Here is a 272,941-nt window from a genome sequence, read left to right as displayed (position 1 = left end):
AGAATTTTTTCTATAGTGCTACTTTTTTAGTGCTAGTCCATCAGCATTACAGTGTGCTTCATTAAGTTAAACTGGTTTTAATAACTTGCATGTGGCAAGTTTTCCAATAGTGCAAGCTTATGTTTGTGTTGCTAAGAGCAAGACAGGCACAGGGGCACCAGTTTAATAATCCCGCCTAGGGCACCATAAGTTCTAAGGACGGCCCTGCTCAGCTCCTTTGAAAATCTGCCCCTACAAACATTTTTGTTGCATCCAAATTTGAGGTACCCGATATTAGGCACCTCTTTAGAAAATTCTAACCTTTTAGCATGTCTGAGACTCAATTGTCCTAGCTGTAAAATGTGGGTAATTATTACTTAGCTACTTCATAGACATGTTGTGAGGACTCACTAAAAATATTAAGTAGGCACAAATTGGGTAGCTAGAGGTGCAAGTATTCAGATGCAAGCACAGATTTTGTGGGTACATGGTGCACACACAGAGAGGTTGGCCTCAGCCCAAACTGACTCACAAAAGGTTAAGTGACACCTTTGATGTCAGACAGTGAGTCTGTCAATCCACAATCCTCATTTACAAGATTATAATAATTTACCTTCTTTTAAAGAATGTAATAAAATCGCAGCAGTTAATCCATAAAGACAGCTACTTCTTCCAAGAGTCATAATATTTTTGTAAGGTGTTTTGGTAAATAGATGGGGTTTTTTCAAAATATGAACAGCAAACTGCTCTTGATCGGGAACTGGCATTTTCATATATACTGGAAAACATAATTAAATTAAACTCATGAGGCCGAAAAGGAAATGAGAAAAAAAACTCCTGGGGATACTGGGATAGCACTGATTTTTTTCTTTTTTCCCATTTACATGTGTCCCTGCAGAACAACCTGTTAATTACATTTTGCCTTACTCAAGCAAAACTGACATTGAATTCAGAGATTTGGCCCACAGTTGAATGAGATACAGCTTTTACCACTTTTTACCTTTGGGTTTTTTGATTTTTTTTATTCAACAAAACAAAATCTGAGCTTCTGTATTAACTTGAACGCTATTAAAATCCATTAATCAAAGTTGGGTCCTTCTTACATATTGAAAAAGCTTTTCTTGAGCCAGTAAGATGTTCCTTTTTTTATCATATTTTTTATGAAACAAACCCAGTGGATCTCCTTGATAATTCATAGTAGGCCAAATTATCAAACCAGCTCCTCCACTTGTACCACCTAATTTTAAGCTTGCATCCCCTTTCAAAATCTACATTTATTTATACAAAAGTGAGTGCAAAAACTAAGTAATTGCAAATTACAGTGGTTGCCATTAAAAGGTAGATATTGGCCAACTTACATGACAATACATGTAATACTGCAGTTACTTCCTAGTCTATAGTGATTGTAGGCAAATGTTTACCCAGATCAGCATGTAGCGATCAATCTATTGGGGATCGATTTTATCACGTGTAGTGTAGACATGATATATTGATCCCCAATTGCTCTCCCGTAGACCGCTGAACTCTAGCTTGGCAAGAGGTAGAAGCAAAGTCAACGGGGGATCTATGGCAATCGACCTCAAGCTGTGAGGACGCAAGGTAAGTTGAACTAAGATATCTAGACTTCAGCTACACTATTCTCGTAGCTGAAGTGGCATATCTTAGGTGGATCCTCCCCCGCCACCCCCAGTGCAGACCAGGCCTAAATGTCTTCCAACTCTGGAAGTTAAAGAAAAATTTGCCCTAATGTTGGGAAGTTTGCCACCAAATTTGAGTGCTTTTCAGGCTTATTATAAACAGGCACAGATAAGTGGTGTTTTGTTTCTTATTTTTTGGTTTTTTTAACCTACGTATTTCAAATCAACACATTGCCTTATCTAGTTAACAATTAACATCTTACATTATTAAGATGAGAGTTATAAAATCCAACATACGTTTTGCTCTTTATGCTGGTTTTACATTATGCGTTTTACATCGAAGTTGATTTCTCTTTCAGGTCCTAGTCCTGCAGTGTTTTGGTTGCAGACACAGCAGGATGATGTTTGTTTAACAATTGTTTTGGCTGCAATTTTAAAAAGAAATATGAAAACATTTCTATTAGTCTTAGTCTTTGTGAAAGTTTATTTTGACAAAAAACTAAACACTGGCTCCCATTTTAGCTGACAGTTTCGATCTAATCTTTGCTGGGACAGATCCTGGCACTTTTGTGGGTGGGATCCATCTTCTCCTAAGCTACACTGGAGCTGCTCTACAGCCACTGTTGCAGCTGCTTTAAGGCCTGGTCCAATGTCCACTGAAGTCAGTGGGAGCCTTTTCACTGATTTCAGTGGGTGTTGGATCAGGCCCTTAATCTCTCTGTCTCAGTTTCCCATTTGTAAAATGAGAAGAATAATTCTCCACTTCACATGCATGCTGTGAGGAAAGATTCATCAGTGTTGGAATGTACTTGAACTACCATGATGAGTACTTTAGATAAGTTAATAAATAAAAAGGTTTCTGTCTAGCAAAACACTTAAGCATATGCTTAGGTGCTTTGTTGGAGCACAGCCTAGATAAATAAAATAGTGGTAACCAGTGTTTTCCCCAGGAATTGAAATGGGGGATGGTGTTTGAATTTATAGGGGGTGTCAGGGCTGATGAGGAGTGAGACTGTAAGGGTAAAGGTGGGCTGTGTGGCACCGTAGTAAAAACTGAAAAATGTTTCATGACCATTTTATTAGATTTAATTCACATTTTAAAATCATCACACAAATTAAAGTTGGCTACTCAAGCCTTCTATGAAGCATGACATCTACATCCTTCTTGGTTTCTTGCTATAATCTTGCACAACTCTGTTAATAAACTTCTTGAATACAGTGCTTTCATCTTTGGCGGCTTCTCGTGCGTCTAGTAATTCCATTCCTTCAGCTGATAGGCTCATCAGTTCATTCACATGATCAGGCAGAAAGTGACTTCTTTCAGACCACAAAATTCTATTCAATGATGAAAAAGAATGCTCAACAGCAGCTGTTGTGACTGGGAGTAGCAAGAGATCAATTCCTATTTCTTTCATCCCAGGAAACAGCATAAAGATTGGGTCAAGCCACTAGTGATAATAAAAAAGAAGTTGAAGTCAAATCGTCATTCATTCATCATATGATATTCCACACTCTGTGTTCAAATTCTCTGTTCTATCCTGAGCACATGGTAGCCCCATTGCCTCACTCCACTCAACTGTCAGTGTTTTACAGGACAGGGATCTGTAAAAGCTATGTAACGGTTGAGTAGAATCTAGTAGTTGCTGCTGTAGATTTTTAAGAATCAAGTCTGTGTACTTTTTCAGTTGTCTTAACAAACACTTCTTGTCTTCTTCACTTAAGGAGTGAGTCAACTTCATTAGTCAATTTCTGGACTGAAGTCTTTGCTTCTTCCAGTACATTTTCAATGGATAGTTCTCTGATTGATCCAAATGTAGCTTCTATTGCTGGACAAAGATTTACTACTGTTGTAACTGGTGCCTGGATGGCATTGTTTAATGACCCAAGTGGTTTCAACAGTAGAGTTACAAGAGAGAGAATGGCAATAGTCTTCTCTTAATGTAGTAGCAAAAGTAATCCACCAGTCTCACTACTTAAATCCATTCCATCTTGGTAGATACTTTCCAAAGCCAGTAATAATGGCTGGAGTAATTTTAAGACAACAGCCAAGAATTGCTCATGAGAAAGCCAGAGGGTTTTCCCAGTTTGGACTAATTTGAACTTCAGTCCTAGTGTATCATCTATATTTTCCAAGATATTCAGTCTTGTTGGACTCTTGCTGAAAAAAGAATATAATGAAGACATTAAATGTATAGCTTTTTTAATGTCTTTTGAAGAGTCTGCAGCTTGTACTAATGCTAGTTGGAGTAGATGGCCTCTGCAGTTTGTATAGGAGAGATTAGAGTTACACTTTTCTCGGAGCAAAGCTTATACTCCACCATGTCTTCCAGAGAAATTTGCAGCTCCATCAAATGCACAAGCAGCCATCTGTTTGGGGTCCAACTGACAAGCATTTAACTCTTCTGAGACCTGGTCTACACTAGGGGGGGGAATCAACCAAGATACGCAACTTCAGCTACGAGAATAGTGTAGCTGAAGTCGACATATCTTAGTTTGACTTATGTCACATCCTCATGGCGTGGGGTCGATTGCCGCGGCTCCCCTATTGACTTTGCTTCTGCCTCTCGCTGAGCTGGAGTTCAGCAGTCAACGGGAGAGTGATCAGGGATTGATTTATCACATCTACACTACACATGATAAATTGATCCTCAATAGATCAATCGCTACCTGCCGATACAGCGGGTAGTGTAGACATACCCTGAGATGTGGGCTGTCACAGATGCAGCCAATGTGTCTTTTATAACTTGAACATCTAAAAATGCATCTACTGGCCTACCACTGACATCAAGATAACATACACAATGACTGATGGCCATTTGCATTGGTGCATTCATCAGCTTCAAGAAAGGGGAAAAAAGTGATCTGTGTAACTATAGGCCTGTTAGTTTGACATCTGTAGTGTGTAAGGTCTTGGAAAAAATTTTGAAGGAGAAAATAGTTAAGGACATTGAGGTCAATGGTAATTGGGACAAATTACAACATGGTTTTACTAAAGGTAGATCATGCCAAACCAACCTGATCTCCTTCTTTGAGAAGGTGACAGATTATTTAGACAAAGGAAATGCAGTAGATCTAATTTTACCTCGATTTCAGTAAGGCATTTGACACAGTTCACATGGGGAATTATTAGTTAAATGGAAAAGATGGGGATCAATATGAAAATTGTAAGGTGGATAAGGAACTGGTTAAAGGGGGAGACTCCAACGGGTCGTACTGAAGGGTGAACTGTCAGGCTGGAAGGAGGTTACTAGTGGAGTTCCTCAAGGATCAGTTTTGGACCTAATCTTATTTAACCTTTTTATTACTGACCTTGGCACAAAGAGTGGGAATGTGCTAATAAAGTTGCGGATGACACAAAGCTGGGGGGTATTGCTAACACAGAGAAGGACCGGGATATCATACAGGAAGATCTGGATGACCTTGTAAACTGGAGTAATAGTAATAGGATGAAATTTAATAGTGAAAGTGCAAAGGTCATGCACTTAGGGATTAATAATAAAGAATTTTAGATATACATTGGGGACACATCAGTTGGAAGCAACAGAGGAGGAGAAGGACTTGGAGTATTGGTTGATCACAGGATGACTATGAGCCGCCAATGCGATATGGCCGTTAAAAAAGCAAATGCGGTTTTAGGATGCATCAGGCGAGGTATTTCCAGCAAAGATAAGAGGTGTGTAGTACTCAGTTATATAAGGCACTGGTGAGACCTCATCTGGAATACTGTGTGCAGTTCTGGTCTCCCATGTTTAAAGAAGGATGAATTCAAACTGGAACAGGTTCAGAGACGGCTACTAGGATGATCCGAGGAATGGAAAACCTGCCTTATGAAAGGAGACTCAAAGAGCTTGGCTTGTTTAGCCTAGCCAAAAGAAGGCTGCGGGGGATATGCTTGCTCTATATAAATATATCAGGGGATTAACATTAGGGAGGAGAGGAATTATTTAAGCTTAGTACCAATGTAGACACAAGAACAAATGGGTACAAAACTGGACATTAGGAAGTTTAGACTTGAAATTAGACGAAGTTTCTAACCATTAGAGGAGTGAAGTTCTGGAACAGCCTTCAAGGGAGAGTGGGGCAAAAGACATTATAGAAGTGGATGGGTAGGGTTCTGTGGCCTGCTTTGTGCAGGAGGTCAGACTAGATGATCATATTGGTCCCTTCTGACCTATGAGTCTATGAGTCTATGTATGCAAATTTTTTGAATGTAGTAAGAAAGTTTTTCACTTTTTCAACTGTTAAGTCTTTCACTGTTTCACCACATGCTTCTAGCCAGTCAGTTGAGTTTCTTGCAGTAAGATAGTGAACATTTGCTTGTCTTGTTCGGGACCAGTGTTCAACTTCAAGATAAACATGTGACAATGCACTTAACATTGGCCTCCAGTTTGTAGTATGTGGTATCTCTTGCTTAAATAGAAAGTATGATGCAACAGCCATGTTTGCTCGCATGAACTGTGTTGTGTCTCCAGCATTCTTAACAGCTTCACTAACACTCACCGGTGTTGTCCTTGGTCAGTGGAGATTCAGAGTTCAGAGGTGCTTTCACATGAGTTCACCTCCCAGGTGGGGGGCAAAAAGGCACCTGTTTGTTCCTCCAGCTGCTCACTGTCCACTCTGGCCACCGTTGTTCATTGTGCCATTATTCACTCCATCGCTCTGTTGCCAATGGCCCTGTGTCATCACCTTCTGCTGTCACCTGCCACTGTGACCTCTGAAGGTTGTTCTCTTGAGGTCCACCCAGCTCTCATGTTTTCAGCTGAGCTCTCAGTGGGGGAACCTCGCTACTAGTGCAGGCTGGGCCATCTCTCCCACAGAAACACTGTCCCACAGCAGGTCTAAGCACTTAGACCTGATTATCAGTGATTTCAGCTGTAGTGGTCACTTAACAAAACAAAAGACTATCTATGGAGCCTAATCAGCTCTGTCTTTAAACAGTGAAGAGGGGCAGGTCAAATACTACTTGTGACTCAGGCAGACCATCAAGCAAAACAACTGTCCCTACCCTCTCTCTTGATACCCTCAATCAGCACAGGCTAAGTACAGTTCTACTGCCCTTTACTCGTACAATAAGAATAACGACATTTCATTCCCTCCCACCCACACATTCAAGTGATTTGTAACCCAACCCCAGCCAAAATCTATCACTTGGGCAACACAACTCTATTTGCTGGATACCTAGGTAGATTAGGTGTGAATGTAAATACAATCTGGTCCTGAAGCCTTTTCCCTCAGCCCCCAGCTCATCACTAGCTGTCAGGGAAAGCTCATTTAGACTTTGCTTACAAATCATAATTTGAAATTATGAAGTTGGCTACCATCACCAAAATGAATGCACTGACATTGTCATAAAAACAACAGATGTATAAGGAAGCTAGTCTATGTTCATACTTTTCAAATTTATTATATTTTTTCAGATACACGTATTTTATCATACTTTATATGCTTTTAAAGTGTGTCTTCATGTTTCAATTTCAATGCAGATTTCCAAAGAATCACTAAATTGGCAACACTGCATGTAACTAGTTTACAAAACTGGGGAGGGTGTTGGGGAAATTCAGGGACGGTGTAAGGAAATCCCTGGAGATAACTTCTGCATTGTTATAGAAATAGCTATCTTATGCATGTCTGGAAAATTAATCTTGTTAGAATGAGGTGATGCCTCATTCTGTGTAAGAAAGGCAGGGTATAAAACAAACCTTGGTTAAGCAGCTGTTTAACTGATTATGCCTATCACCTTTCTTAGTTTTTTTAATTATTATTTTGATTGCTTAACTTAAAAAAAAAGGACTTTATAGTTCAGATTAGTTTAATGGAGTTCATTAAATATCCTTAACAATAACAAATAATAAATAGGATATAAGAAGGCAAAAATTATATTGGACTATGATTTGGCTATGTAAATTGAAAAATTGGTTGATACAACCACTTAAATTTTCAGAGTCAAACTACACAACCACAACAAAAAATAACACATACTTAATTGCTATCTTGGAGAGGTGACCTTGGTTAGAGTATTTGACTGAGTCCCTCAGAATAGTGCTCACTTGTGCCAATTGCTTATCAACTCCAGTATTGCTAACGCAATAGAGGAAACCCAATCAAAGCTAGATCATTAAAAAAAACGATTTTTGGTCAATTACTTACATTCCAATTCACCAAGGTCTCATTCCCAATAGATCTATAGTAGTCAATCCTTTTAACCTATTTCTCAAGGAATGATATTTGCCCCTGGATCTGACTAACACTCCTAACTACCTAGAATAAACTCTTACATTTATGACTGACTGAATGCAGTTCAAAAAGCTTGCACACTTCATCTTATTTTATGTCTCTATATACCTAGAACTTGACAGGCAACATGAAACTATTAACTAGGGTAGACATGTACAGTGTTCTATAATCCTAGTTAACAATAGTAAGTTGTTCAGTTCAAAAGCTACTTTTCGGTAATCTTGACTGGATCCTGTTACAAGACACATACACACTAAGTCTGTGACAATCTTTAAAACACTCATGTACACTTCCTTGCTAATTAGGAACTTAGTTTCAGGAAGTGGTCAATTGACTGATTTGGGTCATCACCCAAGAAAACGTCTGTTAGTTATCACCAGATTTTTACTCAACCATAAACTTTCCTCAGTTATCCTTCACTGCAGCTGACACTGCAAACATAGGTCGAATGATGGAGGAACATGACTAGTCTTTTTTCAGTGTTCTAGCGACAACCTGAATTGCTGGAAAATAGGAGACCGCTATGTGAAACGGGTACTTGATATCACCAGAAGGATTCAGTTCTTGCAGCTGGAACTAAAATTTTCCAGTCTTTATGTAACATGTCTTATCACACTAGCTTATGCAAGACAAGCTAGCCATAAGTGTTGGTACAAGCTGTACCGCAGTGGCTCAAGAGCATGGGTATCAACCTTAGGGCACTCTGTTAAGAACCAGGGCGCAAAGCCCAAACTGGTTGTGAGTTCTATTTAGATTTCACAAACCAATTATCAAGTGTAAACTCCACAAGCACTAGAATAGCCTTAAACATGGAGTTACAGCCAGTCTCCCTGGGTACTTCAATCTCTTGCTATGCACATAGATCTATTTTTGTGATAGACAGATACTCTTACACCAAATATCACAACAATATTCAGGTTACTCCCAGTCCCAAAGGACTAGTCACTTATCCTAGGTCAACTGCACTTTAGATCTCACATCAAAAACAATGTTTTTAGCCAATCCTATAGGAAACTATCTACAGATTTATTGTACGGAGAAGGAAATAGAGAGCTATTCACAAGGTTAAAACAGGTTCACATATAACACAAATGAGTTCCAGTGTTAAGTTTAAAAAAGTAATAGAATCTTCTATGATAAGTAAGCTCTATATGTAGGGTCCTACCAAATTCGCTGCCATGAAAAATGCATCATGGACCATGAAATCTGATCTTTGTGTGCTTTTACCTTATACTATTCAGATTTCAGGGGGGAGATCAGTTTCTCAAATGGAGGTTCTGACCCAAAAGGGAGTTGTAGAGGGGGTCACAGAGTTATTGTAGGGGGGTTGCTGTATTACCATCCTTACTTCTGTGCTGCCTTCAGAGCTGGGCAGCCAGAGAGTGGCAGCTGTTGGCCGGACAACCAGCTTTGAAGGCAGTACTCCACCAGCAGCAAAGAAGTAAGGGTGACTATACCATACCATGTCATCCTTACTTCTCCACTGCTGCTGGCAACAGCTCTGCCTTCAGAGCTGGGCTCCCGGCCAGCAGCCACCACTCTCCAGCTGCCCAGCTCTGAAAGCAATGCCACTGCCGGCAGCAGCACAGAAGTAAGGGTAGCAATACCACAAACCTCCCCTAAAATAACCTTGCGACCCTCCCCCACAACTTCATAAAATTTCAGATTTAAATAGCTGAAATCATTAAATTTACAACTTTTAAAATCCTGACCATGAAATTGGTAAGGCCCTATCTATATGTCTTTTGCACTAACACAGGCTAAGCACTGAGATCTTTTGCTTAGTTATCTTTACCTCTCAGAGTCCAAGCAGCATAATGATCCAATTCCTCCTTGTTAGAGGGTTTTATTTCCTTCCCCCTTCTGCTTTGAGTTGCAAACTCACTTAATGGGGGGAACTTCATTTACACTCTCCTCCTCATGTGGGGAAGGGGATGGAAAGCAATCAATGAAGTCTTAGAATCATAGATTATTAGGGACCTCAGGAGATCATCTAGTCTAAACCCCTGCTCAAAGCAGGACCAATCCCCAAATGGCCCCCTCAAGGATTGAACTCACAAGCCTGGGTTTAGCAGGCTAATGCTCAAACCACTGAGCTATCCTTCCCTCCATCTTGTCTTCTGATATTCCACAATAGTTTGTCTGGTGTCAATAGGCCGCCTTTGTCCAGCAGGACCTAACACCTGTTGAAGACTAATATTTCACACTAGTCAATGCTTGTCTTCTATTTAGCGATACACAGTTATAGAGATTTACAATGCAAATACTCAAATATTACCTTACAAGATGGGCTATGGGTATTATAAACAAGATTAAAAACAGATTCTGTTTATGAAAGGAAGTAAAAAAAGCAAGTACATAATTTTAAATATGGGAGAGAAGGGGAAGTTGATAGCAATGGCTTTTAATTAGAAGATATGAAATGTAGACAATTGATAAGGGAAGCTAAATAGATCAATGACAAATCTGTGGCCAGTAGAATTAAGAACAATAGGAATGATTGTTGTAAATACCTCTGGTGCACTAGGTAGCCTAGCAACGGTATGGGCTTTGTCATTGTGGCCCCTCTCCCTGCCATCTGTTTGTTGTATCTATTTTTTGTCTTTTGATTTATAATTAGATTGCGAGTTCCTTTGGGCAGAGACTGTATTATGTTTATACAGTGCTTACTAGACTGGGATCCTGATCCTAGGTGTTACCATAAAAGCAATACTACTATTATTACTACTACTAAATAATATCTGTTACTAGATTGAGATGTTAAAATTGTCGATGACGATGCAGAAAAGACAGAAATGTTCGATAAATATTTTGGTTCTATGTTTGGAAAGATGTAGGACAATCACGAAGGAGACAGAGCTTTCTCAGGGGCTAGCCCAAGATACTGCAATGAACTCTCACAGGAACTAAAGACCATCACAAACCTCACCACCTTTTGCTTCAAGTATATGAGGCATGACTTTCACGTGCCTTCTTTAACATAAATACATACATGTTGCCATATGATTATATAAATTCCAATGGAATAAAAACTGGCATGGATCTCAAAAAGCAATTGTAAATAAGGAATCATTATCTAAAAGGGTTCAACATGCATCTGATCTTGGCCCGATGTTGTTCAATATCTTTATTAGTGATCTAGAAGAAAAAATCATTACAGATGACGCACAAATTGGTGGAGTGATAAATAATGACACGTAAGTTCTACAGCAACATTTTGGATAGCTTAGTAAGTATGTGCATTTTAATACAGCAAAATGTAAGGTCATACATCTAGGATTTAAGAATATAGATTTCACACACAAGATGTGTACTGTATTTTGGAAGTAGTGATCATGGTGGATAACCAATTGACCATGAGCTTCTAGTGTTATGGAGTAGCCTAAAAAAGCCAATACAATCCTTGGATGTATAAGTAGGGAAATATCAAGTAGAAGTAGAGAGAGATTCTTATTTTTGTGTACAGCCATTATTGGAATACTGTGTCCAATTCTAGCATCCATACTTTAAAAAGGATGTTGGAAAGAATTCAGAAAAGAGCTATGAGAATCATTCATGCCTGCCTTACAGTAAGAAACTTAAGAAGCTCAATGTATTAATTTATCCAAGGGAAGGTTAGGAGGTGAGTTGATCAGAGCCTGTAAGTACCTACAGAGGGAGAAGATTTCTGATAGTAGACCACTCTTTAATCTGCAGACAAAGGCATAACATGATCCAATGCCTAGAAGCTGAAACGATATAAATTCCGCCTGGAAATAAGGTGTAATTTTTAACAGTGAGGTTAATTAAACATTGTAACAACTTGCTAAGGGATATAGTGGATTCTCCATTGCTTGAAGTCTTTAAATCAAGATTGGATGTCTTCTTAAAAGATATGCTCTGGTTCAAGCACAAGATGTGGGCTTGATGCAGGAAATACTGGGTGAAATATTATGGCCTGTGTTATGCAGGAGGTCAAAGTAAAGTATCATAATGTGGCCTTGAAATCTAAACCTATAAACAGGCAATTTGAAAAGTTCTGTCCATCAGAATGCAAAGGTTTCTGAAGTCCCCTTCTACTCCTTGAAAGAAATAAGAGAAAAGATGATGGAATAGGAAGAAAGAGAAAGGAAAATTACAAGATGAACCGAGGAGATGAGATGATATATAGAGACAGCAGACAGTAAACAGAAAACTTTAAAGAAGTAGAAAGTGCTTCTATATTCAGGAATTTACAGATTGCTGGACTGGATCAGACCCAGTGGTCCATCCAATTCAGTATCCTTTCTGACACTGGTGGTCTGTACTGGCTGTTTCAGAGTAAGGTGGAAGAACACTGCAGATGGTTTGATGGGATAACCTGCTCACAAAGAGACTGTCTTCTCAGCCCCTATTAGTTAGAGGCTAGTATATGCCATAAAGCATGAATGTAAAGGATGCTCTTGGGGTTTTGTTGGTTTTTACTACTTACAGTTATAACTCTATATGCTCTTGTTATCCATCTGAGCATACAGTCCTTTTCCAAATACTGCTAAGCTCTTGGCTTCAATGATATCTTTTGGCAGTGGGTTCCACTGGTTAATTGTGTGAAATAGTATCTCCTTTCATAAGCTTTACATTTGACACCTTTTTGTTTCATTGAATGCCCCCTTGGTCTTGTATTAGAAGAGAATGAATAGAAGTTCCCAGTTCACCTTCTCTGTACCCATTCACTATTCTTTAAACCTTTAGCACATCCTACCCTCCTCCTTTACATTTCAGAGGAAACAAACAGTCCCAGTCTCTTCAAACTCTCTTTATGGTGCAGCCTGTTCTTTCCTATTGCACTCAGCCTCTTCTGTGGGCTAGTGGTGGTGGGGCAAGCATGAGTCAGGGCCTGCAATTCTGACTAGCCCTAACCAATGGGGTAGGAGGATATGCAAGAGCATGGCTCCTTGCACTCCTTCCCACTCATCCACAGAAAGGCAGTCACAGGCTGGCCTAAACGTTTCTTTCAGATGTTATCTATAGAAGATTGGGCTCACTTTTGCTTTCTTCACTCCTATTTCCAATTTCTATTTCATTTTATATTAAATGAGGGCCGGGTTCAGGAATGACACAGTAGGACAGGTGGCCCATGCCCCGGCCCACAGTCCCACTAACGCAGCTACTAATGCTTCCCAGGGTTAATTACATGTGTTTTTTGGTAAGATATTTAAAGGACTAGTTTTTCTTTCTTATTTTACACTGCTTGATTTAAAACAATAAGGAACCAAGAGCTACCTCACACAACCTCTCAATGCAATTTCTCCAGTTTTCTTTAAAATTTTCTGAAAGAAAATGAGCCTAAACCCTGCATCAAAACATCTATAGTTTCCATGTGGCCCTGCTTATGCCACTGTTAATTACTAAGTGTGGGGTTTTCAAAAATGCCTAAGTATCTGAGGTGCCTAGGTTACAGAAAAAGAACGAGACTTGCATTCCTCAGTTACCTGGATACTTTTTAAAATTGCACTCTAAGTGCCTACATTGCGCTTAGCTCTGTATGTGGCATAAACAAAGATAGCACTTGTCCTGAGTCGCTTGCAGTCTATGATACCCGGAAAAGCAAGATGCCCAGGGAGACAAGAGATAGTGATAACTAAGACAGATGTGGCAATTTCCTGCAATATCCTGGACACACCATATTGCATTAAGTATTTTAGGAGTTCATTTTATTAAAAATGCAGATGTTTATGTATTATTGTGGGACTGTATGTAACCTCTCTGGGAGGAGAGACATGACTAAGGTAAACCCCAAGAAGTATTATGAGCTCCAAATGACTATTTGAAACAATGTTCCTCACAAGAGTGAACTTTTAAAGTTAAGTGAATTTCCCAGGAAATCTCTAGGAGAAGGTTTATGCAAATGTACCACCTTTGGTTATGCAAGAAGTCAGCCTTTTGAAGCTTGGCCCTGAGGAGGGGACTTTTGTCTGTGGATCACTTGTTATATGCAGACAATATAAGAGGCCCACACTGTACAAAGGAGTGTTCTTGTTCTGAGAAAAAGGCATTATGAACTTGTAACCACAGAAAAAACATCTGTTTAGGGCTTGAAGGACTGACTCCTACCAGACCCCTTGGAGTTGGGGTGATCTCTGGTAAGCTTATTAGCATGCTTGCAGGTTTCTTAATTGTTTTAATGTTTTTGATGTAATGCTTTCACCTCAAGAATATGTATTTGCATAGAAAGAGCTGTGTTATAGGGTTGCTAGGTGTCTAGTTTTCAGCCAAACACCCAGTTGAAAAGGGACCCACACCACATGGTGAAAATGAGCTAGTGAGGGAGGGTGGGGGAGAGCAAGCAATGGAGAGATGTTGGATGGAGTGAGCAGGGCAGAGCCTCAGAGAAGGGGCGGGGCAACGGTGTTTGGTTTTGTTCAGCCAGAAAGTTGTGGTACCTTATAACTGTGGGCAATTATGCTGTTTATCGCCTCTGAGTCAAAAAGCAAACCAGGCCTGCTTATGCAGCATATCTTGCTGGGGAACTCACAATGGAGGCAAGGAACTGTGCAGCCAGGAAAAACCCAAATAAGGGAGAAACTTGTGTCTCCAACAAAGAGGGGTGGCTGCTGGGGGACTAGAAACATAAGAGTGGGTGCCCTTGGTGGACCATAAAGTGGAAATACAGGTGCAGTTACCCTGAACTGTGACATAAACTTAAGGCTGTTACTATTTGTCTTTTCTTTCTCTCCCCTCCTGGCGCGCCCCGACTCTCTCTGCTTTTCTCCAGTTATATAACATTGAGGTGCAGAGGGCATTTAGCTGACATGGGTTACTGTTTGTGGGCTTTGTGGAAAATTTTTTTTGATTAAAGTATGGTATACAGTAAGTTAATTACTAGTTGTATCTGCAGTACATTTGCAATAAGAATATTACATCTCAGTTTGGAGGTTATAGTAATTATATATAATCAAAGAAACACCATTAGATGAAGAAAACCTGAATCCTGTGATGCCCTTATATGCCACTATATTTTGTGCATTTGCTCTAAGGAGGCTGACAAAAGGGAAAAAAAATATTGTGACAGTAAAATAACCTTTGATATGTGCAGCTTATTCTAAGTCAAACTCTCATTTCTTTCAGAAAACCTAAATCTGTGCTGTGATTATGTTACAACAGAGTTTGTAAATATATGTGCATCTGATACATATGAACAATATTTCAATTAAAGATATGTTTTATTAACTTTGCTTATGAAACCGAAGCTAGAAATGTGTCAGGACAATGTTTCCTGTCCAACATTTTTTGTCTATGTTTTTACTTTCATACTTACATTCATTGCATTGATGTCTCTTTTAATAAAAAAAAACTATGTAAAACTCTAAAACCCCATTACAAGTTGATCAGTTTGATTCTAAAAACTGCCACACTAAAAATAGAAATAAACTTGACTTCCTATGAGCTTTCTATAGCCATTTTAAAATCCATGTCATCTTGGAGAAGTTGGCATGCTTAATATTAAAAATGTAAGGTTAAGGAAAGAATATTAATTGAAGATGAACTGCAAAATATAGTGGGGAAAATTATTCAAGACAAACACGTTGAAAGGCTAATGTTCTCCAGAACATAAGCTGATAATATTTAGTGTATTATGAAACCGCAGATACTGCATTAAAATCAATGACATGACAAATGTTATTGGAGAAGGCCCAGTGAGCATTTTTTAGATTTGATTTGCAAATTATTTGACTCAGGAAAGACTTCAAGATATCTAATATAGAAATGACAGAACAATCAAATGACAGTGCAGACCAAAAGCAAGAGAGGAAGCAGAGTGAAAATAAACCTCATTCAGAGCCACAGTATGAAATATCTAGTCACATTGTTGAGCAGTTACTCACATGAATAATTCAGTGGGACTACTCAAGATCTCCAGTGTGAGTAGGGGTTTCACAGTCTGCCCATGCATGAGTATGTAGTATGGGGTGGTGGGTTGTGACCATTTATAAACTACTAAGGTTGTATCTCTCTAAACGTAGATGTCCATATAGCTGATTTACAAAATCCTGTAATGGAAGAAGAAAATAACACACGTTTTCCTGCTCCGCAGATGATTGCTGTACTTTCTGTACACCGAAGAGGATATTTTAGTATTTTGGATTTATCTCAGTGACTCATCAGTCCAGTATAAATCTCTACAGTCATTTTACTGTGTGAATCAAAAGTAACTTAAAGGATGGTATCACCCCTGTATTTCAAGATGTTTGAAGGTTATATTTTTTAAATTAGCCTGCCATTGGGGGCATTTGCAGGCATACTGGAACAATTTTTATGGTTGGGGTGCTGATGATGGAAACCAGGGAAGCCATGTATTTGGTGTTTGTTATTACTACTTCAAGTCACGGGATGCAGCAGCACCCCTAGTTCCAGCAGCACTGGGCATTTGTGCACAACAATCCACTCTGTAGAAAAGTTAGAGCCCAATCTGCACCCACTAAAGTGGCAAATCATTCACTGAATTCAGGGGGAGCAGGATTAGGCTCCTAAAGTTTAAGATAATGCCCTTCCACTGGCATGCTGCCAAGCAGCTGGACCCAGGGCTGAGGACTGAGAGTAAGGGTATCCAGATCGGCGGGCAGCAATCGATCCAGCAGGGATCGATTTATCATGTCTAGTCTAGATGCGATAAATTGACATCCCCCCCGGAGCGCTCTCCCATCGACTCCTGTAGTCCAGCTTGGCAAGAGGCACAGGCAGAGTTGACAGGGGAGCGGCATCAGTTGAGTCACCGCAGAGAAGACACCACAATAAGTCGATCTAAGTATGTCAACTTCAGCTACGTTATTCACATAGCTGAAGTTGCATAACTTAGATCGATTCCCTCCTACCCTCCCCAATGTAGACCAGGGCTAAGAGGTGTGCAAAATGAGTGTAATTTAGGTGCCAAGCCAATGAAAAAGGATGTAGCAGGAAAAGCAACTACTAGGAAGGATCAAAAGAGGGTATGGGAGAGGCCTACTTTATTTCACACCTTCCTGTTAGCTGTGGTTCCTGTTCATCCACTTCAACCCACAAAGTGTGTGAGCTACCCTTTGCAACCCACTCCCATTACTATCCTCATCAGCTTTCTGACCAATCTAATTTGATGTGTAACTTACATCGCCAGTTAAGTTGCTGTTTACCATTTATATTGCAACAGTAGCTAGAGGCCAATCAGGTGAAGGTATCATTGTGTGAGGTGCTGTACAAATGTAATAAATGAAAGCCCTGCCCCAAAGAGTTTACAGTCTCATGCGGAATTTAGCCCAGATTTTTATGGGATTTATGGCCACTTGCTAGGGTTGCCATCTCCAGGGTACCAAAAAGGGGACAGCCACAATGATCCTGAGTCCATTCAACTGGATATCTTACAGAGTCTACTGACACCCTTACAGATTTCCAAGGACAGCTACCTTGAAAAAGTGATGATCGTGGGAAAACCTAGATAGGTGGCAATCCTGCCACTTACACCAGGTCTTGATTTTGCCCATTCAAGTGCTGCTGAAAAGGTTCTAACTTAATTTTTAGGTTCAGTTTCATAAACATCTCTGCTCTCTGTAAGAGGATTGTGAGCTGCTATTTCTAGAACTCACCTTACATTTGTACATGTTCTCCTGCTGTTCTTGAAACTTATCCTGCACCCATTCAAGTCAGTGAGAGTTTTGCCTTACCACTTACTCAAGAAAGTGACAGTCTGAACAGAAGTGTTAGGAGGACTTAGCCCAGTAAACTATAATTCTACATCAAAGTAGCATACCATGGCACATTTCACCAGCGCAATATGTTCCTAGCACTTGCTAGAATAAACAATGCAGATGATCCTCTTCAGATGCATAGATAGATGATAGAGAGCTTTCTGAACTTTATCTCAACCTGTGGATTACACATTTTACAAATGCAAAATTCAGCACTCAGGGTCGCCATAGGTATAATTTGTATCCAGGACTGTGGATGCATAATCCAAAAAATGGATTATTTACAGAAATCCATCTGCTGTATGTAGGCTGTGAGAGATACTGTAGATAATAGTCTTCACTTTTAAAGGTAGCCTTGGTATAATTCAATGCTAGTTATTCATCTATTAGTTAAAAGAAATGAAGACAATTTCTATCTCTAAACACCACATGTTAAGAATTCACTTATATGTGAATAGTTTATAAAAATGTGAGCTGGGTCTGCAACATTGTGTGACACTTTGGCATGCCTGTCAGTAAAGTTCAAGGCTTGTTACAATTTTTGTTTTGACTGAAACATGCTGTAGCCTAGGTGGCATGTGACAGCTGAAAAGTCAGAGTTCAGGTCTTATGCTGATCAGTTATTTCAAAGGAGGGGTGGGGCTTGTTTCTTATTTGAAAAAACCCCCTGAATTAAAGTGTTTTTAAGCTATTCCATATTTAATATCTTATGTATACTAACAAAGTTGTTTTACAGTGGAATAATGCTGCAGAATTCTCTACTCTTCCAGTTCAGGTATTTCACCATGTGAGTCTTTAAGTGAGTAGTCCCACTGAAGTGAATGAGACATTGAAGTGAATGACACTGCTCTTCTGAGGATGGGGGCTTGGGAGGAAGGAAATCTCCATGACCCTCCCTTAACACACATCTGTCTGTATCTTCTAGGCCAGAGATGGGATTTGCCTCCCCTGTGAGAAAGGCCGCTCCTAGAGTTTGAAGAGCTCCTCCATTATGTATGGTCACATACATGCCACAATATGATTACCGCACTTACATAATTATATATTACCTAGTCATCTAGAAATCGCTGAGATATGTCAAATCGAGACCCACAGGTCTGGATGAGAGGATGTTATCCAATGTGTGAAGTCATCTCTGATGGGGTAGATATTAAAACCTAGTCAATAGAAACTTGTGGGAATTTGGTCCCGTTATCTCCACAGTATGCTTGGGAATTTGCCCATGTTGACTGCACAGGACCTCTGCCAAAAGCTTCTAGGGGAAAAACACACCTGTTCATCTCTGTAGACTTCTCTCCACCATGTCCTAAGTAACAGCATCCTTCTCGTGGAAGAAGGCTTTGAGACATGTACCTTACATATGACAGGGGAACACTTGTCCATAGTGAGCTTCTTGGCACTGCAGTATGACTTTTAGGCACAGAACGCAGAGTCATGACAGCATATACCCCAAGGCACATAATGTGGAGACTCAAGAAATTGAAGTGACATGCCCAAGGTCACACAGCCAGACAGCAGAAATGCCTACACTAGAGTCTCATGCCTTCTCTATCTGCCAGGATCCCACTGCCTCTCCTTAATAATCTTTTGAGATTACTGAGGCTACGTCTACACTACCGCGGTAAGTCAACCTACACAATGCAACGCCAGCTACATGAACAATGTAGCTGGAGTTGACGTACCTGAGGTTGAGTTACTGCAGGGCCTATACCGCGGGGGGTCGATGGGAGAAAATCTCCCGTCGACTTACTTTACTCTTCTTGTCGGCGGTACAGTACAAGGGTTGATTGGAGAGTGATTTGCAGTCAATTTGGTGGGTCTTTACTAGATCTGCTAAATCGACCACTAAATCAGAGCGTCGATCCCGGCTGTAGTGTAGACCTGCCCTCAGACAGCAACAGCACAGAAACAGAAGTGCTACTATCCAGAGGGAGAAACAGCTATTGCTTCATATATTTACAGTGTCCAAAAGAATTCAAACGCCAATAGATCTTCTCTTGGTATGGAAACTGAGCCAATGGATAATGTTGCTCACAATAATATCGCTTGAGGATTTACTTGATTTCACCTTTGGTTGTAGAGTAGAGAGTTCCTCTGCTCCTTTTCACTTACGACTGGACTTCTTTGTGACTTATAAATCCATGGGAAACCCATAATTACTGAGGACTAGCATAAGCCAGGGCAGATTCATCAATTCTATACAGATCTATTTAAAAGGTTAATTTTATTAGACTGCTCAATATTAGATTTTTCTTCTGGTCATTCTTTTTTATTGTTATTTTAATATATCAATTCATGTGTGGCTAACAATCATTACACAAATTAGTGAGGGTCTAACTTGGCTAAGGACCATACATCTGCAGAGTGGGGAGCACCTCTTGTGGGGAGCTTTATGAAACCACAGTATGAAACCAAAATATCAAACAAACACAGCAAATTGTTTAAGTGCTACTATTTTCTAATCTAGCGCTCTTCTGATAAGCAACTCTCTTCATCAAGCTCCAGCTTCTGTTCCTGCAAATTACCTTCCTCCCCTCTTCTCCACAGATTTCTTTGGAAACAGAAACAGTATGAATTATAAGCCCCCAGCCCAATATCAATCCTGGTCTAGAATACATTCTATTGCCCTGATTTGAAGACTTTGGTAGATTTGCTTGAGCATAATTTTCTTCTTGGATGGGTTGAGGGAGGGGAGTGTGACAAAGTGGGAATTTTCTGTAATATTTTTATGATGCCTATGAGTGCTCCTATATTTTGCTTAGCTACCCAGTGAGGGAGAAAAAATTCTAAATTTGTTCTCAAGGCAGGCTAAGAGACTTAGGCCATCTCTACACTTACAAGCTTACAGCAGCAGAGCTGTACTGATACAGCTGTGCCACTGTAAGAGAATTTGTGTAGCTGCATAATGCCGACAGGAGAGAGCTGTCCTGTTGACATAATACAACCAGCTCAATGAGTGGCAGTACTGTGTACATGAGCACTTATGCTGGCAAAATTTATGTCATTCAGGGCGTGTGTGTTTTTTTCACACTCCTGAGTGACAAGTTTTGCTGACAATAAGTGCTAGTGTAGACATGGTCATAGGTATGTGTATGTGTCACCTCACTGTCTGAGCCAGACAAAAGTACTGAACATAAGAACGGCCATACTGGGTCAGACCAAAGGTCAATCTAGACCAATATCCTATCTTCCAACAGTAGCCAATGCCAGGTGCTGCAGAAGGAATGAACAGAACAGGTAATCATCAAGTGATCCATCCCCTGACACCAATTCCCAGCTTCTGACAAACAGAAGCTAGGGAGACCATCCCTGCCCATCCTAATAGCCACTGATGGACCTATCCTTCATGAACTTACCTAGTTCCTTTTTGAACCCTGTTATAGTCTTGGCCTTCACAACATTCTCTGGCAAAGAGTTCCACAGGTTGGTTGTGTGTTGTGTGAAGAAATACTTTCCTTTGTTTGTTTTAAACTTGCTGCCTGTTAATTTAATTGGGTGACCCTTAGTTCTTGTGTTATGAGAAGGAGTAAATAACACTTCCTTATTTACTTTCTCCACATCAGTCATGATTTTATATGCCTCTATCGTATCCCCCCTTACTTGTCTCTTTTCTAAGATGAAAAGTCCTGGTCTTATTAATCTCTCCTCATATGGAAGCTGTTCCATATCTCTAATCATTTTTGTTGTCCTTCACTGAACCTTTTCCAATTCCAATATATGTTTTTTGAGATGTGGTGACCAGACTTGCATGCAGTATTAAAAATGTGGGCATATCATAGACTTAGATAGAGGCAATATGATATTTTCTGTCTTGTTTATCTATCCCTTTCCTACTGATTCCCAACATTCTGTTAGCTTTTTTGACTGCCGCTGGGCACTGAGTGGATGTTTTCCAAGAACTATCCACAATGACTCCAAGATCTTTCTTGAATGGTAATAGCTAATTTAGATCCCATCATTTTATATGTATAGTTTGGATTATGTTTTCCAATGTGCATTACTTTGCGTTTATCAACATTGAATTTCATCTGCCATTTTGTTGACCAGGCATCCAGTTTTGTGAGATCCTTTTGTAACTCTTCACAGTCTGTTTTGGACTTAGTACAAAACTACTCAAGATAGTTATCTGCAGATTTTGCCAGCTCATTGTTTACCCCTTTTTCCAGATCATTAATGAATATGTTGAACAGTACTGGTCCCAATATACATCCCTGGGGGACACCACTATTTACCTCTCTATTCTGAAAACTAACCATTTATTCTTACCCTTTGTTTCCTATCTTTTAACTGATCCAGGAGATGGACCTTCCCTCTTATCCCATGACAGCTTACTTTGCTTAAAAGCCTTTGGTCAGGGATCTTGTCACAGACTTTCTGAAAATCTAAGTATACTATATCCACTGGATCACCCTTATCTTCATGTTTGTTGACCCTTTCAAAGAATTCTAGTAGATTGGTGAGATATGATTTCCATTTACAAAAACCATGTTGACTGTTCCCCCAACAAATAATTTTCATCTGTGTGTCTGATAATTCTGTTCTTTACTATAGTTTCAACCAATTTTTCCAGTACTGAAGTTAGGCTTACCAGCCTGAAATTGCCAGGATTGCCTCTGGAGCCTTTTTAAAAAATTGGCATCACGTTTGCTATCCTCCAGTCATCTGGTAGGACCCTATATCATTGGAAAATCCAAAAAGATAATAGAAAACCCAATCACCAGGATATTGATATCTAGCAGCCAATGACCCAGAGGCAGATGGATTCCCCCACACCTCAGCAGGGAAGCTGAGCAAATATCCCCCATCTCAAGAACAAAGGACTGGAAGGTGCAAAGTGGGGGATAAAATCTTGGCTTCTGTAGAAAACTGGGAGCTCTCTCACCTGGGAACTGACTGAGGAGGTCAGACTGAGAGACACACAGGGCCTGAACAAGGGGTTCACTACAGCTTGGGGGTTGGGCCTCAGGACATCCAGATTCTGTGTGCCATGTGACTAATAAATGGTTACCTTGTTTTGGAAAGGTCGGTGGTGTCACTGTAGATATTCCCTGAGAGCACTGTGCCCTGAAGGGCTACAGTACAAGCCTCTCCAGGAGTCTGGCTTGGCAGGTTTTCACTGCAGGAAGCTACGTAGGGAGGATTGGGTGGTGCTGAAGTTTTGGAGGCCTGCCTCTATGGAACTGTGTGGTCCGTGGGACCCAGAACACTAAAGAGGTTGCTCCCAGGAGACTGGTTATAGGCTGGCGCATAGACCAGACTCTGACTCCGTGACAGAGGGTTGGGGGCCCTTTTGAATTCTATGATGTAACCGCTGGAAATTATGTCTCTCAAACGTTCATCTGTGATGGTCACAAACCAGGTAGGAACAAAAAGAGACAAGTGCCCTTTCCTCCACCCCAGTCACATTAGAGGGAGAGAGGTTGTCACTGACTGTTCTTAGGGGCATTCCTGGAGGATGAATCACCTCTGGGTTTAATGGCCCTGGTTTTCTCCCATCTATTTTTAGAGACCCTGTTGTCTCTCCTACTACATCTGTATGAAGCTCCGTAACCTTGGAAGGGCTGCCTAAAATAGAAAAATGGCTTAAAAACTCTATACTGATTTTTCTTATTACCATCATTGTTTTTGTTCTGTACTTTGAAGGTGGCTTTTTTGATTGGCTCGCTGAGAAAATGTTTCAAGAATATGGGTTTGCTACTGAAAACCTGTCTTGCAGAAATATCTCTGCTCTTAGCCATGATGCTGTCTTGCCACTGCACTGGACACCATGGATCTGGTAGAGGACCTGAAAGCATCAAGTTAGGCACTGAAACTAGAGCAGGTTTTATGGAAATTCTCTTTAAAGAAGATCCCAGCCCCTTGGCACTTTTCAGCATTGTGGTAATATCTAACAGTGGGGATTCAGTAGAACCAAAGAATGCTCTGGTGCAAAAAATGGCCTTTGCGGAGGCTCCAAGTACTGCTGAGACTGCATCATTATCTCTGTGGTGAGCTGATTGCACCCTTCTGTCAGTGAAAACTTTGAGTAGGAAGTCCCCTTCATTGGGGTTGACATTGTCCTTGACAAGGGTTGACAAATCTGCGTATATTTTGGGTAAAGCAACCAAGAATGCCTTTGACTAATGGGCACTAGAATTTTTTAAACATTTTTTGGGGTAAGGGGAGAATTGGATTGGATACTTTGTCTCTGCTGTGTTTACCATTCTGCCTTCATGGCCTTAAGCAAGGTGGCTGGGATATGAGGGTAAGGGTCAGTTTTTACCTTCTCCTCCTCCTCATCCCCTTCTTAATTCTTTTTTAGTGAATGTTCTGGAAATACCAAGAACCACAACAGAACAGACTTGAAAAACTGTGCAGGGAACAGCAATTGCTGGGGATCTTCTAGAATTTCTTTGCTTTATGTCTGCATTTGTGACCCTGAGCCTACTTACAGGGAGGACTATCAGGAGAGAGGGGTGAGGATTTGGAGTCATAAGGGAAGAGGAGGCAAAGGTGAGAAACTGATTCCTCTGTGCCCCTAGCAGTTCTCGGGACCTCTGAGGAATGGGGGGTGGGGGAGTCCTGATCACAGCATAAAGTCTGTTATAAAGTCTCACCTTTTGTCTTCAGAAAAATTTTTTTTTGCATGAAGTCAGTCTGTTATGGTAGGGTGTGTCTCAACACTCTCAAATAGAGCTCCCTCCCTCTGATGGGGTGGGAGAGGAACAAGATGGCTGCTGCAATAACCCTGCACTATTGGTTATAAAGGCCTTTTGGGCCTCCTTTTGCTCTTTGGTCTGAGCATCATTTCTTGTCCTTAGGACTTAGATATGACCTACAAAACCACTATACAGTTCCAAAACTTATTCTAATGAAATTTATCATGAGTTTTTCCTTTATTGGCTCACAAGAAACATGTCTTTCTTCTTGGTCACTCTACTTAAGCAAAAGATTTTCTTTTGAAGTACTTTGTAAAATAAAATAAAATACAAGATGCATTTTGTATTCAGAAATATAGCAACTTTAATTAGACCATAATGAATTGAATGGGAGACATTTGCTGCATTTCTTGCTTATTCAGTGATAATGACTTTGTAATACCTCCTTTTGTTGCTGATGAGAAAACATGGCAATCTGTTTTGTTTCCCTTTGAATATTATTGTATATTCTAAATTGCATTTTCGTGTTTTTTTAGATGATCAGAGTTATTTTAACTCACACTTCTGACTGCAATTGTTACTGTCCTTGCAAGTAATACCTAAGATTACTATAACATAATAGGACTAGAGGAAAAAGGATTTTTTCTCTATTTTTTCTGTTTGTTTGCTTTGTGCATTTGACAGCACTCTGTATATAGTCCTATTCACTGTTTCCCCTGGGTAGTCATCCAATTAGTCAATTTCCCTTGCTGTTTGTGTGAGTCTTTCACACCGCAACAGAGGAGAAAAGAGCGTTTGTAAAAGTAAGAAAACATTAATGAAAACCCAAAAATATAGGCAGGAAGGCTCAGGGGAGGCTGTTGTGCTTGAAATTACTTTTAATTGTCTAGAAGACTTGGTATATGTGAAAGCCTGCTGGGGTTCCCCAAATTGTGAGTTACTGGGTCACCCCTCTTAGCCTCAGCAAGTGAGAGCTTTGCTAGTGCTATACTATGTCTCAGCTCCTTGACACATCAGTTTGGCAGTCCCTTCCAGCATACTCTTCAGGATACTGTTAGTCCAAACCTTGCCTAGCAAGTAAAAATCAGGAAACTCCAATTCCTGAGTCCCTCAGAGAAGTCTTTCTGAAGCTCTTTCTTACGGTCATATCCATAAAACCGTATCAAATTAATTGTTCCTTTAAAGAGACAGTACTCAGCAACTTATCTTAACTGAGGTTAACAAACACTCTGTTTCAATCAAAGCACTGAGATAGTTTTGTAGTAAAGTAAGTTTATTAATAAAAGGACAAAGGTGGAAGTGCTATCAAATATAAGGAATAAAGATAGAAATGGTTACAAACAAAAGTAAGAATATACTTCTAAAACATGAATCTAATGTAACAAACTGCAGTCTTTTGTTCAAAGAAGTTTCTCACCAGTCTTTCTGCTAGTATGACTGACCAGTTTTTTTAGCCAGGACACTTCACAGACCTCAAAATACTCAGTTCCTTTGTCTCCTCAGGTGATGGATAATTTAGGAATTTTCTCCCTCTCTGTTTGTGGTCCAGTAAACCTTTGAAGTGTGTTCTTCAGAAATATATCTCCAGATAAGTAAGGCCCTACCAAATTCACGGTCCATTTTGGTCAATGTCATGGTCGTAGGATTTTTAAAATAGTAAATTTCATGATTGCAGATATTTAAATCTCAAATTTCACAGTATTGTAACTAGGAGGGTCCTGACCCAAAAGGGGACTGTGGGGAGAGTCACAAGATTATTGTAGAGGGAATTCGGAATTGCCACCCTTATTTCTGTGCCACCTCCAACAGCAGCACAGACCTAAGGATGGCATGGTATGGTATGGTCTGGTCATCCATACTTCCGTGCTGCTGCCTTCAGAGCTGGGACCTCAGCCAGCAGCCACCACTCTGACTGCCCAACTCTGAAGTAATTTGGTATTGCCACCCATCTGTGCTGCTGCTGGCAGGGTGCTGCCTTCAGAGCTGGTCGCCTGTCCAGCAGCCGCTGCTCTCCGGCCACCCAGCTCTGAAGGCAGTGCAGAAGGAATACTGCAACCCCCCTACAATAACCTGGCATCCCCCCACCGTGACCTTCTTTTGGGTCAGGAACCCCAGTTTGAGAAACGCTGGACTCCCCCATGAAAATTGTATGTTAGGGTAAAAGCACACAAAAGACCAGATTTCATGGTTCATGATGCGTTTTTCATGGCCATGAATTTGGTAGGGCCCTACAGATAATGTTCGTGTCCCCTGCTGGATGTGGACACCATGCTCATTCCTCCCCTGCTAGTAATTTCTAAAATGCAAGTGATCATTTCCTGCAAGCTCCAATACAAATGAATTGCCCATTGAATTTGGCCACACCACTTTGAGGCGTTGGCCTCTTTTCTTTCTCTGGAGAAAAACCTGTTTATGCCTGGTTTAAACCTATTTTAGCCACACATTTCCAGAACATCTGTAAAATTCTTTGTGGGTTAACTATACATAATTCACACAGGAAGATTAATGATCAGTTTTGTTAGTTTTTCAGTGATATATTACATGCCATCTTTTGGGTAAAGATCATGACAACAGTGTGCCATCTGTCACAGGGGTGCTCTTAGGGTCACAGTATACTTAGCCAGTATTGCCAGACCAGAGGGTATTTGGTACTGGTGTCTTTCTTTGTTGTCTCTAGCCCCTTGCTATGGATCTTATTTGTAGCTGAGCCATTTTCTTTTCGGGTAATCTAATGAAGGGTCTGTTGAACTACCCGTGGGTTGTCTGTCTATTGAAAGGATTCCTTATTGAAGGAACTTCTATCTGCGCTCTCCAGTGTTTCCTCCCCTTCACTGTGGTGATGCTATATGCAAATCAGGTGTCAATTCTCAGTGCGGGACAGCGTGGGTCTGATTCTCCATCATTTATAGCTGGTATAGTCATTGGCACCTATGAGAGGTGAGTGTAAAATGCAGATATCCATTCTGCATAAGTGTAAATGACTACACAAGCTGTAAAGCAATGGACAATCAAGCCCAATATGTGGAGAGAAAAAAAATCTGAGCACAATACCTTTTATTTAAACCGACTAAAGACAAGGGGATTTCTTTAGGGATTTTCTGTTAGTAAATCTTTTTTGCAACGTTTTAGTATTAAATCAGCCATCGCTTGAAAAAAAAAAAAGTAATGAGTCTATAGGATGGAATGGCTTTTGAGAGCTTCTGGTTTCCTCTGGGAAGCAAGTTCTGACACTTGTAAGGCTTGTCTACCTTAAAACATGTGGAAAGTTTCTGAGGCGAGGACTGTGTTTTTGTGTAATTTGTTGTACAGTGCCTAGCACTACAGAGCTCTAATGCTGGTTTGGAGCCCTTAAATGATTCTGTATTAGAAACAATTAGTACTAATCATCCAAACAAGGACTGATCCTACAAAGCCTTATTCATGGGAGGGGTCATCCTGACATACAGAATATCAGGGTTGGAAGAGACCTCAAGAGGTCAGCTAGTCCAGTCTCCTGCTCAAAGCAGGACCAATCTCCAACTAAATCATCCCAGCCAGGGCTTTGTCATCCCAGGGCTTTGTCAAGCTGGGCCTTAAAAACCTCTAAGGAAGGAGATTCCACCACCTCCCTACATAACCCATTCCAGTGCTTCACCACACTCCTAGTGAAAAAGTTTTTCCTAATATCCAACCTAAACCTCCCCTCCTGCAACTTGAGATCATTCCTCCTTGTTCTGTCATGTGCTACCACTGAGAACAGTCTAGATTCATCCTCTTTGAAATCCCCTTTCAGGTAAAAGCAGCAGAGAATCCTGTAGCACCTTATAGATTAACAGATGCTTTGGAGCGTGAGCTTTCGTGGGTGAATACGCACTTCGTCAGACGCAGGTAGTGGAAATTTCCAGGGGTAGGTATATATATGCTAGCAAGCAAGCTAGAGATAATGAGGTTAGTTCAATCAGGGAGGATGGGGCCCTGTTCTAGCAGTAGAGGTGTGAAAACCAAGGGAGGAGAAACTGGTTCTGTAATTGGCAAGCCATTCACAGTCTTTGTTTAGTCCAGAGCTGATGATATTAAATTTGCAAATGAACTGAAGCTCAGCAGTTTCTCTTTGAAGTCTGGTCCTGAAGTTTTTTTGCTGCAGGATGGCCACCTTAAGGTCTGCTATAGTGTGGCCAGGGAGGTTGAAGTGCTCTCCTACAGGTTTTTGTATATTGCCATTCCTGATATCTGATTTGTGTCCATTTATCCTTTTCCGTAGTGACTGTCCAGTTTGGCCGATGTACATAGCAGAGGGGCATTGCTGGCATATGATGGCGTATATTACATTGGTGGACGTGCAGGTGAATGAACCAGTGATGGTATGGCTGATCTGGTTAGGTCCTGTGATGGTGTCGCTGGTGTAGATATGTAGGCAGATATGCTTTCAGGTAGTTGAAAGCAGCTCTCAAATCCCCCTCATTATTCTCTTCTGCAGACTAAATAATCCCAATTCCCTCAGCCACTCCTCATAAATCATGTGCTCCAGCCCCCTAATCATTTTTGTTGCCCTCCACTGGGCTCTTTCCAATTTTTCCACATCCTTCTTGTAGTGTGGGGCCCAAAACTGGACACATTACTCCAGACGAGGCCTCACCAATGCTGAATAGAAGGGAATGATCAAGTCCTTCGATCTGCTGGCAATCCCCTTACTTATACAGCCCAAAACGTCGTTAGCTTTCTTGGCAACAAGGGCACACTGTTGACTCATATCCAGCTTCTCATCCATTGTAACCCCTAGGTCCTTTTCTGCAGAATCACTGCCTAGCCACTCAGGCCCTAGGTTTTACCAGTGCATGGCATTCTTCTGTCCTAAGACTAGTGTAAGAAGTCTAAAGTCACTGGAATGCAAAGAGAATGGGGGTTAGAGCATGGGGGGGTGTCCCTAAACTGATGTCTTTTGGCAGACATGTCTGTACAGCACCTTGCACACCAATAACATTGTGATACAGTAAAAGGAGCAGCCACTCAGAAACGCTTGGATTGCTAAGAGCCTGCTCCAGGCAGCTTCCAGGCAAACAGCCTTTCACACAGGTTTCTCTGCTATTGCCTCTACTGAAATAATTACTTCGGGACGAAGTGCGTGTGTGTAGATGGGTGTGGATTCCCCCAGAAAAGGGGGGCGCAGTTTAAGGGGGTTCCCCGCACAGCCCATGCGCTGGTTTGCAGTGCCCCGATCTCATCCCAGAGGAGTCTGTCTGCTTGCGTGAGCCGAGATTGCCCACTCCCACGCCTTCAATTATTGTTCGTGCGCTGCCTCGCTCCCGCCCCGCAGTCTCTGTGACTCCGCTTTCCCCGCCTTTACCTCCCTCGCGCTCTCCGGCTCCAGCACTGCAGCAGAGGGAGGACTGCAACGTGCAGCCCACACAGCCCCTTGTCCGCCCCTCCGCTGGCTCTGTCACGCCTTGCGACTCCTCCAGGAGACGCCGCTGCCAGCAGCAGCGCCGAGCGGAGCAGAGCTGAGGAGGCAGGAGAAAGTGAGAAGCTCCGTCCGCACGCGGGAGGCGGCTGCCGCTGCTCGGTGCGGACACCCCCGGGCGTCGGTGTGTCCTCGCGGGTAAGTGGCGCGGGTAAGTTCATGGGCGGCGGCGGCTGGTCCTGCCTCCGGGGCAACTTTCCCTACGAGCCTGCGTGTCTGAGAAGCTGCAACTTTTCTCCGGCGCCCTGCGGGTGTCGCGAGCGGCTTTGCTCGCCTGGGCAGGCAGCGGGTGGGCTGCGGCGGGGGATGGTTTCCCGGGGCGATCTAACTTTGGCTTAAGGGGACGGAGGTGTTAAACAGTCTGGGGCGGCTGCCGGGCTACAGGGCGCTTCTCGGTACCGACGCCAGGTTGCCTTTCCCCGGAGTGGGAATTGCTTTGCAACTCGAGTGCCTTTGAAACCGACTCACCTATTAAGCCTGGCTCAACTTTTGCGTGGCGGAGGGCAGCGATTGCAGGCTCCGTGGTCAGGAGGCTTTAGGGACGCAGTGGGAAAGCTGCAGAGGTGCTGGGGGCAAAGATGGTCCAAAAGATGCATGAAAGGATGCGGAGGAGACAGAGGCTTTCAGATGCGCGGGGGAGCATGTTGTGTTTCACTCTAAGTGAATAGATAAATGATAACCGTCAGATCGTGCCTTTGGAACCCGCCCTGCCTTTCCCCCTTCCTAGGCTGCATGCAAGGAGCAGGGCTCTGACTGACTAGGATGTTTTGTAGTGGGGCCCCCTCCCAAACTGCCTCCTTTGCGGCTTCGGCGCAACGATAGGAGTTTCCCGAAGCGTGCAAAGTTGTTGGTCTCCAGTTGCTTTGGTGACAGACCCTGAAGTCCCTTAATTAAGCTCTGTGTGGGGGTGGAGGAGACTAAGCCCTGCCAAAAGACCCAGTGAAATCCCTGGGGAGTTCCAACCAGGGGGCAGATTGATGCTTGCACCCGGGTTGGTTTGCGGGACTGCAGCAAGGGAGGGGTGGTGTCTGGAGTGAGGAGCTGTGAAAAAGAGAGAGGGGCCGAAACAACGTGCTGAGTAGCCTGGGCGCAGAGAGAACTCCCCCGGGAAATCCGCACGCGTAACGCTCCCGGCCCCGGGAAATCCGCGCCCGTAACGACCCCTTGAAGTCCCCTGGGGAGCTCTGCGCGTGCCTGGGGATGCTGGACTCGCATGGTGCCCATGGAGGAGGAAGCTGGAGGGCTGAGTCATGCCGGCCGGGGCGGCCACGTAACATCTGTGCGCAAAGTGAGGCGGCCAGATTGGGGGAAAGAGGGGAAAGATGCAAATAAAGTGGCAGGGTGGAGGTGGTCGTCTCCTCAAAAGATGCTGAGCGCACCCAGAGGCTCTCAGGGATGGACAGCGTCCAGCGTTTCTTCCCGCAGAGAGCCTCTGTCCCGCAGACATGATGAGCGTGTACGAGGAGCAGGAGATTGCAGGGGGTAGCACAGCACGGGGAACCCTACACAGACAAACAGATGGGCTGCACTGCACTGCAGTGTCGCGAGCTAACAGCAACTTGTGCTCGGAGAGGAGGAGGGAAAGGGAGCTGTTCCTGTGTCTGTAGGGTGCCACACTCTACTCACCATCTAAAGGATTTTGCTCCATAGGATGATTACACATGGATTCAGAAATGGACAGGTTCCTATTGAGGGATCTTTACAAGCAACTCCGTGTTTAATTCACAGTTGAGGACAGAGGATTTATGGAAAGGATTAGCTAGCACAAACAGGACTTAAAGTTGTAGCCATAGACTCTGTGAAAGGAGTATAGTTATGTGGAATCACTGTTATTTTTCTGTATTGCCTTGAGAACTCCCTGTCTTTCATGAAAACATGTATTATTTAAGTTTTGTGATGAATTTTTCTTGCTTGAAAGTGTGGTGCTTATGGGAACTGGAACTTCCATTACGCTCTTATGTAAAATATTCATTGTTCTTTCTGTAGTTACGCATTTATTTCCCATTTCCACTGAAAACAAAACACCATGAGACACATGCTCCAGCCCTCTATTCCCTGCTATTTATTGAATTTTATCATTTACTGCATCTTGCTAGCTGCTTTTTTGTCTGTATCATACCATTTGAAGACAGGCAGACTTCCTCTTTATAAATTCCAGGGAAGCGCAGAACCCTATTCAAGTACAACCATAATATATTTCAAGTGGATTTTTGTATAGATTTCTAGGAAAGCTTGCCATAGGCCATATATTGACAAAGAGACAGTTTCCTAATTAACTTTATTGACAGAGCTAGTGCCGACAAGCATCTTTAAAAGAAACCTGTACAAGAAAAAGGAAGAAAAAAGCTTTAAGGTCTTCATTTTGGAAGCTTTGTTGGTAGTATTAAAAGATGACCCTGAAGATCAATAAGCACAGACAAGGCATTGACTTTCTCAGACCTCAGCGGATGTAAAATCACATACCATTGGCTTCTGAAAAAATACATTCTTTTTGTTTATTATTTTATCACAAATGAGGCCAGAACTAAGTGCTTTCTGATTGTATACAGAGAAATCTAATTATTTTTTTATGATGCAGTGAAATGAAAAAGTTGTTTTTTCTCAGTTTTCAGCAACATGGAATAAACATGCCACATAGTGAGATCATCCATAAAGCTTGTAGTTATACCCTTAAAATGTGGTTTATTGCAGATGCAGTAAATGATGTCATAACATGCTATATGCATGACCAAGACCACTATAAAATTATGTCAGTTCAAAATACTGTATATAGGCTTGCTCGGTCCACAAATTATTATACAGTAATGCCTGATTTTGAATGAGTTTAAAAGACAATGCTTTCCAAAGCACAATAAGTAAGCATTTATTCTCAGGGGTCCAGAGCTCCCACTGAAGTCGGGGGGAGTTTTGCCATTGACTTCTGTGGGATCGGAATTGGGCCTAATACGGTGGATATGTCTTTTAAAAAATAAAACTCTTTTTGCATAATTAATACTGAATTAGTGAAAAAAATTCTGAATACCATAAAAACTGTTTTGATCTAGTAGCCTAATCACTTTGGACTATATGTTGCCAAGAATTTCTTGTGACCACACGCATCACAACATGCATATCAATGCTTGTTTAAACAAGAGCTCATAAATTGGATGAAATATCTTTTCAAACCTACGATAGAGAACCTGCTGCTGCCATGGTATTATATAGCAGACAATGTTTTCATCTTTAAACAGATCAGGAATAATTTTTAAAATGTTGCAATGGATTGAATTTGGGGCTTGATTTCTTACACTGTTTATCTGTAATTTGCTAAACAAGAAATTTCTGTTTAGATCATTTTTATTAGTGTGTCTGAAATGTTGAGGGTAATAGTGCTAAGAAAACATTAAATCAGATTTTTAAATTTCTGTTTTAGATTAGAAAACAGCTTCAATTACTGAAGAAAATATCATTTCTGCTTTAAAACTGTAAGTTAAAAGATATGAGTAGCATTTTTACTTGATGAAATATTTATTTACTATAAAGTTATAAAAATAGGATTTAGTAACCTCTTAATTTAGTGGATCAGTACTCTTTTACGGAGTTATAAAGATTAAAAATATCTATTTTTGTGGAAATGCATGCACTGCCAGACTTTATTACGCCATTTGTGCTCTGAATACAATTTAAATTGTTTGAAAAACATTAATATCTGTTCATTAAATACAATCAAGCAAATATTTTTACAGGACTGATAAGATTAGTTCTTAAACGGGAGGACAACAGTGACAATTATAAAAGTAAATTAAGCAAAGTATCTTTATCTCTTCTCTGAATCATGTTTGAATTCTGACTTCTCCTCCCAATCTGGCCCCTGGCAAAGAAATGTTTACATAACTCAGGCATAACCATAAAATTGCTGAAGATTCTATCCAGTGTACATCATGATATCACAGTGTTGTTTGATCTTAAGACTGAAATCCTATCAAAGTCTGACAGCATTTCTGCCAGCCAGCAGTTCGCATTAAGGTTTTAACAGAAAACAGCAAAAGCCAGAAAATAAAAAGCTAAGACAGCCATTCCATCTCTAACTGAGCTAGGAATTTATAATGATGATTAATAATACCAGCACTTACAGCACATTTAGCATGTAACATTGCACAGATCAGAGATCCCTACAAAATATATGCACACGGTGCTTCTATATCCTGGGAAATTTCCCGGAATCTGGGAATTTTTGAGTAAAATGTTTTGAATGAAAATTCCCAGTTTCCCAAGTTGAAACATTTTACTCTCAAATTCCCAGGTTTTGGGAAATTTCCCAGGATATAGAAGCACTGGAAAAAACTTTATCTGGGAATTTTTCAACACATTTGGGAAATTTTTAGCACTAGGTTGGGAAAAGTTGGCATCATGATAGAGAAGCATTGTGTGCACAGTGGGGTAAGTTAAGGACTTATGTCCATTTGTGCCATAAATTAGGGTAAAGCAGCATCTCTGCCCCTCCTCTGCAGAAGCTCCTCTTTGTGGTCAGGTCTCTGCAGGTCTCAGTGTGCATGCTAGGCCGGAAGAGCGATCTGCTCCCCACAACTCTACCTGTAGGTTTCTGATTGGAAATCTGTATGGTAATTAATGCTGTTGGTACCAGTATTGACTACTTCCTTAGGCTTTTGTTTCTGTCAGTGCTCAGCCCAGGGTAACTAGCCTATTTCTGGAGGAAGGATATCTGGGGAGCACCAGAGAGGGAGCTGGCTACACAAAACATCCCAGGATCCATTGGATCTGGACATGACATCCTCTACAGATTGTCAGCCCTTGTGGGTCTCTGAGACGCCATCTTCTCTCTCTGTGATGCTCTAGTGTAAACCTTTCATTTCGATCGGGGAAAGTAAGTACTTATTCCACAAAGTAACTAGGCTTGGCACTGTGGAAACTTGCAAGGAAGACTCTTTCCTCAAGCTATGGAGAGACAGTGCTGCTGCTCCACCACCACTGCTGCAGCCTCCCAACTGAAGCAGTGGTCATGGTTGCTGTGCATCAGCTCTTGAGGTGGGAAAATGGCGAGTGGCTCTCTGGATCTCACAGTCCACTTTCCTTGTCCTTGCTACTCCCCAGCCTACGGAGTGTAGGGGGCTAGCGAGCACAGCTTTACAGCACACAGGTTGCAACTCTTTGACCTCTGGAATCCTGCATTTCTTGGTAGTTGGTTCTATGTCCCTGGCCCTTCATGCTAGAAACACAAAGAGGACTTAGGTGTTGTAATGCTGAAAATAGCAATCACCTAGGCTCCTTGCCACCCAGTGGAATTCACAGCCTCAAGATAGGCTTCCCATACAACATACGGGAAGAGTTAGGCACCTAAAAAAGGGATTCTCAGAAGCCAGCAGGCTGAGCAGGGAGCCCCTAAGATAGCCAGGAGAGAAATGAGGAGGAAAGAGGCAGGGGGTTGGGGCCCAGATCTATGAAGGGAGCTAGGTACCTAATTCCCACTGGTCTGGGCTGTAAGCATCTGACTGAGGAAGGAGAGGCAGGTGCCTCTTCCGCTCAGGATTCTCTGCCATGACCCCTCTCCTGGAGTTAGGTGCTTAAGGCAGGTTAGCCCTGTCTCATAAAAAAGACAGGGAAAGAGAAACACACCCCATTATAGCCAGTAGCCTAGTGGATAGGGCACTCAGCTGGGATGTGGAAGAGCTGTTTTCAAATCCCCACTCTGCCTGATTCTGAGCAGGAATTTGACCCTAACTCTCCTACCTCTTAGAAGAGTGTCCTCCCTACCAGGCTACTGGAGTGGTCAATCTCTCCCATTGGAGCTGTTCCACTTTGTATTAAATGATATTTATTGGGAGAGAGAGAGAGAGATTGATTCTCTGGTTCAGTGGTTAGGGGCACTCATCGGGGATGTGGGAGAGTTAGGTTCAAATCCCTACTCCAATACCTAAGGCTACAGTATTGTCCATTGCTATGGGATTGTCCCCTCAATATACACACACAACTACCTGAAGTCAGACATTCAGAAGGCTGAACAATTGCATACTCAGAGAGTACACATTGTGCAAGTCAGGTCGTGATTTGCCTCAGTGATTTCTGTTCTCCATTGCATTGAAGATTAACATGGTACACTTCTGTATCCCATTTGACATCTTACTGCACATACTAGCATTTTAAAAAATATTCTTTTGATTTCTCGCTTACCAAAAGTGATTATGCTGTAAGGGGCAGCATTTAGTTCTTAATTTGACATGGATGTAGCCAAGTTATGCAATTAACTAGAGTGATACTACATGCATAATTTTTATGTCCATAAGTGGACTATGCAGTTTAGGGGATACCGTCAATCTGAAAACTATTCCATTGCACAAAATTAATTAAAGTGCTTTCAGATACTATCCTGCTCCCAAGCCTTCCTGTAAATTTTTGAGGTTTTACAATCACATGTTCTTGCTTTTGTTTAAATCTTTTTCTCTTTCCTGTTTGTATATAAAGATCGGTGGGAACTATCTGAGTTTGTGAGGGAAACTGAAATGGAGTATACACAAAGAGCCGGGTCTTAAATATATTTAGGTGCCTAAATCCCATTGATTTCAACAGCAGTTAGATGCTTGAATACTTTTTTAAAGATCTGTCCCGAAGTGCAGCCAAATGTATAAAATAAACAGAAAAAGAAAAAGATACTTTCGCCTTTAATCCCTTTCAGTTACAGTAAGTTTAGGTATTAGCTTGCAAACTTTGAAGTGAGTAGTCCCACGGAAGTCAATGAAAGAGGCCAGCAGGGGAGGGGTGTGTCCTGAAAGCTCAAGACGTGTTGATTTAAACTCCTACGAGTGCTGAATTGACTTAAAAGCTGCCCTTTCCTGATGGGGATGAATACCCTGCCCTGCTGGAGCTTACCCTTTGGGTGCATATTTGTCCTGAATCAGGTCCACTGTATGGAGACACTTTGGCAAACCGCTAGAGTGCTTGAAACCACTATGGCTTATTGTTAAAGGCGGCCTAGTCAGCAGGTTGTAAAGTGGCCATGCAGCTTGACCAAGGCAGGAGGGGAGGGGAGTTTTGGGGTGCCACAGAAAGGGCAGCTTGACCCCACGTCCTTCCTGATAAGAATTGTGTTGAAGTTGCTGATATGTCCCAGGAATGTCTGTTGGGGTCTCAAGGCTGCAGACTGTGGAAAAACCCACACCTGGTTACTCAATAATCAAAAGGAACTTCTTGCTTGATCATTGAAATGCTTATTTAACAAGGTTTCTTTAAGGGACATGTCATTCTATTACTAATGTATAAATAAGGGGGAAAAGCTTGAGATAGTGGGACTCATTTGGGGACTTTTCAGCAGGGCCGGCTCCAGGCCACAGCATGCCAAGCGCGTGCCTGGGGTGGCATGCTGCGGGGGGCGCTCTGCCGGTTGCCGGGAGGGCGGCAGGCGGCTCCGGTGGACCTCCTGCAGGCGTGCCTGTGGAAGGTCCGCTGGTCCCGCGGCTCCGGTGGAGCATCCGCAGGCGCGCCTGCGGGAGGTCCGCCGGTAACGCGGATTCGGCGGCGCGCCTGCGGGAGGTCCAGCAGAACCGTGGGACCACCGGACTCCCCGCAGGGAAGTCTGCGGGAGGTCCACCGGAGCCGCGGGACCGGCAAGTGGCAGAGCGCCCCCCCCGGCGTGCCGCAGTGCTTGGGGCGGTGAAATTGCTAGAGCTGACCCTGCTCTTCAGGACTGAGGTCTCCCTCTGGATGCATCTTGTGTTCCCCACCGGCAGATGGGCTGCCACTGTGCCACTCGAGAGCCACACTCAGCTTTGGTAATTATCGAGGGTTGGGGGTGTTTTACTAACCTGTTGCGGATGTGTGTAAGTGCTTGAGACTAAGTAAAGGTTAGCTTTAAGTGAAAGCACTCTTGTGTTGTCCTGTTTGTGCCAGCCATCTATCAGTCGGATGGCTGTGTCTCCCCTGATTTATTTTCTGACACACCCTCGCAAAGAGTAAAAGTTACCAAGAGCTTTGGGTTGAAAGAACCCTGGGTAACACCACAACCTATAAAGGACTTCTTGGAATCTTTTTGGATGATAGTTGCCATATACATTCATTGTATTGTTAGCACTTCATCAGTGCTCTAAATTATCTGAGGCCACCATAATATGAAACTCTTATAAAGATATAAGTGTGCTAGAATCAAGAACACCGATTCACCGGTGAGGCAGAAACTTTTCTATTAAATTGCTTGGCCCACTGAGGTTGAATGTTCTAGACATTGGATTATTCTTTTGGAAAATAACTGCTAGAGGTAGGCTACTGTATGTTACCTGGACTTAATGAATTGGAACCTCCATGCTTCCATGCTTCCAAGCTTCCATGCTTCCAAGAATGAGCTGTTCCTTTTAGGGCTGTCAAGTGATTAAAAAAATTAATCACGCAGTTAAAAAAATTAATCAATTAATCATCCTGGTAAACAATAATAGAATACCATTTATTTAAATATTTTTGGATGTTTTCTACATCTTCAAATATATTGATTTCAGTTACAACACAGAATACAGTGTACAGTGCTCACTTTATATTGCTTTTTGATTAAATATATTTGCACTATAAAAAACAAAATAAATAGTATTTTTCAATTCACCTAATACAAGTACTGTAGAGCAATCTTTTTATATGAAAGTTGAACTTACAAATGTAGAACTATGTACAAAAAAACCTGCATTCAAAAATAAAACAACGTAAAACTTTAGAGCCTACAAGTCCACTCAGTCCTACTTCAGCCAATTGCTCAGACAAACAAGTTTGGTTACAATTTGCAGGTGACCATGCTGCCTGATTCTTGTTTACAATGTCACCTAAAAGTGAGAACAGGCATTAGTTCGCATGGCACTGTTGTACCTGGAGGCTCAAGATATTTACATGCCAGACGCGCTAATGATTAATATGTCCATTCATGCTTCAACCACTATTCCAGGGGACGTGTCCATGCTGATGACGAGTTCTGCTCGATAATCATCCAAAGCAGTGTGGATCGACGCATGTTCATTTTCCTCATCTGATTCAGATGCCACCAGCAGAGGCTTGGTTTTCTTTTTTCATGGTTCGGGTTCTGTAGTTTCCACACTGGAGTGTTGTTCTTTTAAGTCTTCTGAAAGCATGCTCCACACCTCATCCCTCGCAGATTTTGGAAGGCGCTTCAGATTCTTAAACCATGGGTGGAGTGCTGTAGGTATCTTCAGAAATCTCACATTGGTACCTTCTTTGCGTTTTGTGAAATCTACAGTGAAAGTGTTCTTAAAACGAACATGTGCTGGGTCATCATCCGAGACTGCTATAACATGAAATATATGGCAGAATGTAGGTAAAACAGATCAGGGGACATACATTTCTTCCCCAAAGAGTTCAGTCACAAATTTAATTAACACATTATTTTTTTAACAAGCATCATCAGCATGGAAGCATGTCCTCTGGCATGGTGGCCGAAGCATGAAGGGACATATGAATATTTAGCATATCTGGCATGTAAATACCTTGCAATGCTGGCTACAAAAGTACCATGCAAACACCTGTTCTCACTTTCAGGTAATATTGTAAATAAGAAGCAGGCAGCATTATCTCCCATAAATGTAAACAAACTTGTTTGTCTTAGTGATTAGCTGAACAAGAAGGAGGACTGAATGGACTTGCAGGCTCTAAAGTTTGATATTGTTTTGTTTTTGACTGTAGTTATGTAACAAATGTTTATATTTGTAAGTTACACTTTCATGAAAAAGAGATTGCACTTCAGTAGTTGTATGAGGTGAATTGAAAAATACTATTTCTTTTGTTTATCATTTTTACAATGCAAATATTTGTATTAAAAAAGTTAGATAAAGTGAGCACTGTATTCTTTGTATTCTATGTTGTAATATAAATCAATATATTTTCAAATGTAGAAAAACATCCAAAAATATGTAATAAATTTCAGTTAGTATTCTATTGTTTAACAGCGCGATTATTTGCGATTAATTTTTTTGAGTTAATTGCGTGAGTTAACTGTGATTAATCAACAGCCCTAGTTCCTTTTTCTTTCTGGCCCCAAATTAGCACATAACCCTGCAGCTTCTTCAGCTATCTGGGAGGGCAGACAATATGTCACCTCTGTGACTAGGTGAGTGATCAGTACCACTGCTCACATGGAGCAGGAGTTTTCAAGTTTGCTCCCAAATAAGAAAAGTGGTGATACAGGGTGGCGGCGGAGGGGGGGAAGGGAACGGAGGGAGGATGTTCGTATTTATATTCTGTGTTAACGTGGAACGCTTAAGAAGTTTGTTACTGAAGCAACAGAATAATAGAATAAAGTTCAGGGTAACATGTTGTTATAAAGAATAAATGAGAAAATATTTGAAGAGCCAGCCAAAAGTGAATGGTAAAAGCTTGTATGTGCTTTGTAAGTGTGTATAATTAAGGTGTTGATCAGGGCACCATGTGCCTTATCTGTGGCACACAAGGATGTTATTGATGTGGCAGTGCTTCCCTGATTTACTGATAATAGCGATGTCTTTAGTTACACACAAAACTAATTGTTTTCCAAAACATTCATTGTGATGAACATGAATATGCTATGACTGTGCAGCCTTTTTGGATTCAAGGGACTGCTGAGGAGCAGGATTGATTTTTATTCAAGGACAATATCAGTAAAAAGTCAGAGTGCGAAAGATTAATATCAAATCATCGAGGGGGAGAAGTGAAAGAGCTAATAAATTAAAAGGAAATTATTTCAGATGGCAGCTTGGCTTGAATGACACTTCAGTTTCCCTTGCAGTCTTATGGAGAGATAATATTGTTGCTTTAAGGCTGACAAAGGCAACAATAAGTGTTGGTGAAATGTTTGGAACAGTCTGAATCTTTCACAAAATTGCCTGTTCATGGGGAACTGAGCAAGGTTTGGTAATGTCCAGAAACCTGAACTTAAACTCTTCCTTTTGTTTTCTAATATGCAGTACACCTCTACCTCGATATAACGTGACCCGATATAACACGAATTCGGATATAAAGCGGTAAAGCAGTGCTCCGGGGCGGGCAGGGCTGCGCACTCCGGTGGATCAAAGCAAGTTTGATATAACGCAGTTTCACCTATAACTCAGTAAGATTTTTTGGCTCCCAAGGACAGCGTTATATCGAGGTAGAGGTGTATTACAACATAGCCTACTTTGCCACATTAGACCATGAGTGTAATGATGATGTTCCATCTAATAAAGCCTGGAGGTAGCATGGGAAGGTAATTAAACAAGCTATGTACTTTCTGCTAGCTAAGTGTTTGATTTTATCAAACAAAATTGCAACTTAGGATTGGAAGGGAACGGTTGGAGTTGTCATTCCTTAATAAATCTATCTCTCTATCTACATAGATCCTTACGTGGCCCCCATTGCTGTAGTATCGAGCACTTTGTTTAGAACGATGATGTAGATATGTTTGTGTGAGATGATAGTTTATAGACACTTCCTCCTAAGGGACAGCATTATGAATACAGGCATTTTGAGATGTTTTGTAAGCAGGGGTGGAAAACACAGCGTAGCTGTGTGCTGCGGTTCACCACAGAAGCTCTCTAGTTTGTTTTATTCCAAGTTTCATTCCTTTCTCATTCACTGGTTTGTTGTTTAATGAACCCCAAGATCATTTCCTGGTGTCAGAAGTGCTGAATGAGAAGGAGACTGCACTCATTTTGAAGTCAACTCCTGTGTGTGAAACTGCTGCTCCACCTGCTCCCCTTTCCTCTGCTTTCAAACAGAGAAGAGCAGAGGCTCTTGTATGTATTTTGTGAGCACAATAGTAATTTGATTATCTTGAGAAGGGAAGATCATTTCAGAGGAAATGCAATAGGAAACATTTTTATTTAGTTATTGGGCAATTAAGACTCAATTTTTAATAACTATGCAAAATCCTCATGTCTTCTACATGTTTCTTTTTATGACAGTTCCTTTTTATAGTCTTTCTCCCTTCCCCATCCCTTCTAGCTTCTAGGTTTATACCTTCAATCCCACTGCTTGACAGGTATGGGTCATGACAACGTCACTTAGGAGCCATATTGTTCCTATTGTGCTCCAGTTCCATGATACAATTCCACTCTCAGGGTTTCTTGACTTCCCCCCAGAAGGTAACTGCGGTCATTCCTTCTGCTTTGTGTACGACAGCACAACACTTGCTTTGACAGCACTTCTAATATGCTGTTTGACTGGCAGCACTGACAATCAAATCTGTGGTCCCCAGTATACAACAGTTTCAAAATCAAAACACCAGACTAGTCCCAAACCTTCCTTTCTTTAAGGGTATTGTTCGTTATTGCTTTGTTTGTTTTACTCATGATGCCAGAAATGTGGATTGTTACAAATCCGCAATCACAGTTAATAATATTACCAGAGCTGCATGGTTTTGTTTGTTCTTTGCATATTTTAAATATTCCTTGTTAGCAGACTACTGAAGCTACCCATTCCACACACTGGTGTTTAGACATCAGAGCCCTCTCCGCTTGTCCTCAGGGAAAGTACTTCCATTGACTAAGTGGGAATTTGATGAAGTGGAGAAGGTTTGTTCTTTTTTGTTGATTTCCTTATGTAAACAGCTACTTTAGGCTTGTAGGTTTGTTACTGCTTCTTGTGTTATAACTGGATGAATGGAATGCAAGGAAGGAACTGCAGATATGCAACATAAGCCAGATATTTGAATCTGCAGCTGAGTAGCTGAAATTGCTGTATACGTTTCCTGTGTGTTACCACAGAGGAGACTCAAACCAAGACCTGTCTCTAAGGTAACATCTACCAATGAGCAGAGGGAGCCTCTCACCAGTGAAGCAGGGAAGAGTTGTGATAGACTGGTCTCTACTGGAAGCTGATATTGACATATTTTTCTAGTATCTAGAAACATGACATTTTTCTTTGGCTGCTGTCAGAACATCTCCATATACTGTACTAGGTTGTGGGGAGAAATTAGTCAATTGTTTTGGATTTATATCTGAGTAGTCACTTTTTTGAAAGCTGATCTTTTAAAGGGGAGAGAGAGAGTAGAATGGCTTGCTCGTGTTCCAGGAATTTGAGGCTAGCAGATAGTAAATTAAGACCACCAAGAGTTTAGTGGAAATAATGATTATCTGGGCAACTGGAAATACTGAACCAGGCCCTACAGCCTCTAAGTCTGGTTTGAGTAAAAATAGTGTGTGTCTTGCTGTTTTTAAAAATAAATTAATGGTGTTAAATGGCAGAATGTTTTCTGGAATGAAATGTGTGGCTCTCAGCTCACCTATACCATATTGCAATATGGACTTAGACCTTTGGGAGCAGAACACTTTTCAGGTTGGCAACTAGCCTGTTTTTAAAACAAACCATTTTAACAGGTTCCTCTAGGCCACTTCCGAAAGGTTGCTGACCCCTGCTCTAGACTGAAAAGTGGTTTCATTTTAGTTCTGCTGCTTTAGAGCCGCATGACTCTAGATATCAGAGTACTGACTGAGTGTAAGGCTACGATTTTGTCACAGAGGTCGCGGAAGTCATGGAATCAGTGACTTCCAAAGTCCTCTGTGACTTCAGCCCCAGTGGCCTGGGGTTGCAGGGGCCCGGCACCTCTTGCAGCGGCAGGGAGCTGTGAGGTACCCCCGCAGCCTGGGCAGTGGGCCCTCAATCTCTGAACTGCCATGGGCAGTGGGGGTATCCCGCAGCTCTCTGGCTGCTGTGGCGGGGCAGGGTGACCCTGGAGCTCTGAGCCTCCAGGGGTGGGGTTCCCAGAGCTCCCAGCCACTCTGCAGCTGTCCAGTCCCTTCCCATTTTATCATGGATATTTTTAGTAAAAGTCAAGGACAGGTCACGGTTTCTGAGAGTTTTTTCTTTATTTCCCGTGACCTGTCTGTGACTTTTTTACTAAAAATATCCATGACAAAATCTTAGCCTTAAGCATACGTAATCCATGCTTATTCATTGTGGCTCTCTGTCGCCCTCTATGTGGTCCAGCCACTAGGGGTATGTCCACACTGCAGCTGGGAGAGTTCTTCCCAGCTTGGGTAGACAGATATGCACTAGCTCTGCTTTACCTAGTGTGCTAAAAATAGCGGTGTAGCAGGGAGCAGCACAAGCACAGCTTGGGCTAGCTACCTGAATACATGCTCAGGGGTATGGGTGTGTTTATACTCAGGAGCCTAGTCCAAGCTGCCACCCATGTAACTCCCCAGCTACACTATTCTTAGCATACTAGTTCGAGCTGAGCTAACGTGTGTCTGTCTATCCGAGCTGGGAAGCATGCTGCCAGCTGCAGGGTAGACATAACCTAACAGGAGACAAAAATCTACAAAGTGATGCTTATGGAATTTAGTGAACCAGGTAGGAATGTATAATTTAAACTGTTAAAATACTGAGTTTGTGATTTAATGGAAGCTGTGCATCTGCAGCCACTTTGATTTATTATTTACTATTCTTCATTTAGCCTCTATGCTTTCTTTGACTTATTGAAAAGCTAAATATGCTTTTGTGATATTAAGAACAGCCCAAGGACAGTGGGTAAAAGGCACCCAGATATCTGGTAATGAACTGGACCTGGCTTACCCACTTCTAGTGCACCTCATTTCTTTAATATCGTAAATATATCTGATAAGTGTTGTGCAAACTGTCAGTGAAAAGCTCATGACTCACTGGTTATTAATACTATATCATCATGTAACGTACATGCAAGCAACTGGCGTAAAGTTGTGGAAATAAACTGAAATTCTAATTCTAAGGTGTGTTAGCCAATTTACCCCACTGGAGGATTACCCCACCCAAGGAATGTGGTCTCCTCACCTGGGGCATTACTTCCAAAATACTTTGAAAGACAGTGGGAATGTATGCATATATTGTGTAAACAGACCCATCAAGCTAACAAGGGGTAGAGGCAAACCCTATGCTATCACAGTGGCAGAGGAGATTGACAGTTGCATGTCTAATGGTCATTCAGTTGCTTCAGAGGAGGCAGGAACTAAAAAATTTGCATTTTAGCAGACACAGCTCCAGCAAGGTAGGAAGCAGCAGGACATTTCCTTCAAGACAGACTCCATGTTGCCTACCTCTCAGCTGGAAATAGACGTTGATCTGGAATGATTCTTCAGAAGAATCCATTTCAAAGATTCATCAGACTATAAAAGAGAGGGGCCAAGAAACTCTAAGTTATTAGCCTTTCACCTAAGAAGACAGAGGTACCAGCCTTTTGACTTGGGGGATAGATCCTGACCCAGGATTTTGATCAGCCATCTTGATGGCAACATGTGATAGGTATTTTACCTTGGATCATGTCTAGCTTTTTTGTTAAGTTTTAGTTTCTAGAAAATATTTTCTCTGTTTCTCTTGTAACCATTTCTGACTTTAATCCTAATACTTTACTCACTTAAAATCTATCTCTTTGTAGTTAAATATATCTGTTTTATTTTCAGACTAAACCAATCCAGTGCTGTGTTTAAACTGAACTGTTTGGGAATGCCAGTTAAAGTAACAAACTGTTGAATATTAACTTCTTAAAGGGGCAAAAAAACTTAATATTCCTCTGATTGTTCTATGATGGGCTGGACATTTCAGAACACATGTTTTGGGGAAAACTTCGGGTTGGGGAGAGTGTAGAGCAGGGATAGGCAACCTATGGCATGTGTGCTGAAGGCGGCACACAAGCTGATTTTCAGTGGCACTCACACTGCCCAGATCCTGGCCACGGGTCTGGGAGGCTCTGCATTTAAATTTAATTTGAAATGAAGCTTCTTAAACATTTTAAAAACCTTATTTACTTTACATACAACAATAGTTTAGTTATATATTATAGACTTCTAGAAAGAGACCTTCTAAAAACATTAAAATGTATTACTGGCACACGAAACCTTAAATCAGAGTGAATAAATGAAGACTCGGCACACTACTTCTGAAAGGTTGCTGATCCCTGGTGTAGAGTCACCTTACTAGTTGGTAACCAAGGCTGGTGGATGTATTACAGGCAGGCTCCAGGAACCAAAGCATTGGGCCAGGGCTGCCCAATACATAGAGTGGATTCTTGTTGCTGACTGTGGGTGTCCCGAGCCATTGTGAGACACTTTGGGTTATAGGATAAGAGATGACACAACTCTTCACTGGTCTGGATTGCACCCCAGAATGTGACAGCTTTTTACAGTGCAACTTGCTGTATAACTCAGTTCTGTTTAATCTGTTTAGGATCATATTAAAGAGGTTTGCAGTGAATAACACATTTATAACATGGCTGAAAACTGGATTTATCTATCTTTGTAAGAATCTAAGTAGAGGGGTCTTTGACTTAGGGTTGAAAACAGATGTACGACATTTTAAAAAAGTGGTTTTCTGGTACAAACTGAAATGACTATAAATAATAGCTGGATTATAGCAACACACCAGAGGTGGATCTAGTGTGTTGCTATCAAAGAAGTGGATCTGGATTTTCAATAATTGGATTTTCAATAATTGGATTTTTGGATGGCTTAAAATATTTATAGTTTGATAGCCTTTTAAGCTAAGAGTGCGTATTCAAGGAGTCAGACACCACCATAATTTTTTCCATCTAAAATTGTTAAACTTTCATTCTTAGATGAGTGGTAGCACTTTCAAATAAATAGTCTTCAAACTGCTATTTTGAGCAGTGCTGTGAAGTAGCCCTCTATTAAGGCAAGGTACTGGATGATATTGAGTACCATGTGAGCGGCAGTTTTTAGGATAAAGGGGTGAGTTATAGCGGTCAGCACCATTAACACAGAATGTTCTTGTTTTCATGGGCTCTTACCTTCACTCTGTTAAAGTGCTTTGTGTGAATCAAGATGTTTTGTATTAATGTTGTGATGCTGGCAGATTAGATGCCAACTCATACGAAGATCCCCGTGTCTCCTCTGAACATTGACAGATATATAGCTAGAACCAGTTTGGCTCACCTCTGTGTTAGTATTGTTATAATAGGTATTAAAATTATAAGCATGTGTTTAGTGTTTAGACTTTATTGAACGCTTATGAGTTGCTGCATGCATTAATCTCACTCATAACCTCTGTGTCTCATACTGAAAGGTAATATTTGAGCATTTGTACTGTAGGCCTTTGTAACTGTAAATCACCAGATAGGAGAGAAATATTAACTAATGTGAAATGCTAGTCTCCAATAGAAGGGGTTATGTCCTGCCCGACAAGGAAGGCCTCTTGATGCTAGACAGACTACAGTGGAACCAAAGCCTTTGCTGATTACTCTTCTCCATCTCCCCGCACATGAAGATGAGACTTACAGGTGAATTCCTCCCATTAGCTGAGTTTGCAGCTCTAAGCAGAAGAGAAGAAGGAAATAAAAGCTTGTAATAAGGAGGATCTGGATCTTTATATTGCTTGGACTCAGGGGGCAGGGAGAGGGAGGGAGGTGGTGGTCAAGATTGGAACTCATTTGTGTGTACACATTTTTACCTGCTTTAACCTGATGAATAAGTCTCATTTCCTTTTTCTATATAATGAATCTTTAGATATTTTAATGTAGCATTGGCTACAACTATTGTCTTTAGTATGAGATCTAAGCTACAGTTGACCAGGGTAAATGATTGATCCTTTGGGACTGGGAGTCACCTGAATATTTCTGTGATCCTTGGTGTAAGAGTATCTGTCTGTCACAAAGGTAAGCATACCTAGGTGGTAAAACAGATTGGAGTACCCAAGAGGACTGTCTGTGATTCCATGTTAAAGCTGTTATAGTGCCTGAGGAGTTCACACTTCATGATTGGTTGGCGAAGTCTAAGTATAGAACTCCGAGACAGTTTGGGGTTTGTATCCTGGATGAACTCATGCTCTTGAGTCACTGCAGGACAGATTGACACTATTTAGGAAGAAATAACGCAGCTCTCAATTTCAAAGTTTTGGGGAAAAAACCCTCTAGAATTACCCTTTACCTCCTCCACTGCCTTTTGTATATTTGCCTCCAGAAATTATTACATTTTGAAGAAGAAAGACATTAATTACTGGATAGTACAAAGATCAGTACCCTGTAATTTATTTGAGTAAAAACAATCAGATTAATCACCTGTCCTGCGATGATTTATCAGCATGCATTCTTCTTTCTTGGTTCCTTTTTATTTGTTTCATTCATGGACATTTCCAATGAAGGATAATATGAAGTTTATTAGCATATATTACATCATGAGTTAATACTAATAACGTCTGTGTAACAACATATTTTCTTGATGGTTTAGGAGCGTATAGTTGGTGTAGATGTTTGTCCATAGATGCATAACTTTTGATAATTTATACATGGTATTGTCTAATGTCAGTTCAATAGAACATGCAGACATTTTCCTGAACACACAGAAAATGCAAACAACACACAGATTTTAGAATGAACTCAGCAGATGACAAAATGCTTTCTGTTTTGAATGTGCTTTCTAAATGTACAAGTCACATCCAGTTTTTTTATCGTCTATCTTTCACTATGGTTTTCATCTCATGAACTATTTAATTAGCATTTTGTATCCAGGATGTTGGGATTTTTTTCTCACAGTTGGGGTATTTTTGTGGGATTTACAATATTTTTGATATCTGAATAACAAACCAGCAAGTTGCAGTAACAGTAGTGCATCCTGATACAGTAGCTGGCTAGCGTGCTGAGAATACAGTACTAGGAAAGCACTGCAGGAAACAGGATGAAATGGAAACGATATCATCTGGCATATACTTGATATAGAATTTCAAACTGAATCATTTATAAAGCACCCTATGTTTGGCAATTAAGAAAGCAGAAGAAAACTGGGGTGGATAAGAATCCAATTTAATTTGTTCACAACAGGGATTAAGCTGCCTTGTTTGTTTTTGTTAAACAGATGCTTGAGGAGAATGTAGCTTTTTAGGTTACTGTTAAAATACAATAAATTCCTTATTAAATCCCCTCCTGGCCATCTCAGATGTACCTGCTCTTTCAGAAGCAAACAAAACTATCTCCCTCATTTATAATGTGAACATGAACAATCTGCTTCAATCTTTAAGACAATATGCAGCATGTTACTTTTTTTTTAAATGGCAGGAAAGTTCTACATGCAATACTGAGCTGTTGTAAGGTAGGTCACCAACCATAATTATTTCTTAAGGAAAAAAGGACTCATATGTTTATATTTCAATAAAATTATACAGAGCCTTCAAACTGTGCATTATTATTAAGCATGCAGAAGCAACATTTCTGGGAAAAGGTTAACCATATATAGTTTTTACATATTTTTCACTTATATGTTCAGAAAAACAGTTGTTGTGTCACAAGTTGGCTGTGGAGTTATGACATGTTGAGGGGGGAGGCTCAGAAAGAAAACGGTTGAGAAACCCCGGTTTTAAAGGATTAAGTACAGTGCTCAGAGTCAGGGAGGAAGCACATGCCTGGAGCGGCACATGCTAAGGGGTGGCATTCTGTCCATTCTTGGGGCGGCATACTCCGGGTGGCTTTTTTTTTTTTTTTGCTTCGGCAGTTTGGGTGGCAGTCTGAGCGACTTTTTTTCCCCTCGCTTCGTAGGTAAATATCATATCCCCCTAATTTACAATGGGAGAACTGAGGCACAGAGAGAGTGACCTTCTGTAGATCAGTGTCAGAACAGGAACAGAATTTAGGCCTCCTAACTTTCAGTACATGCCCAGCCCAACAGACCAGAAAGCTCTCCCAGGCAAATCACTTAAGTCAAATTTTTCAAAGTTGGATGCTTATAATTCGACACTTACACATGTATTTAAGCACTTAAATAATTGATCTGATTTTCAGAGATGCTGAGCATCCACAGTTCCCTGGTGACTTCAGTTGGAACTGGGAGTGCTCATCATTTTTAGAAATCAGTCTCTTAAGGCATCCAAATTCAAAATAGTGGCCTCAGTGTTTCTGAGTCTCAGTTTCTGTTATGTAAAATAGGGATGATAATAGTTCAAGCCATGGGCAGTTTGTGAATAATGCCATGCTAGATTGCCATCTTAGGATCAGATTAATAGTATTTCTACTCTGCAGCTGTTTGAAATTGGGTATTTTCTTCTCTCTCTTTTACAGAGTATTTCATCTAATTTTCTCAATATTCAAAACGTGAGATACTTTCATTCCTCAATGAGCTCAACCCTAAGCATACTCAGCTGCTTAGGAACCTGTTCATTCTTTAATCCCTTCTGAATAATCAATTGTAAATGCAGGGCCAGTGCAAGGATGTTTCGTACCCTAGGCAAAACTTCCACCTTGCGCCCTCCCCATTCCCCAAGCCCTGTAGCAGCTCCCTGCCCCCCCCCCCGCGGCAGCTCCCCCACTCCATCCTGAGGCACCCCCCATGGCAGCTTCCCCACTCCCCCGGGAGCCAGTGTGGCAGCTCCCCCCTCCCTGGCAGCCGTTGCGGCAGCTCCTCACCCAGCTCACCCTGCTTCCGCCTCCTCCTGAGCCCTGCGGCAGCTCACTGAATTCCCCCGTCTTGCCTCAGGCACCTCCCCCGCTAGCACGTTCCGCACCCCAGTTTCCACCGTGAGGGCCTCCTCCATGGCACTCCCCTCCCCGGCCCGGGGAGCCATGCGGCAGCTCTCCACCCCAGCTCACCTCTGCTCTGCCCCCTCCCTGGGCCGTGCAGCAGCTCCCCACACCTCCTCCGCCCTGAGGCACCTCCTCCATGGCAGCTCCCCACCCCCTTTCTGCCCTGAGGCCCCCCCGTGGCAGCTCCCCTCCCCGGCCCGGGGAGCCATGCGGCAACTCTCCGCCCCAGCTCACCCCTGCTCCGCCTCCTCCCCGAGCACGCTTTCGCTGCTTCACTTCTCCCACCTCCCAGGCTTGCGGTGCCAATCAGCTTGAGCGCTGCAAGCCAGGGAGGCGGGAGAAGTGAAGCAGCAATGGCATACTTGGGGAGGAGGCGGAGCAGGGGTGAGCTGGGACGGGGAGTTCCCCTGCGTGCTGCCCTCCCCCCTTACTTGCTGCAGGTGGCCCTCCCCCTGCCCCAGCTCCCTCCGCCTAAATGCCGACGGTGACCGGAGCGGCCAAAGAAAATGCCCCCAAATCCTAGCGTCCTAGGTGACTGCCTAGGTCACCTAATAGATTGCACCAGCCCTGTGTAAATGACACTTTCTCCCTGCTGATATGCTGCTTGCCTCTGGCTGGACTGTGCAGAGTTAAATGAATGTGACTCCTTCCGTTGCAGATTCATAGTGAAGAAAATTCTCTTATGAAGGTGAAGGTGGTAGAAGTATGAGTTGTATGTCTGGAGGCAGCAAATATAGCCAGACATGAATCTTGCTGTCTCCTGATAGGATACAGTGTGATATTAACTGGAAGAGGAGGCATAGGCTCTGCTATCATTCAGGAAGATAAATCTAGCAATACTTCTTGTTACCCGCTCAAAAATCTAATTTCAGCTGCAGCTAAATAAAACAGGCAAGCAGCATGTATTTAAAGGATTTCTGTTAACATGCATCAACTTTAAATGTTATCTACCTAAACTCCACAGTTTACATCTCCATTTTTTAGGTCAACGGTTCAATGAGATGTTTAAAAAAAACAAACCCAAAAACTCTTGAACACAATCAGAGTAAAATACAGAGTGTGCACTGCCTCCAGAGCTCCACTAACTGCTTTCTAGACCAGTTAAATAACAAGCTACACATGAAGTGGCTTATGCCACCAAGCTCTCATGCACCTTTCTTGTACTGACAGTTTCTTCCCCTTCAAACCCTAGGAGCTGCTTTTACTCATTACCTGTTTCTGCTGAAGCATTTATTTCATCTCTCTTATGCAGACTTATTGATGCACACACTTCTCCTTTCTTCCTACGACATACCATGTGACTTCTCTCCAATGGGGTAGACTTGGTGGCTCCGTTCAGTTGCTCCTTCCCCCCGGCAGTGAGACAGTCTCTCTCCAGAGGGGCTTTGAATGATGTTAGTAGTGTTCTTTTTATTGATATATTAATTTGTGAAAGACTCTTTGCATGGGATGCTGGATGAATACCAATGAGGAAGCAGGCTTTAGTCACAAATGCCTGGTCTACACTGTCTCCTCGCCCTGATGGAGTTCTGGAGTTGACAGGGAGCGCGTTAGGGGATCGATTTTTATTGCATCTAGACGAGACGCGATAAATCGATCCCTGAGAGATCGATAGCTACCCGCCGATGCGGCGGGTAGTGTGGACGTGCCCAAAGATCTGTAGCACGACTGAGAGTCTAGTAAAGGCCTAGCAAAGGCAACAAGAACTGATTTAATTCAAGGAAGAAAGGGTTAGTGTGGAGTAATGCTGGATTCTCAGAGTTAGCATCATCCCTTATGTCAAACTTGAGGTACACAGAGATGTAACTAAAGGCAGCTAGTTTTGCTGCAGCAGCACTAAAAGTGCAAAATGAAGTTTTTGAAAATGGGGAGAGTGAACTGGGAAGGGTTTTTATTTTCAACCTGTTTATAGGATATCACAAACAATGAAAAGTAAAAAGTGTTACACAGAATTCCTCTCTTTTTTTTTTATTGTATGTGTGGCACAGCCTTGCTCAGAGCCTGGAAAGCAAGGGGTTAAAAATACCAGGGAGTTAAAACTATTTTTCAGGCAACTAGATGTTCTCTAGCTGCTGCCAGCGTTTATACATAACATTGTGCCAAAACTCCTGCTCTCTTATCAAGGTTTATTGGCAGCAAGTAGCTGATTCCCCAAAAAGATAAGGACATATACCAGCAGTAAAGAGCATGCGAGAGCTGGCAGACTATATTAGTTTAGGACTGAGAACAGTCTTGGAGTTGTCATTTTCTGATCACAAAGATGATGCATACCACCAGAAAAGGGATATTATATGTGCTTGCTCTCTCTCTTGCTCTCTCTCCCCTCCACAGCATGTATTTTTCCAGCAGGAGCTAAACACTTGTGTCATAAACAGATAGCTAGGGGTTAATGTTTCTTTTACCTGTAAAGGCTTAACAAAGGGAACCAAACACCTGACCAGAGGACCAATCAGGAAACCGGATTTTTAAAAGCTCAGGGAGGGAATGTTTGGGTCTGTGTCTTTTGTCTGTCTCTTGGCTATGAGAGGGATCTTTCTATCTTCAAGCTTCTAATCTTCTGTTTCCTAGTTGTAAGTACAGGTATAAGACAATATAGGTTTTTATATTGTTTTTGTATTTACATGTGTGTAGTTGCTGGAATGTTTAAATTGTATTTCTTTTTTGAATAAGGTTGTTTATTCATTTTTTCTTTTAAGCAATTGACCCTGTATTGTCAACCTGATACAGAGACTATGTTTATGTGTTTTTCTTTCTTTTTATATAAAGCTTTCTTTTTAAGACCTGTTTGAGTTTTCTCTGGGTAGGCTAAGGAACGAAGGGAAGGGAAATTCTCTTTGTGTTAGATTTACGGAGGGTGAATCTGTGCAGCCTCAGGGGAAGAAGGAGGGGGGAAGGTAAATTGCCCTCTCTGTTTTGTAATTCAAGGAGTTTAAGTACAGTAATCTTCCAGGATAACCCACGGAGGGGAAGCCTGGGGAGGAAGTAAAGAGAAGACAAGGGGAGGGGGGTTATTTCCCTTTGTGGTAAGACTCAGGGCTTCTGAGTCTTGGGGTCCCCCAGAGAAGGTTTTGGGAGACCAGAGGGAGCCAAGCCCTGGAAATCCTTGGCTGGTGGCAGTGATATCAGATCTAAGCTGGCAATTAAGCTTAGAGGGTTCACACTAGCTTCTCAGTTTATGAACGCTAAGGTTCAAATCTGAGTAGGAAGCTACGACAACCTGTATTTCTTCTGATATATAGAAAGCCTTTACTCTTAATTCCAAAATCTTGCACAACCTGCTCTGCGAGGCCCTCTCTGACCTTATATATGCTCTCTGATCTCAGCTCTGTGATCTGACATGTGCTGTGGCGTCTGTCTGTCTGGATACATATAGAGCCCCCATCTCCATAATACTTAAGCATCATAGATCTTTTGAAAGTAAGAAAAGACCACTCAACTCATCTAGTCTGATTCTGCTGTATTTTGCAGGACTTACTCTTTTATATAATTTCCAATGTCTTATTTAATGAATTTTTGATACCTCAGGACAGGGTGCCTTGCCCACTGCTCTTAGAACTCAATTTCAAGGTCTAGTTATTACAATACTTAAGGTTGTTTTTTTTCCTGTTATCTAATCCAAGCTTTTCCTTCCTTATTTCTGGAGCATATCCCCTCCTTTCTTAAGGGAGTTCCTTCACTTTCTTCTCCCCAGATTGAGCACGTCACACCAACTCCTGCCAGGTGACCTGCCTGTGCCAAGGGTTGGGTCTCACAGGAGGCTGTTTCCCTCCATCTATGCAGGAGACAAGGAACAGAATCATGGCAGATATTAAAAAGATGGTGTGTGCTAGAAAACGTACAAAAATAAAACAGCACTGACAGGATTTTTGTATTGACTGACAGAGTTCAAGAGATCAGAATAGAGCTTGTCCCATTGCTTTGTGCCAGTTCCTCTCTGTTCTGTATTAAATGCAGTACAATTGTTTTCACTTTGATGCTGACAGATGAAAATGACAGTATACATTGGATCTGGAGACCTCTGATGGACACACAATGAATTTTAAAGAGAGGAAAGTATGAGAGTGGAGCATAGATCTTTTTGCTGGCAGAAACAGGCTTTTTGTTTACCAATAACCATTTGTAAAATATAGTGGGAAATGAGTTAGTCAAAAATATTTTAGTTAAAGAAAAATACTTTAGAAAAATAATGCTAACTCTGCTTACATTCATGTAATGCTTTCTTTTACAGTGGGACAAACTGGCTGGTAAATTAGTTCAATATTTTTCAGTTGGTATTTGCATCCAGTTTAGGCTTACAATATTCCTTGTGGGATATTTGTCTGCATCACAAAACCACTGCACCATGATGCAATTTAGTATTCTTTACTCAGGAGAGCACCTGTAAATGCTCACTCAAGGCTTTCAACAGGAGTAGGAAGGGTGGCCTAGCTCAGGACTGAGGTGGATTGGCAAAACTATATAGGGGAAGCTTTTAAAATGCCTGCCTGAAACTTGCTGTAACGTTAGTCACCCAGGTCTAAGTCACCATGGTTAATGAGAACCAAATATTCTTGAACTGTTTCTTGCATGTATACACACCCATATAGAAAAGAAAAGAAGTAACTCTTCAGCAAAACTAGATTGTAATAACACTGATGGTAAAACCTACAAAAGAAATTAAATGGATCATTTGGGATGAAACCTCCAATACTTAATTACAATGGGGCAAATTTGGAAATGATGGAGATTGGGCTCCGTCGTGACTTATATCGGAGATTTAAATAACTCTTAACAGTAAATGTAATTTTTTGTGTATTTTATCCTCTGTCAACTTTACAAAAGGTGTATGGGGTATTTAATTGTGACCAGGCCATATTTCTATTGTCAGTTATTGTTTCCTAGACAAGAAATGGTCTTGATTTCAGAAAAAGGGAAAAATGCATGTGTCAAGGCTGATTCCCCACTCTGGCACTTTGAGTGCAGAAGGTGGGAGCCCACAAGGATTTTAAAAATTAATACTGACCACTCCAGGCTGGTATTAAACTCTTAAGGTCACAGTTTCTCTCTGACCTTGGAAGTGTAGATGCTGCCACCACCCAAGTGGCTAAGCTTGGTTATTTGGTCTCTTGAATGTTTTTAATACTGAACCATAAGTATAGTCAAGCAATTGGCTATATTTTACACAATAAGTGTGACGGGTGATCAGTCTAGCAACTCCACAAAGTTGCACATGTAGCATTTTCTATTTCTGCTTCCCTTGTTAAATATAGTGTTCAACTTTAATGTAGTACTCTTCATATTGTTAAATGTTTATCAATAAAAGACACAGGTCCGGAGAAGGTTTCTAGATTCTTTTCTAGAACATTGGTTCACTTTAGCATTTTCTGTCTCTTGTATGCTTTATTTCTAAGTTAAAATATGGCAATAATGTTGCTGGGTTACTTATTTATTTGTTTATTTATTTATACTAAGTGCAGTTTCCAGATTTTCCTCTTTAGTACACCAGTGTAACTGAGAAGTAAATCGGTTGAAGTCAATGGAGTCACACTGTATAAACAGTGTGCGAGCAGAGAACTAGGTTCCCTGTCTCTTGCCAGGTGGATTTAAGTGTCCTGAAGCAGGAAAAACATTACCAGGACCTGATTCTCATTTAAACTAAGGCCCTTTTGCATTGTTCTGGCAGCTTAAAGGGATCATAAAGTAGGTGGGAGTTACCTTTTACATTCACTGTAGGGCCCTTTAAAGAGAGACTTAATGTAAATGAGGATTGGGCCCTGAGTTGTTGTTTTATAAAACTGAGTTTTTGCTATAACAGCATATAGAGTTTCAGAAGGAATAATCAAACACTCAGATATTCCCCTTCTTGCAGCTATGTAATATAGATGAATTTATTCATCACAAGCATTTCTCAAAACCTAGTAAGCCAACATATTACCCCAGCTTCCCTCTCCCTAGAGTGCTATTGCATACCATGCTGCCACAGTATGATCTTCATTATGGTTATTTCCTTGTTTTTAAAAATAATGTATATTGGATTATTATTTTTAATATAATTACTGTAATTTCATCAGCTGTTATCTTGCTATGGCATGGAATTGTGAGGGGAGCAACAGAGTATGTGAATTTTTATGAAGACATAATTATGATGTATATTGGTGTAGAGTATACAGATCCAATTATGTGCAATGATACCGAATAATCAAAAATAAGTGAACTGTGGCATGTGTGTGCAGTATTTCATTTGGAAGATTCAGTGTAATGGCTGCTTTATTATTTAAAAAGGCAAAAGTAGTCTGGGTTGTAGAATATCCACCTACCCAAGCTATTTGAATTATTGGATATTATAGTATTTTTTTAAAAAATCCCAATTTTAAAAAAATGCGTAGCTTCAGAAATACTGATTTTTTTCCATCCATTTTTACATGAAGCAAATCAATTCTCTTAGTTTGGGATGTGTATTCTAAGTTTCAATCTGATGTTATAGAACCCTGACAGAAGGCTTTTTAAATACCCTTCAATCTGATTTCTGTATTCATTTGAAATCTTTTTCTGCTTCTGACTTCCAGTGGTTTCCCTGAAAGGAAAAGCCATAATTTTCTCAGCAATCATTACTGTACAAGGCAAATGATATAAATTAGGCTTACACGTGAAACGTCTATCTTTGATTTACAGCTAGGTTGAATACTATTCATATTCCACCTTTGGACATGAGGTGTGGTGACTTAGAAACATTGGTACCTCCTCTTCCTTAAATTCATGTATTTATCCTTTAATTGGATTTACCTGCCCTATGAAGCAAATACCACCCCTGTGACTGCAGAGGCTCCTTTAACAGCAATACCAGCACAGTTCCTCTGTGAAGGGGAGGGTAGCATTCTAGTTGCTATGAGCTCTGCAGTGGCCCCATAGGCACAAATAAATAAAGGTGGGCTGGGGATGAGACTGGAGGATGCATTGTTCCACGACTCCTTTTCTCTCTCCGTAGGAGGAGGCAGCATGTAATGGTCCTAGAGACTCCTGCTGCCTCAAGGGTTTCCCCACATCCCCCTTGTGGAGCTACCTAGCATGCAGATCAGTAGTCAAGCTTTGTGCTACATAAGACCCTATTCCAGCGACATGCACTGGCACACGTGTAACTTTAAGTATAGAGGGACTACTCACATGCTTAAAGTAGCATGTGGTTTTCTGGATATAGGCCTTTGTCTCATGAATTGTGTCACCTATAAAATGTTAAAGAACTTGAATAAAATTTTGAAAAGCATTATATTTTGATATGATGTCATAGTACATAATATTTTTCTATTTCTCCTTAGTCATTTTTCACATCTGAGACAACTTGCAAGAAAACAGTAACTTTTCTCTCTAAAGCCTTGTTGACAAAACAGTGGAGGTGTACACACTGAAATGCTCCACTGCTGATGTAATTCCCCTGCTATGCCGACATAATAAAAACACCACCATGAGAGGAATAGAGCCTATGTTAGTGTAGTTAGGGCAACACAGTGTTTTTGTAGACACTGTGTTCCTTACATTGGCTGTTGGCTGTCATTCTTGTCAATTTCAGGGCTCAGCTGGAGCCCTGAAATTGACAAGAAAACTGGCTCTCTGGCTGCTGCTTGGTCTCTGCTCTCAGCCAGGCTGCCACCCAGGCTCTGGGATTGTGCTGGGACTGGGAGCCCTGCTTCCCCTGGGGTCCTGACTCCCTGCTTCCCGCCAGGAGTAGCAAAGGTGCAGCATGAGGCCGGCTCTCGGCCAGCCGGGCCCTCTTCCATTTCCTGCTGGCACTGGCTGCACGCTGCAGTGGCTGGTGAGTGTGGGCAGGTGCCAGGTGGTGGCCAATTATGTGTCACCAGTGCTGTCCACTCATCTGCCTTTTATGTGCTTCCCCTCTCGCTGTCCTCTCCCTGCTTTGCCCCTTGGCCCCCATCCTGCTGTTCCTCCATATTCCCTACGGCAGGTCATGTCCCACTCCCAGAGCTGTGTGGAGAACCAGCTCCTGGCGGGAGCGCTTAGCTCACCAACAGCCTGGCTATCAGGCACCTTCCTTCCCCACTGCCTCTGGCTGGGCTGGTGCCCTGGGAAAGCCCAAGGCCGTCCGGGTCGGGACACTGGCCTGGAGGAGCTGAGCCCTGCATGTGCCAAAGCCCAGCACAGCGCTTGCATGGAGGAGCATCTCCTCTCCTCAACTGAGCTCTGGAGTTGCGGGGAGGAAGCAATTTCAACCTGCAGGTTACACAGCAACCCCTTTCACCCACCCACGCTTTGGGTCTGTCCCAGGGGCCTAGCCAGGCATGGAGGGCAGAGAGCGCTGGGCAGGGAGGGTTAAGTCTGTCAGTCACCCTATGTAAGAGAGGTGTATGGGAGTGTGTGTGTGTGATCTCTCCGTGTGTGGGGGGAGGGGGGGAGGGGAGGTAAGGGTGCCTGTCACCCATCCCCATGTGAACCCTAAAGCCTTAAAAATAAGAAGGTAATTAAAAAGAATCCAGTTCTGCAGTATTTCTTTTTAACAGGGGCTCTGTCAACTTGATGTTAATTTGAATGTTTGTACTGGATAGTTTTGATTGCCGTTGAACTCGCTTGAATGTGAGTAATTATACCAGGTGTCCGATATTCCGCATAGGGGAATATGGTCACCCTACCAATAATATCTTTTGAGGGAGACTTTCAAAGCTAAAGAACTTTAATGACAGCAGTGGCCTTGGCCCAATAGACCTACTTAGGAGGAACAATATGAGTCTAAAATTAGGCTATAGTTTTCTATCATAAATATTTAAGTGCTCAGTTTTTCTGCTGGTGACTGCTTTGGTTTGCATAATTGATTGATTTGAGGAACATTCAAAATGTGTAAAATTAATGTAGACTGAGGGAATAAAAAAGAGAGAACTGTGGTGACTTTTGGTAATATTTATGAAGAAAGTCCTAACATTTCTTTTAGTTTTATTAAAACATATTGATTTTTAAGGTTAGATGCACATTATATGACTTCATTTTTTTCTCTTATTAAAATTACTGTGTCCTATCTTTCATAATGCATTTTATAATTCTGCCTATGCCCCAGAACAATGCCAGTCTAAAAATGGATTTCTGAACTACACTTTTAAGGATAAATATTTAGTACAACACATTAGTTTAAGGGTGAATTTTAAAAAGTAATCAGCATTGGTTCAGATCTACTCCTACAGAGCTCAATTGAAAAACTGTCATTGACTTTAGTGCAAGGAGCAGAGTTAAGCCGATGCTGAGCACTTTTGAAAATTCCACCTTACATGTAAAATACTCTTTATTTTAAAAGGCCAGTTAGTAAAACATTGGTTGGGGGGGAATTAAACCTATTATTAATGTAAATGGTTTAATGAATCAAATTGTTTTTAACAAAAACAGTAGTTATCTTGGTTTTAAACATTCCTATGCATTGTTTGTACTTCAGTCACTGCATGCTGAGGCATGAGAACCACTGCATGAACTACTTGTTTATACAAACAGCAAAAATGGTGGATAACTATTAAAGTGAGGGGAAAAAAATTGAATGTATTAGAGATAAGGAAGGGAATTTGATTTAAAAAAACTCAACCAAACGTTGGCTTTTAATCTGACCCCGGGTTCAGTTTTTAATTTATATCAGTTTAAGTACTTTTTCAGTTATAATATATTTCTTAAAGCAAAACTTCTTCAAAATAACTTTCTTTAGCCCCTTCCTGCTTATAGTATGTGCTAATTTTAACTGGAGGGAGGCACGCTTTAAAATCAACTTAACATAAGAACATAAGAACCTGTGGAACTCCTTGCCTGAGGAGATTGTGAAGGCTGAGAGTATAACATGGTTTAAAAGAGTACTAGATAAATTCATGGCGGTTAAGTCCATTAATGGCTATTAGCTAGCATGGGTAAGGAATGGTGTGAAAGGAAAGTATGGCCATTCTTATTTTCTTATGTACTAAATCACTTAGCTGCTTTGAAAATGCCACCCAAGGTGACTGACGGCATTAACCACAGAATGTTTTATGGCCTGTGTGCAATTAACTAATGTTCTCAGTCCATTTCCTTAGTTCAGGTGTCAACATCATTACAGTTTAAAACTGGCACTAAGGATTGAGGGCATGATTTAATGTCTTATTGAAGTCAGTGGAAGTCTTTCCATTGATTTCAACATACTTTGGAACAGTTTTTGAATTTTTATGAAGACTGGAGTACCGTTTCATCACTAGATGTGGCTCCTCCGAGTCAAAGTTGAAGCACATTGATGGGCTAATATGGGGAAGCTTGCACAGCTGATATTTGTAAATAGACTTATGTGTCCATAGCTGTTTATCTGTTCACTTTTCACAAGCATAAATTAGCTTATTAAAAAATGACATTGTAGTGTGATGTTCATCCCTAACATCTTTTTCATAAATTGGAAACAAGCAAAGTTTATTTTAAAGTAGTAGTATAGAGATTTTTTTCTTTCAGATTGAAAATAAATGTTGGATGAGACACCAGCAGACAATAAATTCCATAGTGCAAATGTGTTGGGAAACAGGGATTTTCTTAATAACATTCAAAGAAAATGTATGTACACCATCTTTGGAGCCCTTCGCTATAGTTGTGGAAATGCAGCCTCTGAAAGCTGTAGCTCCCAAACAATTATTAATAGGGTACTATACCAGTGTGAAGGAGCATCTAAGAGGGAACAAAATATAAATAAGAATATTCTCTTTTTATATTTTGCAGATATCTTGTTGAAGCTGAACATGTTCTTGCATCTCCACTATTGATGTCTAGCGCAGATTAAATATTCCAGACAGAATCAATAGATCCATTTGCCTTAGGACCATCGTACATTAATACAAGATGGAAGACACATACAAAGACAGGACTTCATTAGTGAAAGGGGCTAAGGACATTGCCAAGGAGGTGAAGAGACAAACTGTAAAGAAGGTGAATAAAACGGTAGACAAAGTTCAGGATGGGTATATGCAGAGATCCTACAAACAATTCAAGGATGAGGAAGATGATGATGACTACTATACACAAGGAAGAAATTATGATGGAGAAGCCAACGATGATGAAGGGTCAAGTGAAGCAACTGAAGGGCATGATGAAGATGATGAGATTTATGAGGGGGAATATCAGGGAATCCCAAACATAGGGCAAGGCAAGGATGGCTTAGTGGCCCTACAGCAGCCCGTCCATGATGAATATAAGGACCGTCATGAACTGGAAACAGAGAGGAAAGCTGATGAAGAGGAGCTAGCGCAGCAGTATGAGCTGATTATACAAGAGTGTGGACATGGCCGTTTTCAGTGGACCCTCTTCTTTGTTCTTGGAATGGCACTAATGGCTGATGGGGTAGAGGTTTTTGTGGTTGGATTTGTGTTGCCCAGTGCTGAGACAGACATGTGCATACCAAATTCTGGATCAGGATGGCTAGGTGAGTCAAATCTATGTTTCTACTGTATGACAAATTACATTTGTAGTCTGTCTGACCATGTGGACCTTTCATCAGCACAGAAGAAGTTCTGTAATGCACTTTGACCTACTGTTGTTTGAAATTTTGCTTTCAATTACAGCAATAGACATCCAGAAGAATTATATTAAAAATATGATCTGATGAGTGAAGCTATTCTGGATTTATCCTGGCATAAATGAGTAGATTGTGACCCTACAGCGTTAAAATTATTTGTTTCTTTATCTTTATAGTGCACGGTTTTGTTGGAACTCTCTCATTTTCACGTTAGCTCAGTTTTGCTACTGTTTTAATTCTTGTCCCTTTGTTCCTGACTATTTTGGAACTATCTGAATTTCCTGAATGCTCAGTATGTAAAAATTAGACTGTCCTACAAAATTTACATTATGACAGAAGCTGTCTTACTAAGGTATTAAGCCTATTTCAGATGGAATTCTCAACATTGACGCCAATAGTTTACTCGCTAGATTTTAATAAAGTGAATCAGATTCTGTTCTCATTTACACCCATGCACCCTGACTGGCTTCTTTAGGGATGCAGGGGTATAACTGAGGGCAGAATTTGCACCAATAAGCATCCTTTAAGATGGTTTTTGCTTTTATATTAGTTGAAAGCTCATATACTTTGTTGCTAGAGACAAAATACATTAGTTATTTGTGCGGGGTGCAAAGATTAGTCTTTCATTAAAATTAATGAAGACATCTAACTGATGACCGAGATAGATGGCTGAACTCATACAACAGTTACCTGGCTTCTTCCTTAGCAGCTAATTCCCACTGATACTTCTCCACCAGGGGGTCATGTTGCCTATATCATCTCCTCCTGGGGCTCTATTTCACATCTTGGCAGGAGGTACTGCCATGACGGGAAGGTCCACTCTTATTGCAGCCTCAGTCTTCGTCCCCTTCTCCCAAATGGTAATACAACCCTGCTGTTCCCTAGGGGTTCCCACATTTTGAGCATGTTGCCCAGCAGCCAGTTTTGGCTTTATTTCTTCCCTCCACTCAGTCACAGAAGAGGTTGCTGTGATCATCACCCCCACGTGTTTCCCTGACTACCGGTACTTGGGGCTGATGTAACTCTGTAACATACAGACTGTCTCCCCTCATGACTGCTCATCTCTTTGAGTCTCTCTCTTGGTCTTCATGGATTTTCACTTCCCACCGACCTCATTATGGAAGGAAATACCCTTTTATTGTGTCCTGTCTCTCCGCTCTAAAATGTTTGGGTGGACCCTTACTCCGGGACCTTACCCTCTCATGCTTCTATTTTTTCTTATACGTCCGCCTACAGTATTCATACTGCCTCCTGCAGCACTGAAATCTTCTGTGTCCTGTTCTGCCACATCAGAAACACGCACAGAGATTACTCTCATGTAGGAGGCAGTGGTCTCCCTGCCAGCACTGCTGGGCCCCAAACCCCACCATCTGTACCTTCTGCTGCCCCCGTCCCTGCAGAAGAACTGCCTATGTCCATTGCAGCTGTTCAGACATCAGATGAACAGCTTCCTCCAATTGCTGCACTGTTGGCACTTCCCTCCTTAATCGTAGATGACTCTGTAAAATCCTGCCAACTATGCCAGTTTTAGTGGACTGGCCACCTCTTGTGTGACCCTGCATGGCCTAGGGTCGTGCTACAGGCAGCCTGCCTCAGTTCCCCCTCTTGGACTGTTCAAGAAACACATACTCTTTTGTTCATTCCCTTCCCTTCTTGAGTTGTGCACTATTAACTTTATTTTGAATGTCTGTTAAATTTTCAAGTCCAGCCAAAAGTTCACACAAACAAAAGCTTCTCTTTCTCCTTCCAGGACTTCCTGCCTGGGGTCTTTCCTGCTTTGGCAGGCCACTTTCAGGCCTTACCTGGCTGAAGTTTGAGTCCTAACTGTCAGGACTCTTTGCTAGAGCCTGCTCACTCTTAGCAGTCTCTAATCCCTGATCATTGCCTTCTTCTGCTGCTCTTCATAGGGCAATCATCCTGATCTCTGCCAGGTGTGGCTCATTCTGTAGTCAGGGTTGGCTATGCTGTTACAGTGATATTAAAATGATTTCTGTCAGATCTTAACTAAGATTCATTACAGGAATATGTATGAATTTATTCCTCAGAAATTATGTAAATAGAAAGCTTGCTTGTAAAGTTAAGAAAAGAGAACACACTTAGTACTCAGATAATTATATAGTAGTCTCATGCCTCAACTATGGAAATTATAATAAATGTTCCTGTATCTTTTTGTAGTAACAATATTAGATTCTGTGTTATAGAATTATTTATTTGGTAATACTGCTTTAAAAGATCAACACACACAAGCGAGGAAAATCAGAATTAAGCCTGCCACTGAAGCCTTATCTTCCCCTAATATGTACCGACGGCACTGTGACCCCTTGGGTCATCATAGCCATAGGCCCCACAAAAACATAATGATATTACCTGCCCCCTAACAAAATGCAAGTGCTGTATATTACAATACTACAGTACAAGTGGTGAACATAATATTTATATCCATTATATACACAGCCTGCATAGATGGAATAACTATATCCCCAGTGATATGCAGTATTCTTCAATATTATGAGACTCTGTGGCAGGAGCATTCTAATGGCATCATAACTTGACCTTCACAGACATGCATTTCCATTATTTTGCTGTTATAAATTCACATCATAATCACATCCTAACTGGGTCTTTTTAGACAGACCTTAAAATTGTTTTACTATTATAATTTCATAACATAATGGGATTGTTAATGTTGTTAGGATTCTAAAGTCATGGCACCAGGGCTAAAAGTTGATGCAATTATTAGGAAGAAGATCTAAGAAATCCAGCGTATTAGACTCTAATTTCTGTAGAAATATTTTCAATGATTTTCTTTCCATTGCCTAGTAGGTAGAAACTTACGTTTCTTGGAATTGCACTCAGTGCGGCAGCAGATACACTCAAGCTGATGTACTAAAAATATTTTCCCTTGAGGCAAAGCCTTCTCCTGGGAGTTCAGAAAGACAAGAAAAATACAATGTTTTCTGCTGACACTAAGGATAAAAAGATGTCAATCTCTTTCCCACTGAATGCTTCCTGACTACTTTAGCAAAATCACAATGGAATTGCCTTCCTTGTAGATTCAAACAGTACATCTTAGCCTCAGTTTATCAGATCACTCAAAGGGAGAAAGTGTACTGGCCTGCCTTATTGGCAGTCTTATTGTGATTTTTGCTAAATTCAGGCTGGTGAACTGAGACCAACATAGTGAGGGACAGAGAGAAGGAGGGGCCATGATATCACCTCAAGATGATGTATAAAGCCCAAGTATGACACACAATATCATGTAGTCAGTCTATGTGAGATCTCATGCTTTTCATTCTAAGGGGGAGAATAGAAAGAGATGACTCATGAAGGACGAAACCATTTGGTTTAGTTACACATACTGTGATTCATTGATTATAATTTATTATCAGAGGCGCTGATGGCAACCATTTATGTTTATGGTGCCTAACACTTTCTGTTATAAAAGATTCTTATGACCTCTTTTGAGAAGCTCTCACACCTTCAGTGTTTGCATATGTTCTTTGTAATTTGGCAGGGAGAAAGCCTTTGGGCTAGAGAAGTGCCTTCTCTTTGTTCTAGGAAATTCCATTCAGGTTTAGCTGTTATAAACTTTTGACAATTGCCATTTCCAAGTGCATGCTTCCTTTGTCAGCAAAAATGTTGGCAGCTGCCAAAATAATAATTAAACATGAACATTCCAAAGAAATGGGCCCATGCTGCCACTGCTACCTCCACAGCCACAGCCACTGCACTGAAAATCCTGAAAACAGACAACTTGCTGCTGTCAGAGGAACTGTAGTGTGGTGTGGAAGAGGAGAGAGCCAGGTCATGCACCCCTTAGCCCCATCAAGTGGTACTACATGGGGCAGGAGTCCACTATCTCTTTCAGCAGGGAAAAGAGGGAGCCAGTCTGAGATCCCCCTGACCAAATGCTGGATCCAGTACCTGGTGCTAGCAGTCCATTTTCCCCCGCTAGGGTTCACCTTTCTCTTGCTACAAGCTAATGTCTGTAGCTCGAGCTAAGTTGCAGTGCTGAAGGCCTAGAATTCAAATGTTACTGATGTACATAATAGAATTAGTGTTTACCTTTTTCCTTAAAATCCCTATAAACTACTTACACCCCCCATATTAAAAGAGTGTTACATAGATTGCAAAGTCAAGCACATGAATGTTAGAAAATGCAAGAATTTATGTTGCCATCTGACCTTAACATGGCCCCCTTGTGCCTATAAATTATGATAGTCTTTAATTATACATTATTTTTTCTACAGGGTCTAGCTCCCCACTGTCTCATTCAATGTCTAGGTAGTTCTTCAATTTTTTTTATCCTCATCACTCAATGTGTGGCCACTTCCTTATTTACTGTACACCATCCAAAGCAAATAATACAGAATTATTAATTTCTCATGGGTGTCCATCAGGCTAGTATCAAAGTGCCTTACAAATGCTAATAAATTTATGTCCACATCTCCCCAGTGAGGAAGGAGGTTTTGGGAGGAGTGTATTTTTTGTTTTCTTTTACCGCTGAGGTCATTCAGAGCTAAGATTAACACTAAGAGAATGTCTACACTACAGGATTATTCCGATTTTACAGAAACCGGTATTTGGAAACAGATTGTATAAAGTCGAGTGCACTCGGCCACACTAAGCACATTAATCCAGCGATGTGTGTCAATGTACCGAGGCTAGCGTCGATTTCTGGAGTGTTGAACGATGGGTAGCTATCCCATAATTCCCGCAGTCCCCCCCGCTCATTGGAATTCTGGGTTGAGATCCCAGTGCATGATGGGGCAAAAACAGTGTCGCTGGTGATTCTGGGTAAATGTCGTCACTCAATCCTTCCTCCGTGAAAGCAACGGCAGACAATCATTTTGCGCCCTTTTCCCTGGATTGCCCTGGCAGACGCCATAGCAATGCAACCCTGGAGCCCGTTTAGCCTTTTTTCACTCTCACCGTATGTCAACTGGATGCTGCTGACAGACACGGTACTGCAGTGCTACACAGCAACATTCACTTGCCTTTGCAAGGTAGCAGAGACTGTTACCAGCCCTATTGCACTGTCTGCTGCTTTGGAAATTGGCAGTGATGGTTACCAGTCCTATCGTACCATCTGCTGCTGTCATGGGTGCTCCTGGCTGGCCTCGCTGAGGTCGGCTGGGGGTGCATGGACAAAAATGGGAATGACTCCCCAGGTCATTCCCTGATTGATCTGCATGCTTCTATTGGGGGTGCCCGCCTTGCAACAACCCCTCATTGCTTGCCCTCCCTCCCCCTCTCCTGGGGGCTACCATGGGCAGTTATCCCCCTTTTATACGTGATGAAGTAATAAAGAATGCATGAATAAGAAACACTGACTTCTATTTGAGATAAAATGAAGGGGAAGGCAGCCTGGTATTGCCAAGCTAGTGAATAACTGGTGATGGTGAGTTCCAGCAGAACTGAATTTCTCCATTAGACATTAAATGGGGTCAGGGTAAGAGAGCCGCAGCTCCAAGCTGCTATGTATATGTCAGGCAGGAACTTGGATCCCAGGTAAAGAAAGCTTAAGAAGGGAATGACTGTGAGTCATTCGCCTATTTTTGGCCCGAGGTGCCCTCCGCATGACCTGCACCGAGGCCAGCCAGGAGCACTTCACGGGATGATGAGACGTTATAAGTTCTGTTGCACCAGGGAGTAGGAGAGGAGGGATGGCTGCTGTTTAGTCGCTGGCCTGCGTCTACCAGCAAGCATTCCAGTAGAGATATGATAATTGAAAAAAGACGAGAACTGATTTTTTTCCCTGTCTTTCACACGGGCGGAAATTGACACATATACCTGAACCACCCGCAACAATGTATTTTTGACCCTTCAGACGCATGGGAATCTTCCAGCCAAGATGCAAATGTTCCGGAGACTCTGCGGGAACTGTGGGATAGCTCAGATCCCTCTCCTCGCTCCAGTCCATGAGCATCCTATTTGATTCTTTGCTCCCTACGCTTTTCGACGCAGCAGTGTGCTGAGTCCCCTGCTGTGGCCATCGTGTCTGTCATAGCTTGGCGATTCTTCAAATAGACTTTGGCATTCGTCTTTTAGAAAAGAGTCTTGATAGAATCAGAAGCAATTTTGTCTCTACTCCTACAGATTTGTCTCCCCATACAGCGATCAGATCCAGTATCTCCCATACGGTCCATGCTGGAGCTCTTTTTGGATTTGGGACTGCATGGTCACCCATGCTGATTAGAGCTCCATGCTGGGCAAACAGGAAATGAAATTCAAAACTTCGCGGGGCTTTTCCTGTCTACCTGGCCAGTGCATCCAAGTTCAGATTGCTGTCCAGAGCCGTCACAATGGTGCACTGTGAGATACCGTCCGGAGGCCAATACCGTCGAATTGCGGCCACACTAACCCTAATCCGACGTGGCAATACCGATTTCAGCGCTACTCCCCTCGTTGGGGAGGATTAGAGATACCGGTATTCAGAGCCCTTTATATCGATATAAAGGGCTTTGTTGTATGGATGGGTGCAGGGTTAATTCAGTTTAACGCTGCTAAATTTGGTATAAACTCGTAGTGTAGACCAGGCCTGTATATCTCCTGACTCTCAACACTGTGCTCATTTCCCCTATACCATGCTGTCTTACTGCCAGAGGAACTTACCATCTACCACTATTAATAACTGAATTAAAATGTATACTCATCACTTAAATCAAGCTCCATGTTTATCAAGTGGGTCAGCAAAAATACGAGGAACACAAAACTAGTGGCCATCTGCCAAAATATTAGTTAAGTGGGTAGCTCAGTAACACACAGGAAGTCCACGTCAGAGGCAGGGATAGAATTAAGTTCTCCTGAGTGGTAACATCTATCTTACCACAAATGCATCAGATCTCTTCATGTGGTGCCCTGCTTCTTTCACTATACACCTTCAGATTTTTAGACAAATGAGACTGAATCCTAGAAACAGCCTCCTTCACTCCACAGCCATGATTCTTCCCAAGAGCAGGTTCATCCTATGCACTGACAGAACCAGGGCTCCTGTGGAAAAAATAGCATGTGATCATGTAATTAAAGACTGTATCACAATGCGTATACACAAGGGGACAGTTTAAGGCTACATGGACAGTCTAAATTCTGGTATTTTCTAATTTTTGAATGCTTGACTTTGCAAACATAATGTTTTTAATGTAGTTTTTGTATGTATATTAATGTAGATGCAGATGTATTTTCAATGGATCACATTCACAGTTCAGTGGTAAGGCAGTGCCTTTAATGCATAAAGTGTAAATGTGCCAAATAAAATGAGTCTTTGCCCCAAAGAGATTAGAGGAACAATTCCATGCAATACAAAGCAGTATATGGGACAACAAACACTCAGTTTGAAGTAGAGTTTCGTGGAACAGTTATGTTTTCAGGACATTTGTTTTTTTTTTTAAAGGAGGAGAATACCAGATTTCAGGCATTTCAAAGGTGTAGGGGCAGGGTGAAAAAGAGCATAAAGTTGCAAGTGAGTAAAAGAACCAAAAGTGAGTGGTGAAGAGACAAGTTAGGTTGGAGGGAAGAGAATGGTAAGGGATATATTACAGATGGGAGTAAGTGTTATGCAGAGCCTTGAAGTCAGGATCAGTAGCTTAGCATTGATGTGGAAGAAAAGGAGAAACCAGAAAAGGGACAGAGTGGTAGGAAAGGAATAATCTTGATACCTTCTTTTGGGATAGGCTGGAAATCTTTCCATACCAGCCTTACTTTCAAGTTAGTCTTTTTTTTAAGAAAAAAATATTTTGTAAAATGTTAAAAAAAAATCTTATAGTTCCAGCTATTCTGTAATAGTAAGAAGTTTTCAATGTTAGTCAGTTCCATACTCTTATATTGCTAGAATTGGAAAGTTTTAAAAAAACAGCTACCTCAAATTGTAATATATGTATATAAGATGGCTGAGTTTACTAGTTTAGATAAAATAATTGACATGATCATTCACTCATAGGAAAGCCTGTTTTTGCAGTTCTGAACCCCTAAGAGGCTTGGATAAGCACGCAGAAGTTTACTTGCTTAATTAAATGAGACATCCAAACCCTCTAGGAAGCCATTGCTGATGACTTATTCATGGGCAAGGCAGATCTCATAGTTGATTGTCTACATGAAAATATGACTGGCCCAATTTTTCTGTAGCCAAAAGGAGTGTGTGTGTGTGTGTGTGTGTGTGTGTGTGCGCGTGTGTGTGTTTTTAAGTTAAATCTGTTTTGGAGGCTGATCTTGTGGTTAAGGAACAAGAGTGAGACTTAACGAGATCTGCGATCTATTCTGCCGCAGACTACTCTTATGACCTTGCACAAGTCACTTCATCACTGTGTGCTCTGTTTCCTTATTGGTAAAATGGGGATAATATTTCCCTACCTCATGTGGGTGCTGGGAGTGTAAACCCATTAATATCTGTAAGGTGAATGGAAACATCAATGACGAGCAATACAGAAATCTCTCAACGAAATTACAAGCTATAGTAATAATCACTAAAACGTGAAAATCCGAGGCATGTGGACTAACTGGTACATCTGATCTGAAATAAAAACATGAACGCTGGCCTGTCACCTCAGTTTCTTTGTAAATGGCACAGAATAATAGCAGCACTTCTTATTGCCTGTGGGCAGATCCATTCAATAGCATGTACCCTGAAACAGGTGTCAGACCAGTTGTCATGTTTAGTTTCTGGTAAGATGTGCTGCTCAGTGAATTCACAAGAGTTTAGTCAGCAGCTCATCCAATAAGCAGTAAATAGTTCCATTTTGCTTAACCGGCTTTGGTTGTTTTTGTCCAAGGTTGCTGTCTGACAACTGAGATTTTTCCTAATTTGCCTCTGAACTTTTTTACAACTGCCCAATATATTTTCCTCTCTTTTTTTTTTCTCCTGGAGATAATGTTTTTTTCTTCCTTGATGATCTGAAGCATCATTGCTGTTATCACCAGTATCCACATAAAACTAAGAACACAGTTTGTTTAGTTGTATCCCTTTTACTGACTGGATTGCAGCAGCACATCAAAAAACATTGAGGGCTAGATTATCCCCGGCCCTTGTGAGGGTGAGCAGCAGAAGAGGGCTCAAGGAGCTTTCCACGCATAGCGGGACCCTCACAAGGACTAAGGGCAAATCATAGTCTTTGTGCTCAGAATAACAGTAGAGATTGAAGAAGAAAAAGATATGGTGAAGTTCCAGAAGGGTATTCCCCACCACATTAGAATTTGTAAGGTAGTTCATTGTGTGTTACTTTCCACTACAGTAACTGACTGACCTATATAAAAGCACACTTGCAAGTGTGAGAAATGATAAAACATTTCCTTGCTTTTTAATTTTCAATTTTTTAATCTTAAAATGAGGCAACAATGTGTGGGGAAAATGGGTCTGCACTATGACAATGTCTTCAAGGCTTTTGATGACAGCAGATCACCAGAGAGAAATGATTAATTTTTTCTTTGTGTGACAGATATCTAACTGAATTCCATAGAGACTGAAAAAGTCACCAAAAATGTCGTCACTGACAGTAATTTATGGAAATAAAACAAACAGTCCCAAAATACTGTAGAAAGATATTATGGATCTCTGAGGATTCAGAGGTTCAAATTGCACTATAGGCCTGCATCCAAAACCAATTTTCCAAGCATAATAAGTTTAGCTTCATTGTGCTCTATTGCCCAATTGTTGTTTTCACTGTGTTGAAAGGTTAATGCTATTCAGAATGAATCCTGGTGTTGTTTAAAGGTTAATTACACTTCAGCTGATGTAGTAGTAGAATTTCTGATTTTTTCTAAGAAACACAAAATTATGGTTAAATGTTTTCTTTCAATCTGTAATCACAGAGAATACTTTATGTTTAAAGAGTAAGATGAAGAATTCTATAAGTGTAAATGATGTAGGGTTGACTAAGTCACAACATCTTTCTCTTTCTCTGAGCGGGTGTCTCATTATTTATATTTGTCCACATATATTCTGTTCCCACATCCACAGTTGCAAACTAGTAGCCTGCTTTGCAAGGCGTAGAAACATGTGACCTGACTTTTGCAGATTCTGTTTAATTCTTACTGTTACCTGTTGAGATGAAGTGTGGTTTGTTGAAAGATTTTTCTGTTAGCATCTTAGATTTCTTTGCAGAATCTGTGGTGATCAAAAATCTAAGATAAAATACCACCTTGTGGAAGGGCTTTTTTCTTCTTTTTGGTTTTAAAGTATTCTGAGTTATTTGGTGAGGGTGACATGCTATAACCAACATGATCACTTATTTTCATTGACATCTGTTACTACGATTTTTAATTCTGTAGTTCTGTACTAGAATTCAGAATATAAAGTTGAGAACTCTCTCACTCAACTTGGGCCAAGCTTCTATCATCTTTGGATGACTTGTAGGCATCCTTATTATTCAGACATGACCGTAAAGACAACCATAAGGAGATAATAGTGCTGGGATTGGGTAGGTGAACATCCAAAGAGAGTTTACTTGAGTCATCAAGATGTTTACTGAAACCTCACAAATTTAGTATCAGATATTACCCTGACTTAATGGCTTCCCCAAAGCTCATCAGACTGGTACTTGAATTAAACAGGGTATTCTCAAGAGTGAGGTTCAAAAGTGTGTGAGAAGGTTCTAAACAGATCTTGTAAGTCTGAGCAGAGATATTTTTAAACAGATCTTGGAGATCAGAGACGCTCTGACTCCATTTTGCGACCAACGGGACAAGATGTCAGAGACTTTCCTTAGATCAGGATTTAAAGATGTAATGTTAGTATGTGTTAGCTAGCTCAATATAAATAATACCTTCGGGGCGGTCCATCCATATAGGCAAACTAAGCAGTCACTTAGGATGCCAAGTTAAATGGGGCACCAAATTCAAGGGGAAAAAATAATCAAATTTTAAATAAAAAAATATAATTCATTTCTCTACATTTATGAGAATTTATTAATGTCAAATATTTTATTTACTGCAAAAATAAATATTTTAGCAAAAAAAATATTTAAATTTGCGATGTAGAGTCAAGATGGCCCATTCCGCAATTTTGATAAGCAATAACTCAGCCACAATGACACACATCTGCCATCAGCAAGAGCTGCAACGCTGGTGACACCTAACTCAAATACATATCAAGGTCGCATAGCCAGAAATTCATGTAGAGTGGCGATATTGCGAGTTGATACATGTCAAACAATCATTTTAATACACGTCGCAGATAGATGGTTAAGAATCGAGCAAATACTGTGGAATATTGTGTTTCTTGGTACCAAAGAATAAAGAATAACATCTTTCAGCATTATAAAGCCACAATATGAGTATCTTTAAGCGTTCTTAAACCTTAGCATTATTGTTGGGCTATATGATTATGAACTTTTCTTTGTTATAACTGGTTCATATGTAATAAATAAGGTCCATAAAAGAAAAGTAACAGCGTTAATGCTTAATAGATTGCAAAAGTGATGATATCACACTCCAAGCAGGTAGCTATGAGGAAGGGGATTATTTTCCAAACAACCAGTGTCCAGTTATAAGATCGAAAAAGGTCATTTTGTTTCCATGTAAACGCTGTAACTAACTGTGTTAATAGGTAAGTGAGTGTATGTTACCAATCATTGAAACTTTAAGCAATGAAAGACATGTTGGGATGGCTGCAGTGTGGTTTAAATTGCCAGCCATGTGATGTGTCAGCCATCCTTAACGCTATAATGCTTGCATTTGGGAGCACAGTACATAACTATATTCAATATCCTGTGGCAGAAAGAGGAAAAAGAAAACCCTAAGAAACTGAATATCATAAATGAAAGGCTGAGAAGGAAAGGACCAAGCAAAACAGCAGGGATCCTTCCTGAAATATCTTCTCTTTTAATCCAAATAAAGATGGAAGCAGTTCACAGCATCCAGATGAAGGAATTTTACTAGGAGCTCACATCCACAAAAAAGCAGTTTGGAAACTCACTTCTAGATGAAGGCAGCTCACAGCATCAGACTGATATGGAAGTGGAGAAAATTTATTCATCTTCAGAGACACGTGCAGAAATTGAAGTAAATGAAGTAGAAGGAAGAAAAGTTGAGGAAGTTACAAACAAGTTACAGTACGGGGACCCAGCTTCATGGCCCAGATGTGAAGACAGTGTGCAGCTAATTCTTGTGGAACATGGACCCGAACAAGTTCATGAATTTCCCTTCCCTAAGGATGGAAATAAAAGAAAATTCTCTGCTCAGCGTTGCAAGAGGAAGCTCATTAATGGGGAAGAAATTCGTTGAAACTGGTTACAATATTCAGTGTTGAAGGACTCTGTGTTATGCTTTTGCTGCAGGTTGTTTAGAAATCAAGCAATTGTACATCACTTACTGAAAATGGTTATCTTCAATTCTTTCTTCACATGAAAGAAGTACAGAACATTTGGAATGTTTTCAAAATGGGAAAGAACTTGAATTACGATTGAAAAAAGGAAAAACTGTTGATGAAGAAAATGTACGTGTGATGAAGGAAAAAGAAGAATATTGGCAACAAATATTAGAGCATCTGATTACTTTAGTGAGAGTTCTTGGTGGGCAAAATTTAGCATTCTGCGTCCGTGGTAGAAATAAAAAATTACACACTCCAGGTAATGGAAACTTTTTAAAATTTGTTGAATACCTAGCTTTGTTTGATCCAGTCATGAAGGAGCATCTACGTAAAATAACTGATCATGAAACACAGGTTTATTATTTAGTAATGAATATGCAGAATGAACTGATTCAAATCCTTGCAAATGCCATTAAAAAAATTGTAAAAGCTGCCCATTCTGCAAAATACTTTTCAATAATACTGGACAGTACACCAGATGTGAGTCATGTTGAACAAATGACGATGATCATTCCTTTTGTGGATATGGAGAAGTCTGCAGATGAAGATAATGTTGAAGTGCTCATAAAGGGGGGTTTCGTACCACTTAAGGAGACAACTGGAGCATTTATGACTGAAACTATTCTACAAGAGCTTGAAACAATGTCATTATCTGTTGAAAACTTACGTGGCCAAGGCTATGATAATGGGAGTAATAGGAAGGGTAAAGACAATGGTGTGCGAATGAGAATGATGGAAATCATTCCTAGGGCCTTTTTTACATTCCTTGCAGTGCGCATTCTCTGAATTTGGTTGTCAATGAGGCTGCTAGATTCTGTTTGGAGGCAAGCAGTTTCTTTGACCTGGTGCAAAGTGTTTAAGTGTTTTTCTCAGGTTCAATACGCCGTTGGGAGATTCTGACTTGCCATGTGAATTCTCTAACTGTGAAACCACTTAGACAAGATGGGAGAGTTGCACTGATGCTTTGAAGCCTCTTTGCTATGAACTTGGAAACATTTATGATGCCCTAATTGAAATTTCTGATGATACTACCTTTACTGGTCATCTGGCAATATGGCATGTTTAGATGCAGAAGCTCTTGCAAATTTGTGATTTCACTCATTTGTGCTGTAATATCCTTTTCGAGATTAACCTCACTATTAAGCAGCTTCAGGAAAAGAACTTGAACATACATTCTGCTATTCAAAAACTGAAGCAAACTAAAACTATTCTGGAGGAATTCAGAAGTGATGAAGGGTTCGAAAGAACCCTGGTAGATTCTCTAGAGATTGATGAAGAAATAGACTTTCCAACAGAATTTGAATCAGAGCCAGTTCGCCTTCGGCAAAAAAAACAGCAGTTTTTGTATGAAGGACAAGACACACCCATTCAGAACCCAAAACAAAGGTTCAAAGTGAATTTCTACTTCACAGTTCTTGATACTGCTATTCACTCAGTTGACGAAAGATTTCAACAGATGCAGCAGCTAGAGTCAGTATTTGGCTTTCAGTATGATCTCCACTGCTTGCAAAAGGAAACAGCAAAACAGATAAGAGAATTTTCTATAAAACTCGAGTATGCATTGACCCATGAAAATTCAAAAGACATTGATGCTACAGATTTGTGTAGTGAGCTTCATGCTTTTTCAAGATGACTTAAGAAACATTCCACTCCTGAAGAAGTACTGAAGTTTGTGAAAATAAACTCAGTTTTCAAAACATTTGTATAGTTCTACGCATTCTTTTAAATTTGCCAGTTTCCGTAGCTAGTGGAGGACGTAGCTTCTCAAAGTTAAAATTGATAAAAACATATCTGCGTTCAATGATGGTGCAAGAGAGACTTGTTGGACTTGCCACAATGTCAATAGAGCATGAAATATCTGAAAAACTGGATCTAAAAGAACTAGTGACTGAATTTTCAAAACTTAAAGCAAGAAAAGTCATGTTTTAAGAGCACAGTGTTTTTTATTTGGAGTGTTTTGTAAATACAGGTTAAAGTTCATTGAAGAGTTTTCTCATTTCTTTCTATATTGGATGTGGTGGTAATGGCAGTTAAAGCAGGATAGCGTAATGGATGATTTTGGATTTATAATAATAATTATAATTAACATTTTAATGCATTTTTATTTGAAATCAGACTGAAATATCATCTAGCCATCATGTACAAATCTATTCTGAAAATTTCGTGTCTCTATTTTATCTGATCTCAGAAACATTTGGTTGGACAGATGGACGGAGAAACCAAATAATTAAGCCTCTGTTTAAAAAAAAAAAAAAAAAAGCTTAAAAAACATTTTAAGGAGAAAAGGGGCAAAATGTTTCCCAGCTTACCAAAAACCTCAGCCTAGATCCCTCCTTGGGGTAGGAGTGCCGATTGCATGGTTTGCCTGGGGCGCCAGTTGCTGGCAGCTAGTCTAGGACTGTCCCTTAATACCTTCTAAAACTCTAGTCAGGACAAGTTGTACTTTTGCACATGTTAAGCATGATCAAAGTGGCAGGTCAGAAGTGGCTACGATCTCTGCTAAAATAACAGATAATTAGGTTTATCGAGAATCTTCCATACTTTTTCTATAATTTAAGAAAGTGTTAGTATCACAGCCCTTAGTTATTTAACAATCTAACCTAATTTTATTTTCTGTGTTTACTGAATAAAATACAATTTTCTTTGGTTATGTAAGGAAACAATTGTCTGTGACCTTTAGAAGAATTCATTATTTATTACTTATATACAACCATAGATATGCATGGTGCTTTGCAGAGGAAAAATAAAATAAGCCAAGAACATCAAGGGGAGACAACTACATAGGATTGTGATGGGGAAAGACAACATAAAAATCAGGTCAGTTCAGCTCTTACTGCATACATCTTGATAGTTGCACAGTTTCTTAGTTACTTGCCTTCATTTCAAAGGGTACTGACTTTGAACTGACTGGCCTGACAGAAAAAGGCTGACTTAATGAAGATCTACCACATAAAATTGTGCTGCCAGCAGCAGGGACACAGCCCAAGAGAGTTAGACCAATTGAACCTTTGACACTTGCATTGGGTCTAATTAATACAAAAATGCTGCTAATGAGGTCACACAGTTTTTCTTGCTCCCATCCCTAGTAATATTAAATTTAATCCAGCTGAAAAAGTTGCTTTTAAAAAGGTTGCTTTGCTGCCATGCAGATTTCACTGTTAACGTTATGGTGCATTTTTAAGATTTTTTTTTTTAAAAAGGGCTTTGGTTTTGCTGCAAACATGTCAGCCGCCAGAAAAATGTTCCTTGTACAGTCTATCAGCAAAGGAGGCCTGAATGTGACTATATTTGTGGCAAGCATTATTACTTTTAATATTTTATAGTGTACAGAAATGCTTCTCAGCATTCTAGGCCCCAGTCCTGCAAAGCTACTCCATGTGATTGAACCTCACCATCCACCCCGAGCTGCACTGAACTCAGTGAGGCTACATACAGGCTAATTAGTTTGCCTATGTGGATTGAGGCTTTCTGCCAAGTCCATATTGATTTATCCATCTAAAGTCCTGATCCTGCACTCAGACTTAACGTTGAGCCCCCATGGAGTCCCACTGGCTTCTCTGAGGCTCTCTCTAGATCCAGTAAAGTGCCAGTATGCAGTGAATTGAAGGACTGGGATCTCAGGGTATTTATGTATCTAAAGATGCAGATAGGCCCCTAGAGGGATTTTCAAAGGTGCCTAGTCACCTAACTTCTATTGAAATCAGTGGGATTATCTTGTACTTAATCAATTTAGCCCCTGCATTTCAATTTATTTCCAGAAACAGGCTTCGTGGATGCAATGAAAGAAGGCTAAACTAAATTTCCCTTGATCTGGTGAATCAGTTAGGAAGATCTTGAAAAAATCTCATTTTAAGTTTTCCTTTGATTTTTCTTCAATATATTCGATGCCACACATGTTTTCTAGTAATTTTTGGTTCTTGAAACTTGAAATTTGTTGAGCCGCATTGAATAGATTTTTTTAAAAGAGACTAATTTACTACGGAAGCTAAACATTTATCTTTGTTGATTGCTGGCTATGTCACAGCTTTATATAAAAATTCCCCTCTCACCCCTATGGGTGGTATGTGTCTTCCTCAACCTCGGGTCCTCTACCAGAGGCCTGGGAGTTTGAGAGTTCTGCGCAGTATCTTAGCTGTTCCTAGCACTGCACTCTTCTGGACAGAGAGCTCTGATGTTGTTCCTGGAGTAATAGAGCACTCACCACAGCTTAGAGTCACAGCCCCGAGCTCTACAAAAAACACACTAAGGACGCACGTAGCCTACACTTTCCACATCCTCATCTAGTTCCTCTTCAGGCCTGGTATATATCTCAAACTCACGCTTACTCAATTCCTTCATTCCTGAAGTAGCAGTCACTTGGCACTGTATATCTATCACCACCAAGACAGAGCTGGCTTCTGGTCCTTGGCTATTAACCACAAATGTCTGGCATTGATTAGCCAAACAATACTTCCTGTCCGTAAACTGGATCTGGAAATCCCACAGAATACTATGCCACATGCTATTCACCAAACCTTCTGTGGAATCTCCCCATCTGGCTTGGAAGGAGTCTAGCCCATAAGCTGTGACCGATGTTCCTGGCACAATGCCAGGCCACTTGGTGGTGCCACAGTGCAGTGGAATGTATCTGTTCTGCCTGCACTCATTCATCGCCAAATGTATTGGACTGTCTCTGAGGCCTGTTCTTGCACAGAATCTAGCACCTTGAGTCCTGCTCTGAAGTTGATAGACACCCGGCTTCATGGATCTGGAGTGCTCAAGTACTACGCTGTTCCTGTGCCGTGCTAATGATCAGTGCCTCAAGTGCTGTCCTTATAGTCGCAGCCCTTTCACAGCCACTGGTAGGAATTTTCCCAATGGTACAGCACCACTCAGCATCGCGTGGTAGCATACCATGCAGGTCTTGTTTGCCATGGCACTTCATTCTGCTTGGTCTTCTCCAATGTCTGCTGCTGCCTCAGGCATAACTCTCAGCGCTAATCTTGGGGCCACTTACTAAGAGTACCCTGATGTTACGGGATTTCGTCCAGGACAGTGGACTTTAGACGCTCACAGAAATACAAGCCCGACCGCCTTCTTTCCGCTGTATATCAGTCTCTGGAGTAGTTGGGACTTGGAGGGGTGAAACCTCCCGTGCATTGTGAGAGGCTTCACGGTCTTCACATCGGCAGCCTCCATGTCGTCCCTTTGGCAGCTCACTAATACGAGGCATGGCAGGTATCCTGATGACGGCAGGAAGAGGCGTATCTGTTGATGGCAAGTGGATACTTGATCTTACCCACTAAGAGCTGGCTCTATCAGGCCTGTCTTAATCTATTGTAGATACTGGATTGTTGCTAGTCTTCACTGCCTCCTCAGTCGATGGTTTCCATGGACTGTGGGACGCCAAAGGGTACTTGTTAACTGGTTGTATAGTCTAGCCACGTGGGTAGTAATCCACACACCAAGTCAGTCTTGAGCTTAACCTCCCTCTCTCACTACCGATCTCGGCCACACTCTTCCATCCGAATGAATCCAACACGTCACGGGTAGATCGCATCAGGTGGATTAGCGAGTCGATGTCTTCATATACTTAGCAAAGCTTGATGGATCCATAATAGCAGGAGGTGGCTGAATGGTAGTAAACACTCCTGAACCTGTACCCGTATCCATCTTGTGATTACTGCTGAGGGGGATTTAAAAACATATGCAGAACAGCAGCGGGACAGTACAATCACCTTCGTAAGCCGCACTTGATGGCACCACTTGTCCACAAATGCATGCCTTGAGTTGACTCCAGTGTTGGTCTTCCAATCCCCATTGAGTCTTGAAGGAAGGTCCTTAGTGTCCGTTGGACTGTATAAAGAGCGCAAACATATCACAACGATCCACAATGTGCGGCAATTGAGTCGTATGGCTTCCTGTAGTCAATCACAGGCTGTGCTCAATCATGCTTGTCTAGACTATGAATCTTGGAAGCACGACTAGACTCTAGTCTATGAAACAACTGGTGTTTGAGCCTCTGGTTGTTCCCCAGTGCCATTCAGAGCTGTGCTCAGTACTGGCCCATATGTACCTGTAGCATATGGCGGCTGTGATAGCCTGATAAGATGACATTTTCACTATTGTAGAGGGACAAGGTTAATGCCGAGATAGTGGATAGTTTCCGTTTGCCCTTGGGGCCCAGGGGTTTTATCAATGATCAGAACATGGTCACTTCCTTGTAGTTAGCCAGTTTATTGGGTGGAGCCCTGCTGCTGGCGTATCAATCGCACTGCAGTTAGTTTTCTTAGCAGTAGGATGTGGATCCATGTCTGGTCCACAGGTGCTGTCCAGCTCTCATGTTATTGATGACACCACTGCTGGATCCTACTAGATGATGGTGTCATGGTGTTGTTCTGAGAGATTGCTGATGCTCTGTTATCCAGGTCTGCAGACCACTTTGCATCTTTTGTGTTATAGTCTTACTCTTCTCCCAATAATATGTTCTCATCCAGTACTGTCAGTTTCTGCTGATTATTGTGTGTGCACATGCAGTTGGTGAATACACTTGGATGTTCTTTGGAGAGTAGGGGCATTTACTTTTTGCCTTGCCTGTCTCTAGTGTATTCCTTAGACCCTGGATAGCACAGTGCTGTGAGACCTTTGTTTAGCAAGTCTCGTAGGGCTCAGATGGAGTCAAGGCCCATATGTATTTTTTAAGTAGCCCAGTCTTATCCCTTAATCTCTACAACCCTTACTGTAGTTCCACCAGCTGACTAACATTCTTCTCGCGAGTCGACCTTGTCTTATCTCCAACCGATCAGTTTCGAGAGGGTGCAGATACATTACGTTGGTTACATTAAGATCGTAGTAGACCAAGCATCTCCAGGATTACAGAGCGCTGTCAAGCAGGTACCAGTTCATTGTATATAGAGTTATGGTGGTAAGTTAGGGAAATTGTCAATGCAGGAAGATTCTATTGGGCATCATTATAGAGACAACAATGCTATCGGATGGTAACTTCTCCACTGAAGCTTGGTAATGCGGTCATGAAGAATTGAACACTGTAGCTAGTTTCTGCCAATGACTTATGAGCTCATATAATACAAGCGACTAGAATCTGCAAAGTAGAGGGGATAAGCAGTGAGAAGTTCTCAGCATTCATGAAATGATAGGGATGCTGCACCTAACCACTTGTTCTACACACAGTCTTACTTGAGTCTGATGAAGTAATGTGGGTTGTCTATGCTCAAGCTATGAGAGCAAGCTACCTACTTTAACGAATGATTAGAAGCATTGGGTAACTAGCTGTTTCTCAAAGTAAGTGGAATGTGTAGCTATTGTCAAACATAACACTAGATCACCCCAATAGCGTTGTACCTATAAATCCCCTCTACATAATAGGTCTACTGTTGTAAGTAGATCATTCCATCAAATATCCAGGTTACTCTTGTCTCGTACCGTGAATGAGAGTTTGTTCCATAACCCACTTATCGTACAGGTTGTCCTGGTTCCTAAGCAAACATAACAGTGTGGACCTGTTAATCAACGGAGCGAGAACGTCCGAGCCAGCATGACTCTTCCTAGTTCGTGTTTCACTCTCACATTTTGAGATAGGCAGGGAAAGACAATTAGGGTCTTTGCCCCAAGCTGGAAAGTCGGAGACCACATGGGATTATGAAAAACCCAGTCTCTCGTATCAAAAGGGCAGTCTCAGACCGTATCAAAAGAAGGCGGAAGCGCTCTTTACCACTAACTATCCAGCTCCGCTATATATACATATATATGAATGTATTATTACCAATATAAAAGCAAATGTGATTGAAAGCTCTGAGCAAGATATTTATGAAAAACTAAGTTTAAACTGGTTTGGAACTTTATTTCATAACCACAGGAAACTTGTTCGCTAACCTTACAAAAAACTGAATAGTACATAAAGTATTGAAGGGCGAGAACAGAAGGAATGCCCAAGGCCAAGAGAGCAACAGTATGGTCCCGTAGCCTGGAGTGAGCATTAGCGGCCAAATTAAACAAGCACCAAGAGTGGAGAAAGCAAAACACAAGTTATTTGGGATCCCAAAGCGGTGCTGGAACGTCAGTACGCCAGATCCAGCCCAGCTAAAAAAGCAGTCTGTTCCTTTATATCCATGAACTTCCTCGAGCTGATCGCAAGCCCCAGTCCCCTCCCTCTCGGGTCCGGTCTGCAGCATTCTTTTTCTCACCACACTTGTACGTCTTTGTCTGCCCCCCTCTCTCTCCCCCTCCTCATCCCCTGTAGCAGTTAACGTAAGCGCAGGTGAGTTAAGATAATCTTGGCCGCGGCAGCTCGTTAGTAAGTTTTCCTTCTGCAAGTTATCTTGTCCTTCTGCTAAAGGTGCACAGGCATCATTATTTCTGCTTTAGACCAGTTAGAACTGTTGCAACTGATAACGGCTGTTACACCAGGCCTTTTAGGTCGATTAAAGTTTAAACATGGAAGGACTCTTGTTTGCTGAGGCCTAAAACCAGGAAGTCTCCATACCCTTGTGGCCTTCCACCCTCCTGAGTTACTTAGGGTTATGCTTAGTGACACCAACAGTACCAGACTTCATGAGTAGCTTCACTGAAACCAATCAGTCAGAAACAGGCCCAGAATTTAAAATCCAAAGTAGTTTCTGCTAGTTTGAACTTTTGTTTTCATTTTAAGAGTGCAGTTTGGGAAGCTATAATATAGTCTAATTGTTTTTTAATTTAAAAAAAAAGTGGGAAGTGTAAATTGCCCAAATATTAGTATTTAATAATTATCTACTGGAAGCGAGCATGTGGTTGTCTCCCAATTCAGTTTCAGTGATATTTACTTTGGATCGCACACATCGTCCACATGTCATTGTACGACTGACTGGAACACCTGAGTAAATATTCAGCATTTCTTTTTAAATAGGTCTGAATAGTAACTGATAGTCACATAACCATTCCTGTGTAGCAGATGATGAGACTTCTTTCTGCTAATAAAACTAGTGCTTTGGCACACCCACTTTTTTTTTAAATACCTCATATGCTGTTATATAGAAGTGTGAGGTTTGTTATGTATAGATACTGGATTGCAAATACCTGAGAATTGGCTTTGACTACTGTGATGTGGTAACATTTTACAAACACTTGCATCTGCTTTGCACTGATATAACTGGCTGCACAAGGTGCAAGGCAATAGGGAATCACACCCAATTTGTACTTTTACTGCTAGACCCTGCTGGTGACAGCTGTGTTCAGAGAGCGTTGTAGCTGCAGAAGCACTGTTTTGCTCCCAACATAGATAGACTCTTAGTTCTCTCTGTCGCTACTGTGTATATGATAATTCTGCATTGGAATAATATTAAAACTCATTTTTTTCTGATGGCTGAAATTTGGTTCTTAGTGTGAATGATAGTTTTCCCTGAGGTAAGCATAGTTCTTGAAAAGACTGATATATAGGAGTGGTTTTAAAAATCATTATATTCTCTGGAAATGTGTCTAGGTTAAGAATGGGTAGTGAAATTGTGCCAACCCTTAGGATGTGAGGAATCTCACTGAAATAACAGTGGGTGTTCATTGTGCCAGTGCTTAATGGTAGTAATAATTCTTGAGGGGATAATAGAAATTTCTAGAAATTTCTATTCCCTGAAATATGCCATGGATATTCCCAAGCAAGATGAAAATTTGCTACAAGTGCTTTATTTCTTCAGATGAAGGTGATAAAAATACAAACACTATCATGTATATTGTTTATCTTTGGCACAACTCACTTGCTTTCCAGTTTCACAGTTAGAGCATTCTTCCTGCGATGTATGCTCAGTTTGGCCATCAATCTTAATGATGTGAGAATTCTGTGTGGGAGGAAAAATTAAGATAGGTCCTCAGCTGATATAAATCAGCCTTATGTCATTGAAATCAATGGACAAGGTGGTTTTTGTGAAGTGGTTCTTGTCTGCTATGAACTGGACTGAGACTAAATATATGTCACATGGAACAGTGGATCTGTCCCGAGGTAGTGATTATGGTCAGATTTAAACCAGTAATGAAATGCGGTATATCCAATTCTCTGAGCCATAGGTTCTCAACATGAATATCCACCTTCTCTCTCTGTGTGGTGAAATGAGAATGGGGACCCAGAACTATGGGTAGACAGCATTCCAAAGCTCCTTTCTATTGTAATTTGGGTAATACTATGGGAAAAGTTGAGAACTATTTGAAAACCATTGATATGAGCCATGCAGTTTCCTCTATTTCAGATTTTCTAATCTGTAGCTTTATCATTGACTTCTACAAATGAAAAACTGTTAGCATGTCATTCATTCTTCACATCTATCAGGTTAATAACTTGTAATGGTGTCAGCAGAGTGGAGTAAATAGAGTAGAACTAGAGAACGAGTACAAAGTGCAGCATATATTTGAGAAGCAGTTCTACAGGAAAAAAGTGCACACCACAAGTAGTGCATGATTATATTAAACATGTGACAATCACCATATTTTACTTCATTGTTGAGGAGTGCAACATTTGTATGATAGCCAGAGGAGAAATACTCAGACTAACTTCTTTTTTTTAGTTTACATGGACATAAATATGTTTGTATACATTGGGATGAGTTCAATATGTGCATGAATACAGCTGTGTGCACCTAAGCTGATATTTTCAAACGTGGGAGCCTGAAGTGAGACACCAAAATCCATATTTAGACCTCTAAATTAAAAATGGCCTGATTTTTTTAAGAGGTGGTAAGCACTCTACTCTCCTATTGAGATCAGTGAGAGCTGTGGGTGCTGAGAACCTCCGAAAATCATTTTTACTTAGGTGACTAAAATTAGGCCTTGAAATTTGGGAGTTGGGGCCCTAATGTATGTACACAAATACCTGATGTTCACACCCACATTCAGGTATTTGCATGTTCATGTGGCCAGTTACAAGTCTACTTGGCAGCATGTTCAGATAACTAACGTGCATGCATACATTATGTATTTGCACATATAAATTAGCTGTATTGCCAACTCTCATGATTTTATTGCAACTCTAGTGATTGTGGAATGTCTTATGTACCTGTCTCATGAAAACATGACGAAAGGCTGACAACTCATGAATTTTCCCTTATTCCTAATGGCCACCATCTCCTATTGCTGTCATTTTGGCTGAAGTCAACAAGGAGTAGGGTGGCCACCTTGGAGGTAAAAATACCTAGGACAGGGATCGGCAACTTTTGGCACATGGCCCTCCAGGGTAAGCACCCTAGCGGACCGGGTTGTTTCGTTCACCAGCTGCATCCGCAGGTTCGGCAGATTGCAAATTCCAGTGGCCGTGGTTCGCCGCTCCAGGCCAATGGGGGCAGTGGGAAGGGCAGCCGGCACATCCCTTGGCCCGCGCCACTTCCAGCAGCCCCCATTGGCCTGCAGCGGCAAACCGCAGCCAGTGGGAGCCGCAATTGGCCGAACCTGCGGACGCGGCCAGTGAACAAACCACCCAGCCCACCAGGATGCTTACCCTGGTGAGCCGCATGCCAAAGGCTGCCGATCCCTGACCTAGGACATCTGGCATGAATGATTCTGAGCCCATACAAATATTTGTAATCAAAAATATAAACTTGGATTTCAGTTACAACACAGAATACAATATATATGAAAGTGTATAAAAAAATCAAAAATATTTAATAAATATCATTTGCTATTCGGTTAACAGTGCAATTCTTTTTATCGCAATTAATTTTTTTTAATCGCATGAGTTAACTGCGATTAATTGACAGCCCTACTTAAAAGTCAATTCAAAAACATGCTTTTTGATCTTTTGTGGTTGGCAATACTGAATTAGGTTAATTCAAACACCGTAAGGTGTTTCTCCTCCCCACACTTGTGTCTAAAGTAGTTAGAAATTGCTGTGCTCCTTTTTCAGACAGAGTCGGTTATTTTCTGGCTCTGTTTATTCCACCACAAATCAGGACTCTACCATTCACATCACATAGAAATTTACAGTCTATACAAGAATGGTGGAAAGAAAGAATCGCCTCCCGAAGGAAAAGCCTGAGGGCCTTGGTGATTTTACACATTTAATTTGGCTTTCTCCTCCACTTTTTTTTAATCTCTGCTGTCTGGGCTCCTCTGCCTGAAGATATCTGACTGTTTAATGCATTAGATATCAATCTTGTTTTTAAACCAAACTGAACATTTTTAACACAACATTGAACTCTCCCCAATGTCCATGTTTTGTTAATTTTTCAGTGTAGATAAATCATGGTCTGCAAGTCGCCACTTATCAAGATGGTGATCTTTATTATCTGATTCTTCTCAGCTTCTGAACATCACATCTTCTATCAAAATTTAAGTTTTGAAAAGAGAGGACATAAGAACTTGTTTGCAGGAAGTATAAAAGTATACATTAGGGATATTAATGAACTTTATTAAAGAGTGGAATGAACATAAGCTATAAGCTCCAAGTCCACTGTTGAATAAATTCTTCCTTCTGTTCCATCTATTTGTTTTATGTGGGGACCTAATGAACCTAGGACTTAAGGACATTTCAAAGCCCTGGGCTATTAATTGTATCTTTGTATCTTCAAGTCAGCCAAGTACTGGTAGCCAATTAAAATACAGTATATTCCAAAGCTTTTACTTGTTTATTCAAATGATGATATTTAAAAGCAAAGAAAATGCAGTTAAATTTTTTTCTCTAACCCTAATAGCATTTAAGTGGGAGAAAAATCTGCCTCAAAAGTGGGAACAGCTTCTCTGAGTATACTAGGCCTGATTCTTTGCCCACTAATACAAGTTTACACTGATGTAATTTCATTGAATTGTAAAGCTGTTGGTAACAAAGTGGAAAATCAAGCCCAGCAGTTTTTTTTACAACTATAAAGTACTTTGATAGTGGAATGCCATTGAAGTTACTTAGCAAAATACCTAAGTAAATAATATGACACAATACATTTCAGTTTTATAATGCATGATTTATGCAAACATTTCACAGGCACAGCAATTACAGTGGTGAATAACAATTCCACAAAGGCACCTTTATTTATCCAGCTGTATAACTTTGCTATTTCATTTATATTTGGCCCTTATTTCACCATTTTTATATCACTCACATAAAGAATTGAAAGACTTGTTTGTGGAGAGAGGAGAGATAAAGATACAAATCTATGTATGAACCTGGGAATCTCCCACGCTGAGTACAGCTGAATGACAAGGCACAAGTGTGCAGCACAGAGAATAGTTCGAATGGGATGATGAGAGGTTTATTGGAAGTTCTCTGGTCGTAGTTTATTCATTCCACAATCCCAATTCTGTACCCTGCGCAAGTAACTCTGCTGAATTCTGGGAACTTCCGAGTAGTGGGACAGATGTGTCGAGGCCTGTCCAAAACTAAAGGCTGCCCCTCAACTAAGGGGGAGGGACCACTAAGCCCAGGTCACAATTGAGTACTTGGGACAGCGAAAGAGAACACAGGATCAGAAGTGAAGTTAAAGGTTAAAAATGAGGGATCCAGAGGGATAACGAGCAGAGAACCCCAGATAGCAGCCTCTGCTCCTCAAAGGCATCTAGGATATCAGTCAGCACCACCCAGAGGAACTCTGCCTAAAGACATGATTGAACATGGGAATGGAAATAGACCCCACAGTTGCAGAGCAACCCACCCTCCCCTCCTGGTCCAGCTTCCTCCTTCTCCTGGAGTGATGAATGGCCATTTTGGCCAGAGCCAGGAGGAAGTTGACGAGGAGAGCCCATGACTTTGTGAGGTCATGGATGAAGCCCACGTAAATGAGGAGGTGTGAGAAACAGTGCGGCCAGAACCCCCCATAAGAGGTCCTGGAGGAGCTGGAAGAGGAGTTGCAACCTGATGCCCCCCACTTAGGATGTGTGCCAGGGGCAGGTGTCAGGGGAGTTTGTGAACTGTGCCAAGTACACTTGCTCATGGCTCAATGGAAGAGCTGCCACCAGCTAATATCCCCCGGTGGGCTGTGGAACCAGAGTGGAGTACAGGTTCTCTCACTGGGGTTCCTTGTCTTCAGGTGACTGCAAGTCCCACCACTGTTGTGGCAGGGTGGAACAGGAGGGTGAAGAAGTAGATGGTATGAAGCACGATTGGAGGCAGATCAGGTGGATGTTGTGCACCTCAGGTGGCATGTCGGGGGGTCCCGGGAAGGCTCGCAGGGCAGGGTCCCAATGACAAGTTCTGGAGGGCCAGGGATGAGGGTTGGACAAGGAGCACCTTTCCACATTATCCACTCAAGGAAAGCAAGAGAAGCTGGAGGCAAGGCTGCCCTCACCTCCTGGAGCACAGGACAGAGGACACGCAGGTTGGGCAGCTCCATGCACTCGCTGAGCACCACGGGGTCCACTGGTCCCTCTGATCACAGTCCAGGAGGTCTCAAAGTCTGGAGGTGCCAGCCAGGACCAACCTCTGGTGCACCAGCGGGGACTCCACCATCTACATGTGGAGATGGGGGTAGTGTATCAGAGGCTCTGCAAGGAAGCTCTCCCCTTCAGCAACTGCTAGGGAAAACTAGCTTCAGGTCCTGAGGAGGGACTGGTCAAAGACTAGCTGATCAGAGAGGTCTCTGGGAAGACGTATTGGGCAGAGATAAAGGAGCTGCAGTTCATATCAGAGTCCTTGGAGGCAGTGGAGGAAGATGTGCGCCAGCACGCTCCATGCTAGGCTGCCTGCACTGAAAAGCAGTCTGCTGGGCTTGAAGGCAGAAGGCATGGATGTGGCTGTGGATGCAGACCAGGCCCTGTCCATCCTCCACAAGGGGAGTCTTAGAACACTCGCAGAGACCAAGTGCAGCCCTGGAGGTTGGTCTGGGTTCCTTGGGGCAGGCTCCGGACCAGTACCAGAGCATGGACAGGATGAGCTGGTTGGGCAGCAGTGCCCTCCACAAAAGGAACAGCACTGGAGAAGCCCTGTCCACCTCCGCAACCAGTCAGATACCCTGGTTTCTAGATTAATTCAGTTCTTCCACGGGGAGGGATCAGTGCCAGAAAGGTAGATACCCAGGTAAAACAGTAGACCTGCGCCCCTCCGGATGGCAGAGTGATGGTGGAAGGGTTCTCACCTCCTACCCATCCCTGACCATCATGCCAGAGCTCTTGACCTAGTTGACCCAGACAATAGATAGCATTACAAGCCTCCCTCCACGCCAACTCTCTTGTGTCCTGGGCCATGAGGACATATGCTGACAGGATCACGCACAGTTCTGGCTCCTGAAGCCCCAACCCCATCATCCTCTTATGGAGGAAACAGAGGAAGGGCTTGATTGTGATGGTATAGAGTTGTCTGGGCAGCGGGCAGTTCTGAAGCAGCTCTCAATCCAAGGTGATGGGCTTGATCAAGGCACCTGGAGAAGCCCCACAAAGCAGGCCCTGAAGCTGAACACCTATAAATTGCCTGTGAGATACCTGAGATCCACCCTGTCAAATCATAGAATCATAGACCTGAAAGGGACCTCAGGAGGTCGTCTAGTACAGTCTCCTGCCTCACAGTAGGACTAAGTATTATCTAGACCATTCCTGACAGGTGTTTGTCTAACCTGCTCTTAAAAATCTCCAATGATGGAGATTCCACAGCCTTCCTAGGCAATTCATTCCAGTGCTTAACCACCCTGACAGGAAGTTTTTCCTGATGTCCAACCTAAACTGCCCTTGCTGCAATTTAAGCCTATTGCTTCTTGTCCTATCCTCAGAGGTTAAGAAGAACAATTTTCTCCTTCCTCCTTCTAACAAACTTTTATGTATTTGAAAACTGTTATCATGTCCCATCTGTCTTCTTTTCTCCAGACTAAACAAACCTAATGTTTTCAGTCTTCCCTCATAAGTCATGTTTTCTAGACTTTTAATCATTTGTGTTGCTCTTCTCTGGACTTTCTTCAGTTTGTCCATATCTTTCCTGAAATGTGACACCCAGAACTGGACAGTACTCCAGTTGAGGCCTAACCAGCATGGAGTAGAGCAGAAGAATTACTTCTCATGTTTTGCTTACAGCACTCCTGGTAATATATCCCAGAATGATGGTCGCTCTTTTTGCAACAGCGTTACGCTGTTGACTCATATTTAGCTTGTGATCCGCTATGACCCTCAGATTCCTTTCTGTAGTACTCCTTCCTAGGCAGTCATTTCCCATTTTGTATGTGTACAACTGATTGTTCCTTCCTAACTGAAGTACTTTGCATTTGTCCTTATTGAATTTCATACTCTTTACTTCAGACCATTTGTCCAGATCATTTTGAATTTTAATCCTATCCTCCAAAGCACTTGCAACCCCTCCCAGTGTGGTTTAATCCACAGACTTTATAGGTATACTCTCTATGCCCTTATCTAGATCATTGATGAAAATATTGACCAGAACCAGACCCAGAACCAGTCCCTGCAGGACCCCACTTGTTATGCTCTTCCAGCATGACTGTGAACCACTGATAACTACTCTCTGGGAACAATTTTCCAATCAGTTATGCACCCACCTTATAGTAGCTCCATCTAGGTTGTATTTCCATAGTTTGTTCATGAGAAGGTCATGCGAGACAGTATCAGAAGTGTTACTAAAGTCAAGATATACCATATCTACTGCTTCTCCACTATCCACAATGCTTGTTACCCTGTCAAAGAAAGCTATCAGGTTGGTTTGACATGATTTGTTCTTGACAAATCCATGCTGACTGTTATTTATTACCTTATTATCTTCTAAGTGTTTGCAAATTCATTGCTTAATTATTTACTCCATTATCTTTCTGGGTACAGAGTTAAGCTTACTGGTCTGTAATTCCCCAGGTTGTCCTTATTTCCCTTTTTATAGATGGGCACTATATTTGCCCTTTCCCAGTCTTCTGGAATGTCTCCTATCTTCCAATGACTTTTCAAAGATAATTGCTAATGGCTCTGATAGCTCCTGAGTCAGCTCCTTAAATATTTTAGGATGCATTTCATCAGGCCCTGGTGATTTGAAGACATCCAACTTGTCTAAGTAATTTTTGACTTGTTCTTTTCCTATTTTAGACTCTGATCCTATCTCATTTTCACTGGCATTCACTATGTTAGACATCCAGACGCCACCAACCTTCTTGGTGAAAACCTCATCCAGAAGCAGGAGGGCAAGTGACAGACCATCTGTACATGCTAGATGAAGTAGGTCCTGGATGAGACAGAGGTTATTGAAGATGGTCTGGCTTGGAACAGTGTAGGTCTGGTTGGGATGGATCATGTCTGTCAGAACGGACCACAGCTGCAGTGAGATTGCTTTGGCTACAACTTTTAGTCCATGCTCAGGAGCATATCTGGGCCCAGCTCCTGAAGTTGCAAAGGTCCCCCAATTTAGGATGAGCACAGGCTGCTTGCATGACGGGGGAGCACCCTGTTCCCTAAGGACTTGGCCCAGACGGTAGTGAGGTCCAGGTTGAGCACATCCCAGAATGCAAGGTAGAACACCACAGTCAGCCTGTCAATGACCAGAGATTTGTTGGTGGATATCAGATGGAGGACTCCCAAGAACGATGCCAGAGTGAGAGATTGCACTAAATTAGTTAAGGAAGTGGATTGAACTGAAGAACTTGTGGATCTAAAGGTGGAAGAGGCCTGGAATTACTTCAAGTCAAACTTGCAGAAACTATCAGAAGCCTGCATCCCAAGAAAGGGGAAAAATTCATAGGCAGGAGTTGTAGACCAAGCTGGATGAGCAAGCATCTCAGAGCGGTGATTAAGAAAAAGCAGAAAGCCTACAAGGAGTGGAAGATGGGAGGGATTAGCAAGGAAAGCTACATTATTGAGGTCAGAACATGTAGGGATAAAGTGAGCAAGGCCAAAAGCCATGTAGAGTTGGACCTTGAAGGGAATTAAAACCAATAGTAAAAGGTTCTATAGCCATATAAATAAGAAGAAAATAAAGAAAGAAGAAGTGGACCGCTAAACACTGAGGATGGAGTAGAGGTTAAGGATAATCTAGTCATGGCCCGATATATAAATAAATACTTTGTCACAGTCTTTAATGAGGCTAATGAGGAGCTTAGGAATAATGGTAGGATGACAAATGGGAATGAGGATATGGAGGTAGATATTACCACATTTGAGGTAGAAGCCAAATTCGAACAGCTTAATGGGATGAAATCAGGGGGCCCAGATAATCTTCATCCAAGAATATTAAAGGAACTGGCACATGAAATTGCAAGCCTATTAGCAAGAATTTTTAATGAATCTGTACACTCAGGGGTTGTACCATATGACTGGAGAATTGCTAACATAGTTCCTATTTTCAAAGGGAAAAAACATGATCCAAGTAACTATAGGCCTGTTAGTTTGACATCTGTGGTATGCAAGGTCTTGGAAACGATTTTGAAGGAGAAAGTAGTTAAGGACATTGAGATCAATAGTAATTGGGACAAAATACAACAGGTAGATCATGCCAAACCAACCTGATCTTCTTCTTTGAGAAAGTGACAGATTTTTTAGACAAAGGAAACGCAGTGGATCTAATTTACCTCGATTTCAGTAAGGCATTTGATAGGTTCCACATGGGGAATTCCTTAGTTAATTTGGAAAGAATGGGCTCAATAGAACACGAAAGGTATAGACGATGGTTAAAGGGAAGACTACAGGGTCATACTGAAGTGAACTGTGACGATGGAAGGAGTTTAATAAGTGGGTTCCTAGAATGTTTTGAGACACAATCTTTTTAACTTTTTATTACTGACTTGCACAAAAAGTGAGAATGTATAATAAGTTTGCCGGATAGACAAAAGTGGGGGTATTGCTAACAGAGAAGGACCGGGATATCATACAGGAAGATACTGGGATCACCTTGTAAACTGGAGTAATAGTATAGGATGAAATTAATAGCGAAAAGTCAAGGTCATGCATTTAGGATTAATAACAAGAATTTTGGTTATAATTGGGGACACGTCATGTGGAAGCAACAGAGGAGGAGAAGGACTTGGAATATTGGTTGATCAAGGTTGACTATGAGCATAATGTGATATGACATTAAAAAGCTAATGTGGTTTTAGGTGCAATCAGGGAGTATTCCAGTAAAGATAAGGAGGTGTTAGTACCATTATACACGGCACTGGTGAGACCTCATCTGGATAGACTGTGTAGTTTCTGGTCTCCCATGTTTAAGAAGGATGAATCAAACTGAACAGGTACAGAGAAGGGCTACTAGATGATCAGAGGATGGAAACTGTCTATGAAAGAAGACTCAAAGAGCTTGGCTTTTAGCCTAAACAAAGAAGGCTGAGGGAGATATGAATTGCTTTTATAATATATTCAGAGGGATAAATATCAGGAGGGAGAGGAGTTATTTAAGCTAGTACCAATGTAGCACAGACACAAATGAGTATAAACTGGCACTAGGATTTTAGACTTGAAATAGACGAAGGTTTCTAACATTAGAGGAGTGAAGTTCTGGAACAGCCTTCCAAGAGTAGTGTGGGGGGCAAAAGACATATCTGGCTTCAAGACTAAGCTTGATAAGTTTATGGAGGGGATGGTATGATGGGATAGCCTAATTTTGGCAATTAATTGATCTTTGATTATTAGCAGGTAAACATGCCCAATGGTCTGTGATGGAATATTAGCTGGGGTGGGATCTGACTTACTACAGAGAATTCTTTCCTGTTGCTGGCTGGTGAGTCTTGCCCACATGCTCAGGGTTTAGCTGATCGCCATATTTGGGGTCGAGAAGGAATTTTCCTCCAGGGCAGATTGGCAGAGGCCCTGGGGGGGTTTTCGCCTTCCTCTGCAACGTGGGGCACGGGTCACTTCTTGGAGGATTCTCTGCAGCTTGATGTCTTTAAACCACAATGTGAGGACTTCGATAACTCAGACATAGGTTAGGGGTTTGTTACAGGAGTGAGTGGGTGAGATTCTGTGGCCTGCTTTGTGCAGGAGGTCAGACTAGATGACCATAATGGTCCCTTCTGACCTTAAATCTATGAACTAGTCCCAGTCGCCAGTGCTGACCATAGGACCCCGCAGGCCATGGTGTCCTACAGAACTCCACAGACTGTGGTCTCAGTTGGATCTGAGAAGAGGCTGTCATAGAAGGCCCTGGCCTTTCCCTGCATCTCCGCCAGATCCATGAGAGAAGTTCTGTCCTCCACAAGGAGATGGATTATATGCTTTTTGGCACCCCTGTTTTTCTCCAGGGCATAGAAGAAATGGAAGCAACAATCCATCTCCTGAAGGAGCTGGATGTTGGATCAGGCAAAGGTGCCCGTAGCCTGATGGTTGTCCAGGGCCCATCCCACTTCTGACACGCTGCAGAGGGATGGATCCCCGGGGTGAATAGCCAGGAGCCTCTCTAGGAGCTCTATCGTTATCCCTCCTCTGGCTGGTCTCCTGGGTGTAACTGCATCAGAAGAGCTGATACAGAGGATTTTTCAGCTGTTCTTTGTGCTAAGAAAACACTGTCAAGCACTAGGCGCTGTCCAGCATTAACGGTGCTGATTGTCACCATTAGCTGAAGTAGGGAAAAGATCAAGATTTGGGCTTATGTAAATTAGTGAAACTGGAGTAGTAACAGTGAAACATAATAAGGTGCATATAAATATGTAATTTTTTGGTAATTCTAAAGATAGATAGTTTTAAGCAGTCACAGTGAGGGAAAACAAAATGCCGGCCACAAGGAATCAGAGGTGTGAAAATCAAAATGGCAGTCTTAAAATGGTCTGATTAATGGCAAGTAGGTAAACTAGGGTGAAATAAAGGTCACTCCAACACCTAAAGGAAGGGGTCAGTCAGCTAGAACACTGGTCTTCAAACAAGTCCAGTTCTAAAGGTGTACATTTTCAATCTTGTCCAGATTCTAAAGGGTTTGAAGCTGATTGGTGGGCCAACTGTATATAAGGAGGAGAGCTGACAGGCCATAGTCAATCCGTCTCATGTGAGTGGAAGGCACCTGTATGAGAAGAGCAGCAGAGTCATCACTGGAAGAGAAGATTAAGAAGAAGAACATCTAAAGGAGCTGAAACACTTGAAGAAACGGAGCTGATACCAACTGCAGGAGATAGAACAGAAGGACCCAGACAGAGCAGAGGGAAAGAAGACATCAGAGAAAGCAAGCATTGTGATTTTTAGTAAAGGACTCCAATTGAAGCATGTTGTGTGTATGCCTGAGTTAATAAGTCTGGATGTCTGTGTATGTGTGTGTTTGTTGTTTATTATGTTTTAATGTTTTGCTGTCAGCATTCTGCATGTAACTGGCCATTGCATGCAGATTGTAACCACTTAAAAGTGTGTTTAGTCATGTAATAGCAGAAGTATTGGGTATTTGAATATGAATATGTGCTGATAGAGTTTGTATTCGAATATATGACTGTTATATTAAGAAGGTTTATGGCTTATTCTTTTGGTATATGTATTAGATGTATTGTATTAGAGAATATTATGTGTTAAATAAAGGTTATTTTGTTTTAGAAGAAACTACTGCCTCACTGTTAATCCTTTGAGTGGAAGGCTGTATCCTCCCAAGGGTTAATAGAGCTAATCTGTTCTGCGGAGTCCTCCATAAGTCAGAGACAAACTCCCTGGTAAAACCCAGGTAATTCCTTTAGGGTGGACCGCCTCTTGTTACTTACCCAAACAGACCAAATGGACAATTGAGTTGTTAGGGTATAAAGGTCATTGTGGGGTGCCTTAAGTTTGAATTTTGGGGTAACATACCTTCCTCACATCCCACTCTACTTCTGTGCTAAGTGAAAGACATGCCTCTGCCTTTACCAGGCCAGCCAGAACTCCCGGAAGGATACTTCAAAACCCACATCCTCCAACAAGCTGTTACTGAAAAGCTAGTAGGCTGGCCCTGGCCTCTCGAGTGTCAGTGAGGCCATCACAACCACCAGGAGGTGGTCCAAGAATGCGGCCAGCCTGATACTGGAGCAGTGAGCCACCAAGATGTGAAATCAAAACATAAATGTGGTCTAACCAGGAGTGCTAAAACCAAGTGCCCTCCACCTGGAGCAAAGTGAAGGTGATAGAGTTGTCTGGGTGGTGATCAAGCTCTATGTCCGTTGGGGAATGATGGTTGACAATTTCCCTGAGGACATCCATGGCACTCCCTCTCCTTCTCCCATTCCCCAATCTACTGCCTGGGATGCAGCGCCTGTTCTTGCTTCTGGGGCATCCGTTGCCCTTTCCATCTGCCTGGCTGCAATATGACACCCTGCTTGAGGCCACCAAAGAAATGGATTACAGTAACCATGGGAAAAATGTCTGTCTAATAGAAACACTTGGAAAAAATGAGAATGTTTGGTCACACATTAAACTACTGCATACTTTGCAGTTTAGCATATATTAGTCCCTGATACTCATAGGTTATGTTCTCACTTATTTATCTATTTAGTCACTATAAAAATTGATGTCCTACATGACCTGTATGGGTTCATGGTTTTTTTTACAAATAATGAACACTGAATTTTGTTGTTTATATGGTATTTCCATCTTGTGCATGCATTTTTTGTTTTGTTATGTGTTTATATTTGATATAAATAAAATAAAGGTTTTCTTTTTAAATTAGTACAGGGATTTGAACTTGTGATAATCAGAGATCTACTTTCACGTAGTCTCATACTGGGTATTATATTGACAACTAGATTAAACTTTTAGTTGTACTACATAACCAATTGTTTCAGCATTCACAATGTGGAGCCAGTAAGAAAAACTGATAATTACTGTAGCTGTAGGTTCACACAATGTCTTTGGTTCAATGATATGATACAACTCTCAAAGACATTTGGCCTCCAGTCTGCAATTCCTTCTTTATGGTGTTTTCCCAGTCTCAGTCGCACTGACTTCTATAAAACTACAGGAAACTGTATTGAGATCCAACCCACAGATTCAGTTTGGGTTATTCTTGGCAGCTCTGTCTTCTCCCTACATGACTGAGCTAGATCTGACTAGTGCTCAGAATGGCTGCTGACTTTGTACCCCTGATAGAACTCTCTACTGATAGGTTAGAAGCTGGAAGCTCCTGATGAAAGTGGTATGTATGTACATGGAAGAATGTCTGCCCCTAATGAAGCCTTCCACACCAGCTTCAAAACAGCTACTGATCGTGGTTAACAACTTCCTGCTCTCCCTCTAATCTAGTGTGCTGAAATAGCAAATACTTGACTGAAGTCCCTCCAGCCTCTATCCTGCCACCTTGCCTGGGAATGTTTCCATATCAGCTCAGAGCAAGTAGAAACAGCAGCTGTAATTACAGCAATAAGATTTTTGACTGAACGCCAGAAAAAAAGAAAAGGGGGTTTATATTACTATACCTTAATTGGCCCTATCTGGAGGCTTTCCTGGGAAATGAAGAGGAAACCTATGCAGGGGGTGGGCGTTCTGTTTCCTCACTTTGGGGCAGGAGGTGTGTGCGTGTGTGTGTGTGGAAGGGAACATATAGCAAGTATGGTGCTAATAAAAGTAGTGAACAACATTGTAGGAAACCTATGAATGTGTAACGTGTTATGTTTTTAAATGCACTCTTTCTTCACCATTGTACTCTTCCTTTCGTCTCTGATTGGGTCTGCATTCACACTGAAAGCAGCATTCAGATGCACAGAACTGTGGCCCAGTTAGCGACTTTTTTGCTGCTTTTGAAGCTCGCCAGCAGTGATGTGTGACATAATGGTAAATAGACGAGCTGATGACCTCTTCTGAACTTGCAGGAGTATGGATGAACATAGCCTGTGTGATGACTTGCCACATTCTGCTGTGCTGTGTATTGATCTTGTATGGAGCTTGCCAGAGTTTCTCATTTTTTAAAAAGCAGAAGGATTTTTGCAGTCTGCTAGAATCCATAGCAATTTTCCAGGTCAATTCTGAAGTTGCCACAGGCCAGGCTCTTAAATTGAGATCAGGAACTAGTAGATACAGTCATCTGAATAATCTTTCCTTTAGAAATTAAAACACTGCCTGTTGGCACCATTGTGAATAAATAATTAAAAAGCTTATTTAGCCAGGAGTTTTGTAATTTGGCTTTGCCAGCAGCTATAGGTATACTGGCACTGTTAAAGAGTAATTATCATTTTTGGTACATCTTTCTTGAGACTGATATTGGGCCAATGTATTCCATTGGCTCTGTGTGTGTAGGAGTGGGGTAGGGACCATAGAAAGGACAAGGTACTTGCTACTACTCTTAACAAAGGGAATTCTCCTTTCAGTTCAAGTGGTAGAGTCCTGTGTTTTTGGAGATGAAAGACCATAGTTCTAATTAGGGCTGTCAATTAATTGCAGTGAACTCACATGATTAATTCAAAAAAATAATTGCAATTAAAAAATTAATCACGATTAATTGCAGTTCTAATCACACTGTTAATCAATAGAATACCAACTAAAATTTATTAAATACTTTTGATGTTTTCCTACATTTTCAAATATATTGATTTCAATTACAACACAGAATACAAAGTGTACATTCCTTATTTTATATTACTATTTTTATTATAAATATTTGCACTGTAAAAATGATAAAAGAAACAGTATTTTTCAATGCACTTGAAAGTGAACTTACAAATTTAGATTTTTTTTTGTTACGTAACTGCACTCAAAAAGAAAACACTGTTAAACTTTAGAGCCTACAAGTCCACTCAGTCCTACTTCTTGTTCAGCCAATCACTAAGATAAACAAGTTTGTTTACATTTACGGAAGATAGTGCTACCAGCTTCTTATTTACAATGTCATCTGAAAGTGAAAACAGGCATTTTCATGGCACTTTTGTAGCCAGCATTGCTAGGTATTTATTTGCCATATGCTAAGCATTCATATGCCCCTTCATGCTTTGGCAACCATTCCAGAGGACATGCTTCCATGCTGATGGCACTTGTTAAAAAAATGTGAGAATTATTTTGTGACTGAACTCCTTGTGGGGAGAATTGTCTCCTGCTCTGTTTTACCTGCAATCTATCATGTATTTCATGTTATAGTAGTCTCGGATGATGACCTAGCACATGTTCATTTTAAGAACAATTTTCACTGCAGATTTGACAAAACGCAAAGAAGGTACCAACCAGCGTGAGATTTTTAAAGAGCTACGGCGCTCGACCCAAGGTTTATGAATCTGAAATGCATTCCAGAATCTGAGAGGCGGATGAAGGGAGCATGCTTTCAGAAGTCTTAAAAGAACAACACTGCAATGCAGAAACTACAAAATCTGAACCACCAAAAAAATAAAAGCAACCTTCTGCTGGTGGCGTCTGACTCAAATGATGAAAATAAACATGTGTCAGTCTGCACTGCTTTGGATTGTTATTGATGAGAACTGTCATCAGCGTGGACACGTCCTCTGGAATGGTGGTTGAAGCATGAAGGGACATATGAATCTTTAATACATCTGGCATGTAAATATCTTGCAACACCAGCTACAGAGCAGGTGGTAGCAAGGTTCCTCCCACATTGCGCAGCCCCTGGAAGCATCGCAAACTTAACTCATCAAAAATGGAAATGTAATATCTTGGTACAACAAAGTACAATTTGGGGGAAATACCAACTATGTAAAGATATTCAAAATAGGGTTTCCAAGTCACCTCCTGGTAACCTGCCTTAACTCCAAGACCTTGAGAGCATCATTTTCAGTATAGTTACATAACTCTTTGAATATTATCCATCCATATATTTCACAATTATCATCATCAGTGGGCTTCTGGCTCTAAGCAGAGACCTTACATGCCACCCTTCCGTGAACTCTTACGCAGATATCTAACCTCAGGGATCCCTGTAAAACTCTATGCAGCCCATGTACCCTCTGCTAGTTGGCACCAAGGGGTCCTTGAATCACAAACTGGAATTCCACTCTGGCCCCTATTTAATAAAGAGCATGAAAGAATCCATAAAAGTCAATCAGATTTGACCTAAATACTATTGACATATTCAATACATATCTTCTCTTAATGTTAAGCAGTTAGTTGCTGTAACCGTGAATCAAATATATAGTATAATTCAGAGATGTTAATGTATGAGTATTTGATAAAGGAATAAAATATTCCAGGTGTGGGAACTTTAGGAACAAAAATAACAAGGAAAGAGAATTTACAGAATTAAACAATAAAATGTGAAAAGACTAAAAAAAGGCTAATCATTGTTCTGCAACTGAGAGCATTTTCAGTCAATCCAATCACACTAATACTGATATTTTTTGAGTCTGTTCCTCTGTTTCACACACATCCATACATCTGAACATTTATTCACTTTAGAGACACACTCTAGATCAGTTAGGGTCCTGATCCAAAGCTATATTGAAAAATCAGTGAGAGTCAAAGGCTTAAATTCAGGTCGGTTTTTTCTCTCACTGGTTTCTCTCCCTTTTCCACCAATTCAGTTATTAAGTTAGGGGCCTATTGTCTCTTACTGAAAAGAGCTGCAAAGGTGGCAGCAACCACAATCTGGTTCCAAACCATTACACAAAGGAAGCAAAAAATCTTTGTGTAAAGAGATAATGACTGAAAATGCTATTTCCTCGTATACCAAGAAAGCAGTGCGTACGCCACTGGGGCATAATTGCAATAAGCAGCTTTTGGAGCCAATTAAATGATGAAGTAAAAATTAGCTGTTAGCTGTTTATTTGTGTGCAAACACCAGCACCGGAGATATAATGTATTAACTTAATTTCCTTAATGTCACTAATTGTGTTGGGTTCGTTTGGTATTGATGTAGATGTATGTACTTCGATAGGATTTTCATGTGTAATGCAGCATTAATTTAACAGGACCATATTTTACAGTATTACTCAGCTGTGCCTGAATTCAGAAATAGCAACAAGCAAGGAAAAAATGATTTAATGTTCAGAAAATAAACAAGTGACCAAAAGGATGAGTTTTGATATGGAACGAGACTAGGCATATAAATGATTGTGTGGTCAATTAAAAGCTTTGGGGGATTTTTTTTCTGCTGTGAGATTGAATTAATCTTGGAACATTGCATAGGAAGTGCTTTGTGCTGGTCAATCAAATACACCGTTCATAATCATTTTGATTCTGAGTACGGTCGGAGAAGTGCATCTCAAATTGCAAAGTCACACTAATTTGCTAGCATGACAGGGTCAGTTCAGAGCCAGATGACTAGTGTACTGTAAGTAGCATTAAAATCTCAGAGTAAAAAAATTCTGAGGACTTTCCTCAGTAGCAAAGGGAAGAGAAACCAGGAATTAGGGGTATTAGGAAGGCTTAACTAGGTGTGTTTTATCTCAGGTTTGTCAGTTAGGATTTTCTCTAATGCCAGAAAGAACTGTTGGATCAAAGGAGAAGATAGCATAAAAATTATATGTTCAGTCATAGTAACTAGGGAATCCATCAATGGCTTCATATCATTATCTGGGATTAACTAGGGTTTTGATAAATCTTGTGCCGTATATGCTACATATTGGTAACAGTATCTTTTAAAAAATGTTGTTTACCTGGGAGGCAAGATAGCTGGATATAACTGATTCTTACAGCACTGTATTTATGCTACTTTGAATAATGATAGCAGGGATTATTTGTAGGTATGAAAGAACTGTTGCACTGGTCTCCGACAGCCTGTGAGATGTTGTTTATATGGCTTAGTCAAGCAATAGTGGTATAATAGTGCTGTGTGGTACCATTTGTTGCAATAATCACAAGCAGTGTCCAGTTTGTGCATGCGTGTAGCATGATTGCAGCTACCCAATAAGGATAAACCAAATGAATAATTAAGGGTGCTAAACATCTGGCTGTGGCATGGGTTTTCTGTAAGGCTTCTCTGATCTCAGATGTACTTATTAAAAAGATAACATTCTTAAAGCACAAATGATGACCTCATATACTGCAAAGTCATTGGTTTATTGTATTCCTTATTTTGCTGTCTTATCAGAGAATACAGCTGTGAGGAGGCAAGTCTCCTTTCTAGTGAGCAATCTATTACGTGTGACATCCTTCTGCAGTTACCTTGCTTCCCACTGTGCAGTTAAGAGTTTATCTGTTTTTTATCTGACTGGAAGAAGGACTAAATCGGTTATTCTTTTGTTATTAAAATGTCTTTTACTTTAAATAATCCTAGGTTCAGAGTATCCATAAATCACATTCTGTAAACATATAAACCCTCATTAATTAATTAAAAGAAAGGCATATAAGATCAGCACACCTGTTGTTTGCATGTATTATAATGTAGATATTTTCTGGTGTGGGGAAGAGCTAACTGCATGTAGAATTTGAAGGCATTGAAAAATATTTTGTTTTCATAATCAACAAGTAATATAAAGATAGCTTCTACATATCCACAGACCCAGTGCTAGATCACCTGGTTTAATAAGACTATTCTATACACTGCCGATGCAGATCCACATCCAATCAGGACAAACGTGGAGGTGGTGTAGCCATTCTTTTCACTTCAGAGTTCAAATCCAGGAAAGGCTCACTCGCCACAAAACTCAGAGTGTACCACTTAATCTGTGAGACCAGAAACAAATCAAATACAAGCATTCTGCTAATCTGTATACTTCTGGACATTAAAGGCTTCCCAGAAGATCTGATCAAGATGCTGTCTGACACAATAATGAAGTTTACAGAATTGATTGCCTTGGGGGTCTGCAACATTTGATGACTCCTCTGATATGGCATCATACCAACCTTTCCATATTTGGTTTCTCAGAAGTAATCTCTAGAACCACTTTTATTATTTATTATTATTTGGTGTATGCAATCTGGTCAAGCCAAGTCACAGCATTCTTATCCATGATGTTCAAGGAACAAAGACTTCCGGGAAGTTGAGTCATTTTGGAGTCCTCAACAGTGTGTGTCATGGTTTGTGGCTGCCCGCGTTGACATAGTGGACTGTCTCTGAAACACCACCAAAATTCCACTGGAGCACAAATTCCATGTCCAGTACAAAACCAGCTCCATTGCTTTCGCGGTAAATCATACCGGGTTGACACTGAGTGGGGTCCGAGACAAAATAATTATTTGTCACTTTCTCTGTGGACCACAGAGCTTGCCACATGTCCTCTACCAGAAATCCCTCACCTGGTAAACTTATCCATAACTGGCACGGTGAGGGCAGACTGTCATATATGGTGGATTAAATGAGTCTTTAATTAATGGTAGATGTGGCATGTCACACAATTTTGTCACAAGCTTTACTACGCGTTTCTCTCTGGAAACATGGCAGGGGGGAATACTGCAGAAAACCAGTAACCAGTGTGGCAAACTCAGGACAATTAGCTACCAAGGGAGGGGTAGTAATTAGTCCCAGAAGGGTTAAAAGGCCTCTCCCTATCCATTGAGGGGTTATAGCCATGGAGAAATAAGGTTCAGCTGGAACAGGGGTTACCAGGGAACTAATTAGGTTCAGCTGGCCCCAATTGCTGGAGACCTTTTTAAACCCTCTCTGGCAGGGAAGCAGCGGGGGAGTGAGAGAAGCTGCGAGCGAGTAGGTGCAGCAAAACTCTGAACTCTTCCAGCAAGGAAGATTGCACTCTCCCCAGAAGGGGAGAAAAACAGAGCAAAGGACTGACTGAGAAAAGGAGCAGCCAGACCCTGCGCGACCGGGAAGGACTTTGCTTTGCCCAAGCCTGTGTATCCGAGGCAAAAAGGGACTGAGCCAGCTGAGGAAAAGCAGGTACTTTGCCACACCAGGGTACAGAAATAGATGTAAGTGTACAGGAAATAATATGCGTGGTGCAATTAAGTTGTATGTCGATCATCTTTGTGTGAGATGAGCAAGCCCATTTTGGAGAGCAGTACTCCAATGCTGAATAACAGAGTGTCAAGGCTGAAGTGCATAAAATTTGGGCATTGGCGGCCCATGTTGTTCCAGCCAGTTTTCTGAGCAGATTGCTGCGCGTTTTGACCTTAGTCACTGTCTTTGTAAGATGGTCACAATATTTGAGAGTTCTGTCTAACGTGATGCCTAGATAGACCAGGAATGAATCATACTTTATTTGCTGACCATTGAGAACTATATTCAGCTCTCTACCCACTTGTGCATAATGTAAGCAGAAGACACTTGACTCCGTCTTACCTCCACTTGGTATCACATACACCGCAACAATAATCAGTCATATCTGCATTCAGAACAGTGCTGAGGCATATGTCATCTGCATAAACAAACTTGTGAGACCCAGTATATGGTAGGTCATTTGAATGTAAATTGAATAATGTTGGAGATAATACTGATCCTTGTGGGAGGCCGTTCTTCTGGTGCCTCCATGTATTTGTTATATCACCAATATGCACGTGGAAATGGCGGTTTCTCAGAAACGGAGCCATTGCACATATTAACCAACTTGGCATAGTTCTAGACAATTTCACCAAGAGGCCGATGTGCCAAACTGTATTGTATGCTGCAGTCAGACCAAGGAAAACTGAACCAGTCTTCAGCTTATGTTGGAATCCAATTTCGATGAAAGTTGTAAGTGCCAGCACTTGATCATATGTACTATGACCACGGAGAAAACGAGATTGCTCTGATGACAGCATGCCTTCCATAGGTGGTGAAATTCTTTGTGAAATCAGACACTCAAGCACATTAAAGCAGACATTTAGAAGTGAAATTTGTAGCTCAAAGGCAAGTGTAAATCTTTCGTGTGTTTCAGCAAGGCAATGACCTTTGCTTGATACCAGATTCTAGAGAGTCTGGATTCCCACAGAGTTCTGTTGAAAAACCAAATGAGCCATTCCCGAGCATGAGGGCTCAGATGTTTCATGAATTCAGGTGTAATCTGATCATATCCAGGAACTGTAGATGTTTTTAAATCATTCAGCACTTTATTCAGTTCCAGACTAGTGAATGGCTCCATCTTACTATTGGCTGAATTGCTCCTTAGGAAACATCACCGCTCATCATGTACCTGTCCTGTTAACTGGAGCTTTAGTGACCTTCAACAGATGACTGGCTATCTGATTTGGAGTAACTGCCAGCCTGCTTTGTCCACAGAGACATTGAGCCACACCTAGTCGAGGAATTAAGCTCCAGCTTTTCCTGCTTGATGAGGTAGAGCAAGCACCACTGTCGCTTCCTCCCATTGAGCCCAGCGAATGGCATCCAATGATTCTATAAGATGGTCCACAATCTCCAGATCACACGACTGCTCATACTGCCTCAGAAAGTCTGCACAATCCTCATTCAGATATGGAATGTACACTGGTAGAAAACTGCATGGAATTGCTTTAGAAATGGCACAACAGAAATAATGATTTGCATCTTCCATGGAGATATTGTTTAATTGGATTGTTACGATGTCTGTTGTAAGTACTATGTAAAGAATCCCCAATCTGCCTTCTAGAAGTTCTGTCTAAGCTTCAGTACACTCCTTATAATCAGAAGATGCATTCCCATCTGAATCAATGATGGATGATATTGGCTATGTAGAAAATCATTAAGTACAGTACATGCCACTGGCTGTGGGAGATTGGCAAATGACGTGACCCAGCACAGGTTTGGGCAATAGTCCTAGTCCAACATCCTGAATGGAAGGTACCACGGTGCTTAGTCTCATGGACCAGGGTGAGATCATTACTTGTTCCCACTCCAACAGTTGTTCACTGTTTGGGTCTGCAATCACATGATCCCACTCGCTATGATGACTATTAAAGTCACCAACGTAAGCTGTCAGATGCCTAAGCCTTGGGGGGACTTGTGGACCCCATGTTTCACTTGGTGGCTTATATACATTTGTGATTTGAAACCCACCAACTTCATGTCACAAAAGGGTGAAAATTTAATAAGGACAGCATCTGATATATCACTGTGGATATATGTGGCTCATCCATGTTTAACTTAAAGATTGTAACTTAACAGATCGAAACCAATGATCTTAAACCAACATGGTTCATTCAGAGTGATGTGAGTTTCTTGTAGACAAATGACATTTGCTAGAACTTCCTTTGACAGAAAACCAATAAATTCCAGCTTGGCAGCAGTTAACCCTTCAACATTCAGCTGGAGGACCTTAACTAGAGAATGTATTACTAGAAAACTATCATCTGGAACCAGTTGGTTGGTTGAGATTCGTAGTAATCCTCAAATTTGATCTGCTAGTTGGATCATCCATTTTTCCAGAATGCAGACAAGGTGCAGCTGGATACTTACAGGGGATGTGTTGTGAACGCCGATCCATTGCCCACTTGTAGAACTGCTCATAAGGATGGATACACTCTAGGATGGATAAATATATTGAAAATGCAATTCCTTACCATCTTGGATGAACACCTTCTTCTGTCAGGGTAGATAAGAACTCTCCACTACTCCCCACTCCATCAGAAGACAAGAAGAAGCCTCCTCCTTGCTTCATCCCTGAAAATTCCTAGACTCTACCAAATTCTAAAATATGTATAGAAAATTCTACTTAACCAAGAGACTGAGAAGTAGAAGTATTGGTAAAACTCTGTAACATTGCCTAACTTTCACTAAAGGTGCTGTAGTACAAAAGCATCCCCTCTCACCTTGCCATCCACCATATTCCTTTGGTTCTCAGATAACCTGCAACATAAGAAGCAGGAAGAAAGAAAACTTGATCAGAACTGGAGAAAAATGCAGACTTGTTCAGACAAACTCCTACACTAAGAATTCCTTTGAACTTATGCAACTGCTGTGATGGAGGCTGAAAGAACCTAATTCTGATCACCCACAGAGGCAGCAAAGTCCTGCCTTTCAGAAGTCTTGTGGATGGTACTCACTTTGTAAATCCAGACTTCTTTGCACTCGTACCCAGAACTGAATGTCTCTCACTGGGGGGGAATTACCATCCTTTTTTGTCAGAAAAGAAGACCTGCATCTGAAGTGAACTTGCTAATTTCCAGAAACAACAAGCCAGACCCAAGGTTGGAAATACAGTGCTTCATTCTCAAAATTTGGACTATTCACACAACAAGTAGTGATGGAAGCAATTACAGCAATCAGGGCCACCACCTGGAGCTCTGTTCCTTGTGCTTAGACAATATCTAGGGCTTCTGCAGACAGTTGTGCGCAATTGCCTCCTTTCCACTCTCTTGCAGTTTTATAACAGTGACAGAAACTTAGCATCATTCTGAGACTTGTAACACAAGCTGATTGAGATGCTAGCTAAAAATAGCTTTCAACACCACTTTCTATGCCTACAACAGCCTGGTGCCATGCCACCGAATTTTAGGCCAGGACTAAGACTGCACAGGCTACTTTCATGAATGACCTCCTCCTGTCTAAAGACAGGGGATGTACATTGTACTCAACCTTCTGAACCTCTTGGCAATATGTGATGCTGTTAAATACCAACTTCTTCTATCCCAGCTCTAAGAGGTTGCAAGATTGAATGTAAATGAATGAATGTATCTCAGGCAGAACTCAACTGAGAGCATCTAGCTTGTATCTTAAAAGCAGTAACATTGTCGATCAGTGATAGGAGGCATATATGGCAATGCAGTTCTTCATAAAAACACAAATAATAGAGGTTGCTACTTACTTTCCTAACCGATCAGCAGCTTCCTAAGATGTTAACAATCAAGCAGAGCTAGAGATATTTGTAGTGCCCGTTGATGTCCCATGTTCATTATATTCAGTCTTCTCTGAGGGTATAGCTACACTTCAAGCTGAAGGTGTAATTTCCAGCTTGAGAAGACACAACCATGCTGGCTTTGATCAAGGCAGGGCACAAAAAACAGAAGTCTACCTGTCACAGTGTGAGCGGCAGGAGGGGCAAGCTGTCCCAAGTATGTGCCTAGGGTTTCAGCCGGGATTGTGTTTGCTCCCCTCCCACTGCTCATGGCATGGCAGCTTCACTTCTATTTTTAGTCTGCTAGCTTGAACAGAGCTAGTGCAAGTATGTCTCCTTGAGCTGGAAATTAACCTCCAGCTTGAAGTCTTAGCTGTGTTAGCTTAGTTGCTGTATTAGCTAAGATAAAAAAGTGTAAAGGCTGTTAGCCTTTGTGCTTCTGAATGTAAAGCCAACCACTAACTACCAGGGATTAGGAAGAAATTCCTTCCATATACCTGTTGTTGCATAGTTATAGGCTGTGTTTTACACCTTCCTCTAAAACATCTGGTATTGATTCGTTATGACAATAACTGTATTCCTGTTTTGGGGCATGAAGGAGGACTCTAGCCCTATCATACATCCCTGTCTTGCAGCTATAGTCAGCTGAGCCAATTCTTTCTATAGCTACAAGACAAGGATGTATGGTAGGGCTAGAGCCATCCTTCATGCCCCAAAACAGGAACACAGTTATTGTCATAACGAATCAATACTAGGTTCAATCAAGACCAACCTACAGTAGAGTTCCCTTGTTGTGGAACTCCTTTGGGAGTCCTTTGCTGGTAGCCCTTAGAGCACACTCTGAGTCCCATTTCCCGTTTCAGTTGGCTTGTGACTATTCTCTGTTCTCTTGATTTTGCATCTGCACCCCACATTCGTTTCTTCCAATTCCTATAACAAGTTAGGACTTGATCCTCTTGGGGATGGCGTGGGTATTGGTCTCTCTTATTTCTGCCTGACCCCGTAATATTTTTTATTTTTACTGGGCAGCATCTTAGCTTGCTGTTTATGTGTTTAGCTGGCTTTTCTTTAGATGTACAGTACTTGGCTGCATCACAATAGCAATTCTGTAAATGGATTACATGTATCAATAAAGTGTCTGTGTTAAGCCACTAGCAGAAGGATGGAATACTGTAGATATAGACTTCTATTTACCTGAACTTGATCCAGGCCAGTCTGTTTCTGATCATGTTTCCTTTTACTTGATTTCTAAAAGACCTAAACAGTTTTGCAAGATAGATCTGTCAAGTTACTTGCTCTCTCAATTTCCTATCTATACTGATCAAATGAGCAGGATCTTTCTTTTACTTAGGTTCATTTTTAATCTTATTTTCCTGACTTTCATGGTTGAGCTCCTCTATCACTTATTATAGTTCATCAGTGTTTTCTGAGAACACAATGATTTTGCCTATGAATCTGATGTGGTTTTCACCTGCTTTCCATTTATGTGAAGTCCCTATTTTGGTCCCAACTAAGCGTCTACAGCTGTTTTGCAGACGTGCCTGAAAGCCTTTGAAAGAGGTGGTGTGGTTTGGGGGGTTTTTTTTGCTTTTCTTTCTGTCACTAAACTAGAAGTCTTTCTAGTTAAGTGTCTGGTATTCTTCACTTTTTATTTAGCATGGGAAAGAAGTCTGTTTTGAAAAATGTTTCCTGAAAGCCATCTTCTCTTTAATGGTTGAAATCCAGTGCTGCAATGAATCAGTTACAGTATTTGGTAAAGAGGCATTAGGTTAAATAAATTCCTCAAGAGCCAGATGTATCCCTGGTGCAGCTCCATTGAGCTGACTATAGTTGATTCACTGAGCTCCAAAGATTTACTCTAGGGATGAGTTTGGCTCTTTGTCTGCATTCTCGTGTTTTAGTGATATGTCAGTTCTCTGCTCCTCAGGCCTCGCATCCTTCCTGCTGGTAATAAGTGACTTTTTCACTTACCGCTCTGTTCATTTTCTTCACTGCTTGCTTATTTTTCGTTTAACTCTTTTTATACTTCTAGAAGTATGCTATATGTCTGAAAATGGCATTCTCTTGCTGGTGGAAGTAAGATTTGAACTGTAGAGCCCTTTACAGTTAAATCATTCCCTTTGTGAATTAGACAGAGCTGTGAGGCACATAGGTTTATGTATGGTGGTAGCCTCAGGCTTCAAAGCCTAGACTCTCCCTGACTCGCTAAGTGTGTTCTATATAAAGGTACTAGGGAAATGGACTTCAGAAGAGTTGAATCAGATGAAAAGCATTATAGCACCTTGAAAGACTTGTTACAGAGCCCACTAATGTTGCTGTTTAGTGCTGTTAGTGAGATGTTTGTACTTCCTTAAAGCTTTTCTTTGGTAGCATTCCGATACTGACAGCATAAAGCTCAAAAACATTACTAAAATAAATGAAACACAATAACAAAAAGATTTGAAAATACTTACGGCAATGTTCTGTGAGAATAATATTTAAAAATAGCAGTGACTTGACTGTGTAATGTCTCCTAGTCCAGGGTAACCAAGACTTTCTTGGTTAGGCTTTTGCCTATTTTTTTCTTCTTTATACCTTATGAAAACATTTTGAATTTTCATATATATGTTGTTCATATTTATTTTAAGGCCACTCCTTGAAATTTAGTTCACGATTTATCATAATTTTGTATTAATTTTTCCAGTATCAATATAGTAAACAATATGAAGCATGACAAACTATACTTCAAAGACTGTGGGATCCATAAAGGGCTCATTAAATGTTACCTGGGAAAAGTGACCCTCAAGATCATGTGGACAATCCTGCTAGAAAAGTATATTTAACCTGTGATTAAAATGCAGTTTAATCCTGAAAAATGATTGTAAGAATTCTATTCTATACAAGGTCTTATACAGCGTTCATCAGTATAGTACAGGGGTCGGCAACCTTTCAGAACTGGTGTGCTGAATCTTCATTTATTCACTCCAATTTAAGATTTCGTTTGCCTGTAATACAGTTAAACGTTTTTAGAAGGTCTCTTTCTATAAATCTATAATATATAACTAAACTACTGTTGTATGTAAAGTGAATAAGGTTTTTAAAATGTTGAAGAAGCTTCATTTAAAACTAAATTAAAATGCAGAACCCTCGGATCAGTGGCCAGGATCTGGGCAGTGTGAGTGCCTTCGGCACACATGCCATAGGTTGCCTACCCCTAGTATAGTATCTAAGCACCTTCCAGCAGAGCTTTAAGCAATATGACTAAAATCTATCATGTGATTCATTCTTTCTGTCCTCAGGGGAAAAATTGTATGTGCAGTGGAATGTTTTAGTTTTGGTTCATTCTTTTAAATTATACGTATGCCGTGTTATGTGTGCATATTAGCAAAGTCAAAGTGCATCCTGCACTTGGAGCCAAAGGTGGTGAGGTTTGTGGTGCTTTTTAGGACTTGTCCACATGGGGAAGTTAGTGCACAGCAAGCCAGGGTATGAATTTAGAGTCCCTTAGCTGCACCACACTACCTCCCCATCTGGACATTTTTACTGCACACTAGAAGTATCTTTGGGTGGTTTAGCTTGGTACACTTCAAGGCATATTATGCTAAAGCGCACAAATAATAAGAGAATTAAGTAGAAATTTCTTTTCCTCACTACCGAATTCTGTAGGTTTGCTCAAAAATTCTGTAGAAAGATTATTATTGTCTGTTTAAATCCTGTTTGACTTACCTGGATAGAACATATCATTGAGTTTCCTTTTTATGTTAGAATTAGTATAAAAATAAGCAATTTTTCATGCTTTGAAAATATTATTTATTATTGTAGCACCTATGAGCCCCAGCTATGGACCAGGACCCAATATAAATTTATCATCAAGATTTCAAAAAGTACATACCAGTTAATTCAAGAATGTTTGCAGTACTCTGTGTATTGCACTGTAGTTTTGGGTTTGTTTGGAATTTCTTCTGTGTTATTGTAGAACTCTGTTCCTACTGGGAAATGGTTACCAGTGAATTATCAAAGACCTCCATCACCTACGACTCTGAAAAAACAGATTATCATTGCAGTTTTACAGGGCAAATGCCTGAGAAACTGAATTGATACACAGAGCCAAGAGACACCAACAGATGTACTGTGTATTTTCTTTGAAGAATCTTTACATTCTTTAACAAATGGCAAATATTTATAGTGTTATTGTGTTGTAATGGGGTTTAAAATTCACATTCTTGTCTCTTTTGATATAATAATGATGATGTGCAACCTCCGAGACAGAGCTTTATGATCCCAAATCCTTCAACCATTGGAGTCAGCAGCAAAATTCAATCTTACTCCAGTGGGAGCTAGAGCAGGTCCTTAATTAATAAGAAGGTTTTGCGCTGTGTAATGCAGAAGCATTAACAATTTTTTCAGTTACCAAGTGTCTCCATACTTTTAAAAAACAGGGATTTGAAGCCCTAATTCACTTTCAAAAAATAAAACAGTTTCCTTGATGTTTTTATTCTCTAGCTGTATAGAAGTACAGTACTGACATCAGGTCGTTCTCTTTTATCTACAAGGTCCACAGATCCATTAACCAACAGGCTCTCAATCTGCATGTGGGTTTATAGGTAGAACCAGACCTGTTAGTCACTGATAGGAAAGGGTGAAGAGCCTGCTAGATTTTAGTTCTGCCTTCATAGCCACCAGAAGTTTTACCTGACCTCCTGCTGCAGAGTAAAAACATTATTTAAAATAATAATAATAATAATAATAACAATAAATTAATTAATTGCTATAAATATGATCCCTTGGGGGGACGTGACCAGGTTTCCAGGGGTCTGCCAAAATAAACCAGATTTGGGCTGGTGTAGATTTGCCTAGGGCCCAGGGCAGAAAGCCAAAGCCCGAGCCCCACCACCCAGGGCTGAAGCTGAAGCCGAAGCCCGAGCAACTTAGTGTCATAGGGGCCCCTGTGGCATGGGGCCCTGGGCACTTGCCCTGCTTGCTAACCCATAATGCTGGCCTTGGCTTTTAATATACTCGTTATGCACAAAAACAGTTGTTGTGGCACAGACGGGATGTGGAATTTTTATAGCTTGTTGGGAGGACCTCAGAAAGAAAAAGCTTGAGGGATCCCTGCTCTTTAGTTGTGTTTCTGGTTCTCCCTCATGTTGGGAATTTAAGGGTACATGTCTTCTCTACTGCTGAGAAACCATTAGTAACTTAGAGAAGAAATTTTCTGAAAGTGAAAATGCATTTTCATATTGCCCTGGAATGAATTACTTAAACGCCAGTTTCCAAATGTAAGATCTTCATGTATCAGGCAACGTATCTACGGTACTTCAGAGTCAAGGTTGAAATTGCTTTTGTTCAAGACTTTTTCTCTCGTAACCTGGAAAAATAGAACTTCTTGATCCTCTCTAGGTGCATTTTTTTCTAAAATAAAACTGCTTAATTTGAGCTTACTTTGTACTGTGATGGTGGCGAAATGCACATGCATGCATGAGTGAACATGGGTCTATAGTCATTAAACTCATAAACAGAAAAAAAGATGAAGCCCAAAATCACTAGCTAAATAAAAGCGTAAGTACAGTAGCACTTGTACAAGAAATATAGAGACAGATTTCGTCCCCCTCCCCTCCCCACTCTTAGGCCACCAGGTTTTAGTCCAGCTGCTGTATCGTAGAAAAATAACATCTTTGCTCAACAGTATTAGCTGTAAACCAACTTCTCTGAAATAAATTGTTCCAGTGATGCTAATGCCAGCCTTAGCTTTAGTAATCTAAAAGAGTAGGCAACATGGGTATTGAAAGTATTTTGACATTATTTATTATGCAAGTACATCTGCCCTTTTATTACAGTAGTGAGAATGTGAAATGCACTTAAGTGCTAAAACTGTATCACAAAAAGTTAAAAACTCTGCATAACTAAGAGCTGCCATTAATTCTGTGTTTATTAGGGTAGTACTAGATCAGTGGCTCTCAACCTTTCCAGACTTACTGTACCCCTTTCAGGAGTCTGGTTTATCTTGCGTACCCTCAAGTTTCACCTTTTAAAACTGCTTAAAAACTTTAGTTTCACTTAAAAACTACTTGCTTACAAAATCAGACATAAAAAGACAAAGGTGTCACAGCACACTGTTATTGAAAAATTGCTGACTTTCTCATTTTTACCATACAATTATAAAATAAATTAATTGGAATATAAACATTGTCATTGCATTTCAGAGTATAGTATATAGAGCAGTATAAACAGGTCATTGTCTGTATGAAATTTTAGTTTGTGCCGACTTTGCTAGTGCTTTGCATGTAGCCTGTTGTAAAACTAAGCAAATACCTAGATGAGTTGATGTACCCCCGGAAGATCTCTGTGTACCCTCAGGGGTAGGCCCTGGTTGAGAACCACTGTACAGGAGGACAGGGCTCCAATGTGGCAGACACTGTACAAACAGAAAACATTTGTACACGCATTTGTGTTTGGACTGAAAAATTGCTGTGCATCTTTTAAAACATTTTTGTAATCCTAATTTCATGAAGATTTGTGGCTAATAGATATTACTGTTAGAATTATTTTCACAATTGTCAAGTGCATGTGAAAGCAGGGAAAAACCTGGACGTTTGTAAATATGTAACGTATTTAGCAGGATAAAAAAAAAATCCTCAAAGTGACTGTGTAATTAAATATTAGCATTAGACAGTTTCAAATTGCCGACCTAAGGCTATAATTAATTGTCCTCCTCTGCAGATGTCGTAAAAGGGAATGCAGAAGAAGTAGATTAGATTAGAGAGTGGTAATAGAGGAAAAGAGTGATGTTCAGTACTGCTTTGGGATTTGCATATATTGTAAGTTAGATAGGAGCAATCATTTAGTGTGTAAGCGTATGAGACAAAATGAATACAGATGGAGACGTGGCCAGATTTTAATTAGAGGGAAGCTGTTTCCCCTCTCTAAGGACCCAGTCCTCCAACACTTAGGCATATGCCTTACTTGACTAGTTAGAGGAGTCTCACTGACTTCAAGGATTGTTGGAGAGAGCCATATATCATCTTGAGGGGAAGAAGAATGAGGAAGGAAAGTTTTATTCCTTCCATCCATATCCCAAATGACCTGTCAGCAATTGACTTCCCCTCACTTTGCCACACGAAAAAAGCCTTTTGCAGTGTTTGCATGAAAACGTGTTTTGAGGAAAGAGGAAACTAGATCATAGATGGTTTGTGTCTGCAGAAGGGTGAGGTTGTGGCAAGAGGGTCAGACACTGAACTTAAGAGTTCTGACATCCTTCTCCCTCCGTTTAAGACTCTTTGAATGAGGCTCATATGAGAAGGTGAGCAGTGCAACATGATGATACACCTGAAGATCTAGTATTCTGAATACACAGGGAAATGGGGAGTAGCATGGTTTTTGAATGTGAAGTTCTTGTTCTATTATTTCTAGAGTAATTACAGTTATTCTTATATTTGTTCTTTCCTGAAAGGTGTAAAACCTTTCATTTTAATTAGATCATGTTCTGAGCAATAGAAGCTATGTTTGTCTCAGGGAAACTGCTGCGTGGATTATAATTCTCTCCATGGTCTCTCTGATCAGGTAGACTAGCTACAGGCAAGAATCAAATATAGGAGTGAAAGATTATAATCTTTAAATTCTATGTACACTTTTAATCAGGGTTAAACTAAAGATAGATCTGGGTATTACTATTCATCATGCTACACTTGGCACTTAAATTCTGTGCTATTAATGTTTATATTTCCATAATGTTAGCTTGCAAGAAGTCCCTTGTATGAATAAATACAACCAATAAGTAAAGTATTGTGTGTTTCTAGATAACAGCTAACTTTCTCTTATTTGAAACCATTTTAGGATTTTGTGTCTAGGATCTTATTTTCCAAAGTACAAATAATCTTATTTTAAAGAAAGGGGTCACTTTTTACTAAGAGGCTGTTTCTAATTTTTTGAAATACTTTCCTCACTCAGTCTAATGACCAGAACAATAAAAAAGGGGAAATTGGTGAAATCTGCACACGTTTAGAGGGAGCTGCGATACGCTAGGTATACTAAAGCACATGCTGGTTTAGCCGAAGGACATAGCACCATTGATTAACTATATTATTCTATGGCATGCTAGTCCTGTTTTACTTTTATACCACTTAATGAAATGTGTATTTAGGCTCAGATTTTCAGAAGCGCTCAAAGTTCACTTAGGCACCAAAATAAGTAGTCAGATTCTGAGTGCTAAAATCTTTGGAAAATCTGGCCGTAAGTGTCACAATGGGAGCTGCTGAGCACTTTTGAACATCTAGCCCAGGGTGTCCAGATGTGTGCGCATGATGTAGATGCTCTCTAGACCAGTGGTTCTCAACTTGTGGTCTGCGGATTCCTGGAGCTCTGCAGACTATGTCTAAGATTTCCAAAGGGGTCTGCACCTCCATTTGAAATTTTTCATGAGTCCGCAAATGAAAAAGGATTGAGAACCACTGGTCTAGACTAAATGTCCCTTTTGATGCCAATCATCAAATGAATTATACAGGGTAAAATGGATTTATTTGGGGTTTAGACCCCATTGGGAATTGGGCATCTGAGTGTTAAAGACAAGAACACTTCTGTAAACTGCTTTCAGTTAAGTCTGCAGCTTTGGGGCAAGTAATTTAGATCCTGGGTCTTTGTTGTATTAGACGGGCCTGTCTGGCTCTGCAAGACAGGGTGCTGGGGTCCTGAGCTGGCAGGGAAAGCAGGGGCAGAAGCAGTCTTGGCACATCACTTGGCAGTTCTCAGGCGGGTCTCTGAGATTCAATCCGTCACAACAGCATTATGTACTGGGCACACAAGCGGCGCGTCTCAGCTAGGCCTAGGTGGTCAGGCAATCCTGAGCTGGCATGGAAACAGGGGCATGCTATAGGTCCAGCTGATGCCCCTTGTTCACACTGGCAGCCTGCGAGGAGACATTTGATGCCATTATTGTTCACCTTGGTGAAAGCATTTGGGAAGATGTAAGCGGTAAAAAATTGCTACTCAGAGCTACATGGGCTTTTGGGCAGATCCAGGAATTGTTCTGTGAGGTGACAATTCTTTGGGCCTGACATGTTGCAGCACAGTGTGTGTGTGGCTGGGGGGGGATGAAGACTTGATGGGTCAATAAGTCCAGGGGGTCTGTGAATAGCGAGGTGGCTATATTCATATGTACCCAAGGGGGGTTGGTAATTCTCCATTGGGACCTCTTACTGGGCATCTGAGTTATTCAGGGAGGATGGGGTATGCCTATCTGCTGGGGGAATGGATATAATTATGTCTGATATTAACCTGGTGGGGGTAGGAGGAGGCAGCCAGGCATCATTGCTGGTGTCTCGTTGTGGCAAATGTGGCAGGTATTGTTATGGAAGGGATACAGTTGTCAGATAAAACAGTTTAGAAAGGATTTGAAGGAAAGTATTCCTGAAGGGAGCTGAGTAAGGGGGGAGTTGAGGTTCCTATGACTAGAACAGCAAGGAGCCAGTCCCCCTCCTTTTATAATCCCCTTAATCTCAGATGAAAGAAGGGCCGCGAGGTCCTAGCCATTGGATGTCTGGGACCAGGCTGGAGATTATAAGGAAATGATTAGGGACAGGATAATGACCTTCACTGTACAATTTATTGTTGGGTATGTCCTGATATTTTAGGTGAATAATGTGGCAATCTAATTAAACCACATCCATTGCCTCCTCTCTCCTGTCTTTCTTCTGGCATGGCCAGGCAATAATGCTTTTAATCACTGCTTGCTTTTTATTGCCCTTCCAACGCAGACATTTCAATCCATGTTCTGGAGGAAAGAAGAGTCTGGGGAAAGCACTTTTTCAGATTATTTGTAGTATGTTTAGAAAGACAGTCCCTAATCTGAAGAGGAAAGACACAAAGCATGTATTTTGTATCTGTTATGCATGTGTGTATAACAGGAATATCCTTGGAGTGTGTTGCATTCCCAATATGTGCAAAAAGAAAATGAAAATGTAAACAAAGACAGCAGGTGAGCATGTTAATTTTAGCATGAGATTAGTTTGATTTTTACTGCCACTGAGTTGTTTTCAAGGATTCTCTACCAGATAACTGAGTGTGCTTGGACTGCATAATACTTCATTGAAGAAATCATTATTCAGGGTGCAATACTTGTATCTTTGGTACACCTCCGATATAACGTGACCCGATATAACATGGGTTCGCATACAGTGCGATAAAGCAGCACTCCCACAGATCAGCGCACCAGCTCCCAACCCCAGGGTGCTCCACTTCCCGCTGCAGGTGAGAGTAGGGAGGTTGGGAAAAGGATGCTGTCTTCCACATGAGATGTTAGGTCTTGAGGTGTACATTTATCTAAGGTGGTGGCCTGTGCTTTTAAAGTTCCTGAGAAAGGGAGCATGGGTTGTCCAAAAGAAGAGTGTTTTACACATTATTTTTTAGACATCTAAAATTATATATGAAATGTATCAAGTGTGCTAAATGATTTATAAAGTAAATAAAAGAGACATGATCTGCCCTAAGCCATTTACACTGTTGTTATTGACATGAAGTGACAAACAAGAGCAATGAACTCTTGGATATATGTGGAATGGGAAAAAGGGAGGCTGGAGGTTAAAATGATGTGTTTATCTAGCTACGTTATATGACGATTCTGCTACATCAGTTGTTTGGTAGAATATTGTATCTTTGTTGCTTTCACTGCTTATTGTGGACATTGCAGAAAAAAGTTAGTCTTGAGCAGTGATTTGAAAGAAGAGAGGAAGCGGACATGGTTGTCTGGGGTTGGAAGTGTGTTCAATGTAAAGGCGGCCACACAGAAGGAGATGCAAAGAAGAGAAAGGAGGGGAAGACAGGAAGGTGCTTTGAAACTGGGTATCATTGACAGAAGTAGAAATGAAAGCTGACCAGGGAGGAGTTATGTAGGACCTTGAAGGCAATTATGAGATGGCCAAATAGGAACTAGGGGAGGGATTCAGAGGGGAGTGACATGGGCTGAATGACAGCTGAGAGAGATGATTTTCGCAGCTGTATTTTGAATGCAGTTCAGGGAAGCAATGTGGGTAAGAGAGAAACTAAAGCAGAGTTCATGGCCAGGGTATGGACAATGGTCTTAGCTATTGAGACAAAGAGGAGAGTTTACATTTTTGGAATTGCAAGACTTGGAAATTGTGTGTCTGCATGCAATAAAAAATGATAGTCAGTGGAGGGATGGAGAAGAAGAAGAAGCTTTGCTTAGGGCTGCCCTATTGTGCCTTTTTATGCACTACAAAGGAAGACGTATCTTTAATAAAGCACACACTATTTGCCCGAGAAGCAAAGGAAAAAAAAGATTTCCAAAAAACCCACACCCAATCCATCCTACCATCCTCAAGAATAAATCTGGGAAAAGAGGTGAATTGTACATCATGGGCCTTCAAACACTTGAAATACTGCAGCAACTAACCTCAACAAGCATGGAAAGGTGTGGTCTCTGACAGCCTGGACTCAAATCATTTAGGGCTTCAAGTATAAAATTCAACCAATTGACCTGCCCCCTGAAATGGATATACACCTCTACCCCACTATAATGCGACCCGATATAACACAGGTTTGCATATAGTGCGGTAGCAGCAGGGCTCTGGTGGCGCTTTAAAAGGTCTGGGGCTCTAGCTGCTGTGGGGAGCCCAGGGCCCTTTAAATCACTGCTGGAGCCCTGTCGCTGCTACCCTGGGACTGCTGCGGGGAGCCCAGGGCCCTTTAAATCACTGCTGGAGCCCTGCTGCCCCTACCCCAGGACTGTGGCAGTGGGGCGCCACTGGCTATTTAAAGGGCCTGAGGCTCCCTGCAGCAGCGGGAGCCCAGAGCTCTTTAAATCACCACCGGAGCCCTGCTGCCCCTACCCCAGTATAATGGGGTTTCAGCTATAATGCAGTAGGGATTTTTGATTCCGCACGACCGTATTTTAGCGGGGTAGAGGTGTAGTGACAAAGCAGTTGTCAAAATAGTCTAAAATGTTTCCTGCAGCTAATGCTATTAAGCAGGAAAAGCATCACATTTTCCTCCATTTGTGATTTCCAAGTAAGCTTCAAGAGTGCGCCCATCTAAACAGTAATGCAATAATTCCCTACATGCAAGAGAGAACTCAGGTAATTGTTCCAAATCATCCACAGAAATTTCTTAGAGACCAGAAATACTTGAGCCATACCATCTACCCCCACTATGAACTGTGTATATGCTAGTTAAGAAAACCCCATCTTTACAGTATAAAAAGATGTTAACAGATGTAATAAAATCACTGGCTGTGGACTCTTTGTCCATCACTAGGAAATCATCAGCCAGTGAGAGCAGTGCAGGCTCTAAGCCATTCCTCAGCCAAACTCTAAATCAAAAAGGATCAAGTTTCTAACAGTCAAACTCAAGACCTTTTTAATCAGTGTAACAGAATAATGCACGTATCTTGCATGAAATGGTAATGTCAATATTGAGATAGTTTTTCTAAATGTGTGTGACTGAAATGTCATTTGTCTGATCCACGTTTGTGAAATAATGGGCACTGTAAGGTCACATTTGGCCAAAAATGTGTATATCATATCTGTGTGTATTTTACAAAACCGGAGACTGATAAGTGTTGATGTGAAATGTAACAAACTAAAATAAAATACCCTTGCAGCATTGTCCCAGTGCATTAGAACCTGAAAATGAAATTGACTAGAAACGAAATAGGCTATTTTCATTGTCCAAATAGAGAGAAGTGCAAGGAGTGAAAAAACCAACCTAGATTTCTGAAAGCTATTTACATTAACTTGTCAATTTTTATACTCTAAGATGATGACAGTAATGTAGCTAAAGATTTTTTTAAATATGATTTTTATCCTGACAGTTCTCCTTTTCTTTAGTTTAAAGTGAATTTACTGGCGAGTTTGAAGGCTCCACTTTTTTTATCGATATCATGCACTTCATTGTAAATTTAAAACAGCATCACTTTATTATAATATCCACAACGAATTTTTCACTGTGTTCTTTTAATGTGGTTGGCCATGTTTAAAAAGTTTGTTTAAAACAGTGTTGTTCAAGTGTTATCTTTTGTTCAGGACAATACTATTTGAGGAAAGCATAGACCAGGAGGGCCAAAATTACTGACCGTCCGAGCCGCATACAATAATCTTTAGAAGTTCAAGAGCTGCAGGATACACACAATCTGCCCCACGGGGCAAAGCCTGCCAGGGTGTGGAGCTTTTGCCCTGATGACCCCCACTGGGCTAAAGCCCTTAGACCAGGAGTCGGCAGCCTTACAGAAGTGGTGTGCCGAGTCTTCATTTATTCACTCTAATTTAAGGTTTCGTGTGCCAGTCATACATTTTAATGTCTTTAGAAGGTCTCTTTCTATAAGTCTATAATATATTACTAAACTATTGTTGTATGTAAAGTAAATAAGGTTTTTAAAATGTTTTAGAAGCTTCATTTAAAATTAAATTAAAATGCAGAGCCCCCCCCCCCCCCCCCGGACCGGTGGCGAGGACCTGGGCAGTGTACCACTGAAAATCAGCTCGCGTGCCACCTTTGGCACACGTGCCATAGGTTGCCTACCCCTGCCTTAGACTCACCTCCCTGCAGGGCAGAAGCTCCTCATCCCACCACCCCGCCGTAGGGCAGAAACCCCTCATTGCACAACACTGCCGCAGAGTAGAAGCACCAACCTCCCCCCCTTCCCAATCTTGTAGGCAGAGAATGGAGGGGGTTTGCACAGGGGGCTCTGGGAGCCGCATTTTAACTGTAGAAGAGCTACATACAGCTCACAAACCACTGTTTGGCCATGGCTGGCACAGACATAGAAAAAGACAAACAACAAATTAGTGGTTCTTTGCTACTGCTGCACTCTGATAACTACCATTCATTTGTTTCTTAATTCTTAGACTAAGCACAACTTGTTTTTAATAACTACTGGCGCTAATGATCCCACACATAACTGCTTGTTTTTATTAGGTTTCCAGCGATGCATTTCTGCAGGGCAGATTTCAATTTTTGCAGTGTTATCGTGCATGCAGTGTGCTGCTGTGGGATATCTGGAACTTTTTCTCCACTTCTTACTCATATGCATATAGCTAGAGGCACCTAATTTAATAATATATTAAGGCTCAATGTGTCTCTAACAGAAGTGTCAGCCACAATAGGGAGTCTATTCTTCCACAGATGCATTTGCAATTTATACACCTCACTCACTCATTAGCAGATAGGGAACAAAATTACTTCCTGTTCTGTAATTTCACAAGTTAAAAAGTTTGCTGGAAAAATACTCTAGTATGTTATGATTGATTTTTGGTCAATTGACATCAGTTGTTTAGCTCACAAAGTAACATCTTGTTTTCTGTGTGTTGCAGGTAGCATAGTGTACCTTGGGATGATGTTGGGGGCATTCTTCTGGGGAGGCTTGGCAGACAAGGTGGGAAGGAGGCAGTCTCTCCTGATATGCATGTCTGTCAATGGATTCTTTGCCTTCCTGTCATCATTTGTCCAGGGCTATGGCCTCTTTCTCCTCTGTCGCTTATTTTCTGGATTTGGGTAAGCTCTTCTGCTTTCTTTCATTTCTTTAATTTTTCTGTGTTTATGAAACTTGTCATATGTTTAATCATATATGGAAATGCACATTATGTAATGTAGGGTTATAGTCTTGTTTCAGTGGCTGGAGAAATACACTGTGCACATATGTGATTAGCTCTAGAAGACCTATCAAAGGGGAGGAAGGATTGTCTTTTGGCTATGACATGGTACTGAGAACTGGAAGACGGGAGTTCAGTTCCTGTTTATGCCAAAGACGTCTTGTGTGAACTCGGACAGCTAACAATTTCCGTGCCTCACTTTTCCTATCTCAAAATAAAATATTACATATCTCAAAGGTGTGTGTTAAGACTTCATTAATGTTTGTAATGCATTTTGAGAACTTCATATATATTGTGCTATACAAGCACAAAATATTACTAGCAGTTGATTGCTAAATGTAAAAACTGACCTTTAGTGACACTTGCCCCATATTGTGGGTGTTACTTTGAGGGTATATTTGGGGCTCTGTTTGTTTCAATTTCTTTTCTTGTGGTCTAAATAATTTTTGATGGGGGTGGGATGATTTAAGAGATTGGTAGTAGGACCTTTTCGGTTGCAGTTTTAAACCCTACCTTGGTCAGAGTTGGAGTAATATGGGGAAGCTTCTGCAGTCTGCCTGTATTCTTCCTCTGCTTTTGTGGATAAACAAGAACTTAGTCTCCGGCACTAACAATTTGGCACCCCCTAATAAGCACTAGATTCACAAAGGGTGAAATTCCCCCATGATACCGCTTACATTTTCACTTCAGGCCACTTGCATCCCTGAACAGAGTCTGCAGCCTTAGGGTGGTCCAGTGGGGATCTCCAGCTTCCTCCCTCAGTTCTGACTTCTGCTTCTGGAATGATGGTGGAGACTGAGGTTTTTGGATACAGACTGACTTCCCTTTGGTTCCTTTAGAGTCTAACGTTTAATGGGATCTTAACAATTTTGTTACCTGTGCTCCATAGACATTGTAGCCATTGTGAGCTGGTCAGCCTAGTCTTCATCCTCTCCTGAGGATACAGTATCGTAGAATATCAGGATTGGAAGGGGCTTCAGGAGGTCATCTAGTCCAACCAGCTGCTCAAAGCAGGACCAATCCCCAACTAAATCATCCCAGCCAGGGCTTTGTCAAGTCAGGCCTTAAAAACCTCGAAGGAAGGAGATTCCACCACCTCCCTAGGTGACCCTTCCAGTGCTTCACCACCCTCCTAGTGAAAAGGTTTTTCCTAATATCCAACCTAAACCTCCCCCCACTGCAACTTGAGACCATTACTCCTTGTTCTGTCATGTGCTACCACTGAGAACAGTCTAGATCCATCCTCTTTGGAACCCCCTTTCAGGTAGTTAAAAGCAGCTATCAAATCCCCCTTCATTCTTCTCTTCTGCAGACTAAATAATCCCAGTTCCCTCAGCCCCTCCTCATAAGTCAGGTGTTCCAGCCACCTAATCATTTTTGTTGCCCTCCACTGGACTCTTTCCAATTTTTCCACATCCTTCTTATAGTGTGGGGGCCCAGAACTGAAGACAGCACTCCAGATGAGGCCTCACCAATGCCTAATAGCGGGGAATGATTACGTCCCTCTATCTGCTGGCAGTGCTCCTTTTATACAGCCCAAAATGCTGTTAGTCTTCTTGGCAACAAGAGCATACTGTTGACTCGTATCCAGCTTCTTGTCCACTGTAACCCCTAGGTCCTTTTCTGCAGAACTGTTGCCTAGCCATTCGGTCCCTAGTCTGTAGCAGACATGGGAGTCTTCCATCTTAAGTGCAGGACTCTGCACTTGTCCTTGTTGAACCTCATAAGATTTCTTTTGGCCCAATCCTTTAATTTGTCTAGGTCCCTCTGTATCCTGTCCTTACTATCCAGCATATCTACCACTCCTCCCAGTTTAGTGTTATCTGAAAAGTTGCTGAGAGTGCAATCCACGCCATCTTCCAGATCTTTAATGAAGATATTGAACAAAACCGGCCCCAGGACTGACCCTTGGGGCACTCCACTTGATACTGGCTGCCAACTAGACATGGAGCCATTGATCACTACCCACTGAGCCCGATGATCTAGCCAGCTTTCTATCCACCTTATAGTCCATTCATCCAGCCAATACTTCTTTAACTTGCTGGCAAGAACACTGTGGAAGACCGTATCAAAAGCTTTACCAAAGTCAAGAAATAACACATCCACTGCTTTCCCCTCATCCACAGAGTCAGTTATCTCATCATAGAAGGGAATTAGGTTAATCAGGCATGACTTGCCCTTGGTGAATCCATGCTGACTGTTCCTGATCATTTTCCCCTCCTCAAAGTGCTTCAGAATTGATTCCTTGAGGACCTGCTTCATGATTTTTCTAGGGATTGAGGTGAGGCTGACTGGCCTATAGTTCCCCGGATCCTCCTCCTTCCCTTTTTTAAAGATGGGCACTACATTAGCCTTTTCCCAGTCATCCGGGACGTCCCCCAATCACCATGAATTTTCAAAGATAATGGCCAATGGCTCTGCAATCAGCCAGCTCCTTTAGCACCCTCAGATGCAGTGCATCCGGCCCCATGGATTTGTGCTCGTCCAGCTTTTCTGAATAATCCTGAACTACTTCTTTCTCCACAGAGGGCTGGTCATGTCCTCCCCATACTGTGCTGCCCAGTACAATAGTCTGGGAGCTGACCTTGTTTGTGAAGACAGATGCAAAAAAAGCATTGAGTAATTTAGCTTTTTCCACATCCTCTGTCATTAGGTTGCCTCCCCCTTTCAGTAAGGGGCCCACAGTTTCCTTGACCACCTTCTTGTTGCTAACATACCTGTAGAAACCCTTCTTGTTACTCTTAACATTCCTTGCTAGCTGCAACTCCAGTTGTGATTTGGCCTTCCTGATTGCACTCCTGCATGCCTGAGAAATGTTTTTGTACTCCTCCCTGGTCATTTGTCCAAGCTTCTACTTCTTGTAAGCTTCTTTTTTGTGTTTAAGATCAGCAAGGATTTCGCTGTTAAGCCAAGGTAGTTGCCTGCCATATTTACTATTCTTTCTACACATCGGGATGGTTTGTTCCTGCAACCTCAGTAAGGATTCTTTAAAATACAGCCAGCTCTCCTGGACTCCTTTCCCCCTCATGTTATTCTCCCGGGGCATCCTGCCCATCAGTTCCCTGAGGGAGTCAAAGTCTGCTTTTCTGAAGTCTAGGGTCCGTATTCTGCTGCTCTGCTTTCTTCCTTTTGTCAGGATCCTGAACTCGACCATCTCATGGTCACTGCCTCCCAGGTTCCCATCCACTTTTGCTTCCCTACTAATTCTTCCCTGTTTGTGAGCAGCAGGTCAAGAAGAGCTCTGCCCCTAGTTGGTTCCTCCAGCACTTGCACCAGGAAATTGTCCCCTACACTTTCCAAAAACTTCCTGGATTGTCTGTGCACCGCTGTATTGCTCTCCCAGCAGATATCAGGGTGATTGAAGTCTCCCATGAGAACCAGGGCCTGTGATCTAGTAACTTCTGTTAGTTGCCAGAAAGAAGCCTCGTCCACCTCATCCCCCTGTCTGGTGGTCTATAGCAGACTCCCACCACGACATCACCCTTGTTGCTCACACTTCTAAACTTAATCCAGAGACTCTCAGGTTTTTCTGCAGTTTCATACTGGAGCTCTGAGCAGTCATGTTGCTCTCTTACATACAATGCAACTCCCCCACCTTTTCTGCCCTGTCTGCCCTTCCTGAACAGTTTATATCCATCCATGACAGTACTCCAGTCATGTGAGTTATCTGACCAAGTCTCGGTTATTCCAATCACATCATAGTTCCTTGACTGTGCCAGGACTTCCAGTTCTCCCTGTTTGTTTTCCAGGCTTCTTGCATTTGTGTATAGAAACTTAAGATAACTTGCTGATTATCCTGCTTTCTTAGTATGAGGCAGGAGTCCTCCCCTCTTACGCTCTCATGCTCGTGCTTCCTCCTGGTATCCCACTTCCCCACATCTTCTCCATTACTAGTTCCCTGCTTCTTTCAACACTTGATAATCCTTAAAGCTACAGTCTTAGACTTGGAACTGACAGCTGTCCAAAAGAAGTCTCATATATTAAAATCATGACATCTTGTAGAGTAGCTGTACCAACCAATGAAGGGTTGACTGGACTGGTCAATGACCTCTAGATGACCCTTCACTAATTTCCAGAAAGACTTTGGTTCCACCATTACTTCTACTGCAGCCCTGCTCTGAAGTCTTCAATAGTGGCTGTGGCTTGTGAGCCAGTGCAAGTCAAAACCAGAAATCCATTCCTCATTATAACGATGTGAGAAGTTGGCTTATTTGACTAGATGTAGAGATCAGTAGGACTTGAACCCAAACCTGGAGTGCTATGAGGCAACTAACTGGCCCACACTGCCACCGAGTAGCAGCTGTAAGCTGGCTTCTACCTCTGACCCATAATCTACAGAGAGAGGTTCACCACCATAGGAAGTTCCACCTCAAGTGATCTGACTGACAGTAGTCTTAGCGATCCCTAATTGGCTTCCTGCCGCTATATAAACCCACGGAGTGTACCAAGTAGTGTCCAGGCAATAATGTACATCCCTAGCTAGCTGCCATGACTGCCCTACTTCTCTGTTCATGAACCTTTGGTCTTGAGCTTGGGTCTGACTCCCAGCTGATCACTAGAACGCCAACACGGACCTCAAGACCTGGTATTGACCCTCAGCCTGATTCCTGACTCTGGCTCTGACCCTTGGCTTAATTTCTGACTCTGACTCCAGCTTGAGCCTCAGTTTGACTCTTGACCCTAATGCTAGCTTTGACCCCTAGCTTCGGTTCTGGAATCCCAAGCTCCTGCCACTAGTTCTGACTACTTTCCCCAAGTATCCTGACAATAGGAAGGCTTATTTATCTGCAACTCCACAAATGAGAGTGGCTAATTATCAGGATCTTCTTGCTAGATATGACTACGCCAAGTGGAACAAGCTGTCATCTTTCATGGATCATCTGCCTGAAGATGTAAGAGGCCACAACCATCTAATCAAGGCTGCTTTCAGTGCCTCAAATGTCGCAGCTATTTCAGTAGCAATGATAGTAACTGTGAGAAGGCTGCTTTCTAAAAATTCTAGTTTATTTCAGCATGTGCAAACCAAGGTTTAACATCTACTTTCTAAGGGGCTGGAACTTTTCAGTTGTGGGGGGAAAGACTGGAGGGAGGGGGAAGGGTGAAATCTTGGCTTTCTTAGGACTGTCTCAACCATCATAGTTTCCTTACCTAGTCAAATCTTTTTTTAAACTTTCCCTTTATTTTTTTTAGTAGTTTGTTTAACACAGTACTGTACCGTGTTTACTTTTTTTTTCTCTGCTGCTGCCTGATTACATACTTCTGGCTCCAAATGAGGTATGTGATTGACTGGTTAGTTCATATCTTTGAGGTTCTACGGTAGCTTAAATGTGAGAAGAACAATCACCTACTAAATTAATAGACCAAAAGCCACAGATATGTCCCCTTGACTTTGTAGTTTATGGGGACATATCCAAGGGTCGGGCTTTATACACCTGCTGAGAAGATAACAGTTTGTTTCAAGACATGTTATGATCTAGAGAGAGTTTCCATCCTGCAGTCCTTGGTGCACATTTAATTGGAGTCAATGCTCAGCTGCCACTGCTTTTCTAAGAAGCTTTTCAATAGAGCCTGTTTGCAAAGCTGCTGCCTGGTGCTCTGAACACGCTTTTGCATAACATTGCTCCCTAGATTTAGCCTGAAGAGCTGGTACTTAATTGAATAGTCTTACAATCATTATTTTGATCCTGCTCAGACCACCTTTATGAGGATCACAGTTACCAAACTTCCAGGACCAGAATCAGGTTGCGTGCAATGGCAGTCCTTTGAGATAAGTGCCTGCACGGATTCATGCAAACCACCTTCTGTCACCACTTCTTCGGAGTCTATGCACTGACCTTTGAGGTACTAGAAGGAACTCTGAGGAAGGGTAAGGACATAGCTCCATATATCTAGCTTATGCCTAGAGGTCTGTATTGTATAGTCCCAGAAGCAGTCACATGAGCCTCAGTCACCTAACCCCATAGTCATGGGCTTCTCTTAGTGATTAAAATTCCTAAACCTCCAATCTGAAAGTGGCTGTTTCTCTCTAATAGACATTCAGGCTACACATGTACCCGAATGACCTGCATCCTACTGTACATGGTCCAGAAGCACTTGAATTTAAAACACAGTTACAACGAACTGCATTGTACTAATTTTCATTAAATTACAATTTTTAAGGCGTCATTCAGCAGTTATTCCTCAAGGGAAACTGTTATGATTGCCTGCTCACTTTCAGATATTACCAGTTTCCTGAAGGCTCTGAAGGGAAAAAGTCTTTTATGAGACTGGGTGGCAGTGGGAGTCTGTCACCAGGCTATAAAAACCAGGCAGAGAAAAGAGGAGCTGATAGGAAGGGGAAGTAACAGTTGCAATCGGACAGTGGAGCAGGAAAAGCAGGACAGTAGTTGGGTTGATCCAATCCAAGAAGCAACTTAATAGCAGTTGTATGTTTCAAACTCTCACGTAGCATCTTAGCTGACCACAGGTAAAAGGATAGATGAATATTGCAAATGCCATCACAGACCAATATAATCTGTACTGTACTTTCACTGTCTGGCTCTGGTTCATTTTATAAGCAGAAGGTGACTAGATATTTCAGTCAAAGAGCATATTACTGCCTTATGCATTTTAATCTTGTGTGTTTTTCCTATTTATCTGTTTATTCCTGACATGCCTCTGCATTTCAAGCCCCTTTCATGAGTAAATCTGCAAACAAACACCAGATACTTTCTAAAACCAGGTTCATGATTGCTCTGCATAAGTGTTGCTTGAATCCCAGCTGTCACAGTGTGTGTTACCCAAATCTACTGCAACAAATTACAGCCCTGCAGGTAGATTAGCAGATGCTTATAATTTTTTTGATATGACAAATAGAGAGATGCATCTTAATTTATTGTTTTCAGAAATCCATCTCTCCTGCCATATATTGGCTAAATTCTTTTTTGTTCTTCACTCTTGTAATTCCACAGAATAAATGATAACTACTGATTAGTTCAAACATAAAAATGTAAATCCCTGTTTCTTTAAACTTGTATTCAGTATGATGAATTTTCTTTTGAGGTCAACAATTGCACCTTCTTTTGCTGAAAACTAAGACATAATACATTATTTTGGGTGATTTTTTTCCAGTAAGTAATAGTTCTCTTCTTTAAATGTTGCTGTCTAAAATAGAAAGATCAAAAATTGATATGAAAGCACAGTTATGATGGAGGTTGAGTGAAACTTCACTGAAGTTGGATGACAGATGGGCATGATAGATGTAGATAGGATAAATGTAAGAAGCAATTATGGTCCTTTTTGGAATAAGATAGGTAAAACAACAGGATACCTTTTTTAAAAAAAACAACCCTCACATTTTGGACCACTTTCATATTTGGTGTAAGCCCATCAATGAATTTAACCCATAGAGTCTAGCACTTATCCAAATGGTATAAATTTTGTAACACTCTTAGTGAATGAATTCATGAGGCAGTGCTCAGAAGTGCATGTAATATTTTTAGGAAGGACATATCTACTATAATGAAAATCCCCAGGAGCAGGACTCCAACTGGCTAGAAGAGTGTCTCATTCTTGCAGATGATGACCTTGTCTTGATAAAACATGCCTTCATTACCACCCAACTGGACTACAGCATTGCATGCCTTCATTACCTCCCAGCTGGACTTGTAAGCACTATGCCTGGGAATATTACAAAATACAGCTATGTGTTTCCTCAGCAATCTGACGTGTTACCCCCCAACTCCGTTTCTTGCTTGTGTCACTGGCCTCCCACAGAATACTGCATCAACTTCAAAGTCTCAGTCCTTTTTTTAGGGCAATATATTGAACTTCCACTAGTCAAGAGAGCTGAAGTGCTTAGGGCAAGGTATTGAAAGTTCACAATAACTTTGTTTATATAGTGAAAATGTAAATAATTGTCCACTATTAAAACTGAAGCACTTTTGTGTTGAAGTGATAAAGATTTTATGCCACCAAGAGAAAAGTTTTTAACAAAAATACAGATTTAGGCTTTAGCTCCTGATGCTGTGAACACTTATGCACTTTGAAGTCAATGGAACTATTCATGTGTGTAAAGTTATGAACCTCCTTAAGTGTTTGTAGGATCAGAGCCTTACTTTTTGATATGTTGTTCTTTGCCTATGGAAATTTTATAATATTCAGATAAGATACCCTAATAGTAGAGACATTTTTTAGAAAGCATTTATAATTTAGTTCATTATAAATTTCAATCTAAAATTGCAATAAATTGCACAATTTTTCAAACTGGTTTTATGAAGCCTCAGATGTATTTAAATCAGTGTTGTTTTTTTAAAAGATCAGGTGACTTCAATCATGATTTAAATCAATCCACCCTGCTGTCAGAATAACCAGCATTTTTAAGCTAGGGCCAAGTCTTTTCAGTTCAGTATAGAAAAAAATAGAAGGGTGTGTGTGTGTGTGTGTGTGTGTGTGAAGAGATATACATTTTGATGCCTGATATTTATTTTACAAATGAGGATTAACAACATAATTCATAAATTGAACAAGGGCACATAGCATACTTTGTTTATCTAATTAATTGTCTGAAGCAGATTTAATATTGTGTCCTGTGGGAAATAGTGTTTGTATTCCGTGTAAAATGCAGGGTGAAATCCTGGTCACATTTAATTCAATGGCAAAACTTCCATTGACTTCATGGTAGTCAAAATTTCACGCCTGTTTATAATTTCACCAAGGGACTAGTGGTGACTCAAAGCAGACTGCTTTAATACATCATTTTCAATTTTATTATAAAAATACAGTGGATCAAATTTTTTCTGTTATGCCAGCAAAGATCTCGAATAACTCCGCTGAAGTCATTGGAGAATTATCATATACTACCAAGGCAAATTCAAATAATGCTTCCAAACCTTCAGCTATACAGGGTTTTTAAGTCATAGGGTGCAATCCAGCCTGCTAAAAGCAGGTTGACATGTCAAAGTGATGTTAGCTGCCCATGCTCCAGTGTGGTGTTCTCAGTGATGATGGTCACTGCTTTGTGCAAAACCCCAGTTTGAGTGGCCTGGGTCATTCATTGAGTTGGGCAACATTGGTTTAAATCAAAGCAACTAGAAAAAGGTAGAGTCCATAAACATAACATAAATAAGACAAAAAGCCCTTGGCCCTCAGGGCTTCCATCTCCATCTAAGTCCCTTGTACTTCCAGTCTCCCGGTTGGCTACAGGAGAAACAAACAACTGCACCCTGCCCTGGCCCGTGACTTTGGTTATTGTCTTCCTGCAAAGGTTCAAGGTGACCCTGTGCCTGTGTAAGCAGGTGGGGAAGGTCCTGTTGAATATTTCAGGGTGTCTGTTTGTCTCCTGGGGGACTTTTGTTGAGGCACCCTTGTGGGCTCTTTCTGACACCCAGCTGGGTGTTAGGGCCTTCCTGGGCCTTATCTGGCCTAGTTCCCATCTCTCCCTCATGGTGCGGTTCTCTTCCTTGTTGCTTGTAGGGGCCCATGTTGCCTCTTTGGTGGGAGGCTCCCAGGCAGCTTGAGCAGTCAGGTAGTCTTCCATGAGGTGGATCACTTCCATCAGTGTTTCCAGCCAGTGTCTGAAGCCCGAGTCTCGACCTGCTAATGGAGAATCTGTATGAACTGTTCAACAACAATGAGCTCCACTGCCTGGGGTCCCATCTGAGTTTCTGATCAGCACCACCAGAAGTCCTTCAGTTTCTGGGCAACCGCTCATTGCCTGGCCTTTGGGGGTATCTCTCGTTGCAGAAGAGCTGATGGTAGGTCTCTTCATTAATGCCTTATCAGGCTCAATATGGCTGTCTTCACGAGTTCATAATCTTGTGCAGCCGACCAATCAAGGTCCTGGTACACTGCCTGAGCTCCACCTGCCAAAATAGGGCACGCTGGATAGCCTACTGCTCTGAGGGCCATTGGGATGCCAACGCTACTCTCTCAAAGATTATCAGGAAGGACTTGGGATCATCATCTGCCATCATCTTGGGAAATGTTAGGTCTAGGGACTGTCCCCAAATTTTGGTAGGCACAGCTCCTGCCATGATGTGGTTCAAGCTGCTTTGTAAAGGCAGCAGGTCAGTCATATATTGTAATAACTGTTACTGGTGTGTCACCACCTTCTCTAACAGCTGCTGTTGTCACTGCTGCTGTCGTGCTTGTGAATTGACTAGTCACTGTAGGAGCTGATTCACCTTCGTTTGGGACTTTTTTGTTGTAAATTTTTTGTTTTGTTTTTAATGAGTTTTCCACTTTTCAGTGGTAGCGATATCCCACTTTTGGTACCACCCATCAGTAGTAATGGACACCATCTTTTTCAAAACCTCAGTTGAAATGACCTGGGTTGGGCCTTGACCTGAGCAGCAGTGGCTTAAATCAAATCAACTAAGAAAAGGCATAGTCCATAAACGAGTCAAAAAGTCCTTGGCTCTCAGGGCTTCTGTCCCCATCCTTTTTTACTTCCAGGGGCTGCTAGCTCCTTTGCAAGACTAGCAGAGAGTTGTTGCTCCCTTGAAGTCCCACACTCTTCTGCCCCCTTCTTATCTTGTTCCTCCCTTTTTGTTTCTCATAGGTATGCCAGGGTGGGACTGGTTGGGGTGTCTGCAGGCAGGGAGAGCTCTTAACCTCTTTCTGCCTGTGTGTTATGTTGGATTTGTAGACCTCATCACAGGAGTTTGAGCTGCTTTATGCTGACAGAGAGCATCCTGGTGATATCTTAAGCTGCTTATTGGGGATCAGAATCTCTCTCCTTTTATCATGACACTAGGATATGGCACGTTACAAGTTCCTCCCTCCTTCTGTTTACTAGGAAACATCCAGCCATTTCCCACTAAACCTCCACAGACACTTGTATGAATTCTAGACTCAAGACACATTCCCTTGCCTTGAGGTCTGCTAAGCTCTGAGCCCCACAGCTTGCATGGCCTTGGAGATTTGGGAATAAGATTACATGCTGAATCTTGAATTTCATAGTCATGGGCCTCAGATTTGGCTGAACTGTCCCTGTGTACTAGATAATTTTTGTAAATGATTTGAACATGCAAAGCTCTATTTAAATACTTAAATATGACTATTTATTATTAATACAACATTGCATAGGCTACCTGAATTTGCAATTACTACCATAGTAACTGCAATATGTGGATATAGACTAGGGTCTCTACTATGTGACAAGAACTTAGAAGTAACTATTTTCCTTTTTGCTTCAATCTGGACCCTCATTTAATCAAATTTAGAAGCAAGAATATGGTGATAAGACTAGTAGAAGAGTGACCAGAATATGTAAATACCAGTTAAATATACCCAGAGGCCACCACAAACTTCTCTAATAGATAGAATCAATTATGGGGAAAAAATCACTGCCATGCCAAGAACTCGTTTTCAAAGCAAATGTGGTGTTAAAAAACAGGCTAAAGCAAGCCCCAAGTGAGAGTGTTGCTTCTAAAAGATGAGCACTTTGATCGCTAAGTCAGCACAAGTTCATGTTCCATATCCCTGCCTAATCCTACGAGGTGTTGAACACTTGTTTCTGCAACTGCCAGTGATTCTCCAACATAATATAAGGAGCTTAATTTGAGCAGCGAGTGCTATACTCACGGTAGTTTTGTAGGGGTGAGAGTCAGTACTCCACCTCAGACTAGGAGGGGAGGTTATGGCAGCCTTAAGACACATTTGTACATGTCCAGTCTTGGGCTGTTCTGGAGACTAGACCCCAGCCTGATTGAGGCAGCTCTGAGGGCCTGTCTAAACTAACAACATCCTCCACAGGCTCAGAATCTCAGTAGCACTGTGGGCTGCAGCCTCATCTCTGACTTGCTTTCCACAAGCTTACATCCAGCAGTTCCCTACTCCAAGACTTAAAGCGGATCCTTGGAGAACAGCCTTATGATTGTCTTCTGTGTCTGTACCGGGGGATTCTCACCCAGATTGGTATGAGGCTGTGAGGTCCCCTTTACACCATTCTGGCCCTTTTATCCACCATAAAAGGACAGGAGTGGGGATGAAGATTTCGCACTACCTTTCTAGCTCTGTAGCAAGAGTTGTATTTTATGGGGCTATGAATCTGTGTAGCAGGACTTTTGCAGAGAATTTAAGAACTAGCATGCTTCAGTCTATCTCAGGAGCTATTTATAATATATGTAAGAGTCTATTATGGATCCTTTGCAAATTGATGCCTAGAAGGAAGCAACAAAAGAACAACCCCCTTGAGACATGTAACCACTTAGTGAAGTACCTTAACATCTTCTAAAATAAACTGTATTGGAACGCACTGAATGTTCATAGGGCAGAAGTTTATTTTTGTATTACTCTCTTCCTCTATAATATTTCTTTTAACCTGTTGGTAAACTTGCTTCTTTCTCCCAATCAGTTTTAGCAGCCAGTGTGAGAGCAGCATAAATGTGCATTTATCCTTATCTTGAAATTCAGTTGCAACTTCACCAGGTGTGAATTGCAGCTGTTTTACAGAGTATATCCCATGTCCTCCTACAGATTCATTGATATGAAAATACTCCTTGAAGCCCCATAGACATTGTCTTGAACACTGAAAAATGAAAGCACAAATCTTGAGTCCTGGAACATGATGGAACATTTTGCAGTTTTAAGAAGGTTAACTGTCTTTTTGGTCTATAGCAAAGAGCTAAAGACCAATAATGAAAGGCCTGAATCTAATGCTGAAAATTATGCATATCTTGAATTTTACTAGGTTTTATAGAAGAAAGCTGAACCATTTTTCTCAATGTAGCCTTTTGAGAGGTCCATATTTTCACCATAGATGAACTGTAAAATTGTGTTTTAAATAGACATTTCTAAGCTATCTGCAGACAGTGGCCACATTGCAGAAAAGGGGCTTGATTTGTGTCATTGACGCTGGACCCCAGCATAACACAAGCTTAGTATCAGATATAATAAACCAATTTACATTGTTTTAAATCTAAGCTGGCAATCATAATGAGTAAACATTTTGCTTAAATATTAAACAACAAAATTCCTCCTTCTCATTGGTAAATTGGTATTGATGATGGTTTATGATCCCAATTTTAATACTGCTGGTGTCACAGATGACATCATTTTTTAGCAGTATGGCCCCTGGTAGCACAAGCTTCAGAAATGCTCATTGTAATAAAAAAACCATTCATTTCAAGTACTCTGAAACAACTGGATAGGGTAGGAGATGCTTCTCGTCTCCTAGCTACTGTAAAGATGGGCACCTTAGAAATGCCTAACTAGGGTAGAACTACTAGGATGCTACAATGAAGAAAAGGCCTTTAGTTCTCATTTCAAACTGTTTAGTTCTAATCACAGGTATTTTCTTAAACTTTGTTTTTTATTAGCATTTGTTCATTCAGTAAAAATACTGTATAGGAGTCTTCCAACAATGTGGGTAACAATAAAACATGTATTGCTGTGTAACGTCAAAGAATTACCAGCACGTACAGTATTGCACAGTAGGGAGAAATAAAATAACAGCTCCTTAGTCATTGCATCCAAAATTAAAATTCAATACTCAAAGACCAAAAAGAGAAAAATCAGCATAAGTTACTAGCAAATCAGACAAAATATAACTGCATAACACTTTTTAAGAGTACATGCAATAATCAGGGATATTGCAAATTTCAACATCCTTTTTGCCTATTCTCTGTTAAAGGAGGGAAGTCAAGACTTGGAAAGTTGGGGTGGGAAGGAGTAAATGGAGGGAGAGCAGCTATTACTTATACCACGACTCCAGAAAATTTTATGAGAAATTAATTTTAAAAAATTCTCTATACTACATGGGAATTTTGTCATCATATTGGTAGACTACCAATCCTACCATAATAATCATATGGATTTTCATATAAATTAAGTCAAATACACAGCGTTATTCTGGTTACAATTCTGCAAGCTCTATAACACAGCTCACTGATAATTAATTTAATCTGGCACTTCTTCATTAACCATACTGTTTCCATGCAAATCTATGCATTTAATTGTGTCAAAAGTGTGGGGCTTCCCCGAAAGTTTTCAAATGCACTGTAGTCAGGCTTTTGGCACGTTGAAGACCTTTATTAAAGTGGCAGTATACTTAAGAAAAACAAACAAAGATAAGAACACTAGTTCAGGTTCGAAGCAGGTACAGTAGTGATGTTTGTTCAGACTTGCTATTGCTCTGTCTTTAACACATGGTTTGTGTCTCCCTTTAGGATTGGCGGAGCTGTTCCAACAGTGTTCTCGTATTTTTCTGAAGTTCTTGCTCGAGAGAAACGTGGTGAACACTTAAGTTGGCTGTGCATGTTTTGGATGATTGGAGGCATCTATGCTTCTGCCATGGCTTGGGCAATAATTCCTCACTATGGTAAGAAACAAGTCTTCCCCACGTGTATATTACTCCTATCGTACATAATCAGTAAACCACTTTACAGTCAGAAAAAGAGAGTACTCTGAGTTTGTATTCAAAATATTGACCCACTTACTGTAAAGGGCTAATTGATTGTTTTTAGGCAAGTTGACACATTATATCAGACCATAAATTACAAAATATTGAAACGTGCAAAAATCAGCCATTGCTCATTCTTCAGCCAATTGTCCCTGAACCTCATGAGACTGGAACTTAATACACTGGAATCTCTTGTAATTTAATTAATGTTAGCACTGAAACTGAAGAAATGTATTTGTGGTAAACAGATATTATAATAACTTGCATCATACAGAAAAAGTTTGAAACAATGGTGGTGTATTTGTGCCATTGCTGCTGAAATAGATTGAAGGGAAAAGTTATCCCCTATGTTAAAAAAAAAAGAGTAAGTCATTAGATCATAAAATCTTCGGAAAGGAGAGCAAGGAAGGTGGTTCTTATTAATGTTTGCATCTCCAGCCCAGAAGACAATGCTACAGTGGCTCGTTGTCCATAAATTATTTTTGTACTTCAGAAACGTAGAAATAGAATGAACTGCAATATAATGTAACAACTTCTAGATTGAAAAAGGTACAAAACGTCCAGCTATACAATGCACACCAATATAATGAAAGAGCTCCTGAAAGTCGTAGCACAGTGAAAAGGCAACATTGAGATACAATTTTGACTCCTGGGCACTTGAGCCTGACTTTGAGGTGTTGACTACTCTCAGACTTCAGTGGGCACAGAGGTTGCTCAGCGCCCTTTAAAAATAAGCTCTTGTGGATAAGCAGGATGTAGAAATGTTGCTCATTGCACCTTTCCAAACAATTAAAGGACTGCCATGAGATGCAATGGAAATCCTAACCAATTTTCTTCAGCCAAAACAATGGTGACCGTAAGAGTTGGAGTGTAAAAGGAAGAAAACAGGGGATTCTTGAGGCTTTCATAAAGGAGATGAGGACAAGTGATGGGAAGGAAAAGGAGGAATGGGTCATAACTATACAGACTAAATCTGCTTAATCGGATAGCAAAAAATCTTGGATTAAAATTAATCAGGGAATCTCACAGAAAAGCTGAATCTGAGTTTCTGACCCGGCCTCTCAGTCCTTGAGTTGCCAAAACTCAAAAACAATTACTGGCAAGAATATATGAATTGATTTTACTTTTCAATTAGTAAAGTACTATGGATACCAAGTAACTTTTCGTTCTAGTATACATTATTCTTTCACTTACACTTACCTTGAAGCAGAAATGCAAACATTATGATAAATTGATTTTTAAAAGGTTGTCTAGTTTTACTGCAGATTCTGGAAATACCTCAGTAACCTTTTCTGAGATGATGTTTTGTAACTTTATATGAAAACAAATCTCAAATAATAATGCATACCCCTATGCCAAAGTAGTGACACTCAGGGATTATTTCACTTCATCCTCCAACAGTGGAAGAACACCAGTAATAGAAAGCCATACTAAATCTAGCCTTTCTGCCCTGTTATTGGGAGGTATCACTTCAGCTGGAGACCTAAAAAGAAATGTAAAAGGAAATTCTGAGGGATGATATTCTTCAGATTCAGCCACACAAGGATTAGACCTTGCAGTGCTTTTTTCCCTCTCCATAAAAGAGGGATCCTAACAGTAAAGGGGGAAAATTGCCAGCAAAAATGTCTTTTCATCACAGTGAAAAAGCACAAACTTTTCTTTCAAACATAGGTTTTGCAAAATTGGTAAAACCGTTTATATGGACTTTAGTGGGGAGACTTACAAGGGTCATCACTCTCAGATGGACTTACTTAACCCCACTGGCTAATTTAAAAACAATGTCCCAGATCCTCAGCTGCTGCAAAAGTGGGATCATATCGGTGAAATCAAATGAGCTATGGCAATTTACACCAGCTAAGGATGTGGCCCACTGTTTCTAGAAGATCCTGTTTGTCACCAAGATTACATTTAAAACCCATGAGGTCCGTATCATCTGCACATGCTGCATAACTCTTCTTGCCATTAACAAGAACTATGCAGCTACACTGCGAAAGGTTAAGATTCAAATATTTAAAATGAAATTCTACTCAAAAAGTATTTTACTGAATTCTAGCCCTCCATTATCACTCACTGAGCCAGATTCTCTGCCACTTCCAGCATCTGCAGAGTGCAGTAGAGATGTGGAACCATCGGAAAGCTGGCTACACCTCCCTGAGTTTCAGCCTGGCTTGCCACATGTTAGGGAAGTCTGGGGTTTGCTTTAATATGCTCCACCTTGCAGTGGTCTCCAGGAAAGCATCTGCCAGTTGGGGATTGCCAGAGTGCAGTGCTCTCCAGACACCACTTTGTTCCTAGTATATCGTCTTCACAAATGTGCATGATAAATACATTTATCACATGTAGGTGTAATGTTAAAAAAAAAAAAAACTTGAACCACTAAGATGTGCATTTGGGTGAGTAATAGCATGATCATATTGCTGCAAATATTGGTCTTCCTGTTTCATCAGAGTTATACTATTCATTGCTCCCACTTTTATGACACCTTTAATTTAGGCTTCAGATACTATGCCTTCTGTGAAGCATTTAGCACCATTATGGGTGCTTTAAAATAATAGATATCAATGAGAGAGAAAATAATATAGTGGGCAGTGAGGCTGAAGACAGGGAGGGTATTTCAGAGGACTAGGAAAGAACAGAATGGCAACAGAAACACACACAAATTTGCTGAACAACATTATTCCCCCCTCTCCTCTTTCCAGAATGGCACCCAAGGAGGAGGAAAGAGAAAGAAAAGAAACAAGGAAAGAGAAGTGCTTTGTGTTTCAAGATTTCCTCCCTTTTTATTTTGAAACAAGTTTGATAAATTAATTTCTAAATGATTTACCCTTTTGATATTGGTTTGGGTCAAACAGACCACATGTATTGGTATTTTCTCTTATATAAATTCTACATTTCCCCCAGAAGTGGTCCAAAATCTTCAGTTGTCCCCCAAAATACTTTCTAGTCATCCTCAACATTATATCTTCACCTACCAGGAAGCAAATCAGAATTCTAAATAGCCCAGTCCACCCACTTCAGTAATCTATTTATTTAAACTGGAGGCATTTCTCTGCTTTTTGCTTTTCATGTGGACCTTGTCTAAGCGCAGAAGGGTTTGTTAGCATAGTTACAATGATACAGCTATACTGGCAAACCCTCCTAGTGAGCGTATATCAGCAAGAGTTATTTTGCCGGTATAGCTTATCCTAGCTCTCTGAACAAAATAAGTTATAACAGCAAACAAACTTTTTTGCCAGTATAACTGTGTCTACCCTATGGCATTTGCCAGCATAGTAATGTCAATTAGGCATGTGCCTTTTTGCATTCGACAAAGTGGGTATTCACCCACGAAAGCTCATGCTCCAAAACGTCTGTTAGTCTATAAGCTGCCACAGGATTCTCTGCTGCTTTTACAACCAACAATGTGCTAATAGGGTAAAATCGAAACAAGACTTTCATTAATAAAAAGATCATAAGGTGGCACGGATGTAGTACTTCAGGGACCCTGTGTTGAAAGATCACTGCTTCAGGTCCCTCATAATCTCCACTCTAAGTGCTAGTGCCTCTGTTGAAGGGCTTTGTTAATTTATAATTGTTGTCCTTTGTGTTAAAACTGAAAATGAATGTGGACTTACCTAGGGTCCCTGAAAGAGGAGTTCATGTCACAGAGCTGCTATTAGAAGTGGAAACATCTGTGAAGAGATGTTCACAATTACAGCCCATGAACAAGGTCAGCATGGGTCACTATCAGGAGCGTCTCCAGGCACCAGCGGCTTCAGTGGCAATTCAGCGGTGGGTATGCCAAAGGCGCGAGACTCATAGATCATCCACAGAAACACCGCCGAATCCACGCGGGCGTGCCGCTGAAGGCTGCCTGACTGCCGTGCTTGGGGCAGCAAAAAACATAGAGCCACCCCTGGTCACTATGGAGACACTGACTTACACTGTCACTAGGCTAGGTTTTGTAGGAAGGTTAATGAGCCATTTTGTACACGATTTTGAAACTGCAACTTCCAGTTCTGCATTATATTTGAAGGTAAATATCTTTAATGAATGTCAAAAGGCGGTAAACATTTGGCATTGTGTTTGGTTTTCATATAATGCATCTTCTTAAGTCTGAAAAAATGTTTTCCTGTTTCCATTGCAGATTTAAATGTATTATCCTTTGGATTACTCCCAAATATCTCCTTCAATATAATGTCAAATGACTCCACAACTGAGAGCTAAGAAACTAAGAGGCGTCATCCCAAGCCATTGTAATCATTTTGCCTCTCTGGCCAAAAAAACCCACCTTATTTAACTCTCTCTCTAAGTGGTCTTGGTGCCACTAGATAGAACAGAACACCACACCCAGAAGGTGTGTGGGTTACATAAATACACAGGCAGGCTGCATGTGGAGGCAGCTAGGCCCCCAGAGAATCACAGGATAAACAGGTAGCAATGGCACTTTCAAACCATTGACATGAGAAGCTATTGTCCCCATCCCAGCCTCTTGGAACCCAGAAGGGGTCATGCTGGTACACAGAAACAAATATCTGGAGATATTTGCCTCCAGAGTCTACTCCTGGGGGAATTCTGTGCCACTGCGCATGTGCAGAATTTATGACCACCTCTGATTTCTTTGCTTCCCTGCAGAAAAATGACTTTCTGATGGAGAAGCAAAGGGAAGTCACAAGACTGGTCATGCGACCCTCCCCAGCAGTATGTTTTGGGTGCCCAGAGCAGCCAGCAGAGAGGTATATCACTGTGGGGCAGGAGGCGGGACTGGGGAGGATCTGGCTGATGGCTCCTACCCTGCACTGGGCTCGGCTGCTAGTCCAGGCTGGGCTGGGGAGGGCGGGACATCCCCTATCCCTACACAGCATCCGGGGCTGGGTCAGACCCACCCCCAGATTTCTCCCCTGGTTGTAGGAAACGCTGCAGTTCCCCTCCCTCCCCCTCACCTATCACTCGTCATCTGCAGGGGGAGGGTCCCTGCAGAGGGAGCTGCTTCCCCATCCATCCAACCCCCATGCATCCGGACACCCTCATACCCAGACCTTCCTGCTGAGCCTCACCCATCACATTCAGAACCCCCCCCACATAAGCCCTACTCCCTCTGTGCCTGGACCACCCTGACAAGACACCCACACCTGGATCCCCAGCCCACCAAGCCCCAGCCAGTTGCACCTGGATCCCCACCTCACTGAATCCCACTTCCCCCAGCATCAGGACCCTCCACTGAGCCCCCCCACCACTCAGACCCTCCTGCCAAGCTCTATCCCTCCACATCCAGACTCCCCCTCCCACCGCTGAGCCCCAACCAACTTCACCTGGACCCCCTGCAGAGTCCCATTACCGTTGCATGCAGAACCCCCTAACAAGCCCCTGTGCACCCAGATCCTCCCCCCTGCTTCCAGAACCCCCGCTAAGCTGCCCACACCCAGATTACCCCACACAGAACCCTCTCACTAAGCTCCTCCACAGTTGGATCCCCCACACTAAGCTCCTCCACAGTTGGATCCTGCCTTGCTGAGCCTGCCTGCCCACACCTGGTGCACCTGGCACAGAGGGGCAGCGCCCTGGGGTGTTTCTGGGGCAGGCCTGGTCCTTGCACTGTTTCAGGGATGGGCGCAGCCTCTCTGCTTAGTCCCTGTCCCGGGGCGGGGGGAGGAGGAAGAAGGAGGGCTGCACAGTGATCTCCTACCTCTGTGCAGCCAGTGGCCTGTGTTCCCCAATGCCATGCTGGAGCCTCCACATTTATTTGATAAATAAAACTTACAGAATTTTGCAGAATTTTAAGATATTGTGTGAAACATTTTAATTTTTTGGGCGCAGAATGCCCTCGGGAATAAGAGTCCCACAGTGACTGAATGCATTCTAATGCAGCTATGTATATGCACCTTCCCCCCTTCCGAAGATGCAAATACACCATTTTTCTTGTCTAAATATAATAGGAAAATGTAAATATTTATATAAATCCTCAAAACAAAATTTCATTCAAACTTCAGACGATTGCAGCAATTAACATGCCTAGAGCAGAAAAAAAAGCCAAGAACCCAAGTAGAATCCATAACCTACAGCCACCCTACCACCTACCTCAATACCTGGGATTCTGGATCCACAGGCGCAGTGGAAAGATTACTGACCCAAAGATCAGACAGCCAAACTCAGAATCCTCATACTCATCGATATGGTGTTTGAACCTGATGTCCATGTACCATATACAGACTTTTAGACTGATCAACTAACTAAAAGATTAACTAAAAGAAACAGTTTTGCTATTGGTGTGCTGTTCCTTAAATGTGGATGGTTATTTCACTAAGACTTTGGTATTTAGCAATACTAAAACAAAAGTAACACCAAGGTAAAAAAATCTTGCTGTATGTTTACAGTAACTGTTTAGAACACAGGATGGCACAAGGCAGATTAATAAAGGAGTGGGGGGCAGGAGACAGATGTATTTGGTATGTACCATTTAAATCAATGAGAAGGAAAGAATGGTGTTTGCCCTTGCTCCATTATAACACATCTGATTGTTGGTTAATTTCCCCAGATCCATTCTCCCAAGAGACAAGGAGCTTCTCCAGTATTCCTGCTTACAATTGTATGAGTCTTTTTTTAAACAAGCAACGTGTCAAACTTTGCAGTTAGGATGCCTTATTCACATACAGTCAGGGTTGTGGAGATACACTGATGCTTGCTAAAGTTCTCTTTTTCTCTAATGCATAAACAATGTCTTGTAACAAATGTCATTTTAATTTTCTGCTGTAATGGTGATCGGTATAATTATGAAAAATGTGCATACATTTTTAAGCCTATCTTTTAATTGTGGGAAGCTGCTCTCATTTCCGCATTAATTGTTGTACATTTCTTTCTTGACTGACTGACTTGTGCTTAATCTTGTCCTCAACACTCAAAGTATATATTTTTTCTGGCACCATCTCAATCTCAGATGACATAATCTGCGGATAGGTTTTTGGGATCCTTCAGTATCTTTGCTATGCTACTGCTACATTCCTTAGATTGGAGAAGAGACAATCCTCCCAAATACCAATTTTCTATTTCCTTTGTCTGTTTTTTTTAATCTTCCCTAATCTTTTGAATCTAACCTACTAGTGCTTTCCAACCTATGTAAAGCAATTCAAGAAGTGCAAAGTCTAAAGATCAGCCATTTGCAGAAGTGGGAATAGAACTCAGAAGTTTTACTCAATAGAGCACTCTGTTCACTCATGCAGATCATACCACTTCTACTCTAGGAAAAGAATCAGGTTCCTAGATCATATCCAGCAACTGTGCCTAGGCAGCTGTCTTGTTTCTGATTAGATTATGATCATTTATTTCTTTGCTGTCTCCTTGGTTTCCTTGATTGCAGTTGTTTAGTGCTTGTATCTATCAATCTGCCTCTGAGTTAATATAAGAGTCAAAGGTACTAAGGGGAAGGCCTTGAGGTGTTGCTGCCTATCTCATGCACATTAGTTCCAAAGATATATTGCACAGGTTTTCTTTAAAAAACAAAACAAAAAAAAACCCTTTAATTATTTTAAATTATTTAATTGTAATCAAGAAAATTATTTTAAAAATTACAAGGGCATTCCACATATTAAAAGAAACCAATATACAATACACACAGTTAATCATCTATTCACTCCAAAACATTTGGATTAATTAGTATCAATTAGGTGAAGAAACTAAAAGCTTATATTGTGGTACAACAAAAACCTGAGTCAAAACTTCATTTTGTATAAGTCACATCCCAATTAAATTAAATCCGGTAATTTCACATGAGGAATCTAAATGACTGTAACTAAGCTCATAAAATGGTAAGTAAACAAAACCATATTTTTAATATCATAGTTTTAATAATAAGGAAAAAATTCAGTAAGGAACAAAGACAAACTAACTGTTTATATCAATCAGATTCAATTAGACTAGACTAGATTAAGTAGTAAACGAATGCAAAAGAGTATCTATTACAGCTGTAGGAAAAATATAAATTTCAGCTTCCATATTTTGAGAGTTAAAGCTCAGATCACCTCCTGTCATGGAAATTCTTGTGGAAGATGGCAGGGGAGGAAAAAATCCACAAAGTTTTCTCCAAAATTATTCTGTCTGAGCTAGACACAGCAGAGTGCAACTCGTTGGGGCAGTGTGTGGGTGCAAGGGTGTTTCCCAGACAGATTCTTTTACAGGATCTAGCCCTATGGTTGTACACTGCCTCACACAATGGAGTTCTGATCCTGACTGGAGCCTTTAAGCACCATCGTAATAATAACGAGATGTGAAGTGAGCAGGATTTTCCATCTTGTGGAATGAGTGGCATTCCAGGGCTGTCTTGCTCCTTGCAAGCACAGCACTAATTGCTTGCCCTGGGCAGCAGTCCCAGGAACCCACCTTAAAGATATCTTCCCAACCCTCTCAATGGTCCCAGGAAGAGGGGCTGGTGACCTCCCCCGCCTCCCACTTTCTAGAGGCCAGAGGAAAATTGTGTTCAGAGAACTCCCTCCATGCACAGATCTCCCTTGGATGATCTGAGCCAAAGTTACGACTGCTTTTTATATCAAATTCCAATTAAATTAGACTAAATTATTCAATAAGAAAGCCTACAAAATTAGTCCCTTAATTATATAGCATAAAGTAAATAGAAATGTATTACTTTCTAACAGTGTTTCAATACAAATATCAGATTTAAGTCTAAACAATTCTGTTCAGATTCTACTAAAATCCTATTGTATAATGGATCTTCAGTTGTGCTGTTCCACTTACGTAAGTAGACCTTTTTTTCCATAATGGGAGTACCTATCACTTTGTGGTGTTCAAGAACAGATGTTTAAGCATCCTTGACAAGACAACATTTTGGAAGGAAGAAAACTGAAACAACAAATCTTCTAGGCAAAAAGTGTTTCTGTCATATTAGATATTTTTTCTTCTAGGTGGGATAGGTCTTGAGTAACTAGGAAAGTATTAACTTGTTTGCTATTGAGCAAATCTTTCCACTGGATCTCCAAACCACTGAAAAGTCTTTCTCATGAGCTAACAAGGACTCAGAAATTACAATGTGAGTTCTACTCAAGTAATTAAAATTAGATCATATGAAAGGTGGTGAAATTTTGTTGGACATCTAAAAATATTTAGAGATTTTTAGCGCGGACACAAATTTATCCAGAGGTATAGAATTTAAAAATACAGAGATGTAAGTGTCCAAATTATGGACCCCCAAAGCCTATGGATATTAAAGTGTTTGTCTTAGAAAGATTTTGTAAAACTTCCATTCGCTGATGGAAGCAATGAGTTATCCTATTGGTGACTTTGTACTGTCTTCCTTTGTTTGCATTTGGAGTTATATTTGCTTCTACTTTTTTTTTCTTTTTTTTTCTTTTTTTTTGGAATCTTTCTACTTTTCTCCTACCAGTAAACTGCAAACTCTGACCCCAGTTCTGCATCAGAATCTACTAACATGGGCCTCTGCACCCATTTAGTGTCCCACTGACGACAGTTGGAGTCTGGATAAGCACAGGGCTGTATGAATGGATCCTGGTGCAGAATCAGGCCTTTATGTGTAACTGTCCAGTTCTGAATTCAACTAGTCAAATATGTTTCTCCTTGACTCGGTAGTGAATAAAATGCACTGTAAAGATATTTCTCACTCGGTAAAGCAGATCTATTTGCCTTAAGTGTTGGCTAAAGGTGACTGTGACCAGGAACAGAAGAGATCTTCTTGTCACACTTTTCCCCGTAGGTGTCATTAGAGTTGTCACGGTAGCAGTTTTTTCCAATGTCATATTCTCTTTGTTCTTTTGTCTTCCCTTTGGAGCTATCATAAAAGAAAAGGCAAATACACATTTAAAAGCAAAAGAAAGTCCCTTTCTTTCATGGAACTGCTGTATAATACATTATCTTAAAAAGTGGAGATGGGGGCATGGTCAATTACATTAAAAAGTACTCAAGGAGAACTAAGCTGTTGGGATCACTTCTCTCTAAAACAACATAGCAGCAATGAGAGTAGCAAAGTTTTAAATGCCCCTCCCCTCTGTGTCCTCTTCCTGGAGTGCACATGACTGGGTGCTCCATGCACACAGAACTGGTATTATGAGCAGATGAATTTTAAACCCTCTCTTCTGGTGTCCTTTGGCATGAATGAAGCTGGAGGCAAGGGGAGGCCCTGAGCAGTAGTAAAAGCGTAAAGTTTTTAAACTCTCCCTCAATTTGTACTTCTCATGAGAGCAGCAGGGGTTGGATGGCACTAAGTAATATTTTAATCTCTTTCTTCTCAAATTCTTCCCATGGATGGGGGTGGATATCAGGGGTACTGAATGGCAGTGGGAACATAGGGGTTTGCACGGTTCTTTGCAGCTCTGTGTCCCAAGATCACTGTCATGAAAGGGGTCTCTCTCTCCTTTTCTGTCAATGGTAAGTGCAATATATTTTAGCTAACGTGATAGCAAAGGTATTTTGTTGTGTTTTTAGAAATCTATTTCTACAACATTAAGTGGTTAATGCATGGTTTTGTTATTAAGGTCAGGGGACTGGTTTTATCCTGGCTCTGCCACAGATTGGCTGTGTCCCCTTAAGCAAGTTATTTATGCCAAAACTTTTCAGAAGTTTGGGTGTCTAATTTCTGGGTGTCTGGCATGGAACACCTATTGACTTCAATGGGAGTTGTGAGTGTTCAGGTCAGAGATGTGCCAGATGGGCACCGAGCAATCAAAGCACTGAAAATTGAGTGCCTACTTTTGAAAATTTGGGTCTTAACCTCTTTATGCCTCAGTTTCCCCATCTGTAAAATGGTATACTATTATTCACTATGTGAGAGCAAATCAATGTTTATAAAGCGTGTTAAGAACTTACAGTGGACGGTGCTGTACAAGTGCAAGGCATTATTTATTTGTTAAAACCTAGAAGCTTTGAAAGTGAAGTCTATGAGGGTCCTTCGCTACTCTGACTTTTACAGGTACTTCTGCTTTCAATGCAGCTTAGAAATTCAGACAGGTGCCTGTTTCATCAGCTGCTCCTAATATTTCTTGAGGAGCTAGTTACCAAGGGAGCTATAAAATGTATTATAAATCATGGTTTCATTTTAGGCAAAATGGTGAGTTCTTCTCCCTCCTCCCTCTGCTTCAGTCCCCAGCGTCAGATTTAAGTCTCTGTGCTGCAGTCCATTCAACCAATCAAAAGACAAGGATGCACTTACATGATTTGTAATAAAAAGAGACAAGCTTGAATGGTTTCACACTATGCTATCACTACAATGACTGGACCTAAGAGATCTAGGCAAAAGCTTCTGCACACACTGGTCAGATTTCCCAGAATTGTTAACTGCAGCTCTTGCTATACCAACACCTGATAGATTGGTTTAAGATGGAGATTCATAAGCAGTGGTCTGCTTTGTTGTTTAGTTCAAAGATGGAACACACTGGAGTAGGCTGTTGTCAGTGATATAGCGATGCTAGACAGAAGTAGGTCAATGGAGTTTGCTTTACTCTTTCTGCAGGAGGCAGAGTTCAAATAGAACTAGGACTGTCAAACAATTAAAAAATAATCACAATTGTGAGATTTAAAAAAAGTTGTGGTTAATCTGTTTTACTCACACTGTTTAACTGTAATAGAATACAAGTACTGTAGTGTGAAAGTACCACCTTCACATTTGTTTCACTCAGAAACAAAACAGTTTAAAACATTAGAGCTTACAAGTTGAACCATAAAGAGGCATATGAATGTTTAGCTTATCTGGCACTTAAATACCTTGCAACGCTGGCTACAACAGTGCCATGCGAATGCCTGTTCTCACTTTCAGGTGACATTGTAAATAAGAAGCAGGCCACATTATTTCTAGTAAATGTAAACAAACTTGTTTGTCTTAGTGATTGGCTGAACAAGAAGTAGGACTCAGTGGACTTGTATGACGTGAATGGAAAATACTATTTCTTTAATTTATCTTTTTTTACAGTGCAAATTTTTGTAATAAAAAATAATATTAAGTGAGCACTGTGCACTTTGTACTCTGTGTTGTCACTGAAATCAGTATACACTGAACCCTCGCTAGAATATGGGTTTTGGGATCCATGCGCAGTACCGCATTAACATGAGGACCACATTATAGCGGGGACCGCATTAAAATGAATTGCAATTAAAGTAATTAAGTTTGGGATCCATGGCCGTGACCGTGTTATATGCAAATTTGCGCTATATAGACGCGGGTTCTAGCGAGAGTCTGGAATATTTGAAAATGTAGAAAAACATCCAAAAATATTTATAATCAATTTTAATTGGTATTCTATTATTGTTTAATGGTGTGGTTAAAATTGCAATTAATTGTGACTTTTTTAATCTAGTTTATTTGTTTTGCATTTATCACATGCATTAAATGCAATTAATTGACAGCCCTAAATAGCAGAAAGGCACACCACAAAACACAATTAATAGTTTATAAAAAATTTAAACTACAAGAAAAAGCATGAATGTAGAAGAAAATTAAAATGGAGAGAAAAATACAAAAAACCCTCACCACAGTCCTATAACTATAAAACTCATACTGTTGCGGTTGGTGCATTATAAATAGATTTTGATAGATTAGCAAGAAAATACAGTGGTGTCATTAATGCGTAGGTTATAAATGCCTGGATTATAGAGCCAGACCACTGTGATTATGTAGCCTGAACTCCTGTTGAAGTCTGAGTAAAAAAAATGTTTGTGAACCTTTGGTCCCCCACCCTTCCTTGCTCTTTTGAGTACAGCTTTAAGTAATACAGTGTGGCTGACAGTATATTTTCTTAAAGGGAATTCTGTCATGATTTTGCTTTCCTCACCTCATAGAAAAAAAATCTATTAGCTGTCAGAATGAAAAGGATTAAGTAAAAATTAAATGAGACAAAGAAACAAATTGCATTGTGAATGAAAAGTAAATACAAGTTTTGAGAAAAGCATAATGTGAAAATTAAAAAAAAAAAAAGAAACCAGTCCCAGATCTATTAGACTGTGAAACAGTCTCCCACAGGAATTGGCAAAATCCCCGTAATCTGAGACACTTAAAATCAGACAAGACAAAGCGTAGGGCTTGTAGTTCCCAACTTGGCATTTGGGGTGAGAGGAGTGAGAACAGGATAAAAAAGAGTGTCATTGTGGGTGGGGAAAGCTATAGCACCCTAAAGCCAGTTCTCTCACACACTGGAAACTACCTGCTACGTCTACAGTTAAAGTAGCAAGTGGTCACCTGAAAACAAATTCAGCTTCCTCTCTACTCTTGGTGAGGCCTTTAATGTTGCTAATTGCAGGAGCAGCTTCACCTGTACAGAGCTGCAGGCTCAGCACTGACTTGCTGGCCCAGCTTCTTTTCTCTGCTCCCAAAGCATTTGGCACAGCCTTGACTGTACACACACATTCCTAGCGGCAATGGAGTCTTTGGGAAATAGGAGAATGGAGAGGAAAAGTCAACAAAAAGAGTGGACAGAAAGGGTTCGATCCTTCACCCATTGCAGTCACTAGGAATATGGCAATTTAGAAGAGCAGAACCTAAAAAAGAAAAAGAAGAACCAAAAAAAAGGAAATAAAAGTAGTGAAGGAACATAGACAACAGAGAGAGCAATGAGAAGAGAGACAACAGCATATGCTGTAGGGTTGTCAACTTTCTAATCACACAAAACTGAACACCTTAGCCCTGCCCCCCCTTCCCTGAGGCCCCACCCCCACTCACTACATTTCCCCCCTCCTTCAGTGGCTCACTCTCCCCCACCCTCACTCACTTTCACAGGGGTTGGGATGCGGGAGGGGGTGAGGGCTCCGGCTGGGGGTGTGGGCTCTAGAATGGGGCTGGGGATGAGGGGTTTGAGGTGGCGGAAGGGGGTCCAGGCTGGGGGGTGGGGCCAAGGGATTCAGAATGGGGGAGGGGGCTATGGTTGAGGGAGGTGGTTGCAGTGTGGGAGGATGTATGGGCTCTGGGTTGGAGGTGCAGGCTCTGGGCGGGGACCAGGGGTGTAGGAGAGGGGTCCAGGCTGAGGCCAAGGGATTCGGCATGCAGGAGGGGGCTGCGGGTTTAGGCAGGAGGTTGGGGTGCAGAAGGCATTATGGGCTGAGGGTGAGGGGTTTGGGATACAGGAGAGGGCTCCTGGTTGGGGGGTGCCTCAGGGCTGGGGCAGGGGGTTGGGGTGCAGATTTACCTCGGGCGACTCCCAGTCAGCAGCGCAGCAGGGGAGCAGGAGCGCTAAGGCAGGCTCCCTGCCTGTACTGCCACTGCATTGCATCCTGGAAGCAGCCAACAGATCCATCTCACAGGCTTGACCCCACCAGCTCCCACTGGCGCAGTTCACGTCCAATGGGAGTGTGGAGCCAGTGCTTGCGGGGGAGGGGACACCGCATGGAACTCCGTTTCCCCCCACACACACCTAGGAGCCGGACATGCTGGCTGTTCCCAGCGCGCTGCACAGTGCCAGAACAGACAGGGACTAGCCTGCCTTAGACCCACAGCACTACCTTTTGACAGCCCAGTCTGCGGTCCTGACTGGAGCCTCCAGGGTCCCTTTTCGACTGGGTGTTCTGGAAAAAAAAACGAAGACCTGGCAATGCTAACATGGTAGGAAAGCGGAGGGATGGCAGCAGTGTGTCAGGACATAGTGCTAGCAGACATGGGGAAGTACCCACTAGTCAAAGAGGGGCTCCAGGAAAAGGGGATAGTGACTTCTACTGTAATAAGTAATCCTGCACAGGCAAGGAGAGGGCTTAGAACTCCTAACGGGTCTTTTCCTTTCGAACTCAGCTAAGTCTGTCATAACACAGTAAATAAGCAAGGCTTAGTGACTCATGGGCCTGGCCACCGCTCACAGGGGTTTTCCTCCACTATAGTTCTGCAGAACTGCCGTCCAGGTGCGCTAGTGGTTTCCTTTACCTTGTGACTTGGCCTGCGGGATGGGTCATGCTTGAGACTCCCCCCTTTTAGGCTAATTCAGAGGCCAGTCCACAAGACAGGAAAAATCCAAAGTCTCGTAGCCTCTATGCCAGGCCCACAGCCCCCCAGCTGGGACTTGTCATTCTTGACCTCCTTCAGTCTGGAAGCCTGTCCTCCTCCCTTTGGTCTGGGGGAGATGCAGGGGAACCCAGGCCTGCCCTCTCCTTCGAGTTCCAGGCCAGGGACCCTGTTTAGATGGCCAAGGACTGTTCTATCAGTCCCCCTGCCACTTCCCTGGGCTGTTCCTACTTTTCCCTCTTTGTCAGCATCTTCCCCAGGTCTAGGAATGCTGCTATTCCTGCTTTGGAATTGTGGCTCCTTGCTGCTTCTTCCTAGCTGGCTACAGAGGAACTTCTGCTGAGCTGCCACTACACCACCCCACCCCTGCAGTAGCTGGGCTATATTCCAAACAGTCCTCCTCCTGTCCCCAGTACTCGCCCTGATTCAGGCAGTCCCTCAGTCACTCTCCTCAAGGCAGGAGTCCCACAGCTCTCCTCTGTGGTGCTGGATGTGTAACTTGGGCCACCTGTAGGGCCCAGTTCACTGCTGTTTCAACTGGCTCCTTTCTCCCAATTAGTCCCCAGCTTCAGGAGATTCAGCAAGTCAGTCTCTTCTTACTGGAATCTCCCTGCTTATGAGGAGAGGTCTGTCCATCTCCCAGGGCTGGGACCTTTGGAACTGGGCCTCTCCCTTTTAAGGCTCCTCCTCCAAGACTGGCATCCTTCAAGGGTGTGGCGGGGGGCTGCCTGAGCCCCCAGCTGCTCTTTAATCACTTCTTGCCTGGTGCAGGGTTTGTACACACTATTACTCCTATTTGCCCCAAACCTTTCCCCTCCCACTGCACTATGGAGGAGAGTGAAAACTCTGGAAATACCTTTTATAGGGTAAAGTGATGCAGGGTGCTTCCCCCTCTTCAGAGCAGCCTCTCCTCTCTACAAAAGATCTCTGCAGGAGACGCATTGGCCATTCAGAAGAATGAGACACACTCAGGGAGCAGGAGCTGGGGAGGATCCACACTAAGAGGTATTTTGCCCCAGTAGTCCAGGGTCAGGTAGAGAATGCAATAACAACTCAACGGAATTTATGGAATTCCCCCCCCCATACTTTTTTTCAGCAGGCAGAAACAAGTCTTCCCCAAATCTTAAAACAAAAAGCAACTTTATTATATTTCTTCCTTATATATCTGCCTTTCTGGAAGTTATGTTTTAGTCAAACATTACTGGGCTTAATATGGGGTAACTGGGTGAAATTCTATGGTCTGTGCTATACAAGAGGTCAGACTTTGTGATCTATAGGATCTCTTCTGACCTTAAAAGCTATAAATTTGTGGATATTTTAGGTATGGGAAAATATTATTTTGGACTTCAATAATATTTTAGCTTTGTTATGCTCAAATCTGTATTTGCCACGAAACCTGTGTAATACAAAACAAATAGAATAAGACATAAAAGCATCTACTGTATAATGAAACATCTTTTGATCTATTTTCTATTCCACTAAAGGGCATAACGATCCCAGAGTGTTGACTTTTTGCTGACTTTCAGTGCATTTCCATTAATTTTGTCTCCTGCAAGCTAATGCTGCATTTTCTAAATCTTGGTCAATTACAGTGGGAACAAGGTAGTTTTAGTGACAGCTTGAGTGGTCAACTTCCACTCCTGAATTGTTTTTTGTTTTGGAAAATTCTGTCTAATTAGTTTATACTCAAGGTGTACACTTACAAATATTATCTTTATCTTAGCAACAACAAGAATGACAACGCAGCAGAATATAGAAAGGATGCTTATGCAAATCAGGCTAGGCAAACAAAACAAATTCTTTTGTTTATCACTTTGCACTATTTTCTGTACCTTGCTGCAGGGTTTTTTATGGTCATTTAAAAGTTTATAATCACAACTGTTAGAAGCTTTAAGTAGCTTTTAACACATCTACTTAATGAATAGCAAAGATGTTCATTAAGTGAGCATCAGAAAGAACCTTCTCCCGTAGCTCTGTAAATTGATTGAAAAAGAGAAAAAGGATTTGTTTTCCCAGAGGTTTAGGAAAAACTAAAAATGCAAACCAGTAACTTTATGGCATCGGAACAGCGACTCCTTTTCTGTGTTTGCTTGAAAGACTCATTTTACACAGCGGGCCTGATTCTCAACTCACGCTGATGTAAATAAGGAATATCTCAATTGAAATCAATGGAGCTGCACCAGGATCTGGCCCAGGATCTTTTAGAAGTGCCTGGTGCATTGAGGATTATAATATTTCCAAACTGGAAGAAGGAGCAGGCATAATCTTTGCCTGTCATTGCCAGTAATGAATAAAGTGAGATTAGTTTGTTTGTTCTGGTGAAATTTGTTCCTGGATCTGCTTTTTATTTTTTTAGAGACCAAAGCCTTTTTTCCATAAAACAGAGAAATGATCAGTGCTGTGTGGTCTACCTACAGTAAATCATAGAAAAGTGCAGCTGATATGGGCTAATGAACAGTCATTTAGATATCAGAGCTGGTTACCAGTCCTCTTGTACAAGAATTCAGATGTATACAATTCTATGTCCATTTTGTTTAGAATAAAATACAAGTCTCTTAACGCATCCTTGTTTACCATACTCTCAAGCTGATAAGAGCCAGTAGTTTCCCTTGCAGTTGCAATTTACTGTGATTTCCGTAACAGATTCAGCCCATAGAGCTTTTGTACGACTGAAATCTCACTATTTCAATTTGTAATGCTATAAAATAAGATGAACAGAATTAGTTACAGGCTGTGCACTTAATTTTTTTAGCAAACTTATTTCTCCTCCCTCTCAAAAAAAATAACCTGTTATTTCTAGTAGTCACACCTAGATACTGAGTAAATTACTTCACCGAAGCTTTTGTACTCATGGACAGTATCTGAAGAGGTACTATGATCATATGCTCTGCTGCATGTATTCATTGCTACAGGTGGATATTGAGCATACATGAGGGGAAATAGGCATTACTTCCCTTCCCCACCTCATTTCTTCTCTTTCCTATCCTTCTGCTTTTCCTTCCATCTAATAAGTGTCTGGTTTAGCTGGCCAAAATTGTATATTTTGCACCACTGCTGCAAGCCTGAAACCAAAAGGACAGCTAGAATCAATGCCCTAAGTAACCCTATGCTTTGCAGGTCTCAAAGGTTATGTCTGAACAGTAACTAGACACCCATGGCTGGCCTGTGCCAGTTGACCCCGGGCTCACAGAGCTCAGGCTGTGTTGTGGTTTCATTGCTGTCTAGGTTTTTGGACTTGGACTGGAGCCCTGGCTCTAAGACCCTGCAGGGTGGGAGGTCTACACTGCCATGGAATAGCCGCACAGCCCAAGCCCCACAAGCCTGAGCTGCATTTTCTATCTTTGCTGTTGTCTTCTTTCCCCTTTTGTGTGAATTTGCCTTGTCTTCTAAGAAACAAAATTAAATTTAACTGCGACAACAGCTTGAGCCTATCTCAACTAACTTTCTCTTTTCCGCCCCCCAAAAACCCAGTTATTGCCATCTTTCATATCAGCTAAAAAACTGTCCAACAGAAAGGTTTCCTTAGAAAAGCTTTCTACAATGACCCCCCCCCCAAAAAAAACAACAAAAAACCACACACCGAGGTTTATAATTAAAATAAAAGTTTTATTTAATACTTTAAATTTTAAATGCTTTAACTGTTTTTCCTTTTCAATAAAAGATTAAAAAAATGTTTGTTATGGTACTAACCAAGCTAAGGTCTTTGTATACCAAATCTTTTTAAAAATTAACGTTAAACAGTAACAGGGTCCTGTTAACACCTTTAACTCTTTAAGCCCATATAGTCAATCAAAATTAATACAACATTCCTAATCTAGAGGTTCATATTTCTCTGTTTTACAGAGAGCACTAGCAGGAAAGACCGTGAAATGTGAACAGAGCGACAGTATGAGAGTACAGAGAAGCGAGACACTGCACAAAGTGCGGTGCTGTAAGTCCCCCATAGGGACACTGCAGACCCAAGCTGAAAGGTTCCTACTCTACGTTAACGCAGTCCTTGAATTCACAGCTCTAGTCTGAACTGCACAACAGCGTACACATGTCCTAGGACTTGCGAGACCTGTATTCTATTCCCAGCTGTACCACTGACCTGCTGTGTAGGCCAGGTCTACACGACGCGCGAAAATCGATTTTAGATACGCAATTTCAGCTACGAGAATAGCGTAGCTGAAATCGATTATCTAAAATCGATCTACTCACCCGTCTTCACCGCGCGGGATCAATGTGCGCGGCTCGCCATGTCGATTCCGGAACTCCGTTGGTTTTGGTGGAGTTCTGGAATCGATGTAAGCGCGCTCAGGGATCGATATATCGCGTCTAGATGAGATGCGATATATCGATCCCCGAGCAATCGATTGTAACGCGCCAATATGGCAAGACACTTTATCTCACCTCACTGTTTTCCCTTTTGTCCTATTTGTTTTGTAAGCTCTCTGGGGGCACCGATTGTGTTTTATTATATGTTTGGGCCTCAGTCTTGGTTAGATCCTCTTGGTGCTACTAGAATACATAAAAACAGCAATGATGAATACTAGTAGATGAGATCAGTATGGGCTCTTAGGTTGCTATTTTCAAAGGAATCTGAGTTTCAATGGGCTTTAGGCACCTAACTTCCTTACACTCCTTTGAAAATCCTAGATTCAGCTAGGGAAATTGTGAGGATTTTTGAAAAGAGAAAAAAGTATTGTAATCTGTTTATATTACCATATGTACCTATGGGTGGTTACCCTCTCCTTCCCTGAGGGGGCTGTGGCTGGGGCAAGAAGCCTGGGCTGATTGGGGAAAGTAGGCTCAGCTATGGCCATGCCCCAATCAGGCCCAGCTGACTCCTATAAGAGGCTGTGAGCCAAAAGCCCAGTAAGTCTCCCTCTGCTTGGAGAGGGAGAAGGGTCTGGCTGCAGGGACCCAAGCAAGACACCTAGATTGGGAGCAGGGCTGGGGAAAGGCCAGAGGAGCTGGGAGCTCTGGCCTGGAAAGCCCCAGGCTGCAGGCATGACTATAGGCTGAATAGGTGCAGGGCTGCAATGGGGCAGCCCAAGGGTAGGCAGAGGCAGCAGGTCTGAATCCCTTTGCCTGTGATGAGCGGCTTATACTGCAGTCTGCCCCTGTGAATGGAGGCTGGATGGAGACTGAGCAGTAGCCAACACTGAGGTGAAGTGGGGATAGTGGATGGTGAGCTCCCCTGGGAGGGGGAGACCCAGAACTGTGGGGTTATTGCTGGGGGCAGCACCCAGTTAAAGGGGTACTGGAGTCCTGGGAGGGACATGGGGGCCAGTGGTAAGGTGGATCACAGGCCAGCAGAGGGTGCTCTGGATGCTAATTTCTGAAGATAACCAGCAGGAAGCACTACCGGGTGAGTCTGTGCATGCTTACACCATATAATATTTTCTTCATGTCTTTGTTAGTTATTGTGATAGGCTCTCCAGGGTACAACCTGGAACTGTGGGACTGTTGTGCCCCATTAACTCTCCAGCCTGGGTTGTGTCTCACAAAGCTATACCAGTGAACTCCTCCAGGCACTGTGCTCACTCAGCCATCAGCATCTGGAGCCCCAAGCCCAGCTAAATGGCATGAAGCTCACCAAGCCACTCATGGATTATACAGAGAGAGAAACCAGCCAATCACCCCAACCTTGTACCCCAGAAATACTCCATCTTACACTGCTCAAGATTCCCTTGGGCTGTGCAAGCTCATTAATTAGTTCACCACTTTGATAAAAGGGTAGTGGACGTGCAAGAACCCTTGTTAACCTGAGCTGAGATTCCCCAAGCATTTCAACCAAAAATATGAAAGGTAAAATATAAAACAGATTATTAACTAAAAGGTAGATTTTTAAGTGATAGGCACAGAGATCAAAGTTTATTACATAAGTAAAAAATAAGACTACAGTCTAAATTCTAACTGTAACAGACTAAGCAATATTTGAATCAAACGGCTTTTCTTACCCTAATAGATGTTATAGGCAGCTCACAGTTCTTAATACACAAGCTGTATTCACTTTCATCCGGGGACCAATCTCCCCACTTCAAAGTCTTTGTTTTCCAGATGATCTTCCAGGTATTGATATGGGAGAGGAGAGAGGCCCAAGTGGTGATGTCACTGTCGCTCTTTTATACTTTCCTCCAGCTGCTAGAAGGATCCTTGCTGTGTCACATGAGTTAGATAGCCCTTATTGCCTACGTGCCCTCTCTGAGGATTCCCCTTAATGAGCCATCAACAGATGTCTGGCTGGTCCTGATGAAAATCTCTCTCAGTAGGTGCTGTTTTGTTGTCATTGAAAGGCTGGCTGTGGGCATCTCTCAGCCTCACAACATATTTCAGTAACACACACGTAGCAATACTTCATAACTCCAGATACAATGGTAACACACATAATTCAACAGGGTAGTAATGTTCAGTAGCTCATGACTTCTCAAATTATACCTCACAAGGCATACTATGTACAAAACATTTTACAGTGGTGAATATGGGGGTTCCAGGGTGCTATTTTGAGGTACAGAGTGTCACAGTTACAAAGTCAAATTTCAATCACTTTAACTTGCATTCCCCAGACAAAAGACCAAATGTATTTAATGAGTAATAGATAAACTTGCAAGCAGAAACAGGCATTAAAATCTTGAAAATATTTTGCAGGGGGGTTCTAAAGGCCATATCCTAACCTAAGTGTTAGATCTGGTATGGCCTTTCTGATTGTTGTTGTTATGATATCTAATAGCAGCCGTCAGGGCCTCCCAGAGGATTCAGGGGGACTGAGGTCCTCAGTGGCGGGGGGCCCCCACTTCATCAGTAATTTGGCAGCGAGGGTCCTTCCACTCCAGGACCCGCCGCCGAAGTGCCCCGAAGACCCGGGGTGGGGGGCCCCCGCTGCTGAATTACCGTCGAAGACCTGGAGTGGGAGAAGCTCCGGCGGCCTGGGCCCCGCAAGAGTTTTCCAGGGCCTCTGGAGTGAGTGAAGGACCCTGCTCCAGGGCCCCCCGAAAAACTCTTGTGGGGGTTCCTGTGGGGCCCAGGGCCTAGGGCAAATTGCCCCACTTGTCCACCCCGACCCCGGGCAGCCCTGGCAGCTATTAAATCTGAATGTTAATTGAAAATATAAGTGTTTCAGTACTGGTTTGGATTTAACTGATTTCTAGGCATCTGGATCTATGGATATTTAAAAGAGAGGCTTCTTCTGACCAAGAACAGAGAAATGATTAATCAAAGATGACAATCAGTAAATGGCATATTAAAACGCTGCAAATTTACCAAAGGGAAATAGAGCTGTTTGCCTAGTTTAACTTTTACATGCAAATCATTCACTAAAACTCTACAGTACATTTTCACTATGGTTTACAAAGAGTGAGCAGTATAACGACCAGTCACATCCATTTTAATCCTGTCATGTTTTGGTGCTATATAAAAGTAAAACATCAGTGAAATTCAGTTAGCTCTTTTTAGAATTTGTTTTGTTATATTTTAGAGTTGTTTTGGAAGGTGGTTCAAAGCAAAATCCTTCCCTCTCATGTGAGTTTTAATGCCACAGTTTGAGACTTGATCTTTTTATTTACTCAAGTATTTACTTTTATTGCTTGTCTCATTTTGTCTCTTACCAAAAATAAAATAAGTCATGTTATTAGGAGCCAGAGTCAAAATTACCTCAGGAAAATTGTGAGGCTGAATTAGTTCATGTACATACAACACTTTTGAAGACACATGCATTCTAAGCATTGCCATCACAGTCCTAAAATAGTCAATTGAGTTGTCTTTCAGCAGTCTATTATTCTGTGTGTTATATAGGTATTTTATGAATCACATTTTCAAAAGGCATTAATCCAGCCTTTAAATAGATGCCTGCAATACATTCTCTCACCTTTGTAGGTACATACAAAATTTTGATGAAGATTCACTACCTGATTTTGGGACACAAACCTGGTTTGTACCCCCAGAGCAAGTAGCTATTGAAATCATAATATTTGTGTCCACCAACTTATGGAGATACACACACCAAACCATACAAAAAATCCCTACAAAGACAAGATGCTCCACTGCATGTTCTTCTCCCCCAGAAGAGTGGATGAGAAAACAAACAACAGATGTTAGCCATGTTGCTTAATGCATCACTGTCAGGTGCTCAGGGTATGTCTACAGTACGGGATTATTCCGATTTTACATAAACTGGTTTTATAAAACAGATTGTATAAAGTCAAGTGCACGCGGCCACACTAAGCATATTAATTCAGCGGTGTGCATCCATGGTCCGAGGCTAGCGTCGATTTCCAGAGCATTGCACTGTGGGTAGCTATTCCATAGCTATCCCATAGTTCCCGCAGTCTCCCCTGCCCCTTAGAATTCTGGGTTGAGAGCCCAGTGGCTGATGGGGCAAATCATTGTCGCAGGTGGTTCTGGGTAAATGTCGTCAGTCATTCCTTCCTCCGGGAAGCAACGGCCAGACACAATCATTTCGCACCCTTTTTTTCCTGGATTGCCCTGGCAGATGCCATAGCACGCAACCATGGACCCCGTTCAGCATTTTTTTTTTTTTTTACCGTCCCGTATGTGTACTGGATGCCATGGACAGAGGCGATACTCCAGCGCTACACAGCAGCATTTTCATTTGCTTTGGCAATGATAGCAGAGCGGTTTATCAGTCGTTCTGTACCATCTGCTGCCAGGGTAAATTGGCTATGAGATGACGGTTTATCTGTCCCTCTGTACTGTCTGCTGCTATCATGGGGTGCCCCTGGCTGAGATCGGCCGGGGGCGCAAAAGCAAAAACTGGGAATGACTCCCCAAGTCAATCCTCTCCTTTATGGTTTCTAAAAATAGTCAGTCTGCTAGAATATGGGGGCAAGTGTACTAGAGAACCTGTTGTATCAGAGAGCACAGCTGCTCCGTGTCAGATCCTGCAGAAATGATGAGCTACATGCCATTCACAGGGGGTACCCCTGCAAAGAATCCCACCTGTTGCTTCCCTCCCCCCCAACCTTCCTGGGCCCTACCGTTGCAGTACCCCTCCATTTTGCGTCATGAAGTTATAAAAGAATGCAGGAATAAGAAACACTGATTTTTTTTTTAGTGACATAAATGAGGGGGAGGCAGCCTCCCTGTGCTATGATAGTCCAGGCAGGACATTAAGCGGTGTAGGGAGGAGCCCAGCATCCCACTGCTATGATAGTCCAGGCAGTACAGAATTCTTTTCTTTACACATGAAAGGGGGGGATGATTGAAGCTCAGCCCCCAGTTGCTATGATGAAGACGGTTACCAGCCGTTCTGTCCGCCAAACCCCCACCGCCGGCCGGCCTCACCTCAGGCCAGCCAGGGGTATTCAGCAGTTATCAAGCATTGGGGCATTCATGGGTTAATAAGGACGTTACCAGTCCTACTGCACCATCTGCCACCAGGGAGGGGGAGAGGAGCGAATACTGCGCTTCACTGCTGCAGCATCGCGTCTACCAGCAGCATTCAGTTAGACATAGGGTGACATTGAAAGAAGTCAAGAAAACTATTTCTTTCCCTTTTCTATCATGTGGTGGGTGGGGCGGGGAAAAATTGAGGAGCTATTCCCTGAACCACACCGGATAATGTGTTTGACCCTACAGGCACTGGGAGCTCAGCCAAGAATGCAAATACTTTTCGAGAGGACTGCTATGGACTGTGGATAGCTGGAGTCCTCAGTACCCCTCCCTCCGTGAGCATCCATTTGAGTCTCTGGCTTCCCAGTTACGCTTGTCAGGCAACACTGTGTAGCCTGGAGATTTTTTTCAAACGCTTTGGCATTTCGTCTTCTGTAACGGAGCTTTGATAGAACAGATGTATTTCCCCATACAGCGATCAGATCCATATCTCCCATATGGTCCATGCTGAAGCTCTTTTTTGGATTTTGGGACTGCATTGCCACCCGTGCTGATCAGAGCTCCATGCTGGGCAAACAGGAAATAAAAATCTAAATTTCACTGGGCTTTTCCTGTTTACCTGGCCAGTGCATCCGAGTTCAGATTGCTGTCCAGAGCGATCACAGTGGTGCACTCTGGATTACCGCCCGAGCCAATACCGTCAATTTGCGGCCACACTAACCCTAATCCGATATGGTAATACCAATTTTAGCGCTACTCCTCTCGTCGGGGAGGAGTACAGAAACCGATTTAAAGAGCCCTTGATATCGATATAAAGGGCCTTGTAGTGTGGACGGGTACAGCATTAAATCGGTTTAACGCTGCTAAAATCGGTTTAAACACGTAGTGTAGACCAGGCCTCAGATACTACAGTGAGCACAGTATAAGAATCTATACAGGCTACAATAGAAAACTGTAAACTCAAAACTGTGGGCTCAGTTGTAGAGGGCCAATATGTAAGTGGATATAGAGCTATCTTTCTATCAGTATAGATTGTGTTTTGTAGGCTAGAAGTCATTATTTCCAAAATTATATAATCAGATCCTGTTTCAGGCAGTGTTTTCTTTTCAGCTTAGCCTATAGTTCAATACTGCCCTGGGCAGTGATGTTTGGAAATGTTACATTTACTGTTCATAAAACTGGATTTTGCCTACCGTTAATGAATGACTGTTATACTCTTTAGTGCTATCCAAACAGATGTCCAACTCCATATATAAACCATTGGATCAATTTTTTAATTCACCAAATGCAGCAGAAGAAAGTCGAGGAAAATTCCAAATAGACAGAAGAGTTATCTTATTGCTAAAAGTCTAACAAGAAGTCTGAAATGAGGCAGTTTAAAGCCTAATTTCAAGGGTATTTTTAATACCATTTGACTGCATAGCCCAAAATCTGATTATATTAACCACAGAGTCTTTAATTTTGTCAGCAGAGCAGCAGCTGTTAACAAAACTTGTTATTTTAAAAAAATTGAAGCCATTTGATCAGCAATCTCTCTAAAGTAAGAGGTGATTATTTTTTTTTGTCCTGGATTTTTTTAGTCTGATGAGCCCACTAATGCTGAGGGTATCCTGTAAGTTACTTGCCTGTTGTCAAAGTGATCTCTAGTATTTTTGCTGACGATTCATAGGTTTTTATCTACTTTTGCACACTGTAAAATGCTCTAACTGAATAGCACTGTGGAGTCAGACCCAATCAAGGACTCTGCAGAGCTGTGTGAGTATATAAATCTCTGGGGCCACTAACTCAGTCAGCCATACTGTCAGCTCAATTATGTGCCACAATCCTTGTAATGAGATTTTCAATGGTATCAGTTTAACATTAACCCTCGGTGGCCTGCTCTGGCTTTTATGCATAATTAGAGCATTATCATCCCAAGTTCTTCTTGTTTTTGATCTGCCCTGAGCTATAACATACACAGTGTTGTTGAGCTGTGTTGATACCAGGATATTAGAGAAACAAGGTGGGTGAGGTAATATCTTTTATTAGACCAACTTCTGTTGAGAGACAAGCTTTCAAGATTACACAGAGCTCTTTTTCAGAAGCTATAATGGAAAGTTCCATGGAAATTCTTCAATGGAAATTCTTCCTTGGGAGCTATAATGGAAATTTAAATGTAAATATTTAAATGAATCCCACTTGCTTTTCAGAAAAAACTATTTTATGCTTATTTTTTACCTATTTGTTAAAATAAGGCGACAATCCAGTATGCCATTCTTTCCTTTACCATCCCTTCAAGATGCTTTCAGCAATTGCATCACAGCATTGCCTTTTGCTTTGCTTTCCCCCCACACCCTCAAGTTTTATCAGAACATTAGGAAAACTGCAGTTGAGAACAGTATTTAAATCTGGAGAGAGACCTGAAACTGTACTTCACATCTAAACACTTAACCCCACCCCAGTTCATGTAGACTTGAGGAAGCAGAAGTTAGAATTCCAGTATCCTAAACTCACTTTCAGTTTTGGGTCTGCATCAGATCCAAACTGGAAGAGGCCTGTTTTCCAAATCTGGTTTTGATGCGCCCCAACGCAGCTGAAATCTCACAAAAACAACCATTGTTGTGTGATGTGCATTAAAAAATAGATCTAAAAAAATAGAGAAAATAGCTATTGAGTTTTCTGTTCTGCTGTGAACTATAGCTGTTGTTCAGTTTTGAACCTAAACTCTGAACTCTAACCTAAACTTAACCTGGATCCAGATATTAACTCTTCACTCCAGTTCCATTTACAATAGCATTGGGTATATACGTGGTAACACAAAAAGAGGCTGTTGGTTTCAGGGTTTTTTACTACAGATCTGTCTTACGATATATCTTTTTTTTTTCAGTTAGCCTAGAATCTACAGAATCTGGTTTCTACTAGAAACAGAGCAAAATCCTTGTTGTTTGGCTTGGAAGGTTTACCCCATTTTCCAGTGGTTCTAAATATAATGGTGTTTGCATTCAGCATGGGGGACTGCAGTGGCTGTGCAGGTTTGAATCCTGGTTATAAGTGTTCTGAATATGGAAAAATGACTCCAGACAGAGTGGGAGCTCCTCAATGCTGTCCTTGGCCTACACATTCGAGTGCGGCATTAAAGTGCTTTGACAAAATTCCAGCTATTCAAAGCAGACGTGTTGTGTCTCTATTCAGCACAGAATTGCACAAGGTAATATTAACATAGCTTTCAAATGCAAAATTGGATTCTGCGTGGTGATAGCCAGGTCGGGAGATAATTTTATCACTAGGAAATCTCAAGAAAATGTTTTTATTGTTAGAACTTTGTCCACCTCTTTCCCCAGCCTGTGGAAAATTCCAGACAGTCGGTGTTACAGTTCCATAAAGCAAGGAGACAAAGAACTGAGAGGCAGAGGATTTAAGGACAGTCTTCACCGTTTAGTTCTGGTATCCTTTACCTCCTCTCTGGAAGCATAGAGCTTTGCTCTCAGCTCTTTGCATCTAACTCCTTCTTTCCCTCTAGGAATGCCTGGATGGCATTAGAAGATCAGAGAAAGAGGATTCCAAGAAGTGAGACAAGGAAGAGGGACAAGAACAGGAAGGGTCCAACCAGAAAGCCAAAACTAAGCACTGTATGGTGACCCTACAGCTGTTGTGCAAGGTCCCAGTGCCTAAAGAGAGAGCACCTTCAATCAATTGTACAGGCCCTGGCAGCAAGACTGTTGGTGAAAACCCTGCAGGGGGCCTACACTTATTATGGAATCTTTCTTCACAGGGATAATGGCTCTGCCTCTTAAGCCACTAACTCGCTTTTCCCCAGGGATTCAGCTACACTCAGTCTCCTCCCTCTGGCTGTTTGTTTCGGAAGCTAGTTTTGCTCTTATTTAATGTCTTCTAAGTTCTCAGAGAATTTACAAACATTAATGAATTAGTCCTTAACTGAAGTATTGTCCCTGTTTTATAGATAGGGAGGCTGAGTCACCAACAGTGCGTATGGCTACAATTTGTCCAGACTGTCTCCAAAGATATTTTGCAGAGCCACAGAGAATCTGTGTGAAGAATCGGAGGTGGTATCACGTATGTTGCTAGCCTAAGCTGAAATATTGAAGAATTGAAGGCAGTCCTATGCCATCAGCTCTATTTTTCTCTCTTATATCCAGGACAAGAGAAAAATAAGAGTGAATTCCCTAATTAAAACTTAGATTCTTTATCCTGGAGCAATGGGACTTGCATTAAAAGATGTACTCTACCTTTCTCTTTGTTAAGGAAGTCTCTCGGTGGGTTGGTTTGCCTTCATATCCTATGGCAAGGTTCTCACACTATGCTCCTGGAACAGAGGGAAAGCATTTAAATATCTTTTCCCCTCTCTCCATCCACTCTACTTTGATCCCCTGAACTTTAAATAAGATCACAGTAGACAAAGCAGTCACCGTTCTCTATGACTTTCTTCAAGTCACTTCACCTCTTTCAAAGTTTCATACATGTTGGCTAAATAGCCACAAGCCCTTGAGCAAGAAGCTTAATCGTACATCTGGATGACATATTTCTCATGGATCTGTGTGCAGGCTTTCACGGCCTTGAGTTATTCCGTATAGTATGTCTGAGTTTTTTAGCCTGGTTAGATGGGGGTCTGCAGCTTCCTGGTCTCAGAGTTTGGGTTTCAGCCGTCTCTGCCTTGTTCTGAAGTCTGATGGACTTTCACTTCCAATACGTTCATCTCCACATTTTTCAGTCATGGTACTTTTTGGAAATGTGATCCCTCAGTGCAGGAGCGGCGCCAGAGTTTCTGACGCCCTAGGCGGACGGCCATTTCGCTGCCCCCCACGGGTCCGGTGGACCTACCGCAGTCATGCCGGCAGGCAGTCCGCTGGTCTAAAGGCTCTGGTGGACCTGCCGCAGGCATGACTGCAATAGGTCCGCCGGAGTTAGACCAGCGGACCGTCCGTCGAAATGACTGCGGCAGCTCCACCGGAGCCTTTCCAGCAGCGGACCGTCCGCCGAAATGACTGCGGTAGGTCCACCAGACCTGCGTGCTGCCCCCCTCGGCAAAATAGCACCCCCCAAAAAATTCTGGCACCCTAGGCCATTGCCTAGGTCACCTAAATAGTAGCGCCGGCCCTGCCTCAGTTGTGGGGTCAGAAAGGGTCTGTGGGGACAGAAAGGAAAGTTTTCCCCAGTCACTCTTTTCATTGCTAACCCCAGGATGGTGTGTTTGAGAATCAAGCTTTTTAGTTTTGGGGTTTTTTTGACCAACAAACTGGTGTCAATTGCCTCAGGAGTTACTTCCTAAATGTTCCATGTGAATGAGTTCATGGTCCTGCCAATTCTCTACCCAACTCTCATCTCCCCCTTTAATAAGAAACTGCCCTCTCTGGATATAGAGCTATCCATTAAGATGTATTTGCTTCACGCTCACTACTGTACATAAGCAAAGAGATTTTTGTCCTTTTCAATGACCCACACTAGGGTCTCTTGCAGTCTTGCCCATATCTGTCATTGGTTAAAGTTGTTCATTAACTTGACTAGTGGGCAGATAGACAAGACTGCACCTCTTCCAGTAAAGGGTTAATCTATCCTAAATATTTCCACATTTTGGGCTGAGATGGCTGAGGTCACCATATTGAAATTCTGCAGTGCCACTTATATCCTTGCCTTACTCTTTTGTCTTGCTCTCCCTTGTGCATATAGACAGCATAAAGTTTGCTCCCAAAGTTTCATAAGCTTCCTCTTTGCTGAGCCCATCTCCTCTTATAGGACTGCTCACTACATCTGCTAAGTCTCTGGAATTATCCACAGGATAGTAGAAGAGGAGAACACAGGACAAGAAGAAATTACACATTGGTAATTCAGTTTGTCAGAGTCCCTTTTCTTCTTTTCTGTCTCCCTCCCTTCCCCCCTTGTGTTATGAGATCTTATCAGTTATTGTCTGTAGAACTCAGTGAAGAGCTTGAAGGGATGAAGTCTGCTATTATAACCTCAGTCTTTCATTATTTCTTGCTTCCTGGCAGTGATGGTACCATCATGTTGGTTGTTTGAAATTTTCCACAGTGTGAAAAGAGGAGTTTTTTCTGAAAACCAGAAAAAAATGAATTATCAGTAAGTTTTTCCTTATCAATGTCTTTGTTTTGTATAGTGAGTCCTACCTCCTTCCCCAGTGAAGGAAAACTGTATATAGGAATATGGCACTAAAAGCAAGGATTCAAAGTTGCTGGTCAGCTCAGCTTTTACAACAGTCTGGTTCAACTCTCCAGGTCTTCCTACATGAATTCAATTCCCTTTAGCCAGAAAGGCAAAAGACACTTTTGTTTTATAGTCATTAACAACCCCTGATTAGCCACCCTTTGCCACCTTTAACAGCTGCCAAATGGCAGTACCAGTCTATTAGGAATCCAGCAATATACTCAGGTTTCTCCTGTTGGAGGTCATTTCTTTAATTCTGCAACATGAACACATCCATCCATCACTTCTACAATTTAAAAAATTAATTTATTTCATAAATTTGAGGCTTGTGAATCACAGCAACTTGCTCAATCTATAGTGTTGGGCCAACTGAATCTCAGATTTAAAACCAACAATTACAGTCTGCACACAGTATAACTTAAAAACTCTTCTCCCTGTTCCTCATTTCCCAAGCCTTCTGTAGCATTCTGGACTTTCTGCTGATTTTTATACCTCTTGGAGCAAGCTTGTCACAGCTATTATATTAGGATTTCCATAGCAGACTAACAGAAACCTTCCAATCCATCCATATATACAGCATTAGACAGTGGCTGATCTTATGCTGTGTCCCTGTCTGGATGAATTTAGGTTTTCAACAGTTTATCCAAAGTAAAACAGCAGAAATATCATGGGAATTGATGTTTCCTCCTCTACCCACACCACTTTTCCTTCCTGAGGCCCCCAGGAACTATTGCTGTCTAATGAGGGTGGGGTTAGTCAGCAATAGTCTAACCCCATCCTGACTGACTTGTGCCAGCTAATTCAGGCCACTACCTTGTACTGAAATCTTTTGAGAATAGCAGGTACCTACCTAGCCCCAGGACAGCAGGAAGTGTCAGTCTGCTCTGCACTGTCAGTACTGCCTGCTAGAATTAAAACTCCTAAAAGCTCTTATGTGGCAACTGCAGGGCTTCTGTAGAAATACTGAGACAAGGACATACTTTTTTTTTTTTCTGAGTTTAACTGTATCTCAGACAGCAACAGGTGACCTACATAAGTTTATTTGCTAACAGCAGAAGGGTTGAAAGCAGATCCAAAAGAGGCCCAGAGTCCCATGCAGAGAGAGACCAGCCCCAGTGGATGTACCTGGGGTGCAGCACCTCCTATGAATTATAAACTTCCAGTCCAGATTCTGTCGTCTTTTGGTAGCAGTAGCACTGCACATATGCTGGTTTACAAGGCAGAATGTGAAATGGGACTGAGCAGTGCCACATCAACAAGTATTTGAAACATTTAAAAAGCTGATTACTTCAGCACAAGGGCATCGATACTACCAACTGGGGGATTCAGAGAAAGGTGCATCGGAGAAAGGATTTGTAGGTGGCTGAAATACAGGGACAGCCAATTTTATATGCCAGCAGAACTCTACTGGAAACTGACCAAAATAGAAGAGATCAAGACTCCGTAGTGTTTGAGGTGGATTGGTTCCACCACTATATCTATGGTCTCCTTGTAATAATACAATCAGACCCGAAACCACTAGAAACAATAATGGCTAAACCCCTCCTTAGCACCCCAAATGTTAGTGCCCCCATAATCATCAAGGCAAATCCCAGAGGATCCTTGCAGCTGAAGCGCCATCCAGGCCGATCTCTAGCTAGGTCCTTAAGACAGGCTGGCCGGATGTTCATATTATGTCTCTCACTGCCGATCTTATTGGGCCACCAGAGCTTTTAGCACCTGAGCAATCACCAACCTTGTAACAGCATTCCTTGATACACACTTCCTAATTCATTGGTCTTTCATCCTAATATGTCCGTACTAAGAAAGCCACGGAAAGTAAGCTATTGTTGACAGAGGGCATTGCTGGATTTGGCTATGAATATCCTCATTGCTGATCTTGTCCAGTTACTTAATATAAAGCAGCTGGCAAAGGCAAGGAGAATTGAGAACATCAATCTGCTGCTCTTCAGCCATCCTCAGCACTCTTATTTCACAGCCGTACGGTCGAATTGATCTAACTGTGGTTCTGTCAGTCTGTAGATCTGTGGTAAGCTTGATGTCACGATGCCTCCAAAACAATGCCGTGACTGCTGCAATACAAGCAGCCACATCTTTCCAGCATCCTCCAGTGCACCTGCAGTGCTGTTCAGAAAAGGTAAATACCACCTTTCTAATGTTGGCCGACACCCTGAGAACTTTCCGTTGGAGAGTTGCCAGAGCTGTCAAGTGCAAGTTCTGATGGTGTGAGGGGCAAAAACCTTGCTGCCAATGAAGAGGGACTTGCTACAATGAAAAGTAGTGAGAAACTACCAAATGGAAAATGGCCAGCCAAAGATATAGCAGCTCTGGGAGAAGGTGCTGCAATATAGATCAAGCCTTTAGGAAGGTACAAAAACTGGTGGACTAAAGAAATCATGAGTAGTGCAGAGTCACCCAAATTATACAAGGTGATCACTCAGGAGGGACAAATATTACAACAAATGCCTTCTCTAGAGTCACCTCTGCCATAATGCACACAGGAGACTGTAACCTGGTAACAGCTAGGCAGATGACAGATTGTGATCACTGCTTTTGACTGAAAATTGTCTACACCCTATTATTATTGTTATACCCTCCCACCAGACTTCAGCCTGAACCCCTGGTTTGTTTCATCCACCTGTGTCTTGTCTTTTAGACTGTAAGTTCTTTGGGCCAGAGATTGTCATTTTCTGTTTATGCAGTTTTTAGCACAATGGGATCCAAAGTGGTTGAGTCCTCTAGACATTATTGCAATATAAATTTTAAATAATAAAAACAAAACTACACACATCTGTAAGTCAGATACAGTAGGAACAATGGGAAACCACCCAATATGCAGCCATAGAGACCAAGAATGCTAGAGTGCAGAGATGGAGAACAAATTTGGCCAATGCTGCAGTGTTAGAGAATCTAGAGACAGATAGGTCCAGTTATCTGCTCAGGGAACCACACTCTTTCAGAGGCTATCCATCCACCTGAGACTGTGGCAACAATGTGACTGACTAGTGTCAGTGTTAGTAATCTCTAGCCTAGGGTGTTTTGTGGAATAGAAGTTCATTTGTTTAATGTTTGTAAAAATGGGAAAGATGTGATATGATGAGCGGAACCGAAGAAAGAGAATGAGGGTTAAGATGGAACTTTAAATCCCACAGCATTAGGAGGCTTTGTGGGGGGATGAGGAGGTTGCTCCTGTGTGGGACATTGAGAGAATCAACTGAGCCGGAGTATGTAACGCTAGCCTCACAGTGTGTTTAATGCACTCTGTTCCTTATGTCTCTGCTGATGTTTTACATCATCTATTGCTAATGAAGCAGCCAATGGTAATAGTAGAGAATAGACTGTTCTTCTCCTTGCTACCCCATATGTTTGTAGCTTTGGCCAGTTACCTCATTCCAGAAAAATCTTATTGGATTAGGGGGAGAGAGTAAGACATCATGATCACTGGGTTTAAATGTTTTGAGCTCCATTAACACCTCTTCACCAACCCTGCGCACGCACAAAACTAGATCCTCAGTTGGTGTAACTCGGCATAGCTCCAGCTACACAAGCTTACACCATCTGAGATTCTGGCTCTTGGAGCTCAAAACTTAAAAGACCCAGTTAAATTTCTGAGGCTATGTCCTTAAAATACCTCATAGCTTTTAATCTAAGATTTAAATGTCCTCAGAGCAGGCCTGAGCTAGGAGTTTAATACAGTTATAAAAGATACAGTGTAAGGATGTCTGCTTAACAGTATTACTTTCTTCTTGTATTAAATTGCTCCTCCTTGTGAATGTAAGGGACTAATAGCATTGGCTAGAGATCCAGACATAATGTAGCCAGACATTATGCAAGCTTCTACATGCAGCTTTGATAATGTACCTCATTCATGACCTGCAACACTCCAGCTATTTCAGCTCTGGGCTCTCTTCTGCAAAAATTGCCAGCAGCTGACTTATTGTGCCAGACTGCATGCTGGTTTTTGTAATGTGGAGTGAGATCCATTGGTGATTAGTCTGACCATCAAATTACTCTTCATGTGATTTTAGCAAGATTTATCTTTATGTATATGCAAGACTAGCGTGGTAACCAGCCCCCCTGACATTATAGCCCCCCATCAAGAACATGTTTCCAGTGTAATCCCAAAATAATACCTACGTTTGTCAGAAAACATTTATTTCAATTGACCCTGTGAAAATATCTAACTTGATCCCATAGGAGTATGATTTAGCTTAATATGGTCAAAATCCATTGTTCCAGTCTCAAGAACTCAAAGCATAGATGTTCTAGCTGCAGTTCTTTTTTAACTCCAGTGATATTGCTGACATTTAAATTGGGAAATGCTATAGGCAGATTTACTACCAATTGAAACCTAGTAACAGTGTGTCTCAACTTCTGCCCAGTGTAAAATATGTCTAGCCTTATCCTTTAGATTTAGCTTATCTAGGGTTTTCTAAATTACCCAGCAATGTTCACTGTACAGTTGAATTATCTACTGGCTATTTTATATCTGAGTGCAGTAACAGTGCCATCAAGTGGCAATTTAGGTTAATCACAGGTTCTATTTAGTGAGCACATTGCCAGATTTAAAAGTAAACATAAGAGGGTGGGGAACTGATAAGCACCGTCGAAGGGCATAGAAGGGAAGCTGCTGGTGACATACATTGAATCAATGAATTCCCTTGGCTTCCCTGGCCATTTCCCTTCCACCTACATTTTGGGCTGCTCTCCCACTCTTTCTCCCCCACCACACACACACATTGGAGTCCCAGTAGATGGGACATTGTGACTTTACTGTAGATCTGAAGGCTTCCCCATGAGAAGAGTACCTTGGTCTGGAAAGTGCCTCACTCACTGTCACCTTTGGAAAACTGCATTGTTAAGAAGGGGTCGTTTCTACCAAAGATATGAGATTCTCATGTCTAGAAGTTTGGGGATAAAAATCCCCTAACTGTACCTACTGTGTTGATATGGGATGTTGGACTATAACCTCCCTTCTTTCTGCAGTGAGTGCTATTAATTTTTAAATGAAGATAGGAAGAATCTCTTTTACAAGAATCTTGTACCATGAAAATACCACAGAAAAAGGCTTAAAATTCCTATTAGAAACAAATTCCAAGGTATGCTGTGCATCACTTCCATTAGCATGTGTACAACTGAAATGTCCTTTCTTTCCTCAGATCAGAAAGTTAGGCTAGGTCTACACTAGGGGGGGAAGTCAACCTAAGATAAGCAACTTCAGCTACATGAATAGCATAGCTGAAGTCAGCGTATTTTAGGTCGATTTACCTGTCCGTGAGGACGGCAGCAAGTTAATCACTACTGCTCCCCCGTCAACTCTGCTTCTGCCTCTCGCCCGCGATGGAGTTCCGGAGTCGACGGCAGAGCAATTGGGGATCAATTTCTATCGCGTCTACACTAGATGTGATAGATTGATTCCCCAATAGATGGATCACTATATTACCTGCCAGATTGGTGGCTAGACATACCCTTTGTTTAAAGATATTCTTTCAGTTTAAGAATTCCATATAGGAGATGCAGTGCCATAATAGAAAACAAATCTGATAAGGGCTGGAATTTGACATTTTAAATAAGTGATTATGTAAATTATCATCGTTGTACATTTTGCCATTGAATTGCCCTGCACTACTACTGTTCTGTGATCTGTTGCTGCAGGCTCAGTGATTCATCTGGTCATTTCTGGTAATCAGAGTGAGAAGGTGATATTCAGTGAAAAGCTGCTACAGAGCTTCCAGCTTAGTCAGTGAAGGTTTTATTTTGCACCGTGGCCTATGAAAACTATTCCCAGGATGCACTAGGACCAATTATTTTAACAATCCATAGCACCTTGGAACTTGCTACTGGCTTCAGATTAATGATTTTGGGATACAGCATTTCCAAGGAGCCAGGGTGATATTTAACTCTGGAAAGCTGCTGCACGACACCCAGAATAAAACAGGATAAAAGCACTTATATCTGTCCTGTTGTACCATAACTCGGGGATGGGAGAGGCAAATTGAGTTAGCTCCAAGAACATGCTTACATTTGGCTCCAAAGCTTATTTTCAGACAATCAGAATGACAGATATCTTGGGGACCAACTCCAAAATTATCATAGTAGTCGTTCCAAGTTTCCCAGCCTAGTTCATGATGCCGTTTCTGAATGTGTTAAACAATAATAAGCAGATAGTCGTTGTGCTTTTAATTTTGTTTTGCTACTCTATCGTGATTTTAGAATTGGTATTACAACAGGCAACTCAAGGCTAAGAAAAATGGGTTGCCACTGAGTTTTCTTCTTCTCCTCCCCACCCCTTCCCCTATATTTCTTCTAATATTTTTGCCATGAATAATAATTATGTGGAAATGTGAGTAAAACGAGATAAATTGCAGCAGCTGAAAAACAGAGAAGAGAGAGGAAAAAAGGATAAGAGCAAAAATAAAATCCTTAATGATCCTACCAGTTGACAGGGTGCCAGGAATCTTAAGGAGTTATACAATGAAAAAGGTTTTGATGTCAGAGTGACAGCAGAAGGTAAAGTGTGTGTCCATAGCTGTGAATGGGTGTCATTCATTAAATGTAGCACTGTTAAATATTGGTTCACTAAACTTAATAGCTGGGAAGTGACTTATTGCCTAGGATTTTCCAGAATTAAATAGAAGGCACCGCACTGGGAAAACATTAGGCATGATTCTCCACTGTTTTACACCAGTCTTCATGCCAGCGTAGCTCAGTTTACTTCAGTGGAACTCCTGGTAGAATTAGACTCCTGAACATAAGTAAGGATGGCTGAACTTGTCTGAAAATTAGGAGGTGGAGTGGGGATTGTGTAATCCTTGCTGCATATGTTACTGTGACTAATTCTAGTGACAACATAAGCTATTGCTTTGATTGTGTTGATCTGGAAGATTTGTATAAGTCTTCATTTTTACTAATTGAAACTGCACTGGGTAACAGATCTTCTTACTGTGACTGTCATAGGAGTTTCATAGGAATTTGTCTGGAGGACTGTAACACTGATTATATGTCTGAGAGTAAAACAGCGTACACTCGCTTTGGAAGCTTGCAGATGGGATAACCTGTTTCTTGAAAATGAGATTCCCATAAACAGATAGCTAAGGGTTAATGTTTCTTTTACCTGTAAAGGGTTAACAAAGGGAACCAAACACCTGACCAGAGGACCAACCAGGAAACCGGATTTTTTTAAAAGCTCAGGGAGGGAATTTTTGGGTGTGTGTCCTTTGTCTGCGTCTCTGTTGCCCTCTCGGCTCTGAGAGTGATCTCTATCTCTAGGCTTTCTAATCTTCTGTTTCCCAGTTGTAAGTACAGGTATAAGACAATACAGGTTTTTATATTGTTTTTGTATTTACATGTGTGTAGTTTGCTGGAATGTTTTAAAGTGTATTTCTTTTTGGATAAGGCTGTTTAATCATTTTTCTTTTAAGCCATTAACCCTGTATATTGTCACCTTGATACAGAGACCATTTTTATGTCTTTTTCTTTCTTTTTATATAAAGCTTTCTTTTGAAGACCTGTTTGATTTTTTTCCTCTGGTTAAGGCTAAGGAATGAAGGGAGGGAGAAATTTCTTTGTGTTAGAGTTACTAAGCTTGAATTTGTATAGCCTCTGGGTGAGGGGGAGAGACACTTGATCTCTCGGTGGTTATGTTTCAAGGAATTGAAGCAGGGTAATCTCCTAGTGTACCCAGGGCGGGAAGATCTGGGAGGAGGTAAGGAGGGGGAAGGGAAGTGGGTTATTTCCCTTTGTTGTGAGACTCAGGACATCTGAGTCGTGGGGTTCCCCAGGGAAGGTTTTGGGGAGACCAGAGTGAGTCAGACACTGGAATTTCTGGCTGGTGGCAGCGCTATCAGATCCAAGCTGGTAATTAAGCTTGGAAGGTTCATGTAGGCACCCACATTTTGGACGCTAAGGTTCAGAATTGGGACTTATGCTTATGACAGAGATGACTTGACTTTGAGTATAATCCTCTATTAAATAAATACAAAGGTAAAAATCAGTCATACAAGATGTTGACTTTGGAGGTTTATAACATGAGCTGATTTTGTTCATACTGTTACTGTATTTCATTGAGATTTGGCTTTATTTTATTTATAACATCCTTTCCAGAGTATCTGTTTTGATGTGGTCCCTGCTCTATTAATATGGTATTTGATTGACATTGGAAACAGAACTTTATCATCTGTTTTGTGCACACCTGAAGTGTGGGGTTTGGGACTGATGTTTATTGGATCAGTCTCTAAGCTGAGATGCATATGTAGAATATATTTCCAAAAATAAGGAGTGGCAAGTGCACAACAATTTCAGTTTTGTGGCATCTGACTTTAAACAAAGATGGTGGTTAAAAAACAAACACCAAACCAACGTTGTTACTTAGCCCAGACTGGAGCTTGATCTACAGCAAGTGATTGTTGAATTGACTGAAAATTGATCTGAGGATCATTTACACAGGAACATACTCTGTGCAATATGCGATGTAATGTTTTTCAATAAGTGATGACAAATTGAGTCTAAGAGAAGAACAGGTTCAAACCAAATCAGGGAACCCAGATAAACAGATTATATGCCAAGGTGTCAGGGGGTGCGTGCATGCCCCAGGCCAGCAATAGCACCTAGTAGCAAGTGTCCAGGACCATTTTGCCTAGCGGCTACAGTTCACAACAGTGGTGCACAATGGTGAGAGTCAGGAGCCAGTCTGCCTACCAGCTACAGTCCACAGTAGCATTGCCCAAGGGTTAGAGTCAAGGGCTACTCTACCTGGCGGACACAATCCCTAGGGGTGGGAGGTGAGAGAACCTGGCTCCACCCTACTCCACGGGGTTCCAACCTGTAGGTCATATATGTGACCTCAGGTTTTTTACCTTCACTCATGCTCCCTGGGTCACTTCCTGCTGCTGTTTCTTGTACCTCTGCGGTGTCATGGCTCTGTCTTGGGATCCCTCTTGGCTTTCTCCCAGGTTCGTCTCAGGAGCCCCTTCCCCTGGTGACATCAAGTCGTTGCCCTCAGCTCCTGTGGTCAATGGGCTTCCAGCAGCTTAGCTAGGAGGATAGTCCGGGCAACTTGGAGTCCTGGAAGCTTCCCAGCAAGAGACTGCTGCCAGCAACTGCACTCTTCTTTGGTCAGCCCAGGCTGAGCTGAGCGCCTATATTTTTGAATGCTCCCACCACTGGGAGCATGCCTAGCAGAGACAAGGGAGCATGGCTTCCTGCATCCAGAGCAGGTCTTTAACCCTCGCGTCACCAATGCAGGGTTGATACACCCTGTCACACGGGACCAGGCATCATAAGAGGATTTTCTGGGAGGTAGGTCACATTATTTGAGGTAACAGAGAGAATGCGCTTGAAAGTGGATCCTCGGAGTACCATTCACCTCAGCAAATATACAGATAGAGGAGAGAGTGTCTGAAGATGTTGAATTCAGGTGTAAGATTAGGAGAATGAACACTGAAAATGGCCCAGTTGATGAGATCACTTCCACAAGGATTATTTTTGCCCTATCACTGGAATAATGTAAAGTGTTACTGTGGAGTTTATAAATGAACCATCAGGAATACTGACCTTTCTTTAGAGGTGTGGAATTGTGTAGAATAGGGCGCTTTGGATGGCTGAAAAGGGAGGATGCCAAGAATATTGGTTTTTGTAAATATGGATGTAATTTCTCCACATAAAAATATCAACAAATATGTTACTGTCCACTAAAATTGGATTTTGCTACACAATTGACTTACGGTAATAACATTTTGCTGGTATATACAGCACCAACTTCCATTACCTTTGCTTGAGGGTATGTCTACACTGCAGAGACTATACTGGAATTGCTATGTCAACATAGTTATGCTTCTGGCATAAACCCATAGAATAAATGCAGCCTATGCTGACAAAGGGAGTTTTTCCGCTAGTGTAGAAACACCACATCCCCATACAACAGTAGCTACATCGCCGGAGGCACTCTTCCGTTGACATAGCTGCATATACACTGGTGGTGAGATCAGCACATAGCTGCATCAGTCAGAGGTGTGGATTTTTCACAAACATAGCTGTGTCGACCTAACTTAAATGTAGACCAGGCCTTCTGTTTCTGCTTTAAATGAGTTGCTCCTTCCCTACCTATCAGCATAGTATATGCACACCCCATAACAAGCTCTTTTTACTAGATATGTTTGTAATTACCTCCCTTGCCACCTCTCCCTCTCCCGAAAAAATAGGCCAATCAAATATAAAACTTTAGGTTTTGTAGCCCGGGCCATTTGGAGATCCGCTGAACCAAAAAAAAAAGGGGTTGGAGGTGTTAAAGTCAGTGAAAAGTACATTTTAAATAACACTAAAATCCCATTTCTTCTTTTTTCCCAAACTTCCACATAGAATACTATAGGATGAAATGAGGAACATGATATTTCACTGGGATTGGTTTCTTTTACAGCAAGTTTTCAAGGGGAAGGTTAAAAATTGGGTTTGTAAAGTGAGGCAAGCTTCAATCTTAATTATGAAGGAGCCATTGCTACTCAAGAATATAACACGGGATATGAAGACAGCAAAAGACACTGCCACTGTTTCTAGCTCATATTGACTGTATATTAGGAAGCAGTTTATGTTGTTAGGAAAGTAGCCTCCAATTTGTTTGTAATAAAAAATTAATGTATCAAATCAAAGTACGTCTTTATTTGCTCAAATTAATTGATTCACCTGCATTGTCACATGTTCCTCAGTCAATCAACCTGAAATACAAATAAATCTTTTTTAATAAACAACTTTCTGCAGAATTTTGTGTAAAAATCTGGGGGCAGGGGCTAAGCGTCTCAGTTTTTTCAAAGCCAGCAAGGGCTCAAGAAACTTTCTCAGGCACTGAATGTAATAAACAACCCTCCAAGGGTTATCGGTCGCTTTTTCTTTCTCATTTCTTTTTGAGAAAGAGGCAGCAGGACTAAATGATCCTGTGATGTAATCTTATGCAGTTTCAGAATTACAAAACCTAGTCAAAAAGCCAGAAAAACAGGTTCACAAGCCTGAAAATCCTGTGCTTTATAATATCAAAATGGTACACTGTACATTTATGTATTTTGCTTCCAGAAGGTGCTAGGCACTTACCAGATGGGTGCCTGCACCAAAGAATTTACAGTCTAAGGTGCTAATCTTGCAATTTACAATACATAGAGTATCAAGACAGAGGCAGCTGCTATTTCTAGCTCTGCTTGATTGTTCATATATTAGGAAGCAGTTTATTATAGCAGTGTCTATCACTTTCTTGGTATCCGATGCATTGTAAATTGCAGGATGAGGACCCTAGTTTGTAAGCTTTTTGTCACAGGCACCAACTATTAATTACCTAACACATTATGGAATTAAATCAATCAGTTTCACACAGTGGGATAATTTTTACTGGTTTTTATTAAATCAGTTTTGATATTATTTGTGTATACACTAAATTGCAGGATCAGAGACAATATGGGCATCATATAGAGAAAATAAAGATAAATGAGTAGGGGTGGGAAGGAGTAACTCCTGCCATAGAAAAATCTATATCTATAGACTAGTTTTATGCCAGGCCCTGTTTGTGAATACCAGGAGTTACTGATCTATTGCACTATGTCCTGACGTATTAAAAAATGTGCCAAAGGAATAACTCATTTTTCCCAAGGAAACATGATTCAGTGCTATGATGGCAGTAACAAGTTTGTCCTCTTCAAATAGTGCTTTGGTGTGTTACTGGCTTTTCCATTCCTAGTAGCATCTTTCCTGACACAAATTGCTACTATTGATCCTTCCATCCCTGGGCAATGGTGATCCAGAAATGAGCCACATCACCAGCTAACGTCTTTCTGGTAATGCTGTTCAAGCATCACCTGGATCTGCCATAATGTATCTCCTGTGTGCTGCCAGTGGCTGTGTAAGATATTGTGTTATTGTCACCAGTCCTTGATGTGGTCTTTCAGAGGGTCTCTATTGTCACCTGGTTGGTTTTCTTTGGTTAGCCCCTGGACAGGACAACTATTGGCCCTTGGCCTCTAATTAGGCCTCGTGGTCTCCTTCAGTCCCTTTGGGCCATGTTTCTGGAGGAAGCCTCGTGCAGGGGTGTTACCCCTTCACTGTCCCAAGCCTTTCTGTCTCTCTTCCTTCTCTGAGCTCTTTCCTTTTATAGCAGGCCTTGTTTCCTGTATTGGTTGCAGCTGTGAGTGCCTGCCTCCACGATTGGCAGTTCTGGCAGCTGTGTAAGGATGTGGTCAGGCTGCTTGCCTGTAGGCAGGAGAGGCTCCCCTCCCCTTTCTGCCTCTGCTCAGTATGGGGTGTGTAGATCCCACTACAGTTATGTTGTCTTCCATGTCCATCAAACCCCTACAACTAGTTGTTACACAGTGTCATCTTAATGTTTTCTTTCTTTCTTTTTTTAAAGAAACCACTATGTAGCCTTCTCTGTCTCAGCACTTACCTCTCCTAGAACAAGGTCCTTGGCTGCGTTCCATTAATGTAGTACAGAAGCCACATTCCTCCATGCAACTATCACGGGGTAGCCATGTTAGTCTGTATCCACAAAAACAACAAGGAGTCCGGTGGCACTTTAAAGTCGAACAGATTTATTTGGGCAGAAGTGAGGTTTTTTACCCACGAAAGCTTATGCCCAAATAAATCTGTTAGTCTTTAAGGTGTCACCGGACTCCTTGTTGTTCCTCCATGCAGTTAATAACTCATTCTTTTGACTGCTGATGACGACTCCTCCTCCTCCTTTATTATTGTGTGGTCCACCCTATGGACCACTCCATCTTCTTAGTCCACTTCCATAATTATACAGACATCTCTTGTTCCTTCTTGTTGTGGTTCCTCTCCCACCTGTCAAACTGTCTTTTCCCTCACCTGCTTTGACTAAGCAAATTGTGGCTTTGATTTAAGTTCTTTCAGCTCAATGTCTCTTAAACAGAAGTTCTGCTTTTGGATATAAGGAACATCCTCCCTCCCTCCCTCTCTCTCTTTGTCTTGAACAATTCATTGCCTCCACTGGACCAAATTCTATTTAATTGTACCATTGCAAATGTGTCTGCCAGTGTGATTGTATATGTGTAACAATTTCGGGAATCTGTCTATATGCAGCTTATGAATTGTGTTTGATATCATGTACATCTGTGTCAGAGGGCAAACTCCATTTGAATGTGGGGCTTCTCTGTCTCTTCACCTCTACCTTGGACTGAAATTCCAGAGGGTGGTGGCACAGAGTGAACAATGCAAGTTAAAAACTGGATGGTCCTCTATTCCCATGGAAGTCCCCTAGGACAAAGAGTTGGCTACCACCCAGAACCAGTCTGCCTAGATGGTCTGACTAAGCAGTGGTTCAGCTGGTGGGTGACTTTAATCACTTGAGGAGGCTGATCATGGGGATCACCTGACATAGAGGACTGAGAGGGTTAAAAGAAAGGGTCTCTCTCCGTCCTTTGGGGAGAGAGTAGAATGAAGCTGGCTGGAGGAGGGTTAGGGGAGAGAAGAGAGACACGCACACTCAATGATTTGGAGGAGAAGCCATGGGCAAGAGGGAGGTCTTGAACATTCTTAGGTCAGAGTCATCTAGGGTGTTCAAGTATGATGAGGAAACTGAGGCAGGAAAATGCATACAGATGTTTTGTTTTGTCTAGGTCTGTATATTGCTTGTGCTGTCTAAGGTGGAGTGATTGTGTTAGAAACCTTTATAAAACCTCTGTGTTATGTCCTTCAACTGAGACACATCCCTAAAGAGGTGAACTGTAAACCAGAGTGCCCATGAGGCTGGAATGCTGGAAAAGGGTGTTTTTAATCTACTGGGGAGTCTGGGGGGATCAACACTGGTCCTGGGGTCCAAGGCAGCTGGCCGCTAGGTCCCTCTTACGTAACGGGGTAACAGCCAGAGAGCCTGTGCTCAGAAAGTGTGACCGAGTGGACAAATAAAAAAGTGCTGCAGCTGACTCAGACCAAAGGAAGCTTAATGTATTGGTCTGGCATAGTGGGACCCAAACACAGCAGCCTATGGGTGCTTTATTGGGGCTGGAACAACAGATAGAATAATTTGGTTTATAGTCCATAATTTGATGTAATTCTTGAATTTTAAATTCTCGTTGCTTACACATGTCCTTTGTCTATGAATTTGCTCTTAGCATCTCTGTAACATTGCTAAGGTACATTACTGTCTCAACTCCATCTCTGCTGAAAATTTGCATCCAAACCATCAGCTTCTTTCACCTTGTTAATCCATTCCCTATAGCCTCTAATGTTTCCAACCTGTGCAGAATACTGCTGCCCGTCTTCTCTCATGTTATCATACCTAGAACTGCAATGCATTCATTTACTCCTGGTTCCACGCCCACTTCAGGATCCAGGTCACAATTGTCTTGGCCAGATCCTCAACTGATGTAAATCAACATAACTTAATTGACTTCAGTGGAACTACTTTGATTTATGACCCCTTTTTGTCCCTTCACACAATCTCACTATTGTTGATGCAAGAACCTTCTCCTTTGCAGCAGCTGTCACCTGTAGCAGCTTTACTGTAACTCTTTGCCTCATTAATTCAATCTCCTTTTAACTCTTCTTCTTTCTCTTACCTCAATTTCTTTCTCCTTCTGCTATTATTTACACTCTAACTGTATTTCTCTCTCCCTTGTTTAATTCAGATTATTTAACTCTGTAAAGTGCTTTCAGGTAAAGTTTTTATGAAAGCTACTCTACAAAACAAAGCTGTATATCATTGTATTATGGCAAATGCATAACAAACCATATTCTGACAAGCTCTGTGGAACAAAAATAGCCTACAAAGAAAAAGCTGAATAATGTCAAACACATTTGTGTCATTATGTAAAAGAGAGAATTAGTGTTTTCATTGAGCATCAGGGGACATGTTACCAGTTTCAATCATGCTTCTGTAATTATGCTGTACACGAATGATGCAAAGTAAGTCTTCAACAGAATGTGTATCTATTACACAGAGAATATACAGTATGATGCGTATCCACATACCTGTATCTTTTAAGCACACTTGCATTTTCAGAGTGACTGTTCTATAAATGATCAAGGCTTGACTAATAAACCTTTTGCCAAAGGGAAGCCCTTCTTTCCCTTTGTCTTCTTTGAAGCATTTTAGCTAGGGAAACTTATTCTTTACTCAACTCAGTGATATTTCTGTTAGGGTTCCTTCACAAGATCTATTCTTTGGAGGAAGGGGACAGTTATTTTCGTTTTTTGTTTTGTTTTTTTTCTTCTCACCGCTCATGTTTTGCCTCAAATCTAGCCCTAACTACTTCAGGATTAAGGACTTTAAACTCTCATCTGAGATTCAACACTGAATGCTGCTCTTAGTACTTCCAACTGAAGACATTTGATGTTCATGATAATAGGTTTTAGATAGCTCTTTGTACAGTGTTCTGGAACTAGATGTGAAGAGAGTTATGCCCTGTAATTTTCTATGCATTGTGCATTGCCTTGTATTGCGTTCTGGGACTCTGTTTCCATACTGAGTTTATTGACATTAGCATCTTTTTGTGGAAAAAATAAATAAAAACAGACTTTGGAATCTTAAATCAAAATAACTGTTGTTCTATCTTTCAGTTCTATAAAAATTAGTGGGGGTGAAAACTGCCACCAAAAAAATTCCTTAGCTGTTCACCCAAACCTAAAAAGGAATTCACTCTGGCCATATTCACTTTTCTAAATGAGAGGTAATACAATTTCAGAAACTCTTGATCCTATACCAAAAAATTAATTAACTCAGTTAAAAACAAAACAAAATTCCAGTGCTTTACCAGAAAAATAAAAACATGCCTGCTTAGTTTAAAGCAGATAACTGAGCAAATAATTCACAATGAAAAGTTTACTCTGATTTTAATCTTTTTACATATTGCTATTGACTCAAATTTATTTATGTGAATATACTTGTCACTTTTTTTTTTTTGCAATTTTCTACTCTGTTTGGATTGATTACTAATAGTTTGAGAATTTGACACTTGTTATCCAAAAATCCCATGGCATCATTACTGTTCCTTAATGGGATAGATGTAAATCCTATCAGCAATCAATAGGAAAGTCTGAAGAAGCCACTCGTACTTTGACTCTCTCAGGGAGTGGTAGTAATAGAGCCAGATGTGGCAGATAAGCATGATGATGGAATTTTATAAAATACTAAGCTTGTCCTTTCAGGCTCACACAAGCCCTGTCAGAGGCATCATTCCTAGAAAAAATAGACTATTGTAAAACATATTGGGTGGGTGTAGCATTTAAATTTAATTTTCCTGTCATATTCACATGTGTATCTGTGAGGTCTTATTTGCGATGTTTGCAGTGATGTCCTTCTTTGGTTCATTTTGTTATCTCTGGATGAGGTTTCTGGCAGGGGGTTGGGAAACTTTCTCCCCCAACTGTGTTGAGCAGCCTCCCATCATACATAAGGTATTACCATTTCCAGTGTGAATAATCACAGAGAAAAGTTTAAAATTCATCCTGTGAGCATTTGTGTAAGTAAAGCTTGATCCTTTGAATGTCTGTGGAACAAGAATAGAATAAATGCTGGGGATAATTCCCTTTTCTCCCTCTCAAAATAAATATTTGCTGGGCCAAATTTGGGTGTAGGTTTATATCCAACTATTTAAAAGTCACCAGATGTCAACATGTAAAGTGCTCCTTTTTTCTTTTCATGTTTGTTTTTTCTCTCCCATAGGGTGGAGTTTTAGTATGGGGTCTGCCTACCAGTTTCACAGCTGGAGAGTATTTGTAGTCGTCTGTGCGCTGCCCTGTGTCTCCTCAGTAGTAGCACTCACTTTCATGCCAGAAAGTCCAAGGTTTCTGCTGGAGGTAAAACTTTCAACATATTCTTTATAATTCCCTGTTTCTGTCAATCTTATGTCTGGAGCATTCATCCCCATAGTATCACAGCACCAGATACTAATATTATTTAAGAAGTATTAACATAAATCTTTTCCATAATTTGGTCAAATTTTATAGGTTGGAAAACACGATGAAGCTTGGATGATTCTCAAGCAAATTCATGACACTAACATGCGAGCTCGTGGGCAGCCTGAAAAAGTCTTCACAGTGAGTATTAATCACCAAGCTGATGTCTCAGAGCAGCATCCATTCTCCTTCAGCCAGGTCCTGAATGATTTAGCAAGCAGTAACTATACTCTACATACCAGTGGCACATCCAACTCAGGGTAAGGAAGTTATTCTACAGCCCTGCCATATAAACTAAATGGCTACAGTTTTAAAATCTACCTAAGGGATTTAGATACCCAGTTTCCTTTAACATGAATAGGTATTAGGTGTCCAAATCTCTTAGCTGGTTTTGGAAACTGCGGCTGGTGTATTGCAGAGCATGTGAATCAGTGATGTAACAATAAGTTCCATTGTGTTGCTATTACCAATATTCTCCAGTTTTAGTGTTCCTGAAGAAAGCTGCTGCAAAGCCTACCTCTCCATTAACATGGATAATAGTAAACACATGCAGAAGGATAACGTCACTGGACCTCTAACAGCTGCTTTTTATGCACTGGAACTTTTTCAAATGAATTTCAGTTTTTACCCAGCTAAAAGAATTTTTGTAAAATGTCTTTTATATCAAGATCTCAAAACATTTAAAAATAATTTTCTGATACCCTCCTGAGAAGTCTACTATTATTGTTGTCTCTTTGGCCTGAGTTATTACCAATATTCAGGTCCTTGCAGGTTTGTTTCCTTTCGAAGGAGAAATGGATTATATGAGACAAGTATTTCTTTGGTGCAATCTTGTTTATTTACAAAGAAATGTATGCAAAGTCTTGTTTCTCTGAATACAGCAGAAACAAACCACAATAGTCAGTTTCCTTTTTCAGAAATCCAAGTTTGCCTCTCCAGCCAGTTCTGTGCCCCAAGACACTCTGTCTCTCTGTTCCCTCTCAAACTAATGCTCACAACTGGTTTTACTTGCTCTCTGCTGGCTTTCTTGTTGCTTTAACACACATACATCTTGCCAACAATAATCCCCTACTTCCTTCATTTGCAATCAGTCCCAGGAGAACCGTTCAGGCTTCACGATGTAACTGCTCAGGCTTTGCCATGTAGCCAGTTGCCTTGGGTGCTAGTGTCTGTCATCTCCAGCTGTCTTCATATAGAAGCTTAGTTGCTCCTTCAGTTTAGTCTAAAAGAAGGGTGCTTAGCACTCCCATCAGCTTTAACCAGGTCTGTGACTGCCTTTGGATCAAAGATCCACTTGATGGCAGCCATTAAAACCTTCCAGCATAATGTTGTTGTTGTTGTTACACCTACTAATATCTAGTGTCATTTGTAGGTAAAGCAAATTGCCTAAGTCTACACAATGAGTGAGCAGTGGAGCTGTGAAAGAACCTGGGCTTGTTACTCCTGCTCCACTGGTCTAACTGCTAACGAACAGTACCTCCTTCTACATCAGTGGTTCCCAAACTGGGGTGAACCCCTGGGGGTTCACAAAATGTTACAGGGGATTCTCGGGGGGAGGGAGGGGAAGGGAGATTCCCTAATGGTGGACAGAGCTGTCCCTAGGGACTCTGGGCAGCATGGGGCCAGCAGCCTGGAGCCTCTGCTCTGAACTTCCGAGAGCTAAGCAGATTAAAGCAAGCATATCTACCACACCGAGAAGATTTAAACATCAAGACTCCTTATAAGAAATGGAAAGGGAGGTGGATATTTTTTTGCTGTTTTTAAAATTAAATAGGCAGCTAGTCTTATTTTTAAAATTATTATGAAGAACAAGTTTAAGCTTTCTTGTAACATCCATTGTTTGCCTCGACTGCCCGAGACCTGAATTCTTGTGTATGAGGAACTCTTTGAGTTGGTTTCTTAAATAGCTTCATGTTGTTTCACATCTGATACTCCTGGATGAAACATAGGAGCCTTGTCTTATAACAGGCTTATTCAAAGATACAAGCTACAAAAGTGAGATCTTGGATGAGTTACTGTTTTCATAATGTAATAAAATACTTTAATGATGCATGCTATTTATTTATTTATTTATTTAATAAACATGTCATAAAATCAAAGTTTTTTTTATTTCCAAGATCAATGCTTTTATAATTTATGCTCAGGTAAAGGAGAAAATCCCTGGCAATATTCATTTTTAGAAGGGGGTTCGCGAGACTTGACATTTTACTGAAAGCGGTTCACAGGTTGTTAGTTTGGGAACCACTGTCCTACATTAATTATTGAAATAAAACACTGGAAAAATTATTAAAACTAAGCTCAGTGTGTTTTTAAATGTTGTAAATAGTTTGTCAGCTTTTAATATGATTAAACCTCCACTTTCCCATTGCATGGATAAGTAAAACATTAGGGGGGTGGGATTTTTCAGTGCTGCTGCTGTTAGTGAAGGGAAAACTTGACTCCAATACCAAAATATTAAAGGATTAGAAACATAGTATTGTACATCAAGGTTATGCATTGAAGTGGTTCCCTACAGTAGGCTTGTGTTTTCCTAATACAATATTAATGTAACAGAATTCTAACACTATTAGAATGTTTGTTAGTTTATCACAGTTTCCTCATTGGACTATGTTAGCATCTTATCATATTAAGCACACATGCAAAGAATTTTTGTGTAATTTTTCTTTTTTGTCTTTAATTTTTTCAATTTAAAATAGACCTGGCTATTGTGAATTGCTATCTAACTATTTACTCAGTTGGTATTCTTAAACTTCATAGCTTCATCCAGTCTCACTCTATGCCTTGATATATTTGTCATCTTTTATTTGACCTCTGTATTTCCGGTTATATCAAAAAGATACAGATCCTTTGGTAGTTAACATGTTTTCTGATCCTGCAGCAGATGTAATTTCTATTAAATTCAGGTGACTTTCCTTTTTTTAATTATTTATTTAGAATGTTTTTCTTTTGATATGTTTTCCTAATTATATGATGTCATATTGTCCAGAAGCTACTTGTTTCCAGTACGATTAGGGCTTCACCTTTAGATATGGTTATCAAAACCAAAATGAAAAGGAGACAAACTGAAGTGGAGTGGGGAATACAGTTAGGCTATGCCTACACTAGGAGCTAGGTAGGGTAGCCACTTACACATTCCTAGAATAGCAGACATGCTGGTACTTCCAGGAATAACACGGCTGTGACCCTGCCAGTGTGACCCTGCCAGTGTAACCTCACACTCGCAGTGTGTGCAAGCTCACACCAGCAGGAGCAGAACGGCATGACTCTTCAGAATGGTGTCCCTTGTCTAATACTGGACAAAACCACATCCGGTTTTATCTGAGTACAGCCACTCAGAAAGAGGATTGTCTGGTTTAAAACCAAACAAATGGCCTGTCTAGAGCTGAGTTGTGATCACTCTGCTTGTGTACACATACTCATGCTAGCTAGCAGAGGTATAAATAGCAGCGTAGCCATGGTAGCATGAATAGCAGCAGCAGAGGCTTAGCTTGGCCACGCTGAGTGAGTATGCGCCAGTTTCAGGTGGGTGTGTATTTAACATGGCTGAGACAGGCCTCAGCTGCCACTACTCATGCTACCCTGGCTACACTGCTATTTATACTTGTGCTAACTTGTTGAGATATATCACACCCCAGCTTGTAGTGTAGACAAAGGCTTGACGTCCATTCTTAAAACCTGGCCCAAGTGAAACTATGCAAGACACCATGTAATATCACTGGGAAATTGCAGTGTCTGGGCTAAACAGCAGATGATAATGCTTTGGACAGAAAACCCCTTAATTTTAACATGGAAGGGACAAATCAATCAGTCCTTACTACCACTGACTTCAAAATAGAAGCCAGTGATTAAATTAAAAAGCAACATGGGGCATGATCTGTCCTCACTGATTGGATCCCACTGTTCTCTGTGACAGTGTTAGAAAGCAAGAATGGGTCAGTGGTTAGGGCATTCACTTTGGGACCTAAGAAACCTGGGCTGAGTCCTTGTGTGACCTTGAGGAAGTCACTTTTAGTCTCTCTCTGCCTCAATTCCCCATCTTTAAAATGGGGACAATAGTCCTTCCCTACATCAGAGTGTTGTGAGAATAAAAGGCCATGGGACCATTTGGTAATGGAGGCCATAGTAAAACCTAAAAAGAGTATCTAGATATCATGGAGATAGGCACTTTAGAAGCAGATGAAATAATGGATAAATAGTCTTTCCATCGTTAAAATTACTAGAAGGTTCTGTTTTATTTTTTAAGCCCATCCAGAGTTCTGGTGAGCAAAATTGATGTGGCCTAAATGTTGGAAGGCTAAAGAACTTTTCTGCACAGATTCAAGAAAATCAGTTCAACTATTTTTAAATTACAGTTCATTAAAAAATTACCCAGGTTTGACATTTTGGCTTGTCTAACATTTCTCTGTATCCCTCTAATTCAAAAAATGACTTACTAATACAGTATTCTTCCTGTTGCACAGGCAAGAAAAAACTTGTTGCTGTCCAATAACAAATGTATTATTACAACAGCCTATACTGTCACTAGAACTCAGTAGAGTTACAGTGGTGTAAAACTGATATCAATGAGTGGAGAATCAAGCCCATAATTTTCGTAAGCAAATTTTGTAGGTGCAATTTGAGTCCTCTTTTGGAAATAGGTATGTGGTGCTTAGCACATTTTAGTTGCTACCACATTTATTTATTTAGAGGTATTAGGAAGTGCCTATTTATACCTCTAGAACAGTGGTCTCCAAACTTTTTTGGTTGCACATCCCTGTCAGTAAAAAAAATTTTGAGCATGCACTCCATGCCACGCCAGCTCTACCATTTTTGGTGAAGAAAAAAAAAAAGACGCTCCGACTCCTGCTCGAACTGGCGAAGCAAAGCAAAACAAAAAGACGCTCGGACTTCCACCTGAACTGCCAAAGTGCAAAAAAAAAAAAAAAGCGCTCCTCCTACCGCACACCCCCAAGGATCCTCTTGTGCACCCCACTGCTCTAGAAGACATGAAGAAGAGCTCTGTGAAGCTTGAAAGTTTCTTTTCCTCCAGTAGAAGTTTGTCCAATAAAGGATACTACTTCACCCATCTTTTCTCTGTCAAATCCTGGGACAAACACAGCTACAACAACACTGCAAATATTTATACCTCTAGGCAGTTACGTTCTTAGGCCATGATTCACAGTTAGTCACATGCCTAACTTCAAGTATATGAGTAAGTCTCATTGAAGTCCCCAGGACTACTCACATGCTTAAAATTTAAGTAATGTTTACCTTCCTGAACTAGGGCTTTTAAAAAAGCATACATTAAGTTGCCTTGGATCAATATCCATGTAAAAAATCTTCCAATCCACTGCAGCCAAAATTGTTCCCCCTCAGTCAATTCATATAGCATTTATGTTAATTGAACATTTTTTCTTGGTGAATTTTCCTTTACAGTGTTTCATTAGTTTGTAAAATAGGAGGCACTATGTACTTCTAATCATCGATGGAATACAGAAGTTGCCTTTTCACTCAAATATGCAGCTATTCTTGGTTTTTTGTCTTTCCTATATTTCATACCCTGGAAACTAGACTTGCTTCAAAATATTTTTTCTATACCTACCCAACAGAAAATCTCCCACTTAGAATAAATCCAGTCTTTCAGCCCTCATTTATAGTCACAAATTTTTACAGATAAAGGACATAAAATGGATGATTGGATAACTTAGTATTCTTGATTCTTCAAATATTTTTATTTATTCAGCTGAGCATTTTAATTTTAGACAGAAAGGGATTCTGTTATTTCTTTAAGTATATTATCAAACTGTATTTTGTTATTGTTAAGGAGCATCTTATATATTCTATTGGGTGTAGAGTTAATTCTGCAAAAACAAGTTCTCCAGCTCTAACCAAAATCATAGTTATCTATATTAGGAACATTTCTATTTTGCTACCAGAATCTGATTTAAAAGGATGAAGATTTTGGGCTGTATCCAATGCAGATTAGTTGCTAACAGGAGCTCTGTGACAGGGTCTACCAAGCCCTGAGGCCCCCTCCTTGAAGGCCTAATGATCCTACCACACCCTCATCCTAGAAAGAAGTAGAGGTGAGTGCTCCAAGTGGCCTAGAGAGGCTGAATGGGACACAGCCAATCAGAGAGAGGCTGCAGGGAGCAGCCAGTCCGGACACAGCAGGCCCATATAAAAGGAGCTGCAGGGCAGAGGTGAGGGCAGTTGTTGCCTAGAGCTGAAGGAGTAAGGATGGTGTTCCTGGCTGGCTGAGGGAGCTACAGGCTCACGGCCTGAGCAGCTGCTGACAGGGAGCAGGGAAGTAGAGAAGCTCAAAGACTTCAGCCTGACAGTGAGAGCAAAGGTGCTGGGGCCAAAGGAAAGTGGCCCAGGAAATCGCAGCAGCAACGCAGTTTAGTTAAAGGGACATGGCGAATGGTTGCTATTCGTAGGGCTGGCATCCGGAATAGTGGGCAGATCTGGTTTCTCCCATTGGCTGCTGGGGAAGTGGCATGGATGTTGAACTGGGAATACAACCCTCCAGAAGGGGACCTGAACTGTTTAGTAACCAAGCTGGCCCAGAGGTGGCAAAGACATTGCCTCCAGGGAGGGATCCCTGGAGGTATGGCTTAATACCAGGGCCAGGACTGTTTAAAAACTGGGATTACTTAAGGACCTGAGCCTGGGAGGGCTACAGGAAGCGAAAGGCCAACCGAGGGGTACTGGGATAGGCCTCCATTGCAACTGTTTACCCCAGAAGCGAGTTGTGTTTCATGTTCAGACTGTGTGACTTGACCAGAGGGGTGAGTTACTGAAAACTTAACCATAATATTAGAGAGGGCAGGCACATGCACTTGGCCAAGATGGCACACGTAATAGGTGGGTGCCATCCTGTTACAGGTTCTAAACAGGAAACATTTCAACAGTGCTGGCAAAGAGTGCAGATAAAGTCATACTGAATAAAACAATGCGCTACTACTTTGAAGCCTATGATGAGCTATGATTGGCCAGGTTATCTTCCATTCCTCTATTTTAAGGAGGGGAGTGGGGGGGAGAACACACTTTCTTTACTGTAAGCCCTGCACATTCATTTCTGATCAACAGCCAATCTAGACAGCAGTCTGCTTGTTTGTGTCTATCTCTTACAGCTATTTTATGCAAGTGTTGTGGTGCGGAGGCCTGTACACTAAGTTATCCAAAGTTTAAAAAAAAAAAAATTGACCTGTTCCGCAAAATTCTTTATGAAGGTCAGGAAAAGTTGGAGACAAGTAGATGGGTCCAAATTGGATTGTTTAGATTAGATTAAAAGACCTGTGACATTAGACTCTTCAAAGTTCCTGGTAAAGTCACTGGTTGGCATGGCAATGAATTGAAAGAAAAAATCACTGAAGTGTGCTTTGATTAGTTAATGGGATGAGGCTGCTGCCTCTTCCAGGACATTGTATATCTCCAGACCCCAAGTAAAGAGGGGGAAATGGATACACTTTACCAGGGCCAAGTCTGGCCCAAGGAGCCCAGCTAGAGGGCCACAAGCCCATCACCAAGAAAAAAAAATTCTGGCTAAATTGTGGATCTCTGAGTTTGACTAAATAATATTTAGTTAGTTTTGGTGAGCATGTTTGTACCTAGATATCATCAAAAACTGCAGATCTACAAGGCTTAAGTCATCTTGCTATTTTGCCTATTGAGTGTGAACTCATAGGAAGACTGACTTTAGTGAGGTCCTTTGTGCTTTTGCACTGGAAAAGTAGAGTCGTAAAGTGATGAGGCCTAGCTATGCCATTTCAGAACAAATATAAATTTTTCTTTCACTAGTGTCAGTGTGGGATGAGATGGGGACCCGCGTTAGGAATTTACCTTGAGCCCAGCAAAATGGTGCTGAGGGTCTGTATATCTGGGATTGCGGGGGTGGACTGAAAGGAGCAAGCTTTATCATCATTGGCCATCACCCTCTCTATTTCCGGAGACAATATTATCTACTATAACACCATTGAGCCTTTGTTGCCCTGATCCTGACCAAATTGGACAAACGAAAAGGAAACAGATAACATTGCCACCACTACTGCTTTCAGCTAAATCTCATATAACATCCGGAGTGTGATCCTTGAGTTCCTGCTGTTATCCCTCCCCCCATGGCATTTTTCTTCCATACCTTCTTTCTTATCTTTCTATTTGTCTTCTGTCTCAAAAAAGTCTGGCTGAGCTGGCCAAGACAATTCCACCTTTTGCCACGTTGCTGTGAGCCTGTCTCCAGACAGGCCACTGGTCCCCAACCTTTTTCATCTGGTGGGCGCCGGATGACGAGCCACCATGGCTGGCAGACGATCATCCGCCAAAATGCTGCCGAGGAGCGGCAATGTCAATAGGCGTCACTGCCGAAATGCCGCCGACAAGCAGCGTCATCCAGAGGCATCGCCACTGAAAAACAGCGGCATTTCAGCAGTGATGCCTTTGGATGATGCTGCTTCTTGGTGGCATTTCGGTGGATACTTGTCCGCCGGACAATACGCAGGCTCACATAGATGCCGCAGCAGGTGCCATGGCACCCACGGGCACTGCATTGGGGACCACAGAGACAGGCAGTTAAAATCACAGCTTTAAACAGCCCAACACTGGTACAACTTTGCCAGATGTCAGAGTAGTTGATAAGGCCATATACTGTGTCTGTGTTTCTCTGGTGGCAAGACTGCAAGAGAAGAGTCAGCACCAGACACACAAGCTGCATTTTCTATCTTTGCTGATGTTTTGCTTCCCTTTTGTGCGTTTGGTTTTGTCTTAAAGAAAACAGGACTGGACTTCAACAACAGCATCAGCCCATTTCAAGTAACTTTTCTCTTTTCCTGAAAAGGACATTTAATAAACATTTTTAATACCATCTAAAGATAGTGAAGCAGCGGGGGTGCGGGGGAATCCCTACAAAAGCTCCCCACAGCTAAAGGAAAATGAGTAAGGGATATTGTTAAAATCAAAGCTGTACCTAATACTTTATATTTCAAAAGCTTTAGCTATTTTCCTTCTTTTTTGGTATCTCTAATAAATGATTTAAAAGATTTTTAATGGTGTTTGTCATAGTGAAAGTAACCCAGCAATAACTGAACACATAACCCTGGACCACCTCACCTCTTTAATGCTATAACAGTGAAGAATGGTTTCATTAACATTTTATGCCTCAGCACAAAAGTGGTGTTGTGCATTTTTGTTTGTTGATTAGCCACATATTCTTCCTCATTGTTTTTCCCCAAAATATGTACCTTAGATATATTTCAAATAGGACCACATGGCAAATTGTCTCAAACTCCATCCAGTCTGTAAGACATTGGGTATTTCTGCTTGTTATGCTGTTACCCACAATAACACCTTACGGCCCACATTTTGGGCAACTCCGTTAAAGCAGCTGCAAAGCTGACCTAGTTTGTTTGCACAGAAACTAGTGTTTGAATATGCAGAAACCCAGGTCCAAGAGCAAAAGTGTGTGCAATAGCACACCTAATTTAGGCATGTAAATTATATTGCATTTGCAAATAGGATATCTGTAGTTGTAAATTTCCAGTTAAGACTTTTTACACTTCTATTTTTTTGACAATCTGCCCCAACTGTCTGCCCATCTTTAACTTACGGAGCTTATTTTAACTTTCAAGTCCCCTTTAATTGCATTTTAACAGTTCAAGAAAATGCTGCTCTGTTTCCATTTACAGGTTAACAGAATCAAAACTCCCAAACAGATAGATGAGCTCATAGAAATTCAGAGCGACACAGGAACCTGGTACCGAAGGTGTTTTGTTAGAATCCACACAGAGCTATATGGGGTAAGTAATAAAATCCAAGTTGTAGTTCGTGTGTATGGTAACAAAAGAGCCATCATTAGTGCCCAGAAATGGGAGTGATTGGATGACCTGATGTGGACAGCTGGTGTGCTGTACACTGAATATGACACCTGGCTTCCAGAACAATCACAAGATTTCAGTTTCGCAGGACAGTGGGAGAGAATTGAGCATCACAGAGGTGATGGGTCCATCCTTTATAAGGAAAAGGGCAGCCCAGTCCCTTTGAGTCATTCCTAACAATAGTATGGGACTATGTCTCAAGCACTGTTTAATATAGACTGGAAAAAAAAGGTGTGATATTGGGTGAGGGGGAACATATGATGATGAAAAGGTTCTATCAGTTTAAGGTTTGGGATGGCCACATTATTAACAGTTTGTGAAGCCATGAATAGGTTATGCAGGTCATCCAAAATGAATACCAATAAAATCTTTAAGACACTATACAATCATGTATTCAGCATATGCCCAATATTTTACCAGAAACCTTAGAACTGTTTTATAACATTTCATAAAAGTTTACTGGGCCTGTTTTCCATATCCTACTTGTAAAGTCAAGATACATCATTTACTTTGAATCCTACAGTACAGACCTTGAAAAGAGAGAAAAATTATCACTAACTAATTTAGAAGCCACTAAAAATTATCTAAAATAGCTTTCCCACATGTAGTAATGTCACAACGATATCTCGAAAATATGTATGCTACAGCTGGTCAAAAATTTTATCGAAACTGTTTTTCCATGGAAAATTAGGTTTTTGACTAAATTTATTTGCAAAAATTATCTGCGTTCTGTGTGTGTGTGTGTGTGTGTGTGTGTGTGTGTGTGTGTGTGTGTTAAGTTTAAAAAAAAAAAAAACAGCCAAAATCTGAAATATTTTGGCTGAAAACAGAAAAATTTCAGTTTAGATATGTTACTGCAATGCCTTATTGGAGTTGTAGTTAAGTTGCCTTATGTCCCCATTCTCTGTGGGTGAGGAGCCTTGACTGGACATGTCCCATCATGTACCATTGCCAGGAGACTCCTATGATGCACTGCCTTGCCTCTCCAAGAAGGGAGACAGTGGTGTATCATGGGAGATGTCGTGGAAAACCCCATTTTCCAACCAGTTCTGCTGTAAACCTTCTGAGATGAGGGCAGTTCCAGCTCCTTCCCATTTGTGTAAAGCACCAAGTTCTAGATGTGATGGGTCATGACATATCAGACCTTAAAAAGTGTCAGCATTTCAGGGCGGAATATTGCCTCTCATCCACTCAGAACAGTATAATTTTGGCGGGAAAGATGGAAATATTTGACCGTTTTGTTTTTAAACAGTGATTGTTTGAAGCTATATAGGGATTAAGAATGTTAGAAGTAACCACAATGGATCCAGTGCAGGGGAGACCATCAAAGGTGCATGATAAATGGAGTTGGCAATACCCAAACCTGCTTTTACCTACCCCAGCATGCAGGTCTGGCCTGAGACTGAAAGAGCTGTAATGTGATGCCCCTTGCTTGCTGCTGCACTGATGAAGCAGAAAACAGAATTCAGGCCTCTATAACCTAATTGTCTAAAATACTGTTTATTTTTAAATGTATTTTCTCATATTTTACAGATTTGGTTAACATTTATGAGATGTTTCAACTATCCAGTCAAGGACAATACAATCAAACTTACAGCTGTATGGTTCACGCTGTCTTTTGGGTATGATTGACTTGAATTCTTTATGAATTTTCCATGGTTAGTCTGTAAATATTGAAATACAGATTAATTTTAATGCTGCCGGTCATGCGGAATGCAAATCTGCTTTGCCATTGTGATTTTCTTTTCTTATTGACAATACTTACTCCGTTACCCTTTTAAATAAAACATCATATTTTGGGGTTACTCCATTTTTGGTTTCCCAGCTGGCCCCTTAAAGGGTTCTGACTTTCAGGACTCTTCAAGGTGTTGAGTCGTGTGACCAAAAACTGAGGAACTCCAGATCACTTGTCACTTCTGAATATATAGGCCCAGCGCACTATCTTCTTGAATAAAAAGAGATTTCCCATGAGAAAAAAATGGATTAAGGGTCAGAATTTGTAGGCACTTGGAAGATGTAAAGCATTATGTAAATCCTCAATAATATTATTATGGCTTATTGTTCCATGCACGTTTTACTGGTGAACAGATGCTACAGTAATTCACTTATTTGCTTCCTTATTAACCTAATGACTGTCGTTCTATATAGATTTAAATTGAACTGTCAGAAAATGAACTTTTCTTATATTTTTTAATCATAATTAATTATTGTTGTGCTAAATTTATCCTCATTGAAGTACACTGAGGAACTGAAGGAAAGTAAAACTCATTTTTAGTTCCTTAGCTTTCCTCCACCTTCATAGAGTGCTCTATGCCGCCTCTATTTCAGGATCCCTTCCACAACAGCATCTCCTTATCTGTTTTGCAACTACCCACTATACAGAATGCCACTCTGACCCACTCCAGCTTCCAGCCAGTTGTCCCCTGATTCCAGATAACATTTTTCTGAGACCTTAACACTAGAGTAAGTGATACACCAGCTTACTTTGGTTTGGAAATTTTTGTAGCAATCATGTCCCTCTCAGGGCTAAGGATAATTCTCAGACCATTGTAATCATTATGTAGTGTAAATTTGCTGGGGCCCAATCCCTAACTAAAGAGTTTAAACTTCACAGTGACATTCACTGTAGTGAAGAGAGCTTGGCCAAGATTCTGCAGCCACTTAAACTCTGTGTTGGGACTGCACAGCATGAGCAGCTCGCAGAACATCTGAACCTCCAGCTCTCCCTGCATCCCACTGGTGATGTTTCTGCTGGCCCTGCATAGTCTGGCATAGGGAACGATTACGGTGTGAATTAAACAAGGGATCGATGACCACACAATTCCAGTGGTCCTAACAACCTTGAAAGCACAACAGGTTAAACGAGCAGCTGTAGGAGGTCTATGTTGCGCCCCTGAGCGCTGATCCTGATTGGAGGATGGATTTATTCCTCCCATCTCACACAGATGAAGAGTGTGACAGACCCCACTATTATGACTTTATGCAAGCAAAATGCATTTCATCCTAAAAGCATTCTTATGCTTGATGCTTAAAAATCTAAAATTCAGATAGAAATAGAAGTGTTTCTGCAGATCTAATTATCTGCTTTAAGTAGTTGGATGCTGTAGGTTGTCTGTCTAGTTTGTACCTACTTCTGACATTAAGGTGAGCTTTGTGACTGAACGCTTCTGCTTTTCACAGCTACTATGGGTTGTCCGTCTGGTTCCCTGATGTCATTAAACATCTGCAATCGGACGAATATGCATCCAAAGTGAAACAGTTTAATGGAGAGAGAATTGTAGATTTCAACTTCAACTTCACATTGGAAAATCAGATTCACATCAATGGATCATACATCAATGACAGGTCTAGAAAGATTTTGGTTAAGAAAATATCATTAATTTCACTAACATTTTAAGTTTCTGCCTAAGGGCTTGTCTACATGGTAAAATGGTAGAGGGACATAATTTGTAAAGCATTCTGATTCTCACTGCCCCCTTTTAGAGTGCTTTCTGAGCTCTCACTGCCCCCTTTTAGAGTACTTTGCTTCACTGTGTAGACAAGCTCTTAATACACTAATGTTTTTCAGTGTTGAAATTAATAGGTTGGTTGGGTTGGGTTTGTTTACATTTAATTTTTGGAAGAGTCATTTTGTTCTTATCTCCTTGGTGCTTGATCCTGCACTCTAGTGGAAGTAGATGAGGACTGTATATGGGTTATGGGTCCATGTAGGTAGATCCCTTTTGCTGGATTGAGGCCTTGGTTATTTTGATAAACCAGACTAGAGGATACACATTATTGGTACATACTTTCACCAGGGGATTGAGATTTTCAGACCCAATGTGTGTGGCATGTGAGGATGCAGGAGATGTATCTCTAATAGTGAGAGAAAGGAAAAAAAAAAAGTAAAAAGGAACAAAAGAAAAACCATCCTTTCTTGGTACTCACTTAGGGTCTCTTCTGACAAAATGCTGAGCTTCAGAAACACTGAGCACCTTACAGGATGACATCTTAAAAGGGGGGAAATAGTTGAAAATATAAATACCAGAGGCATTTGATAGAAAGTATGAACCGTTGTAAAAAGTAAAAATCCAGATGAGCAATGTCCTTTTATTTTTAAATTGAGTCCAGAAGTCTAAAGGCACTAGCTAGAATTTTACAGAGCACAATTCTAAATGACTTACTTATCTAAAGACATCAAAGCAACCCAATTATGTTGATCACAGAGTTGTTTTAAGTGTCTGGTCTCTGTCTACAATACATATGTGTATAATATAAAGTATATTAAGGTTCTAAGCCCTGTGGAACTAAATAGTTGTTACTTACACTTAAATGTAATTTTATTATATATTATATTAATGGTTTTGGTAATATAAGAAGGCTTCTTTTTTAATAAGAATTTGAATTTGGAAACAAAGTTTTGTTCAATGCAGAGCAATTGAAAATTATGACTAGCCTATTTCATTTTAAATTAGCTTCTGCCTTCCAAATTTAATTCCATTTCAGGAGATGGATGCTGTCTAAAAAAGTGAAGCCCTTTATTATCATTCAGTAAATTTCAGTTGCTTTGCACTCTGCCAGACCAGGTACTGCAGATCACATCCAAATAAAAATGCTTGTAAAAATACTGTGGTTTCCAAATCTGCCCTGAATCTATCAAGTATGCAAACTTTGACATTGGTGAACTGCTTGAGCCATTTTTCCCCAGGAGTGTAAACTTTTGCAGTCGTTCCCTCTAAAAAAAAATTTACTATTTTCATGGGGGGAGTTAGTAGATTTTTTTTTTGTGGATTTTTTTTTCTCTTTGTACCCTCTGCTCCTTTTTTCATAATCTCTCCGAATCAGAAAGTGTTTCCAACAATATTCAGCATTCTAACTTTCTAAATCTGGTTGGATCTGAATTCAAACCATCTCAACAATCTACACCAATTTTAAAGCAGCTGGATTTTCTTTTTCATTTTATTTCAAAACATGTTTCCTGTCCAAAGTGCAAAAGGCACATCTTGCAGCATGCAGGGGACACAGTCTGGCTCTTCTGTTTCAATAGGTTAGTCCTGTTGCTCTTTGCTTCCCTTTTAAACATTTGGGACAATTTTTTGAACAGGAAGACCAAGGATGGTGGTGGTGTGAAAGGATAATGGGTTGACACTGAATTTGACAGATTTTAATCTGAGTCTGTCACAGATGAGAAAAGGTACAGTTGTTAATTAATGAATAGGCCGAAGGCATCATTTTCCTGTCCAATACTAACAGCGAAGTCATTAGCCAGTGACCTATGAAAATCAAAATAAAATTTTGGGTCCCCTCTTCCTACAAAAGATGTGATTCTAGCAATTTTATCTGTGAGAGAGTTTGATTCCCACCATTTTTATCTACCTCACAATAAACTTGTTTGACGTTCTTCCACCCCCCAACTACTACTCCTACTTTCTACCTCAAGAAGAAAAGTGCTCTTTGACCTAAAACTAAATAAGTTGTTTAGTATAAAACAGGAGAAGTTTGTGTAGTAGAAATTTTAGCTAAACTAAGATTTAGAAGGCTTTGCTGGTATAACTATACTGGCAAAGTGATCCTAGGGTGGATGCAGCTTATGCTTGCAAAACTGTTTTTGCCAGTATAGCTTATTCCACCACCTCCCATTTCCCCTCAAAAAATCTAAACTGCCAAAAGTGCAGTTTTGCTGGTATAAATGATTCTACACAAAGGGCTTTTGCCGACCCAGCTCAAATCACACCTCATCACATACCTGACCAACATAGCTATGTTAGCAAAAAGTTTGTTGTGTAGACTTGGCCTAAGAATATTGAGTCTAATGTTTTTATTATATGTATGGTTTCCTTTACTTTTTAAAATTTAATTAAATAGGTCAAAAGGCTATGGTATTAGTTATCTGAGAGTCATTAAGAAGGAGGGACCAGAAAGTAAGAAGAGCTAGGAACTAGAAAGAGGCAATTTTAGAATCGTGTGCACAAAAATGCATGTGTATAATTTCTGTGCACAATAATTACAATTGTACACAGTAGCAGCATAAACATATTTACATTTAGACATCTAGCAGATTATCTGCACATGCAATATTTGTGACTATATTCCAGCATTTTTGGTGTAAACGTTTTTTAAAATTCTGGACCAAAATGTTGAGCCTGACCTGATGGAGAGGGTTTTGTCTGGCTGTAGAAATAAAGGTTCTTTAAAATCTGTTAGCATCTCCACTAATCATTTATTCCAAGAAGCCAGATTTCTGGAGCCTTAGCGAAGAATACAGTGACACTTGTGAAATGGTGTTTAACATTGCTTTTAAAAGTATATTACACCAGAGTCCTGAGGTTCTTTACATTTTGATTAGAGATTGGTGATAACAAATATTTTATCCTTGTATTAACTATGAAAAGGGTATGCCCAGCAGCTGTGAGGGAATGTGATTTTGTGAAATCAATGTATTCAACAATGGTCGCACAGCATCAAGCAGTCAGCCATTCTGACTCTGCAAGAACCATTATGTTTGTGGGCATGGGACTTCTGAGAATGGCATCCATGTAAGACTGCACAGCTGAATCTCTAATCATGATGCATGAAGGCAGACTGATGGAAATTATTTGTATTGGGCAGGTTTATTATGATGAAGTTTAAATCAGTAACCTTTGAAGATTCCCTTTTTAAGAATTGCTTATTTGAGGACATTACTTCTGTGAGCACATACTTCAGGAACTGTACTTTTGTGGACACCAACTTCTCCAGCACAGGTATGCTGAAAGGAAAATCATATCACTGTCCAACTACCATGGTCTTATTTCACAAAGCTGCTTGTCAGGAATACAATAGCTGTAAAAGCAATAGATATAAATACAAGACAGAGACTCCAGCACCAGGCTGAAGCAGGAACCTTTGGACATTCAGAAAGCTTTCCATAGCTTTGACTAGATTTTTCTCTGCCCTGTGCTGATTGTCTGTTTGCTGCAGCCCTCTTCCTTGCCTTGTCACATAATCTCTTCACCTCAGGCCACGTCTACACTACGGGATAATATCGAATTAGCTAAAATCGGTTTTATAAAACTGATATTATAAATTCGATTTCATGCGGCCACACTAGGCACAGTAATTCAGCGTTGTGCGTCCATGGTCCGAGGCTAATGTCGATTTCTGAAGCGTTGCATTGTGGGTAGCTCTTCCGTAGTCCGTAGCGCTATCCCATAGTTCCCAGCAGTCTCCCTCCGCCCCTGGGAATTCTGGGTTGAATCATTATTGTCGCGCGGTGGTTCTGGGTAAATGTCATCAGTCATTCCTTCCTCTGGGAAAACATCAGCTGACAATCCTTTCGCGCTGCCCGATTTTTTCCCTGGATTGCCCTGGCAGACGCCATAGCACGGCAACCATGGAGCCCGTTCAGCTTTTTTTTTTCCGGCACCGTATGTGTACTGGATGCCGCGGACAGAGAGGCGATACTCCAGCGCTACACAGCAGCATTCACTTGCTTTTGCAATGATAGCAGAGATGGTTACCGGTCGTTCTGTACCGTCTACTGCCGGAGAAAACTGGCAATGAGATGACGTTTATCTCTCCCCCTCTGTACTGTCCGCTGCTATCATGAGTGCCCCTGGCTGAAATCGGCCGGGGGCGCAACGCCAAAAGCAAAATTGGGATTGACTCACTTGGGACTGAGTCAATCCCTCCTTATGGTTTCTAAAAATAGAGTCAGTCCTGCCTAGAATAAGGGGCAAGTGTATTAGAGGACCAGTGTATCAGAGCACAGCTGCTCCGTGTCAGTATTCACAGGGGGTGCCCCTGCAACAACCCACCCGTTGCTTCCCTCCTCCCCCAACCTTCCTGGGCTACCTGTGGCAGTGTCCCCCCCATTTGTGTCATGAAGTTATAAAGAATGCAGGAATAAAGAACAGAGACTTGTTAGTGAGATAAAAATGAGGGGGAGGCAGCCTCCCAGGCGCTATGACAGTCCAGGCAGTACAGAAATCTTTTCTTTACACAGAAAGGGAGGGGCTGATGAAGCTCAGCCCCCAGTTGCTATGATGAAGACGGTACCAGCCGTTCTGTACCATCTACTGGGAAAACTGGGAGTCATTCCCATTTTTACCCAGGTTATTAGCCGCCCCCGGCCAGCCTCAGCTAAGGCCAGCCAGGAGCACTCACGGGCTGATGGCGAATGATGACGGATATCAGTCATATTGTACCGTCTACCACCGGGGGAGGGGGAGAGGAGAGAAACGGATACTGCTCTTCACTGCTGCTGCAGCATCGCGTCTACCAGCAGCATTCAGTACACATAGGGTGACATTGAAAGAAGTCAAGAAATGATTTCTTTTCCCTTTTCTTTCACGTGGTGGGGGGGGGGGAAGAAACTGAGGAGCTATTCCCTGAACCACGCCAGACACTGTGTTTGAACCTACAGACATTGGGAGCTCAGCCAAGAATGCAAATACTTTTCAGAGACTGCCCGGAGGCCAATAACGTCGATTTCCGTCCACACTAACCGTAATCCGATATGTTAATATCGAATTTAGCGCTACTCCTCTCGTCGGGGTGGAGTACAGAAATCGATTTAAAGAGCCCTTTATATCGATATAAAGGGCGTTGTAGTGTGGACGGGTACAGCGTTAAATGATTTAACGCTCTTTAAATCGACTTAAACGCATAGTGTAGACCAGGCCTCAGTTTCACTCCACAGCTGCCGGTTACCCTCTTCTCTCCTGCCCTGTCCCTCTCATCTCCCTTCCCTTCAATGTATTCTTTCCCCAACCCTTTTTCTTTCCATTTAGCTGATCCTTTCCTAACTAAATCTGTCTTTTAAAAAAAGTGGAAATAACATGGCATTTGGTGTTACATTGGCACACATTGTGCTGATGTGTTTAAACTCCTTCTCCCACCCTCTGTCTGTCTTGCCTATTTAGACTGCAAGCTCTTCTGGGAAGGGGCTGTTTACTACTGTGATTGTCCAGTACTAGCACAATTGGACCTCACCCTTGATTGGTCCTTAGGCACTACTGTAATAAATATGCGCAGCAATAATAATGAAAATAAGTGTAAAGGAACACACCCTTTTAAAAGATCGCATGCCCACTGTTAATTCAGGGAGTGAATTTTAAATCTCTTCAGTTTGTTAACTGTCTCTGTGGAGTTTCAAAAGACATAAGAGAAAGTTTGTTTACTTGTATAGTGATTGCTCTAGTTAGGCTTATATCTGACTTGGGAGTTTGAAAAAGATCAGTGCCAGAGCTGGCATACCTGTCTAGTAGTGATATGCAATATGCTACTATGTTTAGGGGAGGGGATCTGCGTTCACAGTTCATACCCTTTCTTTCTCTCTTTTTTTTTTTCCTCTTTCTTTCTCTTTCCCCCTCCCTCCCTCCCATCCCCCATTACCTAGGCCAATAAGAGATGGGAATATTGCAGAGACAATGGGGCAGGGCCTGATCTTATTTACACAGTCATAAATCCAGCGTAGCTCCATTTTGTCCAACTGAATCCAATGTAAATGAGATGAGAATCTGGTTCACTGGGCTTAACATTTGGGGGATGTAGCAGCTCTTATTGCTCTCCCACATGGCCATCTTGCAACCTATGTTGGTAGGTGTCTGAGGTAAAAATGCCCAGCCCTCTTTGCCTGAAGGGAAAGTCTATGTGACTCAGGGCCTCAAGGCTGACAGCAGTAAGAAAAACAAAGGGGGAAATGCAGGGTCTGATCTTCCAGAGTGAGTTTGGAGGACACTGGAGGAAAACTGTCTGCATTTAATAGCTTGTTCGCTTCCTGGTTCAAAACATAACAAATGGAAATGCTAGTGAGCGAGCACACTAGCTTTATACCTCTGGAGAACTGTGTTCAAATCCCTAACATGGTCCAGGGCTACTATGGAGGGCCCTTGAAGTAAATGGCCATGTGGGACAACAAGGTGGAAACTGGGCAGTCACTGATGCTCTGGCTTCATTTGTGTCTCACTAAAAAGGAAACAACCAAACCCACACCTCAGGCTGTGTTTGCAGAGCTGGTACTTAGGGCTTCTCTACATAAGGGGCAATGTGCACCAGGTGTCAATTGGAAAGTGCAGTAACTGCCCTGTGTAGACCCTGCTGACATGCTCTAAAAGGTTCCTAGTTCATCAGCAGGGTCTACATGGGATCTTACAGCACCCTCAAATTTATACCCCTCTGGAGGGCATTGCTTCCCTGTGTAGACAAGCCCTTAGAAAAACCTAATTGCCTCTCAGTGATTCCAGAGCATTTTTGCAGTCACTTTTTTAGAATAGAACTGAATTTGAAAGCTAATACATTCTGATCCCAAATGAAAATGAGTCTCATCTGATTTTCTAGTTGACATTCGCCCTTACCACAAACCCACCAAAAGGTGACATGATTGACAGTCTGTGTTCAAGTGAGACCCAGGTCTGTAGCTGAACAAGAATGAGGAACATTGACAATCCTATGTGTTGGAAGTTTGTAAATCTTCAGTATGCCGGGTGGTAGGCTGTATTATCAGCCTCCAGCTGAGCAGAGCACTTATGGAACTTTAAGCACCAGTTTATGTCCTTTATTTTCATAAGCTCTGAATTCATCTGGAGTGTGTGTGTGTGTGTGTGTGTGTGTGTGTGTGTATAGTATAATATAGTATAGTAAAATATGGGAAAAATACCAACAAGTAACAGCAGTAACTAGCCATATTATACTAAGCAAAGCAGCATGTAAGCTCCTATTTATTAATGAGCGTGTCTAATTTTGGGATGTTTTAAATCCTATGCTTCTCACAGGGTTATGAGTTAGCTGATATTATTTTGCTGACACTTCCCTTGTTTCCACAGATCTTGAGCAATATAAATTCATTGACACTGAATTTATAAACTGCATATTTAAGCACAACAAGACAGGATGTCAGATTACCTTTGATGATGACTACAGTGCCTATTGGATTTACTTTGTTAATTTCCTGGGAACTTTGGCTGTGTTACCAGGGAATATTGTATCTGCTCTTCTGATGGACAGAATTGGACGTTTAACGATGTTAGGTATGGGCTTTGTCAAAATCCCCCCCAAAAAACCTAAAGCAGTCTAGATAAAACAAAGTTTTCTCTTTTAGGGTTTGCTGTTCATAAAGGCAAGAAGAAATCCCTTCCAGCGACTTTTTCATTAGTGTATAATCCTAATTACCTATTCAAAAACACCCAAATGTTAGACAGTTTGGAAATTAACAGCTAAGGAGCCCAGCCAATTCTCAACTGCCATATATTTGTTCATCACTCAGTATTACCATAAAATAAGTATTGTGGGATTTTTAAAAGTGTTCATTATTGGCTTACTCCATTAAAGGGAGAGGGAGTTGTGCACAGGTAATCCTCAGATGGTGCAACAGACCATTTAGTGAGTGTAGGGAACCATCTAGCTAGTATAATTTAGAGGAGCCCGTAGACAAGTTTCTATTTTGGGACATTAGTGGAAGTTGAAAATCAGATGTCAACTCTTCATAATGACAAATTTATGCTCATTTTACTTAAATGACGAAGTAATTTATTACGTTGATTTTCTATGAGCAACATTGTACATGAAGACTGAATCCTACTAAATTATTCTTGTTAGTTTACTATGGTATGTAAATGCATTCCTTGTAATTGCAAAAAGTATGGTCCCAACTGATAGTTGCCAGAGAAATTGGTTCTGTGTTAGAATTTAGTTTTAAACTCAAATATGCAGTTTAGTGGTTTAAACTGTCCAATGTAGAAAGTCCATTGTTATGCAAAACAAACAAGATTATAAATATTTTTATTCTGTAAAAACGATGATTTTTTTTATTTATTTATTTATTTTTTGATCTGCCTTGAATATAGGTGGTTCTATGGTACTCTCTGGAATTAGCTGTTTTTTCTTGTGGTTTGGTACGAGTGAATCCATGATGATAGGCATGCTGTGTTTGTACAATGGTCTCACCATCTCAGCATGGAACTCCCTTGATGTCATTACTGTGGAACTGTATCCTACGGACAGAAGGTACATTGAAATATAACTGTGTTAGTCCTGCTGGCTCCATTGCAAAACATACTCAGAGTCTTATAATGTGTGCTAGTCTTCCACTCCTCATTTCTCTTGCAAACAGAGGAAAAAAGAATCTGGTTTCTGAGCAGTTTGATAATGATTTGAGACATATTTTGCATCAGATACCTCTTCTTTTGAATTAATACCATAAGAAGTATAGCTGATGTGAAACATGTAGGTTCAAATTCTGCTCTCATTTAGACTGTGCTAATCTGCAGTGATTCTGCTGACTTCAGTGGACTGATTCTAGATTTACAATAGTATAACTAAAGGACAGAATTTGAACCAAAGTATAGTTGTGTGTCGACTTTGAAATGATGTGGAGACTGTAATATCAAATCCCTGTGCCAGTGATTATAGCACATTTTTGGAGGGCTAATATGTCGGGCCAAATATGAACTATTAATCGGTCCTGTGAGGATTTGTATGAAGGGTCAGCAGGTATGTATGTGATCTCTTCATTAACCAGCTACAAAGAAGCCTCTAGAGCACTGCTTCTGACCTTTCCAGGCTCTTGAAAAAGGCCCCCAGGCCAATTTCTGCAAGAAAGTTTCTCATCTAAACCTGAGATTGGAGCTCTAGATCATTGGTCTAATGTCAGTGAAGGGATTAAAAGGACAAGGATGTATAAGATGTTGTAGTTCATAAAGAGTAAATCTAGTAGATCTGAAAACTGAGACAGTTTATTTTCTTTTATTCTTGAAAAAATGCTTCTGTTGTAATTGTTCATATTCCTGTCAGTGAAGCCGGGGAGCATCTTTTCTCACGTTGTTGTACATCATGTCATGAAGGCATTAGACATTTCTAATACTGGACATAAAAATACCTAGAGGCTACTTATTGCCTAATGCCTTACATGCTATTCCAAGCTTTGGGGTGAATATATGCATAGACATTTCCTCGGGAAAGGAGAAATTATAGATACAATTGTAAGTACAACACTCACCTCTAGTTCCTCTTTGGCAGAAAGGCTTCAAAGATCTTTTCTTTTTTTACCCTGGAAGTTCATCTCCATTGTTGTAGCTATCTCAAGGTGACCGTACCAGATGACTTATGAATCCAAAGCATTCTATTTTTATGTCACTGTGTTTTTATTACACCTCAAGAAGTGCTCTTCCGGTAATAATCATCCCATCAACCAAGCATTATAAACCTTCTTTACAGATGGCTGTTTTCTTGGCGTTCCTGAATGTAATAGAAGTAAATATTTTACTAAAGCCAAGTAGAGGAAAATTTACTGTGATAAAACTCATTGTATTTTTCTTCCACTAAAATTAATATTTTTTAATAACAAAAAGTTACTGCTGGTAACTACTCCATCTACTTTTTTACATTTCAGCATATATCCTAGTGAGTCTGCACTGCATCTTTACTTAATAGTTGCTCTTTAGCAGTTTCTGCTAATACCACTACTATGACAAAGTATTTTCCTATTTGTCCCTTTTAAAACAATTCACACACAATAACAGCTGCCCACAGTTCCACCACAAAAGATGACTTCCAACTGAAATTCCTTCTACAAGGGCTCAACCAGAGAGCAAATATTTTTATATTCCATAAAAAGGCTGGTTGATAGAATCTGCTGATCTTTGACTGGCCATTGGTAATATATACCAGATTTTCACAAGGGCCAGATTTTCACAAGAGCTCAGCTCCCAGCACCACCTGTTGTCAGTGGGAGCTGTTGAGTAGGAACTGTGGCCCTAACAGTGGCCTTCTGGGTTATTTATATGCAGGGCTGGCCCTATGTTTTGTAGAGTTATGTGCAGAGCAGCACTTGCGTGGACCTAATTTGCTGCTCCTTTTCCTGTAACTGGCCACCTCCTCCCCTCTCAGTGTGTTCCAATGCCAATTCCTGCTGCCTGTGATCCCCTCTCCCTGTAGTGACTCCCTATCCTTTGCCCGTTTATGAGGCTCCATGGGCTCTGAGGTTCCATCTACATTGCCTAGGAAACCAGGAGCAGAGAAGAAGTATGACTTCTAAAGAGGGACTATAGACCTAATCCAAAAACCACTGAAGTAATTAGATTCCTGTGGGAAGGAAGTGTTCTCTGAGAGTAGTTCCCAGAGGGTAGTTATCAGTGGTTTACAGTCATGCTGGAAAGGCATAAAGAGGGGGGTCCCACAGGGATCAGTTCTGGGTCTGGTTCTATTCAATATCTTCATCAATGATTTAGATAATGACAGAGAGAGTACACAAAGTTTGCAGACAATACCAAGCTGGGAGGGGCTGCAAGTGCTATGGCAGATAGCGACACATTTAATTTTTCCCTGTGTTGGTATGACTACAGGAGAGTGTGCGGGTTGTTTCAGTAACCTAACTGCATTTGTGAACCTTAACATGTTTAGGTTTCTTTTAAGTTTAACCTTAGCTGTGAGTTTCCTGGGTTTTCTAAAGCTTGGGTTTGAGGTAATTACAATACTCCTTTAATGTAGTTTGTCCTAAATGACTGCTATGTACTAACTCCATCTTCATACTTTTTGTCTGGATGTACAGTATAAATCTTCATCGGAGCTGTTCAACTGCAAATATAAGAGACTACATAGAGTGTGAAATAGGAGATACACCTGTTCTCTAAGATTTTAAATGTACACAACAGTAACTCTGGTACTTCTGGGTTTTTTCTTTACTGCTTTATAAACACATTTTTGTACAATACAATAATGATTAGCTTCATTAGTCCAGTTTCTAACCCCATAAAACAGGTCATTAAAGATAGTAACTTGTTGAGCATCACCTCCCTTCTGGATAGGTTGCTCAGCCAACATACTGGTCAAGTACACTCACAAGTTTGGAAATGCCAGAATTAAGGTTGCTTAGCAACCTTTAATCAGCCCCCCATATTTATTTTTCTGATGGGACCGTGACTCACTCAGTGCACAGGGGTCGGCAACCTTTCAGAAGTGGTGTGCCGAGTCTTCATTTATTCACTCTGATTTAAGGTTTCGCGTGCCAGTAATACATTTTAACGTTTTTAGAAGGTCTCTTTCTATAAGTCTATAATATATAACTAAACTATTGTTGTATATAAAGTAAATAAGGTTTTTAAAATGTTTAAGAAACTTCATTTAAAATTAAATTAAAATGCAGAGCTCCCCCAGAGCGGTGGCCAGGACCCGGCAGTGTGAGTGCCACTGAAAATCAGCTCACGTGCCACCTTCGAAACACGTGCCATAGGTTGCCTACCCCTGATTTAGCATGTGGCTCCATACATTGTCTACTGCACACCATCGAAACCGTGCACTGACTACAGAATTATTAGTTACCCCTGTGTTTTCTCCCTTAAGGTGCTCTTCTAGTTTCTTAGTCCTTCGCAATCATAAATTAATGAATCTTCACAACATCCCAGTGAGGAAAGGTGGTATTATTGTTCCCTTTTCACACAAGAGGAACTGAGGTACGGTCAGAAGTGTCCACTAGTTTTGAGTTTCCAATCTGAGACAGCTAAGATCGAACTCTTCAGAATACTTAGCATCGTATAACAGTTTATATGTTCAAAGCAGAGCTCCCATTAACTTCAGTTGCAGCTATGAGCTGCAGGACTTCTGCCAATCAGATTCCGGGGTCTCGAATTGGACACCCGGATAATGAGGAACACACAATTTCTGAAGTGTGGTTAGCGACTTGCCTGGCATCACATAGGGACTCTTTAGTAGAGGCAGGGATAGAATCCCGTTCTGCAGGCCAGTATTCAATTACCTTAAGATGAGACTGTCCTTTCTCCTCGGCATTCCCATGATTCATTCAGTACACACCTTCCAGCTTCTTCATCAAATGAGGCAGGGGTCCTACAGACAACAGTCTCCTTCATTGTACAGCCCTGATTTATCCCCAGAGCAGGTCCATGCCGTGCACTGAATCAGGCAAGGGACCTGTGGTGGAAAAGATAGTGTGCAGTCAAGTAATTAAAGACTGTACCATAATTCATATGCACGAGGAGGTAGAATTAAGGTTGCACAGGCAACCAGCTCTAACTGTAATACACATTTGAATGGAATAGAGCTAAAATTCTCTAGAGAAGAGATGTTTAGGAAGATTTTCTTTCTTTAACATTCAATTGCAACATTCATGGAAATGACAACAGCTTCTTGTGAACTAGTTTGGGAAGCACCACGATTAGAAGTTAGAACACTCACCCAGGAGTAGCTAACCAGATAAATAAGCCAAACCTAAGCGGACTTTTGAAAGACTGAAAAGTATAATCATCTCATTGTACCTCCTCACAGTCACATTAGATCAAGTAATCCAACAGTTCATTAACTTCACTAGGTCTGCCAGACATCTGGATTTTGATCTTGGCCAGCTAATTTAGAGTTCACAATGTACTGTAAAATGCAATCATCATATCCTGCCTTTTCCCAGAGCATTTGAAAAGAGTGCAGAGAGTTCAGTCAAAAATGAAAAATTACAGATCTACCTACTGCTCAGTGCACCCATCCTTCATTTCCCTTTCTGAGCCTGGAGAACTCCCCCAGAGTGATAAACATTATCCACAGGATATTTTAAACCTTATATCGTATTGTTGTTGCTGTCAGAGAAATTTTGTATTCATCTCAGACATAGTTTTGCAGTCACTGACTCACAATACACTTCCTGACAGTTATTTTCTACTGCCATCCTGTGGATGTGGTTCAACTGCACTCTGTGGAAACTCATGTTTCTATTCTTATGACATAAAATGCCTCACAAATCTTTCTTTGCTGTCTTTATTTTTAGGCTACTGCTGTATGTTTTGTTTCAGATATTATCTCAAGGAGGATTCATATGTAATATAATCCTGATCATTCTAATTGGCTGACTTGCACTTGTCCTGTCCAGCAGATGACTTCAGATAAACTCAGCTGAAAAAATTTTGTTGTAAAAAGCAGATGGGTTTTATTAACTCACTTGATCTAGTTTTCTAGGTACTTGTCAAAGTGTCTATCTCCTTCCTGTCTCCCTCTGCCTCTTCAGCATCAAGGATGCAAAAATCTAGGACCCCTAATTCTCTGACTGTAGTTCCTTTTCTTATATCTCCAGTTGTATACTTCTGTGTGTGATGGTGAAATGATCACATTTCAGAGATTTATAACCAGACTATACAATTGTCCTTGGTGAACCATTAATCAGATGCAGAAAGGCAAATTCTGTGGTCCTACTTGTGGGTAAAATTTTGCACCTTCTTAGTCTAGGATATGAAACTGTGCCCTAATGTGAAAGGGAGAAAAACCTGGACATGCTTGGGTTGTTAACATTAGAAGATTGGCCATAACATATTGAGGAAAAACTGCTAGCTTCCATTATATCTTTTCACATATATTTCAGGGAGCCATAATAATGTTATTCATAGTCTTATGCGAAGATGTGGCTGGAACCTGGCACTGGGTCTGGAAACAAAAGTGTCAAATCCCTGGGCTGTACAGACAGGTGCCCCTGCAAATACTGCTGGAATTTCAGGAAGATAGTTACTAGTTGGTATTGCTGCAAGGCCAGACCATTAAGTTTAATAGTAGAAGTACCTGGCCCACAGAAGAATACACATGGGTTCAGGGAAAGAGCTCTGGTGAGCTATATCTTGGGTCACTAACCTCCCATTTTTAGCCACTTTTTTTCATTTGGGACTTTGGCTAAAGGAAGCCATTTCTCTTTGTCATGTCTTAACTAACCCAAACCTCCCTTGCACCAGGATTAAAACCTACCTTCTCACTACCACCACACTGGCAGACCTGTCACATCCCCATATTTCTGGAGGATTTTGCATATTGTTGTTCTAGTATTACTAAGAGATGTAAAATAAATTTTTGAAGAGTTGAACAAACCCACCCCACTGCACTACCAGTATTGATGTGATGTGTTCCTGTCAATTTTCTAAGCTGTGCACAGGATTATGACTACATAACTCCTCTGGTCCCTAATGGGAATCTCACAGCTAAGTCAGAAAACAGGAATTTGTGCCAACTATTTGCCCATTAACTGATCAATGTAGTGCAGATTGGTACAATGTTTGGTAATGACTTTATGCCTTCAGGCATCTGCATTTCAATCCACACTGAGTGCTTTGATGATTCACCAGGTTTCCTTGATGATTCTTAGAATGTAAATACACTTCATCTCTTCTTCGAAGCACAGCAGCAAGGATTGCAGCAGAGAAGGAGACTGGGCCCTCTTGTGCTTGGGAATTGGGGCAGATACATACATTTCTCTGTCCCTCCGTTATACTAGAATGAGTTATGGGTGCACGGAAGGGAAGTATTAATATGGGATTTAATTGATTTGAATCACAAATATTTTAACAAACACGTTTGTATTTTAAAGCTGTAGGGCCTGATTCTGCTTTCCTTGAGCATCGAAACTCTTGTTCGTGTTTATTGGGGCACAAGGCATGCACAGTCGGGCCCATAGTTTAAAGATTCAAGTGAGCGATCAGAGATGATTGAAAATAGAGAGAACACTGTTCAGATGCACCAAGAAAAGACTACATTATTCAGACGTTTTTCTTCATTCTTTGAACATCTTATTTTTATTCCTGGTCACAATTAACAACATAGTATTTTATGCAACATTTTATGCGTGGAGACTGCATAAAGATCAAAAGATGACATTTACTACAGGGTTGTTCATTTTAAAACTTCGAAACAGTCAAGGCCAAAGAAAAATGGGCTTATTTTAACAGTCTTATTCATCTCTTTATGATCATTTGACAATGTTCATAAGATCAGAAAATTAGCAGCACCATCCAGTTGCAAAAGTTTGACTATGCCAATTATATTTTGCAAAAGAGCTGGGCTTTTTCAGTACCTGAATACTGCACCAATTTAGTTCAAATATATTACATACCATCTTTAAAAAGTACCTTCATATTTGAGTTAAAATACAGACACATCCATCTGATAAGTCTTGGAATATACTGCAGGTTCTGAATGTGCTAGTTGTAGAGCACAGGATATGAAAATACATGTTCCAAATGCTCAGGAAATTATATGCAGGCCCTTGTTATAACTAGATGATGTAAGCAGATAGCACCTGTGAAGCAATTTACCTCTACAGAATAATATAAAAAGTATCTCCATATGTTCCCTAGCGTTGCCCTTCCAAAGATTTTATGTCTAGATCTGTGTGTAAATTTGCATTAGCTAGATCTATATTCTTTTGTTAGTTCTGTTAACTCTTATTCTGTTAGCTTTTACTGCATTTAGGCTGAGACCTGTGGACAGAAAAGGATTACCTTATCTCTACATAAACATTGTTTTTCTCAGTGTTCATAATCTTTTGGGCAAATTTTGGCCTTAGGGCACTAGTGGAAGCTACAATAAGTGTGTGCGTGTGTGTGTGTATATAATATAAAAAAATTAGGGCTGTCAATCACAGTTAACTCATGTGATTAATCGCACTTATAACACTAGAATACCAATTGAAATTTATTAAATATTTTTGGATGTTTTTCCACATTTCCAATATTGACTTCAATTACAACACAGAATATAAAGTTCACAGTACTCACTTTATATTATTTTTATTACAAATATATGCACTGTAAAAATGATAAAATACTATTTCTTTAGTTTAATTCACCTCACACAAGTACTGAAGTGCAATCTCTTTATGGTGAAAGTGTAACTTACAAATGCAGATTTTTTTTGGTTACATAACTGCACTCAAAAACAAAACAGTGTAAAACTTTAGAGCCTACAAGTCCACTCAGTGCTACTTCTTGGTGAGCCAATCACTCAGACAAACAAGGTTGGTTATAATTTGCAGAAAATAATGCTGCTTGCTTCTTATTTACAATGGCATCAGAAAGTGAGAACAGGCGTTCGCATGGCACTTTTGTAGCCAGAGTTGCTAAATATTTACATGCCAGTGCACTAAGGATTCATATGTCCCTTCATGCTTCAACTATCATTCTAGAGGACATGCGTCCATGCTGATGATGACTTCTGCTTGATAACAGTCCAAAGCAGCGTGGACTGACGCACATTTATTTTCATCATCTGAGTCTGATGCCACCAGCAGAAGGTTGATTTTCTTTTTTGGTGGTTTGGGTTCTGTAGTTTCTGCATCAGTGTGTTGCTCTTTTAAGACTTCTAAAAGCATGCTCTACACCTCGTCCCTCTCAGATTTTGGACGGCACTTCAGATTCTTAAACCTTGGGTTGAGTGCTTTAGCTATTTTTAGAAATCTCACATGGGTTCCTTCTTTGTGTTTTGTCAAATCTGCTGTGAAAGTGTTCTTAAAACAAACAGGTGCTGGGTCATCATCGGAGACTGCTATAACATGAAATATTTGCAGAATGCGGGTAAAAACTAGAGTAGGCTCTAAAGTTTACATTGTTTTATTTTTTAATGCAGTTTTTTTGGTACATAATTCTATATTTGTAAGTTCATCTTTCACGATAAAGAGATTGCACTATAGTACTTGTATGAGGTGAATTGAAAAATACAATTTTGGACTTTTTTTGTTTTTTACTGTGCAAATATTTGTAATAAAAAATAAATTGAGCACTGTGCACTTTGTATTCTGTTATAATTGACATTAATATATTTGAAAATGTAGTAAATCCAAAAATATTTAAAGTAAATGGTATTCTATTGTTTAACAGCACAATTAATAATGATTAATTTTTTTAATCACTTGATAGCCCTCAGACATATCACTGAGGTTTTTTCCCTGTTGTGGTATGTTAAAGGGGCACCGTGTGGTATAAAAAAGATAATCAATACTTTAATCAAAAGGAACAATATTTTGCTAAAGTTCAAGTATTTTAAAGGTTGCAAGGGAAGCATAAAACACAGCTGTTGGCTGCAAGTGACCTGTGGGCACCAGAGTACGTGCCAAGGGTCTAATATAGCAGTGATGGTTATAATCACACAGCAAGACTGACCATGTGTCATGAGTTCAGAAAGTACATAATTCACAGAGCTAATGTGGAAACAATAGATATCAACACTTATGATTTTTCTCCCATAAGAATTCTTGGAAAAGAAGAATGTTGGCTTCAGCATTTGTACAACATCCCACTACAGTGTCGTTGTCTTGGTCATCAGCCTTCACCCTTGTGTTCCTCTGACTGAAGCCCCTGATGACACAAGACACCTCTGTCCAAACCCATATTGACTAACACTTCTGATACTCTTTGCCTTTCTTTGTTTCTATTAGAGGTTTTGTTCTCTTTGGGACATCCTGTGCAAAATTACCTAAGCAACAGTCTCCATATGATATATTCCTGATTAAACAAGGTTTTTTGAAATCAAAGTCGTTTGCAGAACATATCTAGTTTTAACCTTGTCATCAGCTAAGCAGACAAGTTACTCTTCGGCTTTGATACAGAATATTAATAGGATCATATATTATGTTTCCATAAAGCAATGTCCACTCAGAAGTGTTTTTATTAGATTCTCAGCTAGCAAACCACCTCCCTTCCCTATCCTGCAGAATCTCTTAGGGCACGTCTACCCTTCAAATTAAAACCTATGGCACCAAATTTCAGAGCCTGAGTCAATTGACTCAGACTCATGGGGCTTGGGCTGCGGGGCTGAAAATAGCAGTGTAGATGTTTAGGCTGGGGCTGGAGCCTGTACTTCAAGGCCCTCCCTGGTTGCAGGCTTTCAGAGCTAAGCCTAAATGTCTGCGCTGCAGTTTTATAGCCCCACACATCCCAACTCCACAAGCCTGAGCCAGTTGACCTGGGCGCTGAGACTCAGGGCTGTGGGGTTTTCTTTGCAGTGTAGTATGTATGTAGACCCATTTTTCAAGCCCCCATTCGGTTCATGTCCAAAGTCTTAATGTTCATTATTATATGAGGATGAGATCTCATCAGCATTTCCACCACCTGTTTGATCAGGTGTGCCAGCTGGACGAAATTAAAACTTTCTGTTCCCCATACAAAGATGATCGTCACCTTGTTTTGTTGGCACACTATGCAATCAAGAGGCCAGATCCTCAGCTAGTGTAAATTGAGATGGCTTCACTGAAGTCAATGGGGCTACCCTGATTTACCCCAGCTGAGGATCTGTCCCAGAGGCTTTAATTTTTCAAGCATGTTTAATGTTGTTGTTTTTTTTTTCTTTTAGGGCAACAGGCTTCGGCTTTTTGAATGCACTATGCAAAGCAGCAGCTGTACTTGGAAACTTAATATTTGGTTCCCTTGTTGGCATCACCAAAGCAATCCCCATTCTTCTAGCTTCAACTGTTCTCGTGTGTGGAGGTCTGGTGGGACTTCGACTTCCTGACACAAGAACCCAGGTGTTGATGTAAAACTGGAAAAAAGCCATTTATGATTTATTTCCCTCTCCTTTCAAGTGTCAGCTCTCCTAACTGAATGGTGCAAAGGCTTCAGATTTTCAGTTCTTAGAATGGTGATCAGATAGCAGAAATCTAACTCAAAATGAGATATTTTTCTGTGACAGAGGTTTAGAAACTTCCATAAGAAAGTTTTTAAAGTTTCACCTTCTTTTCATACTTTTGCTGTTTAATACTTTTTATCTTTCAAATTGCAAAGCTACCTCTTGAAACATTTTCAAAGACATATTCAGGAAGAGAAAACCATGCGCGTAGCTAGGTGTTTAAAATGCAAGTGAATGGTCACTTCTTGGACATTAAAAAATAGGTTCTAGATTTTTGCCATGACACTATTGGCTTCCACAGTGATACAGACATCACTTATTTAACAGTATTGGTGCAGTAAATGTCAATCTTACACAGATCAATGCATGCAGCATTAAACAGGAAACTGCATATTCTGCATCTGTACTGAGAATATTAACGTTGTGTGACTATATTTAAGCAGTAGGGACTTCCTGCTTTCTTAGAAAAGGGCACAACAGTCTTTGGCAGTGGCAATGCCTCTTTCAGAGGAAACCATCTTATGTAGATTCAATCGTGGTTAAAGATTAACAATTGCAATCATAATAGTAAAACTATCTGTGCTGAGGAGAAACAACTCCTGTTACAGAGGCCAGCAAAGCTCATAATGAGTGAGGAAAGTAAGAGAATAGGCAAAGCCGCACTTTCACTGCTTTCTGATCCTCCAGAGTGTATTTAAGATGCCAACACTTGGATGTCTGGAAATTTCTGAGCATTTTAGAAAACAAGGGCTTTGACTGAACTTATCTCAGTGTAAACCATGAGTAGTTCTACTCTAGTCAATTGTTCACTAATGTAAAACTAGTGTGAGTGAAGGCAGAATAAAGCCCAATGCCTATATGAAAAGTAAACAGCTTTAAGAAAAGTGCTTTTGCTATTTAACCTACTAACTTTCACTCCCTTGATGACATAACAATATTTAGAAAAATTTTTATATTAGAGTGCCTCCTACATGTTATCTTCGGCCTCTGTTTAACATGATCACAATCTCTGGAACTAAATCATTTACCTACAACTGCTAAACTTAAAAAAAAAAAAAAAAAAAAAAAAAAGACAATGTTAGCCTTAGCTTTGAGTCTCGTGGATTTTATCTGTGTCACAGCCTTAGCAATAGTGAAAAGCCGTTTCCTGTAATTAGGATAGTATCTAATTCTGGCCATTGTGTGCGTCTTGCTCGCTCATTTTACAGGGCACTCCCTTGTGTCACCCCTTAGTCAGATGACTGCCTTGTACTTATTGCACATCTTGTTTCGAAATCTGAAGCCTCTGTACAGATTTAGAGTGATGATCAACAACCAGTGGTAAATAACATTTTTGTACCACATGCTGTCTATTTAAAGTGATATGTTGTGTTCAGTTCTGTATGTTACTTTAAAGAATTATGAAATTCAGTATGTGTAGGGCTATGACCAATGTGGAGGAAAGGGGACATAGGAAAGTGAGGATCAGTTACTGAGGGCTCCAATTCAGGGCTAACATGCTAAAATCTCATTATGTTTAAAAACGTGCTCATTTACTATTAAATCCTCACCACTATTTCACCGTTATCCACAACAATGCTGGTGATTTTGCTAAATCTAGGCTACGTCTTAGATTTCTTGTTTATAGCCACCTCAGTCTATGACTCAGCCTAGATACAGTGTAGCCAACAGCATTAGAGCACATAGTGTGATTGGGATAGGGCAAGTGGTATAAACTGGCCTACAGAAAAAGAAAATAGCGAGTGCCTGGATGCAGCTCCAGGCTACCAGTGAATGTTATAAGATCCTTCCCCTGCACACACTTAAAAAAGTGAGGTGGGGGTGGGAAAAAAGGGAGAGGAGGAGGAAAGGGGGAAAAGAAAAGGAAGAATAGAAGGGGAGAGGAATAAAAAGAAAATAAGTGCAAGCCCTCCCTCCTCCATCTTCCCAACATGTTATGGTGTGAGGGCCAGAGCAGAGAATATAATTGCAGCTGTGTACATACAGTCAGGGGCTTGGTAGTACAGCCGCTTGGAGCACCAGTATTTGACCTTCAGACGTTTAGATCCAGATGTTACTCTACTTCATTGAAGAAGATAAATCACATGCAACTTCATAGGAGAATGCCATATACTGTCTGTGTACATATTAGAGAGAACAAACCAAACTGGCTTATGTTAATGTACCAGAGCCCTCTAATGGATGAAATCATAATTATATATCTGTGTGTCATAGTCCTTATCCTGCTGTGAGGTAACAGATTCTCTTTCAGTTCAAATGTTTGGGTCCCTTGTTATTTGTGGAGGAAGATGCAAGTTCTAGCCTTTTTTCTGCTTTGAAATGAAGAGGGTTCAACCCAGTGCTAATGCTTGCTCCAGGTAGTCAGAGATTTATAACTATAGAAAGAGAGGGCAGGACTAGTATGGTCCTAGTGCATGGTTCCTGCAGGGTGGGATTGAAGTAGGCTGGCAGAGATATGCAGGGAAGCCTGCCTTCATAGTGCCTGGTTCTAGTCAGTGCCTTCACTGAGGACAATCATACAGCCTTTAATCACAGAAGAAAAGATGCCAGAGCTTCTTGCCTGATAACTCCAGCCCAGCTGTCCTCTTGCCCAGCCTCCTGCTCCCTGTTGTTCCCAAGATTTCCAAACAGGCTATTACGTCTATCAAGTCTCCCATCTCACTTTTTCCTTTCTTCTCCCTGATCCTACCATTCTATTGATTCCAAATTAACTTGCCTTCCAAAGATCCTCTTCTAAATTCCCTCACTTATTCCTCTCAATTGCCTTTAATTTCCTTATATCCTCCAGTAGTAAGCCAATGCTCCAACCTTTGGGTTTGAGGTCAACACTTCTTTAACCCAGGATGGAAAACAAGCTAAAGCAAAACAGCCCTTCAAGTTGTCCCCATCATGGGAAGTAGATAGTCTCTGAAAGTTCATTTAATGTCCAGATGGCCTAACACACATAATCAAGGAATAAAGATCTTCTTGTCAGAAGCTCCACTTATCCCCTTAGGTGTGGCGAATGAAGATCAAGGAAAGCATCCTGGTACTGTTGCCAAGTTCAGCTCCATTTGGGAGGAAGTTTCATTCTTTTTTTCCCAGAAGCCCCACCCTTTTTCTTTCTTGGCACCCCTGAAAACCTCATTTTTATATAGCTGCCGGCCATGCACATCTGTCAGCTCCACTTTCCAGTAGCCTAATGGAACCATAGCTGTCAGCTCCTTTCTCCAGGCCTGGCAGCTCAGGCAGTCTCTGTTGGCTAGGCTTTAGCTCTTTCCCCAGTGAAAGGTTTTAAAACACTTCTTCATTCAGCCAAGGACAGTTACATACATCCTATCATAGCTCCCTTATCCAACCAAGGCAGCGCTATGTTAGCATAACTTGTCTGACACACTTTATTTTTTTATATTTAGCTGGAAATGGAACTACAGTTCAAACACAAGGTTAAAAGTGAATCCTTAATACTGTACACTCAGTGGGTCACATATACAGGAAGTGAAGCAAAGCTGCTCCACTTCCTCTAGAATGTGGAGAAAAAATGCTCAGCAGTCAAATTCCAGAAGAAAACAAGTCAGACGGACTACTTTTCCTCAGCGTTTCCTGCCTTCCTGTTCACCAAACTCACTGTCAAATGTCAGCCCTTATTAATAAGATCCTTTACTATCAGTTCAGGAAACACAGCATGAAGAGAGACCAGGCGGGTGAGGTAATATCTTTTATTGTGGGTGAAAGAGACAAGCTTTTGAGATCTAGAGAGATCATCTTCAGGTCCTGAAATCTGAAAGCTTGTCTTTCTCACCAACAGAAGATGGTCCAATAAAAGATATTATCTCACCCATCTGATCTCTCTAATATCCTGGGACTAACATGGCTACCACAACACTGCAAACAGTATCAAAAAAGATACTTTAACATGCAGATAAATACAAATCTGGATTTTTGCCATGATATGGCAAACATGTGTCCGACATGTGAGTTTGTAACACAAAAGCAGAATCACAAACTAGTTAGAAAGCATTAGTTTGTAGTAGATCTTCTCAAGCTCTGTAGAACAGAGTGATTAAATTACAGTCCTCGGGTTGACATCATCCTGCTGGCATCTGCTACATGGCCCAATTGATCTTTCTGAAAACTTTCAAGTGTGTGTGTGTGTGTGTGTGTGTGTGTGTGTGTGCGTGCGTGTGTGTGTGCGCGCAGTTTAACCAGGTTATGGAAAACATGTATGGGCTTGTCGCTGTTTTTTATTCTTTATTTTTCCTATAGTGATCTGTTTTCCTCCATTTCTTTTCTTGGATTTAGGAGACTCTTTCAACATTTAACCCTGCTCTAGAACCTTAAAATTACTGGAGAGGACTCCAGGCCACTTCAGGTCTTCTCTTTGATCCAGAGATTCAATAAACACGGCATAGAACTAAGATTCAGTGTGCTTGGTTGATTCTTCTCTTGGATACACCAGTTTTACACTAGTGTTTTTTCCACATTTACCAGCTTGTGCAGGGCCGCATCCAACCCAAATAAAATAAATTAAAAGGAAGTAGAGTTTGTCTGCAGTCTTTTTTCACCTAAATTTGTATAAATTAGGGTGAAATTATCTGCTGTGCTGAGACTCCTCTTAGTGCAGCAAAAATGTGACTTTGGGGAGCCTGTCATGCCTCCCTGATTTTCAAGGCTGAGTAGATTTGTGAAACAGATCACAAATTCAATTGCTTTCTAAGATTGGGGCTTTAATGATCTTCTCTTTAGTGGAATGCTCTAATACATGCTACTTTCTCCTCACCATACCCCTGTGGACAGTCTGGTATCTCAGGAGGGGAAAGGGATTGCTTTGCCATGATGGTCACTGGATAAGAGTAACTCAACACAAAATAGAACCGTCCCTCCCACTCACCTTCTCCATTGATATACAGTTAGTAGGACAGACATCCTAGTGGGCATGTGGGAGTAGCTGAACTATGCATCTTGTCAGCTACTCCAGCTTTCAGTTCCTCCTTTCATCTGAGCTGCAGGCTATAACCCATGACATCAGTCTAGTAATAAAAGGGAGGATCAGCTTGGGGGACTGCAGTTTCCCTTGGTCTCTCCATGACCAATCAGGTCTGCTACTTTCTTCTTGGATCCTAAAGATCCCCACATCTTTTTACTTCTAAGGTTGGCCACCTACCATAGCCTGGGCATCCAGGATCCCTAGATCTGAACCATGAGCCCCTGCAGTGCAACCCTAAACTGCAGTGCCATGAACGGACACTGTACATCACTTCAGATAAACTGCTGAGAGCAAACCACTCTGCCAGGTGCTCGCATGTATCTGTGTTCTGTAGCCCTGCTCCCATTTCACGGGTGTCTCCAGCTAGAACTGCCATCTAGTGCTTTTCTCTGTCCATCACTGCACACACTCTCAAACTCACTCCCATTATACTTGTCTGGCATCCAACCGTCTGCTTGGTAAATTCAGGTCTATCTCCAGCTGAAGCAATGTGGCAGGATCAGTTTCTCATTCTCAACAGGACCACATTTGCTCAATAAAGAAAAAAGGATGGGGGAGGAGGAGAGAGAAAGTGAGAGATTTTGAAATAGAATAAAACAAAACTAGTAGGTTAGAGGCCTATGGTTCAGGTCCTAGGTTTTTTCTGCAGTAAATTTCCTTTGAGTTCTAATCACTGCCCTGATATAATGCAGTATGTGAGTATTGTTTATTGTAAAGGAGATGTACTCTACAGTTTTGGTGAAAATGCACACACATACACACACACGTATTCCTCTGTGTGTGTGTGTATGACAAGTGTAAGACTTCTATACATTATAAAACTTAATTTGGAATGTTGTTTTTAAAATGCAATTTCATTCTTAGTGCCATTGATTGCCATTTGCTGCATTATGCTTTGAATACAAAATACATTACTTACTTCCTTGTGCAAAATTCTTTACTTAATCATCCATAAAATTGCTGAGGTGCCAAGTGCTTTCTTAGTTTGCCCTTCATTTGATGTCACTGAAAGAAACACCTGTAATTGTTTTAGGAGTAAGCTTTGATTTAGCCGCATCCTTCCCTCACCATGCTGTGCCAAACAATGAAGCAACAAACCATACAGAGGTATCAGTCACACATGTTCCAGTGACTCAGCCTACTAGAATATTCAAAATCAAATATAAATTCTTGGATTTTTTTTTCTTTTTGGAAGCAAAGTATGTTCTGCATAATGTTTCATATGGATCTCAACATATTCACTTCTGTGTAATATATGGGACTATGTCTGTTTTCTTTCTGTACTGTGTGTTTTTCATTGTTCCTGCAGACATAGCTGCCGCTGTTCTAATAATGTTCTTATGGCTAAATTGTTTGCCACTGCTCTTATCAGCATTCTTTGACCAGCTAGAAACAGAGCCATTGTCAGGATGTCTTTCAATTAATCATTAACGTTGACAAAGATCTAGCTCTGTAATGAGCAGTGTATAGTACCATTCCTGCTATTATTCAAGCGAAGCCAGTCTGAAAAAGCACACACACAAGGAAAGAGGGTGGAGAGAGTTACTTCTAGAGCTCTGACGCTCATTATGCTTCTTCCCTAGAGGCAAACAACTTCATTCTTTCCAATGTGTTTCCGGGCAGTCTGTGTGCCTGTGCATTGCAGAATTAAGAAGTCAGCAGAAAAAAAGGGTGTGCTATGCTCATAAGAATGAACAAAGCATATTTGGTACAGGAAAACTAAGACTTTTTAAAAGAAATTAAAACAGACAACACCGCACTGTCCATAGTTGGGAATCATGCGTTTTGCCTGATTTACCTGAGAGTGAAATTCATTCTGAACCATTTAGTTTAGTAATAACACAAAACAGTGCAGCAATGCTGATACAACATCATCATTGGTGGATGGTGGATATTCTAATGGAAAGAAAAAAAATGTCAGTGGTGGGACACTGTAGCTTGCAGTTTCTTGTAGGCTTTCTTTAAAAAAATGAAAATGAGTCTTTAGGTTTCCAATGAACGTTGCTGACCTTATCATCATCATTGGAACTAAGGAACAAACATTAAAATGAAATAATTTAGAAGAAAAAGTAATAGAATGTTAAACATTAACTTTAAATAGTTATATTTAACAATATAATGTTTTTGTAAGAAACTTAGAGCTCTCTCATCCCTCCCCGTGTGTGGATCCCAGCCAGTGTGATGGCTACTTTCTGTAACACTTCACCTATGACCATGAAGAATATACTTCCATTTAAAAAAATCCCCCAAAACTAGAGCAATATATGCCTACTGATTTAGGCGTGATCCAGCAAGTTGGTCTATACAGGCAAGCCCCTATGCCTATATAGTCAATGGAAGTCAATGGAGCAGTTTACGGTATTAAGACCTGAGCTTTCTTATAAGTTAACTTAAAAGAAAAACAACAGTTAAATGCATGATCTTGTGTTATGCAGTATTGGAAGCAACTTCTTTACTGAGTCCTGGGGTGAGAGGAATTCTCTATAACATATTGGTTTAATCTACCAATGTATGGATTGTAACTTAATAATTTTAACCTTTGATGTCCTCATACAAGTGACTGGCGTTCCAACAAATACACTGCATTGTAATATCATTCCAGGTCAGAAACCACATGAATCAACTAATCACTTTATTTTCCAGCCCTTTTATATATTTAAAAAATGTTATCATCTGTCTTGAGTTAAAATTCTAATAAATTAAATTGTAACTTGTATGTGGCCACAAATATATTTGACGTGTGAAGCGTGTAAACAAACAAAAAATGGATGATTTTTTCTTCACACGTCACTGGGTTAATTTCAGTCCTGTGTATACAAAAATAACCAGCCAGCTGAAAATATAATTCCATGCCTTCAATATAGTTTACTGATATAGTCCAGGTACTGATTCTTGGTAACTAGTTTGTGCCTCCTAATCCCCAAAAATAGCAAACACAAAAAAAAAATGTATGCGCTTTCTTTATGCTGAGCCAAATTCTGCTCTTAATTTTCCCCAATAGAGTTCAAGTAAAAGTAAAGGCATTGAAACAAGGCAACTGGGAGAAGAATTTGGCATACTGTCTTTAACATACAAAATATGGTGTGTCTGTATGTCCTGGTGTTCTGTGTTTTGTAACATGACAATGTATATATATATATTGTATATAAAGTACTAAGATTTTTAAGTTAAATTTCCATTAGTCACATTCATTTTCAGATCCACAATTTTGTACTGAGATCTTGGCAATGGCCCTGGCCTTTTTCTTTTTTTACTGCTCTGTATGATCTCCTGTAATGTGGGTTACAGTTATCACTCCTGTATATATGTGCTTGCATGTGTTGCATTGATAAATTCTCACTTTCAGGTTTCTGGATTTTTCATTCCAAGTACAGCTGGTACAATTGTGAACTCATCTTTCTGGCATGCTCCTCTGTGTCAGATTGCTGATTGCCAAAATGCTTGACCAAGTGTATAAAGTCCTCTGAGAAAAGCTGTCTCTCTAACTGTGAAAGGGCATGCTCTGTGTAGGATGACTGTGTACAGTATAAATCTATAAAATGTGGAAGTGTGTATAAATTTATCTGTCAAATACCTGTCATACACGTAACAAATGCAAAGATATTTAATGTACATCAAATTAATAAAGGGGCATTTTTTTGCTCCACTATATTCCAATAAAGAGTTATTCTTTGCAATGAATGTACACCAGGTGTACTGACAGTTAAAGATGCATTCTTTATTGTAGCCACAAAATACTGAAAACAATTGCTTTGATTTAATCAGTATGGTACTTTTAACATATTTTTAGTGCTCTGTTGTTATGGCTATGAATGTATTTCATCTTCAGTGCCCATTATATATATCCGGTGATAGAGATTCAAGACAGTATTAAAAGAAAACCTGGAACAAGTTACTAACGTGAAAGAAATGTAAGTCAATATAACAACAATACAAAATAAAAGTTAAATTTGTAGGAGGTGAAGATCCTCTGTATTCAGCCATCTGGGACCCATATTTTTATACTATATAATGGCACAAAAGGAAGTCTGGTCTTGTCACTACATAAACTGCACAATAGGGTATGTGTTAAGTGCTCTTCATTGTAATGAATGCCTTGTCTACATTTGAAAGGGTTTGCTGCTATAGATATACCAGGATCGTTATACTGGCCAACCAGTCTATGGGAGAGTGGGCTTATATCACCAACAGACTGCTTAAACCAGTTCCCCAAACAGAGTAAGATGTACAGCAAAAGCACTTTTGTGTCAGTTTAACTGTGTCTGCCTGAAGGCTTATGCTAGCATAGCTGTGTCAGGTAGCAATAGGGGAAAAATCACTCCCCTGGGCTGGTATGCCTATACCGGTAAAACTTTTAAATGTCGAGCAGCCTACCTTTCAGTACAAACTATACAATATGTAAGAGGAGACTGCAGCATTTTGTGGCTCGGGATATAAAGTATTTCACACCAAACTGTAAGATATGGCATGGGCCATCCTCAGCATGCCTTTCACTCCACTGCCCGGCTAGCAATATTATTTATTTTTGTTATTTTGTCACTTGGATTGTATGGATACACCAAGGGTGTGCGGAGCCCTACAGAAACAATAAAGGATCCATGGTCAGATTCTGAACTCACTCCAGCCTAACCATTCAGTTACTGACATTAAGATGGTTATAAGTGGTCCCTGCCTTGTGTTGCTCATATTCTGCAGCTCTTGGTGCTTTCTTTGGAATCTAACTTCCTGGTAACAACTCTGAAAAAGAAAATTTGCTTAAGGGTCCCACATAGGAGATACATGAGATTCACAACTCATATTGTGAATTGTAATAAATTGCAACTTATCCAGCAGAATCCTCGTCTTCTCACAAAAACCTACTTGGGCTTGAGATCATGCTATTTCCTGTTGTTGAAGTGAACCAAGTTGGGGATCAAGTGAGCCAAGAAGGTATGTGTGCAAAAAGACTAGGGGAGATTCCTAAGAGTATATGACAGAGAGATCACTAATTATACTGAATTGGGATGGGCAACAGAGCACAGGGAAGAAGCCCATCTACATCCATATCTGCAGCAGCTGAATCACTAAAACACCCAGGTGAGGGGACAACATTTGCAGCCCTGACAATGCTCAGATTTACCAGTTATCCCAGTGTTTCATGGATGTGCATGTCCTTCTCTTCAAAAAGGCAGGATTCAGCACTTAGCTAATGATTTTCATATATTCATAATGGAACATTGATATAAAATATTTATTACATCATTAAATGCTGATAAAACAAGAATAGTTTTTAAGGATGTTTGTGCTGAGTTTGGATTGAAATTAATATTACTCCTATAGTCACTTAAAATGTTAAATACCTCATTAGTTTGGCTATATTATTCTGATTATATACGTTGATCTGACCTCAGCTCATCCACTAGACTATAAAGGCTAATGGCTTTTCTATCTTAGAGTTTGGATTACAGGAAGGCAGTAGCTGGATTGTAATAATCCACAAGCCTGTGAATCATGAGTTTTGCAGTGACCAGCATTGCACCGTATTTACTTGCCTTTTTCTATATATTAACTATTCAGCATTCAAACTTCATTAAACAAGAGAGAAAGAAAGACCCCCTATCAAAGAAAATGTCCTTGACACACACAAACGAGACAAAAGCCAATAAGGAGGCAAAGGGCCAACTGAGTCTCAGTGTTCTCTCTCTCTCCTGCTGCTGCTCCTTCTTGCATAGGGGAGAGGAAATAGAGTTTGGCATCATGGAATGTACCCCAGACTGCAGTGGCAAGGGTAAGGCTTGCTCTCTCAGCCGATCCTGAAACAGAAACAGCTCTGGCCCCTGAAATCTGCACACCTCCTGAAATCCAAACCACTTAGCACACTTTTGGCTGCAGTATAAATAATAATCCATATAGGCCAGGGCCATCCATATAGAGGCCCAGTTCTTCCAGGCCACATCTGAGGAAGCAAATGCTCTTCTAATCACCACTGCCCCTAAATTTAGAGGGCCCTCCAGGAGCAGTGGGTGAAACAATACAATCACTATGAGCGTACACAAGGATACCATGGGGGCAGGGTGTAGAGAGGACACTCCAATAGCAAATGGCCACTCCTCACTTTCTGTCTCTCTTGCCTGCCCATGCCCCATCCATGTATCCTGATCTCCTCAGGTTACCCCTGGAGGGGCTGCTCTGGGATTCAGAAAAAGGGATTCCTCTTTTGTTTTCCTCTGCACATAGAAACAGGGGAACACTTAGGCTGGGATTGTCAAAGCAAGTTAGGCAGCTAATTCCAGTAGAAATTCAATAGGAGCTGGGCAGCTAACACCCTTAGCCCCCTTTGAAAAGCCCAGCCTTATTTGTTTTATTTTAATGTATTTAACCTATGTGAAAGAAAAACTAAACATTCTTACAGAGAATAAAAATGTATCTCATCCCCCCCAGGTCCTAATTTCAAGCACATTCATGCAGCTTTCAAACTCCCTTGCCAGTGTCAGGTGGTTCAGAATTTAAAAGGCAAACAAACAACAAACTGCTTTACAGTCCAGCCTAGCTGGTGGACTTTATACAGAGTAGAAATCTGATAATGCTGTGAGTGATTCACCCGCAGCTGAGTGGAGCCAATAGGAGACTCTTAGGCCAGGTCTACACTGCGACTTTAAATCGGTTTAATGGCCGATATACCGATTTAACGCTGTATCCGTTCACATGACGTCGTCATTAATATCGATTTTACCGCCTCCTTAAATCGATTTCGGAACTCCTCCCAAACGAGAGGAGTAGCGCTAAATTCGATAGTGATAACTCGGATTAGGGTTCATGTGGACGGAAATCGACGTTATTGGCCTCCGGGCGGCATCCCAGAGTGCAGCACTGACCGCTCTGGACAGCAATCTGAACTCGGATGCAGCGGGCAGGTAAACAGGAAAAGCCCCGCGAACTTTTGAATTACATTTCCTGCTTGTCCAGCGTGGAGCTCTGATCAGCACGGCTGGCGATGCAGTTTGAAATCGAAAAAGAGCTCCAGCATAGACCGTACGGGAGATACTAGGTCTGATCGCTGTATGGGGAGACAAATCTGTTGTATCCAGCTCCGTTACAGAACACGAAATGCCAAAGCGTTTGAATTAAAAACTCCAGGATACACAGCGCTGTGTGACAAGCGTAACGGGAAGCCAGAGACTCAAATGGACGCTCATGAAGGGAGGGAGGGGGTACTGAGGACTCCAGCTATCCCACAGTCCACAGCAGTCTCTGAAAATTATTTGCATTCTTGGCTGAGCTCCCAATGTCTGTAGGTTCAAACACAGTGTCTGGCGTGGTTCAGGGAACAGCTCCTCAGTTTATTCCCCCCCCCCCACCAAGTGAAAAAAAAGGGAAAGATTGCTGTGCTATGGCGTTTGCTCAATGCACTCTACGAAAAAGGCGCCAAAGGGTTGTCTGCTGCCTTCACAAAGGGAGGGGTGAGGCTGTACCCAGCACCACTCGGGGCAATGTTTTCTGCCCCATCAGGCACTGTGCTCTCAACACGGAAGTGGGAACTATGGGATAGCTGAGGAACAGCTACCCACAGTGCACCGCTCCTTAAATCGATGGTAGCCTTGGACCAGGGACGCAAGCAATCGACTTTGTGATTGCACTGTGGATGCGCAAACCCGATTTTATAACATCGGTTTTGTAATATCGGTTTAAACTACTTCGAATTAATCGTGCAGTGTAGATGTAGCCTTAGAGTGACTGATACTCTTTTACCACTGGGTGACTCTACTGCAATAGATTCCAACCCTGTGCTAAGTTTGTAACACTGGAAGAGGGCGTCATTGTTTAGATTGCTCACAGAGCATTTTAAAGGAAGTAATATTTATGCAGTTCTAGGGAATTTTATTTTAGGTTGTTGTGTTTTAATATAGATGTATTTGCTGTTCCGTAGCTTAGTAGAGTTTTTTCTTTCTTTCCTGGTAACAGGAGTTACAGATAATAGAATCTTTAAAAAAAAAATGAGAATAACTTTAAATGGAAGAATTAATATAATTGTCAAAAAAATGCAAGCTCACGGTAGCATAGACTCACTACCATGTCTCCTGAGATCCCAAATGCACAAGAAACTTGTTTATTGCTGAGACATCACTGATGTGACAATAGTCACATATCAGACTTTTTTACTGGAATTACAATAGGATTCCATTGTGCAAAAAAAGACACAAAGAGTACAGTGGCCTATTGCTTATTGTTTGTAAAGATATAGAAAAGGGCCCAAGTAATAATACAATCCTGTTACTTACTATTCTTTAGCTGGAAAAGTAAATGTAGTAATGGTGAGTGCAAACCATAATTTGCCCAGCCATCCCTTTTCCCTCTGGGGGACCCAGGGCAGGTTGCAGTTCCAAGATCAGGCAACAAAGTTTTATGGTGCTAAAATTAGGTGACTGAATGCATCAACATAATAGTTCAGCGCTGGACTCTTAGGATTCGTGGCACTTTACTCCCAGTAGCAAACTTGGATTTGAATGGCAAAGCCAACCCAGGACCACTGATTAACCAGAAATCACATCATCATTAGCACCAGAGTGGGGAATGAAGGAGTTGGGGGAGCAGGTGGTGTTCTCGACCATTCTCCCAGTTTAGGTTAAGGATCCAGGCAGGGCCACATGCCTTCTGACAATGAATTTATGGCTGCACAGATGGTGTCAACATGAGGGCTTTTGGGTTCTTAAACTATGGGATGCTGTTCTGGGAAGGGGGGCTGCTGGGAAGAGATTAGGTCCACCTGACCAATCTAGTGAGGAAGATTTTAACTTAATTCAAAGGCAGCAGTTAACAAAAATACATAGGTAAGTATAAAACCTAGTGACCTTAACAGAGGGATAAATGTTGGGAGGGAAGTGGAAAATTACAGTAGCATCACAGGAATAACAAGAAGGATACCTGGGGGAGATGGGGATACACTAAACATCTTAGATGATGTACCTAGTGGGTTCCAGGACATGGGCGGGTAGAAGCGCGCCCACTGCTAAAGGACCCCCGCCCCGCCTAAGGGGAGGATCTACAGGACCTGAAACCCAACTGATTTGGGGGGGGGCAACTAATGAAATAACAGGGACAGGAGTGCGGTCAAAGGGTCAAAAGAAGGGAGCCTGACAGGGACACTGAGCAGAGAACCCCGGACAGTGCCCACTGCTACTTGAAGGCGTCAAGGGAGCCAGTGGATGCCGCCCAGAGGAACTCTGCCCGGATGCGTGAATGGACAGAGGATTGGAAACAAGCCTCACAGTCACAGGAGTCCCCATTGGCCAACTTCCTCTCCCTGGTGTTATAGATGGCCGTTTTAGCCAGAGCCAGGAGGAGGTTGACCAGGAGGTCCCCTGACTTTGTGGGGCCACGGATAGGGAGTGCATAGAGAAGGAGGTGAGGGGAAAAGTGCAGCCAGAAATGCAACAGAATATTCTTGAGGAGCTGGTATAGGGGCTGCAACCTGGTGCACTCTAAGTAAACGTGCGCCAGGGTCTCCCGCACGCCGCAGAAGGGGCAGGTGTCTGGGACAGGAGTAAACTGCACCAAATACACACCCGTGCTCACGGCCCCATGGAGGAGCCGCCAACTGATATCCCCGGCAGGCCTCGGGACCAGGGTGGAGTATAGGCTGGCCCACCGGGGCTCCTCACCCTCCAGAGGTGGCAGGAGGTCTCGCCACTTTGTGTCGGGGCGGGACACGAGGGTGAGGAAGTGAAGGATGTGGAGCACGAGCATGTAGAGATGCTTCCATGGAGCGGTTTGGAAATGGACTGGCTGCAGGTCATGTAGCCAGCTTGCAGAGAAGGGGCGGGGGGGGGGGCTGGTCGGGTCCACGGGGCAGGGGCCCGATGAAAAGGTCCGGAGGGCTTGGGGTGGAGCGTGGGCAGGGCTCACCCTCATGCAGGAGCTGGTCAAGGTAGGCCCGAGCAGCAGGCAGCTCTTAGATGTTGTAGCAGGACAGTTAGCCTGCTCTGGTGGAGGAAGACTCGGCTGAGTAGGAAGGCAGCCACAGCTGGTGTCACACCCCAATCAGGCCAAACCTGGCCCTATCATAAGGACTCAGGGAGGGTCTGGGTTAGTCTCTCTAGCTGTGGAGCCAGAGAAGGACCTAGCTGCCAGGGAATAGGGTATCTGGGGCAGAGCAGGGCTGGGGAAGGGCAAGAGGAGCTGGGAGCTCCAGCCTGGCAAACCCCCACACACACATGTGAGTACTAGGGCTGGGAGGTGTAGCCTGGGGATAGGCAGAGGCTGCTGGTCCAACCTGCTTGCTAATGATGAGTGGCCATGACCCACTGCAGTTTGCCCCAGTGAGTGGGGGCTAGATGATGACTGGCGGTAGTCACTGAGGCCAGGTGGGTGTAGAGGGTTGGGGGTTCCCCTGGGAGAGGAGACCCAGAGTGTGGGGGTACTGCAGGGGCAGAATCCTGAGATAGAGGACACCAGGGACATGGGGGGGTGCCTCTGGCAGGCAAGTTGCTGGCCACCAGGAGGCGCTCAGAGTGCTGGATAAGCTAATTCCCAGGATGACCAGCAGGAAGGGCTGCACTGGTGAGTCTGTGCTTTGCTACAGATGTCTATACATAAACGCAGTAAGTTCTTGGAATGTACTAGGGGCAACTTTTTGTTTCAGAAAGTGGAGGAAGTAACTAGGGGGAAGCCACTTCAGACTTGATTCTGATAACAGGGAGGAGTAATTATGAATCTGAAGGCTGAAGACTATTTGGATGCCAGTGATGATGAAATGATAGATTTCATTATCCTAAGGAAAGGAAGCAGTGTGAGAGCAGCAGAATGAGGAAAGTGAACTTCTAAAAAGCAGACTTTAACAAACACAGAGAAATGATAGCTACGGTCTCATGAGAAAAAAATCTAAAGGAAATAAAGTTGAGGAGAGCTGGCAGTTTCTCATAGAGACAATATTAAAGATGTACTTGCAAACTATCCCAGTCAGAAGGAATGCTAGGAAGAACAGAAAGCGGCCGCTATAGCTCCATCTGTTCTTTAATGATCTGAGAATCTAAAAGGAATCCTACAAAATGTGGACACATGGACAAATTGCTAAGGAGGAGCACAAAAGAACAGCACAGACGTGTAAGGTCATAATCAGAAAAGCTAAGGCACAAAATAAATCCCACATACCAAGGGACATAAAAGACAACAAGAAGAATTCTATTAATACATTAAGAGCAAGAGAAGGAAGGTGAAGGTCCTCTCATAGGCGGCGACTTCCCTTTCCCCGGGGGGTACTCAACACCCCCCTCCCCTCTCTACTCCACTCCTTCCCCCAAACTCACACCCTGCCTCTCTCCACCCCCACCCCCAAGTGTGCCCCATCCCTGCTCCTCCTCCTCCCTCCCGGAGCCAACCTGCATGCTGTGAAACAGCTGTTCACAGTGGGCAGGAGGTGCTGGGAGGGAGAGAGGGATGGGAGGAGTGATCAGTGCAGTTGCCAGCAGTAGAGAGATGATGTGAGGGGGGGCATGAGTGCTGAGCACCCACTGATTTTTCTCCATGGATGCTCCAGGCCTGGAGCACCCATGGAGTGGGCGCTTATGGGTTCTCTATTTAGCAGGAAAGGAGAGCTAATAATGGACAACATCAAGAAAGCTATTTAAAGTCCATTTTGCTTCATTTGTCACTAAAAAGGTAAATTGTAACCAGATACTTTATACAATTAATATTAACAACAGGGAAGGAATGCAGATCAACATTGGGGAAGACCAGGTTAAAGAATATTTAGATACGTTCGATGTATCAGCAGGGCCTGATGAAATTCATCCAAGCGTATTTAAAGACCTATCTGAAGCAATTTCGGAACTATTGGCGAATAGCTTCAAGAACTCATGGAAGGTGGGGTGAGATCTCAGAGGACTGGAAAAGGGCAAACATATTACCTATCTTTAAACTGGGGAACAAAGAGGATCTGGGGAGTTATAGACCAGACAGCCTAACTTTGATACCTGGAGAGATACAGAAATAATGTATTAAATAATCGGTTTGTAAGCACCTTGAGGATAACAAGGTTATAAGAAATGCCCAGCAGAGGTTTGTCAAGAACAAATCATGCCAAACCAACCTAATTTCCTTCTTTGGCAGGGTTTCTGGATGGGGCGAAGCTATAGACTTGACAATCTTAATTTTAGTAAGGCTTTTGACACAGTCCCATATGACATTCTTATAAGCAGGCTAGTGAAATGTGGTCTAGGTGAAATTACTGAGGTGGGTGCAAAAATGGTTGAAAGACAGAGTAGTTATCAAAGGTTTGCTGTCAAACTGGGAGGGCCTATCTACTGGGGTCCCACAAATGGCTATCCTAGATCCAGTACTAGTCAATATTTCCATAAATGACTTGGCTAATGAAGTTAAGAGTATGCTTTTAAAGGTTGCAGATGCAACCAAGCTGAGAGAGGTTGCTAAAAGTTTGGAGGACAGGATTAGAATTCAAAATGACCTTTACAAATTGGAGAAGTAGTCAGAAATCAAGATGAAATTCAATAGAGGCAATTGTGAAGTACTACTCTTAGAAGGAAAAATCAACTACAAAATGGAGAATAACTCTCTAGGCAGTAGTACTGTGGAAAAGGATCTGGGGATTATAGCAGAGCACAAATTGATAATGAATCAGCAATGTGATAAAGCTGCAAAAAAAAGGTGATAACATTCTAGGATGTATTAACAGGAATGTTGTTTGTAAGACATGGGAGGTAACTGTCCTGCTCTACTCAGCACTGGTGAAGCCTCAGCTGGAGTCCTCTGTCCAGTTCTGGGCATCACACTTTAAGAAAGATGGGGACAAATTGGAGAAAGTCCACAGGAGAGCAACAAAAATAATAAAGGGTTTAGAAAACCTGTTTATGAGAGAAGTTAAAAAAACTCGGCGTATTTAGTCTTGAGCAAAGAAGACTGAGCGGGGGTCTGCTAGCAGTCTGCGTATATATTAAAGGCGCTTATAAAGAAGACCGTGATCAATTGTTCTCCATGTCTGCTTAAGGTAAGACAAGAAGTAAAGGGCTTAATCTGCAGCAAGAGAAATTTAGGTTAGATATTAGGAAAAACTTTCTAACTATAAGAATACTTAAGCTCTGGAACAGGCTTCCAAGAGAGGTTGTGGAATCTCCATCATTGGAGGTTTTTAATGACAGGTTAGACAAACACCTGTCAGGGATGGTCTAGATTTACTTGGTCTTGCCTCAACACAGGGGACTAGACTTGATGACACTGTAAGATCTCTTCCAGCCTTCAATTCTATTGTTCTATAGTCAACATGAAGGTGACTCCTAAAGTGACATAGCTTCCTCGTATATTAACAGCTACCCAGATCTATCTCTGGCTAGGTCCTTAACATGATCTGGTTGGATATTGTCTGTTTCAGTCAATGGTGATCTTATCACACCATTGAAGTTTTGGCAAGCATGGGATCCATGTAGCAGCAGTCTTGATAAAAGTGCTTCTTAGTTGCTAGTCTCCCACCCTAATAACATGTCTGCACCAAGGAAGCTGCCCAAACTGAAGCTGTGCTGATAGAGACAGTATCAGGAATTGGTTACAAATATTCTCAATGCTGATCTTGTCCTGCCACTTAATATAGAGCTGCTGACAAAGATGAGAATTGAGAACATCAATCTGCCACTCTTCAACCTTCCTCAGGGTCCACATTTCACTGCCCTATGATTGAGTTGACCTAACCATGGTTCTGTCGATCTACAGTTTCGTGGTAAGCTCGATAACACAGCATTTTCATAGAGCCACCTGTGATGGGGTGAACGCCCAACACAGCAGCACAGATGGGGTTAAAGTGGCAAGAGAAGCCAATTAGCCTTAGGCTGCACTTGCTGGGTAACTAAGGAGCAATGAGACTGACTGAGAATGAAGCTCACCTGGGCAGAAACAGGCAGAGCCTCTCTAAAGCCTAGAAGTCAAGGCTAGAACAGGGGGCTGCAGTGAGGTGGGGCTGCAGTCATGCTCCCTGATACAAGGGAGAGAGTAGGAGCCTGAGCAAGGCACAGTAGGAAGCAGTCCAGGGAGGGAGCAGTAAGGTCTGAGAGGGATAGACCTGAACTGCTGGTTCAAGGGTCCCCAGATTGGAACCCGATGTAGAGAGAGGTCCTGGGTTCCCCCACCAACCAGTGCAGTAGTGCCGTAGTCAGCACAGAGGAGATGGAAACTGCCTGAGATTTTGAGGAAGCAGACTCTGATTATAACCCAGCAGGGCTGGAGGACTAAGTCACAAAGGAGAGGCACTGCAGCTCCTGATGAGTAATAGAGGGTCCTCGGTGCGAGTGACAGAGGCGGCAGGCTGAGTGATTGCCAGATGGGATGTGGGAAGTGGGAAGTTAATTCCCCAGATGACCCATGAGAAGGCACTGCCAAGCGGTGAGTAGCAGACCCCATGACAGGCCCAGAACATGGCCATGGTTGCTGCTACAGAAAACCAGGTGCAAGAGAACATAACACTAGAGCTGAAGGATTGAACTAATTTCAAAGATTTTTCTCCTGTACACAAGGGCAGCTCTGTTTTTTGTTGCCCCAAGCACGGCAGTCAGACAATCTTCAGCGGCCTTTTTGCGGGTGATCTGCCGATCCCGCCCGTTCAGCGTAGCCACTGTCGAATTGCCACTGAAGTTGCAGGAACGGCAGACCTCCCGCAGAAACACTGCCAAAGGCTGCCTGACTGCCGCCCTCAAGACGACTGGCATGCCGCCGCCACCGCCACCCCCACCACTTGCCGCTCCAGGCACACACTTGCTGCACTAGTGCCTGGAGCCGCCCCTGCGTGCACAGTAGGAGGAGCAAGTTGTCCATCAAATTGAACTTACTGGGAGTAATCTGTATCTTATCCACCAGTTTGATTTGTGTATCTTAATTAGATTAACCATTTAATTTCTTGTAACAAATTACATCAGAGCCTTTCCAGAGTAATCCCCTGATCCTGCAAACAGTTAAACGTGCGTAACTTTACTTACATGAGGAGCTCCACAGAAGTCAGTGGTATTAGTTTCAAGTGCAACGTTACTCACGTGCATAAGTGTTTGCAGGATCAGGGCCTGTTGTAGCAAGTTGGTAGATTCAGGCCAGACCTAATATCCTTTAAAGTCAGTGCAAGACCTGAGTTCTGGATGGAACTCTTGGTGTGCTTATGGTAACTATGTAGCTTATGGTTATTATAAAGAAATTCAAACAGTGATTGTACATCACTGTAATCAATTTTCAAAACAAAAGGTCCTAACCCACATTTTAAAGGCAAATCAGTGGGAAACTGCCAGGTTTTAAAAAAAAAAATCAGAGCAACTACTGAATTACAGCAGCACAAAATATGTTTTTAAAAATCCTCAGTAGAACTAGCAATGCCAAATAAGAAGTTTGTCTATGTGCCTGTTGTATCTGAAACCTAAGAAAATGTACTAGTTTATTCCACATGTTAATTCACAAAATGTACCTCATGGACACCCTCTCGCTGGAGCACTAACAAAATTCCAAATACTGACCATGGCACAAGTGTTTTGTTTTGTTTTTTTTATTACACCAGGTCATTATTACACCTTGCCTTGGATCTCCAGCAATATCAGATTATTGGCAATAAACAGATTCACTTATGTATAGCATAGTGCAATTTGTTGTCTAATCACCTGGGGGCATAGGGAAATACAGAAAAACGTCTATCAGATAAAAGAATACTTGCATTCAGCTTCCAGGAATCACTGAAAGTTCCAGTGATCATTCAGTTGTGCACTAGGGCAGGCTGTGATCCTTCCATAGAAATATCAGCATTTTTCAGCTCAGGTAACCACATGCGCTTTGTGAAACCTGCACACTAGTATTCCTTACAATGTGTGCCAACAGAAAGAACTCTCTGCCAGCAAGTCAGCAGCCATCACTACTGCCGTACAATGAACCATCAGTTACTGCAAGGAAGTGTACTATGCATAGAACCAAATTGGCTACTTCAACACACTCATTTTCAAAGGATTTATAGCTGCCAGAAAGATTTACTGTTGAATGAAACTTTGCAAACATTTCTCAGCTAGTAGGAAAATCTTTAAAATATTAACCTTGAATCATTTATTTATTAAAGTTTTGGTGGGCAGTCAAACTTTTCCACTCTGCATCATGAACAAAGGGCTAGACCAACCACTTTGGGAGGATACTGAATCTGGGATAAGGGTGGTTGGACTTGGACTCACCTAATGCAGTGTAGACACTAGACCCCCAGGCTGGGTCACACAGTTCAACAATCCCTAATATGGGGTTACAAATAAGTGTAGACACTCAAGCCGTAGCGTTAACAAAACCAGAGTCTGCTAACTCTACTTCAACTAACTCTGGTTTTACAGTGTAGACAAACCTATAGCCAATTTGTGATCCACTATAGCCCTCAGACCCTTTTCAGCAGTACTACTGCCTACCTAGTTATACCCCATTTTGTATCACTACAGCTGATTTTTTTCCATCCTAAATGAAGTATTTTAACTTGTCTCTATTGAATTTCATCTTGTTGATTTCAAACCAATTCTCTAAATTTCAAGGTTGTTTAGAATTGTAATCTGGTTCTCCAAAGTGTTTGCAACCCCTTCCATATTTGTGCCATGTGCAAATTTTATAAGCATAATCTCTATTCCGTTCGCCAAGTAATTAATTAAAATATTAAATAGCACCAGACCCAAGACAGACTCCTATGGGATCCCACTAGATCCATCCTCTCAGTTTGACAGTGAACCATTGATAATTACTCTGAGTACGATCTGTCAACCAGTTCTGCACCTACATAAAAGTAATTTAATCTAGACCATATTGCCCTAGCTTGCTTATGAGAATGCCATGTAGGACTGTATCAAAACCCTTTCTAAAATCAAGATACATCACCTTTACAGTTTCCCCTCTATCCACAAGGTCAGTAACCCTGTCAAAGAAGGAAATTAGGTTGATCTGGCATGATTTGTTGCTGGCTATTCCTTATAACCCTGTTATTCTCTAGGTGCTTACAAACCGAATGTTTAATAATTTGTTCCAGCATCTTTCCAGGTATAGAAGTTAGGCTGATTGGTCTATAATTCCCTGGGTCCTCTTTCTTCCCTTTTTTAAAGATAGGTACTATATTTGCTCTTCTCCAGTCCTCCATGAGATATCAAAGATAATTGCTAACAGTTTCACGATTGCTTCAGCCAGTTCTTCAAATATCCTAGGATGAATTTCATCAGGCCCTGACAACTTGAATAAATCTAACTTATTTAAATATTCTTTCTCTATTTTGGCTTGGCATTTCTTCCCTCTTGTTAATATTAATTGAACTGGAGAGTGTTCAAGATGAAGAGATATATCTCAAAACACATTTCTGGGGAGTAACTTTTCAGGAGGTATCCATTATCATTAATCCTCCCGCCTGCTTCTAACCAAAAGGATCATAACCTGGGACAGTCTCAAAGCATGTGAGCCAGTACAGCTCTGGGAGATCCATCTCTAGCAGCAGCCTGTTTTGCAAAGCCCAGGCCTGTAACTTATGTGGGGACCAGTATGGATGAAATATAGTTTTCTGATGAGTCAGCCTTAACCATAGATCAATAGTAGAATTTTTAATGTTTTGTAAGATGCTTCCCCATTGGCTGGTGTTCCAGGATACACGCAAATCCTTGCCTGCACCAGGTCTGGAACAATCTAAATTAGGGAGGTTCATTTGGCCATGAAGTTGTCACAGGCTGCAACCTATGGAGCTCTCTCTGTATAGAACCATAGTGTTAGAAGGGACTGCAAGGGTCATCTAGTCTAACCCTATGCCAAGACACAGAATTTGCTGGGTCAAAGCTATCCAAGACAGATGGCTATCCAGCCTCCTTTTGGAAACATCTAGTGAAGGAACTTCAACAACCTCCCTGGGCAGTGTGTCCCACTGTCCTACTGTTCTTACAGTTAGGAAGCTTTTCCTGAGATTTAATCTAAATCTGCTATGCTGAAGTTTTAACCCATTGCCCCTTGTCTGCCCTCTGTGGCAAGAGAGAACAACTTTTCTCCATCTTTTTTATGGCAGCCTTTCAAGTATTTGAAGACCGCTATCATGTGCCCCATGCCCCTTAATCTCCTCTTTTCCAAACTAAACATACCCAATTCCTTCTGCCTTTGCTCATGTAGCTTGCATTCCATCCCTTTGATCATCTGTTTCACTTTCCTCTGGATCCTTTCCAGTTTCATTACATCCTTTCTATACATTGGTGACCAAAATTGGATACAGTCCAATCAGACTACAGCTGAGGCCTAACCAGTGCCAAGTAGTGCACTAGTCTCACCTCCTGTGATTTGCCTGCTATGTCTCTGTTAAAGAAACCTAAAATTGCATTTGCTTTTTTGGAAACACATCAGATTCTTGACTCATGTTGAGGTTGTGATCCACCACAACTCTCGGATCCTTCTCAGCAGTGCCATATTTGTGCATTTGTTTTTTCTTTCCTAAGTGTAGCGCCTTACATTTGTTTTAGTTGAATTTCATTTGGTTGTCTATAGCCTAGTTCTCCAATGTATCAATATCCCTTTGAATTCCAGCTCTATCCTCCAAAGTGTTGGCAGCTCCCCCCAGCTGTGTCTCACCTGCAAATTTGATCACTGCTCTGTATTCCTACATCCATGTCATTAATAAAGATGTTAAATAACACTGGACCCAAAACAGATTCCTGTGAACCCCACTTGAGATCTCCCTCCAATTTGACATCATTGCTTTAATAGATACTCTTTATTTGCAGCTGTTTAATCAATTATGTATCAGCTCTGCCAATCCTGCATTTCTCCAGCTTACTTATCAGAATGTCATTTGGGACTGTGTCAAAAGCCTTGCTGAAGCCCAGGTATATTATGTCCACTGCATTCCCCCTATCCACCAAACCAGCTATCCTGACAAAGAAGGAAGTCAAGCTGGTTTGACATAATTTGTTCTTAGTAAATCCATGCTGGCTGCTAGTGATTACCCCTTCACCTTCCAGGTATTCACAAACTGAATGTTTTATACACTGCTTTACTAGCTTTCCAGGCACTGAGGTCAGGCTGACTGGTCTATAGCTCCCCTGTTGTTGCTGGTGACACCAAGATTTCTTCAGCTATTTTCTTCAGCACCCGGGGGTGAATAGCATCACCAACAATTCTGGAGACTCTGGTGCCTCCAGTACTTCAGAATCAAACATGTTATTGAAGAGAAGCTTAAACTGCAGGTAATGCCATACAGCTGGATCAGGTAGATTATATCATTGTTGGGGCACTTAGAATGGCAGAAACTGATTCTCTGAGATCAATTGAGAGACACAAATTATTTTCTTATCTGTCCACTCTCTCCACATTAATGGCTTCTTGTGGATTTTCAACAATAGGTTACCCCAAAATACAGCATCAGTGTGTGAGAGGAGAATGTATTGTATTTCTTGGGCATTTTCTGGTGTGCAGCAATGTGACTGTTTGAAACTGAAAGGTGTGTTTGTTCATTAGTTTTTGTTTAAGAGTTTTTGATTTACCACTTCCAATAAGCTCATATAACGCCACATACATGTACCACAACCCCTGGCCTAGAGTTGTGTCCATAGGCACTAATATAAAGTCCAATAAATAAATATGTAAATATTGTGTGTTGAGGAAACACACATGTATGTCATTAGAAGCATGCAATTGAGGACACATGCAGATCCTAAGACATCCAGGTACCACAGAAAAAAAGAAACAATAACAAGACAGTGCCTAATCCCCAGATAATGTGTAAGGAAACAATCTAAATCTCACCAAATCCACATACTATCTGGTAAAGGGTGGTTCTCACTGACTGTGCTGGCAGTTGCAGAGCACAGATGTTCCCTCATTATGAGTAGCTCCAGATCTCGGTATTCAGTCATTCATTATATCTTGAGCTGAAGGTTCTTTCAAGTAAAAATATATTTTTAAATAAATAAATAAATAAATATTTAATTAAGGTGACAAATGCTTTCAGAATTCTCTGAAAAACACCATCAACTCTTTCTTATAAAACACTGCCGCTATTGCAGGATTCAGGGCATTTGTCCAAGACATTTTGAACAAAAACTTTTTAAAAGCTTGTTCAAGCAGAGAAGTTGGTTGTTAGGGGCCCTGGCAGACAGGATTTGTCAGACCCTGCTGGGATTCCAACTTTGTTAAGGGGAAAAACTGAAGATAGTGGATATCTGGGTATCTTTAAAAAAAAATTACTGTAGGTGTCTTAGCTCAACAACAGCTATTACACAACACTATCTAAATAATATGAGTGTATAGTGTAAAAATTACAGATTTAAAAATAAGAGTATAATAAATGTAGTGCTCCTTTTTTTTTTTTCGCTGATCCCACCTTATAAAAATAACATAGCATTCCATTCTAATGTCTAGGGAACGTCAGCTTTCTAACTAGCAGAAAATAAATGCCACTTGAAGTTAGACTTTCCACACAAGTTCCTTCCCCCCCACCTTCTAATGTGCAATACAGTACAATGCCTGGGCTGAATCTGGAGGGAGTCATTTAGCCACCATCATAGTATTGCCATGTGTTCAGTACTCATGAATTGGGTCCTCCCAAACCATGAGAGTGGATTACAAATCATGAGATTTTTAAAATGCTGGGTTCCTTTTATTTGTCATTTGGTGTTGGAGGTATGATAGCACTTCCCTACCTCACAGGGCTGTTATGAGTATGAATACATTAAAGACTATGGGGTGCTCAGCTAGTACAGGGATAGCGGCCATAAAAGTACCTAAGCTAGATTGGCTTATTTAACTAATGACAAAAGATAATATATAAAATAAATGCCATGTTGATGCTGCTGCAATCTAATTCGGCTGTATTCTCTATGCTAGTCTCTGCAGTTGATGCCTATCTCTTTATATGAGAGAGTCCATGAAAAGCAACAGAGGGTGTGGTACTGCTGTGTCCTGCAGGATGTGCGGCAGCTTTAACCTTCCTACTGATGGTTAACCCTTCATTGCATTCTAGAAACCCTGGAGAGTGGAGTGAAGATGATGCATGGCCATGGCTTACCCCTTTCTGTACCAGCTGGGAAAAGGCTGGCAGGGGATAGCAAACCACACCCTTTTATGGTGTGTAGCAGTTGCTGTTCCTCCAGGTAACAAAATGAGATTTGACTTGGAAAAATATATATGAGCAAAATTATCCAAACCACAGATATTTGATGGGAGGGAGAAACCTGGGAAGAAGGAAGGTTGAAAGGGATGTAGGAGTATAATAGGCAGCAAATTAAACAGGAGTTTGATTTTTTAAAAGAAAGTTCATATTTTTTTCATATGCATCCCAAAACTGGATCACTTCACTGAAAAGGGAAGTCAGATTCTCTTTCTATGGCCCAGATCCAACTCCCATTGAAATCAAGGGTAAAACTCCTCTTGATTTACTAGTGCAGCATGGAGGCTACTGTGCCTGGAACATCTTGTTCTGCTGAAGTGGCTGCCTTGATTATCCATGGGCTTGTCTTCACTGCAGTGTCAACTTGAGATTAACTTGAGTGTTGACCCAAACCTGACTCCTGTTGACACATAAAAATCTCTAAGTCCAGTTAAGTGGTACCTTTAACTCAAGCTAGCTGGAGAGACAAGGTGGATGAGGTAATATCTTTTACTGGACCAACTTCTGTTGGCAAGAGAGACAAGCTTTAGAGCCACACAGAGCTCTTCCACAGGTTTTATGGGTTGAAGCCTGAGTGCTGCTGATGCAGCTACACACTACGACTGGAGTTAGCACAGTCAGATGCTAATCCAATCACTCTGTGAAACTGAAGTATTGTTCAGTTGGGCTGCTCTCACCAGGCTAGTCTGAGTGGAGAACTTTGATCTATAACTGTTGCAGTGAAGACAAGCCCTAGGTAACGGTAAAACAGCTTTGATGCGGGTGGGAGAGAAGGAAAGTTCAGATTTTGTTTTTCCTGCTGTTGCTTTACCTGCAGATTTAATTAAAAACATGCAGTAAAGGTCTTTTCTGTAAAGAATATGCAAAATTGTACATCTTGGTCCAGCTTCTGATTGCACATTAGAGTTCTCAGCACCAGTGAGATCAACAGAAGCTGTAGGTGCTCAACAGGGCCCAACCCGGACTCTTGAGAAATCCACAAACACAACTGGACTACTCGTATGAGTAAGGGTTACTGGATCAGGCCCTAATGCTCAGCATGTCTCAGAATTTAGCTGTATTCCAGTTCTTATGCGTGTTACTGTATTGCAATTTGTTTTTTGTAGCTATAGGCGTTTCAATGCTGCCAATGTTGTTTTTGTTCAAATGTATTGTAATTTAGTCTGCATCAGGGCCAGCATGGGAAGAATAACTTCATATTGCTACACTTTAATTAGGTGCATGAAGAAAACAATCTAAAAGTTCTCTGAGAACTGAAAGCTTGAATTATATTAATTACATTCCTTATTGTTTTGCACAGAATAAAACTGGACACACCTATTCTGCAATTCTACAGCTCTGTTTACCAAATAAAATTACTGTAGCTTTCTGCTTCGGGCTCTGTCTACTCTAGCACTATTGTCAGTAAAACTTTTGTTGGTCAGCGGTGTCAAACCTCCCTCCCCAGGACCGACATAGGTTTCACTGACAAAAGTGCCAGTGTGGACAGTACTATGTTGGCGGGAGATACTCTCCTGCTGACATAGCTACCGCTGCTCATTGGGGTGGCTTCATTATGCCAGCAGCAGAGCACTCTGCTGCTAGCAGAGAGCAGCTACAGGGAAGACCTTACAGCAGCGCAGCTACAGCAGTACCGCTGTACCACTGCAAGGTTTGTAGCGTAGACATAGCCTCAGTTCCAGTGTCTTTCCCTCTTTCTCTCACGTACAAGTTAAAACATAACCAGTTGCTCTGTGACATTTTGGACAGAGCTCATTTAAAGTAGCAAATGGAGTTTTCCTTTCTGTAGGACAAATGCAACTAATCACAGCACATAATTTACAAAAAAAAGAAATGTATTGTCACAGGAAAAGTGACATCAAAGCAGCTATTTCCAACAGAAAGCCTAGTCTCTCTAATTACCTGCATGCATTTGTGTCACTCCTACTTAAGCCACCCAAGAATTTCAACTATCAATATCCTCTTTGTGTAAAATCCCTTTGTATACAGCAGGACTGTCAAGAAATACAAAGTAGCATGGAAGACTACTCTGTTTTTAGACCTATGTGCCTACAATGGGATGCTTGACACTGATACTTGTATTTTTCCTCATCAATTTTCTGTTTCATATTTCTTCTGTTTTAACTCTTATCAGCTGCAGCTAAGTAAATAAATAAATGGTGAACCTGTTACAATTTGTTATCTATAGTTAAGCGTTGCTTCATATACAGCCATTTCTGAGCTGGAACATGAATTAGAAGGCAGTGAGAAATATATGATCTGCAATATTATGTTCTTGTAATACAACTTTTACATTAATCTGATTCTCATAGTCCTGAGTTGTGAAACATTTACACTAGATTCCTGACCAAATTGATATGTAAAGTGTGTGCTTATTAGACATCTAGGCCCAGATCCTCAAACATATTTTAGATGCCTAATTGCGTAAATAGTTTTGAGGAACTGGGCCATAGTCCTCTGTATCAGGCAGAATACGTCTGACATTTTATTTATTGTAATATGTTCTCTGTAGTACATTGGTATGTTTATACTGCTGCCCTCTGTTGGACTAGTCTATGTGTAGACTCTGTAGTGATGTCCCCCTCTAGTGGCTGGTTTCCAAAAATATATAAATCTTACTACGATATACAGTTAAAATGGTTTTTCACTTCTCTGAAATCACAAACTATTCAATAGGCAAATCAATATCAAATTTAATGAACAGAACAAATATTGATGAAATAAGCTGCATCAATATTTGTTCTGTTCATTAAATCCGATATTCACTTCACCTGTCTAATCTACCACTGAGCCTAGCAATGCCTGGTCCATGCCTCACGCTCACACATTTCTCCCCCTCCTTCACTCTATGGGACATCTGTCTGTCCCCCACTCCTGACCACATACACCTTGGGTACTGCCTGTCTCCACCCAAGGCATTGTCTCCCCATCCCATTCCTGGGAGAGGGCTACCAGCACATGCTAGCTCCTGCTGCTGGTGCTGTCCTGGGCATTGACCTCAACAAATAGGATGTAGCACTGGCCAAATCAATTCTGCTGCCAACCTGTGATGAACCCACAGCTGGTACCTACACGGCTGCTAGCCTCACACTCCCCTGTCCCACTCACTGGTCCCAAACTGCCCCCCCACCCTGTGGCTCCGAGACACTCTGGAGCTAGAACTCACTCTGTGCAGGTGCCAGCACCCTGCGGCTCCTGCCACTACAGCCATGTGCAACTAGAGGAGCCAGCAACAGCATGACTGACACAAACTGGAACTTACAATAACCTGACTAGACTCTCAGATTTTCCAGGAGAGCTACCCAGGGCTGCCCAGGGGGGGCAAGTGGGGCAATTTTTGCCAAGCCCTGGGCCCCGCAGGGGCCCCCATGAGAATAAGTATTCTATAATATTGCAACTTTTTTTTATGGAAGGGGCCCCCAAAATTGCTTTGCCCCAGGCCCCCTGAATCCTCTGGGTGGCCCTGTAGCTACCTAAAAATAGGGATGATCCTTGAAAAACTTGGAAGGTGGCAACCCTAAACCCTGCTTGTGGGTCTGCACAGTGTGGTAGTAGTGTCTCACTGCAGCATATGTCTCTGCCAAATACATGTGTAGAGGATGGAGTGCTAATTAGGGCCTGTATTGTAGGAGCAGCATGTGGTAGGAAACTTCCCAGTCCCTAGCCTGGTGCAGCCACAGGATCTTTGACAGGGGAATGGATCATTGCTCATTTAAAAAAAATATAATTTGTTGACTGCACCACTATCATAGTCCAGGATTGTATACAAATGAGCCATAAAAAATGTGTGTGGCATTTACAAACCAGATTGTAACAGCAGGGTTTTAAGGTCCTGATTTCTAAATCAATCACATGAATCCAAAGTGCAAAGTAAGAATATGAGGTCAAATTCTGCTTTCACTTACATTGGCATACAGCCAGTGGAGTTATTCTGGATTTACACTGGTGTTACTGAAAGCAGACTTTGACCTGTGGAAGTTAAAACCTTATTGGAATTTATTGCCACAATTTCCAAAACTGCTTTAGGATCTTAAATCTGTTTATTACCTTATAAATTAATACATTATTTGAAAATTAGGAATGATGTCATTTTAAAGCAAAAAAGATTGCCCATTTAACCCACTCCCATTAACACCACAGGAAGAATGTGACAAAGTCATACTCCTGAGGTATTGACTCAGGTTTTACTTTGTCCTTTACCTTTAGTCATGCAAGTTCCCATTAATTAGACTGTTATTTTAGGTGAGTATTAGAAGGGCCTGTTAGAAAGATGGCATCTTGCAACCTCTTCCATCTCTCTACTTTTTTACTATTGTTATTGTTTTCCCAAAATGTATAAAACAATGAGATTTTAAATATTAATAAATAAATTATTTGAATTAAAGTGTAAGTAAGTAGTCGCTTAAGAAATTTTGACCATAGTTTTCTAGTGTGCTTTGTGATTAAGGGCCAGATCCAAAGCCCATTTAAGTCAACAGAAATCTTATCATCATAGCCTTGGACTTTGGTTCAAGCTTTAATGTCCCAGTTCAATACAGAATGTCCCAGTTCAATACAGCCCTTAAGTACGTGCTTAACTTTAAGCATAAGAGTAGTGCTTAAAGTTTTAAACACAGGTTTAAGTGCTTTGCAGAATAGGAATGAGGCTAGTTACATGTTTAAAGCCAATCACATGCTTAAATATTTTGCTAATTGAGGCCTATGGGACAAGTTCTGCTGTCTATTCTCAGGCAAAAACTTACTGAACTCACTGACTTTTATTCCTGAATAAAAAACAGAGAATTGCAGAGTATCATACATCTATAACTGAAGCGACAAATATTTTAGCAAATAGTGTCCTCTCTATGGTTCCAATCCTGCAATGTGTTTGATGCATAGACCCCCATTGCAGTCAATGGAGTTTTATAATAACACTTTTAAAAACTGCCTTTAGCTTGTCTAGAATTTTTCCAATGTCATCCCTTTCCTAAAAACAAACAAAAAACCACCAACCCTTTTTAATGCTCCATTAAAAATATTTCGTGCTTGCTAGTCTCACTTTTTACTTTAATACTCTTCTGGCACAGTTTCAAATGGAGGAAATGAAACTGGCACTTTGCCTGGTATTTATTGGTAGTTGTTTTCCACTGTCAAGCAGTAACAGAAAAATAGAATAGATCTGTCTTTCCACATCCTTCTTCCATGACAATATGACACCTGGAATTTAAATTATAGCATGATACATACAACTTATACTGGGCTCCTGGGAATAAAATCCTTGGAGCCAAACAGGATGAATTTCTCCATCTATCATGAAATATGGCATATTTCTCAATGGTCTCCGCATTTTTTTCACACTGCTTATGAGCAACTTGCAGTGGAAAGCACAAATAAATCACATTCTTTTAGGTTAAACTTTTTAAATTAAAGTAACCAGTTTCTTTCTTCTGTCAAAATGTTGCATTTAAAATAAGTTGAATATATATATTTAAAATAACATTTAGTCATAAAATGAAACTTCAATCAGATATGTTAAAGTACAGTCAATCTTCATGATTACAATTAAAATCAGCAATTACCTATAATATACATTCCATATTTGTATTTCCAATAACAGGGTAGCGTAGGTGAAAGCTTGACCCCCTTGAAGTCAATGGAACCGGAATTTCACTTTGTATGTCAAATAGTTTCTAGGCGAACCTACTCTCCAAATCTTATCCTTTATGCATATTTGTAGATGCAGAATAGAAGACCACAAAAATTCTGAAAGGTTCGCCTAACAGTTCCCTTGTGCTCCCCTGAGGTTATGCCTATCCTGCACAGTTAACCTGGGTGCTTGATGCCTAGATCTGAGCACAAAGGTTAGTCTAGCATGGGGGGTGAGCATACCCATTGCTAAGTGCTAACTGCATTACTGTGTCCTCATTGTTTCTGCATCATGTATGTGTGTCTGGGGGTATATCCCATGATTCTTTTTGCTGAGACACTCTAGGATTCTTTCCCAGTCAATTGCTAACTGCTGTAGAACTTGTCTATCCTTTGGAGGGGGTGGGAATGGGAAGGCATTGGAAGACTATCAGCACTTGTTAGCCTGAATCCTTACTACAAAGTGAATGGGTTCCAACTCAATTTACAGTGGAGCTCTGGCTCTAACCTATACCCCCCAGCTGGATAAGCTAGTTCAGGCTTAACACACTTCCAGTTCTGGGTCAGAAGATTTTGTGTGTGTGTCTGTGTGTGCGTGTAGATACCCTCAGAAGTGAGAGATTTGGGGTGGGAGGCTGCAGAGAAGCAGTGTTGCCTTTAAACCGTGGGGATTCTAGAGATCTGTGGCGAGAGGAAACTGTGGGTGTGTCTATGCTGCAAAAAATCACCCACTGCTGCAAGTCTCAGAGCCCAAGACTTGGGCTTGCAGGCCTTGTGCTTCGGTGCTAAACTAAAAACAGCTGTGAAGATGTTCCCATTGGGCTGTGGACTTGCCCTCTGAAACCTGGCAAAGTGGATGGGTCTCAGAGCCCAAGTGGGAATGTCTACAATGCTATTTTTAGCTGTAGCAGGAGCCCAAGTCTGTAAATCCAAGTTCTGAGGTATGTTGCCGCAGGATTTTTTAATTTTTTTTTTGTCATGTAGATGTACCCTGTGGGTCTATGGGGAGTCATCTTCTCACTGGTGATGGCTGGTCCTTCTTCCTGTGCAAGCTAAGCTGCCATTTGCTCTTTTTGCAGCACTTTGTGACTGTGCAAACAAGGTTGCAAGCGTGAAGCTGGTATTAATATTGCTTGCAGCAGCTTAAGACCTATATAGATCTCTGCTGGGCTGATAAGGAAATACTATAGAATGATGCTACCCTGACTTACTATTCTTCAGAGCTTCAACCGTAGCTGCTGACTCATCCCATCCTTCCCCTCGTCTATAGGCCTCACCCAGTTCTGCCACTTTCTCTTCCCTCTGGTTGCCTTAATGAAGGGGAGAACAGAGACCCTAAATAGGTCAATGGAACTACTTTGATATTCATGAAAGCATATGTATCTTCCCTCTACCCCCTTTTATATTCTCTCCATAGGGAAAAAACAAGCAGATAGGACAAATCAGTTACACACTGAACTAAGTAAGTGGTTTCCAGCAGCAAGGCTTGGCCTCAATGCAGACAGGTAAGAGAGGGCACACATTCCTCAGGGCCATTTCATACTTCCAAACAGTGCCAAAGAGAATACAAACTTCCTAATGAATAATAAACAAAACCTAAATCTCCCTCTTAACAACGAAAGTTTCTTTATTCGTTTAACAGAACTGATGGTGTTGGAAGGACCTTACTGATTTTTTTTAATTTGTTAAAGTGTGTTTTAGTTTTCATTTGGATTCTCCTGACTTTTGAAATAACAAAGTCTTTATATTTATTTATATAAACACCTACAAGCAAAAATACACCTACTAGATACCTTAAATCTGAAACAAAGTCCAGCTCCCCAACTGCAGATCCTCATTGCAACCCCAACCACACTGTGCATACTGGCAAATGGGACACTGGAAATGTAAATGGTGATGATTACACTCATCCAAACAGGAAGGATATAAGATGAGTTTTGGCAACAGTTACAGAGATGCAGTGACTGGACACATTCTCTGAGAGTTCTACAGGTGGGTCCCACTGCTAAGAGTCTAAGTCTAACATTTTGGGGACTCTGATAAAGGACAACCCAACTCACCCGAGTTACCATGGTGGGATGAAATATATTCCTGCAAGAACCCTGTTGTTAGTACCTGTATTCTCCAGAGATATCCAGGACTGATTGTCAGTTACACTAAGGCTACCATTCTGGCAGAATAAAGGGACGTTAACATGAGCACACATGTAATTTCCGTCCATTTTAAGATTCCTATGCACTCTCAGAGCAGTGTTGAGTATAAATGAGAACCAGGCCCACTATGGAGCAAAACACATGATAATATGGATGGAAAACGTTATAAACATTTCAGAGAGCCATGCTTTAGCCTACATTTCTGCCATACTTAAAACATGGCTCTCTACTATGTTTTACCATGTTGTGTGTATGCACCCAAGAATAAATAGTATTATAACATGGGTTGTCCACCAACATGTTTAAAGATGGTTATTTACACATAAAATGACAACTCAGTAATGATTGTTTCAGTTGAGGTTTTTTTTTAATTTAAATATAACTAGAGAAGCCTGGTGTTTAATATTTACAAGCAAACAGACGGTTACTTATGCCGCTAGTTTGCCCCTCCTCTCTGGGCCTGCAACGTCAGCTCTTTATTTTGTGCTTCTTTCTAGTAAGAAACACTCACGTGCAAGAAATGGCTTTGGAGGGAAGGGCCCCAAACGGAAAAGCAGGGTGTTTGTCTCTTTGTACCCGAGCAACAAGCTGGGACAGAAACAGGCTGCACGTCCCTTTGCTCTTCTGTTTCCTCTCTAGCGCTTTTCCTGGGTGCTGGAAACCGCACAAGCCACAGGTTTGTCACCAGCAGGCTGACAGATCACTCAGGGGCTGGTTTCAGTGTGCGCGGCCTGCTGCTCTGCTACAGCTGGGGATGGCTGGTTCCTGCCGCCTCCCTCAGGACTCGGCGGCTGAAGTGACTGTGGGCGGAGTGGAGGGCTGGGAGGGGGAGACCAGAGGGTTGGAACAGGGGTGCGCTGGCCGGCTGCGGGCGGTAGGGGTCGCTGCTCGGCGCCTCTTCCCCTCGGGTGAATAACGGGGCTGGCAGAAGAGAAAGGAAACAGGCTGGGAGGAGGGGAGGAGAGCGCTGAGTAAGCGCACAGAGCAGCCTGGGCAGGAGGGAGGGTGCACCCAGGTGAAGGGCCGGCCCCCTCCGCAGAGAGACAGCAAATCAGAGAGGGGGAGGGCGCGGATAAGACAGCGGCGGCGAAGCATCAGGAAGGGCTGAAGTTGCTCCGAGTAGCCCGCGCGCCCGAAGTTTGGGAGGCTGTGGTGGGAGTAGACACAAGCCCAGCCGAAGTTTGTGGGGGAGCAGGGCCGGGCAGGCTCCCGCTGCAGGAGGGGGCAGGGCCGCTGTGGGGCAGCAGCTCCCCCCTGTCACACTCCCGGGCTGTGGGCGCGGAGCGGCGGGTTGCGTGCCAGCACCGCGCGCCCCGGAGCAGTGCTGCAGAAGCGCCCCTGTAGGCTCCCCAGGCGTGTGTGGGAGCAGCCTCCAGGATGTACCATGAGGAGCTGCAGAGACCCCGCTATGGCTGTAAGTGCCTGCACGCTGCGGCCGCTGGGTTACGCGGGGGGCTGCGGGGACCCTGGCGTGCGGGGTGGGGGCTGAGGCTGGCCGGGGTCTAATAGTCTCCCAGGGGCTGAGGCAGCAGCTCCAAGCCCAGTGCCGAGAGTCAGGTGAGTGGCGGCGCCCTGCAGTGCCCCAGAGACAGACACGTGTGCGGGGAAAACGCAGCTCCCTGCGCGCGGGTGGGGCAGGGCTGGGTTCGCTGTTTGGCTGCCGCTGAGGTACGCACCTGCTGGGGGAGGCGAGTTACCTGCGTGTCGGAAATAGCGCGCGCCCCCCTCCCCCGGCTGCAGCAGGGGATTTAGTCTTCCCTGTGGGTCAGGGAGTCCCGGGCGGATTGCACAGGTGTCCGCCTCTAGCCCGGCCCCAGCCAGTTACCGTGCGCTCCGCTCTCGCTGCAGGCAGCAAGCGCAGCCCAGCCATGCCCCAGGGCGCTCTGGTTTCGGTGGTGTGCCCGAGCAGCCCGGCGCTGGCAAGAGCTCTGACAATTAGTTACTGGTGGGATTACCCAGTGAAGCACGTGGCCCCGGGCAGGGGTTCAGAGTCCTTCCAGGAAGTAGCTCGCAAGGGGGAAGAGCAGAGCACCTTTCAAACTGACAGTAACCCAGAGCTGCCGAGGGAGGAAACAGCAGGGCGAGAGTTAACGACGAGTAAAAAGGGCAAATCTGTAGGCACTTAAACCTGCTGCTAGGGCGGTGGTCACACGTTCCTGAGGCTTGGTATTGGCAGTGGTGGAAAAGTGATGTGGAAGGGCCATACAGTGAGTGGGGAACTACTGAACGGGATATGAAATCTAGTCAGTTATAAGAACAATGTTAAAACTGATTTTGATACTGTCTCGGCATTATCCTGCCAACTCTTCTGGATTTACACCACATTTTCCTGTATCTTTTTTTTTTTTTTTTTTCTGGAGGAGAGGAAGTTCTTCTCACACACACAGGTGTGTGAAGAGGGTGGAGAGAACTGACTATGCACAAAGTAAAAAAACTGGACAATTTCATATACATGTCTTCTCACCTTTGTTTCAGTAATCTTAGGTGTTCTAGCAATGGTAGGTAAAATCATAACATAGACTTCTCTGAATTTGTTTTACGTTATCATTGACCCTATACTTGAAAGTACTATTATGCTTCTTGTATTGATGTTCTAGATATTACTCAAATATGAGTGCTAGAATTACCTTGGTTTTATACATCGTTCTTGACTAACAATCTGAGAGATTTCTCCTCTGCATTGAAGAGTGATCATATAAAAACCACTGAACCTCTTAAGGTTAGTTTCATAGTCCAATTTAGCCATATGAAATGGTAGCACTAGTGCTATCCCCTTTCCAGCATTAAATAACATCTGCAAAACCAAAAGACTTACAAACTTCTGAATGTTCTAGAAATTTTGTTTTGTTTCAGTTGCTACATATAGAATTGGCTCAATTTGGCTTACTTGTTTTGTGCTCTTTAAGAACTGGATGGTTAGTGTTAATGTTTAACAAAAGAAAATAATGCTATAGGATAGATTTTTTCATTTCTGTATTAATCAGTTTAATATTCAAGTCTGGATTTTAAAAATATAGCACAGCAGCATTAACCACAAACTGGAAGAATTACAGTTCTGTATGGGTATTATTTTATAATTAACTATGCTTTTTAATAGTTGCTTTTTGAAACTTTCTGATTTGAAGGCTAGTGTTGGCCACAGGAAGAGTGTAATGTAGCCTGCAAAGAATTTTTTAGGCTCCCAGTTGCATACTTTAATGTACATAATGGTTCTGATCTTTGTTTCAAAGGGAACTGCTGGTGTTTCAGCACTTTTGGAAATCAGATCACTTATTTACTGTCTAAATAAGGATTTGGGAGGCTAACATTAGACAACCATTTAAAAAAAACCCAAACTTTGGCATATCATCGCTCTTCTGTATTCAGATTTTGTATTCTGCTCTACTCTCTCCCCTGCCCTTTGAGTCAGATATTACTTTTTTTCTTTCGCATCCTTTCAGAAATCTCTTGTAATATTTCAGACAAATACATGCTAATGTGCAAATTTGCACAACTCAAAACACTAATCAATCCTAGCTTTATGATCTGATACAGCTTTCCATTTTTTAGCATGGCAGCTCTGATTTGTTCTGTGGTCTGCAACATCTTGAGGTTTTTCATGTCCCTATGAAGTTATCGGACACAGACGTCAAAAGACCTCTAGCCAGAGGCTAATGGAAGAGATGGAATGGGGTGATGACATCCTGCCAGAGATGTTATTTGGCAGTGTCCTATTGAGAGCTGAGCCAGCTAAGCCATCATGGCTTCTACCTGGGAGCTGTCATTGGATCATTTTTGAGAGCTTCATCTTTCTCTTGCATTAGCCTCTAGTTAATAGGTGTATGGTAAACATTTTAAGCCTTTTCACTGTCACTGATACTGATGACATGTTTTGGAGTGATTGCCAAACATACATGAAGAGGTATGGTCCAGTGGTAGTGGGCAAGCCTAGTACTTGGGGATGTAGGTTCAAGTCTCTACTCTGCTGCAGGCTTCCTGTGTGACCTTGGACAAGTTGCTTATCCTTTGCCTCAGTTTCCCTTCTGTAAAATGGGAATGGGTACCTCTGAGGAGTGAGAGGATAAAGATTTTAAAAATTGTGAGGTGCTCAGTTACTGTGGCGATGGGGGATGGGGCATATAAGCACCTTGGATATAGATAAGAAATGAAACTAGGCTTACTTTCTTCTGTAAATTAGTTTCCTGGGATAGCTAAGCACCCTATACTGGACAATAGATATATTTACTCTGATGGGGAGCAAGTGGTGGTTCATTGCTATGCTTCCTGCTTGTTTTCACTCATGTGGTCACTTGCTTTAACTCTCCCAGGGGACTATAGTGGCTGTGCAAAGGTGAAAAATAAGAGTATTATAGCAGGGCTGGGGAACCTGTCACTTACCTTGTCTCCTTCCTGGCCAGTATTGCCTGTTTCTTTTGGGTTTTCTGGCCCCTTAGAGCTCACCTCCCTCTCCACTCAGAGTGTAAGGGGGTGTTGTGGCTGCTTTACAGAGCTGCAGCTTCCTTTCCCAGGGGATTTTCACCAATGGTTACAGTCAGTGTAGTCCCTTAAGAGAATCTGTTCCATTTGTAATCTTTAAGTACGTGAGTGAAGGCTAATGATGGTGAAAGGGTACCAGACTGATAGCCTTTCAGACTACCATTTAGACCGGGGTGGGCAAACTTTTTGGGCTGAGGGCCACATCTGGATGGGCAAATTGTATGCAGGGGGTGTGGGATGGGGTGCAGTGTGCAGGAAGGAGCTCAGGGCAAGGGATTGGGGCAGAGGAGGGGTGCAGAGTGTATGAGGGGGCTCAGGGCAGGGGTGTGGGAGGTGTGTGAACTGTGGGAGAGGGCTCAGGGCAGGGGGTTGAGGTCCAGATGGGGTTTGGGTTCCAGCCTGGTGCTGCTTACCTAAAGTGGCTCCGGGGTGGTAGCAGTGCGCATTGGGGGTTAGGGCAGGCTCCCTGCACGCCGGCCCCGGCCGCTCCAGGAAATGCTGTGGCCCCTGGGGAGGGAAGGCAGAGGGCTCCATACGCTGCCCTTGCCTGTGAGTACCTCTCCAAAGCTCCCATTGGCTGTGGTTCCTCATTCCCGGTCAATGGGAGCTGCAGGGGGTGGTGCCTGGAGGCAAGGGCAACACAGAGCCCTCTGCCCTCTTTCAGAGGGGCTGCAGGGGAGTGGTGCCGGCCGCTTCTGAGAGCAGGGCGGGCCCATGGCACCACAGTGGGCAATCCCATGGGCCGGATCCAAAGCCTAGAGAAAGTAGGTACGGCAGACAAACAGAGCAAGCCCTTTGAAGTCAACAGAAGTTACTGATGATCAGCACATTTGAAAATGATGCTATTTATTAAATATCTGTCAAATTACTAAAATTTTACTGATATTTTCATATCATTAATATTAACTAAGATTGCACATTTCAAAAGCATACTTATTTGTAAACTATACCTGTATTGGCATATGTCTGAGTTGCATATTTTAGCTATAGCTTTTACATCAAAAAGCAGAAAACCAATATTTTCAGTTTTAGAACTGATTTGTGTGGGGGAGCAAGGGAGAGAACAACTTACTTTGAAAAGATCCCACTAATCAGAAAACAAGTTCTGCTAAGGCCAGACCATTAGATACCTCCATTGTAACTCATGGGCTGCCTATATATGAATAAAAATACACACACTATGCTGATGAGTCTTTGCCAAGCACAGTTGACTACAGTAAAAACAAATCAGACTGACACATCTGCACATGCCCGCCGACAGCAATTCTGGGCTCCAGGGCTGTTCTCCCGCATCAGTGGACCTGCACCTGCAGTTAAGACTGCAACAGAGGCTAGAGTTAACTTATAATTTATTAGGCAAGCAAATCGCCAAGACTTTTCCTTCTGCTAGTGACCTTTTTGGTGCTTTAAGCATTTGGCCTAACTAAGGCTATGTCTGCATTAGCACTCTTGCTGGTAAAGCTTATGTCACTCAGGGTGTGAAAAACACCCCCCCTCCCCAAATGACGCTGATGGAAGCGCTCTGGTGTAGACAGCACTTCGTCAGTGGGACACTCTCCTTCTGGTATAGCTATCGCTGCTTGGTGGGGGATGGTTTAATTAGGCTGACACGAGATCTCTCCTGTCTGCGTAGTGCAGCTGTATCGGTACAGCTGTGCCACTGTAAGGTCTCTAGTATAGGCATAACCTTAGACTTCTGACTTCAGGTTTTTGACAGATTGTTGTAATCTTACATTTTCCTGTCCTCTAGTTTGTGAGTTCAGGAGGCAAATTTGCTGCTTTCAACAAGCTCAGTTTTAATGGAGATAGTTCTCTTGTCTCATATGCATGGGCGGCAGGTGAATGAGCTATTCGGGGAGGCTAGCCCCTGGCCCTTCCTCCTCTGCCTAAGGCCCCACTCTTCCATCTCCCCCACTGGTGCCAGAGCATCCCCACTGCAGCTGTGGGTGGTCCCCCTCCTGGCCCAGAGCACTCCCAGGTCTTGCGAGCACTGGCCCCTGCCTGCCTGCCCCAGCCTTTGGGCTGTGGAAGAGCAAGGAAGGGAACTGGAAGCAGGCAGGAGGCAGTCTAGGGATGGAGTGGGGGTGGGGCCACACCAGGCTGTTTGGGAAGGCTCAGCCTCCCCCACCTATGATATCCACTGCTCATGCTCATATGCAGTTTAGAATAGATGGATTTCTTCCTTCATATTGTTAGCAAGGCAGTTCCACAGCTAAAAGAAAGGCATGTAAAAATACAAGTAGTCTATTGTAGCCTGACAGGTGTTATGAGGGGAATCCTGCCCTTTGACATTAAGTGCTAATGAATTTCTTGCTAGTATTGTGAAATCTCAGGTTGGTTTGAGAGAGTAAGTTTTATGTCCCTAACTTGCTAAATAACTAGCTTTATTTTACAGTTCATGCTTCAATGACAATAACTTGGTCTGCACTGATAACCTTTTCTAGATAATTATCTGATATTTTAATCTTTGATGTCACAGTGGAAAGAATTAAACAAACCAAAAGAAAAACGCACTCCAAAGGGAATATTTTTCTAATGCCAAGTAAGGAAATACATTGTACAACTGAAGGCAAAGGAGCTATAGTTGGAAGTTTTGAGTCCTCCTTTCCGCAAGATGTTTTGGCCAGGTGGATTGAGTCTGTGTGAGATGACTTCAACTCTGCATGCTACCAGCAGTTTAAAAAGAAATAGGAAAGACTTCAGTTGCCATTTCATTGGCTTCCATAAGAAAGTCCTGAAACTTCTAATCCATAAACTAATTTGAGTAGATATGTTAAGATGTTTCTGTCAGTGTAAAGCATATTCCATAACCTACACTATAACAGCCTCATGGCAGCTGCATGTACAGTAACTGATTTCTGTATAAATAATTCTGCCATTTAACTTTTTTTTTCTAAATCTCAAACAGATGCAATCTGTAGTGAAGAATGGCAGTAAACTTTCAGTTCACCAAAATTACACAGGACCAACTCCTGAGATTTAAACTCCCTTTAAAAAAAAAAAAAGTGATTTGTTTACAGTAAAACTGCTGATTTATCGGTGACAAAATTGTGAATGGAGGGCTATAATTTTGGATGTGCTGAACTTGCCTTTCATATTAAATGAAGTCTTGATGAAGACAGCCAACCTGGTAAATTATGCAGCTGTTTTTCTTTAAAAAACCTTCTTCTGAAATCTTGATCTTGACAGAACATGTGTACAGCAAAGAATGATATCCGGGTTTTCTAAAAGATTGCTACTAACAAGTTCCTACTGCAATTGTGGGTTGTAAGATTTTAAAATACTGTAACATGTTATTTTATGTAATTATAGAGAAACCATGAAGTTCTTACTTCTGCTAAAAGCCACTGACTTAACTTCTTGCACCTTGCAGAAATAGATGCCATTTCTCATTTTTAATTTCAGAACCTATAATCTTGTCTGCATATACTTCTTGTGGTGGATGTTGAGGAACAAACAGCTGTTTCTTAAGTACAACTAGTAAAATAAATTCTTTGTAAAATTTTTAAAGGGTCTACTATGTGAAAACAGATGGGTAAATACACTCCTTCAAAAATATTCTGTTAACTGTATCCTATGTATGTATACTTTATGGGTGTACACTTTGCCTAGTGCTTGTGATTATTGTGGGTTTGTGCAAACACTTTTCTGCTAGGCCATTTTTATTGATGGTGCAATTTGGCAACCAAATACAATGTTTATCTCAACCAGTCTTTTGTACGTTGTTAATCATTAACTGTTGAACAAGGACTTAAAGTTTAAATGCTTTGTTTAATCAAGTACACACAATCGGTGCTCAGTTATAGGAGCTCTTACCTGCATTTTATTTTGTACAAAATGGGCTTGTTTCCCTAAAATCTTGTGTGCGTGGAAGACTGAATAGTTAGAGCATATCTAAATTCTACTTGGAATGTGATTGAAACAGGAAGTGCTGATATTTCACTGGAAATATTGCTTCTGTTATGCAGTACTCATTTTTGCTGTACAAATGAGTTATGCAAATCTGCGTGCATTTCCTATTCTGTGCCACGCATACTGGATTTTTTCTAGATATCACAGTGGTGTGTTCAATATAAATAACTATGGTGCATCCCAATATTGAGTTATGCATTTGACTTAAATTGGCTCTGATATCCTGGATTTATTGCAGTGTTCTTAAATTTGTTTGCAAGGGATTTAAAAAATTTGGTTATTCAGTCATGAGTGATAGGCAGATCTTGAGGGGTCATGTTTCATTTGAATTATAAGCAAGTAGCATTTTCAAATGTGGTGGTGCTTTGCAGTGCATTGTTTTCTGTGGGTATGTCTGCACTGGCACAATTACAGTGCTGCTCAAAGAGTGCTGAAGGGGAAACCACTGCTGTGTGTTCGCACTGTCAGCTGCCCGCGCAATTGCATGTTCACACTTGCGGCACTTGCAGCAGTATTCAGAGTGGTTGCTCTGTGGGATAGCTACCCAGAGTGCTCCTCTTTCTCTGTTGCTGCTAAGACTTGTAGGAAGGCGTAAGGGGTCACGGGGCATCTTGGGTCCTGTCCCAATGCCTTCTGATGCATTGGTTCACATTCCAGCAATCCCTGTGCTTCTGTCCTTATTTGGCACCATCTTGCAACAGTTTGTGTACTGTGCACTCTGCCTCTTCATTCTGCAGGAATGGATCTCAAACTGTTGACCAGTATGCTGCTTGTTCTGATTAACAGGTCATGAGTGGCAGTGGAGTTATTCCTTAAGCTAAAAAGGCAAGAGGAGTGTGACATTGATCTCGCCACACATAATAGCTACGACACAAGATTGTCTGTCTCTTGTCACATTGACAGAGGTGCTGATCACAGCAGAATGCCACCTTTGGGCTCAGAAAACAAGCACTGAGTGGTGGGATCACCTTGTCATGCACATCTGGGTTGATGGGCTGTGGCTGCAGAACTTTCAGATGAGGAAAGCCACATTCATGGGACTGTGGTGAGCTCGCCCCAGCCTGTGGTGCAAGGACACGAGAATGAGAGCTGCCCTTCTGTTGGGGAGAAGCATGTGGCAATGGAAGCTGGCTACTCCAGGCTGCTACCAGTCATTCGCTAACCAGTTTGAAGTAGGAAAGCCATCAATACAAGTCCAACTGTTGAAAATGTGCAGGGCCATTAATCGCATCCAGCTCTGAAAGACCGTGACACTAGGCAACTTGCATGACATTGTGGATGGGTTTGCACAAATGGGCTTCCCTGTCTGCGGAGAGGTGATAGATGGCGCACACATTCTAATTCTGGCACCAGATCACCTAGCCACTGAGTACATTAGTTTGAAAGGGTATTTCTTAGTGGTTCTCCAGGCATGGGTGTTTCACAAGATATTAATGCAGGCTGGTCCGGAAAGGTGCATGACGCACATCTTTTGGAACACTGGCCTGTTCAGGAAGTTGCAAGCATGGACTTTCTTCCCAGACCAGAAGATCATTGATGGGGAAGTCAAAATATCCATTATGATCTTGGGAGACTCCACCTACCCCTTAATGCTGTGGCTTATGAAGCCATTCACGGGGCACTTTGACAACAGCAAGGAGCAGTTCAACAACAGGCTGAGAGTGCAGAATGACCGAGTTTGCTTTCGCCTGTTTAAAGGTCCTCTGGCGCTGCCTATATGGGAAGCTGGTGGCTGATGACAATATTCCTATGCTTGTAGCCATAATATTTGTGAAGGGAAGGGTGAGAGCTTCACTCAGGGTTGGACTGTTGAGGCTCAGTACCTGGAGGCTGAACTTGAACAGTCAGAGACCAAGGCTATTAGGGGCGCAGCATGGGGCCACAAGGATCACGGATGCCTTGAGGCAGCAATTTGAGGCTGAAATTTGTTGTTATGCTCGGCAGTGCAGTGCTTGTAATGCTAGGAGGTGATCGTGATTGGCACAGAGGATGTAATATGAAGGTTTAAGATAGTTGTCTGTTTTGCAGGGCTCTGTTTTCTTTCAATTAATAGAATACAGATTGCTTTCAAGCCAACACAATTCTTTTATTAAAAAACAACAACCGGAGGAGAGAGTCAAACACAAAAAGAAGACATAAGCATTGCTCCAAGCGGGGGATTGCCTGGTGTGTGGAGCAGACATGGCCACCTGGAAGGGCATGCAGTGGTCTCAGCGCATTTCACTGAGAACAGGAAGGACACTTTCAAAATTCCAAAAGAATGTATGGGGTAGGGATGATTGGTCAGGGCAGTAGAATTCAAACTGATGACCAGAGGGGCAAGAACAGGCATTGTGGGACACTGCCCAGAGGTCAATCACAGCACTGTCTCCACTGGCACTGCGGAGCTGTACCCCTTGTTGGGGTGTGTAGGGTTTTTATTTATTTTTTTTTTTTTACAGTGTTGCAGCTGCACAGTTTCTGCACAGTAAGTGGCTCAGTGTGTACACCTTGGGAGTTACAACATGTAAAGCTGCTTTACTATGCAGAAACTTGTGTGTGATAGGGCCTGTGTCATTTGTTATATTGAAGTACAACCCTAAAAATGAATTTTCTCTTTTTGAATGTATTATCCTTGTATGTGTTTGGAAAAAAGTTTTTTAACTCTTGTGGTTCTGTACCACAAGTATAGAAGTTGTAGAAAGGCCTATAAAGGGATAGTTAATCTTTGAAATATTAGGTTTGCTGCATCTAGTCTTCCTGAAACATTAAAATCCTGGTAGGGCTTAGTCAGCCCTTGCTCCTTCTGTTATAGATTAGTACCTACTGTGGCTAGGATCCTGGCTTGTAAACAGGTTTGGTCTTCTTCCTGCATGGAGATTAAAGATCCTGTGGCACTACGCCATAAGATGAAAAGTGCTACATAAATGTGGAAAGTATTATTTTAATGTGTGTCCAAGAGCTGTATTCTAAATCCTGATATTTCTATGGGTTTGTCTACACACACATAGTGGTGCAGCAGCTGCGCTGCTCTAGCACTTCCTGAAGACACTACCTATGCCAATGGGAGAGCTTTTCCCATCAGTGTCTGTGAGAGGCGGTAGCTATGTCAATGGGAGAAGCCTTCCTGAGGGCTGTCTACACCAGGAGTTCAGTTGCTTGTCCAGGAGTGTGAGTTGTACACCCTTCAGCGATGTTCTACCAACATAAGTCTCTAATGCAGACCAAGCCTATGTAATGTTGACTATTTTTATCACTGTTTGCCAGTATAATATCAAGCAAAGATTTGCTTGATAAGTTAGCAGATATTTTCTTCTTGATCATGATAGCAAATAGTATTGGGCCAAGAATAAATTCCTGCAGGACCTCATTAAAAGTATCCCCATTTTATGGGGTGTTTGATAAAACTTAAATTAGACCTTGATCCAATAATTTCATCTGCGCAGTTGGATCCTTACACTTAGGTGGAGTCTCACTGAAATGAAAGAGGCTGCTCGTGGGCACAGGGATCCTCACTCGGAGATCTGATTGCAGAATCAGGGTCTTGCATCTGCACCCTAGCTAGCTTACAATTTGAGTTTGCATGACAACTTGAGTTTGCATGTTTGTACACTGCTTAGCACAGTTAGCACCAGTCCTGATCGTGGCTTCTGGGAATTACTACAATATAAATGTGTTGGTAGAGGATGACATATTGAAGTTTTCTATAAAAATTCAGGCCATTCTAAAGAACTTGCACATTTAAAGATTTACTGAAAAATTAATGGGTTTGTGTAAAATTTAATCAGGTCGCTTGGCAGACTCTTTACTTGATACAATATAAAGATTTCTTTGGTATTGCCATCACCTATTTATGAATTTACATTATACGAACATAAGTGTGTGTAATTGCTGCATAAATCTGCATGTTACTGTAGAAAGCATTTAGTGAACTTGTCGGGGGGAGTGTGTGTTGGGGGGAGTGTTTTTTTTATTTTTTCTTTCTAGCTTCATTAGCAGTAAACCCAGTGCTCTGAGAACAGGTTTTTGATGGGAATGCTGAGTGACTTAAGCAATGACCTCAGATCACAGTAAGCCTATCTTTTTTTGTTTTTAAAGGCTCATGAGTTGAAAGCACTCTAAGTCTTTTTTATATTCTAATCTTGATATGCAAATTGGATTATGTATCTTAACTGAAATTCCCCACTTTTTTTTTTTTTTGCATGGAACTTCACCTCCACAAAACTGCAAAACAAACGCACAATCCTTAGAGGTGTGTGTATTTTTTATTTATTTACTTTTTTCCCCTCTGTATCCTCACACTTAAAAGTATTTTAAGTTTTTAGAACTGGACTTACTTCAGGAAAGGGGTATTTGGGCTGGAACAAATAGGCTCTGGAACAAACTCTGCCAGTAGCTCACACAGGGCTGGTCTACACTAGGGGAGGGGATCAATCTAAGATATGCAACTTCAGCTACTTGAATAATGTAACTGAAGTCGAAGTATCTTAGATCGAATTACCTACCGTCCTCATGGTGCGGGATCGACGTCTGTGGCTCCCCCTGTCGACTCTGCTACTGCCATTCTCGTTGGTGGAGTTCCAGAGTCGACAGGAGCGTGTTCAGGGATCGATATATTGCGTCTAGATGAGACGCAATATATTGATCCCCGCGAAATCGATTGCTACCCGCCGATATGGCAGGTAGTGAAGACGTAGCTACAGGAAAGACCGCTCATTATGTCCTGGCTAGTGCCTTGCCTGAAAAGTTGGAGAATGTGTATTTAGGCCACTTCTTGACTCAAAAGTGATCTAGTATGTGATGGAGCAAGTTATGTTCTTCGTGAGAATTCTCTAGGAAAACTGGAATAAAGACCTGTTTTGTTGCCAATATCCGTTCTGTGCCTTGCTGTGTGATATGTGCAGACCAAGATGATTTATCTTGGACTGCCACAGCTACCCGCTGCAAATTACTGAATTTTTTGAAAACCAAGTGTGTAAATGCTATGAAAGTAGCAAATTTATATTTTGTTTTAATAATTTGTAGGATATTTACTAAAGTTCTATCAAATGTACTATGGATGTGTGCACATTTATAAACATCTCAGTAATCGATCTTTCTACCTTCTCTGCTGTTACTTTTCATGCAAAAACTAATGTTATCTGTAACATAGGGATAATGCCTTATTTAAGTGGGATGGTAAAAGCTTTCACAAATATTAAGACTTATGAGATCTCTGGGAAGGTGCTCTATAAATGTCTTAAGAGCTGTGCTGATATCAGTGGTACATAACCTTATTGGAAAATTTATTTTAAGATTTCCCATCTTTTAAGAGTTTTAAAAGTATATCTCCAACAAATAAATAATGAAATCTACAAATATGAAGCCAAAATGTTGACTCTTTCCTGATTCCAAAGTTTGGAGTGGGGTCTTGTAAAGATTTCCTGATGTTTACTAGCCATGGCCCCCAGAGGCCAGGCTCACTGCAATTTAAGGCACTAATCCAGTGGGGAAACGCATGCTTAATTTTACAGATTTCAAATCAGCAGAATTATTTGTGACCTATAGTTGAGCCTGAAAGTTTTTTTTGGTTTTTGGAGTGTGGGGAGAATCAGGACTTAAACAGTTATAGTAGCGTTGTCAGCAGAGTGTGTAAAAACACTGAAGGAGCTTAAATATGAAGTGGCTGAGCTGCTCACAAAATATGCACTCATTAAAAACAGCCATTGTTCCAGAGGACTGGAGGGTAACAAATATTTTACTTATATTTTAAAGGCTTTGGGTGATCAGTAAGCCTTTAGACTTTCCCTGGCAAACTGGTGAAACAATAATTAAAATCATAATATAGGGTCTAAAGTACAATTTCTGTAAAGGAAAATTGTCTCATTTCGTGGAGTACATCTTCTCTAGAGATAAAGTTATTCTTGAAATGAAAATCCTAGTGCAGACAAGGCAATATGTAGTTATAACGTGAGTTAGGCAGAGGTAAAGACTACTGGGAAGCCCTGGGTTTACCCGAGCCTGCTAAACAGTGTTAAGACTACAAACTTCCTTGTGTTTGCTACGGTTTGATCTCCTGTTAGTTACTGTGTGTTTGCTAATATGAGTTAAGAACATGATTTTCTTAGTGAAGAGGAGGCCTTAGAATTCTTCAAACATTTTGATAAAATAGCAGATAGAAAAATGGTTGACGTGATTGTTGGAGACCTCTTGGAAATCTAAATCAAAGTAGAGCCTATCAGATAAGCTAAGTATTCCTGGAGTGAGGAAATGCATGATCATAGATCAGAAACTGACAAGGAGACAGAGCAAAGAGTAGGATTACTGGTCAATTGTCATAGTGGCAAAAGGATAACAGTGGGATGCCTCAAGGTTCTGTACTCCGTTCCGTTGTGTTTAGTTATGTAGATGTAGTTAATGATGTAGTGGGGTAAGTAATGAGGTAGCAAAATTTTGGAGATGACGCAAAGATTCTTAGTTTAGCCTGGACCAACGAAGACTGTGAAGGTTCAGAGGGACCTAAACAAGTTAAGAAATTAGGCAACACGATAGCAAATGAACTTTGGTGTTGATGAACATATCCTTTTTTTTTATCCTTGTTCTTGATCATTCTTGTCAGTCTTCTCCAAAACCCTCCTGGGTCTGCAGTGTCCTTTTTGAGATGTGACCAGTATTCTATGTGAGGCTGCACCATTGATTATATAAAGGCATGATTTCTGTTGTTCATAATCCCATCCCTGATGTTGAAGCATATTGTTTGCTTTTTTTGGCAGTAGCTGTACATTGAGCAGAGATGTTCACTGAGCTGCCTACTATGATGTCAGCATTGTTTTCTTAAGCTGCTACAGTTAACTTAAAACTCTATAAGGTGTACAAGCTTAATATTTTTTCTCCTCTAATGTCCATTACTTTTTATATGAAGAGACATTGAAAAGATTAGAATTGTTTACCTTGAAAAGGAGACAGGGGATATGATAAAGGTATATAAAATGAATGGAGTAGAAAAAGTAGATTGGGGACTGTTAATCAAGAATATCCAGAGTTCAAAATTAAAAGAAAAAATGGTGAAGGCATATTAAACATCATGCTTTAAAGTATAAGCCAATATCTGTTAGAGATGAATGAGACCTGATTTTGGAGGAGCGGAGGTGGTGTGGGAGGAGGGCGATTGAGACTGCCTTATGTGGTGGTCTTGCACCTTCCTCTGAAGCATCTGGTGTCCTGCCCACTGTCTGAGATAGTATATGGGACCACATGGATTCTGGTCTGATGCAGTATAGCAATTCCTGCTTGTAGTCTGTTGGATACTGTACTTATAACATTATGTATCCACGCTTTCTCATTTAAAAGTAACTTCCCATCTTCCTTTGCCTTTTTTCTTTATATTATAGAAAATGCTTTGTATTTGTGTTCTTTTTCCTTTTCAGTCTCTCCTGTAACCTTTATTTGTCCTCCAAAACTATATTTGTTAAAACCCTATTGTATTTCTCTTTACTACTTTCTCTTTCAAAGTGTATCTAAATTCATCTCTTGCAACATGTAGACGTTCTTACTGGACTTAGTCCTCTATCTATCATGAGCCATAAACATGTGACAATTTGGGGATATATCTGCCAAAAGGTGAACTCCTTTGTCTTGTGAATAACATTTTTGGTTATAACCATCATTGTGACCTTCACTTTGTATTGTAACCTCCATGTTGGATTAAGACATCCAATTTGTGTAGGAAAACCAGCCTTGTCTTGACGAGGCCAGTCTATTCTAGACATTGTCCTCTTTCTGCTTGGGTATGGAACACTTCAGAGATGTGTAACAATGAAAGCCATCAGTATTAAATGGCTCTCCTCTGCTGGAATAATGGTTCATCCATGGGTAGTGCCACTGACTTTGAATACCTTTCTGAAAGCCTGACTGGGGAAAGAGAGGCTTGAGCCTTGCATTCCCCCTGCTGAAGCGTAAGGGCAAAAAGGGGATGGAATGTTTCAAAGATTGGCACACCTTCTGAGCAAGGGGCCAGACTGCTGCTGTGTCCAAGATGACCAGGCTTTCTGCTCTTCTACCCTGCCTTAAATTTCTGGCTGCTGGGCTGGTGTCTCTGCAACTCTACCCTTTCTGTTTTTGGGTTGTCCTCTTTCCAATGAATAACTCTAGTGACTTCATCTGCTGCGGGTAGCTATCCCAAGCAACCATAGAGTGAAACTGACAAGATTATTGTGGGTTTTCCTGCTGCCCACTGAGTTTTGACTTCTAGATGTGACGGTTGCCAGGAGTTGGTCACTTTTAGCTCTGCTGTTGTAAGGCAGCAGCAGAGACACTGGTGTGTTCTGTCTACAGACTCTCTGGCAGATATCACTGTATGGGTTTGCACTTGTTTAACATTGTCAAGACTTTCTTTACAACCTTAAGGGCAAAAATATTAAGGTAGTAGGCTTCTTTAATGTGGGTTTAGATCCTGCAGAAGGTGACAAGTCTCAGCTTACTCACGAGTAGGTTTCCTCAAGTATCTTATGAGTTGTTTACAATGAATAAACAGTAATATCAACTGGAAGGGGAAAACTTGCCAAGTCATGGGATTGTCAACCATAAGACTTTCCTTTAGATTAAAAAATATAGTTCTAGCTATTTAAAGATATGTTTACAATATTCCTCTTGTCTGTAGCCTTATTGATTAGTCTCAGAAGTGTACACACAAAACAAAATGGGGATAGAATGGTTAGAAATTGCTAGAGGATGTTACCACTGAGAAGACTAAAGGACTTCCCTTGGCAAATTCTGCAACAGGTAGGCATAATACCTGTTGACTGTGACATAACCTTAAATTGCACAGCATGCTAAAATAATTTTCTCAAAATAATGAACTGTTTTGAGTACTAGATTGCTTGAAGACATGAAACATTTCTAATTTACAAGCCAGATTTAGTACAGGGTTTTTCTCTATACTGTTGTCAATGACCTCATTCTCAACTTGGAAGGCTCATAACATATTTTGTAAGGGTGAGATCAGATTTGTTGTGCATGCTCACTTAGCTGTGGGCTTTCTCATCAGAGGCCAACTGTTCTACAAATTATTATTTTAATAGCTGACTGTCCAATAGCAAATTATCCTGGACAGCATGTAGGTCTAATAGTATTAGACCATGATTATTATATAATCTCTATATAGCCACATATCTATATATATCCGTGTGCGTGTAGATATGTGTGGATGAAGATAACAGAGGGAAGCCCACTGTTTTATTTTCCAGTGACCATCAATGTGGATTTGTATATAGTGGTACAGCTTCAAAAAGAACAAGGTGCTCAACAGGATGGAACCAAAGTGAAGATGCAGAGATCCTGGATGAGATGCAAGAGGAATTCAGGGTTAGAGCTTCTCAAGATAGCCATATTTTCTTGAATTAATTACAAATTGACAGAGGCTCATAATATGCTCTAACTAAATCAAGCTTAACCTTTTCTGATATGGTTGACTCTTCCGTGGTGTGTATGGGGTGTGTGGTGTTTTTTTTTTTTTTTTTTTTTTTTTTATATTTATATAAATACCGTGCTTTGCTGCCTGGTAACTTCTTAAGTAATATTAGATAGCTAAACTGTTGGAGTCCCTCAACTTTCTGGGTGGTCTTGAGTGTAAGGTTATAGGTATGGAATAGTCTACTGCACCTCAAGAGGGTGTGCTGAGGATTGATTGATTAATGACTGTATAGCACTTTGAAATCCATAGATGAAAGTTATGCTTAATTGCACCTATCATAAACATGAAAAATTGTATTTCTCTGGAAGTTTCACTCACATTGCAATTTGCATGTTTGTTGTGCATTGAAACAAAACACCTGAATTAGAAATATCTGGGCTAACAAGTAGGCTTAATCATAATTTCAAAAACAAGTTTATAAACCATCAGTGGCTCAAAATGTTGCAGGTCTAACACTGAAGCCACAGGCCCATACTGCTCTTGCCACTCTGGACAAATTTTTGTCATAGTTCTGTTTTCCCCATGGAAACAACTGATGCTTCTAATTAGCTAGGAAATATCCCTGAATCTGTATAAAACTACCTTCCTGAAACAGGAGATTAACAGATTTTTGGACCAGTCTTAGTAGCAAATTTCAGCCTCTTACCATCTGGGGCACCATTTAAATATGGAACAAAACAAGCTACTCCCTCCTGAAGCAGTCATGTTGACCAGTCCACCTTTGCAACAGTGAAACTGAATGCATAGAAGAATAGAAATATATTAAGCAAAATCAGGCTTTTGTTTATGGTTTTTAGGATGCTTTGGTGTAGAGCAGTGTTTCTCAAAGCCGGTCTGCCACTTGTTCAAGGAAAGCCCCTGGTGGGCCAGGCAGGTTTGTTTACCTGCCACATCAGCAGGTTCAGCTGATAACAGCTCCCACTGGCTGTGGTTCGCTGCCCCAAGCCAGTGGGGGCTGCGGGAAGGGCGGCCAGCAGATCCCTCGGCCTGTGCCGCTTCCTGCAGCCCCCATAACCCTGGAGCAGCCAAAGAGCCACAGTAATATGTCATTACATATTAGTGCATTGCCAAAGAGCCACAGTAATATGTCAGCAGCCCTAAGCAGCTCCCCCTGGCTCACAACACTCCTGTCCACCGGCAGCCCCTCCTACTCCTTCCCCTCACCTCCCGATCACCTGTTTTGTGGTGTGCAGGAGGCTGGGGGGGGAGGGGGAGAAGCAAGGGCATGGCAGCCTCTGGGAAAGGGGTGGAGTGGGGGCAGGGCCTATGGCAGAGCCAGAGGTTGAGCAGTGAGCACCCCCTGGCACATTGGAAAGTTGGCACTTGTAGCTCCAGCCCCAGAGTTGGTGCTTATACAAGGAGCTGCATATTGACTTCTGAAGAGCCACATGTGGCTCTGGAGCCACAGGTTGGCCACCCCTGCTCTATGTAGATGGGATTGTGAATGCATGAGGGCTATTTTTGCGTAGCCATACTCCTAAAATAAGGTCAAGAGTAGACATTCTAAATTCAGATAGCTAAATTGCTACTGGTGGCTGTAGTTCTCTAATGTGGCTTTTAACTATTTCTGATTTTGAAAAATGAAGCAGCTCCTCCTCCTCCTCCATATCCCTTCCCTTGTTTATGTATGGGTGATAAAAAGGGGGAGGAAGAGTACTTCTCTGAACTTTAAATTCAGAGAGAGGTGCTACTTTCACTGGGAGATGGGTAGTGCCATGTCCATTTGAGCTGCAAGGAATAGGCTCTTTTGCAGCAACTTGGACAATCCCAGCCAGTAACACAACACCCGGTAGAGGTGATGGCAAATACTGTCACCTCTCATTTTCTTTCTAACAGCAAGTTGCCAAGAGACAAGGCTACACACTAGGAGGTTCAAGGGGAATTCCTCAAACCTTCACTTGTGCCTGGAGAATCTCCACTCTCCTTTCCATACTCTGAGGAGATTAGTGTTGCACTGTTGGAGACCAAAAGCCAGAAAACTGCAGTAGTTGATGGCATTCCTCCAGACTTGCCCAAGAACCTGGGCAGACTGGGATGGGAATGGCTAGCAGCGCTTTTTATTGCTGTGCATAAAACCAGAGAAGTGCCAACAAGCTGGTGACAGGCAACAATGGTTGCCCTACTGAAACCGGGGAACTCCCAGAGGATGCAGCTATTACCCCATCTCTTCTCTCAAGGAACAGGTGCTGCTCTGCTGTCTGTTTTACATTATTGAAGACATCATCCTCCCAGCAGAACAGGCAGGATTTTGCACAAAGAAGAACTGCTGTGACCAAGTACCTTCACTCACCGGCCACATTGAGGTAGGATTGCCCTTGTTGAGTTGTCCTCAGTATATGACGCTGTCTGCAGACAGTCTCCTCCTCAAGATCTCCTATGTCATTCACTGTTGGTGAACAATCCGTCTCTTGGCAGTGATGATTGGGGGGCTGCTGCTTAAGGTACACCTTAATGGCCAGATCTGTAGACCAAGAACTCTTAACTCTGGCATCCCTGAGGGCTCCACCTTGACCCTGTACTCTTTTTAATCTATATACCATGGATATACTAGTGACGGAGTCAAGGAAATTGACGTATACAGGTGATATTGCCCTAGCTATGCAGCACATCATCAGCTTCACCCTAACCTGAGATCTTAATACAACGGTTGATTATTTCCAACACTGGAAACTTAGGCCTAACCTGAAAAAAAAACCCATGGTGACCACTTGAATCTGAGCAATAAAATGGCTAATAAACTCTGTGCAGTTCTGCAGTGAGTGCTTCAGCCACAAGGCTAACGCAAAGTATCTCTCAATGACATTGGACCGGAGTTTGACCTTTCAGCAACACCTCAAACACCCATAATAAGGTCAGGTCTTGTGTTGCGCTCATCAGGAAATTGTTTGGAACATCATGGAGTTCCAGTCCATGGACCTTACGACTGCAACAATTCCCTCGGTATATTCTGCAGTTAAATACTGTGCACCAGTGTGGTCCCATGGTAGTCACGCTAAACTCCTTGATACTCAACTCCATAACACCATACACGTAATGTCTGTTGCTCCTGGTCTTATTGCACATCCAGCCTCTACAGATTAGAAGAACAATACAGACATCTTGCTTTATCAATCACGTAATGCAAACATGACCTGCACGATGACCTGGAGAGCCCACCAAAAACAAGATTAAAATCCCACAACCCTTATGGAACTGCATCAAGATCCTTGCACTCAACTTCAACGCTCAGGCTCAGTGGAGAGTCTCACAGAGCATTTCGACTGCTCTCAGTAAGGAGCTTGTTGATGACCCTGATGAAGAACTGCCAGGTTTTGATTTATGTCAGAAAAACTGGTGCAGATTGAATTGCATCAGGACATCTTGTGGGAGATGTGGACAAACCCTCTTTTAAATGGAAAATGAGGCAAGCACCAGTATGTGAATGTGGTTATCAGACACAGACGATGGAGCACATCATATCTGAGTGTCCCCTTTGTTCTTTTACTGGAGGCATGAAGGATATTCACCAGCTCACTGCTGTGGCAATGTGCTAGCTATAGAATCTAGATATAAATTTTTGTAATTGTTACCTACCCAAGCTATATGAAAGATGTAGTGGTAGCACAGGCAGCTGCAGTGCAAGGCTTATCCATGCAGCCTTGTACTTAGCTATCTTCTGGAAATGACTGCTAGTAGGGATTAAGAAGGCCAAGTCTCTCAGACTTGGCAACTAAACATTGAACTGAGGCCTCTCACTGGCATCGGGTAACAATTTCTGTCACTACTGATATGATTGCCTATGAGGCTCTGTAATGATCACCGTCCCTTTTGCCATTCCCTTGCTGAGAAAAGCATTAAGACCCCAATAGCTCAAATAAATGCAGATAGCATGTTCCTGGCCCCATTGTACCTTTCTGCACTAGTTTATGTGGGCCAGGACAGAGTGTCACCTCTTCATGGCTGCTCTGCCTGCACTTCCCCACTGTATTGCCTATGCAAGGTTTGTGGTGCAGTGTTCTGGGTACAAAGAGGAGAATTTGACTGAATACATAGCAATGCTGAATAAGATGCAAGAGGATTTACTTCTACAGTATAGATTAACCGTTCTGTTCTGCACTTAACTTGCACTGTGCAGGTGTTTTGTTTAACAATATGGAATTGTTTCTATTTTAACTCTTTCCATTGACTTTCCCAAACAATTATTTTGAACAAAAACTCTTCCTGTTTTGTCTTGTGCTACAAGTGAACTTGGTGGGCTGGAACTGAACTTTTTCAGCTGTTTTATGAAGGATTTAAATTACCCTTTCCTGTTAGGATTTAAAAAAGTCCTATTTTCAGCTGTTTGAGTTTTGGACACTAGAGAAGTGGAACTTCAAAGCTGCCATGATAGCAGTACTTACTGAGGAAGGAGAAATGAGCCAAGTTTGGGGAGGAAATGTGTTTAAGTTGTAACGATGTAAGTCACTGTGTACATACAATTGAGGTTTTTTTTTCCATTCAGTTGGTGATTTATCTTTTAATTTTTTTTTTAATTCTGTTAAACTGCTCAAGAAAACTGGGTGGATACTGGAGCTCCTTTCAGCATATCAAGGCAGGGAAGATAGAGCGGGTTGGCGGGTAGCGATCGATCTATTGGGGATCAATTTATTGCATGTAGTGTAGATGTGATAAATTGATTTTTTCCCCAATCGCGCTCCTGTCAACTGCTGAACTCCAGCAGTGCGACAGGTGGAAACAAAGTTGACTGGGGAGCCTCAGCCATCGATCCAGTGCCACGAGGATGCAAAGTAAGTAATTTTTAATTTAATCTAAGATATGCAACTTCAGCTATGAGAATAACGTAGCTGATCTTTAGATTGATTTCCCCCTTCTTCCGCCCCCTCCCCCCATGTAGACCTGGAGCAGTTTTTTCTCCTAAGGGTGGGGGGGAGTGATCTGCAAAGCAAAAAACAAAACTTAAGACCAGACTTCACTGCTGAATGTCACTACTTACCAGCCTGGCACAAAGACACTGTGGTTTGCTGCCATGAGGATCTCTCTCTGTCTAGGATGTGAAAAGTAGCCCTCAAATTTGAAAAGTCAGGCTGTGCTACAGGTTTTGTTCACTAAGTATATTCCCCTACTAAAAGCAGCTAGCAGCTTTGCTAAGGATTTCCTACAGGGAAGCGTATTAGGCTGTCCCATGTGGGGAAAAGACACACTTCAACAAAGATTCTGGAAGCATCCTAAAACACATTCTGCTGTTGTGTGAGGGGTTTCCATACTTCTAATTTTACTTGCATTTACTCTGGCTTAGCTGACAATTTGTCTTTTTACAAGGAAAAATGTAAAGATACCCACCATTCATGATCATTCTCTGTATGTAATGTGGCTAAGTCTCTTAAATATTTTATGACTCAAAAAAAAAAATCCAACAAGACCCTGTTTTAGCTAAAAACATTATGCTGTGGGGATTATTCTAGTAATATATTCTTGCTCTCTGGTTACCTCTTAATGTTTCAGAACACTGTTCTTACCAAAAACTAAATAGCAAACCTCTAGAAGAATGTTTCTGGTGAAGAGGAATGTTAACTGGCTTGTCATTCAAGAGCTGTCAGATGGTTCATGAAAATATGCATATCTTCTTGCACGTTAAGAGTCCCTTCTTTACTGCTAAACTATGTTAAAGCACAGGGTTTAACATAACTTGGTCCTGTCTTTGTGGACTAAGACAC

General features: G+C 41.5%; 2 protein-coding genes across 3 annotated transcripts in view; both read left to right on the top strand.

Moving 5' to 3' along the window:
• The first annotated feature begins 29,632 nt into the window (after window positions 1-29,632).
• SV2C (synaptic vesicle glycoprotein 2C) lies at window positions 29,633-216,665 on the top strand. Its single transcript, XM_032774308.2, has 13 exons — window positions 29,633-29,740; window positions 60,720-61,419; window positions 121,452-121,632; window positions 135,881-136,032; window positions 183,174-183,307; window positions 183,458-183,547; window positions 193,069-193,179; window positions 194,791-194,879; window positions 196,438-196,602; window positions 199,846-199,979; window positions 204,042-204,245; window positions 205,062-205,221; window positions 215,317-216,665. Exons 2-13 carry the CDS (start codon window positions 60,840-60,842, stop codon window positions 215,498-215,500), a joined length of 2,184 nt encoding a protein of 727 aa, XP_032630199.1. The 5' UTR covers window positions 29,633-29,740; window positions 60,720-60,839; the 3' UTR covers window positions 215,501-216,665.
• A 33,699-nt stretch (window positions 216,666-250,364) lies between these two features.
• IQGAP2 (IQ motif containing GTPase activating protein 2) overlaps window positions 250,365-272,941 on the top strand; it is a 254,515-nt gene continuing 231,938 nt past the window's right edge. Inside the window, exon 1 of one of the 2 annotated variants that reach the window (XM_032774320.2) lies at window positions 250,365-250,844. In XM_032774320.2, coding sequence (XP_032630211.1) covers window positions 250,808-250,844 — 37 coding nt within the window. In that variant the 5' untranslated portion in view covers window positions 250,365-250,807. The remainder of the gene's footprint in view (window positions 250,845-272,941) is intronic. The other variant, XM_032774329.2, reaches the window with a different exon arrangement.

Source organism: Chelonoidis abingdonii, chromosome 6 (assembly GCF_003597395.2).
Source record: "Chelonoidis abingdonii isolate Lonesome George chromosome 6, CheloAbing_2.0, whole genome shotgun sequence".
NCBI lineage: Eukaryota > Metazoa > Chordata > Testudines > Testudinidae > Chelonoidis > Chelonoidis abingdonii.
Note: the sequence above shows the minus strand (reverse complement) of the source record. Positions and strands in the feature narration are given on the sequence as shown.

Bases quoted from the DNA above. Each gene is read 5' to 3' on its own strand.
- SV2C (XM_032774308.2), top strand. From the start codon at position 60,840: ATGGAAGACACATACAAAGACAGGACTTCATTAGTGAAAGGGGCTAAG. The intron at 183,548-193,068 runs GTGAGTATTAAT...TTCCATTTACAG, and splicing joins AGCCTGAAAAAGTCTTCACA to GTTAACAGAATCAAAACTCC. The intron at 194,880-196,437 runs GTATGATTGACT...TGCTTTTCACAG, and splicing joins TGGTTCACGCTGTCTTTTGG to CTACTATGGGTTGTCCGTCT.